The sequence below is a fragment of the Coregonus clupeaformis genome, chromosome 33 (assembly GCF_020615455.1).
Source record: "Coregonus clupeaformis isolate EN_2021a chromosome 33, ASM2061545v1, whole genome shotgun sequence".
Taxonomy (NCBI): Eukaryota; Metazoa; Chordata; class Actinopteri; order Salmoniformes; family Salmonidae; genus Coregonus; species Coregonus clupeaformis.
Genome location: NC_059224.1, coordinates 31,084,491 through 31,372,848, shown reverse-complemented (window position 1 = coordinate 31,372,848; position 288,358 = coordinate 31,084,491). Strand labels below are relative to the sequence as shown.

Sequence of the window (288,358 nt, the reverse complement as noted above, 5' to 3'; positions counted from 1 at the left end):
CCGTCAGAGGAACCCCAAGTTTTTCCCTGGTCATAAGGGGCTCTATCTGATCCACTGAGATATTCATCTGTCCACATCTACGATACTATAAACCTTAAATTCCATGTTATACATTTCCAACTTAACATTCCTTGTCCTCAATTAACATTATCAATGGACTCTAAACAGGAATAAGACTACATAAAATAAGAATTTGTCCTCTCCCTCCTTGTATTAACATTAACTGATACATCTCTAACTGTAATCACATGCATGTTAGTAATCGTTTGTACAGATCTTAAAATCCATCCCCGAAAAATTTGAAAAGAACACCCCATAAATGTTGCTACAATAATTACTATGGCCACTAGAGTACCTAGAATGCTTGCCATCCATGTTCCTATGGAATTACCACTAAAAAAAACGTTGAAAAGACTACAACAGCATTCAAATTACCATATCCTCCTAATCTTACTATAATAGCATCCACTGCTATGTGATTATCAATTACACATTCTAATGATTAACATCTCAGACCCAATTCTTAAAAACCCATGATTGTTAAAATATACAATTTACAACTCCGACTTTGTTCTCCTATTATTCCTGATATGACATACACATGTCACGATCGTTATAAGAGGAAGCGGACCAAGGCGCAGCGTGATATGCGTACATTCTTTTATTTAAATGTACAACACGAACCAAAACAACAAAACAAACGATACGTGAAGTCCTGGGTTGAACACAAACCTTCCGGAACAAGATCCCACAATAAACAGTGCCAAACAGGCTGCCTAAGTATGGTCCCCAATCAGAGACAACAAGCTACAGCTACCTCTGATTGGGAACCACCCTGACCAACATAGAAATACACGAACTAGAACAAAACATAGAAAATAACACATAGAAAATCCACACCCTGGCTCAACATATAAGAGTCCCCAGAGCCAGGGCGTGACAACACATTATAACACTCCATTATCACTCCCTGTTAAATCATTACATCCCTAAACTATTCCTGCTTTAATAATTCAACCAAATTCAGATCATATGAAAATATCATAACCCCATGCTAATAACCAATTAAGTACTTGCCTATCAACATAAATATTTACCACTCTAAGCATCCATATCAATATCACCCAATACCTCAAATCTATATCATTACTAATATGTTAATACTTTAACCCAATTAATTAACATATTCATGATTTCATTCACAGTCCTCACCTTAACTTCCATTACAACTTTCAGAATGTATACTTATATTATCATACATTATAAACATTCATAATTCAATTATGACTTTCCTCATTGTGATAATAAATACAGATCATTATCTCAATGCATTACTAATACTTGTCACGATCGTCTTGACGAGAAGGAGTAGACCAAGGCGCAGCGTGTGAAATAAACATGACTTTATTAAATTAAAGCACGAAAACCAAAACAAAACACGATCGAGAAGTCCACAGTAACACTGACTGAACACGGAACAAAAACCCACAACCACAAGGTGAACACAGACAGTTTAAATATGGCTCCCAATCAGAGATAACGAGCCGACAGCTGACACTCGTTACCTCCGATTGGGAGTCACTCAATACAAACATAGACATCGACAACCAAGAACACCCAACATAGAAAATGAACACATAGAATGCACACACCCTGGCTCACCAAAATGAGTCCCAGAGCCAGGGTGTGACAGTACCCCCCCCTAAAGGCGCGGACTGCGACCGCGCCTCAAAAACCCCAAACAGGGGAGGGCTGGGCGGGCATACCTCCTCGGTGGCGGTTCTGGCTCCGGCCTTGACCACCACCCTACAATACACCCCCCCAATGCGCCCCTGGTCCAGTCTGTCGACTCGCACCCCTGGCCTGGTGCGTGGAGGAGGAACGGGCCTTACCAGGCTGACGACGCGCACCCTTGGCCTGGTGCGTGGAGGAGGAATGGGCCTTACCAGGCTGACGACTCGCACCCCTGGCTTGGTGCGTGGAAGAGAGACGGGCCGGACCGGGCTGGCGACGCGCACCGTAGGTTTGGTGCGAGTGGCAGGAACAGGCCGGGTCGGGCTGGCGACGCGCACCGTAGACTTGGTGCGGGTGGCAGGAACAGGCCGGACCGGGCTGGCGACGCGCACCGTAGGTTTGGTGCGAGTGGCAGGAACAGGCCGGGTCGGGCTGGCGACGCGCACCGTAGACTTGGTGCGGGTGGCAGGAACAGGCCGGACCGGGCTGGCGACGCGCACCGTAGGTTTGGTGCGAGTGGCAGGAACAGGCCGGACCGGGCTGGCGACGCGCACCGTAGGTTTGGTGCGGGTGGCAGGAACAGGCCGGACCGGGCTGGCGACGCGCACCGTAGGTTTGGTGCGAGTGGCAGGAACAGGCCGGGTCGGGCTGGCGACGCGCACCGTAGACTTGGTGCGGGTGGCAGGAACAGGCCGGACCGGGCTGGCGACGCGCACCGTAGGTTTGGTGCGAGTGGCAGGAACAGGCCGGACCGGGCTGGCGACGCGCACCGTAGGTTTGGTGCGGGTGGCAGGAACAGGCCGGACCGGGCTGGCGACGCGCACCATAGGTTTGGTGCGAGTGGCAGGAACAGGCCGGGTCGGGCTGGCGACGCGCACCGTAGGTTTGGTGCGGGTGGCAGGAACAGGCCGGACCGGGCTGGCGACGCGCACCGTAGGTTTGGTGCGAGTGGCAGGAACAGGCCGGGTCGGGCTGGCGACGCGCACCGTAGACTTGGTGCGGGTGGCAGGAACAGGCCGGACCGGGCTGGCGACGCACATCGTAGGCTTGCTGCGTGGAGCAGGGACAGGCCGAACCGGGCTGTGGAGACGGATAGGAGGCCTGGAGTGAAGAGCGGCCACCACCCGTCCTGGCTGAATGCCTGCCCTCACACACTCTGTGTGAGGCATCTGCACAGGACGTACAGGGCGGTGTACCCCTGGCCTGGTGGCCTCCTGGATTCGCCCCATCTTTGCCTCCGTCAGCCCCGTCGTCCATGCCGTGTGCCCCCCCCTAAAAATTTCTTGGGGTTGCCTCTCGACCCTCCGACGCTGCTCCCACGTCCAGGTTGCCTGTTCCTGGACACGCTGCTTGGTCCTGGTATGGTGGGTTTTTCTGTCACGATCGTCTTGACGAGAAGGAGTAGACCAAGGCGCAGCGTGTGAAATAAACATGACTTTATTAAATTAAAGCACGAAAACCAAAACAAAACACGATCGAGAAGTCCACAGTAACACTGACTGAACACGGAACAAAAACCCACAACCACAAGGTGAACACAGACAGTTTAAATATGGCTCCCAATCAGAGATAACGAGCCGACAGCTGACACTCGTTACCTCCGATTGGGAGTCACTCAATACAAACATAGACATTGACAACCAAGAACACCCAACATAGAAAATGAACACATAGAATGCACACACCCTGGCTCACCAAAATGAGTCCCAGAGCCAGGGTGTGACAATACTATTAATTTAGCAGTGTATATACCTACTACCCAAATTATCAAATTTAGATCAATCCAATTTTATTATCAACAAGCGACCCCTTTATTCCTCCCAGCACTTAAATCTTCTGGCGTCTCTTCATTATGTTCTTCAGACAGCTTCATAGTTCAAAATGACTTGCCCATGACAATGTCACAACTACAATGTCTCATTCGATTCACCACCAACTCCACAACTTCAATGTCATGTCCATTTGCCAACCATTATACTAACAACATGAGAAATGTTGCATTTGAACAGATCTTCCTCCCTTCTCACTCAATGGTGGACTCCTTTCCCACTCCTTCGATATAAAAACATGAGAAAATCCTTTGATATCTTCGATTGGTTGTTGTAGACCAGTTGCATGTAGAAATTGTATTTTACAAAAACGTCTTCAACGCCTCATATTCATCTTCAGCCGGTTCATAGTTTGTTACTTTTACTTATTTAGGTTCACACTATGCTAGGCCAAATTATCCCTACTATGCATTAAGACACCATCTGTATTTACCTCACTAGAAGACAAAAACACAACAGTTTAATTGATTTCATTTCTAAACCAATAACTCCATATAAACATTCACCATATGACACATTATTATGCTTTAACAATTATTCCTAATACCAATTCCTAATATACTTCCCAATTTCTATTAGATAAACCTTTTAAATACATATAACCGAATGGAATGATTCCTGAAAAATCTGGAAAATCTGGAAATTATTGGAGGTCTATAGCTCTGTTCCTCCACTGAGGTAATCAGCCATAACCCACATCTCATCAGTATCATTCCTCAAACATTGTCCTCCATCACCTGATAATTGTCATCAACAGTATCCTCATCTCTAATCGTCAGTTTCCTCGTAGCCATCTGTTGCAGTGGTTGACCTGATACCTGTTCAATCTCCCCTCTATCCATACCTCCTTTGGTGTAGACTGTGTGATGATGCATGAACCTTCTTCCTTCACTAGTTCTATGATCATGCAGAGTCCTTCTCCATTTATCACCATCTCTCTGTGGATTGTGTCCTTCTATCAGTGTACCAATATTCCCTGCTTCCAAAAACACACAAACAAAACAAAACAAAACAATGCTCCGCCGAAGCGGTGCCATCTTCCTCCTCTGCGTTAGAAAAGTCCTACAATGGTACATACAGATCTAGGAATCTCTTTCTCTTACCTGCCCCTCCATCAAGGTATCCATCAACACCTACTACTAACCTTCCCACTTGGGTGTTGTCCATCAATGACTTCCTTAATCCTTTAACACCACATAGTCTCCAAGTTGCAAAAAATGTCCAGATTCTCCTGGTAGGTCTGGCAGAGAAGCCTTCACCTTTTTGAAAGAAAGTCTGCATAACATTGTTAGTTGAGACACAGCATGCTACTTCATCCTTTCTTCTTATCATTCCTGATAAGCCTTTTAGATTAGGAAGTGCACATTCTTTCAGCTTGTTTCAGTCTACTAATGTCATAGAAAGGCCTCCTCTAAATTCTGCCTTATACCACAAATACATTTTCCCTTAAAACATTTAATCTAACCCATAACACATTACTTACTACTGCTCATATTCTTAATACAATATGCAAATATACCAATAAATCCTCATACCATCAATACTACCCCCTTTTTTGAACACATGAGTCACAACGTGATTCATGCTTTCAAAAACAAAACACCAACATTGTTTATTAAATCATAATAAAAATGAAATGACAACATTTGATAATACCTTTACTTACTTCTATTCCATAAAGTAATCCAATATTAGTATAATTAACTAGCAACAGTTATCCCTCATTTAGGATAGCTCCCTCTCTCTTTAGTTATTTTATGGTTCGAATCATATACTGTATATTATTACCAAATTATAATCTTCTTCACAATTATCCTTATCATAACTAACCCCCCAGTTCAGCATGCCTCTAGGATTTACAGTGCGGGTAATCAAGTCACACTACAAAGCCAGGACAGATTGCAGAGGTCATTGAAATCATGCAATGAATTGTTCCATCCAATAGTATACTAAACATTACCAACATTCAAAACCTTTCATAAATGTTATGTACCCCAAATGTACATTAAATGCTCATGACAGTTATTCTCATAAGAAATCATGTATACCGAAAACTCAGTCAAAAATTTAAAAACTTCATAAAATTCACTATGTGTGCTCCTTTAAGACATATCACCTTAGACCTGTTAAAACTCCTAACACTCAAAATAACAACCCTTTATAAACATCACATGGCCTTATTTAATTTGGTAGCTCCCTATGACAACCTAAAAATAAGACTACTTAATTTTACTAACTAGTCCACCCTAGCCCTGGGCAATATTCCAATGAGATAAAGAAATCCCCTTTCTCCTGGAATAGAAAGTATACATGTCGTTAACATATAATCAACAATCCAAAGATAGTAATTACACACAAAACCTGCTACATATATCCACAGTCCTATCTCATCAACAATCATTTGTATCAATCTAACTCCTCATAACTACTCCATACAAATATTATATAAAACCTTTCACAATATTAAAACCACTCCAATTTCTTCAAGTATACAATGATTATATTTAATTGATTACCCTTCAGATCATATCCTCTTTAATTCTCACAATAATTATTAAACCCCAAATCTGCTCCTTATTATCCAATATCAAATGATCCATTATCTTTTACATAATCAACAACAAAAGAAAATCCATGTCCTTTGCCATTGTTCCTGTCACCCCTGTAAATGTCATATTTCATTCATTAGCCAATACCCTCACTTACATTGTGTAAGACTTGATATTTTATCCCAGGCATCTATTTAAAATTTGTTTGATACATTGTCTCCTACTTTACCCCTAACATAATACTATAGGAGACTTCCATCAATCCTGGAGAAAAAAAAATGGACAAAACACTGGATAATACCACGTTTATTACGTTCACTACACCTTCTAATATAAACCTACCTATAACCCCTTTCAATCAATTTAATCCTCGCAACCTGTTGTATTGATGTTTAAAATATAAACCTATTGTTTCATAATCCAAAACCCACAAAAAGACGTCTACTTAATCCATCAGGCCAACAGCAACAACTATCTCCCATCGTTCAACGTACTATAAACAGATTATCGTTATCAGAAGTAATGAACCGTCGTCATAACTCACCGCTGTTTAAACAAACTATATAATGTCATAATAAGAATGATCAATGATCAAATATCATTCCTTATTCAACTATGTAGACGTCGTCTCCACAAAGCTATACTACCTAATAACATATTCTCATTCACCTAAATATAAATCATTACTTCTATTAAACAATCCCATTCAACATCAAGTCAACCGGTCTCATCACCCAATTACTTACTTTTTAAGCCCTCTACAATATCTATCATACTCTACCACTAATTTTCCTTATAACAGTACCTCAACAGATGACACATTACTGTGAAGTTATAGTCAAAACAAATTAAACATCAAATTCAAAGCTATGCAACTTTAATTACTATGTTATACTATTTACTATGTGTCGGTAAGACAATCCCTTTCACAAAATGTTTATCAAGTCACCTATTAATCTATGTCAATATCCTCAATGTAAAAGTTTTGCTTTCTATCCCTCTCTGGGTTTGAACCAGGGACCCTCTACACATATCGACAACATTCACCATCGACACACCATACAAACAGCGTTCTACATGAACCTCTATCATAGGGTTTAAAAACTAATGTAACAACATTAACCATCCTAAATTGCTCTAGTAACATCATGTACAGTGGGGAACAAAAGTATTTAGTCAGCCACCAATTGTGCAAGTTCTCCCACTTAAAAAGATGAGAGAGGCCTTTAATTTTCATCATAGGTACACGTCAACTATGACAGACAAATTGAGGGAAAAAAATCCAGAAAATCACATTGTAGGATTTTTTATGAATTTATTTGCAAATTATGGTGGAAAGTAAGTATTTGGTCACCTACAAACAAGCAAGATTTCTGGCTCTCACAGACCTGTAACTTCTTCTTTAAGAGGCTCCTCTGTCCTCCACTCGTTACCTGTATTAATGGCACCTGTTTGAACTTGTTATCAGTATAAAAGACACCTGTCCACAACCTCAAACAGTCACACTCCAAACTCCACTATGGCCAAGACCAAAGAGCTGTCAAAGGACACCAGAAACAAAATTGTAGACCTGCACCAGGCTGGGAAGACTGAATCTGCAATAGGTAAGCAGCTTGGTTTGAAGAAATCAACTGTGGGAGCAATTATTAGGAAATGGACGACATACAAGACCACTGATAATCTCCCTCGATCTGGGGCTCCACGCAAGATCTCACCCCGTGGGGTCAAAATGATCACAAGAACGGTGAGCAAAAATCCCAGAACCACACGGGGGGACCTAGTGAATGACCTGCAGAGAGCTGGGACCAAAGTAACAAAGCCTACCATCAGTAACACACTACGCCGCCAGGGACTCAAATCCTGCAGTGCCAGACGTGTCCCCCTGCTTAAGCCAGTACATGTCCAGGCCCGTCTGAAGTTTGCTAGAGTGCATTTGGATAATCCAGAAGAGGATTGGGAGAATGTCATATGGTCAGATGAAACCAAAATATAACTTTTTGGTAAAAACTCAACTCGTCGTGTTTGGAGGACAAAGAATGCTGAGTTGCATCCAAAGAACACCATACCTACTGTGAAGCATGGGGGTGGAAACATCATGCTTTGGGGCTGTTTTTCTGCAAAGGGACCAGGACGACTGATCCGTGTAAAGGAAAGAATGAATGGGGCCATGTATCGTGAGATTTTGAGTGAAAACCTCCTTCCATCAGCAAGGGCATTGAAGATGAAACGTGGCTGGGTCTTTCAGCATGACAATGATCCCAAACACACCGCCCGGGCAACGAAGGAGTGGCTTCGTAAGAAGCATTTCAAGGTCCTGGAGTGGCCTAGCCAGTCTCCAGATCTCAACCCCATAGAAAATCTTTGGAGGGAGTTGAAAGTCTGTGTTGCCCAGCGACAGCCCCAAAACATCACTGCTCTAGAGGTGATTTTCATTTTTTTTTTTTTTTCATTTTGTCTGTAATAGTTGACGTGTACCTATGATGAAAATTACAGGCCTCTCTCATCTTTTTAAGTGGGAGAACTTGCACAATTGGTGGCTGACTAAATACTTTTTTTCCCCACTGTACATGGCCTCAAACCATATCCTTAATGTCCTTAAACATTCATGATGTCGTACACTGTATAATCTCGTCATGTCTACCAAGGACGATTATCGCTGAGGATTCGAACCTCGCATCTTTCTACGTTCGTCTACCAAATACGTTTATCGCTGAGGACTCGAACCTCGCATCTTTCTACGTTCGTCTACCAAAGACGTTTATCGCTGAGGACTCGAACCTCGCATCTTTCTAATGTCTATCCTGTCATCACGGGACTGACATAACCCATCTACCTTACTTTAGGACACGAACCTAACTTATCATAATAAAAGAGCCTACATCCAATGTTGTTAAAACCCATTCTACTACTTCTGTTTTATGTTTGGTCCTTTACTCAGACCAAACCCTGTTTATTATAATAGCACCAAATTATCATCAAATTTAATTACCTCCTTACATCTCATTACATAACTCAATACAACTCATCGTCTCCCTTTAAAAATATTGAATTTTAAACGTTCGTTACAGTTCAGCTTTACCACAGATAAGCAGATTTTGACATAATAAAAATAAATGAAAGTCTGCTTACCTGTTAGTTGAGCTGTAGACTGCATCCTGTTCGTGAAGACGCCAATCTGTTATGATGAGTTTCTGGTATTGAGAAGTTCAAGATGTAAGAATTTACTTAGACATTCTGTGGAGATTTTATACCAAGTATTTATTGGATCACGAGCTCGTGGGTTCATCTAACAAATGGACATGGCTTTGCCCTTCGTCAGTTAAACTAACTTGAACAAAGGAAACGCTCTACCTTATATACCTTCTATTACCCTCTTCCTGGCATACATCTGGTAAGTCTCCATGGGCACTCCCTGTCTTTGATGTTCATCACTCTTTACCCCAAGTCACTATCCTGCCCATCACTCATGCTATCCTAAACATCACTAATCTACCTTGACATAAGGAATGTAGACTTCACGACCCCAAACCACTTATTTCGTAACTCTACCTCTGTCCTCACAATACTATGACATGACATCCTTAGAGCTGCACAGCTATTTTTAGGTCTCTCCAGAGATGTTCGATCGGGTTCAAGTCCGGGCTCTGACTGGACCACTCAAGGACATTCAGTGACTTGTCCTGAAGCCACACCTGCATTGTGTTGGCTGTGTGCTTAGGGTCGTTGTCCTGTTGTAAGGTGAACCTTCGCCCCAGTCTGAGGTCCTGAGTGCTCTGGAGCAGGTTTTCATCAAGGATCTCTCTGTACTTTGCTCCGTTCATCTTTCCCTCGATCCTGACTAGTCTCCCAGTCCCTGCCGCTGAAAAACATCCCCACAGCATGATGCTGCCACCACCATGCTTCACCTTAGGGATGGTGCCAAAAGGAATCTGAATACTTTCCAAATGCACTGTATATACTATCCAAGCAGGAGATACATCTCCTTCAAATGTTGATATTGGTTGCCAACATGTTGCGTTCACAATTCAATATCCAGTTTGTCTACAAATGAATGATTGGTATGTTGGATTCACGTCTACATCTTAACCAAAAATCGAAGTTATAAAATAGCTCTAAATCAAATCAAACTTTAAATGCACTTCAAATAAAGTTTGATTTGATTTAGTCCTATTCTTCAACTTAGATTTTTGGTTGAGCTGGAGACATGAATCCAACATATTAATAACTTGTAGATTAAATTTCAAATCAACCAAACATCCCATATACAAGACAATATCCAAAGGTAAAAGTGTATTATTAATATCATGCATGTTGGTGGGTGTATCAACACATACAGTGGGGGAAAAAAGTATTTAGTCAGCCACCAATTGTGCAAGTTCTCCCACTTAAAAAGATGAGAGAGGCCTGTAATTTTCATCATAGGTACACGTCAACTATTACAGACAAAATGAGAAAAAAAAATACAGAAAATCACATTGTAGGATTTTTTATGAATTTATTTGCAAATTATGGTGGAAAATAAGTATTTGGTCAATAACAAAAGTTTCTCAATACTTTGTTATATACCCTTTGTTGGCAATGACACAGGTCAAACGTTTTCTGTAAGTCTTCACAAGGTTTTCACACACTGTTGCTGGTATTTTGGCCCATTCCTCCATGCAGATCTCCTCTAGAGCAGTGATGTTTTGGGGCTGTCGCTGGGCAACACAGACTTTCAACTCCCTCCAAAGATTTTCTATGGGGTTGAGATCTGGAGACTGGCTAGGCCACTCCAGGACCTTGAAATGCTTCTTACGAAGCCACTCCTTCGTTGCCCGGGCGGTGTGTTTGGGATCATTGTCATGCTGAAAGACCCAGCCACGTTTCATCTTCAATGCCCTTGCTGATGGAAGGAGGTTTTCACTCAAAATCTCACGATACATGGCCCCATTCATTCTTTCCTTTACACGGATCAGTCGTCCTGGTCCCTTTGCAGAAAAACAGCCCCAAAGCATGATGTTTCCACCCCCCATGCTTCACAGTAGGTATGGTGTTCTTTGGATGCAACTCAGCATTCTTTGTCCTCCAAACACGACGAGTTGAGTTTTTACCAAAAAGTTATATTTTGGTTTCATCTGACCATATGACATTCTCCCAATCCTCTTCTAGATCATCCAAATGCACTCTAGCAAACTTCAGATGGGCCTGGACATGTACTGGCTTAAGCAGGGGGACACGTCTCGCACTGCAGGATTTGAGTCCCTGGCGGCATAGTGTGTTACTGATGGTAGGCTTTGTTACTTTGGTCCCAGTTCTCTGCAGGTCATTCACTAGGTCCCCCGTGTGGTTCTGGGATTTTTGCTCACCGTTCTTGTGATCATTTTGACTCTCACGGGGTGAGATCTTGCGTGGAGCCCCAGATCGAGGGAGATTATCAGTGGTCTTGTATGTCTTCCATTTCCTAATAATTGCTCCCACAGTTGATTTCTTCAAACCAAGCTGCTTACCTATTGCAGATTCAGTCTTCCCAGCCTGGTGCAGGTCTACAATTTTGTTTCTGGTGTCCTTTGACAGCTCTTTGGTCTTGGCCATAGTGGAGTTTGGAGTGTGACTGTTTGAGGTTGTGGAGAGGTGTCTTTTATACTGATAACAAGTTCAAACAGGTGCCATTAATACAGGTAACAAGTGGAGGACAGAGGAGCCTCTTAAAGAAGAAGTTACAGGTCTGTGAGAGCCAGAAATCTTGCTTGTTTGTAGGTGACCAAATACTTATTTTCCACCATAATTTGCAAATAAATTCATTAAAAATCCTACAATGTGATTTTCTGGATTTTTTTCTTAATTTGTCTGTCATAGTTGACGTGTACCTATGATGAAAATTACAGGCTTCTCTCATCTTTTTAAGTGGGAGAACTTGCACAATCGGTGGCTCACTAAATACTTTTTTCCCCCACTGTATATACACCCACCAACCATATTTAATACACCGTATTTAATGTTGACTACTGATGAGTTGAAACCGGCAAGAGTCTTGACTAGCTCCCTTTATTAACAGAGTACTACAGTGGGAGTCATAATACCCATAAAACCTAGCGGTCAAACAGGGAAATGGTTCCAAATGGTTTTTCCACCATTCATTTTTCCCATAGGGGAATTTAGAAACACTTAAAATAAGGGCTGTTTCGTGTAGGCTTACCCTGGCGTGACATTTTGATAACTGTGTAAATCTCTCTAGGACAAGGTGACTTTTATCAATATATTCACCAGTATTTACACCCCAAAAATGAAATGCTAATTATCTGTTAATGTGGCTATCATAAAGTTCTACAAATGCCATGATGATCTGGACGAAACTGCTGAATCGAGGCAAAGGTAAGAATCTCTCGATTAACTATCTAATGTTAGCTAAATGTAGTAATGAATAATAAATAGGCTACATTTCTTTAAAGTTGACAATTCTGTGAACTGTCTTGTGCAAGTTTTAAATTGACAAAATACCTGTTAGCAAATGTGTCAGCTAGAGATTATGTGCAGGAGCTTGCGGGGATTTGTAGTTTTGCATGATGTCTACTTTTGATGCTAATTATCATTTTCGAATCTGAGAGTAAATAGAGCCGAATATGTTGATAAAAGTCACCTTGTCCTAGAGAGATTTAAATGGTTATCAAAATGTAATGCTAGGGTAAGCCTACATGACACACAGCCCTTATTAAAGTGTTTCTAAAATCCCCTACACTCAAAAAAAGGAAGTGTTGGATTTACTTGACCCAGTTATGTCAACCGGTTCCACTAAACTGAGTTGAGTAAATATTAATGATCGGATATACACTACCATTCAAAAGTTTGGGGTCACTTAGTAATGTCCTTGTTTTCAAAAGAAAAGCAATTTTTCTGTCCATTAAAATAACATCAAATTTATCAGAAATACAGTGTTGACATTGTTAATGTTGTAAATGGCTATTGTAGCTGGAAACGGCTGATTTTTTTATGGAATATCTACATAGGCGTACAGAGGCCCATTATCAGCAACCATCAGTCCTGTGTTCCAATGGCATGTTGTGTTTGCTTATCCAAGTTGATCATTTTAAAAGGTTAATTGATCATTAGAAAACCCTTTTGCAATTATGTTAGCACAGCTGAAAACTGTTGTGCTGATTAAAGAAGCAGTAAAACTGGCCTTCTTGAGACTAGTTGAGTATCTGGAGCATCAGCAATTGTGGGTTCGATTACAGGCTCAAAATGGCCAGAAACAAATAATTTTCTTCTGAAACTCGACAGTCTATTCTTGTTCTGAGAAATGAAGGCTATTCCATGTGAGAAATTGCCAAGAAACTGAAGATCTCATACAACGCTGTTTACTACTCCCTTCACAGAACAGCGCAAACTGGCTCTAACCAGAATAGAAAGAGGAGTGGGAGGCCCCGGTGCACAACTGAGCAAGAGGACAAATACATTAGAGCGTCTAGTTTGAGAAACAGCCGCCTCACTGGTCCTCAACTGGCAGCTTAATTAAATAGTACCCGCAAAACACCAGTCTCAACATCAACAGTGAAGAGGCCATTGAGGACCTGTGAGGCGCCTTTACAAGACTTGCAGGTTTTTCGTTGAGGTACACAATCAGTGCCTTTAGAATGTATTCCCGTCTTGTTTCGATGCTGGCGTTCTGTAAAAGACCACAGGGACTAATAGTTACGAGTCTGTACACAACTATCACCACTTTAAACAACCAGGTTGAGTACACACCTTGTCCATTGTTGCCATTATGTGGCTGATTTCACACCCAAAATGACCATGCCTTAATTTGTAGTGCTTTAGTAACTGATACCTTGCAGATACAGATTCAACATTCAGCACACTCTTTGCAGTCCCACATTCATATCACTGAAAAAGAAAAAAGAAAGAAATCCATAACATTTGAAAACATTAAAAACATGTTCTTTCCTCAACCTTTACTAAAAGCTTTAGTGCCAAACAATAGCTAGCAAAGTATGATTGAACATTTAATATTATGCAACTTCTGATATCTCTCAACCCTTTAACAACTAAAAGTAGCCTAAAATTGCCATGAGTCAGTCAAAAAAAGATGCCAAAAAAGAGAATCAACAAAACTACATTAGTTAGTGTAGCTAATTTACCTAGCTAAGACAGGACATTAGCCGGAAGATAAACTAGCATGTTATGCTATGTAGCCATTGGAACGACAGCTAGTCTAATTGAACACAAAGCACCAACAAATATTATTTACACACCAGGTATCCTAAATGTATAACTATATATTGTGGAATCACTATTGTTGATTTACTTACCGAAATGCAGGTGGATGTCTGGTGCAGGTGGATGTTGTCAGATAGTATGACCAAAGATATTCACCACAATTAGGTGTACTTCAGTTCCGTAAATTCCGTAAAATAGTGAACAGTTATAATCCTAGTGTTATCAAAAAGGTGGTAAATAATGTGGTCGTCACTATAAGCGGACGACTACATGAAATTTAGGAGGATGGCAAAGGATGATCAAATTCAATTGCCACGGCTCCAGACTGAGCTTGTGCAGGATAGGTACGGAAAGTGTATTGGACACTCTTTATTTGTCTTTCATGATTTAAATAATGAAATTACGTTGATTCTAGTAATGTTAAAGTGTCAAAAGTGTGTTTATTTCGTAATTGCAACATATAAATATTATTTAATACAAACAACTTTCTGGTTTCATTTATTTTTTTTGAGTGTATGGGAAAAATGAATGGTTGAAAAATGATTGGAACCATTTCCCTGTTTGACTGCTAGGTTTTATGGGTATCATGAAAACTCCACTGTGGCGCTCTATAACAGCACTCAGAACAGCCCTTCAAGGTTTCCCCAAGGCATCAAAGACCTTTCAAAAGTGTTGTGTCAAAACACATAGGAATATCAATTACTTTCTTTAGATGGTGGATGGATGACACTCTATATGGACAAACACTGGATGGAGAGCGATTATGTGCAGATTTAATAATGAACTGACCACAGGTACAGCCATGTATCAACTCAACTACTTCCTGTTCTTCCTCAAACAAGTTACAATATCTGATCAATTACCATTACAATTCCAAACAAATGATTCTCCACATTTTAGAACTACACAACAAAAAAGTATTACATCTCTCATAAAATAATCCTTCAACCGTACTAGTTATCACAATGTAGTTGTTTTTCCTACCGGCCATCAGCTCAAGATGAGCCATCACTCAGAGATAATGGTGATCTATTATCAGCTGCAGTGGGCGATGACATCACTTTACTTATTGTGTCGATAAACTGGACAAAATATTGAGGCTTCGGCCTCCTCTTGAGCAACCATTTAAGCAGGAAGGTGAAGTAGGTAGGGGTTTAGTTTTCACTGAATGAGCTGAAGGATCAGAGGGGCTACTGAGGGCCAATTAAAGAGAATGTTCCCTGAGAGTTCTCTTAACTAACCATCAATAAAGGACCACATCTGCAGCTAATGAAGGAGCAGAAAGAAAAAACGGAAGAAAACATCACTCACAGATTAAGACCGTGTTGACAAATCGGATGGGTATACTACGAAAATGTGACACTGACTCGCCCATGGATTGATGTTTCAGCATTGTCTCAATGAAGAGTTCAGCGTTCGACTAGCCACATGCGACATGCATGCGCAGTTACAAGCCTGCTAGAGTAAGCGGCAGGCGGCTGTGTAATATCCACCGTCGTAGTACGGATGAAGCCTGAGCTGGAATGTGAAGCTAACTGAAGCTGGCAAGCTTTAGAAAACCCTGAGAAGATCTGGCTTCAATCGTAGTATGCACAAGCACCTTTTTTTCCCCCACTCCTATCAATACAATTATTTGATTTAGTCATAAAAGTTTTACTCTGCGTTCAAATACATTCAGTCATTACTAAACGTGTACTGTAATAGGTATTTTAACATTACTATTTTTTTACACACGAAAAAAACATTTGACTAATAAAATATTTAATCGGTCGTCTTTCTCAAATGACGGGGATGATGACGCAATCTTTGCCAGAGATACGGAATCTGATTTTATTGGTCCTCAACTAAGGGCTCAGACATTTCATTCAGGATAAATGGAGTTAGCCCTGATTTAATCTGGCTAAAAGGTGAGTCACTTCCGTGGTACCCGGTTATCCCGAGTTGAATTCAGAGTTCACCAAAGTTACCTCACTAACTCCTCAAACACACGTACGTAGTATAGGGCTCGGGGCTGAGTCATAGTAAACTACTTAACGTATGCAGAATGAACGTTGAGGAGAAGTGTGTTTGCGATGCTGTTTTCTTGACATACCCATGGTTGAGCTTGTTGCATCTATTTTAGCTCCTGAAAATCATGTAATGTTATACCCTGGAGTCCATGAACAGCCAGACTAAATGCAGATTCCTCAGCAGCCTCCACTGATGGAATCCTATGGTGCAGAAAACTGTTAAAACTCCTGTCTCCGGGTCTTTATTTATTTCTACAGGTTTAGGACTGATCCTGTCTTGAGATTAACTAATTACAGTAATCTGGGATGATCTGTGTGCTAACAGCAGGGTGAAAGGTATAGGACTGATCTGATCTGCATGATGAAGCTGAATCATGCACACGGCCCACACTGACATTAGCTAATGCACACGCTAGCCAGTCAACTGTAGGCCTACAGCATTATCCCACACCAATCCATTTGCTCTAATTTCATTTCTCAAATCCAGATTTCATCTGTTTCTACCAAAGGCTCCAAAGGATTGTGCCATTAATCTGTCAAATAACATGAATGACACAACTTGTAAGGGGACTGTCTCTATGGAGCACATTATGACAGTGACTGTAGATTCACAGTAGATTCATGTCTTAATCATACAACTATCTCAGCAAGTCATTTTTTGCTTGTCTTCTGTCTCTTTAGTTTGTCTCTGGAAGTTAAACTAAGGAAACAAATCAGAAATGCTTTACATTACATCCTTTAATTTTGAGTACATACTACCTACAGTCGCTTGCGAAAGTATTCACCCCCCCTTGGCAGTTTTCCTATTTTGTTGCCTTACAACCTGGAATTAAAATTGATTATTGGGGGGTTTGTATCATTTGATTTACACAACATGCCCATCACTTTGAAGATGCAATGTATTTTTTATTGTGAAACAAACAAGAAATAAGACAGAAAAACAGAAAAACAGAAAACTTGAGCGTGCATACAGTGGGGAAAAAAAGTATTTAGTCAGCCACCAATTGTGCAAGTTCTCCCACTTAAAAAGATGAGAGAGGCCTGTAATTTTCATCATAGGTAGACGTCAACTATGACAGACAAATTGAGATCTTTTTTTCCAGAAAGTCACATTGTAGGATTTTTAATGAATTTATTTGCAAATTATGGTGGAAAATAAGTATTTGGTCACCTACAAACAAGCCAGATTTCTGGCTCTCACAGACCTGTAACTTCTTCTTTAAGAGGCTCCTCTGTCCTCCACTCGTTACCTGTATTAATGGCACCTGTTTGAACTTGTTATCAGTATAAAAGACACCTGTCCACAACCTCAAACAGTCACACTCCAAACTCCACTATGGCCAAGACCAAAGAGCTGTCAAAGGACACCAGAAACAAAATTGTAGACCTGCACCAGGCTGGGAAGACTGAATCTGCAATAGGTAAGCAGCTTGGTTTGAAGAAATCAACTGTGGGAGCAATTATTAGGAAATGGAAGACATACAAGACCACTGATAATCTCCCTCGATCTGGGGCTCCACGCAAGATCTCACCCGTGGGGTCAAAATGATCACAAGAACGGTGAGCAAAAATCCCAGAACCACACGGGGGGACCTAGTGAATGACCTGCAGAGAGCTGGGACCAAAGTAACAAAGCCTACCATCAGTAACACACTACGCCGCCAGGGACTCAAATCCTGAGTGTCCCCCTGCTTAAGCCAGTACATGTCCAGGCCCGTCTGAAGTTTGCTAGAGTGCATTTGGATAATCCAGAAGAGGATTGGGAGAATGTCATATGGTCAGATGAAACCAAACTAGAACTTTTTGGTAAAAACTCAACTCGTAGTGTTTGGAGGACAAAGAATGCTGAGTTGCATCCAAAGAACACCATACCTACTGTGAAGCATGGGGGGTGGAAACATCATGCTTTGGGGCTGTTTTTCTGCAAAGGGACCAAGACGACTGATCCGTGTAAAGGAAAGAATGAATGGGGCCATGTATCGTGAGATTTTGAGTGAAAACCTCCTTCCATCAGCAAGGGCATTGAAGATGAAACGTGGCTGGGTCTTTCAGCATGACAATGATCCCAAACACACCGCCCGGGCAACGAAGGAGTGGCTTCGTAAGAAGCATTTCAAGGTCCTGGAGTGGCCTAGCCAGTCTCCAGATCTCAACCCCATAGAAAATCTTTGGAGGGAGTTGAAAGTCTGTGTTGCCCAGCGACAGCCCCAAAACATCACTGCTCTAGAGGAGATCTGCATGGAGGAATGGGCCAAAATACCAGCAACAGCGTGTGAAAACCTTGTGAAGACTTACAGAAAACGTTTGACCTGTGTCATTGCCAACAAAGGGTATATAACAAAGTATTGAGAAACTTTTGTTATTGACCAAATCCTTATTTTCCACCATAATTTGCAAATAAATTCATAAAAAATCCTACAATGTGATTATCTGGATTTTTTTTCCTCATTTTGTCTGTCATAGTTGACGTGTACCTATGATGAAAATTACAGGCCTTTCTCATCTTTTTAAGTGGGAGAACATGCACAATTGGTGGCTGACTAAATACTTTTTTCCCCCACTGTAACTATTCTCCCACCCAAAGTCAATACTTTGTAGAGCCACCTTTTGCAGCAATTACAGCTGAAAGTTTCTTAGGGTATGTCTCTATAAGCTTGGCACATCTAGCCACTGTGATTTTTGCCCATTCTTCAAGGCAAAACTGCTCCAGCTCCTTCAAGTTGGATGGGTTCCGCTGGTGTACAGCAATCTTTAAGTCATACCACAGTTTCTCAATTGGATTGAGGTCTGGGCTTTGACTAGGCCATTCCAAGACATTTAAATGTTTCCCCTTAAACCACTCAAGTGTTGCTTTAGCAGTATGCTTAGGGTCATTGTCCTGCTGGAAGGTGAACCTCCGTCCCAGTCTCAAATCTCTGAAGAAACAGGTTTCCCTCAAGAATTTCCCTGTATTTAGCCCCATCCATTCCTTCAATTCAGTCCCTGCCGATGGTGTTCTCGGGGTGATTAGAGGTGTTGGGTTTGCGCCAGACATAGCGTTTTCCTTGATGGACAAAAAGCTCAATTTTAGTCTCATCTGACCAGAGTACCTTCTTCCATATGTTTGGGGAGTCTCCCACATGCCTTTTGGCAAACACCAAACGTGTTTGCTTATTTTTGTCTTTAAGCAATGGCTTTTTTCTGGTCACTCCTCCATAAAGCCCAGCTCTGTGAAGTGTACGGCTTAAAGTGGTCCTATCGATAGGAGTGGCTTCGTAAGAAGCATTTCAAGGTCCTGGAGTGGCCTAGCCAGTCTCCAGATCTCAACCCCATAGAAAATCTTTGGAGGGAGTTGAAAGTCTGTGTTGCCCAGCGACAGCCCCAAAACATCACTGCTCGAGCTTTGCAGCTCCTTCAGGGTTATCTTTGGTCTCTTTGTTGCCTCTCTGATTAATGCCCTCCTTGCCTCGTCCGTGAGTTTTTGTGGGCTGCCCTCTGTTGGCAGGTTTGTTGTGGTGCCATATTCTTTCCATTTTTTTATAATGTAATTAATGGTGCTCCGTGGGATGTTCAAAGTTTCTGATATTTTTTCATAACCCAACCCTGATCTGTACTTCTCCACAACTTTGTCCCTGAACTGTTTGGAGAGCTCCTTGGTCTTCATGGTGCCGCTTGCTTGGTGGTGCCCCTTGCTTAGTGGTGTTGCAGACTCTGGGGCCTTTCAGAACAGGTGTATATATACTGATATCATGTGACAGATCATGTGACACTTAGATTGCACACAGCTGGACTTTATTTAACTAATTATGTGACTTCTGAAGGTAATTGGTTGCACCAGATCTTATTTAGGGGCTTCATAGCAAAGGGGGTGAATACATATGCACACACCACTTTTCCGTTATTTATTTTGTAGATTTTTTTTTAACAAGTTCTTTTTTAAATTTCAATTCACCAATTTGGACCAAGTGCAGTTGCACAATGGTCCATTATAGTGGTCCCACTGTATCTAGGTGGTTACTATGGAGATGTAATTGATGGAGGTTAGCATGGATGGATGGCAAAACTGGGGGTTTGTGGGTCGATTACTTAAATAATTACTGCTCTTGGACAAAAACAACAGGTGCATCAGGGCTGCGCAGGCAGGGGCTCCGAGCTGCTTTCCAGGCAATCACCTCCCTCTCTCCCTCCCCCTTTCTCTCCAAGGTTACTGTGGTGCCAGTTGACTGTCTGCCAGAGCAAAGCACCACTCCTTCCCCCCTCTCTCTCTCTTCCTCAGCTGGGTCTGAGAGAGAGGAGGGGGATCTGTAACAACGGAAACAGGAGAGAACATTGACCTGATGGAGAGAGAGGTCTGACTCCCACTGCCCTTGCTGCCTGGCTGGCCTCCCTCCCTCCCTCCCTGAATCTATCTGACCAACCCCCCATCTCTTATCCTGTCTCCCCTCCTCGCTTCCCCCCCATCTACACATCACTCCCACACCATCCGCTGGCAGGGCCATGGCCTCCCCCTGGAGGTCTGCTGGGGCTGGACCAGGCTGGGCTGGCCAGAGACCCCAGGACACACAGGGGTCACTGACACTTCCCCAGCCGGCAGAGACCCAGGCAGCCACAGAGGCAGTCTGGACCAGCTGAAGGAAGTGGCAGGGGATGCAGTGATGTCACATTGTGGTTACCAGAGAGAGTAGTAGGTCTAACCACACCACAAAAACAAAGATTTAATGGAGATCTGGAATTAGCTAAGAGGCTAACTTTTATCATTGAGTCACACTACTTTTTGTTCAGAGGAGCAAAAAGAGAAAACATTCAAGTGTTAAACTGGATTGGTGTGTACTTTTTGCACATTTTGTAACAGCTAAATTGATTGATTCCAAATGATATAGTATATAGGATATACCGTATAGACGTGCATCTAAAATCAGACATTTGAAACTTAGCAGAGTTTTGCAACATGTGCCATAAACAATTAATAATTCATGGCCATAAATAATGAGTGCATTTCTTTTGATCAAAATCTCTTTTGATCAAAAACATCCCAACTTTGTTCTTGTTGTGTGATTTTCAATCAATGGATTTACGTCAATAAAGTATTCACTTTTTAGTCAACAACTATTACAAGTGCAAAATGTGCCAATCGGTCCATCCATCCATCCATCCATCAAGCCATCCACTAATGGCCTAAAGGTGTGGTTGTTAATCTCTGATGAGGGTTAGAGTGACAATGGAATGCCTTCTAATGAGGAGGACCAAGGGGGGGGCTGCACAGTGGGCACTCTGTCCCTGTTCCTGTGCCCCTTAAATTCCTGCTTTAAACCACTGCTCATTTCACGCATCACACGCAGCGGCAGGCCTGTTTACTGAGGTCAGAGGTAAAAGATTCCAGACATGTGTTTGTGATTAATTGGGAGCAACTGGCCAATGGGACGATCAAAGGGAGATGTAAACACTCCCCAAGCCCTGCGGGAAAGTTGGGTGCAGGGGGACAGTGAGAAGAGACTGAGGAGAGAAGAGGAGAGAACCACACCCAGGAATGAGGAGCTCAGCTCAGTCAGCAACCATGTGCCTATGAGCCCTGGTCCAAAGTATATAGGGAATAGGGTGCCATTTGGGATGAAGACAATGTCTAGGCTGCATTATGTATATCATGGTAATTTAGTGTGATCTCTGTATTGTCACTCATTTGATAGCATGCCTCTCCAATATGTGCAGCACATGCTCTATTGGATCATGGCTACTGGCCATTGGTGTGAACCCCACTTCCTGATTCTGTGCATATCAGAGGAATAGCTAGGAAGAGCAGTGATCATCCTGGGAAAGAAGTCAGTCTGACTGACTATAATGATATGATTGTAAACATTCAATGCACATAACTCTATGGCCACCAGTTGCTCATTCATCTAGATCTACAAATCACGCTGCTTGGGATGGCATCGGCATTAACTGGCATACCATTAACTGGCATGCCGGGACCATAAGCTCACACAATGCCGGGGCTTTTCTCCCTGTGGGCTCAGAGGGGGTATGGACGGGATGGTGGTCAGAGTGAAACAGTGAGCTTGGCACCCACCGCGGCTGGCGGACTAAACGATTACTCTGGGAGACACATGCCGGTTCTGTTCTGGTGCATCTGTCAGCCGGTGGCATTCCTGCGGCTGCAGCCTGTGCTGAGGCAGCGATGTGTGCAGACAAAAAGTCTTATCGACACGCCGCACAAACAACACTCTTCCCCCCTCCAACCCCACCACCCACCCATCACTCTCCACTCCAAAACCCAGGGCCTGCTTTTAATTAATTGTATCGCTCCATAAGGGGTGGCGGTGCACACTCAGTCAGTCACAGGAGAGGGCCATGTGGGTTTCACTGATCAAAAAAACAATGGATCTGACAGAGCCTGGTCTCTTCGGCTATCAGGCTGCGATGGGCTTGTGAAAGTTACAGATGAATGCTTTAGCATTCAAGGGGAATAGTAAAGAGGTCTCTTTCAAGGATGTGTGGATGGAATGCTTTCATGCTTTAACATTGAATTGGAGATACTTTTTCCTCCTGCACTAATGAGAAACATTTCACATTAGTTTGGGAATGTGTAACTATTACTTCTAGCTGTAAAATGCCAACACACAAGCTTGCACCCAAGTACTGTACACACTACATACTCACTATTTTCAGTCATTACAAATTGATGACAATAAACAATATCTTGACCATTTTTGTTATTCTTGTATTAGGAATTTCCAATTTATTGGGGAAAATAGTATGTATACAGTATGTAACATCATTGATCTTTACTTAAATGTTTACATTAATATGTTCACACCTAAATATAATTACCGTAAAACTTCCATTAATAGCCAGGGCGTTTATTTGCTTCAATCACTGAACACAACCGCCAAGTATCAGAGACAGGCTTTTATTTGAGCTAGGGGTCGATTTCCTTAATACACACAGCTTTTTCTCAATAGAATGTTGAAAAGACTACCACACTGTTTATTGTGACCAGTATGACCAGTATAAACATTATAATAACAAATCCATTACTGGTCAGACTTGCAAAGACTAGGCTGCCTATCATACACCCCCAATTTTGTGCTTCAGCACCATTATCTAACTCGTTGCACCTTCTATCCCCCGTAGTTGAGTCGACCATGTCAAACCACACTGCTGTCTCATCCATGGCAATGATGTTGCTCTCCTTTATCTTATTTTGTGCAATCTTTACGGTACTCACTGAAGTTCACCCGTAAACAATTCATTTAAACCTGGCGTTTATTTGAAACATGTTTATTTCCTGAAATGTGTGCCGATGCCGAACTATTAAAAGGGGCAGGTGATTTGAGACTGCGCTTAATTGAAGTTTTACGGTATGCATTTAAGTCACACTTGGGAGCACTGGGACTTTGCTTTCCCAGTGAATTTCATACAATGTGGCACTGTGGAGAAAATAAAACATTAACATAATTCCAAAACACTTTGCAGTAAAACACAAATGCAATGCACTTGCATAATGGATGCATTTCCATAACAGTAATTGAATGGCGTTCCTTCCGGTGTTGTGGTGCTCCCACTCAGAGATGTGAAGAGGCTGAGGGGATAGTTAACAGGGCCCTGCATGTGCCTGGGACCTAGGGGACAAGGGAGTGGAGAGGGAGCGAGGGTAAAAACCTTTTGCACAACCAGTCCCACTGCTTAAATGAAAAGCCAGAAACCAGGGCTTTAAAAATGTCACATCTTTCACTACTCATGTTTTAGAATGTGATCTGGTGGATAAGTCAAAGCCTTCCATGTGGAGAGAGTGGAGTTGCTGTGATAGATAAGCTAGGCTAGTGTAGCACATAGATAGCTTTTCACATCGCGCCGACTGGTAAGACGCTTCAGGAGGGTGCTCACGTGTGCTAGCAAGGCAGAGGTTGTGGGTTCAAGCCTCGGTGTGAGATGAAGTGGTACTCGCTATGCTAGCAGCATGATGTTCTTTACACTATCACACCATGGTGTTTGATATGCGGAGGCTCAAATTGCCATCTGTGTAAGCACAGAGGCACACCCCAAAACAGAAGGTGATATTCCCCGAATGCACCCAGGTGGGTGGAGTAGAGGAAGCAACAGGAGCAGGAATCAGGGAAATTAAATTACTTAGCCAAGCGGAAGCTGTTCCTCCTCTACAAAACGCATGAATTTGAATATTATATTTCCACATCTTTTGTGCGGGCTGGAGTGTCTGGTTCCCGTACCTTTTGTTGCTATAACTACTAAATCTCAGTTTTGCCATTGAGGTTGAGTGGAGGCTTCCCACAAGACACAATGGGAACAACTAATAGGATTCCTGTAATGGTGGTGGAAAAGCTGTGGGGACTAACAATTACGGTTGGGCAGATTGAGTTTTAAAGAGGTTCCTTTCACCTCCTGTCCCTGTCCTATTCAGCCAGGTCACCAGGCTCCCCCCTGGTGTTTTGTGTGCAGGTATTCACAGCTCTCCCTCCATCGCTCAGTGCCTTCACCTCTCTCCTTCCTACTGCCATCAGCACCCTCAATGCAATTAGGCCTACACATAATTGATCCTGAACAAATGAATTCTGGCGTTCCTTAATGCTGAAGAAATGCTCCGAGCTAGGCTATTGGATGTTTTCCTGTGAAGCAATACAAAAAAGTCAACATTGACTCAACTGGGAAGTTAAAAGGAAAAGAGAGAGAGAGTGTGGGTCTGTATCCTGAGCATTTCAGTGATTCTGGTCATACTTCATTGCTGTTATCGACAGAAGGCGGGACATTACGGATTCTTATCGCTATACGGTACCAGTTTGGACACGCCTACTCATTCAAGGGTTTTTCTTTATTTTGACTATTTTCTACATTGTAGAATAATAGTGAAGACATCAAAATTATGAAATAACATCATGTAGTAACCAAAGAAGTGTTAAACAAATCAAAATATATTATATATTTGAGATACTTCAGATAGCCACCCTTTGCCTTGATGACAACTTTGCACACTCTTGGCATTCTCTCAACCAACTTAACCTGGAATGCTTTTCCAACAGTCTTGAAGGAGTTCCCACATATGCTGAGCACTTGTTGGCTGCTTTTCCTTCACTCCGCGGTCCGACTCATCCCAAACCATCTCAATTGGGTTGAGGTCAGGGGATTGTGGAGGCCAGGTCATCTGATGCAGCACTCCATCATTCTCCTTCTTGGTAAAATAGCCCTTACAAAGCCTGGGGGTGTGTTGGGTCATTGTCCTGTTGAAAATCAAATGATAGTCCCACTAAGCCCAAACCAGATTGGATGGTGTATCGCTGCAGAATGCTGTGGTAGCCATGCTGGTTAAGTGTGCCTTGAATTCTAAATAAATCAGAGACAGTGTCACCAGCAAAGCACCCCCACACCATAACACCGCCTCCTCCATGCTTTACAGTGGGAAATACACATGCAGAGATCATCCATTCACCCACACCGTGTCTCACAAAGACACGGCGGTTGGCACCATAAATCTCCAATTTGGACTCCAGACCAAAGGACACATTTCTACTGGTCTAATGTCCATTGCTCGTGTTTCTTGGCCCAAGCAAGTCTCATCTTCTTATTGGTGTCCTTTAGTGGTGGTTTCTTTGCAGAAATTCGACCATGGAGGCCTGATTCACACAGTCTCCTCTGAAAAGTTGATGTTGAGATGTGTCTGTTACTTGAATGTGAAGCATTTATTTGGGCTGCAATCTCTGAGGCTGGTAACTCTAATGAATTTATCCACTGCAGCAGAGGTAACTCTGGGTCTTCCATTCCTGTGGCGGTCCTCATGAGAGCCAGTTTCATCATTGCGCTCGATGGTTTTTGTGACTGCACTTGAAGAAACGTTCAAAGTTCTTGAAATGTTCCGTATTGACTGACCTTCATGTCTTAAAGTAATGATGGACTGTTGTTTCTCTTTGCTTATTTGAGCTGTTCTTGCCATAATATGGACTTGGTCTTTTACCAAATAGGGCTATCTTCTATATACCCCCTCTACCTTGTCACAACACAACTGATTGGCTCAAACGCATTAAGAAAGGAAAGAAATTCCACAAATTAACTTTTAAGAAGGTACACCTGTTAATTGAAATGCATTCCAGGTGACTACCTCATGAAGCTGGTTGAGAGAATGCCAAGAGTGTGCAAAGCTGTTATCAAGGCAAAGGGTGGCTATCTGAAGAATCTCAAATATAAAATATATTTTGATTTGTTAACACTTTGTTGGTTATTACATGATTACATATGTGTTATTTCATAGTTTTGATGTCTTGATGTCATTCATTCTCAATACAATCCTAGTGACAAAGATTATAGCTAACATCAAGCTAGCAGGCTACCAGGCAGCTGCTGTAGATAGTGAATCGGGAAAGGTTGTGTCTAAAAAACTGAACCTATTGGGGAAAGAATATCCATTATCAACTTTCTAGTTAATTCAGTGAGGTTTTTTTTGGTAAGAAAGTGCAACAAGTAAAAAATTTGGAATCACTAAGTTGTTTCAAACTAAACAAAGAGGAAACACAATACTAAACCAGTTAAGATCTGTGATCCTGAGGCTCTAGTTGTAAACCAGTTTTGCCCTCTGGGATGGTCCTATACCTACTCTTATCTTGTATCTCCTTAAGGTGTCACCAAACAGTAGTTTATATTTACCATCAACTCATGTTGGCAAACATGAAATTACATGGGGTTTATACATCACATTCATGACAATAAGAGACAAATAGGCTATGGTAACTACCAACAGCACAAGTAAGAAGCATGTATGGTATGATCCAAATACACTGCATACTTTCAGTAAGCACATAAAACACATGCACTGCCATAGAGACTGCTGAGCAATCACAAATACAGAGGCACAAGGGAATCTGACCATAGCTGAGATGTGAGGCAATCTCTGCTATAAGTCTCACCATCACCACTACCAAGAGTAATATTCTATTCATCCAAAACGTTGTGTGACTGACAACACTTTTACTGCTGCACCCCACAGTCCTTATCTGTCAAATTCCTGTATCAAACCAGGGATTTCTTTCCCATACACTTGCTCAGTGGCTTTGTTGGTAAAGATAAGGGATTGCAATAGCTTTTTGGTTGTCAGGATTTCTAAGGCGGTTCAGTACAGGCACATCAGGGTTGACAACCATCCCCAAATTACCTCTGAAACTGAGCACAAAATATTCTAATTAGCACAATAGTGTACACAGTTCATTTAAACGATATTCCCCAGTCTACTATCTCACCTGTGTATCCAGTTTTATTAGCAACACGAAAATGTTAAATATCCAGATGCATCACAATGGCCTTGTGGACGGGTGAAATGGCCTTATGGACCCTTTCTTTCTAAAACTAGCCGCCGAAATTGTCGCAACCCCTATTACTAGCCTGTTCAACCTCTCTTTCGTAACGTCTGAGATCCCCAGAGATTGGAAAGCTGCTGCGGTCATCCCCCTCTTCAAAGGGGGTGACTCTCTAGATCCAAACTGTTACAGACCCATATCCATCCTGCCCTGCCTTTCAAAAGTTTTTGAAAGCCAAGTCAACAAACAGATCACCGACCATTTCGAATCCCACCGTACCTTCTCCGCTATGCAATCCGGTTTCCGAGCTGGTCATGGGTGCACTTCAGCCACGCTCAAGGTCCTAAACGATATTATAACCACGATCGATAATAGACAGTACTGTGCAGCCGTTTTCATTGACCTGGCCAAGGCTTTCGACTCTGTCAACCACCGCATTCTTATTGGCAGACTAAATAGCCTTGGTTTCTCAAATGACTGCCTCGCCTGGTTCACCAACTACTTCTCAGATAGAGTTCAATGTGTCAAATCGGAGGGCCTGTTGTCTGGACCTATGCCAGTCTCTATGGGGGTGCCACAGGGTTCAATTCTTGGGCCGACTCTTTTCTCTGTGTATATCAATGACGTCGCTCTTGCTGCTGGTGACTCTCAGATCCACCTCTACGCAGACGACACCATTTTGTATACATCTGGCCCTTCATTGGACACTGTGTTAACAAACCTCCAAACGAGCTTCAATGCCATACAACACTCCTTCAGTAGCCTCAAACTGCTCTTAAACACTAGTAAAACTAAATGCATGCTCTTCAACCGAACGCTGCTTGCACCCGCCCACCCGACTAGAATCACTACTCTCGACGGGTCTGACCTAGAGTATGTGGACAACTACATATATCTAGGTGTCTGGTTAGACTGTAAACTCTCCTTCCAGACTCACATTAAGAATCTCCAATCCAAAGTTAAATCTAGAATCGGTTTCCTATTTCGCAACAAAGCCTCCTTCACTCATGCTGCCAAACATGCCCTCGTAAAACTGACTATCCTACCGATCCTTGACTTCGGCAATGTCATTTACAAAATAGCCTCCAACACTCTACTCAGCAAATTGGATGTAGTCTATCACAGTGCCATCCGTTTTGTCTCCAAAGCCCCATATACTACCCACCACTGTGACCTGTACGGTCTTGTTGGCTGGTCCTCACTACATATTCGTCGCCAAACCCACTGGCTCCAGGCCATCTATAAATCACTGCTAGGCAAATCCCCGCCTTATCTTAGCTCATTGGTCACCATAGCAACACCCACCCGTAGTCTGCGCTCCAGCAGGTATATCTCACTGGTCATCCCCAAAGCCAACACCTCCTTTGGCCGCCATTCCTTCCAGTTCTCTGCTGCCAATGACTGGAACAAATTGCAAAAAACTCTGAAGCTGGAGACACTTATCTCCCTCACTAACTTTAAGCATCAGTTGTCAGAGCACCTTACCGATCACTGCACCTGTACACAGCCCATCTGAAATTAGCCCGCCCAACTACCTCATCCCTATATTGTTATTTATTTTGCTCATTTGTACCCCAGTATCTCTATTTGCACATCATCTCTTGCACATCTATCATTCCAGTGTTAATACTAATTGTAATTATTTTGCACTATAGCCTATTTATTGCCTTACCTCCATAACTTGCTACATTTGCACACACTGTATATATATTTATTTCTGTTGTATTTTTGACTTTGTTTTGTTTTACCCCATATGTAACTCTGTGTTGTTGTTTTTATCGCACTGCTTTGCTTTATCTTGGCCAGGTCGCAGTTGTAAATGAGAACTTGTTCTCAACTGGTTTACCTGGTTAAATAAAGGTGAAATAAAATAAATAAAATAAAATAAAATTATGGACATGAAACTGAGCGAAACTGCCCTAAAGCAGCCCAGTGTTCAAGTTCAACCCTATTCAACAAGGTCAAACTGTCTTTAGCTTGTGACGGTATCACGTCGTATTGACAAAGTTAAAATGTTTGTGCATTACAAAAGAAAAAGAACAGTTTTCCATGTTGTTATTATGGTCATTACAGAAGAATCTGAGGCGTACTGTACTAGTTTTGCACAGTATAGCGAAACGTCGGTACTTTTTCGATACTACAACATGAAAAACGGTTCAGTACAATAATTTGTATTACTTTCATTTCTTCTATCAAATGTGTCTCAAGTCATATTCACTGGGTTAATCATCTCATGTATTTTCCTCACCGACCTGAATATGTGAGATAATGTGAGATAATGTTCCTCATGAACGACTGGGTTTATTCAAATGTTGTTGATCAGTACAATAAAATAAGTCCCAATGGAAGGGAAACAGATTGTTTGTCATCTGTAGCCCCATAGATCCAACAAGAAAAAAATACTATTGTATACTATGGTATAAAAACTATAGTATTCACTGTATTGTTTTTGCGGACTAAAGTCCTGTATACTGTAGTAAAAAAAATTGTAGTATATACTACAGTGTTTCCCATTTTTTATAATGTACAGTGGGGGAAAAAAAGTATTTAGTCAGCCACCAATTGTGCAAGTTCTCCCACTTAAAAAGATGAGAGAGGCCTGCAATTTTCATCATAGGTACACGTCAACTATGACAGACAAAATGAGAATTTTTTTTCCAGAAAATCACATTGTAGGATTTATAATGAATTTATTTGCAAATTATGGTGGAAAATAAGTATTTGGTCAATAACTAAAGTTTCTCAATACTTTGTTATATACCCTTTGTTGGCAATGACACAGGTCAAACGTTTTCTGTAAGTCTTCACAAGGTTTTCACACACTGTTGCTGGTATTTTGGCCCATTCCTCCATGCAGATCTCCTCTAGAGCAGTGATGTTTTGGGGCTGTCGCTGGGCAACACAGACTTTCAACTCCCTCCAAAGATTTTCTATGGGGTTGAGATCTGGAGACTGGCTAGGCCACTCCAGGACCTTGAAATGCTTCTTACGAAGCCACTCCTTCGTTGCCCGGGCGGTGTGTTTGGGATCATTGTCATGCTGAAAGACCCAGCCACGTTTCATCTTCAATGCCCTTGCTGATGGAAGGAGGTTTTCACTCAAAATCTCACGATACATGGCCCCATTCATTCTTTCCTTTACACGGATCAGTCGTCCTGGTCCCTTTGCAGAAAAACAGCCCCAAAGCATGATGTTTCCACCCCCCATGCTTCACAGTAGGTATGGTGTTCTTTGGATGCAACTCAGCATTCTTTGTCCTCCAAACACGACGAGTTGAGTTTTTACCAAAAAGTTATATTTTGGTTTCATCTGACCATATGACATTCTCCCAATCCTCTTCTAGATCATCCAAATGCACTCTAGCAAACTTCAGACGGGCCTGGACATGTACTGGACACGTCTGACACTGCAGGATTTGAGTCCCTGGCGGCGTAGTGTGTTACTGATGGTAGGCTTTGTTACTTTGGTCCCAGCTCTCTGCAGGTCATTCACTAGGTCCCCCCGTGTGGTTCTGGGATTTTTGCTCACCGTTCTTGTGATCATTTTGACCCCACGGGGTGAGATCTTGCGTGGAGCCCCAGATCGAGGGAGATTATCAGTGGTCTTGTATGTCTTCCATTTCCTAATAATTGCTCCCACAGTTGATTTCTTCAAACCAAGCTGCTTACCTATTGCAGATTCAGTCTTCCCAGCCTGGTGCAGGTCTACAATTTTGTTTCTGGTGTCCTTTGACAGCTCTTTGGTCTTGGCCATAGTGGAGATTGGAGTGTGACTGTTTGAGGTTGTGGACAGGTGTCTTTTATACTGATAACAAGTTCAAACAGGTGCCATTAATACAGGTAACGAGTGGAGGACAGAGGAACCTCTTAAAGAATAAGTTACAGGTCTGTGAGAGCCAGAAATCTTGCTTGTTTGTAGGTGACCAAATACTTATTTTCCACCATAATTTGCAAATAAATTCATAAAAAATCCTACAATGTGATTTTCTGAAGAAAAAAATCTCTCAATTTGTCTGTCATAGTTGACGTGTACCTATGATGAAAATTACAGGCCTCTCTCATCTTTTTAAGTGGGAGAACGTGCACAATTGGTGGCTGACTAAATACTTTTTTCACCCACTGTAGGTGTATGCCCCAAGAAGACCCCCCCCACCACCACCACCACCACCCCATTCACCCCCACCACTCTCTGTTCTACTGTAGTATATACTGTAGTAATTACTGTAGTGTTTTTGCGGACTGTAGTGTTTTTTGCAGACATTACTGTAGTATTTACTGTAGTGTTTTTTCAGTCTGTAGTATGTCGTAGTATTTACTATAGTATTCTACAGTATATTACAAAATGATATAGTAAGTAGTAAACATGATCGAGGGATACTACAGTGTGTAGTATAGTATTCTACAGTATACTACAGTTTACAACAGAATTCTATAGTAAGTACTGTAGTATTCTATAGTATCGTTTTGGTATTGAGTATCGTGATACTAAACCTGGTATCGGTATCAAAGTCAAAAGTCTGGTATTGTGACAACAGTTTTTACTGACTCCACAACGTACAGTACGCTCTTTGCATAAGTCAGTTGAAAAGTCGCTGTGGGGTGTTTGCATAACCTAATCCTAGTGTTGTGTTAGAACTACAATCCTTCTCTGGAGCTTACCATCAGTTACTGAAATTTGACTTCATGTAAATAGGAAGCTGAAGCGTGTCCATTCCCGCAATAACATGGATTGCTTCACGCATAACTAGTGTATTACAAAGATCTCAGATGAAATCCCAATTCAAAGTGTTTTCAAATCAGGTCTGGTTTGCCATGGCAAGATGAATGCCTCTGATTCTTTGCCCTCATGTAATTATTTTCAAAGCCATACATTGTCTCATAATTAGGCAACAGTGTACTATTTTGCTTTAAAAGCATTTTAATCCATGGTCATTTATGTGAAAGACATATGCTACACAAGCGGAGTAAAAAGGCTGTAGTTTCTCTAGGCAGAGAAGAACAAATAATTCAAGTCTCTATCCCCCCCTCTCAGATAGCCTTTCAACATAGTATCAAGCCAAGGCACCTGAGCTTCCACAGACTGAGTTTCCTTTGATAGCAGTACTGTCAGACCACTGATGTGTTATGCAACCATCACCATACTTGTAATTCCAGTAACAAAACTCAATGGGAAAAGATTCCCTAGTGCAAAACAATGTACTGATCCTCAACACCAATGCTCTGATACAACCTGTCCTTAATACCCTCTGAAAGTAACCGCCTCTTCCGCTTTCCTTCGGTATCATGTCCCCTCATCTTTTCAATGGGCTTGATGATTATATCATCAAATTCGTGATAACACGGTCATTTAAGATAGATATAAAATTATATTAGTGTTTGTGGATTAATACTTCTGCCAGATGCCTTTTATGAAGTTTTTGCACTGAAGACCATTGCGCTACGTTTTGCCCATTGAATACCATTCAAAAAGCTTATAAAAGTTCAAAAACAACAAGGATACTTCCTGGAACTGACGCATCACTTACATATGCATAGAATCAAAATGTATTCTGCAATCCTGAATCTTTTGTAAAACCGAATTGAGTTTACGTAAAATGGGGTCATTTAAATGTCTACAGTAGTGTTGATATTTCTGCATAGTGCATGATAAAAGAAAGGTTCAGTGATACCAAACATATTCCAGGAAACCCACCAGTATATCCTTATGTCCTAACAGTATCTGTTTCCTTTATCAGGCCAGTGCAAGATAGTACAGTTGACTGTACTTTGGTGCTGTATTTGCATTGCAAACATTGTACCTGATTGAACACTCACTTCCCCCTAGGGCCAGACACTAGATGTCAACAAGCCTGTGCTGTGAGTAACTGAAAACTTTGGGAGACCACTTCCTCCTCTCCACTGAACCCTCCTCCCTCCTCCTCCCCTCTCCACCGCTGCAAAATGGCTGGGGCTTGTTAAACCATAATTTAGCTGAGAGAGTGAAAAGGGGAGACTGAGTGCTCAAGAGTGTTGCTGAGTAACTACTCTAAGTGGCTGTATCTCCTGATTGGCTGACACAGTGTTTACTGCAATCTGTCATCTCACCAACACAACACTGCTCTTTCTCTGAAGGGAGCTGTCCAAAATGGAATGTGCAGGGAGAGAATGGCTATCAGTTTTATCACTGACCCTAAATAGCTGTTTGCCCCTGACCTGTCACCTGAGAGGAGAAAGTCATCACCTATCATTTGCGAATATAAACAAAGTGCCATAGTGATATAGGTCGGCAACCTCGTGCTCTTGACCCTCAATATTACTGTTGGTTTCAGCATAATCAGATTTTAAGGGGCATGTATTGTTGTATGAGCTGAAATAATACATCCCTATACGAATAGGCTAAATAACTGTACTGGAGAAGTAGTAGAGGAATGGACAATTTGAAGGCTTTTAGTGAAGTTCAGCTCAGTTCAAAGAGGTGTCTTCCAATTTGATGAATGTGTATGCTTGTGTAACACCACAACTATGAGACAAACCATTTTACGGAACCATGAACTAACTGTACAGTGGCTAGACAGGGAAGTGGGAATAGGAGTTTGATTGTTACTGTACTTTTGTAACATATGTTACAAATCTTCACAATGGAAATATGGCAAGTTGCCAAATGAATGCCACGCGAAAAGACAGTCGCCCACACTAGTAATCATATTTCTGGATCCTTACACGAACCAATAATGCTGGCAAAGTTAGGCAAAACGTATCAAGCCTTAATGGGTTCGATTCCAGTTCCTAGAAGTATGAAAATTGTATGCACTCACTACTGTAATCTGCTAAATGACTAAAATGTAAATGTATCTTATAAGTTCACTAAGCAAACATCCCCAATATACTTCACAAGTGCACATTTAACCAGGTCTTCAACATAAAAGTATATTTCAGCCCAGCTAAAGCATCTTGGAAAGGCAGAAATAACAAATGCTTGATAGTGACCCTTTGGGTTCCAAATGCGTCTGGGTTATTCTACGGAAATGGTGGCTTTCCTGATCCCTGCCTTAACCACCAAGGAAAAACACCATAAAAAATCAGGTAATGTTTTTGTTTTAATTGAAGTGTTTTATTGTTAATAAACATATGTAAGGCAGTTATATTTCAAATTATATTTTTCAGATTATCGTAGAACACGGTCAGCACCATGAAAATGGCTTGTCCCTTGAGCCAGGAGTCATGGTTTAGTGACATGTTTGAGTCAAAATATATATCTTTCTCCAACTGTAAATGTCATAATGCAAAGTAAAGTATTATAGCTGTTTAGGGAATTACTTAAAAAACTACAATATCAACTAAATATTATAAATAATTTACAGGGAATAGCTGTCCTTCAATTTCATGTCACTGGTGTTCAACATCTTTGCCAATGTTTTCCTGGGTCAGAGGTTCATTGGAGGCGGGGCTGTTTTGAAGAGCACATGGTGAATCTGCACTCTCTCTTCATGTTAGCAATTTGATGATTCATTTGGTAATTTAATGCAAAGCTTTAAAACCCGTCACTGGTGTTATACAGTTTATAGTATGGGGAAGGGAAATATGATTGAAATAACTGATCCAATCACATTATTAAGTGATTTATTTACAATTTAAGAAGTGTGGTTTGAGCTACTGTGGCCACCATTTTAGATACGCCATCTTGTCAGCAGATTCATCACTGGTGTTACGTCACTGGTGTTACTGTTCCTGCTGGTAACACCAGTGACATGCCAGTAACACCTGTGACACTCACACTGCTAACATTTTATATCAACGTAAGGTTTTATACTGTTTCAATATTGTAATTTGTACCATAATATGGCTTTCCTTTTGATAGATATGGCAAATTAAAAAGTAAGTGCTGCCGAAAAGCAAAGACTCTACAGACATTGAAGGGATGCTGACCCAGATGACCCGGACCGTAGAGAAGCCTACCTTGAAAAAAAGAATGGAGACGAGAAGCACACTACACTAAACTTCCACTATGCTCTCTTGGGGGATCTAAGAGCAAAGTACAAAGCAGCCAAATCAGACACAGCCAAACAAGGGTTTGCAAATATACTAAGAAGAAAGCTAATAAAGAAATACAAATTCCAAAAGTTGTGTGAGCAGAGCATTGGTTTTTCATACCAAGCCTGGAAGCTACAAAAGAGGTCGACAAGCAAGCTTGGTGGAAATAAACAAGAAGACAGCCGTGAGACAGTTTTACCTAAGAGAGGATGTCAGCAGGCAAACCCCTGGCAAGAAAGACACTATCGCACTAAGGTGAAGAAACAGAGGAGGCTCCTTTGTGATTCCCGGCGTAACCTCCACAGGAAATATGTTGCTGAGCATGGGCAACAGATTTCATACGCCTTCTTCTGAAGGGAGAGACCCTTTTGGGTTGTGACACCGCAGGAGAGAGACTGAGAAACTTGCCAGTGCAAGACTCATGAAAACTTGCAGTTTATGGTGAATAAAATGCACAAACTTGGTCTTTCACATTCCAGCAACCTGGAGGAGATTGCAGATAGCACAGTTTGTAACAATTCAAAGGCATGCGCCTATGGCGAATGCCAATAATGTGAACACTCCACTGCACCACCGGCTAGACAGCAATCCACCGAAGAGGTGTCGCTCACCCAGTGGTGTCTGGAGAAGATAGAGCACAACAGAGCAAATGAAGAACAAGAGAAAAGTAGCTTCATCACTGTGAAGAAGGATATAGCCATAACCGAGGAAGAGCTTGTGACCCAGTTCCAGGATCTTTAAATTTAGGAGACATCTGTTCAACATCCGATGGTAGTACCACAGCTACCGGACCTTGAGAGAGAACCTGACCAATGACTGCCTGATCCATATAGATTTTAGTGAAAACTTCACATACAAGCATGCTTCAGAGATCCAGTCAGCTCACTTCGGGGGTTCACACAAGCAGGTGACGCTCCACACTGGTGTCCTCTGTTGCAGAGGAGCCCCCCATCTCCTTCTGCACCTTCTCATCCAGCAGATGGCATGACCCAGCAGCCATATGGGCTCACCTGGACCCCATTCTGGACATGATAAAACAGCAGTACCCTACCGTGCAACACCTTCACCTCTTCAGTGATGGCCCTGCCACCCAATATAAACAAAAGGGCAACTTCTAAATGGTTGGCACTGAACCTTTCAAGAAGGGCTTCCAGGGGAGTACGTGGAACTTTTTTGAGGCCAGTCACAGAAACGGTGCTCTGGATGGAGTGGGAGGTTCACTAAAAAGGTCAGCTGACCTCTTGGTCCACCACGGGAAAGACATAACGGATGCAATGTCTTTCTATCAGGAGGTAAGGGACTCTGGCACTCATATACAGTTGCATTATGTCAGTGAGGAAGAGGTGGAAAGTAAGGCACAGAAGGTTTCTGGGGTACCTCTGGTAACCATCAAATAAACCATGTGAATGCACCAGGTTCTGAGTAACATGCCTGGCATCCTAAAATACAGAGACATAAATTGTCTCTGCCAAGCAGCGCAAGCCGTGTGGGATTGCCCATGTTATGGACTCCAAGAAATCACTCTCCCGACAGTGCAGGCTAATGGCCATGGTCTCTCACCTCCACATCAAACAGATGTCATCGACCCGGATACCTCAGCTCCACTTCGTCCAGATGTCATCGAGGCTCACCACACTGGACAGTGGTGCATTGTGAACTACGATGAACAACCATACCCTGGCGTTATACTGGAGGTCGAAGAACATAACGTCAAAGTTAAGTGCACACTCAGGAATGGAGTCAACAAGTTATTCTGGCCAAGCACAAGAGATGATATCAACTGGTATGGGGATGACCAGAATGTGTGTCTGATGCCACAAAATGCAGTGTTGTCAGACCTCGAATAATGCAAAGAAAATAAGTTCATGTTCATTTTTAAACAACACAATACTAATGTTTTAACTTAGGAAGAGTTCAGAAATCAATATTTGGTGGAATAACCCTGATTTTCAATCACATCTTTCATGCGTCTTGGCATGCTCTCCACCAGTCTTTCACATTGATGTTGGGTGACTTTATGCCACTCCTGGCGCAAAAATTCAAGCAGCTCGGCTTTGTTTGATGGCTTGTGACCATCCATCTTCCTCTTGATCACATTCCAGAAGTTTTCAATGGGGTTCAGGTCTGGAGATTGGGCTGGCCATGACAGGGTCTTGATCTGGTGGTCCTCCATCCACACCTTGATTGACCTGGCTGTGTTGCATGGCGCATTGTCCTGCTGTAAAAACCAATCCTCAGAGTTGGGGAACAATGTCAGAGCAAAAGGAAGCAAGTTTTCTTCCAGGACAACCTTGTACGTTGCTTGATTCATGCGTCCTTCACAAAGACAAATCTGCCCGATTCCAGCCTTGCTGAAGCACCCCCAGATCATCACCGATCCTCCACCAAATTGCACAGTGGGTGTGAGACACTGTGGCTTGTAGGCCTCTCCAGGTCTCCGTCTAACCATTAGACGACCAGGTGTTGGGCAAAGCTGAAAATTGGACTCATCAGAGAAGATGACCTTACTCCAGTCCTCTACGGTCCAATCCTTATAGTCTTTTGCAAACCTCAGCCTGGCTCTTCTTTGCTTCTCATTGATGAAGGGCTTATTTCTAGCTTTGCACGACTTCAGCCCTGCCCCTAGGAGCCTGTTTCAAACCGCCCTTGCCGTGCACTTCTTTTGTAGGTCACTCGATGTCATCCTACGGTTGTTGAGTGACATTCGAATGAGTTGGCGGTCATCCCAGTCAGTAGAGAGTCGTTTTCGCCCTCTGCCGGTCTGTAGCTTTGTTGTCCCCAATGTCTGCTGCTTGACCTTGTTCTTATGAACCGCCGTCTTTGACATTTTAAGGATGGAAGCAACCTGACGCTCACTGTATCCCTCTGCCAGTAAAGCCAGAATTGAACCCTTCTTTTCCTCACTCAAAACATTCCTTTTCAACTCTTTTGGCATGGTCAATAGTTATTTTTTGATTAATATTACTTTTGAGGTACTATCAGCACTGTTTTTGCCATCCAGCTGGTCCTATTGCAAGAGGATAGTGATGACCACAGCAGTGGTTTTTATACTTTTCCTCGTTAAATAAGATTTGGTTCATGTGATCACCTAATCAGTACCTAATTCAGTAGAATGAGGTGTGCCTGTGTTGGAATTCAACAGACACTGGAATGGAATGGCTGTCATACATATAGAGATGCTGATTTAAGAAAAATTTGCAGTGGTCTCTTAATATTTTCCACAGCTGTATATGCAAATTAAATTGTGAAATTACATTCAGGAAAGCCTGAATTGTCAGCTAAAATATAGGTAACACCAGTGACAAAGGCAGCACTTGCATTTTTTTATGTAATGTATTAAAAATATTAAAATACATTAAGCTGGCATTTGTTGATTTATAATGGTAAAGGGTTAACTATTATCTGACTATACGTTTTATTTTTTTTATTTTACATTTGCCTCTTCAAAAGCCACCATTTCCGTAGAATCACCCGTCTCCAAGAAGTTCTATATCGTGGAGCTCCGCCCCATAGGGGAGCTCTGCTCCTAGTGGTTTACCCTCTGCCCTAAGGCAGCAGCAGCCTGAGACAAAATTATGCACACACCTACAGCCAATAGGAGTACAGGTGTCCCTATAGGAGGGGATACCTCCCCTCAATCAGCCTCCCTTTTTCTTCAGCGACTGGATGACTAGACTGAAGAGCCAAGAAGAGACGAAGCACGAAGACTCAGGACGAAAAAACGCCGTTGATATTCCAGTCATCAACGTCGTCTAAATGAGCACACCGGGAGATTTTCCACCCCCAAAAGCTCTTTTCAGAGCTCAGTGCAGATGCACTTCCATGGCGGCCGGTGACCACCACGACCTATGTTTCGTGTGTTTGGGATCCCAGCATGCCAAGGAAGGCGTCTGCAGTCCCTCCTTTCTTTAAAGGAGAGGAAGCAGCGTTGGGCGTTTTTCAGGGAGGACATCCCCCTTGAGGATGTGTTGTCGATACTAGCCTCTGCTTCAGAGGCGTCGTCCGACGGCGCAGACTCGGGGGAAGATAGGGATTTTGAGGAAGGGTCTGGCATTCCAATGGAACAGTCGGACCCCGTCCCTCATACTTTCAAGCCCCCATTTCCTTTGGAGAGCGAGAGGGCTTGTAGTCCCTATAGCGAAGGGGATACGAGCTCTGAGAGATCAGAAGTTCTCTCTTTCGCTGCAGCCTCTCTGAGAGCGGATTTTCCGGGTCTCATTGAGAGAGCTGCTCAACGGCTGGCAATAAGGCTGCCCCCTCTTCCCTCCGCACCGGAGGTTGATATGATGGAGGGCGGTCCTTATTCCAGGCCAAGGAAGGCGGCAGAGCCAGTGGCTCCTGCCATGCCTTCTTTGGCTAGGTACGTTGAGGGCTCGTGGGAGGCACCTTTAGCGGCGCGTTCGCCTGTAAAAGCGTATCTCCCATTCACGAGAGTGGAAGGAAGGTTTCAGGGTCAGGGAATCCCCAGGTTAGAGAGCGCCATGGCGGCGTATCTCGTACCGGGTTCGAGCCCTTGGCCCTCTTCCAAGAAGGCCACGTTGCCATCCCAGAAGGACCGACTCACAGCGTCGCTGTTAGAGAAGTCTTTTGGGTTGGGAGCCCAAGCTGTAGCAGCAGCTAACAACATTGCCCTCTTGGCGGCCTCTCTGTCCCGTTTAACCACGGGTAAGACAGAGATGGCACCGGAGGAGGTGGAGGAGGCGTCCAGAATTTCTGGCGCTATACTCCACCTTACACAGGCGTCCGCAGTCTGCGCGGGGAGATCCATGGCCACTTCGGTGGTCGGGGAACGACACCTCTGGTTGTCATTGACTTCCATGAAAGAGGCAGACAGGACGTCTCTCTTGAACGCCCCCTCTCTGACGACGGCCTCTTTGGGGTCGCAGTCAAAGAGGCGACTGAGCGTTTTCAAAGTTAGAGGAGGAGAAGAAGCAGCTGGCCAAGCACCTGCCGTTGGCAGGACGACTCGGCCCCCTCCTCCCCAAAGGCCATCTACCTCCGCCCCTCTAAGTAGACCGGGGTCTACGACGAGGCGGCGTAATCGGCGTCATCCGGCGGCCACGAGCAGCAAGGGAGCGGGCTCAGCCCTCCCAGCAGCTACGGTAGCCCCACTACAGCCAGCGAGGGAGGTGACGAGGACGCCGACCTGGCCCTCCAAGGGAGGCAAGAGGAGGCGTACGTGACGGGACGCGGGGGAGAGGATGGAGGACGCATCGATGGTGTCGAACGTGCCCACTGTTCCCCCCCACCCTTCGGTTGAAGGGACGGGTATTGATGTAAATGCCTTTGTTGATGTGTTTAATAAAGAGTTGGCTCCACCTGACTTTGTCAAAAAAGAGCCTATTTTCCATAATACGTCCGAGAGCGTTCAAATCTCACCCTCTCTTCCTTACCACTCTAAGAGCCGTTCAGCCCACCGAGGGTGCGTTGCTGAACAGGCACTAAGAGTAGGTATCCAGAAGACCTCAATCAGGTCGTCACATCACACTTCACGTATAAGAAGTGCTTTACATAGAAGGTAGCAGTCCCGGTCAGATTCTGACATGAGGACGCAGCCGCTATTTGGGGATGGCGCACTAGCACAGACTAAGGTCTCCACTAGTACGAGCCAGACCCATGCTGCGTTCACGGAGGGCCAGATTACTGCGGTCACCAAGGTGCCCAGAGTATCGGCGCCCCCAGGCATTATAACACAGCAGCTATCTGGGGACGGCGCATTATCGCAGACCAAGGTCTCGGTTAATGCGATTCAGACCCATGCTACGTTCACGGAGGGCAGGATTACTAGCGTTATGGGTATAACCAAAGTATCAGCTCCCCTGACAGAACGAGCCAGTACTCACCACACTGAGCGTGAATCAACCCACCAGGGGTGCAGAGTTGAACACACACAGAAGGTGAAAGTTAAGAAGGTATCAAGGCGCCGCCTTGTTTTACCTCATAGAGACCTCATACTACAGACTTCTAGGAGTACTGTAGTGAAGGGGCTCTGATAGCGAATTGCAGTCACCTAAGATGACGCATCGCTTGCTGGGGATGGTGCCCTGCCGCAGGCTGTGGCCTCGGTCAGCGCAATTCAGACCCGCGATGCGTTCAAGGAGGGCAGGAATACGACGGTTACGGGTTTAACCGACGTCCCTACTCCTCTTTCTTTATCAGAACGCATTTCCTCTCCCTTTCACGGGAGGCCCACCTTGGGCTGTTCCACCACTTCAATGTTGGGGAACAGTGGCGGTAAGGGCCATAGTGGAATACAGGTCCTTCCTACTGGATGCACCACAGCTTCGCGCCCAGCCACTTTCTCTGCATTGCTGGCAGTGGCGAAGAAGCTGCACCCTCTCACGCTGGCTAGAACAGACGTTGCAGAAGGGTTATGCTCTCCAATTCCACCGGACCCCACCCCCGTTCAGGGGAGTGGTGGAAACGGTGATGAAAACGGCAGACAAAGTGGCCGCTCTGATGACAGAGATTATGGAACTTTTGGCGAAGGAGGCGGTGACAGTAGTTCCCCGGGAGCAAAGAAACAAAGGGCTATATTCACCTTATTTCCTAGTGCCCAAAAAGACGGGGGGAGTGAGGCCGATTTTGGATTTACGCATTCTCAACGAGAGCATAACCAAACGGCCCTTCCGAATGCTAACGACAAAACGTCTGCTGGAATGTGTCCAGAGAGGGGACTTTTGTACGAGCATAGACCTAAAGGACGCGTACTTTCATGTGCCGGTTCAGCCGCGTCACAGGAAGTTTCTGCGGTTCGCCTTTCAAGGGGTGGCGTACGAATACACGAGGATGCCATTTGGGTACGCCCTGGCACCTCGCACATTTTCCAAGTGTGTGGAGGCGGCATTAGAACCGTTGCGTCGTCAGGGAATACGGCTACTAGCCTACCTGGACGACCTACTGGTTCTCGCCCCGTCAGCAGAGCTGGCGATCACTCACACAACACAGACAGTGATGCACCTCACAAGTCTGGGGTTTGCTGTGAATTGGAAAAAGAGCGCGCCCTGGCCCACTCATCAGATTGTCTACCTGGGAATACAGCTAGACACTGTGAGGATGAGGGCTCGACTTTCGACCCCCGAAGGGTAGCCTTGTTGCTAGCCCTAAGGAAGTGTCGTCCGAATCACACGGTGACGGCGCTGTCGATCATGTCACTTTTGGGTCTTATGTCGTCAGCGCACTCTGTGGTTCCGCTGGGACTCCTGCATATGCGCAGGACGCAGCGATGGTTCGCCCAACTAAGACTAGACCCATTGCGTCAACGTCATCGGTTGGTGGTGGTTCCCCTCTCGCTCAGTGCAGACCTAAACTATTGGAGAAACTCGCACGTTCTCACGCACGGAGTCCCGATAGGAAAGGTGTCCTCTCACATCCCAGTATTCACGGATGCGTCCCTGACGGGATGGGGAGGGACATGTCAGACACAAGCGATAGGAGGTGTGTGGCCTCAATCAGGTCGTCACATCAACCTCCTGGAGTTGGAAACGGTTCGACTGGTTCTGACCCACTTCGCGTCTACCCTTCGGGGTCGTGATGTGCTGGTCTGGTCAGACAACCGGACCACAGTAGCCCACATAAATCGCCAGGGAGGAGTCAGATCTCCTGCTCTCCATCGGGCGGCAGAGGAATTGTGGCTGTGGGCTCACGAGCACCTTCGCTCATTGAGAGCAGCACACATTCCGGGCTACTTGAACGTAGGAGCAGACCTCATGTCAAGAGGGGGTCCTCGAGACGACGAGTGGTGTCTGCATCCAGACATTGTTCTCCAGATTTGGGAACAATTCGGGAGAGCCGAGGTGGACCTATTCGCGTCACGCGTGAACGCGCAATGTCCTCTGTGGTTCTCTCTGAGGGAACAGGACGAACCGCCACTGGGAAGGGACGCCTTTGCGCACCAACCGTGGCAGAGAGTTCTCCTGTATGCATTCCCTCCGCTGTCCTGCATTCTCCCACTGCTAGCCAGGGTGAGGTCAGGGGGGCTGTCAGTGATACTGATAGCGCCCGATCACCCGGGAGCTCCGTGGTTTGCGGAGATGAGTCAGATGTTGATTGCGCCACCTTGGCCAATTCCACATCGACGGGACGCGTTGTCTCAGGCGGCTGGCACGATAGGGAAATTGCCCATAATCGGCCAACCACTGAAGGCCTGGCTGCTGAGAGGGACAGGCTAGAGCGCCGTGGGTTATCTGATGCAGTGATCAGGACCATACAGGGTTCACGTGCCAGTTCCACTTCTAAGATGTATGCCAGTAGATGGAACGTGTTTTCACGATGGTGTGTCACACAAGGTGTAGACCCCATGAGCTGTCAGGTGGAGAGTATTCTCTCTTTTCTACAGCTCATGTTTGATAAGCAAAAATCGCCTGCCACGATTAGAGTGTTTGCAGCAGCGATTTCAGCTTGTCATGAGGGTTTTGGCAGAGACAATGTCTTTAGCCACCCTCTAGTGAAACGCTTCCTATTAGGAACGCGGCGACTTAGGCCAACACCTAGAGTCACGCTTCCTCAGTGGGATTTGGCTTTGGTACTGCGCTATGTAAGTCGCCGTTCAAGCCATTGAATCAAATACCCCTCAAGATGCTGTCTATAAAGACAGCATTGTTGCTCGCTGACTACAGCTAAGCGGGTCAGTGATTTGTGTGCTCTTTCGACGAGACCTGACTGCTTGGCCATCAATGGTGACATGAGCAGAGCAGTGTTACGTCCTAACCCGGCATTTGTGCCGAAGGTTATTAAGAGTTCATATAGGTCACAGACCGTGGAGCTGTGGGCCTTTTCTCCTCCTCCTCATAGAGAGAGGAGTGAGGAAAAGCTCCATCGCCTGTGCCCGGTACGCGCTTTTGGCGTGTTACGTCGAGCGCACAGCAGCGATTAGGTCATCGCCTCAGTTGTTTGTGTGTCACGGTGCGGCTGCACTAGGTAGACCACTTTCAAAACAGAGGTTGTCTCACTGGCTTTGTGAAGGCATTGAGACAGCTTATGAGGTAGCAGGGCGGCAATTGCCTCAGGGTATCAGAGCTCACTCCACTCGTGGAGTAGCGGCTTCTACTGCCCTTTTCAGAGGAACAGGAGTAGAGGATATCTGTAGAGCAGCATCCTGGTCGACGCCGTCTCCATTTATCCGTTTCTATCTCTTAGATATGTCTTCTAATTCTCTGGCTCGATCTGTACTCAGCGTGGCTGAAGGGAGATCTTGAGCAAGAAAGAGAGGAGAAGCAGGACTGTGGACACAGGTTTCCATCAGGTCCGCTTTGGTTAGGAAGACGTGTTTTTGACAGATGTGTTTTCTAACTCTTTGGCTCGGTCTGTACTCAGCATAGCTGAAGGGAGATCTTGAGCTAGGAAGAGAGGGAAAAGCAGGACTATGGACAGGGTTTCCACCAGGTCCGCTTTGGATAAGAAAACATATTTTGTGGCATGAATCCTGACTGACAGGGTCAGTACAGTAGAGGCATGCGTTGATTACAGAATGTGAGGTCATCTATCTGCTTGTTCAGTTAGTATGACTCATGTTTTTGTTCCTGCCCACTAATCTCTGGGATTCCATTGAGTGAGTGAGGCGGTCTACCGCGTTCACAATGTAGAGTGACACTTGATGTCATTCCATTAGTGGTCGGTAGTGTTTTCACAGGATATTGAGGCACATCTATCTGCTAGTACAGGTTAGTATGGCTTCTATTCTGGTGATCTGCCCACTAGTCATTGGCATTGCCATTGGACTAGGTGGGGCGGGTCTTTAACCGATGACGCGGTATATTGTGACGCCCGTAGGGGTTTTTAGTTGCAGTACTGCGGGACTCGGTTGCAGCCATTGCTAGGCCTGACTTTCTCGTTTCGATGGGAAGTGTTAGGCTCGGCAGGGAGTACATTTTGGGAGCGCTACGCTCCGCCTTAAACCACTAGGGAGCAGAGCTCCCCTGGGGGCGGAGCTCCACGATATAGAACGATTAGTTACCGGAGTGTAACTCCAGTTCTATGAGTGGAGCGGAGCCCCATAGGACTTAAGGCCCTGCCGACCCTCTCTAGTCTCGCTGAAGAAAAATATCTCGGGAGGCTGATTGAGGGGAGGTATCCCCTCTTATAGGGACACCTGTACTCCTATTGGCTGTAGGTGTGTGCATAATTTTGTCTCAGGCTGCTGCTGCCTTAGGGCAGAGGGTAAACCACTAGGAGCAGAGCTCCCCTATGGGGCTCCGCTCCACTCATAGAACTGGAGTTACACTCCGGTAACTAATCGTTCTGCATAATGCCAAAAGTAAGCACCTTCCTCAATTAGTCAACGAGGAGTGCCCTCAGCATTGTAGATTCCGTGGATGATTTGGCCTCATTACGGTCAGCATCTACCCCTATGACCACTGAATCGCCGCGTCATATCATGCTCATTGACTGTAATGAAATATCCATCGACTCAAAAACCTAACTTCCTGAAAATACATCTCACCACCGTTCTCGCTCTAGTACACTCAATGATTTATCTCGTTCGCGCTCCACAGGATTGTATGGATTTTTGCATACCGCTTCCTTCCTTACTCTGCTGAGACGCTGACGGTCGTCCTCTCCCTGCAGCTTTGACTTCACCTTTGTATGTCAGATTACCATGGAAACATGAAGATTCCCAGCGACAAGACAAGAGAGGAGAACACTGATATCTGATCTTAGAAAAGAGGAAAAGTGCATTTAATATGTCCAAATCCGATTATTTTCACAGACTTCACGGAACTGACTGCAATAAGTATTGCAATCAATAAGTGGGAAAAAACAATTAGACCATGTTGGCTAGGCTACATGTTAGAATTTCCACAGCAATGTTTGAAACCAATGACTTCAAGCATGTAGGTAGTGAAGGTTATTGCGTTTTAGATTTGATTTATGCAGTGTTCACAAACTATCTGAGTTATTGGAAGGTTTTAGTTCCCTGTGCGAAATTTCACTTGAAAGACCCTCCAAATCGGAATTACAAGTAGGAAACTCGGGAAAAAATGTTGATGCCGAGTTGTGACGTTTCACCACTGACCTTTCCAGCCAAAAGATGGCAACAAATCCATTTTGGACTATTACAACCATATCAATATAGATAGGCTAATGTCGCTAGTTTGACCATATTGTCAATGTTAAGCTAGCTATCTTATCAAGCTAAATCTTATTGGTTGAAGAATTGTTCCTACTTTAAAAGCACTTCAACAAAAGCATGTCTGATGTACAACTTCACACATCCCAGTTTCACATTCCCCACGAACACATGAAGCCAGCATTAAGCCTTTCGCCCCTCCCTCTCGTTTGTTTTTGGAATAACGGGTCACTTAAATATTTTCTGTTCAGTCAATTTATTACATATAGCCTACACACGGTGTTCATTGAGGGCAAAATTGCACCATAATTTCTCATGGCTACAACATCATTGAATTAATGAATAACCTTTTAATATTTCACTATAAGGCCATACTGTACAATAAATAGATTAATACACTACATGATGAAAAAAATATATACCAGTAACATACACTTCATGACCAAAAGTATGTGGACACTTGCTTGTCGAACATCTCATTCCAAAATCATGGGCATTAATATGGAGTTGGTCCCCCCTTTGCTGCTATAACAGCCTCCACTCTTCTGGGAAGGCTTTCCACTAGATGTTGGAACATTGCTGCGTGGACTTGCTTGCATTCAGCAACAAGAGCATTAGTGAGGTCGGGCATTGATGTTGGGCGATTAGGCCTGGCTCGCAGTCGGCGTTCCAATTCATCCCAAAGGTGTTCGATGGGGTTGGCTCGCTTTGTGCACGGGGGCATTGTCATGCTGAAACAGGAAAGGGCCTTCCCCAAACTGTTGCCACAAAGTTGGAAGCACAGAATTGTCTAAAATGTCATTGTATGCTGTAGCATTAAGATTTCCCTTCACTGGAACTAGGGGGCCTAGCCAGATCCATGAAAAACAGCCCCAGCCCATTATTCCTCCTCCACTAAACTTTACAGTTGGCACTATACATTCGGGTAGGTAGCGTTCCCCTAACATCCGTCAAACCCAGATTCGTCCGTCAGACTGCCAGATGGTGAAGCGTGATTCATCACTCCAGAGAACGCGTTTCCACTGAGTCCAATGGCGGCGAGCTTTACACCACTCCAGCCGACACTTGGCACTGCGCATGGTGATCTTAGGTTTGTGTGTGGCTGCTCAGCTATGGAGACCCATTTCATGAAACTCCCGACGAACTGTTCTTGTGCTGACGTTGCTTCCAGAGGCAGGTTGGAACTTGGTAGTGAGTGTTGCAACCGAGGACAGAAGATTTAAAGATTTTTACGCGCTACCCGCTTCAGCACTCGGCTGTCACGTTCTGTGAGCTTGTGTGGCCTACCACATTGTGGCTGAGCCGTTGTTGCTCCTAGATGTTTCCACTTCACAATAACAGCACTTACAGTTGACCTGGGCAGCTCTAGCAGGGCAGAAATTTGACGAAATGACTTGTTGGAAAGGTGGCATCCTATGACGGTGCCACGTTGAAAGTCACTGAGCTCTTCAGTAAGGCCATTCTACTGCCAATGAATGGCTATGGAGATTGCATGGCTGTGTGCTCGATTTTATACACCTGTCAGCAACGGGTGTGGCTGAAATAGCCGCATCGACTTTTGTATATATAGTGTATGTTGTGCTATTATATGTGACTGAGATTAACTTATTACAAGATGGTATATGGCTGAAAGGTGGGTTTAGGTGTCCCCCCTTTACATGTATTTTATCAATACATGATTGTTTCACAAAAGCAGTATTTATTCAAAATGAAAAACAGCCACCACTAAATAGCCTACCTACTATATGTGCACTGTCTGTGTCAAGTGAATGGGGTGTATTCTGAGCACGTTCTGAAAGTGGAAGCTCAATGAGCCAAAACCAATTTCTGCCTAAAGCAAATGCTGATTCCTCATAATCAAATGAGTGTACATAATTGAGATGAAATTGTTACAAACACCCTCAAACATGTATCATAATGAATCAATAATTAGGTATCACTTTGTTAGGAGTGATTAGAATGCCTTTCAAACCTCTGCGCACACCATCAATTCCAAAATTATCCTCCAAAATTATCCGCTAGAGTCCAGTATTTTTTATTTGGTAATTTTGAAAGGAAAATTTGTCGCCACGACAATATTTTTTTCTTCTGATTTGTTACAATCTGCTAAAAATCCATTGTTCACTCGTTTTTAAAGCCTTGCCCACTTTCTATGTGAGGGCTCTGATTCGCTGGATCTGAGCGCGGATGCCGTCATCATTTGGGATGCCCATTCATCTGGGCCACGTTCAGTAGGACCCAACGTTTTGGAACCTTCAGATAGAAATAGCCGATGTAGAACACACATGCCTCTCTGATATGTAGAATGAGGGACCACCAGCTCTATTCGTTGCATTTCTATCTGCAACGTTCGAGAACGTTTGGCAACTGAATGTAGCCCTGTGCACTTGGGCGTTGGACTCCGCATCTTATTAGCACGGGAAATTTCTCCATTTTCCACCCTGTCTACAGCGACATAGCCACAAATCTGGGATTTTTTATGACTTCTCTTCACTTGGCAGGTATTTTCTGCAATTTTCCTATTTTGTTTACTGCGACTGGACTTTGATTACTTGTCCAGTAAACGTTTCAAAGAGGAGCCTTCGCAAAGTGCTTGCATTTAAGAAAGAGTCTAGTAGTGGTCTTTGTTCGTTTTTTGGATCGGTTGAGTTTCTTTGTTGGAGCGAAAGCATGGGAGCGCAATTCTCCAAGACAGCTGCAAAAGGCGAAACCGCGGTTGAAAAGCCAGGAGAGGCTGCCGCTTCACCAACCAAGACCAATGGACAGGTAATTGATATTTAAAAAAATATTTGTATCCGAGTTAAAGGAAATATAGATATACGGTTGGTTTGCGCAAAGGTTCTCTCGGTGCGTTATTGTGTTGTGGGCACTTATGAAGACGCACGACTGGCTGATGTTATTGGAGCAAACAACCACGATTGGAATAAATTGATTCTAAAGATTCTATACTATTTCATCAAACATTTGATCATTGATTTGAAATGCAATTTCTAAAATTGTTTCATTATTACAAGTCCAAACTGATTTGGATAATTATTTGGAGACAAATTCCGTAAAGTGTTCACTCGTTTTCATTGATTAATTTTGATGTGTGGGGTGTTCGACACGTTTACAGGGGGGAAGTCTTTGTTTGAAATTTCGAATTGTGAGAGCGGAAATTGGTATCACATTGTTGGACCATATGTAGCCATGTGTAGTTAAATGGATCAATCAAGTTTTAATCATGTTTGAATCAAAAACTTAATTGAAAATGAGCACTAATCTAATAACTTGAGGCAATCGGTGGGTGAATGGGGGAGATGCACGACGCCAACAATGGCTTGCCATGGTCTAGCTAGCTAACTCCAACACGCCTTTTGTTACAGATGCTCGAGTAGAGAGCAGGGATGGTTACTACCACACAAGCAGGGGAGCCACATTTGATAATGCGCCCTTTCTGTAACTGGTATTATAAGTGTTGGAATGGATGGTGTTGGAAGTGATATTGATAAAGATGATGGTTTTAGGGTTCTGGTTCTTCTGAGTTTTTGGGGTATTCATCTGAACGGTGATCTGGTGTATTAATGAGCATCTGCTGTTTAATGAGCAGATGCTTTGCTTTGGCGCGTCGGTGTCGGAGAGACTGGCAGACGCGCATCGCCCCCTAGCGAACCATCCGAAACGGTGTCTCCCTCCTCTCATTGCTGGAGGCGGCTCATTCTCGCCCATGATTACGGGGACATTGTTTCAATCATGCATTTCAAAAATTAATTCTGTATTGAATTTGTAACTCGCAAAGCAATTAGCCTGCCGACGCCCGTGCGTAAAGGCCCAATGATACTAAACATTAGACAGGGCTGTATGCTTTTGTCCCGATTGATTTGTGTGGTGTCTACTGCCCCTTGTGTCACTGAGTGACAATGGTCCATATCACACGTTATATTCCACGCTTGCTTTTTATGTGATGTTAATGGTCTTTGTCTTTAGGAAAATGGCCATGTGAAAGTGAACGGGGATGCCTCTCCTGCGGCTGCAGAGGCAGGCAAAGAAGAGGTGCATGCCAATGGTAGTGCCACGGCTGAGGAGGCTCCAAAAGAGGAGGCTGCGACCGCAGAGGCTGCACCCGCAGCAGCGGCAGTAGAAGGGGAAAAGGCAGAGAATGCAGAGGCTGTGTCTCCAGCAGCCGAGGGTGAGGCAGCTAAACCGGAGGAGGGTGCCACGCCTTCAACCAGCAACGAGACCCCCAAAAAGAAGAAGAAGCGCTTCTCCTTCAAAAAGTCTTTCAAGCTTAGCGGTTTCTCCTTCAAAAAGACCAAAAAGGAGACGGGCGATGGGGCAGAAGGTGAGGAGGCCGCTGCGTCCACCGAGGAGGCCAAGGATGAGGCAGCCGAGACCCCAGAGGCCGCCGCCGAGGGGGAAGCCAATACTGTAGAGGGAGAGGCCAAGCCTGCTGCTGCTGGGGAGGAATCTAAGGAAGCAGCAAGCCCCACAGAGGCCAAGCCGGAAGAAACTGCAGCAGCAGCACCCGCTGAGGAGGCCAAGGCAGCCCCAGCCGCCGAGGAGCCAAAAGCAGAGGAGAAGCCAGCTGAGCCTGCTGCGGAGGCACCCAAAACGGAGGAGGCTGCACCTGCAACAGAGGCCGCATCCAGTCCAGAGGCCCCCGCTGCCGCCGAGGCCGCTGCTGAGTAAAGCCGGAAACGCAAAGAGCAAAACAGAAGAAATAAAAAAAGCTGAAAAAAGATAATCAAGAAACATTTCCCTGTTTGTATGTTGGAGTGGTGCCAGTTCCTGGCTTTGGAGAACTTGTCTACAACCAGGGATATTTTAAAGCTTTTCTTTTTTTTGTTTTCCCTTCCCCCTCCACAAAACCCATCTTGGTCCATTGTTACTCCCATTCCAACGGGCAGAGAGGTGGGTTGCTTAGAAACGTAATATTACAGAAAAAATACATCCACACTCTGCCATATATTTTTTGCATCAGTATTAAACGTTTTTTGTTGTTACATTTTTATACAAAATGTAAACTTGTCAAAATGTATGGACATGCCCATGGTATGAAGGAGGTGGGGTATGTAAATGAGTTGAGATGTAAATGAAGGGGTTTTTGGGGTGGGCGGGGGGAGAATTGGAGGTTGGGAATTGTGCCACATACTATAATGTAAAGAGTGGTCTTAAAAAAACGAGAATGAAACAACCAACATCTATGTACCACGAGATTACCATGCGGTTTACAACACTAAGTCATTTTTACTATGAGACTACAAAAAATACAATTCCCAGAGCTAGGTTTAGAAAATCGTTTTTTTTTTTTTTTTTTTTTAAATCATAGGAGCTTTTCACTAATCTCATTAGCTGTACCAGTCAGTGATTCAGTAGAAATACAAGTTGTATAGGCTTTATTGTTTATTGCTGGTTTTCTGACCTTAATAAAGTGTAAGTATGTATAGGCGGGGTGTTTTTAACTATGATTATTGTACAAATGAAATCTTGATCTCAAGAAGCACATGAAGTTTGCAGCTCTATCCACCCGCTCATTTTTGTAAGATAACAGAAACAAATTAATCCTGGACGACCTTTTCAGCAATTTTGAACTCAACCAAGCTGTGATAAGTGGAATGGTTACTGTTTATATACTGTGGTATGTTTTGATTACAGCAGACAATGCTTTTTTCAGTGGTCTTTGACAAATTAAGGAATCTCTATCAGATGCAATGTTTATGTAGCATCTTATCTCTTTCTTTTCTTTTGTAAATACTGGAGAAGCTTTGACCAATTTGACTTAGAGATGGAATGTAACTTTGCTTAAAAAATGCTATTAAACTCCTGCTTAAAGTGTTCTAATTTTATGTGAGCACACTAAAAGCAAAAATAAATGTGAATAAAATTTGAGCCGCATCTGTCTTTTCATTTGATCAGTTTCTATTCCTTTTAAGCTGGAATCTGCAATAGGGGGAAACGGCGCCACTAGCCGCCCCACCACCCTTGTTTCTGTTGCCAACCTGAGGAGCGTCGCGCATTATGCTTAAATAAATTGCAGTACATATTGTGCTATTCTAGCGCGTGTGCAAACAGTGTTTGTTGTAATGTCACAAATGGACGTGGCTTTCACCATTAAGGAGTCCAGCTTTAACCATTAGGATGGAGGTGGTAAGTTGGTAGTTGAGTGTTCTAACTGGTAAATTGATCAGTAATTTCAACATATAAGTAATTTTAGCATACTTAGCTGTGTTTTCACAGGCATCCCAATTCAGATTTCCCCTGACTAATTTAGCTTTTGACCATTCATTTCTTTTTCGGAGCTAATCAGATTGGTCAAAAAAAATGGTCTGCCTGTTTAAATGCAGCCATAGTGTGTTAAAACTAATTTTGTATTCAGGCTAACAACTGCCAACTTTTCTATATACTCAAACATTACAGTATGATTGCAGAAGCACCTTGCCGCAACAACACCAAGAGGGTTTCCCCTAGGATTTGAACGAATGACGTTACAGCAGGTCACAGCCAGTGTCACTGCCCCTCAGTTATCTACAGAAGTCCAACATGGAATACTCAATGGTTCGGACAAATCTATTTCACCTAGCAAGTATTATACAACTATCATCAACTAGTCCTAACTTGTTCGAAGCCTTTTAAAATCAATCATGGACCAGAATACATGCATTTGTCACAGCGATCAGGTTTTTTTTGGTTGCACATTCCATCATTATTAGTTTAGTGCTATTCCACACCCCCAACATGATCACATGCAGCCTACATCACTGAATTCTCACTGGTGTTAAATATGTTGACATTTGCAATTGAATGATGGTGTGAGATCGTAGAACAATAGTTACTCAGTAACTGGTACAATGCCAATGGAAATTATTTAAAAAATATCAGTGAAGACCTTTTGAGCAGCTCATTGTTGTAAAAAGAGACCCTCAAGGCACAGACTAAATACTTTGCAATGAAGTTGAACAATGAATGATGTACAGCCCCACCCAAGACATTGAAAGAAACCATCAACACAGTGGTTTGATTTACTAAGGCTTGCTTGATGCTACACTTGGATAATGAAATATGCTTATGGATTTTGTTTCAGGGCCAGGTGTCCCTCACAGGTGAGACCACACGTAACCTCGAAGTTTGCAAGACACCCATGTTTTGCAACTAAAATGAACCTATTTTAGAGTAGCTGGGCTAACACCTGGCTGTAGGCCTACAGTGCAACAACACTGTACATGTTACTAGTAGGCTAAGTTTATGTAATTAAAATCTAGATATACTGTCAGCAAGTCTAAAGTGTACACAACTCGATTAAAGATCTTCAGGGTTGTATTAGCAATCGTGACGGTTCAAATAAATAGGCCAAAATGGTACCTTAGGCTATAACAACTAGTGCTATTTACATTTTAGTCATTTAGCAGACGGTCTTATCCAGAGCAACTTACAGTTAGTGAGTGCATACATTTTCCATACTGCTATGTGGTCTCCAACGCAATCATCAAATTTGCTGACAACACAACAGTGGTCGGCCTGATTACCAACAACTATGAGACAGCCTACAGTGAGGAAGTGAGAGTCCTGGGGGAGTGGTGGCAGGAAAATAACCCCTCCCTCAACATCAACCAAATGAAGGAGCTGATCGTGGACTACAGGAGACAGCAGAGAGAGAGCACGCCCCCATCCACATCGACGGGTCCGCAGTGGAGATGGTCAAAAGCTTCAAGTTCCTCAGCGTGCACATCACTGAGGACCTGAAATGGTCCCTTCACACAGACAGCATGGTGAAGAAGACGCAGCAGCTCCTCTTCATCCTCAGGAGGCTGAAGAAATTCAGCTTGGCCCCTAAGACCCTCACACATTTCTACAGATGCACCATTGAGAGCATCCTGTCGGGCTGTATCACCGCCTTGTGCGGCAATCGCACCGCGCGCAACCGCAGGGCTCTCCAGAGGGGGCACACTGCCCTCCAGGACATCTATAGGACATCTACAGCACCCGGTGTCACAGGAACGCCAAGAAGATCAAGGACCACAGCCACCGCCTGTTCACCCCGCTACCATCTAGAAGGCGGAGACAGTACAGGTGCATCAAAGCAGGGACAGAGAGACAGCTTCTATCTCCAGGCCATCAGACTGTTAAACAGTGATCACTAGCCAGCCTCCGCCCAGTACCCTGGCCTGAACCTTAGTCACTGTTCTAGCCGGCTACCAACTGGTACTCTACCCTGCAGCTTAGAGACTGCTGCCCTATGTACATAGAGCCACTGAACCCTGGTCACTTTAATAATGTTTACATACTGTTTCCCCCACTTTATACTGTATGTATATACTGTGTTCCACAGGAGGTTGGTGGCACTTTAATTGGGGAGGACGGGATCATGGTAATGGCTGGAGCTGAATGAGTGAAATAGTATCAAATACTATGTGTTTGATACCATTCCCTTTATATTATGAGCCACCTCCCCTCAGCAGCCTCCACTGCCGGTATTCTAGTCATGGCTCATCCTATATAACACATTTTTAGAGTTTTCCGTTTTTTTTTATTGCTAGATATTACTGCACTGTTCGAGCTAGAAACATAAGCATTTCACTGCACCTGCGATAACATCTGCAAATCAATGTATGCGACCAATACACTTTTGATTTTTGGATGAAAATAACAGGCAGCATTACATCGCCATCATGTGGCTGCCATGCAATGCATCACAACAAAAAAATCCCTAGTGGAATTTGTATCGATTTGATTTTGGAAGAACTGACAATGCATGTTTAAAAATACATTGTTTAGAAATAATAGAGTAAAACATCCGTATATATTGGGTTACGATAGGGTTACAGTTGAACTAAGCTCATGGCATTTGTCATGCAAGCCAACGTGGATCTCTGGAGAAGACCAGGCTACCAACACCAGGTATTTCCCAAACTCCTCTGGCCACTGCTTGTCTCCGATGTACCTCTTTCAACAGTGTAGCCTGATGTTTATAGTGTAGTCTGTATCCTGGTGTACATACTGTATGTGTATTGTGTAAATTCTTTGTCATATATCTCGTTTAATGTCCGTCTGTATATTGTTTGTGGCAGCACCATTTCACAGTCAAATTCCAGTACATGCATATAAAAGGTGATTCGGATTCTGAGTGCCTTGGAGGTGGAAGGAATAGTGATTGCTTTGCCATCCAGATCACAGAAGGCACAGGGTGGCGAGTACCTGTCAAGTGAGCCGGCAGCAATTTATTTGTTATTTTTATTTGACCTTCATTTAACTAGGCAAGTCAGTTAAGAACAAATTCTTATTTACAATGACGGCCTACACCGGCCAAACCCAGACGACGCAATGAACCCCATCGTCTTATAGCTAATTTAAATGATCATGGTTAGCCCCCATTTCAACTAATCTCTAACTACTATAATAATTTACATACATTCACACCACATAGTATAAAAACATGTTTTAATTGGCAAATGCAAAATGTTCAGCAAATATTAAATCGTAGGTTCATCTACAGGAACACCCACATAATCTTCTCTAAAAACACATACTTTAATTACAGGTAGATATTTCTCATTCAGAAGATAAAAGCATATTGCAATATAAAAGCATTCAAAAAGTATCAAAGGAAAGTACAGCAAATCCAAGTTGGTTGCGAATCCTAGAAATCCACTGTTACAGTACACAAAGGAAACTAAATCTTCACAACGACGTACAACTATGACATACAGATCAATGATAATAAATATAATGCTTCTGGTATGGAGTCAGGCGCGAAGGTGTAGAATCAGCCAAGGTTAGCTGCCCTGGCTGCCACACTCAGGAATGTCCATGGAGAGATCACAGCACCGCTATGTGGCTGAATCAGGCACTGCTAGTCTGCTCAGTCTTCACACTGGAAAGTGTGCTGGTTTCCCATCCCAAAACATAACATGTCAATCAGTCAGTGTCAAGTCTGAATACATTTGTGACTACTTCAAATTACGCAATTGTGCCTATACATCTCAAACTATAAGTAGCTGGTTGTGACAAGTAATTATAGTGAAGTCTTGATTGTGATAAAGAGAAGGATGAGAGAGATTACAATGGTCTGTACTCCCCCCTGAGATTATCATAATTTTGCGGGTTTGGATCTTGCAGCACTCCACAAATGAGGGTTGAGGAATTCATGACCCTCGTAAAACTGTACATACAGTGTCAGGGTGCCACAATTACTCTTAGCTACCTTTTTGTGTCAGTTTTCTCAGTGCTTGTTTCCTTTGCTTTCTCCAACTCTGTACAGAAGACAGCACAAATAAACAAGTTGTATCACATCAAGTTATCATCAATTAAACATTTCTACTTTTCTATCATATATATCTCAAAATGTCCTCTTCATCTAAGTCAACTTATCTAAAATGAAGTGTTCTTGAAAGTTCTTTCCAAAAAGGTTTGTACTCAGGATAACCAAGTTTTGAATACTCACCAACTTTTTCTTTCTTCCCTCCCTCCTCTACTCGAGCCCGTTTAGTTCTTTTCTTGTGATTGGCTTCGTTCCTCCTTCCTCCCTCGCCCTCGTCCTCAGAGTCAGAGAACTCCTCGTCGCAGGCTATCCTCTTGTCTGAAGCACGGACTTAAACAAGACAGGAAATTAACATTCAGATGCTGCTGGCAATAGGATCCATGATGGATTCCATAGTGGAAAATCTAACCACTGATACATTGAGAATGGAACCCCCTAAGTGACATAATAACAGCAGTAGTTAGACTATACACAGTGAATGTCATTTGTCAGATAAGGTGTGTCTTACTGGACATGCGTTTGTCAGGGTTCTCTGTATCCTCATCCATTGTATCATCAGGGATGGCGTCCTCAGGGATCATCTGCATCTGCACTCCCGGGGCGTGAGGTAGCATCCGCAGGTTCTCAAACAGACGCTGCCTATGGGTTAATACAAACAAAAGCAATTGCTTTAGTGTAACCACCATCAGCGCAGTAACCACCATCAGCGCAGTAACCACCATCAGCGCAGTAACCACCATCAGCGCAGTAACCACCATCAGCGCAGTAACCACCATCAGCGCAGTAACCACCATCAGCGCAGTAACCACCATCAGCGCAAAAGCCCACGAGAAGGCTCTAAGAAATTTGGAAAATCATATGTGCCAACGAAAACCACTTACCACAATAACAATTTCTTACAGTAATAACAATGCAGATGCAACAACCTCAATGCACACACATCCTTAATATAACATTCAACTCCTTAGGAGTAGCTGAATACATCTGATATGCTATATTTGATAGTCCATTACAGACGCAGTCCTTACTTGATCTTATCCATGTACTCCAATGTGTTCTGGTTGGTCATGTTGGATGGGCTGATGTGCAACTTGAAGTCAGGCCCAAAGTACTCAAAGTAATCGTTGTATGGCAGTTCTGAAAAGAAAGATAAAACATCATACGGAAGAGGAAAGGAAAATGCCAGCGCCAAGATTAACATGAAGGTTCCGATTTATGTGCCGTAACTTAAAGAAAGTGTCAGAATATCAGCCCTTTCAGGTAAAAAAAAACATAAAAATGACAGTTCGTTTGATTTTTACGCCTATACAAGACCCTCCACTTGAGAGGTTATAATGCAATGGGTAAGGGTTCTGTTAATGTCCCAAATCCCATTAAGAAAACTGCCAGCTCCTTTGACTGCTGTGATAATGTCCTCTCTCTCACACACTTGGTGGCCCACTGACATTCTGCTTAGTCAGCTCCCAGTAGGCAGATTAATGTCAGGGCCAGGACTATCCCTGTCTGCGTCCCAAATGGCACCCTATTCCCTTTGCAATGCACTACTTTTGACCAGGGCCTTAACCCTATATAGTGCACTACTTTTGACCAGGGCTAATAGGGCACTGGCCAAAAGTAGTGCACTATGTAGGGAATAGGGTGCCATTTGGGACAAAACCCCTGTCTAGTGCTGTAGCCACGTAACATTTTCCACGTAACATTTTCTCTAGAGACCCAGCCGATATCTCAGGGGGAGAGAAGACATTGTATTGAGTAAACTATGAAAAGTAAAGTACACTAGCCTCAATGGCTTGATATTTACACTGCAGTATACAGGTCTAGGCAATCGACACTGAAATGAGGAAAGCACCTTAAAATTGGCATGAGTGGGAAATGGGGCATTTTGAATAGGAAAAATCAACACACCGTCAGGGATCTCAGTGTCCAGAGCCACGGCCGTCTCGTAGGTCCAGCAGCGGGCCACGTTGCGAATGGTGTAGCCTCCTCCACCCAGCATTAGCAGGGGAAGGTTGAACGACTTCATGTACTCAACACACTTAGCATGACCTGATGGAAAAGCAGCATGAAGAGACAAAACATCACATAACTATAGGAACAACACGGAGGCTTAGAAAAGGCTAATACGCTTCTCTAAAAACAAATTAGATTATCATAACTTTTCAATAAATGACAGACTAAAAACAGATTTCTGTGCAACTCCCAATGCTGGCTCAATCATTAGAGTTAAATGAAGCTTTACAAGTTTAAATGGACTCGTACACAAACAGGTAAGGCGACTAGCATACAGCCTCCTTACCGCGGATGGTGAGGTTGAAGCAGCCCAGTCGGTCTCCTGAGAGGGAGTCTGCTCCACACTGCAGCACCACTGCACTGGGCTGGTACATCTCCATCACCCTGGCCATCACCTGCCAAGACAAAGCACATTTTTAATTGTTCCCCTCTAATCAGGGACTGATTTAGACCTGGGACACCAGGTGTGTGCAATTAATTATCAGGTAAAACAGAAAACCATCAGAATCCGGACCTCGTAGGGTAAAAGCCAATTTATGCTTGATCTGAAAATGTGGTCGGAGGCTCCGTATGGAGGGTGGAACGCAATTGCTGAGCCTCCAGAGGCATGCAGAGGCCAAATTGAGCTCCGTACCGCATTGCCGTGCGCCTTCCAAATTTTTCAACAACGCGGAGGGCTCCGTATAGCTCCGCATTAACATGATTGGTTGACGATAGCTGGGGGAGGTAGGTCCTGTATAAACACAAACTCACTTCCTTGACAATAGCTCTGCTCAACAACAAGAGCCCATGGCAGCACACTCAGTAGAAAAGGCTGTAAATTAAGATATTACAAATGAACATTTTACATTACATTTTAGTCATTTACCAGACGACCTTAGACCAGTGCGATTTACAGGAGCAATGTGTTAAGTGCCTTGCTCACAGACACAGCAACAGATTTTTCACCTAGTCAACTCTGGGATTCGAACCAACGACCTTTCGGTTACTGGCCCAACGCTCTTATCCGCTAGGGTACCTGCAGCCCCACTAGTGTTCAGCACTGAACACTGCCCTGCAATACCTGTGCATACTTACAGGCTTGAAGATCTGCTCATACGACTCATCATCAACGCCATCCCTCAGGGGGAAGTTGACAGCGTAATATTTGCCTTTTCCAGCTCCAATATCCTAAGAACAGAGAGTGGCAATTGAGGATTTTAACACGTGCACACTTGCTAATCCATAACTAAGATACTGCATCCATCATAAAGCGCTCTTCCCAAGCAAAATACTACAAATAATGGAAGTGAGATTGTCTAGTCAGCATGTCTAATCTAACACATTCTTAACTATAATTGTGGAAAGAAAGTCTCTAACCAGCCATTAACGGACCACTCTGTAACAGAGCACCAGGAAGTTCATATTGAGGTGTGACACATGAGGCTATGTCCCAAATGGCATCCTAATCATACTGCACTACTTCTGCTGGCCGAAAGTAGTGCCATTTGGGACGTAGCCAAGTACTCACCCTGAGGTCTCCAGTCCCGGGGAAGTACTCTCCATATTTGTGGAAGGACACGGTCATGACCCTGTCTGTGGTGTAGAAGGCCTCCTCTACTCCATCCCCATGGTGGATGTCAATATCAATGTACAGCACCCTTTGATGGTACCTGGGAACAAGGAGGAGAGACAGGCTTATCAACAACACATTTAATTGATGGGTGCGAATAATTAAACCTGAGGCATGCATAGTAGAATAGACGTTGATATTTCAGGGTGTTCACAAAAACAACAAGAAAGTCACCATCACTAATGCTTTTCATTGTAGAAGTCATACGGTTTAGCCTGTGTCTATCTGGGAACACAAACTCACTTGAGGAGCTCCAGAATGGCCACGACGATGTCATTGACGTAACAGAAGCCAGAGGCCTCAGACTTCTTAGCGTGGTGGAGTCCACCGGCCCAGTTCACCGCAATGTCCGTCTGCTGCCTGTTGAGTTTCACCGATCCCGCTGTGCATAGGGAGGAAAAACGTGTTTTTGTTTACAGTATTTCTGGTTACACTATCTTCACCAGCATATGTTGCGATTTCTAAACCAAGAGGGACTAGTTCTACTTTTTACAGCTGAAAGAAATTGAGGAAAATCTCAAGTTTGAGCTGAAAGAGCAAAAATATTTAAAAAGCGTAAGAAAGAAATCCTCATTGACAGCAACACAGAGCTTCAATAAAACCTAGTAAATAGTGATGTGTACAAAAACCCCAACATCCGCATCTCCCTAAGCCAAATCCCTAAAGCCTAAGGTACCAGACAGACACAGCTGTCTGAGCGGGTTGTGCTCTTCTTATGCACTGGAGACAACACCCGTCTGATTTTTATGATTCCTCCCTTTGCTTTAGACATGTTTAGTGAAACGGTATCGGATTTGCCCATACAGATGTGTGTGTAATATCTATATTCAGTGGGGAGAACAAGTATTTGACACACTGCCGATTTTGCAGGCTTTCCTACTTACAAAGCATGTAGAGGTCTGTAATTTTTATCATAGGTACACTTCAACTGTGAGAGATGGAATCTAAAACAAAAATCCAGAAAATCACATTGTATGATTTTTAAGTAATTAATTTGCATTTTATTGCATGACATAAGTATTTGATCACCTCCCAACTAGTAAGAATTCCAGCTCTCACAGACCTGTTAGTTTTTCTTTAAGAAGCCCTCCTGTTCTCCACTCATTACCTGTATTAACTGCACCTGTTTGAACTCGTTACCTGTATAAAAAACACCTGTCCACACACTCAATCAAACAGACACCAACCTCTACACAATGGCCAAGACCAGAGAGCTGTGTAAGGACATCAGGGACAAAATTGTAGACCTGCACAAGGCTGGGATGGGCTACAGGACAATAGGCAAGCAGCTTGGTGAGAAGGCAACATCTGTTGGCGCAATTATTAGAAAATGGAAGAAGTTCAAGATGACGGTCAATCACCCTCGGTCTGGGGCTCCATGCAAGATCTCACCTCGTGGGGCATCAATGATCATGAGGAAGGTGAGGGATCAGCCCAGAACTACACGGCAGGACCTGGTCAATGACCTGAAGAGAGCTGGGACAACAGTCTCAAAGAAAACCATTAGTAACACACTACGCTGTCATGGATTAAAATCCTGCAGCGCACGCAAGGTCCCCCTGCTCAAGCCAGCTCATGTCCAGGCCCGTCTGAAGTTTGCCAATGACCATCTGGATGATCCAGAGGAGGAATGGGAGAAGGTCATGTGATCTGATGAGACAAAAATAGAGCTTTTTGGTCTAAACTCCACTCGCCGTGTTTGGAGGAAGACGAAGGATGAGTACAACCCCAAGAACACCATCCCAACCGTGAAGCATGGAGGTGGAAACATCATTCTTTGGGGATGCTTTTCTGCAAAGTGGACAGGATGACTGCACCGTATTGAGGGGAGGATGGATGGGGCCATGTATCGCGAGATCTTGGCCAACAACCTCCTTCCCTCAGTAAGAGCATTGACGATGGGTCGTGGCTGGTCTTCCAGCATGACAACGACCTGAAACACACAGCCAGGGCAACTAACGAGTGGCTCCGTAAGAAGCATCTCAAGGTCCTGGAGTGGCCTAGCCAGTCTCCAGACATGAACCCAATAGAAAATCTTTGGAGGGAGCTGAAAGTCCGTATTGCCCAGCGACAGCCCCGAAACCTGAAGGATCTGGAGAAGGTATGCATGGAGGAGTGGGCCAAAATCCCTGCTGCAGTGTGTGCAAACCTGGTCAAGACCTACAGGAAACGTATGATCTCTGTAATTGCAAACAAAGGTTTCTGTACCAAATATTAAGTTCTGCTTTTCTGATGTATCAAATACTTATGTCATGCAATAAAATGCAAATTAATTACTTTAAAATCATACAATGTGATTTTCTGGACCTCTACATGCTTTGTAAGTAGGAAAACCTGCAAAAATCGGCAGTGTATCAAATACTTGTTCTCCCCACTGTATATCCACAAATACACTGCTCAAAAAAAATAAAGGGAACACTTAAACACAAATGTAACTCCAAGTCAATCACACTTATGTGAAATCAAACTGTCCACTTAGGAAGCAACACTGATTGACAATACATTTCACATGCTGTTGTGCAAATGGAATAGACAACAGGTGGAAATTATAGGCAATTAGCCAGACACCCCCAATAAAGGACTGGTTTTGCAGGTGGTGACCACAGACCACTTCTCAGTTCCTATGCTTCCTGGCTGATGTTTTGGTCACTTTTGAATGCTGACAGTGCTTTCACTCTAGTGGTAGCATGAGACGGAGTCTACAACACACACAAGTGGCTCAGGTAGTGCAGCTCATCCAGGATGGCACATCAATGCGAGCTGTGGCAAGAAGGTTTGCGGTGTCTGTCAGCGTAGTGTCCAGAGCATGGAGGCGCTACCAGGAGACAGGCCAGTACATCAGGAGACGTGGAGGAGGCCGTAGGAGGGCAACAACCCAGCAGCAGGACTGCTACCTCCGCCTTTGTGCAAGGAGGAGCAGGAGGAGCACTGCCAGAGCCCTGCAAAATGACCTCCAGCAGGCCACAAATGTGCATGTGTCTGCACAAACGGTCAGAAACAGACTCCATGAGGGTGGTATGAGGGCCCGACGTCCACAGGTGGGGGTTGTGCTTACAGCCCAACACCGTGCAGGACGTTTGGCATTTGCCAGAGAACACCAAGATTGGCAAATTCGCCACTGGCGCCCTGTGCTCTTCACAGATGAAAGCAGGTTCACACTGAGCACGTGACAGAGTCTGGAGACGCCGCAGAGAACGTTCTGCTGCCTACAACATCCTCCAGCATGACCGGTTTGGCGGTGGGTCAGTCATGGTGTGGGGTGGCATTTCTTTGGGGGGGCCGCACAGCCCTCCATGTGCTCGCCAGAGGTAGCCTGACTGCCATTAGGTACCGAGATGAGATCCTCAGACCCCTTGTGAGACCATATGCTGGTGCGGTTGGCCCTGGGTTCCTCCTAATGCAAGACAATGCTAGACCTCATGTGGCTGTAGTGTGTCAGCAGTTCCTGCAAGAGGAAGGCATTGATGCTATGGACTGGCCCGCCCGTTCCCCAGACCTGAATCCAATTGAGCACATCTGGGACATCATGTCTCGCTCCATCCACCAACGCCACGTTGCACCACAGACTGTCCAGGACTTGGCCACCTCATCAGGATCATGCCCAGGCGTTGTAGGGAGGTCATACAGGCACGTGGAGGCCACACACACTACTGAGCCTCATTTTGACTTGTTTTAAGGACATTACATCAAAGTTGGATCAGCCTGTAGTGTGGTTTTCCACTTTAATTTTGAGGGTGACTCCAAATCCAGACCTCCATGGGTTGATACATTTGATTTCAATTGATAATTTGTGTGATTTTGTTGTCAGCACATTCAACTATGTAAAGAAAAACGTATTTAATAAGATTATTTCATTCATTCAGATCTAGGATGTGTTATTTTAGTGTTCCCATTTTTTTTTGAGCAGTGTATATAGACAATAAAAAGAAAAGATTAAGATGGGCAGTCTGAGATATGGCTTTTTTTTTTTTGCAACTCTGCCTAGAAGGTCAGCATCCCGGAGTCGCCTCTTCACTGTTGACATTGAGACTGGTCTTTTGCGGGTACTATTTAATGAAGCTGCCAGTTGAGGACCTGTGAGGCGTCTGTTTCTCAAACTAGAAACTAATGTATTTGTCCTCTTGCCCAGTTGTGCACCGGGGCCTCCCACTACTCTTTCTATTCTGGTTAGAGCCAGTTTGCGCTGTTCTGTGAAGGAAGTATTACACAGCGACGGCGCACAATTGGCCCAGCGTCGTCCAGGGTAGGGGAGGGAATGGCCGGCAGGGATGTAGCTCAGTTGGTAGAGCATGGCGTTTGCAACGCCAGGGTTGTGGGTTCGATTCCCACGGGGGGCCAGTATGAAAAAATAAAATAAAAAATAAATAAATAAATAATGAATGCACTAACTGTAAGTCGCTCTGGATAAGAGCGTCTGCTAAATGACTAAAATGTAAATGTAAATGTATGAGATCTTCAGTTCCTTGGCTTTTTCTTGCATGGAATAGCCTTCATTTCTCAGAACAAGAATAGACTGACGAGTTTCAGAAGAAAATTGTTTCTGGCCATTTTGAGCCTGTAATCAAACCCACAATTGCTGATGCTCCAGATCCTCAACTAGTCTCAAGAAGGCCAGTTTTATTGCTTCTTTAAATCAGCACAACAGTTGTCAGCTGTGCTAACATAATTGTAAAAGGGTTTTCTAATTATCAATTAGCCTTTTAAAATGATAAGCTTGGATTAGCAAACACAACGTGCCATTGGAACACAGGAATGATGGTTGCTGATAAATGGGCCTCTGTACACCTATGTAGATATTCCATTACAATAGCCATTTACAACATTAACAATGTCTACACTGTATTTCTGATCAATTTGATGTTATTTTAAATGGACAAAAAAATTGCTTTTCTTTCGAAACAAGGACATTTCTAAGTGACCTCAAACTTTAACAGTTATCTCTCTCTCATATATATATATATATATATATATATATATATATATATACACACACAAAAGTATGTGGACACCCCTTCATGCAATCTCCATAGACAAACATTGGCAGTAGAATGGCCTTAATCTTCTGTCCTCGGTTGCAACACTCATTACAGAGTTCCAAACTGCCTCTGGAAGCAACTTCAGCACAAGAACTGTTCGTCGGGAGCGTCATGAAATGGGTTTCCAAGGCCGAGCAAGTACACACAAGCCTAAGATCACCATGCGCAATGCCAAGCATCGGCTGGAGTGGTGTAAAGCTCGCAGTCATTGGATTCTGGAGCAGTGGAAACGCGTTCTCTGGAGTGATGAATCACGCTATCTGGCAGTCCAACAGACTCATCTGGATTTGGCGGATGCCAGGAGAACGCTACCTGCCCAAATGCATAATGCCAAATATAAAATTTGGTGGAGGAGGAATAATGGTCTGGGGCTATTCTTCATGGTTCGGGCTAGGGTCCTTAGTTCCAGTGAAAGGAAATCTTAATTCTACAGCATACAATAACATTCTAGTCGATTCTGTGCTTACAACTTTGTGGCAACAGTTTGGGGAAGGCCCTTTGCTGTTTCAGCACGACAATGCCCCCATGCACAAAGCGAGGTCCATACAGAAATGATTTGTCGAGATCGGTGTGGAAGAACTTGACTGGCCTGCACAGAGCCCTGACCTCATCGAACACCTTTGGGATGAATTGGAACTCCAACTGCGAGCAAGGCCTAATCACCCAATATCAGCGCCCGACCTCACTAATGCTCGTGGCTGAATGTAAGCAAGTCCCCACAGCAATGTTCCAACATCTACTGGAAAGCCATCCCAGAAGAGTGGAGGCTGTTATAGCAGCAAAGGGGGGACCAACTCCATATTAATGCTCATGATTTTGGAATGAGATGTTCAACAAGCAGGTGTCCACATACTTTTGGTCATGTAGTGTATGTATCCGTGGGAAAGTATTCAGACCCCTTGACTTTTTCCACATTTTGTTACGTTACAACCTTATTCTAATATTGATTAAATTGTCCCCCCCCCCCTCACCAATCTATACACAATACTCCATAATGACAACGCAAAAACAGGTTTAGACACTTTTGCTAATTTATTAAAAATAAAAACTGAAATATCACATTTACATAAGTATTCAGACCATTTACTCAGTACTTTGTTGAAGCACCTTTGGCAGCATCGAGTCTTCTATGGTATTATGCTACAAGCTTGGCACACCTGTATTTGGGGAGTTTCTCCCATTCTTCTCTGCAGATCCTCTCAAGCTCTGTCAGGTTGGATGGGGAGCGTTGCTGCACAGCTATTTTCAGGTCTCTCCAGAGATGTTTGATCGGGTTCAAGTCCAGGCTCTGGCTGGGCCACTCAAGGACATTCAGAGACTTCTCCCAAAGCCACTCCTGCGTTGTCTTGGCTGTGTGCTTTGGGTCGTTGTCCTGTTGGAAGTTGAACCTTCTCCCCAGTCTGAGGTCCTGAGCGCTCTGGAGCAGGTTTTCATCAAGGATCTCTCTGTACTTTGCTCCAGTCATCTTCCCCCACTGAAAAACATCCCTACAGCATGCTTCACCGTATGGATGGTGCCAGGTTTCGTCCAGACGTGACGCTTGGCATTCAGGCCAAAGAGTTCAATCTTGGTTTCATCAGACCAGAGAATCTTGTTTCTCATGGTCTGAGAGTCTTTAGGTGCTGTGATGTCACGAGAGGCTGTGTCCTGGAGGGACGTTACATCCCCCTGAGATGGCTGCAAACCCAGACAGCTATGGCTCCATCTGCTGGTATGGTCGGGAACTCCAACCCTCTATGGCCAATCTTCCCACGCAGCTGAAACCAATCAGGAGCTGATGAGCTGAAGGTTTGTTGAAGGGAAGAGACACGGTCTCAAAGCTGGGCTCTCTGGAGGACAAGAGTGCTGCACGTCCACTTCCATGAGGAATATAAGGATTTGGAGATACTTACCTTTGGGGAAATACTCACCTTTGGATATATGCACCTGTGGAAATACGTGTGGGACATTTGGAAGGACGTTTTGCTGGGTTGGCCACTAGCTGCAACGTGGAATACAGTAAGACTGGGGAAAAGTTATTTGAGCGAGTGAGAGTTATGATTTTGGATGTGGAAGAGACATCCCTGAACTGTTAACCCTTAAAGAGCCACAAGAGAACAGAATTGTGTTATACTTTCGTTAGTTTCCCAAGACCTTTAATAAAATCCTTGTTTTGATTGAACCTGGGCTCCTTGCACTACTTGAGCAATCCCGCTGAAAGCTGTGTAGCCTCTCGTGACGTCACAGATGGTGGAGAATACAGGCACGCTCAAGCGTTAATAGTGCATGTCAGAGGAGGATACCGAAGGTTTGATCACCCAGTTTTCCAAGTTGGCCGTAGGCTCCCCGCCGACTGAAATGGAGGACATATTGAAAGCCCTTGTTGCTGGCCAGCAAGCCCAGATGCAAGCAAACGTGGCTCTCTTGGAGGAGCAAAAGAAAGCCAACCTTCTGAAGGCAGAGGAATTGCAGTTGCAGAGACAGAGGGTGGTCCAAAATACCCGCCCAATAAAGGCAAGTGACTTTATATCTAAGATGGGAGCTACCGATGACATTGAGGCATACCTGCATGCATTTGAGGCCACGGCCACTAGGGAAGCCTGGCCCAAGCAACAGTGGGTTGGTCTGTTAGCCCCCTTTCTAACCGGGAATCGCTGAATGCTGTCCGGGACCTGGGCCCTGACCAGGTTACTGACTATGATGCCCTGAAGTCTGAGATCCTCAGCAGATATGGACTCACAAAGTTTGGTATGGCCCAGCGCTTTCACAGCTGGACCTTCCAACCAGACCAACCTCCTCGGGCGCAGATGCATGAACTTGTCCGAATCGCAAGGAAATGGCTGGATCCGCAGAGGAATACAGCAGCGGCGGTGGTGGAGGCCGTTGTGGTGGATCGTTACCTACGCGCCCTGCCTTATGAGGCAAAACGGTTCATCAGTCAACAGGCCTTGACCACGGCTGATCTGACCGTGGAAGCTGTGGAAAAGTACCAGGCCACAGCGGAGATGCTGAATGCTTCCCGAAAAGACCCCAGGAGTGCGGCCCCACCACAAATGGGAAGAACCCGTCCAAAGGACCCCAAGGTCTCGAACCCAGCCACGTCAGGACTTATCCCGGCTCCAGGGGGAGCCAGAAACCAGGCGGGTCCAAGAAGAGTACACCAGGAGGGGGAAACTCGACAGTGTTACCGGTGTGGGGAGATGGGACATATCTCCTGGCAGTGTGGGAAACCAGCCGATGAACCTATGCCCACTGCGGAGTCCTCCAGCTCAGCACCCACACACCGTTTGCCTCGCTCTTGGGAGTCGTAGATGGCGGCCCAGATCGACCCCCCACCTGCCCGGTAACTGTGAATCACCATGATGTGGAGGCCTTACTGGATTCTGGTAGCCGGGCCACCCTGGTGCGTAAGGATTTGGTGGGCCCAACGTGTCTGACCCCGGGGAAAGTCCTCCCAGTTTCCTGTGTCCATGGGGACACCAGAGAATACCCCATTACTGAACTTACAATGACCAGCACACGGGGAACCATACACACGACGGCGGGGGTGGTTGATTCCCTCCCCGTCCCTGTCCTAATTGGACGAGACTGCCCAGCCTTTACCCACTCTGGAGAGAGTCTCAGGAGAGGATAACCCGAGTACCTCGGAAACGGAGAGGCAAGACTCATCCTGGGAAGGCTCCGGTGCAATCCTCCGAGTTACTCACTCCCGCCCGGGCTCTGATAGGGATGGCAGGTGCCCAGACCGACACAGAGACGGAGCTACAGAATCTGGACAAAGAACTGTCTGGTCTGAAGGGGACCGCTGAGAGGTATCGTTTGTTAAAGCAACAGTTAGACATGAAGACCGAAGAGTTAGATATCCTCCAGGCTAAACTCCAACAGAGCTCCTTCCCTAAGCAACAGGAGGAGCTGGAGAGGCTGCGCAGGACCATCGAGGAGTGTGAGGAGACCCTGCGCAGTAGTAAGGAGGTCCAGAAGAAGGCAGAGGAGAAGTACAAGGTGTTGGAGAACAAGATGAAGAATGCGGAGGCAGAGAGAGAGAAGGAACTGAAAGCTGCTCAACAGAAGCTAAACTCTGCTAAAACCAAGGCTGATGCGTTCAGTAAGAAACTCAAGGAGAGACAACAGGAGGCTGAGTCCCTGGTCCTAGAGGTGGAGGAGTTGAAGAGAGAGCAGGCTGGCAAGCACCACGGCAATGCGGACGCCCTCTCCCGGCGTGATGCCTTCTTCGCTGCCTTTACCCCGACGAGGACGTCGGTCCCGAGGAGGGGGATGTGTGATGTCACGAGAGGCTGTGTCCTGGAGGGACGTTACATCCCCCTGAGATGGCTGAAAACCCAGACAGCTATGGCTCCATCTGCTGGTATGGTCGGGAACTCCAACCCTCTATGGCCAATCTTCCCACGCAGCTGAAACCAATCAGGAGCTGATGAGCTGAAGGTTTGTTGAAGGGAAGAGACACGGTCTCAAAGCTGGGCTCTCTGGAGGACAAGAGTGCTGCACGTCCACTTCCATGAGGAATATAAGGATTTGGAGATACTTACCTTTGGGGAAATACTCACCTTTGGATATATGCACCTGTGGAAATACGTGTGGGACATTTGGAAGGACGTTTTGCTGGGTTGGCCACTAGCTGCAACGTGGAATACAGTAAGACTGGGGAAAAGTTATTTGAGCGAGTGAGAGTTATGATTTTGGATGTGGAAGAGACATCCCTGAACTGTTAACCCTTAAAGAGCCACAAGAGAACAGAATTGTGTTATACTTTCGTTAGTTTCCCAAGACCTTTAATAAAATCCTTGTTTTGATTGAACCTGGGCTCCTTGCACTACTTGAGCAATCCCGCTGAAAGCTGTGTAGCCTCTCGTGACGTCACAGTGCCTTTTGGAAAACTCCAAGCGGGCTGTCATTAGCCTTTTACTGAGGAGTGGCTTCCATGTGGCCACTCTACCATAAAGGCCTGATTGGTGGCGTGCTGCAGAGATGGTTGTCCTTCTGGAAGGTTCTCCCATCTCCACATAGGAACTCTAGAGCTCTGCCAGAGTGACCATCGGGTTCTTGGTCACCTCCCTGACCAAGGCCCTTCTCCCCCGATTGCTCGGTTTGGCAGGGCAGCCAGCTCTAGGAAGAGTCTTGGTTGTTCCAAACTTCTTCCATTTAAGAATGATGGAGGCCACTGTGTTCTTGGGGACCTTAATGCTGCAGTAATTTTTTGGTACCCTTCTCCAGATCTGTGCCTCGACACAATCCTGTCTCGGCGCTCTACAGACAATTCCTTTGACCTCATGGCTTGGTTTTTGCTCTGACATACACTGTCAACTGTGGGACCTTATATAGCCAGGTGTGTGCCTATCCAAATCATGTCCAATCAATTGAATTGATCACAGGTGGACTCCAATCAAGTTGTAGAAACATCTCAACGATGATCAATGGAAATAGGATGCACCTGAGCTCCATTTCGAGTCTCATAGCAAAGGGTCTGAATACTTATGTAAATAAGGTTTCTGTTTTTTTTATTTTTAATAAATTTACAAACCTGTTTTCGCTTTGTCATTATGGGGTAATGCGTGTAGATTGCTGAGGATTTTTTAAAATCCATTTTAGAATAAGGCTGTAATGTAAAAAAATGTGGAAAAGGTTAAGGGTCTGAATACCTCCCGATGGCACTATATGTATGCATGCATGTATACACTTACCAGCAGAGCCACCAGTAGACAACTGGCAAAACTCAAACAACCCATCAAAGACAGGACAATCCTCACCAACATTAACTATGAGAAAAACAAAAACACAAAGAAGTGAACTTTCAAGCAATCCATCAAGAAATGCTTCCCCCCCCCCAATATGCTATGGGTAAGACTAGGTAGTTTTCCCTGGTCCAGTCATAAGGTTAGTATCAACTCCTGGCCCTAGTGATGGCCTGACTTACACCTCTGCATTTGCTTGCTGTACTCTGACATGTTGTCTGGTCGGATGGATCTGAGGAACTTGATGTAATCGTCGCTGTGGTATTTGGTCATTTCCTCTGCAGTGGCTTTGTGTGGTCTCTGTAACATAAAGAACAATGGCCTACTTGAAGGCAGAAGAGAGAAAAAGCCATAACTACACATTCAGAATTACCATTTTTACTTGGACTCTTGCTATAAACGTACATATATTTCCATTTTTCTGTACAGTCCATAGTTCAACAGTAGGTTGTGGGTCATGCGAATTCGGTGTGGTTTCATGGGATGCCCTTGTCCATAATAATAATTTCCAATGTCACCTGTAAAAACAGACAGACAGTAACTAGCCGAGCCTACATTTGAGAAAATGTTGATATTTTACACAGCTAGCTATCCCCATGCAACATTCCAGATCTAACCATACTGTACTTCCACTAGTTATCAACTACCACATTATTATATTTTCTACTAATGCAATGCAGTCAGTTAGCTAGCAGTACTAGCTAATGAAGCAGTGCTGATAAGGCGCAATAGCCGCTCGTGTGGACGTCGTCTTCATCACTATCACTGGTCCCTTGTTGGCGTTACTAAATGAATCTTACTTTCTGCATATATTTTCAATTTAATAAAACAAATACCACAACAGCGTGTTTATTTGTGTAGAATAATACTAGTTGTGAAAGTAAACATTGCTGTGGCTGGCTAAACTCGCTAACGTTAGGTACAAACAATGCCCCGACAAGAGTGAAGGCTGTGCTAGCGCTAGCTACAGTAGGTGGTTAACAGTCACTAGCTAACTTATATATATATCTAGATTCTAGAGCACCGTCTCGTAACTTATTTCATAATCATAACAGGAACATAAAACAAATACAATAATATGTCAGGATCGCTAGGCAATAGTACTTAGTTAGTAAGATAATTAATAGATATTCCACTGCACTGGCTGTCATCATGCACCGACATAGGCTGGTTAAGTAACGTTAGTTTGGCCTTGCAAACTTATTCTGAAAACTCAAAATGAACATGCATTTCTTTACCGTCATAGTAGTAGCAGACTTTCTTCTTAGTTCCACCTGCAACGGTGTAAGCCATGTTCAGTCGGGTTTCTGTTTGGGATGCTTGCCGAAAAGTAAATAGTATTTATGGACCTAGTGGTCGACAGAGACCTATGTGAAGCTAGTCACAATAAGGATTAGCCACAACAGCGGCATTGGCGGTTTGCTTTCAAAATAAAAGTCCCTAATTGAAAGTGATGTTAATGGACACAAATAAAGGAATCATGCCATTTGGACTAGATAATGCTAAACAAAGTTGGAATACTGTTATATAAATTCAAGAAAAGACAAGAATTAGTTCATTTGAAAATCTGTTGAAATCGCACTGTGGATATATTAGACTTCAGAATTGCATTGGGGGCATAATTTATATTTCACAGTACAGCCTTACCTATGGATTGTGGATAAATCAAAGGGGGCATCAGTCTACTCAGTGACACCCACAGAACACAACTGTGAAGAGTTTAATTAAGTGATAATGCCCTTGAAGCCGGTGTTTGGAGGATATATTGGCACGGCTTCGATGGCATTATCACTTTTATACAACGGGTTATCAACATATTCAAATAAAGATTTACAAATTTTCTTTAAAAACGTTATTTTAATGAATTTATTCATACTATTTCATCCTTCCACAAGATTTAGTCCCGACACAAATCTAGGGTTGCTACCCAAGCCGGCTAGTCGTTCGTTCTATCGGTTCGGTTGCCAGAGAAGCGACCCAGTCGTTCAGTCTTTTGGTTCTGTATCTATAATGATATGCCATTTAGCAGACGCTTTTATCCAAAGCGACTTACAGTCATGCGTGCATACATTTTTGTGTATGGGTGGTCCCGGGGATCGAACCCACTACCTTGGCGTTACAAGTGCCATGCTCTACCAGCTGAGCTACAGAGGACGCGACCCAGTCGTTCCATTGCCATACTGGCTGGCAACGTTCTTATCCCTTGCCTGCTAGTAAACCAACTACGGCTAACTTACAGTCACGTCAAACAGTGCAGCCAGAATAACAACAGTAGCGGCATTTGCATTTGTTTAAACTATATTCAGTGTTCTGTCACTCATGGGGACACTACATCACCGCCAAGTATAAGGGTAGAGCTTGAAAATTCAAGCCCTTTGGGTGCTGCCATAGAGTTACATTAGAAGTGCCCATCCAAGAAGGCTCAAGGTCATTGGCCACAGATAAAATGATGTCAAATCACGTTATATCTACAGTAGCTTTGATTGGACTGATCATGTCAACATCATACTTTCACAATTGTAGCTAGCAGTCATCATCATGAATCAAGTCGACAATCTATTAGCAAATCTACTGGCAAATAAATTATAGATCAAATGTATCGGTAATTGGACATAAACATTACACAAGTTGGAAATCGCAAATTCTACAATGAGTGGTTTGGAAGGAATCTGTGGCTAATTGCAAGCATTGCAAAGCAATCACTAGCCTGCTATTCAGTGGAGTGGCTGTATGGTCCCAAGTCTAGGAATAAGTGTCTCTTTTCCAAGCTTAAAATGATAAACATTCAACATAGGCCATGCTGTCAATGAAGCATGAGTTGTGCCATGCTCAAAACAACTGTTAACTCAGAACTGGGAACTCTGACTTCAGTGAGTTCAAGACTCACTCATGCTGCCAAACTTGCCCTCATAAAACTGACTATCCTACCGATCCTTGACTTCAGTGATGTCATTTACATAGTTATATTGACTACGTCCGTCCTAGCTCGCTCATTAATGTCTTAATCTAAATTATGGATTGCCTCTTATCCGCTTGTCGTCCCCTTATGCCATAATTTGTACATCTCAATAGTCAGTAGAAACCACATTTGTTTAAGTTCAAGACTCACTCATGCTGCCAAACATGCCCTCATAAAACTGACTATCCTACCGATCCTTGACTTCGGTGATGTCATTTACAAAATAGCCTCCAACACTCTACTCAGCAAATTGGATGTAGTATATCACAGTGCCATCTGTTTTGTCACCAAAGCCCCATATACTACCTACCATTGTGACCTGTACGCTCTCGTTGGCTGGCCCTCACTACATATTCCTCGCCAAACCCACTGGCTCCAGGTCATCTATAAATCACTGCTAGACAAATCCCCGCCTTATCGTAGCTCATTGGTCACCATAGCAACACCCACTCATAGTATGCGCTCCAGCAGGTATATCTCACTGGTCACCCCCAAAGCCAACACCTCCTTTGGCAGCCATTCCTTACAGTTCTCTGCTGCTAATGACTGGAACGAACTGCAAAAATCTCTGAAGCTGGAGACTCTTATCTCCCTCACTAACTTTAAGCATCAGTTGTCAGAGCAGCTTACCGATCACTGCACCTGTACACAACCCATCTGTAATTAGCCCACCCAACTACCTCATCCCCATATTGTTATTTATTTTTTGCTCATTTGCACCCCAGTATCTCTATTTGCACATCTTCTTCTGCACATCTATCACTCCAGTGTTTATACTAAATTGTAATTATTTTGCACTATGGCCTATTTATTGCCTTACCTCCATAACTTACTACATTTGCACACACTGTATATAGATTTTCTATTGTGTTATTGACTGTATGTTTTGTTTTATCCCATGTGTAACTCTGTGTTGTTGTTGTTTTTATCGCACTGCTTCGCTTTATCTTGGCCAGGTCGCAGTTGTAAATGAGAACTTGCTCTCAACTGGCTTACCTGGTTAAATAAAGGTTAAATAAATAAAAATAAAATAAAATAAATAAAAAGACAACTGGGAACTCGTGAAAAAACAAGCTCCGACTGGGAAAATACGCTTTGAACGGTCATCCAACTCAGAACTGTAAATCGGGAACTCAGGCCTCTTTCCAGAGCTACGACCTGAAGATCACTGACATCATCATGATTCAACTTTGTTTTTTACAGAGTTCCCAGTTGTCTTGAAAGCACGGTAAATCCAGAGAATGCCAGACATTGATGGCAACGTTTGATGACAAAATTTGTCCACAAAGGACCGCCGCGCCACCTTCCTGTTCAAGTGAGCACAGCACAACAAGGTGAGTCCAAAAATGTATTGTATGCTGCTGCATAAATTATATAATATGCCAGGGAGATATGTATACTGTAGCTAAGAAAGTAATCCTAAATGAATGTTGTGTAATAAGCTGTTTGTAGCCCATGTGCCTCACTCTAATAATTTGGTCTATTTTCCCCTCTTAATTTCGCCTACCGTTCTGACTTTGTGTTGCACATGTAACCTGTTTTAGAGAAATGTCATCATCGAATATTGTAAGAGCTTTCATTGTCTGCTTATAAGCCCCCTTTATTTATCATACGGTTCTGACTTGGTGTACAGGGAGAACACAATAAGAACGGCCTATGTTCTGAATTCTGTCGCTGTACATTTCAAAAGTGCTGAACACATAGTTATATTGACTATGTCCGTCCTAGCTCGCTCATTAATGTCTTAATCTAAATTATGGATTGCCTCTTATCCGCTTGTCGTCCCCTTATGCCATAATTTGTACATCTCAATAGTCAGTAGAAACCACATTTGTTTAAGCAAGTCAGCCATATCAGCTATGTTTTTTTTTAAAGGCAGTAAATTAGGCTGAATGAACTGTTTTGCTGCCAGACAAGGCTCCGCTGATAGCCAGGTGTAGCAGTGGTAAGATTTTGGGACTGCTGTATGTAGACCCTAACAGTTTGTGGGCACCGTTTGTCACCGTTATAGTGCAATTGATGTATTGTTTAGTGTTGTGTTGTGAAGTGGCTTTGCTGGCATGCATCCCACTATTTTTGTTTTGTTTGCCCCACCAAGATTTACATGCTAAAATCACCACTGAACACATCTAACACAATCTTTTCAAACTATCTGCACTTAGTTTTGTTTTACCCTTTTTCAATTGACATTTCTTTGTATATATCCATAAAAATGATGCCAGTTGATTCATGATTTTGATTGGCTGAGAAACGCTGCCTGCCTTTCTGTCTCGTTCCGACTCCTGACACGTTCATTACTATGGGACAGCAAGAGATCGAATTTGAATATTGAAACAATCTTGCAAATGTCGGAGAGACAGACAATAAGGTTTATATAAATCTCAGCTGTTGAAAACTAAATGTTAGTCTAAAAGAAATGTGAGATAATGTCTAGATGCTTTTTATAGTGGAGATCAAGTTTATAAAGTGCCTGGCTGGGTTGATGAGACAGTGGATTGCGCAGTCAGATGTAACAGAGTAAATAGGCATTTTAACGTCATAGATTTAGCTGGTGGTAACTTGTGGAATAGACACCGGCTGGAATGCAGTTTTAACCAATCATATAAACAAGTATTAGCATCATACCTCATATTGCAGGACTCTGAAACCACCGTAAAATGAGCCACATTAAGCTTACCAGTCAATCTACTATGTGAATTGTACATTCATATTGCACTGTACAGCCTTACCTATGGATTGTGGATCAATGAAATGGAGGTATCAGTCTACTCAGTGACACCCACAGAAAACAACTGTGAAGAGTTTCCACAAATATTAGAGTCATAGCTCTTATTGCGGGACTTTGAATGTGGGAAATCACCTCCCCAGTCAGCCTATTGTGCATTTTGACATTCATATTGCACTGTACATGGACTCTGAACCCACTGACCCATGGAACAAATTAAAATAGGAGGTTCAGAACATATGTTTTTGTTTCTCCACTTTTTACCAGCGAATTATCATAATCCATTGGATAATTTGTCAAGTTTCAGTTATTCTTTAACTAGTCTGTATAAAAAACATACAGTATGTGATAATTTTATAGGCTAAATGGTAAAATTGTGTGTGATATGATTGCATTTTGGAACCTTGCTCCTCCCGTCGCCCCAACATGAATGGTTTTGAACACGCTCCACTGCTTTGATTGGTGCAGTGGTGTAAAGTTCTTAAGTAAAACTACTTTAAAGTACTACTTAAGTCGTTTTGGGTGGTGTCTGTACTTTACTTTACTATTTATATTTTTGACAACGTTTACTTTTACTTCACTACATTCCTAAAGAAAATAAATAGTGATGTCTGGTTTGCTTAATATAAGCAATTATACTTTTTTTCGACTATAACTTTTTTCAAACCCAATGAATTTTCCACCTAGATTCCACATCACAATATGTTGACAAATTACATTGAAACAATGTTGATTTAACCAGTTTGTGCCCAGTGGGAGGCTTCTATCTATATTTTAGAATGTTGGATGATGATTTTGGGAGGCTGACAACACATTTAGGCCTAGGGTTTCAAGCTTTTGTTGATTTGAAATGGAATCAACAAGCTACTAATATATATGTTGGATTTACGTCTCTATCTCAACCAAAAATAAAAGTTAAAGAATACAATTAAATCAAATCAAACTGTATTTAAAGTGCATTTAAAGTTTTATTTGATGTAGTCCTATTCTTTGACTTAGATTTTAATTATTAATTTGTAGACAAACTGGAATTAAAGCCAAACTCAGTGGCACAGATGGAGCTATGCAAGCAGAAGATACTGTACATCTAATTTAAATGTTGATATTTCGTTGCATTGTCAACCAAACCCAATTCAATATCACTTTTGTAAGAATGTAAATAGCCTAATGTTGAGGCTAAATCTTACAAACTAATGTAACAGTATTTATTCAACCTTAAAATTAGTAACACATCCATGGCCACATTTTGAGGTTACTGTAACAAAAATCTCTTCTTATGTAATCATAGAAAGCGTGCATGTTCAGGGTTGCAGGTCTGTGGAATCTTGCTATAATAATCTTTACAGAATCTCAAATGGCATTGATCACTTGCAGCATGTACTGTACTGTAATGTAATCTTAACTAACTGCAATCCAGGTCATTTGGTTGAGCTATAATATCAAGCACAGTGATAACACATTCATTTGTTGTGTAAATAAACACATTGTATTCTCATTTGAACTTTGGTGTGCTTTTAAATGGTTGAAAGTGCAGCGATAACACATTTAGGTGACAACTATACCAAAAATCAGACATTGCTTTTCCATTGGAATTTGGTTGTGCTTTTAGATGTTTGAAAGCATAGTGACAACACATTGGGAATTCAACAAACTTTTGGCAGTCTTTTTGAGTGGGTGAAAATAGGTTGGAATCTCATTGATCAACGTCTCAACCAAATATTACCCAATTCTCCACGTTGAAATAACGTGGTGTGCCCAGTGGGCTTCTACAAATTCTCATCTAACCAACCATGTATAGATTATACCAAGTTTCTGTGTGGCCTTTGTACAATGTACAATAAACCAGCACATGCAGCCTGAATTCTCACTCTCGCCATAATCTTCAGACAGCCAGTTTGCAGGTGCACATCCTAAGAAACAAGTGCAGAGCACGATTTATTGTAAATGTTTCCTACCGTTTATTTTGTGCAATATTTAATTTATTTGGAGGAATCTTACATGTCATCTTACATTATGTTACATTGTGTATAAAATGTGTGTCATTTGCATGGGCAGGAAAGTGCAAAGACATTTCATTAAAACAACTCAATCTATTTCTGTGTGTGTGTGTGTGTGTTGCCTCAGGTTCACATCGATGGGGAGTCACCCAGCTGCTAGAGGACCCAAATGGAGAAACTGCCTGCAGCTCCCCTGTCTCCAACCCTGCTGGCACTACTGCTTCTAACCGAGAGTCTGTCAGTCAGAACACTGGCCTGCAGGTTTGTCTGTAGTCTCTCTTTCTTTGTCATTCTCTCTGTTTCTGTCTCTGTGTCTGTGCTGTTTGTCCGCCCATCTGTCTGTTGTGAAGTGGAATGATGTCCTTTTGTCCTGTTGTCTGTGTTGATGATGTTTTCCTGTCAATATCGTTCCCAAAAGGCACCAGACACTGCCCTCCCTTTTACAGGTAGGCCTACACATGACTGAATAATTTCAAGAATGATTGTAATTCCAAACATGTATGCATTGTCAATTGGTAATAGTATCAAACCTTACAATACACTGAGTATGCAATTTGCCCTTCAGATGTTACAAAATGTCTTGGAGAAGATCTGTCTGGAGGTCGTTCTCTCAGATGGTGATATTGCCTACCTGACCCTATCCTTGACATGCAAGGGGTTAAGGGATGTCGTGAGCAGTGGAGATTTCCGAAAGCAGGCCCACTTTGCCTGGCTGGGCAATATGAAGCCAATGCAATTTGTCTGAAATGTCATTTGATATATACAATAGGTACCAATCAAAACATCTCTTGCTTTATTTTTAAATAAGTATTATTCAATGTTTAATACAATTTAAATAATGATACTAAGAAAATTTAGAACAGAATCAACGTCTGTTTTGTATTAATAATTTAGTTGTCAGGCAGCAGAGCAACAGTGGCATGAAAATGTTACAGCACAGTTAATTGATTGTGAGAAGGGGCAACAAAGATCATATCACTTCCTCCCTTCCCGACACACTGGACCCTCTCCAATCTGCCTACCGCCTTGACAGATCCACGGACGACGCAATCGCCATTGCACTGCACACTACCCTTACCCACCTGGACAAAAGGAATGCATATGTGAGGATGCTGTTCATCGACTACAGCTCGGCCTTCAATACCATAGTGCCCTATAAGCTCATTACAAAGCTCACAGCCCCGGGTCTGAACTCCTCAATATGCAACTGGGTCCTAGACTTCCTGACAGGCCGCCCCCAGGTGGTGAAGGTAAGCCACATTACCTCCTTGACACTGATCCTCAACACGGGGCCCCACAAGGGTGGACATGTATTTATTAATCACTGCCACAGTTGTTAAGATGTATATAGTGCTATTTCAATTATTTCCTTTTTTATTTCACTAGTCATGCATGTTGGAGCTCGAAGCCTAAGATTTTCACTGTACCCTGCAATCACACCTGCAACCCTGTACATGTGACTATTAAACCATCTTAATCTGAATCTGAACAAGCTGGCTTCAGGGGACTAAAACTAAGGCAACGCAGCAGTACCCAGGTTAGGTCCCTGAACCGAGGGAAAACCTGGAGGTAGACAGTCCTTCACTGCAGCTGCAGCACAGTTCTGCCCTCCCAAACCCCTGGGGGTAAGAAGAGATGGCCATCCTAGGGTTCAGTCCCTGAGGCAGTGTGCATAGCATACTGGCTCCCTGCCCTGCCCTCTCCCGGGTTGAGCATAGCCATCCCTACACTGTGGTGGGGAGGTACATCTACTTCTCTAAAAGCCCTATTCCCTGTTCAGCAGCTCACGTTCGTGTCCTCTCCACACTAGAAAATGGAAGAGTTGCACCCTACCCCCTAGTGCCCTCCTCCCCTAAACTCTCCCTGGCGCCTTTTTAGGTTCCAGCCAGGGCTAGAGGTCAGCATGTGTGCTCTCCCTCCGGTCCTTTTTAAGCCTACCGCTGCAAGATGACAGATTATCAATCACCATCTAGCGCTGCTTCTTCCCATTCCCAGCAGTGTTTTGCGCCTCCGTTTAAAACTGTCTGTTGCACGCAAGCGCCCACCTCAGATTAACAGGTTAATGGGTGCACCTCCTTGTTACACCATCAGGGAATGCCATCACACAGGGTAGGAAGGCAGCAAAAACCTGCTGACACAGTGGTCACCAACCAGTCGATCGGGATAGACTGGTCGATCTTCAAGCCATTCCTAGTCGATCATTAAACATTTCTGTAGAAAAGCCAATGATAAAGGCGTAAAGGCTTGCCCTGTGCACCGGGTAGGCAAAGTGTTCCCACCTTGAACCATTTCATTTGTCTGAAAAGTCAAACAGACCGGGTGATCTGTGGCTAAATCAATTGCGTCTACTGCGCTGGCCAATCGGATAGCTCAAATCACCGTGCCTCCCTACAGCTTCCACGACCCGGCCACAGCAAAGTTAGATACTAGCTTACTTGAGATTTCATTACTTTTAAAACCATGACCAGAGACTGTCAATAAATACAGCAAAGAGCTGCTGTTTTTATGAGTGAGTTCATGTCTAAGCTTATTCAGTACTGTCAACACAGTTTTTATTCAATACTATTACACAACATAACACGCCCTTCTCTCTACTTCCACTCGCGCTGCAGCTGCAATGAATGATTATCCAAGTGTATCGATAGCCCTGCGTTTGTATTATTATTAGCAGCTCGTCATGTCTATTTTAATATCAAGGAGTAGGCCTTTTTCACTTCCTCTGCTCATAGGAACAACATTAATTTGTGCCTGAGGCAGATGCGGTGCGACTTGAGTTTCACCATCAGGTGGAAGGAATAATGTGTCCCCTCTCTCTGGTCAGTCTCACCCGAGGAAAGGAAGGAGAGAGCAGGGACTGTGAGAGGCAGACCTACTGCTGCTCCCTCCTCCCTCCGCTGAGACTAATGCTGTGTTCAAAACAAGTGGGAACTCGGAAATCTCAGATTCGAGTGCGTTAAAGACAACTGGGAACTTGGGGAAAAAAACGAGATCCGACTGGGGAAAATTGTTTTGAACGGTTGTCCAACTTGGGAACTCTGGCATATTTCTAGAGCTCTGATTTTCTGTCCTGAAGTTCACCGACATCATGAGCTGACCTAGTTTTTTCTGAGTTCCGAGCACCATGACCATCAAATGCAGTTACCATCAGACTAGTAAAATAATAAATCCAATTATTTCAATTTATGCACAGCTGTGCCTCGCAAGTGCTACACCAACTGATCTATTTTGTTATCAAAGCTCGAGTTTTGAAATATAATGTGGTCTGAGAAGAACAATATTGTCAGGCCAGGCATATAGCCAATATGCTGTGATAATATATTAGGCCTCCTGCACAAACCTCATTCTTACAGAACTATTTTTATTAGGTTAATGTTACATTTTTAAAGTCATTTCGGCTTGCTTTTTTACTGTGAAGGTGATCTTGACTCAGAAAAGGTTGGTGACCACTGTGCTAACACTTCTTCATTCTCAGTGGATTCCTGTCGCTTCAGCACAGTTCATCCCGAGTTCTTGGGCACGGTTTTCTAGGGAACAGGCCTTTTCGGCTCACCATGAAAACCCTTTAGCCCCAAGGTTTTTCGACGAGCCTACACAGACTCAGCTCATTTAATAGAGAACCCCCTCTATCGAGTTAAGGAACAGTCAGGACAGTATTCACCATTGCTCTATACTTTCTGATTCCAAGGTAAACAGTGCCCGCTAGAGAGAGGGAGGGGGGTGGGGCGCAGTCCAAGAGGACCGAGCTATGCTTTTTTGCTGCTCCTATGGATTTCTTGGACTCATTATGAGAGACACACTCTTTGCCTTCTCTGCAGCCCTGCCATTCCTTGCTTTCACAGTGCATTACACGCTTGCTCTGGAGGTTCCCAACCACTAGGGCGGCGCCCACTTTTCGCATCATTCCATACTGTTAGAAGAAACAAGCACTCTCTACTGTCACGATCGTCGTTACAGGAAGCGGACCAAGGCGCAGCGTGTGATACAAACATGACTTTATTTTAATTAACGAACAAACCAAAACACGACTCGTGACGTCCAACGGTTAAACATACCGAAACGGAACAAAAACCCACAACACCCACAGGAAAACATACAGATTAAATATGGCTCCCAATCAGAGATAACGAGCCGACAGCTGACACTCGTTACCTCCGATTGGGAGTCATTGACCAAACATAGAAATAAACCCAACAGAAATACAAACATAGAAATACACCCAACGAATGAACACACCCTGGCTCAAATTACAGAGTCCCGGAGCCAGAGCGTGACATCTACCTTGTGATCAGCCCTGGCGGCTCCCGTTGCTACTGCAACGATATACTATTCCATCCTCACTTGGGCTGCCTAGGCCTACTAAGCTGTCCCATGATAGGAGGAACTCTACTTCAACAGGCCGAATACTCAAAACCTTTCTAGAGTCCCAGAGCCCCATCCACGCATTCTCAAATATATGAGATGGGTTTAAGAAATTGTACGGTCTGTGATCATATACTACAACAAGCTATATCGCCCTGTTTTCCTTAATGCTTTAGTATACCCTAAGCATGGAGACTGATTATTATTAAAACATTTTGATTAGGTGCATGTTAGCCATCATATCTGCCTATTTAGGCCCCAGCCTGTTGTTTTACTCAGGAAGAACGCACGTCGCTTACACCAGTCTCCAAACCGGTGGCCCTGTAAGTTATCGCTATTGTGCTTGGCATGCTTTTCACAGCAGCTGTTCAGCCACGGTAAAGCGCTTTAAAAAACTACTGCTGCAAACCGAGTGAGTACTCTGCTTGTCACCACTCATGCCTGTAGCATGCACGGGGTTACCTTGGGTGAGAGCCCCTACCTAATCCCACCTTAGTGCCTCGGAATCGACAATTCCTATTGTTCTATCCTGATATTTGTGGCTCCTTCTCCTCACAGGAAAGGAGCGTCTCCATCGTTATGTCCAGGAAAGGAGCTGTCTAGCTCGTGTTCTCCTGGATACCTCCCCTTTTCATATGGATATCTCTTTGGTTACTCCGGGTGTTCCACAATAACATGGGTCTGCCACCTCTGGAGGGCCAATTTTTCTCCACAAAGGTTTTGTTTCATGGGCATTTTCAGAGACTAGTTTACTATGGCTGTGTATACCCCTCAGTTTATGAGTTTATGCACAGACGGTGCTGCGGCTTTAATTTGCACTTGTGGCCATTTACCTCCCCTATCTATTTATACTGAATAAAAATATAAACGCAACATGCAACAATTTCAAAGATTTGATCCCACAGGTGAAGAAGCCGGATGTGGAGGTCCTGGGCTGGCGTGGTTACACGTGGTCTGCGCTTGTGAGGCCGGTTAGACGTACTGCAAAAATTATCTGGCAACAGCACTGGTGGACATTCCTGCAGTCAGCATGCCAATTGCATGCTCCCTCAAAACTTGAGACATCTGTGGCATTGTGTTGTGTGATAAAACTGCACATTTTAGAGAGGGCTTTTATTGTCCCCAGCACAAGGTGCACCTGTGTAATGATCATGCTGTTTAATCAGCTTCTTGATATGCCACACCTGTCAGGTGGATGGATTATCTTGACAAAGGATACAATGCTCAATAACGGGATGTAAACAAATTTGTGCTAAAAGATTTGAGAAATAAGCTTTTTGTGCATATGGAACATTTCGGGGATATTTTATTTCAGCTCATGAAACATGGGACCAGCACGTTTATATTTTTGTTCAGTGTATTTGGACAGTGAAGCTAAAACATTTAATTTGGCTCTATACTCCAACATTTAGAATTTGAGATCAAATGTTTCATATGAGGGGACAGTACAGAATGTCACCTTTTATTTGAGGCTATTTTCAGACATATCTGTTTTACCGTTTAGAAATGAAAGCACTTTATGTATCTAGCCCCCCCTCCCATTTGAAGGTGTCATAAGTATTTGGACAAATTATCTTATGTGTATTAAAGTAGTCAAAAGTATTTGGGTCATATTCCTAGCACACAATGACTACATCAAGCTTGTGACTATGCCAAAAATAAGGTCTGAGGTTAACACAGGCTTAGGAGATCTTATACGTTTTGTTCTATGAGATAATATCAGTCAGTTAACATGCCCTTTATGAATTATGAAGCCTTTATGTGCTTTTTTTTATTACATAAATTCTTCAAAATTCACAAAAAGTTATGTTAGCTGATAAAGATGATCTCATAGAACAAAACGTATGAGATCTCCTAAGCCTGTGTTTAGCACAGACCTTATTATCGGCGTTTATACAAAAACCCTACAAAAACACCATTCATTTCCCAATAGGCTTTGTCCAACGAACCATGGCAGAGTTAGTGCCTACAAAAAGACAGCATTTCTATTTCTCTCTATAGCCTATTCAGCTTTGGTCTCCAAATTTCACCCCCATAAGTTATGAAGCAATACAAATACATTGATGTTGATATGATTTTATGTTGACATGATTTTCAGTTTGCTGTATACTACTGGTCTCACATTTGAAAATCTAAAACAATTAATATGCTTTTTCAGTGTAGTCTATTTATCATCCACATCTCCAAGCCGATTACCCATTTGTAGTTGTTATCCATTTTAGTCATTTAGCAGACGCTCTTATCCAGAGCAACTTACAGTTAGTGCATACATTTTATTTTTGTATTTTTTTCATACTGGCCCCCCGTGGGAATCGAACCCACAACCCTGGCGTTGCAAACACCAAGCTCTACCAACTGAGCTACATCCCTGCCGGCCATTCCCTCCCCTACCCTGGACCAATTGTGCGCCGCCCCATGGGTCTCCCGGTCACGGCCAGCTACGACAGAGCCTGGATATGAACCAGGATCTCTAGTGGCACAGCTAGCACTGCGATGCAGTGCCTTAGACCACTGCGCCACTCGGGAGATGCATTATAGTGCATGGAGAATGGTGTCATTCCTATCAGAGAAAATCATAAGAGTGTTCTACCACTTGCAACCAACAGGTTTTCTAAACCTTATTTCACCTTTTCATGAGCACAAGGGTGGTGGAATTATGAGGGAATTAAGTCAAGGTCAGAATATGTGTTATCTGTAGACACACCTCTACCACGCCTCCATTTCATTGATCTCAAACCCTAGAGTAGCTGACTGGCATATGCCCATACTTTGAGCAGTTCTGGACCGGTTCCGATTGACATTTTGGTGTACAAAGCACTCTGTGAACGTCATAGGGTCCCGTGTCTTATAATGCAAGAAAGCCCCATCTCTCTGCTCTCTGCTCCTACTCTCCCAGCGGGGCTGACTTGAAGTGTCAGGTTTCAGAACCCAAATTTGCATAGGAAGAGACGTGTCACATTTTCTGGCCTATCCAGACAAAGGAACGATTTCCTGTGTTGGTGAAACTCACAGCTGCGCTTGCAATAGCGCAAATGAAAGGAGAGAATATCGTAGATGCAACAATACTAGTTTAATCTCGCTGTCATATTCTCCGTCGGATTTAGCTCTCAACATGAAAAAATACTAAATAATTTAATAGAATTGATCTAAAACCACTTGCTCTTGGTCACAGATGGACGAAATCACTTCATGCTTAAAGCTGAAGTTATAACGAGTCTGCACACATTTGAATGGTGTCTCTTCGCAGCTCAGTGGATGTTTAGGAGAAAATTCTCTGTCGGCAATTATTTATTTTACAGTTATAAAAAATGTGAAATCTTATAGTAAGATGTTTATAATTTGATTGTTACTATACTTAGAAATCAATTCAGTCATTTCAAGCCTTATTGCCCAACTTTTGTTGAACAGAAAAAATACTATATTATTTTTCATATTTTCATAATATCTGTACTGTGTTTATTTTATTAGGGTCCCCATTAGCTACTGCACAAGCAGCAGCTACTCTTCCTGGGGTCCACATAAAACGTACAAATACATGAGAAAGTACAAAACTGTTATAGACAAGGACATTAAATAAAACAAATATTTAAAAAATATATATACAGCACCAGTCAAAAGTTTGGACACCAACTCATTCAAGGGTTTTTCTTTATTTTTACTATTTTCTACATTGTAGAATAATAATGAAGACATAAAAACTATAAAATAACACATATGGAATCATGTAGTAACCAAAAAAGTGTTAAACAAATAAAAATAAAAATAGATTTTAGATTTTAGATTCTTCAAAGTAGACACCTTTTGCCTTGATGACAGCTTTGCACACTCTTGGCATTCTCTCAACCAGCTTCACCTGGAATGCTTTTCCAACAGTCTTGAAGGAGCACTTGTTGGCTGCTTTTCCTTCACTCTGCAGTCCGACTCATCCCAAACCATCTCAATTGGGTTGAAGTCGGCTGATTGTGGAGGTCATCTGTGCAGCACCACATCACTCTCCTTCTTGGTCAAATAGCCCTTACACAGTTTGGAGATGTGTTGGGTCATTGTCCTGTTGAAAAACAAATGATAGTCCCACTAAGCGCAAACCAGATGGGATGACATATCGCTGCAGAATGCTGTGGTAGCCATGCTGGTTAAGTGTGCCTTGAATTCTAAATAAATCACTGACAGTGTCAACAGCAAAGCACCCCCACACCATCACACCTCCTCCTCCATGCTTCACAGTGGGAACCACACATGCAGAGATCATCCGTTCACCTACTCTGCATCTCACAAACACATGGCGGTTGGAACCAAAAATCTCAAATTTGGACTTATCAGACCAAAGGACAGATTTCCACCGGTCTAATGTCCATTGCTCGTGTTTCTTGACCTTCATGTCTTAAAGCAATGATGGACTGTCATTTCTCTTTGCTTATTTGAACTGTTCTTGCCATAATATGTACTTGGTCTTTTACCAAATAGGGCTATCTTCTGTATACCAACCCTACCTTGTCACAATACAACTGATTGGCTCAAACACATTAAGAAGGAAACAAATTCCACATATTAACTTTTAAGAAGGCAAACCTGTTAATTGAAATGCATTCCAGGTGACTACCTCATGAAGCTGGTTAAGAGAATGCCAAGAGTATGCAAAGCTGTCATCAAGGCAAAGGGTGGCTATTTGAAGAATCTCAAATCTCTAATATATTTTGATTTGTTTAACACTTGTTTGGTTACTACATGATTCCATATGTGTTATTTCATAGTTTTGATGTCTTCACTATTATTCTGCAATGTAAAATATAGTAAAAATAAAGAAAAACCCTTGAATGAGTAGGTGTGTCCAAACTTTTGACTGGTAGTGTATGTGTAACGATCCCGGCAGTCTGAGTCGGGTCCTGTCTGGTGACTAGTTTTTGTGTTTCGTAGTCTCCAGTTTCCCGAGGGTTCGGGAACGCTCCGGGGAGCTCTCTTGTTTTCCGCACCTGCATCCCGTCAGCAATCTGCACACCTGGGCCTCATCATCACCCTTTTTAGGCTCTGGCCAAACATCCAGTTCCTGCCGGATCGTTAGCCATGAACAGTAGGTGTACTGTGTATCAGTTCAGAGTATCTTGCGTGAGTTTGTTGTTTTGTACTTTGTTGAGTTTTTTGTGTCCTTACCTCCGTTTTTGTTCCACCTGCAGTCACACGTCCGAACCTTCACCCCACCTCTGCCTGATGGTCGGCGGCTGCCGAGCCATCACTGGACCTAGTGCTGCACCCCCAACTACTCATCCACGTCGCCCGCTCTGTCCCTGGATTACTCTGCACCTTTTGTTGTTATCCGAATAAACCCTCACTTTCGTTCAACTCTCCTTGTCCTGGTCTGCTTCTGGGTTCTGGCTGAGGGAACTGTGACAGAACGATCCGGCCAATTATGAACCCAGCGGACCTGGACTCAGTTCGCCATGCCATTACCCAGCAGGAGAAGATGTTGGGCCATCATAGCACGGTACTACAGGAGATCGCGTTGTCAGTTCGGAACCTTTCTACCGGCCTGATGGAGGTCCAGAACCAACGCCAGTGTCCGGTGGAGGATCCACTACCGGTTTCACCCATCTCGCCTGCCGCTTCTGAAGTTGTGTCCCTCCGTGAGCCCAAGGTTCCGACGCCGGATAAATATGAGGGGGAGCTGGGAGGATGCCGTTCCTTCCTTATGCAGTGTGGATTAGTGTTCGATCTACAGCCCTACTCTTATGCCACAGACAAGGCTAGGATAGCCTTTGTGATTGAGTTGCTGCGTGGTCGAGCGCTGGAGTGGGCTTCAGCCGTTTGGGAACGACAAGACCCCTGCATGGCTTCATACCAGGGGTTCACGGCCGAGATGAGGAAGCTCTTCGACCATTCCGTCCGAGGGAGGGACGCAGCTAGGCGCCTGTTTTCTCTTCACCAAGGAACTCGCAGCGTGGCCGACTTCGTGATCGAGTTCAAGACGTTGGCTGTGGAGAGTGGGTGGAACGAGGAGTCTTTGCAAGCGGCCTTTTACCAGGGTCTGTCGGAGCAGCTCAAGGATGAGTTGATCTCCTATCCGGAGCCTAGTGACCTGGACAGCTTGGTAGCCTTGTCTATTCGGGTGGATAATCGAGTCCGAGAGCGAAGGAGGGAGAAGCAATGGGGTCCGTCCAATCGATCAGCTTCTCAGTTCCCAGTCGGGTCGGGTGGTGGACCAGAACACGTCGATCATTCTCCACCACAAAGGATTAGTGGAGAGGACCTCACTCCCGATTCTGAACCCATGCAAGTGGGGCGGCACGGGTTAACCAAGGAGGAGCGTCAACATAGACGTAGGACCAACTGCTGCCTCTACTGTGGTCGCTCGGGACATTACATCTCCACTTGCTCCCGGCGGTCGTCAAACTGCCCGGCTCGCTAAAGTTGGGAGGACTTTTAGCGAGCCAGTTTCAACCTCTCAGTACCTCTGTCAGACCCCCGCTTCCCGGCTACCCTTGTGAACAGGAATCAGAGCTTAGCGCTTAACGCTTTTATCGATTCAGGTGCCGATGGAAGCTTTCTTGATGCCGAAGTTGGTGGAACAGCTGGGGCTTTCCAAGGAGCAATTGCCGGAAGCCATTGAAGCGACCACTCTGAACGGCAGTAGTCTGGCACGTATCACGATGAGGACTGAACCGGTTAAGATGCGGTTGTCAGGGAATCATTCTGAGATGATTTCATTTTTCATTCTGCCGTCTTCCCATGTTCCTCTGGTCCTTGGTTACCCCTGGCTGAAGGAACACAATCCCACGTTCGATTGGGTGACGGGCAAGGTAACGAGTTGGAGCCTGGATTGTCATGCTAACTGTCTCAAGACTGCCTGCCCCATTCGGTTCCCAGTCAGGTGATTGAGGCTAAACCTCCAGATTTGTCCCTGGTTCCCGAGACATATCACGATTTGGGGGAAGTTTTCAGTAAGCAGAAGGCTCTGTCACTCCCTCCCCCACCGGCCATATGATTGTGCCATCAACCTGGTTCCTGGAGCTGTCTACCCCAAGGGAAGGTTATACAGTATCTCCCGACCTGAACGTGAGGCGTTGGAGACCTACATCAAGGAGTCCCTAGCTGCTGGTCTCGTTCGTCCCTCGTCATCACCCCCTGGGGGCAGGATTCTTCTTTGTGGGAAAGAAGGATGGCTCTCTTCGACCGTGTATTGATTATCGGGGGTTGAATGACATCACGGTCAAGAACAAGTATCCCCTGCCCTTGATGAGTTCTGCCTTCGACTCCTTACAGGGTGCTACGGTGTTCACCAAGCTAGACCTACGCAATGCGTATCACCTGGTCCGGATCAGAGAGGGGGACGAGTGGTTGACGGGTTTCAATACACCGATGGGTCACTTCGAGTATCAGGTGATGCCGTTTGGACTGACCAATGCTCCAGCGGTATTCCAGAGTATGGTGAACGACGTCCTGAGAGATATGATCGGTCTCTTCGTGTTTGTTTACCTGGATGACATTCTGATCTTCTCGAAGGAACCTTCCGACCACGTCCAGCATGTCCGGCAGGTTCTGCAGCGATTGTTGGAGAATCGCCTGTTCGTGAAGGCCGAGAAGTGCGAGTTTCACGCCCACACTACATCCTTTCTCGGGTACATCATCTCCAGGGGTGAGATTAGGATGGATCAGGAGAAGGTTAGAGCGGTTCTGGAATGGGCCCAGCCCGGTACGAGATTGCAACTCCAGAGATTTTTGGGGTTTGCGAATTTCTACCGCAGATTCATCCGGGATTACAGCCGTGTGGCCGCTCCATTAACTGCCTTGACTTCCAGTATCAGGACCTTCAAGTGGAATCCGGAGGCGGATCGAGCGTTTCTGGATTTGAAGAGGCGATTCACCAACGCACCGATTCTCTCTCAACCGGACACGGCCCGTCAGTTCGTCGTTGAAGTGGACGCGTCTGATGTGGGAGTTGGCGCCATCCTGTCGCAGCGATGCTCCACGGACAGTAAACTCCATCCCTGCGCCTACTACTCTCGTCGCCTTTCGCCTGCAGAGAGGAATTACGATGTGGGTAACCGGGAGCTTCTCGCGGTGAAACTTGCCTTGGAGGAGTGGCGCCACTGGTTGGAGGGGGCGGAGCAACCGTTTATTGTCTGGACTGACCACAAGAATCTTGCTTACGTGCAATCGGCTAAACGCTCTCAACTCCCGTCCAGGCCAGGTGGGCGTTGTTTTTCGGACGATTCAAGTTTGCCCTGACGTTCCGACCTGGATCTAAGAACGGCAAGGCGGACGCCTTGTCCCGGATGTTCTCCAAGACGGAGGAGAGTGGGTCCAAGACCGAGACTATTCTCCCCCGGAACTGCGTCGTGGGAGCAGTGATGTGGAAGATTGAGGAGGAGGTGCTGGCGGCCCTTCGGACTCAGCCCGGTCCCGGTAACGGTCCACCCGGTCGGTTGTTTGTGCCTGAGTCGGTTCGTCCTGCTGTCCTCAAATGGTCCCACGCCAGCAAGATGGCTTGTCACCCTGGCGTGGCTCGGACAATGGCGTTTCTTCGCAGACGCTTTTTGGTGGCCTGCCATGGCCGAGGATACTCGGGGTTTTGTTGCTGCCTGTCCAGTGTGTGCGCAGAATAAGAGTACCAATCGGCCCAGCTCTGGACTACTTCACCCCCTTCCTATTCCCCGGCGTCCATGGTCGCATCTGGCCCTGGACTTCGTCACGGGGTTGCCCGCTTCTGAGGGGAACACGGTCGTTCTGACTATCGTGGACAGATTCAGCAAGTTCGCCCACTTTGTGCCTATTGCCAAGCTTCCCTCTGCCTCGGAGACGTCCGAGATCCTGGTTAGGGAGGTTTTCAGGGTCCACGGTTTGCCCAGTGATATCGTTTCCGACCGTGGCCCTCAGTTTACCTCTGCTGTCTGGAAGTCTTTCTGTTTGGCCATTGGAGCTACAGTCAGTCTCACATCTGGTTTTCACCCCCAATCCAATGGTCAGGCGGAGAGAGCCAACCAGAAGATGGAATCCACGCTACGCTGTCTGGTCTCTTCCAACCCCACCTCCTGGGCCTCTCAGTTGCCTTGGGTTGAGTATGCCCACAATACTCTCCCCTACATCTGCCACTGGGATGTCTCCCTTCCAGTGCCTGTATGGCTACCAACCTCCCCTGTTCCCTTCTCAGGAGAAGGAGCTCTCAGTGCCTTCTGTTCAGGCTCATATTCGTCGTTGCCACCGGACCTGGCATCGGGCCAGAAAGGCACTCCTTAGAGGTTCGGATCGGTATCAGCTCCAGGCGAATCGTCGCCGGATCCCCGCTCCCACCTATACCATTGGAGATAGGGTTTGGTTGGCCACACGGGATCTTCCGTTACGGACTGAGTCTAGGAAGTTGTTACCGAAGTTCATTGGTCCGTTTGTGGTGGAGAAGGTGATCAATCCGGTGGCAGTTCGACTCAAACTACCGAGGACGCTCAGAGTCCATCCCACCTTTCATGTCTCCTGCCTCAAGCCTGTCTTCCTCAGTCCTCTGTTGCCTCCTCCGCCTCCTCCTCCTCCTCCTCGGATGATCGGAGGTGGTCCTGCCTACACGGTGCGTCGCATCATGGATTCCAGACGGCGGGGCCGGGGTTTCCAGTATCTCGTGGACTGGGAGGGGTATGGTCCTGAAGAGAGGAGTTGGATTCCGCGGCGACAGGTCCTTGATGCTGACCTCATCAGGGATTTCTACCGCCTCCATCCTGGCGCTCCGGGAGGTCCGCCCGGTGGCGTTGCCGGAGGGGGTACTGTAACGATCCCGGCAGTCTGAGTCGGGTCCTGTCTGGTGACTAGTTTTTGTGTTTCGTAGTCTCCAGTTTCCCGAGGGTTCGGGAACGCTCCGGGGAGCTCTCTTGTTTTCCGCACCTGCATCCCGTCAGCAATCTGCACACCTGGGCCTCATCATCACCCTTTTTTAGGCTCTGGCCAAACATCCAGTTCCTGCCGGATCGTTAGCCATGAACAGTAGGTGTACTGTGTATCAGTTCAGAGTATCTTGCGTGAGTTTGTTGTTTTGTACTTTGTTGAGTTTTTGTGTCCTTACCTCCGTTTTTGTTCCACCTGCAGTCACACGTCCGGAACCTTCACCCCACCTCTGCCTGATGGTCGGCGGCTGCCGAGCCATCACTGGACCTAGTGCTGCACCCCCAACTACTCATCCACGTCGCCCGCTCTGTCCCTGGATTACTCTGCACCTTTTGTTGTTATCCGAATAAACCCTCACTTTCGTTCAACTCTCCTTGTCCTGGTCTGCTTCTGGGTTCTGGCTGAGGGAACTGTGACAGTATGTCTATTTGAAGTGTATGTAAATACATTATACAAGTGGTTAGGAATTTTCAACACACAAATGTTTTTAAGAAGACCAGTTTGTTGTTAATTACCCATTCTGAACTGACTGTAACTCCTTGCTAAGAGTCTCAGTGAGCTCACTGGCTGTAGGTGCTGATGTGTATAGTGTGCAATCATCAGCATACATAGTCATTTTAGCTTCCTGTAAGAATACCTCATTGGAGTAAACTAATGGACAACAATACTTAGGCTTCTACTTCCAGCTTATACATACTATATACAGTGGGGAAAAAAGTATTTAGTCAGCCACCAATTGTGCAAGTTCTCCCACTTAAAAAGATGAGAGAGGCCTGTAATTTTCATCATAGGTACACGTCAACTATGACAGACAAAATGAGAAAAAAAAATCCAGAAAATCACATTGTAGGATTTTTAATGAATTTATTAGCAAATTATGGTGGAAAATAAGTATTTGGTCAATAACAAAAGTTTCTCAATACTTTGTTATATACCCTTTGTTGGCAATGACACAGGTCAAAGGTTTTCTGTAAGTCTTCACAAGGTTTTCACACACTGTTGCTGGTATTTTGGCCCATTCCTCCATGCAGATCTCCTCTAGAGCAGTGATGTTTTGGGGCTGTCGCTGGGAAACACGGACTTTCAACTCCCTCCAAAGATTTTCTATGGGGTTGAGATCTGGAGACTGGCTAGGCCACTCCAGGACCTTGAAATGCTTCTTACGAAGCCACTCCTTCGTTGCCCGGGCGGTGTGTTTGGGATCATTGTCAAGCTGAAAGACCCAGCCACGTTTCATCTTCAATGCCCTTGCTGATGGAAGGAGGTTTTCACTCAAAATCTCACGATACATGGCCCCATTCATTCTTTCCTTTACACGGATCAGTCGTCCTGGTCCCTTTGGAGAAAAACAGCCCCAAAGCATGATGTTTCCACCCCCATGCTTCACAGTAGGTATGGTGTTCTTTGGATGCAACTCAGCATTCTTTGTCCTCCAAATACGACAGGTTGAGTTTTTACCAAAAAGTTCTATTTTGGTTTCATCTGACCATATGACATTCTCCCAATCCTCTTCTGGATCATCCAAATGCACTCTAGCAAACGTCAGACGGGCCTGGACATGTACTGGCTTAAGCAGGGGGACACGTCTGGCACTGCAGGATTTGAGTCCCTGGCGGCATAGTGTGTTACTGATGGTAGGCTTTGTTACTTTGGTCCCAGCTCTCTGCAGGTCATTCACTAGGTCCCCCCGTGTGGTGCTGGGATTTTTGATCACCGTTCTTGTGATCATTTTGACCCCACGGGGTGAGATCTTGCGTGGAGCCCCAGATCGAGGGAGATTATCAGTGGTCTTGTATGTCTTCCATTTCCTAATAATTGCTCCCACAGTTGATTTCTTCAAACCAAGCTGCTTACCTATTGCAGATTCAGTCTTCCCAGCCTGGTGCAGGTCAACAATTTTGTTTCTGGTGTCCTTTGACAGCTCTTTGGTCTTGGCGATAGTGGAGTTTGGAGTGTGACTGTTTGAGGTTGTGGACAGGTGTCTTTTATACTGATAACAAGTTCAAACAGGTGCCATTAATACAGGTAACGAGTGGAGGACAGAGGAGCCTCTTAAAGAAGAAGTTACAGGTCTGTGAGAGCCAGAAATCTTGCTTGTTTGTAGGTGACCAAATACTTATTTTCCACCATAATTTGCAAATAAATTCATTAAAAATCCTACAATGTGATTTTCTGGATTTTTTTTTCTCATTTTGTCTGTTATAGTTGACGTGTACCTGTGATGAAAATTACAGGCCTCTCTCATCTTTTTAAGTGGGAGAACTTGCACAATTGGTGGCTGACTAAATACTTTTTTCCCCACTGTACATTTTACGGACACGGTACACGGACACTGTCCATTTTACATTATTAAAAATATACATATATCCCACCCTTCAGCTACCCTCAACCCCTCCCATCTATCTCTAAAAACCATCACTCTTGACTTCTACTTGCCAAATATTTTTCAATTTTGCTGTGATGTTTCACAAAAGTTCTGAACCTTTCTATTCTCATAGTTTCCATATATTCTACATTAAAGATGAACACCTTTACTAACAGTACTATTGTAGAAAAGGCTCACATTTTTCTAACACTTTTCAGTTAATTGTTTCTTTAATTGCACTTTTTAGTTAACGGTCCCTTTTAATTACAGGCACCTCTGAGCCATAGAGATGTGTAGAGATCACTACGTATCAGTCCTCAATGGCACTGCCCATGTTATACAGGCTTTTGGGCACTGGAGATCCCTATCCATCTCAATAAGCACACCTGCAACCTATTTCCTTTGTTAAATACCTGAGTTCCTTTGTCTTTTAGTTTCAGTGCCAGGCAGTAGGACAAAACTCTCCAGCATTCATCCTTTTATTTCTATTATCTGTGCTTCCCATAAACAAATGGGAGTAACCCACCATATTGTTGACATTTTACTTTCTTTTTCATGTATGTATAGATGAGCAAATGCGCTGTTGTATAATTAGTTTCAAGTGCTCCTGGATCATCTGAAACTGCCAAGTGCACAGAAACTGGCGAAGTCCTATATGTACGACAGCAGGCTATACACCTCAGCTCTCAATGCCCTGAATGTGAGGGGTCTATTGAGAACTGCTTGACTCATGGTATCTTAGGAGATGGAGTAGGCCAAACCTATACCCTCCAGAACCTGTCTGACTGGTTGCAGGTGAAAGCAAGGGTCAAAAGACTTTCCCAAACAGCTTCTGTTCTCTACCAGGACAAGAGGGAGGTTAACTGTAAAGGACTACGGCTCCTGGGTACCACCAACATGTTCCTGACCAGTGAACGTGACCACAAACAAACCATTTGCAGCTATCCTAGTGGTAAGCAGCAACAATTGAACCAGAACAAGCCCAAGTTTAAATTATATTGTCCTTACTGTGAAGGGGAAGAACACTTCCTAGGCTCATGTCCTGAGTTCAAACAGCTCTCGAGGGAGAAGGTCGGGGATTGGATCTCAGTTAAAGGCCGCTGTGAAAACTCCCCAAAGAAATGCACCCTAAAAACGCCATGCAAAACCTGCAAGGAGTTACACCTCACCGTGGTACATGAGTTCATACCGAAAGGCACAAAACTGAGACTGGGGTCCTCTACCTTGACCGCCCAAACTGCTCACCATGAGTGACGTTAAAAGTGGTCTGAGTTATCCTACATCATGGTGAGGAGGCGATGGAGACACATGCCATTCTTGATGAGGGTTCTGAACGTTCCATCATTCTCCCTGCTGCTGCCTACTGCCTTGGGTTAGAAGGTGAACCAGAAGTACTGAGCCTTCGAACTATACGTTAAGATGTACTCCAAGTAAGCAAAGCTTCTGTATCATTCACCATATCCCCTGAAGGAGACAGCAGCACCCGGTATCAAGTCCACAATGCTTTCACAATGGACCGTCTCAGCCTAGCCGAGCACACCTCCCCCTCTGACATGCTTCAGAGGAGGTACCCACACCTGAAGGACTTGCCGCTGCTACATATCCACAGGGCATGGCCTCTATTGCTCATAGGGTCTGACCATCCACACCTGCTAGTCCCCATCAAGCCAGTCAGTACTGGCCCTCTGGGAGGCCCTGTCTCTGTCCACACCTTGCTTGATTGGACTGTGCAGGGCCCGCCTTTGGTACTTTGGCTTTTGTTGTTATTGCCACAATGTTATGGTCACTACAGCCAAAAGGAACTGATGTTGCTTTGGAGCAAAGCTCTGCAGCATTAGTGAAGATATGATCAATACAAGTGGATGTCACAGATCCAACAATATTGTTTGAGTGATGGTTGAGTGATAACCTGGGTAATGTTACAGGCATAAGTCACTGTAAGAAGCTTCCTCTTGAGAGGACAACTAGATGATAACCAGTCAATGTTCAGGTCACTAAGAAAATACATGTCTCTGTTAGCATCAGAGACCTTATCTAACATCACACACACATTCTCCAGATACTGACAGTTTGCACTTGATGGCCTACATCAGCACCCTACAAGAACAGGCTTCAGATGAGGCAGGTGAACCTGCAACCACTTCTCCTTCATTTGTCATTAGATCATCTCTGAGCTTTTCTCCTGTAGACATTCGTCTTTTCTATAGATGCTAAATCCTTGTATTCCTATTGCTGTATCAAAGATGCTGTCTAAGTGAGTCTCAGAAATGGCTGATATATTAATATTATCTAAGATTAGCAAATTAATCTCATGAACTTTGTTTCTGAGACTACATAAACTCAACAAAAAAAGAAACGTCCTCTCACTGTCAAATGCGTTTATTTTCAGCAAACTTAACATGTGTAAATATTTGTATGAACATAACAAGATTCAACAACTGAGACATAAACTGAACAAGTTCCACAGACATGTGACTAACAGAAATTGAATAATGTGTCCCTGAACAAAGGGGGGGGGGGTCAAAATCAAAAGTAACAGTCAGTATCTGGTGTGGCCACCAGCTGCATTAAGTACTGCAGTGCATCTCCTCCTCATGGACTGCACCGGATTTGCCAGTTCTTGCTGTGAGATGTTACCCCACTCTTCCACCAAGGCACCTGCAAGTTCCCTGACATTTCTGGGGGGAATGGCCCTAGCCCTCACCCTCCGATCCAACAGGTCCCAGACGTGCTCAATGGGATTGAGCTCTATTCTTTGCGCCACTTCAGCATACTGTAGCTGTCTTGCTGTACCTTTGGTCTCAATGGTGCAGGTGGGTCCTGTCCTGTCGACATGGGGAGGGGGGGTTCTGGCCTCTCTGGGCTGATTTCTGGTCTCTCTGGGTGGAGCGCTGGGCTCTCTGGGCGGAGTACTGGTCTCTCTGGGGGAAGTGTTGCCCTCTCTGGGCGGAGAGCTGGGCTCTCTGGGCGGAGTACTGGGCTCTCTGGAGGAAGTGTTGCCCTCTCTGGGTGGAAAGCTGGGCTCTCTGGTTAAGGGGATGGTCTCTCTGGGTGAGGTGATGGTCTCTCTGGGCAGAGTGCTGGCCACTCTGGGTGTAGTGCTGGCCTCTCTGGGCGGAGTGCTGGACTCTCTTGGTGTGAGGCTGCAGTGTTCTTATTTGCTGGCTTCCCATAGGCTGGATGCTCCTGGTCTTTCTTCCCATATTGGCCATGTACTTTAGCACCCCTGAGAAGACTTTTACACCCCACCTGTTTAGGTGGACATGGTCTTCCATGGGGTGAGGGTGGATGTCTTTGTGGTGTGCCAAAAAGACGTTAGGCCTTAGTGCACATTTTCTTGAGAGTTCTGCATTGTTTTCACGGGAGAAGAGATTAATTCTTGCAGATGGGTATCTCTCTGTGGCCATAATGGCTACTTCTGCCATTGCTGGGGCCACATGTCCTCATGTTCTTTAGGTTGTTCGTTCCAGTGTGGTTAATTATGGTCTTATCTCCTATTAAAGTAATCCTCTGAAATATATTTTGAGGGCACTCTGGGTCGTGGGGCACCATATTGTTCTCACCTCCATGTCAGGTAAAAGTTATCTTTCCTGTAGATGTTTGCCGTTATATTGTCCTCTACTTTTCTAATTGTCACTGTCTTAATATCAGAATTATTCTCTCATTTATTTTCTTTCTCTCTGGAGGTCTCTGATTTCTGATGTCAGGTTATTTATCAACCGTCTGTGTTCATTCTTCACCTGGCATACTTGGTCATGCAGCTGCTCAATCGCTACATCAGTGCTCGTGGAGAGCTGATCAAGGACTTGTCCTTTTAACTCTACGAGTTCTGAATCTAGCTGGGAGAGGCTGCCTCTCATCTGCACCACAATGGAATTGGGTTTAGGGGATGATTTGGGCATTTCTTTGACCGTGTCCTCATTGGGGTGGAGCTTGCTTGTGATGTTGTAATGTTGATCAGAGACTGCTAATTTTTTTCCATCTGCTTCCACCACAGATTTGAGTGTAAAAAAGTTGGCTACAAAGGTGTGGAGAGCAGCTTCACTCCCTTGAACCATTACTGTCCCCTTCAGGTATATGTTTATTGTGAGGTACCTGATCTCACTTTTCTTTCTACTGGTCCTCCAAAATCTGAATCTACCTTCCTTTTCCAATGCCCTTTTTTGTTATGTACAGTGGGGAAAAAAAGTATTTAGTCAGCCACCAATTGTGCAAGTTCTCCCACTTAAAAAGATGAGAGAGGCCTGTAATTTTCATCATAGGTACACGTCAACTATGACAGACAAAATTAGAAAAAAAAATCCAGAAAATCACATTGTAGGATTTTTAATGAATTTATTGGCATATGATGGTGGAAAATAAGTATTTGGTCAATAACAAAAGTTTCTCAATACTTTGTTATATACCCTTTGTTGGCAATGACACAGGTCAAACGTTTTCTGTAAGTCTTCACAAGGTTTTCACACACTGTTGCTGGTATTTTGGCCCATTCCTCCATGCAGATCTCCTCTAGAGCAGTGATGTTTTGGGGCTGTCGCTGGGCAACACAGACTTTCAACTCCCTCCAAATATATTCTATGGGGGTTGAGATCTGGAGACTGGCTAGGCCACTCCAGGACCTTGAAATGCTTCTTACGAAGCCACTCCTTCGTTGCCCGGGCGGTGTGTTTGGGATCATTGTCATGCTGAAAGACCCAGCCACGTTTCATCTTCAATGCCCTTGCTGATGGAAGGAGGTTTTCACTCAAAATCTCACGATACATGGCCCCATTCATTCTTTCCTTTACACGGATCAGTCGTCCTGGTCCCTTTGCAGAAAAAACAGCCCCAAAGCATGATGTTTCCAACCCCATGCTTCACAGTAGGTATGGTGTTCTTTGGATGCAACTCAGCATTCTTTGTCCTCCAAACATGACGAGTTGAGTTTTTACCAAAAAAGTTATATTTTGGTTTCATCTGACCATATGACATTCTCCCAATCCTCTTCTGGATCATCCAAATGCACTTCAGACGGGCCTGGACATGTACTGGCTTAAGCAGGGGGACACGTCTCGCACTGCAGGATTTGAGTCCCTGGCGGCGTAGTGTGTTACTGATGGTTGGCTTTGTTACTTTGGTCCCAGCTCTCAGCAGGTCATTCACTAGGTCCCCCCGTGTGGTTCTGGGATTTTTGCTCACCGTTCTTGTGATCATTTTGACCCCACGGGGTGAGATCTTGCATGGAGCCCCAGATCGAGGGAGATTATCAGTGGTCTTGTATGTCTTCCATTTCCTAATAATTGCTCCCACAGTTGATTTCTTCAAACCAAGCTGCTTACCTATTGCAGATTCAGTCTTCCCAGCCTGGTGCAGGTCTACAATTTTGTTTTTGGTGTCCTTTGACAGCTCTTTGGTCTTGGCCATTGTGAAGTTTGGAGTGTGACTGTTTGAGGTTGTGGACAGGTGTCTTTTATACTGATAACAAGTTCAAACAGGTGCCATTAATACAGGTAACGAGTGGAGGACAGAGGAGCCTCTTAAAGAAGAAGTTACAGGTCTGTGAGAGCCAGAAATCTTGCTTGTTTGTAGGTGGCCAAATACTTATTTTCCACCATAATTTGCAAATAAATTCATTAAAAATCCTACAATGGGATTTTCTGGATTTTTTTTTCTCAATTTGCCTGTCATAGTTGACGTGTACCTATGATGAAAATTACAGGCCTCTCTCATCTTTTTAAGTGGGAGAACTTGCACAATTGGTGGCTGACTAAATACTTTTTTGCCCCACTGTATTTGTAGTGTCTATGTAGGGCAGAGTGCCATGTTGTTGGGCAATTGGTTAAATAACTGCCAGTTGGTTAACTTTCCTGCCTGGTGAAATGTTCCATTTTTTACTGGACCATGAACTCGGTGTGCATAAATGAGAATAATTTGCTGGTGTCAAACCTTATATGAAAACATGATACATATTTTAAAAGCTGAGAAACAGCTCTTTCAAATTATGACATACAATAGCACCACATCAAATTAAGTGTAATGTAACTAATGTAAAAATCAATGCTTTTCTCCCAAACTGCCATTTACAAAACTTTCTACTGATGATAGAGAAACTTGGAGCATATTTAGTTTTCCTTATTTTGTAAGGCTTGATCATCTGAAATCCTAATAGAAATACCTTTACTGTGAATTGGTTACAGATGTTTATTTTTCTCATTCTATGGAATGTTCTGTGATCAGATGCTTTCTTATCTGGATACTATATTAAACAGAATAGTAACTGGATAGTATATTATGCAGTGCCTTCGGGAAGTATTCACACCCCGTGGGCGGCAGGTAGCTTAGTGGTTAAGAGCATTGTGCCAGTAACTGAAAGGTTTCTGGTTCTAATCCCCGAGCCGACTAGGTGAAAAATCTGTTGATGTGCCCTTGAGCAAGGCACTTAACCCTAATTGCTCCTGTAAGTCGCTCTGGATAAGAGCGTCTGCTAAATGATTATTAATTATTTCCACATTTTGTTGTTACAAAGTGGGATTTAAATGGATTTCATTGTCAAAGTGAAAGAAATTTGAACATAAAACTAATCATGATAAATAAAACACTATAAGGAAAGGTTCACCAATTTTGAATGTTATATTGTTTTTGTGCGTCCCTGAGTGATGTTCTATCGATTCCCTGGATCATTTAATGTTTACATGTGTGTCTGAGTTATTGGCGATCAATCAGGCAGAAATCTGGCCGGAATGACGTAGCACCGAAATAGTCACTCACTACACTGGAAGTTAATAGGAATACGACTTTTGGATCGCCAAAACGTCTGTCATACATGTCAGATTTCAATACTGGCCGATGTCATAACTCAGGAGGATGTCCTCTCTCGAATGAGCCATTGATATTTTTGCAATATTCCTACCTTGAGAAATGTGTAATTTAACGGAGGGTCTAGCACATTTTCCCTATTTTTCTGCCTCTAGGGCTGACCCCATTTAGTCGACTGGTCGATTGTTTGGTCGATAGGCTATTGGAAGACCGAGATTTATTTTGTCGAGCAGTGGCAAAAAATATATCTATCATGGTGTACAAGACACCTGTCTGATTCGTTCCTGTCTAAGTGGACTAATCCATTATGGAGGCCGTGAGGATGGCACAGTCCATAGCTCTATGAAATGTGCTACTGAAATTGTATATGGTTATATTACATAAGATCAATGGAGCAACACTAATAACAATTATATTATTTTATAACAAATGCGCTTTCTCCCGCGTTGGATAGTGGTCGCTGTCGGCGGTTCTGAAACACATCAGTGCACTGTTGAATTGGTGCCTTTTCCTAGACAATGTTGCTACTTGCATAATAGCAACGTTAACCAGCATACAGTGAGGGAAAAAAGTATTTGATCCCCTGCTGATTTTGTACGTTTGCTCACTGACAAAGACATGATCAGTCTATAATTTTAATAGTAGGTTTATTTGAACAGTGAGAGACAGAATAACAACAAAAAAATCTAGAAAAACGCATGTCAGAAATGTTGTAAATTGATTTGCATTTTAATGAGGGAAATAAGTATTTGACCCCATCTCAATCAGAAAGATTTCTGGCTCCCAGGTGTCTTTTATACAGGTAACGAGCTGAGATTAGGAGCACACTCTTAAAGGGAGTGCTCCTAATCTCAGCTTGTTACCTGTATAAAAGACACCTGTCCACAGAAGCAATCAATCAATCAGATTTCAAATTCTCCACCATGGCCAAGACCAAAGAGCTCTCCAAGGATGTCAGGGACAAAATTGTAGACCTACACAAGGCTGGAATGGGCTAGAAGACCATCGCCAAGCAGCTTGGTGAGACGGTGACAACAGTTGGTGTGATTATTTGCAAATGGAAGAAACACAAAATAACTATAAATCTCCCTCGACCTGGGGCTCCATGCAAGATCTCACCTCGTGGGGTTGCAATGATCATGAGAACGGTAAAGAATCAGCCCAGAACTACACGGGAGGATCTTGTCAATGATCTCAAGGCAGCTGGGACCATAGTCACCAAGAAAACAATTGGTAACACACTACGTCGTGAAGGACTGAAATCCTGCAGTGCCCGCAAGGTCCCCCTGCTCAAGAAAGCACATATACAGGGCCGTCTGAAGTTTGCCAATGAACATCTGAATGATTCAGAGGAGAACTGGGTGAAAGTGTTGTGGTCAGATGAGACCAAAATCGAGCTCTTTGGCATCAACTTAACTCGCCGTGTTTGGAGGAGGAGGAATGCTGCCTATGACCCCAAGAACACCATCCCCACCATCAAACATGGAGGTGGAAACATTATGCTTTGGGGGTGTTTTTCTGCTAAGGCGACAGGACAACTTCACCGCATCAAAGGGACGATGGACGGAGCCATGTAACATAAAATCTTGGGTGAGAACCTCCTTCCCTCAGCCAGGGCATTGAAAATGGGTTGTGGATGGGTATTCCAGCATGACAATGACCCAAAACACACGTCCAAGGCAACAAAGGAGTGGCTCAAGAAGAAGCACATTAAGGTCCTGGAGAGGCCTAGCCAGTCTCCAGGCCTTAATCCCATAGAAAATCTGTGGAGGGAGCTGAAGGTTTGAGTTTACAAACGTCAGCCTCGAAACCTTAATGACTTGGAGAAGATCTGCAAAGAGGAGTGGAACAAAATCCCTCCTGAGATGTGTGCAAACCTGGTGGCCAACTACAAGAAACGTCTGACCTCTGTGATTGCCAACAAGGGTTTTGCCACCAAGTACTAAGTCACGTTTTGCAGAGGGGTCAAACACTTATTTCCCTCATTAAAATGCAAATCAATTTATAACATTTTTGACATGTGTTTTTCTGGATTTTTTTGTTGTTATTCTGTCTCTCACTGTTCAAATAAACCTACCATTAAAATTATAGACTGATCATATCTTTGTCAGTGGGCAAATGTACAAAATCAGCAGGGGATCAAATACTTTTTTCCCTCACTGTATGTGTTGAGAACAATGCGGCAGAGGCAGCAGAAGAATGAGGAGATGAGAAAACAGCCCTTGCCTTAGTGTCTAAGAAAAGTGAGGAGAGAGGATACCCCAGATTAATTATCAATAGCCTAACTGTTAAATGTGCCTGGCTTTATAAATCATCCAGATACAGTACCAGTCAAAAGTTTGGACACACCTATTCATTCCAGGGTTTTTCTTTATTTTTACTATTTTCTACATTGTAGAATAATAGTAAAGACATCAAAACTATGAAATAACACATATGGAATCATGTAGTAACCAAAAAAGTGTTAAGCAAGAGTTACCTCTGCTGCAGAGGATAAGTTCATTAGAGTTACCAGTCTCAGAAATTGCAGCCCAAAGAAATGCTTCAAAGAGTTCAACATCAACTGTTCAGAGGGGACTGTGTGAATCAGGCCTTCATGGTCGAATTGCTGCAAAGAAACCACTACTAAAGGACACCAATAAGAAGAAGAGACCTGCTTTGGCCAAGAAAAACAAGCAATGGACATTAGATCAGTGGAAATTTGTCCTTTGGTCTGGAGTGTCTTGAGAGACGCGGTGTGGGTGAACAGATGATCTCCACATGTGTATTTCCCACCGTAAAGCATGGAGGAGGAGGTGTTTTGGTGTGGGGGTGCTTTGCTGTTGACACTGTCTGTGATTTATTTAGAATTCAAGGCACACTTAATCAGCATGGCTTCCACAGCATTCTACAGCGATACGCCATCCCATCTGGTTTGGGCTTAGTGGGACTATCATTTGTTTTTCAACAGGACAATGACCCAACACACCTCCAGGCTGTGTAAGTGATGGAGTGCTGCATCAGATGACCTGGCCCCCACAATCCCCCGACCTCAACTCAATTGAGATGGTTTGGGATAAGTCGGACTGCAGAGTGAAGGAAAAGCAGCCAACAAGTGCTCAGCATATGTGGGAACTCCTTCAAGACTTGGAAAAGCATTCCAGGTGAAGCTGGTTGATAGAATGCCAAGAGTGTGCAAAGCTGTCATCAAGGCAAAGGGTGGCTATTTGAAGAATCTCAAGTCTCAAATATATTTGAATTTGTTCAACACTTTTTTGGTTACTACATGATTCCATATGTGTTATTTCATAGTTTTAATGTCTTCACTATTATTCTACAATGTAGAAAATAGTAAAAAATAAAGAAAAACCCTTGAATGTGTAGGTGTGTCCAAACTTTTGACTGGTACTGTATATCTACAGAAATAAGACAGATACTGCTTCTGTTCCTGTTGGAGTGTTTATTTAATAGCGTACTGATTCCATGAGCACCAAGCCTCACACAACGACATGTAAACTTGATAGAATAATTATTAATGACTAATTATTACACCCTGAAACTGTGTGAAATGTGTTAGAATGTGCGAGTGTAGGACCAGTAAAGATTATGACATTGAGCTACTATTTAGCAATGTGAGTAAGAGTTAGACCAGACAACAAAGGACAAGGAGAGCTGTCTACAGACAACTGAGAAACCAAGATAAAGAGGCCTCCCAATTTAGGCAGGAGAGAAACTGTTAGGCTTTTTAAGGAGTATGAAACATGGTGCAGAATATTGTGGAGAACGGCGATAACTGAGGAATGCAGGGAGTAGGCTATGATAAGAAAGTGTGTGTGTGAACTGATGGTCAGGAGAGCAATTATAAAGTGGAAAACTACAGCCTGCCTAAAGAGGGGAGGGACTTTTGTATGACGTGTGAGTATAAAAGATGGACTCTGAAATTGTGATGGCAGAATTCTCAATGAATAAAGATCTCTGACTATGCAGACCGGGACTCTGTCCGTTTCTTGATCCTTTTGGGAGATGCACAGAGACACTGAATTAGTTGAGTTCAACCATTGAGAATAAATAATTCACTTAACAGCTTGGTCCTTCGAGACGGATTCCAATACCTGCCTCTGTCATTCCAGGTAACTCTGAAAACCGTCGACGGGCGAATGATACATTCGTAAATAGAAAGTCCTGCCCTTTGACATTAAGGGTTAAAACAGGCCAGAGGACACCTGATTAATGACAGAGACGGTGACGGAATCCAAACCTACATTGAATCTCGGCTGCAAGGATAAGGTCAGTAATCTGTATTCATTAATTGGTTAAATTGATTTGAGAACTTGCTAAAATATTGACTGAAGGTTAAACGTCATAATTTAAAGTAGCAAATTGATCAATGCGTAGCCAATTTAAAGTGAAATGTTGGTGGGTCCATAACGATTCACAGTAATAGGCCATTGCCAAAAGAAACTACTTGGTGTTGAAATAGAAGGAACTATTAAAAGTACACCTAAGGGATGTAACCTGTAAGAGATTATAGAACAGTCAACAAATAATCTGGGTTAAACAAATACAAAAAGAAAAGAGAGGATATAATTGAGTAAATTTAGACGGTTAAGATCACCAGGAGAGGGAGAACCCATTCCTGTTGTATGAGACTGTCAGGAATTATCAAGATTACATTGTGGGGATGAATTCCTCCGTAGAGTAGGAGATAATTCTGGGGGACTAGTACCTATACAGGAAGGGGTGATTCCAATTGTTGTGTGAAACTGTTTTGAATAACTTGTTATATAGAAGAGGTGGCTAAGGGATTTTTAACAGTACCAAACATGGGGGGCAAATCCTCACAAGAGGTCCCAGAATTTACTGGGGACGAGAAATACATGGAAATGCGAGAAAAACGAAATGTGTATTATGGACCTAATTGGAGAAAGAAATATGGCTTTACTGGGCGACTTGATGTAATTAAACTGGAATCCATGATTAAACAAATGCATGTAAATTGTGGTACTGATCTAAAGAAACAGAAAAGAGAGGGCTTAGAAACAGCCAGGATATGGCTAGCAGAAGCTAGAAAGCGGGAAGAAGGGAGCAAGAAAAGAGAAGTGAGTGAGAGTGAAAGAGAAGTGAAGGTTGAGGTCTCAGTGCCTCCCCCAGAGCAGAGGGCAGAAAGGTTATATCCAAACTTGGCAGACCAGGCATGGAGAGAAAATCCAGATGATGAGTACGTAGTGAGGAGAAGGAGAGTGCAGGGGAATAACGTCGCCCCCCCACCGGCCCCACCTCCCTATGAGGAAGGAGGGGCTGGAGGAGGAAGGGAAGATGAATGTGAGGAAGAACAGAGGTACAGGATAAGGGCAGAGAAAGTCAGACAGGAGTTGAAAGCAGAGAAAAGGAGAAAGGCACAGAGGTACAGAGTTGAGGCCAAGAGAAAGGGAAATTATGAGTCAAAAGGGGAAGAGTCAGATGGGGCTGGCAGTGGTAAGGGTAAGATGGAGCAGTCCTATCCCTTAATAGCCCTGCCAAACCCCAGAGCAGGAGAAGACAACCAGCCTGATACCTTACAAGTATACAGAGCATGGACTCAGAGAGATGTAGTGAGAGTAGTGGAAGGGATACCCAACCCCAAGACGGGGGTACACCAGTTCAGAAGAGATATGGAAGGGCTGACCGCCAGCTTTAAACTGAATACAGGAGAACTAGAGAGGGCAGTCAGACAGATAGTGTTAAAGGACTCGGCGGCAGTGAGGGGAAACTGGGTTCCCGGGGATGGGAATGTGCCGGTCCTAGAGTGGGCAGAAGGAGGGGCTTATGGAGATAAATTGGCACAACTCTGTGATAATCTGAGAGAATATTATCACAGACATGCCGACTTCTCCAAGGTACACGAGTGTAAGCAGGGAGACAGTGAGACTATTAGTCAATACCTAGAGAGACTGAGAGATGTGTTCAATGCAAACAGTGGGCTAATAGATCCAGGACCAGGGGCACCAGAGGGTCTGTATCACCAACAGTTAAAGATTGCCTTCCTAAGTGGAATGAGGTCAGAAATCTCTCAAACAAAACTCATTGGCTGGGGCACGGCAACCTTAGCCGAGGTTAAACGTTATGCAATCCATCATGAACAGAATGTAAAGGAACGAAACAAGAGAAAGGAAGTGAAGGGAGCTGAGTACCTAGTGGCAGCCCTAGGGGAGATGGGAGGTAGGAGAGACTGGAAGGACCTAGGAGAGAAGAGAGGCAATGGTAATAGTGGAGACAGGAGTGAATGGAAGTGTTTCAATTGTGACAAAACGGGACATTTTGCTAGAGAATGTGAGGAACCGTGTTGTCACTGTGGAAGGAAAGGGCACCAGTCAAGAGACTGTAGGAAAAAGGGGAAGAGAGGAAAAGGAGGAAAGTATAATCCAGGCAGAGGAGGAAGAGACAGGGGGAGAAAGCCAGAATCAGAGGAAGAAGAGGAGGCATGACTAGAGTGGGAGGAAGAGAGAAATCAGGAGAAGCAGGAGAGAGAACTGGAGGTGTTTGATCTGTCTCTTGTAGATTTGGCATTACAACAGGAACAGAAACCATACCTAACATTGACAGTAATGGGTAAAAATATAAAATTTAATTGTGATACTGGGGCAGACCGTACCTGTATTTGTAAAGATAATGCACCAGAGGGAATTAACATTAATGGAGAAAAAATTATAGTGCGATCAGCCTCTGGTCATAAAGGTATTGAACAACTGTCTGCACCAGTAACACTGAAACATGTAAAGACAGGGAGTGAAGCTACTCTGCCTGTACTGATTTCAGTACAATGTCCTGTTAATCTATTGGGAAGAGATGCGATGACGCAGTTAAACATAGCCAAAAACATAAGACCGACAGTGAGGGGAATGAAAGCTTATGTGGTAAGGGATAATGTGGTTGTAAGTGGTGAAGGGGAACCATGTTATTGGTATAGCCAGGACCTGTTGAGGGGAGGTAACTCAGACATACCAAAGACCTTAGTAGACTTGACTAAAACCCTAGTACCTGACTCACCTAAAATGACCAAGGATGACTTATATTGTACTCTGTGGTATAATACACACTCTGGCCCTAGTAAAGAATATGAGGAAGCTCTGTTTAGAACCACAGAAAGGACAATAGGCTTGAAATTGTTTCATTATGATGACACCCATGCAGCAGCAGAAGTCGAATTGGGGCCACAGAGTCAGCAATTCTATAGAGAGAGATGGAGCCCTCATGTCTCCTTGGCAAAGGAAGCTCAAGAGGAGTGGTTAGATCTTGGGAAATGGGTGACACAGGCAAAGTATGTTAAAGACTAGCAGACTGCTCCTAACGGGGACCAACATTGCCAATCAACCGGCCGATATCGTAGGAAGTTGAATTGGAGAGCAGGTTGCACACCCGCTGTGCACCTAGACATAGGATGTGATAATTGATGACCAGACATTTTCCTAATAGAGGAACAAGAAAGAGACCTTGAGATTGTACCTCTAGAGTTGTGGTCTAAGGGACCAGCCGATGTGGAGTTAATTAAGGGAGTAACTCCAGTCCAGGTGGTTCCACGGTCAAACCATAGGCCATACCAAAAACAATATCCAATGAAACCAGAAGCCATTATAGGGATTACTCCCACATTTGACCATTTGCTCAAAGGTGGAGTGATAATCCCGGGGGATGAGGCACAGTGTAACTCACCTGTATTTCCAGTAAAGAAGGCAGCTCCAAGCAATGATTGGTGAATGGTAATGGACCTACAGGGGGTAAATAAGAACATAATTCCAAGAGCACACTGTGTTCCAGACCCACACACTATTGAACCAATTGAAACCAGAACATTCTTACTTTACTGTGATAGACATAGCTAATGCTTTCTTTAGTATACCTGTACATCCTGATAGTCAAGGATGGTTTGGCTTTACCTTCAAAGGTCAGAAATACAGTGGGGGAAAAAAGTATTTAGTCAGCCACCAATTGTGCAAGTTCTCCCACTTAAAAAGATGAGAGAGGCCTGTAATTTTCATCATAGGTACACGTCAACTATGACAGACAAATTGAGAAAACAAATCCAGAAAATCACATTGTAGGATTTTTTATGAATTTATTTGCAAATTATGGTGGAAAATAAGTATTTGGTCACCTACAAACAAGCAAGATTTCTGGCTCTCACAGACCTGTAACTTCTTCTTTAAGAGGCTCCTCTGTCCTCCACTCGTTACCTGTATTAATGGCACCTGTTTGAACTTGTTATCAGTATAAAAGACACCTGTCCACAACCTCAAACAGTCACACTCCAAACTCCACTATGGCCAAGACCAAAGAGCTGTCAAAGGACACCAGAAACAAAATTGTAGACCTGCACCAGGCTGGGAAGACTGAATCTGCAATAGGTAAGCAGCTTGGTTTGAAGAAATCAACTGTGGGAGCAATTATTAGGAAATGGAAGACATACAAGACCACTGATAATCTCCCTCGATCTGGGGCTCCACGCAAGATCTCACCCCGTGGGGTCAAAATGATCACAAGAACGGTGAGCAAAAATCCCAGAACCACACGGGGGGACCTAGTGAATGACCTGCAGAGAGCTGGGACCAAAGTAACAAAGCCTACCATCAGTAACACACTACGCCGCCAGGGACTCTAATCCTGCAGTGCCAGACGTGTCCCCCTGCTTAAGCCAGTACATGTCCAGGCCCGTCTGAAGTTTGCTAGAGTGCATTTGGATGATCCAGAAGAGGATTGGGAGAATGTCCTATGGTCAGATGAAACCAAAATATAACTTTTTGGTAAAAACTCAACTCGTCGTGTTTGGAGGTCAAAGAATGCTGAGTTGCATCCAAAGAACACCATACCTACTGTGAAGCATGGGGGTGGAAACATCATGCTTTGGGGCTGTTTTTCTGCAAAGGGACCAGGACGACTGATCCGTGTAAAGGAAAGAATGAATGGGGCCATGTATCGTGAGATTTTGAGTGAAAACCTCCTTCCATCAGCAAGGGCATTGAAGATGAAACGTGGCTGGGTATTTCAGCATGACAATGATCCCAAACACACCGCCCGGGCAACGAAGGAGTGGATTCGTAAGAAGCATTTCAAGGTCCTGGAGTGGCCTAGCCAGTCTCCAGATCTCAACCCCATAGAAAATCTTTGGAGGGAGTTGAAAGTCCGTGTTGCCCAGCGACAGCCCCAAAACATCACTGCTCTAGAGGAGATCTGCATGGAGGAATGGGCCAAAATACCAGCAACAGTGTGTGAAAACCTTGTGAAGACTTACAGAAAACCTTTGACCTGTGTCATTGCCAACAAAGAGTATATAACAAAGTATTGAGAAACTTTTGTTATTGACCAAATACTTATTTTCCACCATAATTTGCAAATAAATTCATTACAAATCCTACAATGTGATTTTCTGGAGAAGAAAATTCTCATTTTGTCTGTCATAGTTGACGTGTACCTATGATGAAATTTACAGGCCTCTCTCATCTTTTTAAGTGATGGAACTTGCACAATTTGTGGCTGACTAAATACTTTTTTCCCCCACTGTATAACTATCTATACCGACAGTGCATATGCCTTTAATACTGTACATGTCTTTGCTGACCAGTGGAAGAATAGAGGAATGGTTACGACTTCGGGTAAACCAATAACACATGCAGAGTTGATTCTTGACCTTCTAGATGCAGTACTATTACCAAAAAAGCTCACAATATGTTTAGATATGCTGCAATATTGAAACACGAGCAGAGCCATGTGTTGCATATGGGATTACAAATTATTTAAAAACTTTTGTTCAAAGTAATCACCAGGGCAGACAAAGGGCACCTCTGGGTGAGTACCCTCCGGCTAAGTACCCCTTTCAACAATTAGAAATTGACTTTATAGAGCTGACCAGGAGTGAAGGAAAGAAGTGGTCTTTGACTATAATAGACAAATACACTAAATGGGTAGAGGCTTTCCCTACCTCCTCTGCAGATGCTATAACAGTAGCTAAAGCAATATGCCAGGATATAATACCAAGATTCGGCCTACCAGAAACATTTTTTTCTGATAATGGATCCCATTTTTCTAATCAAGTAATATATAATATTGGACAGAAGTTACAAATAAACATGAAGAAGCATTGTTCGTATAGCCCGAAATCGGCTGGACTTATTGAACGCACAAATCAGACGATTAAGGCTAGATTACGAAAAACTCACATAAGCACAGGAAGGAATTGGGTACAATGTCTGTCAATCGTACTAATGACTATCTGAATAACACCAGATAAGAATGGATTGTCCCCCTTTGAGAAAGTGTTTGGAAGACCTTACAGGATGCCACAGTTGGCAGGGCCAGAACAGGCAGACATAGAAGTAGAAGACACGTTGGCAGAACACATGAGAAGACTGTTCATTAACCAAACACGTATGTCAAAGATTTTGTGCCCCACAGGAAAACTAAAGGAGAAGGTAACCCACTCCATCCAACCAGGTGACTGGGTGTGGATCCAATCCTTAAAGAAGAAAAACTGGAAGCAGCCCCATTGGGAAGGTCCATATCAGGTCCTGTTGGTGACGGCCTTCGCTGTAAGAATTGCGGAAAGATCCACCTGGGTGCATGTCACACACTGTAAAAAGGTAAACCCAGCTACACCTGACGAACAAACACAGAGTTAGGAGAAAGAACCGATCACCACTAGGGCTCGGGGGTTGGCTCCTTAACGAAGATTCCCTTACCCTGTCTGATCATCCCTGTGTGAGTTCAATAGAAGGTAAAGCATTGGGTTGGCCTCTGGCGTCTGACATGTTCTCAGGGCGAGGGTGGGGATTCACAGGTCTCCTGACAGTAGGTAGCTGTCTGATTGTGGGGGCCATATTCCTAGCACACTCAAACACTCCTGATCTGCCAGAAGTAGTAGTTAACCTAACACAAGTTGATAAAATAATACCCGAGCACAGTCTACGTAGGCATATGAGACAGCTTGACGTAGGGAAAGGGGAAGTACTAGTGACTGAAGGAAAGGACATCACCTTCGAGGTCTTTGTGGACCAGTTGGGGAGTTGGGGACTACTGGCTGGTAGTATCGTAAAGGATGGGAGATATGTATGTATGTCACCATGTACATCCTGGGACCATGTAGTTGCTCATACCGAGAGGGGGGGATATGTCAATCTCCATACACAGTTTAAGGACACGTGGAGTATTGTGAAAGTAGGGAATTACCAGAAATGGCAGTGCGACCCATATAAGGGTAGGTACTGTCTGAAAGTCCGAATTACGCTAAAACAGGTAAAGGCTACGGATGAGGGAATGTGGTACTTAGGATTTGACCGCAAATGTTGTGAGGACCCATTAGTGGCTTTCTGGGTAGTAATCAACCTAGCAGATGTTACAGACCTGACAAGTGAGATATCCTCTTCAACTGGGGCACCCTATAGAGTAAACCTCTCTGAGTGAGGTAGTGAGACCGGGGCTGTGGTGAAGATAGTGCAAACTATAGACCTGAAGGAAGTAGTACAGGTGGAGACTGGGTATAGGGATCCTAACCTGTGGTTGGAATGGATTCGGTATACGGCAAGAACTATGTCTAAAGAGGACTGTTATGCCTGTGGGACAGCCAAACCAAGGTTAACAACTACTCCGTTCCTCTTGTCGGGCTTTAACTCTCCGTCAGGTTTATCCTGCATGATTAAATTGTTCAAGCCACCTGGGAATGTAGTGAAGGAGTCTTGTAGCAACTTGCACTATCTGTATCCCCCGATAACAATGTCACAAAGTTACCTCCGTTTGAAGTCTCAGGGGATTCTTATTATTGTTTTTCTAGGACAAATAACATAGGGTACAGGGTGGGCCATCTTAGCTCCTGCTCCCACACAGAGAATGTCACTACTAAAGCGACCATGACTAATCTCTCCTCTTTGTTGCAGCCAGAGGATTTTAGGAACCAAAATCAGGCCCGTGCTGACATCTGGTGGTTGTGTGGTGATGACAGATTGTGGCCTCACCTACATACGAATTGGACGGAAACCTGTGTGTTAGTTCAACTGGTAATGCCCTTCACTCTCATCAAACAATCAAATGTGTCAGAGACTGGTGAGTTGGCACGTAGAAAATGGGACCTCCTCCCGGGATCCTTTGATGAAAGGATATATATTGATGGAATAGGTGTACCTCGAGGGGTTCCAGAAGAATTCAAAGCTAGGAATCAGATCGCAGCTGGTTTTGAATCAAGTATTTTCTGGTGGTCAACAATTAATAAAAACGTAGATTGGATAAATTATATTTACTATAACCAGCAAAGATTTATAAACCACACTCGTGATGCAATAAAGGGATTGGCTGAGCAGACAGCGGCAACTAGCTTAATGGCATGGCAGAATAGAATAGCTTTAGAAATGCTTTTGGCTGAGCGGGGCGGAGTTATATTTATTATAATAATAACGCTCCTTTTTCTTGATCTTATTATTATTATGATCATCTTTATAATGATAATAAGTAATGTCATTATCATCAGGAGGCTTAGTATAGCAGCCTTGTATAACCACCATTGAGCTGTAGGCTTAAGAATGCTGTTACAGGAGGGGGTCGCAGTTCCGGAGCGACCCACTAGGTGTCATCCTCCGACAACCTTAGGCACCTCCTCACTCACAGTCGGGACTAATCATCATCCTGTTAGTGTCACCTGTGTCTATCGGTATTTATGCCCTCACTTCCCTGTGTTCCCTTGGTCAGTTTTGTCTGCAAGTTTCTCTATGTCCAGCAGTACTACTCAGTGTCTGATCGGAGATCTATGTACAGATACTTGAGAAGTGTTCTCCCTGTTTCATTATTTGTTTCAGTCTTAGGTAATATTTCGTATTTTGGCTATCAGACGGTTTTTGGAGACTTATTTGCTCCGCCTTTCTTTTATTGTGATAAGTCCGTTATTTTGTATTTTGTCTTCGGGACCACCAGTAAAGATCCTTGTTTCACCATCTCTGCCTACTGCCTACTGTATATCCTGCACCGCACCTGGGTCACACCTCACCCCAACCCTTACAAACACATCCTGTTTAGTCTTAATATCGTAACCTATATTTCAATATTATATTGGCTACTGTATCAATCAATCATTCATTTGTTCATGTCATCACACAGCATACGAGTCATTCATGATTTGAAATGCAATCAAGCATTTTAGTTTTAAAATAAAATAAAGCGTGCCTTGAATAATTGGCTTCGACAAAAAAGAAACCGTTCCATTTCAGAAATTGCATTCACAAATTAATACGACTGTTTTTAGTCTTTGCTGTAATAAAGGCTTAACAAAACAACATTACAACAGACTTTCTGGTATGCTTATAATTTATGTATTGTATTGTTCCAACCGGTCAGAAATTATATTGTAATCTATACAGCACCTGTTTGGCACACATAATATGCATGCAGTGCTTGCTCTTTACCTTATTTTTCTTGATCTCCAGTATTTTCCACAGCTAGTCAAATTTATTCCACACATCTGACTTCCCCTTTATCTCATGAGCAACCAGTAAACATTCCCCTATTTTGAGTTTATTTGTCACGTCTTCAGCATCCATTTAGCTGTGATTGTGTTCAGAGTTTGTTAAAACCAATTTATTGATGTGATTATGATATGCTATAGGTCAGGCCCTATTGGTCACGTGCATGCTATGCATAGATGTGTTACGTACACACGTACAGAGAGCAAGGTTTGAGGGAATAGGGAATGTTTTTCTTAAACAAATGAGGGATTTTGGTAACAGAATTTATCAGTCAGAAATGGCTGTAATTATGTTGCAGCTTAAGCAAGACGGACAGCACGATAAACACTTTGATGTTCTGTGGTGGTCGCTGCTGTAGGGATGAGAGAGAGACAACTGGTGCAAGTTACACAGTCACTCGCTGTCTTTTTTTTGTAGAAGGTCTGAGCCTGGCCCGGCACAATCAAATCAATTGCTGGTTGGACTCCCTCTAGTCATTTGTGTCTTAATTATTTAATCAAACAGTGTGCTTAAAGCATCAAAGAAGCTCAGTGAATATAGTTTAAAAATTATGACCAATTGACTGGTCGAAAGAACAGACGACTCTTGGTCGAACAATATTTTTTTTAGTCGGGGACAGCCCTTTCTGCCTCTTTAGTCCTGGGTGCATTGCATGGTGCCGTTGCCAGAGATATTATAGAAAGGAGATAGGAATCGAATGAATAAAGGAATGTACAACGCCCCACCCAGCAGACAGTCGACCAATCGCGTTCACGTTGTTATGCTGCGTCACGCGGTTGCTAAGCTAATCATCACACAATTCTTTCTCGAAGTCAGTGTACATTTTTTATTTTATTTTACCTTTATTTAACTAGGAAAGTCAGTTAAGAACAAATTCTTATTTACAATGATGGCCTACACCGGCCAAACCCGGGCCAATTGTGCGCCACCCTATGGGACCCCCAATCACGGCCGGTTGTGATACAGCCTGGAATCGAACCAGGGGATCTGTAGTGATGCCTCAAGCACTGAGATGCAGTGCCTTAGACCGCTGCGCCACTAGGGAGCCCATTGTTATGAAACGTGCCTATTTTCCTCAAGTACGAAATGTCACGATTCCAAAGCTATACGATACTACAGACAGCAAGTTAATTATCTCATATTTCGAAAAAAGATTTGTAATATTGTACTTCTTGTTGACGAAATTTGTGCTAATGTTGGGTTTTTGAGCTAGCGCCCAATAGACTTCCATTCACTCTTTGAAGGAGAGCACCTCCTTGTCCCAAAATCGCCCAGAATGCACCGCACGGCCAATTGACGTAGCATGGGCAATGTTTATCATCTCCTCAAAAGTATATCTGCCGTTGTGAATGTTAAGACTCCACCCTTATATGTTCTTCTCGAAGAAGAAAGCTGTTGATAATATACAGTTGTTTCTGTATGGACAGCCTATGGGGATGGTTTCTAAGTACAAATATTTGGGTCTATGGTTCAATGAGCGATATACATGGAAAGATCATGTCATAAATGTTGAAACAAAGTGTAAGAACATGGAGAATCTTATGCTCTCGGTCTCTGGTTATGAATGCGTGCTGACAGACAATCGTTGATGGATATTTATAGAGCTCTGATCAGGAGGACAATTGGCTACAGGTGTATAGTTTATGAAGACCTGGCTTCAGAAGCTGGATAGAATCCAGTATATAGCTTTAAGGATATGTAGTGGTGCATTTAAATCAACATCTGTATGTGCCTTACTAGTGGAGGCAGGTGAGATGCCTTTGGATAAATGGCATAAAAAAATTCTTTAGCTTATTGGGTTAGGTTGAAAGGCTGTCAGGTTGAGCATCCCACTGCTACTGTTCTAGATGACTGTCGGGAATATACTAGTAGACAAGGCAGTGGTTTTGGTTGGACAGTTGGAAAGCTTGCTGATGAGAGTGGTTTGAGGGAGTTGGAGGTTGGCCCTTCTGTGGTGATAGGGCATGTTCCTCCTGTTGTTGATCTAATCTTGGTAGAGAAAATGAAAGATTGGTCAGAAGTTAGTGATATAGGGAAACTGGTTGACAATTACATTGGTATAAGTTTTTATGCTTTTTTACCACTTGTCACAGATGGATCCAAGGACCCAGATAGTGGGCGCACAGGAGAAGGCATTTACGTTCCTGAATTTGGTGTGCAGATATGTAGAAGACTAACAGATGAACTGTCAGTATACTCAGTTGAACTGTTGGTGATAATAGTTGTCCTTCAGTGGGTGGAGGACATACAACCTGTTAGAATGTATAGTATGCTCATATTCTCTGTCAGTATTGAATAGTTTATCATCTGGTCAATCTAATAGGAGTGACCTACTATTGGAGGTATTCATCTTATTATAGAGAATTGAGAGAATGGGTGTAGTAGTGAGATTCTGCTGGGTCCCAGCACATTCGGGTGTGGAAGGGAATTAAATTGTAGACCAGTTAGCCAAAAGAGATTTGAAACAAGATATAATTGATATTAATGTTCCACTGGGTAGAGGTGAGGCCAAATGTAAGATCAGAGCCATTTTGATAGATGTGTGGCAGAAGAGATGGGACTCTGAGCACAAGGGCTGGCATATAAGAAAGGTTGGTGGTGTTTGCTCGATTGCGCTTAGGATATTGTACATTGAACTTGTTATTACATCTGGTTTGGCAAGCATGTGAATGGTTTGAGTTGGAATGTATGGTCGATGAAACGGTTAAGCATGTGTTCTTATATTGTTGTAAGTATGTTGAAGAGAGGGAAAGATTGAAGTGTAGGGTCATTGAGGTTGGACGGGGGGATTTGGAAGGGATTTTGGGGATGGGGGAGGGTCTATTAGAAGTTAGTAGGGCTCTTTTTTGTTTTATCAGAAGTACTGAGTTGGGTAGGAGGATTTAGAAATGTTGGAAACTGTGATTGGCCACACACGCCAGACCAGTAGGTGGCAGCATGCACCTTTATATCATAGAAGAAGACGAAGACGAAGTAGAAGACGAAGATTCCACTCTTTGAGGCACAGCGACCTGCAGGTTGAACATGGTGAGAGTGTAAACTCAAATTGATAGTTTAGTTTGTTTAAGCGATTTTACAGCTAACTAGCCACGATACATGCTGATATTGTCTTTGGTATTATTGTGTGTAGCTACGTTTTCTAGCTAGCTAGCCAGCCAGCTCATAGGAAGAGCATTGCATTATGGATTTTGTAGGCGACTTGAGCTGCTACGGATTTTCACAATGATTTTCCATGTTGCTACCAGACTTATTATAACGGCAATATGAAACATTTGTTCAGAAATATTGTTCTCACATATTAGTATTAACACTGTAAATTAAAGGAATGAGTGGTTTTGGGTGGATTTATTTTAAGTATTCAACCCCCTGAGTCAATTACATGTTAGATTCACCTTAGGCAGCGAGTCTTTTTGGGTAAGTCTAAAGAGCTATGCGCACCTGGATTGTACAATATTTGGCCATGATTATTTATTAGAAGTCTTCAAGCTCTGTCAAGATGGTTGTTGATCATTGCTAGACAGCCATTTTCAAGTCTTGCCATATATTTCCAAACCAATTTCAATCAAAACTGTATTTATTGTCCTTCTGAAAGGTTCATTTGTCTCCCAGTGTCTGTTGGAAAGCAGACTGGTTTTCCTCTAGAATTCTGTCTGTGCTTAGCTCTATTCATGTTTGTTTTTATTCAAAAAAAAATAATCTCTAGTCCTTGCTGATGGCAAGCATACTCATAAGAACCACCACTGTGATTTAAAATATGAAGAGTGGCACTCACTGATGTGTTGTGTTGGATTTGCCCAAACATAATGCTTTCTATTCAGGACAAAAAGTGTATTACTTTAACAAATTTTTTGCATTATTACTTGAGTGCCTTATTTCAAACAGGTTGCATGTTTTGGAATGTTTGTATTCTATACAGGCTTTCTTCTTTTTACTCTCTCATTTAGGTTAGTATTGTGAAGTACTGTAACTACAATGTTGCTTCATCCTCAGTTTTCACCTATCACAGCCATTATACTCTGTGACTGTTTTAAAATCACTAATTGCCTCATGATGAAATCACTGAGTGGTTTCCTTCCTCTCCGGCAACTGAGTTAGGAAGGACACCTGTATCTTTGTAGTGAATGGGGGTATTGATACACCATCCAAAGTGTAATTAATAACTTTGTCATGCCAAACGGATATTCAGTTTATTTTTTCCCCCCATTGCAAGGCATTGGAAAACCCCCCTGGTCTTTGGTTGAATCTGTGCTTCAAATTCACTACTCGACTGAGGGACCTTACAGATAATTGTATGTGTGGGGTACAGAGAGTCATTCAAAAATCATGTTAACTACTATTATTGCACACAGCAAGTCCATGCAACTTATTATGTGTCTTGTTAAGCACATTTTTACCATAACAAAGGGATTGAATACTTGACTCAAGACATTTCATCTCTTCATTAATGTGTAAACATTTCTAAATGAAATTCCACATTATGGGGTTGTGTGTGTGTGTGTGTGTGTGTGTGAGTAAATCAGTGTTGCGAAATCTCAATTTAATCCATTTCAAATGCAGGTTGTAACACAATGTTGAAAGAGTCAAGGGGTGTGAATACTTTCTGAAGGCAATGTCTCTGCATCTAAACAAATTACAAATAGCAATGAGTCTTACATATGATAAGTAAAGACAAACAAGTGATATAATATAAATAAAACTAACTTTAGTGAAAGAATAATCTTAGGGGATGTCACGCAGAATACTGATAGAAGACAGGCGCAGGAATGCGTAATAGGGTTTTTTATTATTCTGCCCAACATAAGGTACATCATGGAAAACGACGGGGACGAAGCCCAAAACACATATACAGTGGGGGAAAAAAGTATTTAGTCAGCCACCAATTGTGCAAGTTCTCCCACTTAAAAAAATGAGAGAGGCCTGTAATTTTCATCATAGGTACACGTCAACTATGACAGACAAATTTGAGATTTTTTTTCTCCAGAAAATCACATTGTAGGATTTTTTATGAATTTATTTGCAAATTATGGTGGAAAATAAGTATTTGGTCAATAACAAAAGTTTCTCAATACTTTGTTATATACCCTTTGTTGGCATTGACACAGGTCAAATGTTTTCTGTAAGTCTTCACAAGGTTTTCACACACTGTTGCTGGTATTTTGGCCCATTCCTCCATGCAGATCTCCTCTAGAGCAGTGATGTTTTGGGGCTGTCGCTGGGCAACACGGACTTTCAACTCCCTCCAAAGATTTTCTATGGGGTTGAGATCTGGAGACTGGCTAGGCCACTCCAGGACCTTGAAATGCTTCTTACAAAGCCACTGCTTCGTTGCCCGGGCGGTATGTTTGGAATCATTGTCATGCTGAAAGACCCAGCCACATTTCATCTTCAATGCCCTTGCTGATGGAAGGAGGTTTTCACTCAAAATCTCACGATACATGGCCCCATTCATTCTTTCCTTTACACGGATCAGTCGTCCTGGTCCCTTTGCAGAAAAACAGCCCCAAAGCATGATGTTTCCACCCCCATGCTTCACAGTAGGTATGGTGTTCTTTGGATGCAACTCAGCATTCTTTGTCCTCCAAACACGACGAGTTGAGTTTTTACCAAAAAGTTATATTTTGGTTTCATCTGACCATATGACATTCTCCCAATCCTCTTCTGGATCATCCAAATGCACTCTAGCAAACTTCAGACGGGCCTGGACATGTACTGGCTTAAGCAGGGGGACACGTCTGGCACTGCAGGATTTGAGTCCCTGGCGGCGTAGTGTGTTACTGATGGTAGGCTTTGATACTTTGGTCCCAGCTCTCTGCAGGTCATTCACTAGGTCCCCCCGTGTGGTTCTGGGATATTTGCTCACCGTTCTTGTGATCATTTTGACCCCACGGGGTGAGATCTTGCGTGGAGCCCCAGATCGAGGGAGATTATCAGTGGTCTTGTATGTCTTTCATTTCCTAATAATTGCTCCCACAGTTGATTTCTTCAAACCAAGCTGCTTACCTATTGCAGATTCAGTCTTCCCAGCCTGGTGCAGGTCTACAATTTTGTTTTTGGTGTCCTTTGACAGCTCTTTGGTCTTGGCCATAGTGGAGTTTGGAGTGTGACTGTTTGAGGTTGTGGACAGGTGTCTTTTATACTGATAACAAGTTCAAACAGGTGCCATTAATACAGGTAACGAATGGAGGACAGAGGAGCCTCTTAAAGAAGAAGTTACAGGTCTGTGAGAGCCAGAAATTTTGCTTGTTTGTAGGTGACCAAATACTTATTTTCCACCATAATTTGCAAATAAATTCATAAAAAATCCTACAATGTGATTTTCTGGAGAAAAAAATCTATATTTGTCTGTCATAGTTGACGTGTACCTATGATGAAAATTACAGGCCTCTCATCTTTTTAAGTGGGAGAACTTGCACAATTGGTGGCTGACTAAATACTTTTTTCCCCCACTGTATATAACACAGGGATTTAACCCAAACAAAAGAGCGAGGTGTAAATATTACACGGGACGAGACCCGTAATAACAAGTGCACAATACTCGGTATGTAAACTGTAATACAATGTACTCACGAGACCAACGGACATGGGACAATAATCAACAAGTACAATGGGGAACAGAGGGCGCATATATACACATACTAATCAGGGGGAATGGGAACCAGGTGTGTGTAATGAGACAAGACAGTCTGGGGTTGGTGGTAATGAACCAGGTCAGTGACGGCTAGAAGGCCGTTGACGTAGACCTCCGGAGCTGGTGAACGGAATGAGCAGCAGTACTGGGGGGATCCGTGACAGGGGAATACATTGTCTCATTCAAACCTGAAAATTAAGACATTTAAATCGCTATCATAACATTATACAACAGTAATTTCAGGGCTACTTTCATCAAAATCAAACTGGAATTACAAAATATGAAACAAATAAGGCATATGACAACAATTATTAGCTTTTACAACTTCAATTTCTACATTCAACTATCATATAGTCTATTACAGAGTCAGAATGGGAACAATTCCAAAAGCACAACATTATTTTACATTCATTATGATTTACAAGTCCTTTACGTCCCCAAGGCCATTAGTCATGAATGAAACATAAAGGGAAGCTGGCATGCAGGATGTCTTGAATAAGAAAGAGTAAACATGCAAGGGAGCGTGGACATGTAGGAGAAAGGGGACATGCAGGAAAGGGGAAACATGAGGCAAAATTACTAGTGAACATCTGAGCTACATCTGAGTCCCTTTACCAATGCCTATTTCAGCAATGAGTCACACTCACTGGAGTGCCACAATTTAATACAATTTCGGTCCTCTATGATGCAAAATCATTTGCCCTCGCATTCAGGTGCCACACAAACAAACTGCGTCCTGTTCTCCTTTCTGTCTTTCCTGTAACACAGCCAACAATTTCTAGAGGGCACGTAGACTGGGCACGTATTGTGTGTGTGTGTGTGAAAAGATGAGCTTAAAGTTTTCACAGACAAAGGTCTGTCAAAAGATGGATACCTGTCTTTAACATCAATACCTCCAACCTGATGAACAAGGTTCTTTCTGAATGTAATCTGGCTTAACCGGTTTGCAAATGTTCCTCGCCAGGTGCTATGTGATTACATTGCCATTCCTGGAACAAAAGGTAACTGTTGACAACTGAAATGTCAACACAATGGAGAAAAAAACTGTTTTCCTCCACAAGTTATGTTACAAGGTTCAAAGTAAAATATTATTATCGAAAGGTTTTCACTATAACATTTGAGAAAGCATGTCATATAATTGCATATCTGATAGTCCATAACTGAAATATGATCATGTATGCCTGTAAGTAGCAAAGTCACAAACCAGCTAGACTAGGAACATTTAGTTACCAAGCTGACCACCACAAAGTCATTATTTATAAGCTGTTATCATAACATTTAGGCTATAACGTTACATTCATTCTTGCAATCAACAGCCAGAAGGTTGAATGTTTTATAGGAATCATATCACAGATAGACACCTAATGAGATATAGCCAGTTAGTCATCAAGCTAGGTGAAAAGGAGACTGGAGTGCCACAAATAGGCTAGTCTAACCCATCCCAGATTCCTGTCATTCACTGGTGAGTTTCACCCACTTTGTTTATGTAGGTGCCTTGCAAAAGTATTCACCCCCCTTGGCGTTTTTCCTATTTTGTTGCATTACAATCTGTAATGCAACTATTTGAACTTTTACTGTTAAAGCAATATCCCAAGTATAAATACAATAAAGCACACACACTAAATGGTCAAAACAGCTGTTTTGAGCAAAATAGTGTTATTTAGACACAACCGCAAACTACAAGAAGTAGGGCATTCAAGGAGTTGGTCTGATGAGAATCTGTGATGTCATTGGCCTCCTCCTTGCTTGAGGAACAACAGAGAACAGGACATACCTGAACCACCTATTAAGGTGTGCCTTCAGTTATGTAAATTAGGTGTTAAATTAGGTGAAAAGGAGACTGGAGTGCCACTTCAAGACAATAAGGAAATTCAGCAAATTCTGGAAATGCCAGTTTGTTTCCCTATCCTCCCTTTGCCTTTTAAATGTAGCTCAGTTGGTAGAGCATGGCGCTTGCAACGCCAGGGTTGTGGGTTCGATTCCCAAGGGGGGCCAGTATGATTATTATAATTTTTTTAAATGTATGCACTCACTAACTGTAAGTCGCTCTGGATAAGAGCGTCTGCTAAATTACTAAAATGTAAAATGTGGGGTTTCAAATTCTAATAACTGGCAAAATAAATATTAACTGGAAAAGGATCATGTGTAGTTTCTTGCAATAGCCATCTCAGACTTTAAGGAATATTTGTCTTAAATATTTGTTTGTTTTGCATGTTTTAATAACATCAATCCACTTTCACTCCCCCAGGTGGCCGAGTACGTCGGGGCCCCCTCAATGTCCAGAGGAGGTGTTGGAACCTCCCATACCTCAGACTCCTGGAGCGGACCAGCTACCACCGGCCTGAGGAGAGACACATGAAACGAGGGGTTAATACGGTAACCAGGGGGGAGTAACAACCTGTATGTCACTTCGTTTATTCTCCTCAGGACTTTAAACGGCCCCACAAACCGCGGGCTCAGCTTCCGGCAGGGCAGGCAGAGGGGCAGATTCCGGTTCGAGAGCCAGACCTGATCCCCCGGTACGAACACCGGGGCCTCCCTGCGGTGGCGGTCAGCGTTGGCCTTCTGACGACGCACAGTGCGCTGGAGGCGAACGTGGGCAGCGTCCCAAGTCTCCTCCGCGCGCCAAAACCAGTCATCCACCGTAGGAGCCTCGGTCTGGCTCTGATGCCACGGTGCCAGGACCGGTTGGTAACCCAAAACACATTGGAAGGGTGTTAGGTTAGTGGAGGAGTGGCAGAGAGAATTCTGAGCATATTCTGCCCATGGCAGGAACACCGACCACTCCCCTGGCCGGTCCTGACAGTAGGTCCGCAGGAACCTACCCACATCTTGATTCACCCTTTCCACCTGCCCATTACTCTCTGGGGGAAATCGAGAGGTCAGGCTGACCGAGAACCCCAGACGTTCCATGAATGACTTCCAGACTCTAGACGTGAACTGGGGACCTCGGTCGGACACTATATCCTCTGGTACCCCGTAGTGCCGGAAGACGTGAGTAAACAGAGCCTCCGCAGTTTGTAGGGCCGTGGGGAGACCGGGCAGATGAAGGAGGCGGCAGGACATTGAAAAGCGGTCCACAACAACCAGGATAGTGGTGTTACCTTGGGAGGGGGGAAGATCAGTGAGAAAATCAATACTCAGGTGAGACCATGGTCGTTGTGGAACTGGTAAAGGTTGTAGCTTACCCGCTGGGTGGTGCCTAGGTGCCTTACTCTGGGCGCACACTGAGCATGAGGAAACATACACCCTCACGTCCTTAGCCAAGGTAGGCCACCAGTACTTCTTGGTCAGGCAGCGCATTGTACGACTGATACCTGGATGACCAGAGTAGGGTGACGTGTGTGCCCAGTAGATCAGACAATCACAGATAAGCGCAGGCACGTACTGCAGCCCAACTGGACACCACGGTGGAGATGGATCTGTGCGTAATGCCTGCGCTATATCTGCATCCATCGCCCATACTACCGGCGCCACAGTGCATGAGGCCGGGAGTATGGGGGTGTTGTCTCTGGGCCTCTCCTCTGTGTCAAACAGCGGAGACAGTGCGTCTGCCTTCACGTTCTTCGTACCCGGAATGTATGAGAGTGTGAAATCAAACCAGGTGAAGAAGAGGGCCCACCTGGCCTGGCAAGGATTCAGCCTCCTCGCTGCCCGAATGTACTCCAGGTTACGGTGGTCTGTCCAGACGAGGAAAGGGTGTTTCACCCCTTCGAGCCAATGTCTCCACACCGTCAAAGCTCGGACAACAGCCAGCAGCTCCCGATCACCAACGCCGTAGTTCTGCTCTGCCGAGCTGAGCTTCTTAGAAAAGAAGGCACATGGGCGGAGCTTGGGTGGCGTGCCCAAGCGTTGGGATAAGACAGCTCCTATCCCTACCTCGGACGCATCCACCTCCACTACGAACGGTAGTGATGGACCGGGGTGAGCCAGTAACGGTGCTGAGGTGAACAGACCCCGCAATCCACTGAAGGCCAAATCAGCCAGCGGAGCCGGGACGGCCCACCCTTCAACAAGGAGGTAATGGGAGCTGCAAACTTGCCAAAGCCCCGAATAAACCTTCGATAGTAGTTGGCAAAGCCAAGGAAGCGCTACACCTCCTTTACCGTGGTTGGAGTCGGCCAATTATGCACGGCTGCAATGCGGTCTCCCTCCATCTCCACACCTGTGGTGGTAATGCGATATCCGAGGAAGGAGATTGACTGCTGGAAAAACTCACACTTCTCTGCCTTGGCATAAAGATCATTTTCCAGCAGTCGGACCAGTACCTTGCGAACCAGGGACACATGCTCGGCGCGCGTAGTGGAATAACCCAGGATGTCATCGACGTAGACCACCACACCGCGACCAAGCATGTCCCGAAACGCCTCGTTCACAAAGGACTGGAAAACGGATGGCGCATTCATCAAACCGTAGGGCATCACCAGGTATTCATAATGCCCCGAGGTTGTGCTGAATGCCATTTTCCACTCATCCCCTTCCCGAATACGCACCAGGTTGTAGGAACTCCTGAGGTCTAATTTGGTGAAAAAGCGGGCCCCATGCATTCACTCAATCACTGAAGGAATGAGGGGAAGAGGATAACTAAATCGTACCGTCACATTATTCAGTGGTCGATAATCAATGCACGGGCGTAAACCGCCATCTATCTTCTTCACAAAGAAGAAACTCGAGGAGGCAGGTGAAGTGGAGGGACGTATATACCCCTGGCGCAGGGACTCGGTGACGTATGTTTCCATAGCCTCCGTTTCAGCCTGCGACAGGGGATACACATGACTCCTGGGAGGTACAGCATCTTCCCGAAGGTTTATCGCGCAATCCCCCTCCCGATGAGATGGTAATTTAGTCGCTTGCGTCTTGGAAAACACAAGCGCCAGATCATGGTATTCGGGGGGAATGCACACGGTGGGGGTACCGTCTGGACTTTCCACCGTGGTCGCACCAACGGAAACACCTAGACAACTACCCGGACACTCACGCGACCACCCCGTAAGAACCCAATGCGGCCATGAGAAATTGGGGTTGTGAAGGGCTAACCACGGGATACCCAAGACTACAGGGTAAGCAGGAGACTCAATAATCATAAAGGTGATCTGCTCAACATGTGTCTCCTGCGTAATAATGGTGACTGGTACCGTAACTTCCTTAACCAACCCGGAAACCTAATGGTCGACTATCAAGTGCTCTGATGGGGAGTGGAATGGTTAGGAGAACCAATGAAATGCCTTGACGGCGTGCACATGCCCTGTCCATAAAATTCCCAGCTGCGCCTGAATCGACTAGTGCCTTACACTGGGAACCTACCAAGTGATCGGGAAAGGAGATAGATAAAGTACAGTGCGCCGCAAAGGGCTCTGAACACGTTTGGGTGTTCGTTACCTGGGGTGATGCGTGAGTACCCTGCCTACCGCCTCCAGACCCAAAAGAAAGTTGACTGTGACGTGAGGTGGATTGTCCCTTCGTGCCACCAGAGTGGCACTTTCGCTGTCCTCCTGCGCTCTCGACCGGCGGCTCCACCCAGCTCCATCTGCTCGGGTTCAGAGTCGTCCGGAGTGGGAATGGGCAGACCCCTACCAGGACGTTCTCTGGCTGCTAGCAGATTGTCCAGCCGGATGGCCATGTCCACCAGTTGGGAGAACGATAGCATGGTATCCCGGGAGGCTAGCTCCCATCGGACGTCCTCCCTTAGGTGGCACCGGAAATGGTCGATCAGGGCCCGCTCGTTCCACCCGGACCCCGCTGCCAGCGTCCGGAACTCCAGCGTGTAGTCCTGAGCGGTCCTCGTCCCCTGCCTCAGATGAACCAGTTGTTCGCCCGCCTCTCGACCCTCAGGCGGGTGATTAAAAACGTCCCGAAAGAGGCGAGCAAACTCCCCATAGTCCTCCAACGCGGTACCTCCCTCGTTCCACACCGCGTTGGCCCACTCCAGGGCTCTCCCACAAAGGCAGGAAACGAGGACGGATACCTTCTCCCGCTCCCGGGGCTCCGGCCTGATTCTGGAGAAATACAACTCAAGTTGGAGTAGGAATCCCTTACATCGCGCTGCCATCCCATCAAACGCCAGTGGTCGGGATATCTGGATCCCTCCAGGGGCTGGGGTGTAGGTGGTTGGATCCGGTTGACCAGCTGTTCTCGATAGATCGGATCCTTTCCTCTCCAGGCGTTCTACCACCTGAAGTACTCGATCCATTGCTTCCCCCAAGCTGGCCAACATTGAGGAATGCTCCTGGACCCTTGTCACAACTCCAGGCATGCAGTCTTCTCCTGCTGACTCCATATCAGATCAGGTGAGTGATTCTGTGACGAGGTGTGAATGAAGGAGTCAGGCGCAGGAGGTAAAATATCGAAGTCCAGAGTTCATTCCGTTTACATAAATCAAATGCCCCAAGCGTCAAACGAAACTATTAGAAGGGAAAACATCCACCTTGGCATAAACACAGTGAACAGTAGCTCAACCGAGCTACACGCTCTCACAACAAACAATCACTCACAAAGACAAGGGGAACAGAGGGAACACATATACACATACTAATTAGGGGAATGAGCACCAGGCATGTGTGATTGACAAGACATGACAAGTGGAGTGATGAGAATGGGATCGGCAGTAGCTAGTACTCCGGTGACGACGAACGCCAAAGCCTGCCTGAACCAGGAGGGGGGGGGCAGCCTCGGCGGAAGTCGTGACAGCTCTTTTTATACTTTGAGGGAGTTGTGTGTTCTACTATGAGCTGTCTCCCCTCTGTTTGTCTTCTCCAGTGTGTGGAGGGTCAGGATGCAGTCGCAGGGAGCTGGCAATGACAGGCCAGTCTGCACAGAGAGAGCAGCCATTTTTGTGGAGGCTCCCTTATCAACAAAGAGTGGGTCCTGATTGCTGCTCGTTGCTTCCCCAGATAGAAAGACCTAACCTTACCCATCCCCCAACCCTTACAGTATATTATGTCAATGTGTGATTGAAATGTCTATCTATGCTGTATTTTCCTATGTACTGTTTTATCTATTGTATCTATGTACTTTGATGACAACTCTGCCATGTCAATTAAATTAAAGGAACTTGAGTTAACTAGAAAAGTACATTTCCTAAAGAAAATGTGTGCTTGCTGGCTGGTCTTGCAGTATTAATGGTTGTCAAATAGGTTGTAGCAGTGGTAGTGACTCCAGAGAGGTGACATTATCTCTCTAAAATACATCACAGAATTGTGTAAACGGCATCAGCAAGCACACTAATAGTCTAATAATCACATTAATAATTGTTAGTCTCAACTCTCTTCATTCTCAGCACCAGCACGTCCGGCCTGCTTGTCCACCTGGGTCGGCAGAATCAGCAAAGCATCAACTTCAACGAGGTATCCTAAACGGTCTCTCAGATCATCCACCACCCGAACTACAACAGTGCAACCAGCAACAATGACATGTCTGCTGAAGCTCTTGTCATCTGTCACCTTCACTGACTACATCCAGCCGGTTTGCATGGCAGCAGTGGGCAGCACCTACTACACTGGCTCTACTAGCTGGGTCACCGGATGGGGCGATATCAATAGTGATGGTGAGATCTGATGGTCCCGACGCTGACTTTGCATTGACAATCCATACATACCATTTATATACAGTACCAGTCAAAAGTTTGGACACACCTACTCATTCCAGGGTTTTTCTTTATTTTTACGATTTTCTACATTGTAGAATAATAGTGAAGACATCAAAACTATGAAATAACACATATGAAATCATGTAGTAACCAAAAAAGTGTTAAACAAATCAAAATATATTTTATATTTGAAATTCTTCAAATAGCCACCCTTTGCCTTGATGACAGCTTTGCACATACTTGGCATTCTGTCAACCAGCTTCAACTGGATAGCTTTTCCAACAGTCTTGAAGGAGTTCCCACATATGCTGAGCACTTGTTGGCAGCTTTTCCTTCACTCTGCGGTCCAACTCATCCCAAACCATCTCAATTGGGTTGAGGTCAGGGGATTGTGGAGGCCAGGTCATCTGATGCAGCACTCCATCACTCTCCTTCTTGGTCAAATAGCCCTTACACAGTCTGGAGGTGTGTTGGGTCATTGTCATGTTGAAAAACAAATGATAGTCCCACTAAGCCCAAACCAGATGGGATGGCGTATCGCTGCAGAATGCTGTGGTAGCCATGCTATTTAAGTGTGCCTTGAATTCTAAATAAATCACTGACAGTGTCAACAGCAAAGCACCCCCACACCATAAAAACTCCTCCTCCATGCTTTACGGTGGGAAATACACATGTGGAGATAATCCGTTCACCCACATCGCGTCTCACAAAATCTCCAATATGGACTCCAGACCAAAGGACAAATTTACATTGCTCATGTTTCTTCGCGCAATTATTCGCGCAATTATTTGAGCTGTTCTTGCCATAATATGGAATTGGTATTTTACCAAATAGTGCAATATTCTGTATACCCCCCCCTACCTTGTCACAACACAACTGATTGGCTCAAATGCATTAAGATGGAAATAAATTAACTTTTAAGAAGGAACACCTGTTAATTTAAATGCATTCCAGGTGACTACCTCATGAAGCTGGTTGAGAGAATGCCAAGAGTGTGCAAAGCTGCCGTCAAGGGGCGGCAGGTAGCTTAGTGGTTAAGAGCGTTGTGCCAGTAACCGAAAGGTCGCTGGTTCTAATCCCCGAGCTGACTAGGTGAAAAATCTGTCGATGTGCCCTTGAGCAAGGCACTTAACCATATTTGCTCCTATAAGTTGCTCTGGATAAGAGCGTCTGCTAAAAAATGACTAAAAATAAAAAAAAGCCGAAGGGTGGCTATTTGAAGAATCTCAAATATGAAATATATTTTCATTTGTTTAACACTTTTTTGGAGACTGCATGATTCCATATGTGTTATTTCATAGTTTTGATGTCTTCACTATTATACAATGTAAAAAAGAAAAAAGAAAGAAAGAAAACCCCTTGAATGATTAGGTGTGTCCAAACTTTTGACTGGTAGAGTACATGTAACCCCTTTTTGCCCATTCAGTTTGTACCAAAACAGTTGGAGCAGACCACAAAAGATCAGAAATGTACAATAAGTGTGTTTTAATTCAATGTAAATATGAATCTACTGATAGATGTGTTCTTGTGATGTAAATAATTAAGTTGGAGAGCAAATGTCAATTTGTAATGCTACAGGATTACATTTGGTTGTTTTTCAGAGCTCAGTTCATATGATTGTTAAATGCCTATTTGTTTAGCCATCACACTTGATGATTAAATGGAAACATCTTTCTTTGAATATTGCAGGACTAAGCACACACCCCTGAGGGGCCCCCGTGTTGAGGTTCAGTGTGGTGGTGTTGTTGCCTACCCTTACCACCTGGGGCAGCCTATCAAGAAGTCCAGGATTTAGTTGCAGAGGGTGGTGTTCAGTCCCAGGGTCCCGAGCTTGGAGGGGATTATGGTGTTGAACGCTGAGCTGTAGTCAATGAACAGCAGTCTCACATACAGTAGGTATTCCTCTTGTCCAGGTGGCAGAGAGCCATGAAGTGCAATTGAGATTGCGTCATCTGTGGCTCTGTTGGGGCGGGATGCGAATTGGAGTGTGTCTGGGATGATGGTGTTGATGTGTGCCATGACCAGCCTTTCGAAGCACTTCATGATTACAAATGTGAGTGCTACGGGACGATAGTCATTTAGTCAGGTTACCTTGGAGTTCCTGGGAACAGGGACAATGGAGGTCAGCTTGAAACATGTATGTGTACCCAGTAAAGCAGCTGTTAACCTGAAGATTGAAATTGGTTAAATTTCTACCTCCATCTTAACAGCGTGATGTGTTAAACCTGGGATATCGTTCAAATAAAAGCAACCTGCTTTCCTTCCTCCCTATTCACCGATTTCAAAAGGTTGGATTTGGTGAAAACCAAAAGGGTGAAGGCCTTGCCTGCACACATCCAATCATCCATAGATCAGTGTTTATCTCAAAAAAGGAAGAAAGGAAACCAGAGTGGAAGCAAGCAAGCATGGAAAGAAGGTTGTACTTAAAAGTATTCTAAGGAACTCTGTTTTGAATTTATAGGTCTGCTGGATTAGGTTGGTCCAGGACTCTCCTGGTCTGCCCCCGAGGAGGGCAGCACTGTCTCTAAAATAGGTCTCTCTAAGGATAGATAGATAGGAGGGGGCACTACCTCTAAAACAAGTTGCTCTAGTTGACATGACACCAACATCAAAGCTATGAGGTAGGACAAGAGGGTGTGTGTGTGTGAGTGAGAGCAGGTGCTTCCACACATGTGTGGTTTTCTGAGTTAATTAAGCTAATAACATCCCATCATGGTTAGGGTCCTGTATAAAAATGCCCGGTTAACCATTATTTTGGCTACAATGGATAGAAGAAGAAATCGCAGTGACTTTGAAATAGTGGTCTCAAAGGGGCATAGGGGGTTTAAAGTGTGTGTGTGTGTGTGTGTGTGTGTGTGTGTGTGTGTGTGTGTGTGTGTGTGTGTGTGTGTGTGTGTGTGTGTGTGTGTGTGTATGTATGTATACTCTTTAACTGTAAGGATGAATGCATGATTTTAATTTAATTGAGAATAATTTATACTCCAGCGGAAAATTAAGAGTGCTAAATGAGGCAAGGTAGGGTAGGACACACACACACAGAGGAAGAGTGAGAGAGAGCGAGAGAGAGAGGGACAATTACATGTTTCATGAGGCAAGTGTCACACCCTGACTGACTCAACAATACAAGCTTTATACCTACCTACATACATACCACAGGAGGCTGCTGAGGGGAGGACGGCTCATAATAATGTCCGGAACGGCGGTAATGGAATATGCTGGATCCAATTCCACCTATTCCGCTTCAGCCATTACCACAAGCCCGTACTCCTCAATTAAGGTGCCACCAACCTCCTGTGGTACATACCTCCTCCTTCAACCAAAAGTATTTTAAAGACAGGACACACACAGAGCCTTAACAGCTGATAGGATGGACTCGTGTAGGGCATTGTATGCTGTTATAGTAGCGTTGACCTGCATGGGAAAAGGTAAGAGGGAATTATTATTATTATAGACAACTAGCAGTCCACTTTGAATTACTTTAATACATTTAGAGAAAACTCACAAAGTTCACACTTTACTATGAAGTACTGTACTTTTCCAAGTAAATTATTTCACAGTTTGACTAGATTACTAGATAGACCGAGATTGGGTTCTTTCCCAAATCAATAAAGGAAAGTTAAAGATTGCATTAAAAAGACTGCCTGAGAATATTTTGTGTTTGAAAAGAGAAGAGGATTAAAACGGTTGATATGTTTGATATCACTGCTTTTGATATCACATGTTTGATATCACTGCTTTTACAGTATATTACAGGACCACTATTTATTTTGGACTGTGTTTATATTTGCTTTGGTAATGATTACTGCCTCATTTTGAATAAAAAAAATTAATAAAAATAGTGAGTATTTAGGAAGATGAATTTATCTATGATTAGTAATTGAAATTATACATGTCTATTGAAATGATGTAATCATTATTACACTGAATCTTTCAGTGTAATACAAGTCTTGCACATGACACCACTTTAATCGATAATTAATATGATATTCAAAACATTCTTCACAGGACTGTCCCAAGTGATATTACAGATTTATTTTTGGTTTTAGTGGTTTCCACACTGACTAAATCAAAGATTCTCACTCAAACTACCATTATATCTACTTCTTATTATTAAAATACAACAATAGGCTAGTCTAACCCAGACCACATTCATGTTGTTCACTGTTGAGTTTCACCCACTTTACACAGTGATACCGTTGGTTTGGATGTTAAGACAATGAGACTGAGAATATAATATAAAGGTTCCAAACTGGAAATGCCAATCCTATTTTTGCCCTTAGAAAGACATCCTCTGACCGGCACTGAATGGTGTATAAACAAAGTGGTTGGTATTACAGAAACCCTATAAGCATTATGTTAATACTCAAGTTTCACCTAGTGAGTCAAGTATATTCTTGCCTAGTGGTCTGTTTTTGTGACATTCTATATATCCAGTGTATGTATGTGTGTATGTACACTGAACAAAAATATAAACACAACATGCAACAATTTCAAAGATTTTACTCAGTTACAGTTCATGTAAGGAAATCAGTCAATTACAATAAATTCATTAGGCCATAATCTATGGATTTCACATGACTGGGAATACAGATATGCATCTGTTGGTCACAGATATATATTTTTTTAAGGTAGGGGCGTGGATCAGAAAACAAGTCAGTATTTGGTGTGACCACTACGAATACTTATACTGCACAAAAATATAAACGCAACATGCAACAATTGCAACAATTTTATTGAGTTACAGTTCATGTAAGGAAATCAGTCAATTGAAATAAATTCATTAGCCACTAATCTATGGATTTTACATGACTGGGCAGGGGCACAGCCACTGGGGAGCTAGGCCCAGCCAATCAGAATGAGAATATTACAGACATAACTACTCCTCAGTTTCATCAACTGTCCGGGTGGCTGGTCTCAGACGATCCTGCATGTGAAGAAGCCGGATGTGGAGGTCCTGGGCTGGCGTGGTTACACGTGGTCTGAGGTTGTGAGGCCGGTTGGACGTACTGCCAAATTCTCTAAAACGACGTTGGAGGCGGCTTGAACATTCAAATCTCTGGGAACAGGTCTGGTGGACATTCCTGCAGTCAGCATTCCAATTGGACACTCCCTCAAAACTTGAGACATCTGTGGCATTGTGTTGTGTGACAAAACTGCACATTTTAGCGTAGCCTTTTATTGTCCCCAGCACAAGGTGCAACTGTGTAATGAACATGCTGTTTAATCAGCTTCTTGATATCCCACACCTGTCAGCTGGATGGATTATCCTGGCAAAGGAGAAATGCTCACTTACAGGGATGTAAATACATTTGTTAACCAAATTTGAGAAAAATTAGCTTTTTGTGAAAATGTCTGGGATCTTTTATTTCAGCTCATGAAATATGCGACCACTTTACATGTTGCGTTTATATTTTTTGTTCAGTGTATATATATACAGTGCATTCGGAAAGTATTCAGACCCTTTGACTTTTTCCACATTTTTATACGTTACAGCCTTAATCTAAAATTGATTAAATGTTTTCTTCCCCTCATCAGTATCCCATAATGACAAAGCAAAAACATGTTTTTCGACATTGTTGCTGAAATATCAGATTTACATAAGTATTCAGACCCTTTACTCAGTACTTTGTTGAAGCACCTTTGGCAGCGATTACAGCCTTAAGTCTTCTTTGGTATGACGCTACAAGCTTGGCACACCTGTATTTGGGGAGTTTCTTCCATTCTTCTCTGCAGATCCTCTCAAGCTCTGTCAGGTTGGATGGGGAGCGTCGCTGCACAGTTATTATCAGGTCTCCAGAGATGTTCGATCGGGTTCAAGTCCGGGCTCTGGCTGAGCCCCTCAAAGACATTCAGAGACTTGTCCCGAAGTCACTCCTGCGTTGTCTTGGCTGTGTGCTTATGGTCTTTGACCTCGCCCCAGTCTGAGGTCCTGAGCGCTCTGGAGCAGGTTTTCATCAAGGATCTCTCTGTACTTTGCTCCATTCATCTTTCCCTCGATCCTGACTAGTCTCCCAGTCCCTGCCACAGCATGATGCTGCCACCACCATGCTTCACTGTAGGGATGGTGCCAGGTTTCCTCCAGACGTGACGCTTGGCATTCAGGCCAAATAGTTCAATCTTGGTTTCATTAGACCAGAGAATCTTGTTTCTCATGGTCTGAGAGTTCTTTAGGTGCCTTTTGGCAAACTCCAAGCGGGCTGTCATATGCCTTTTACTGAGGAGTGGCTTCTGTCTGGCCACTCTACCATAAAGGCCTGATTGGTGGAGTGCTGCAGAGATGGTTGTCCTTCTGGAAGGTTCTCCCATCTCCACAGACGAACTCTGGAGCTCTGTCAGAGTGACCAGCGGGTTCTTGGTCACCTCCCTGACCAAGGCCCTTCTCCCCCGACTGCTCAGTTTGGCCGGGCGGCCAGCTCTAGGAAGAGTCTTGGTGGTTCCAAACTTCTTCCATTGAAGAATGATGGAGGCCACTGTGTTCTTGGGGACTTTCAACGCTGCAGACATTTTTTGGTACCCTTCCCCTGATCTGTGCCTCGACACAATCCTGTCTCAGAGCTCTACGGACAATTCCTTCGACCTCATGGCTTGGTTTTTGCTCTGACATGCACTGTCAACTGTGAGACCTTATATAGACAGGTGTGTGCCTTTCCAAATCCTGTCCAATCAATTGAATTTACCACAGGTGGACTCCAATCAAGTTGTAGAAACATCTCAAGGATGATCAATGGAAACAGCATGCACCTGAGCTCAATTTCGAGTCTCATAGCAAAAGGTCTGAATACTTATGTAAATAAGGTATTTCTGTATTTTTATTTTTAAATAGATGTGTATGTCATTATGGGGTATTGTGTGTAGATTGACAATATTTTTTAAAAAATTTAATCCATTTCAGAATAAGGCTGTAATGTAACAAAATGTGGAAAAATACTTCCTGAATTCACTGTGTCTGTATATATATATATATATATATATATATATAGAGAGAGAGATATATAGAGAGAGAGAAAGAGAGAGAGAGAGGTCCGAAATTATTGGCACCCTTGATAAAGATCAGCAAAAAATACTAAAATAAATAAGACACGATCGTTGAGAGACGGGTCAGACCAAGGTGCAGCGTAGAATGCATACATGTTTATTCACTCAGAGTAAACACACAGCAAAACAACAAACGCAACAAAACGTGAAGTTGTATGGGCTACACATAAAAAAGCCAAACAGAAACAAGATCCCACAACTAAAGGTAGGCAAACAGGCTACCTAAGTATGATTCCCAATCAAAGACAACGAGCGACAGCTGCCTCTGATTGGGAACCACACCCGGCCAAACATAGATATCTATAATCTAGATTCTAACATACACATAAATATCTTTAGCATTCACACCCTGACCAAAACTAACTAGAGCATAACAGGACTCTCAAGGTTAGGGCGTGACAAAGACAAAAAGAGCTATATTGCATGCAAAACATTTATACAATTATATGATGTTATACTAATACAATTGCTAAGATAAAGAGATGTTGTTTGTTTGGCTTTGAAAAACGGAAGCGTATGCAGAAAACCACCTCATACCTACTGTAAAATATGGTTGTGGATTTTGAACTTCACCAAGTATAAGGACATTTTAGCCAAGAACCTGTTTGCCTCTTCCAACAATAACCCAAGCATGCGTCAAAATCCAGATTTTTTTTTTTAATTGACCACAAAGTCAACATTTAGCAATGGCCATCTCAGTCTCTGGACTTGAACCCCATTGAAAACCTGTGGTTTTAATTGAAGAAGGTAGTCCATAAGTAAAGACGAAGGATATCAAAGATCTGGAAAGATTCTGTGTGGAGGAATGGGCTAAGATCCCTCCCAATCTGTTCTCCAATCTCATAAAACATTTTAGAAAGAGAATCAGTGCCGTTATATTCGCAAGATTAGGTATTGAAAGGTATTGAAAATAGGGGTGCCAATAATTTTGACCCCTTACCTTTTTGAGATAAATAATATTACTTGTTAACCTCTTAAGGATCGGACCCTTTTTTCAATTTTCGCCTAAAATGACATACCCAAATCTAACTACCTGTAGCTCAGGACCTGAAGCAAGGATATGCATATTCTTGATACCATTTGAACACTTTGAAGTTTGTAGAAATGTGAAATTAATGTAGGAGAATATAACACATCAGATCTGGTAAAAGATAATACAAACAAAAAAACATGCATTTAAATGCAATTTAGATTTTGTCCACTAGATGGAAGCTATTTTGTATGAAATCTGCCCAAATGTGCCGAATTGGTCAATTGATAAATGTTCAAGTACATAACTATAGAGAACATACAAAAATGATATGGTAATACAAAATGTAAGTTTACACACTCCCAGGAATGTCATACATGATGGATCATTAGCTTATACACTAACCTTCACATATCTAGATGGCTTATGGATTTTATCAAACAAAACTATGCAAGTACATTATTTACCTTCAGAGGTGAACATATCAAACCAGTTGCCGTGATACGTTTTTTTTTGTTGTGCACTCTCCTCAAACAATAGCATAGTATTTTTTCACTGTCATAGCTACTGTAAAATGGACAGTGCAGTTAGATTAACAAGACTTTAAGCTTTCTGCCCACATAAGACATGTCTATGTCCTAGAAGGTTTGCTGTTACTTACAACAGTCATGCTAATCACATTAGCGCACGTTAGCTCACCATCCCGTATACGGGACACCGATCCCATAGAGATTAAACAAAATATTTTTCTCTGAGCAGTTATATTAGTATAAAATAAGTCACATGTTTGCCTCACAGCTCTACCTGTGTGTAGGACAGTAATTATGCCTAATATTGTGTTAGAATGGTGCCGGAGGAGATGGCTGCCGTTTTATGGGCTCCTAACCAATTGTGCTATTGTGTGTGTTTTTTGGCATTATTTGTAACTTATTTTGTACATAATATTTATGCCACCATCTCTTATGACCTTCTTGATATCAGGACAGCGATTACTCACCTCGTACTGGACGAATATTTTTTCTTTAACGAGTCGGAAGCGAAGGATTTACTTCAGGCACCCGACAAGACCCAAATCCCCATCATTCGCAGAAGAAATAGACGGAGATATCAGGGACGTAGGTCGGGGTGCCTTGTAAGTAACCGACGGTGAGTGGGTAATCTGCCTCTACCATCAGTTCTGATTAGCCAACGTACAATTATTGGATAACAAAATAGACGAGCTACAATCACGAATATCCTACCAACGGGACATTAAAAACTGTAATATCTTATGTTTCACAGAGTCGTGGTTGAACGACGACATGGATAACATGCAGCTGGCGGGGTTTACGCCGCATCGGCAAAATAGAACAGTAGCCTCCTGTAAGACAAGTGGTGGCGGTCTGTGTATATTTGTAAACAACAGCTGGTGCACGAAATCTAATATTAAGGAAGTCTCCAGGCATTGCTCGCCTGAGGTAGAGTATCTCATGATAAGCTGTAGACTACGATTTACCAAGACAGTTTTCGTCTATATTTTTCGTAGCTGTCTATTTACCACCACAAACCAATGCTGGCACTAAGACCGCACTCAATGAGCTGTATAAGGCCATAAGCAAACAGGAAAATGCTCATCCAGAGGCGGCGCTCCTAGTGGCCGGGGACTTTAATGCAGTGAAACTTAAATCAATTTTACCTCATTTCTACCAGCATGTTAAATGTGCAACCAGAGGAAAAAAAACTCTAGACCACCTTTACTCCACACACAGAGACGCATACAAAGCTCTCCCTCACCCTCCATTTGGCAAATCTGACCATAATTCTATCCTCCTGATTCCTGCTTACAAGCAAAAACTAAAGCAGGAAGTACCAGTGACATGGTCAATAAAGAAGTGGTCAGATGACGCAGATGCTAAGCTACAGGACTGTTTTGCTAGCACAGACTGGAATATGTTCCGGGATTCTTCCGATGGCATTGAGGAGCAAACCACATCAGTCACTGGCTTCATCAATAAGTGCATTGATGACGTCGTCCCCACAGTGACCGTACGTACATACCCCAACCAGAAGCCATGGATTACAGGCAACAACCACACTGAACTAAAGGGTAGAGCTGCAGCTTCCAAGGAGCGGGACTCTAACCTAGACACTTATAAGAAATCCCGCTATGCCCTCCGACGACCCATCAAACAGGCAAAGCGTCAATACAGGACCAAGATTGAATTGTACTACATCCGATGCTCATCGGATGTGGCAGGGCTTGCAAACTATTACAGACTACGAAGGGAAGCACAGCCGCGAGCTGCCCAGTGACACGAGCCTACCAGACGAGCTAAATTACTTCTATGCTCGCTTCGAGGAAAGCAACACTGAAGCATGCATGAGAGCATCAGCTGTTCCGGACGACTGTGTGATCACATTCTCCGTAGCCGATGTGAGTAAGACCTTTAAACAGGTCAACATTCACAAGGCCGCAGGGCCAGACGGATTACCAGGACATGTACTCCGAGCATGCGCTGACCAACTGGCAAGTGTCTTCACTGACATTTTCAACCTGTTCCTGACTGAGTCTATAATACCAACATGTTTCAAGCAGACCACCATAGTCCTGTGCCCAAGAACACTAAGGTAACCTGCCTAAATGACTGTAGCCATGAAGTGCTTTGAAAGGCTGGTCATGGCTCACATCAATACCATTATCCCAGAAACCCTAGACCCACTCCAATTTGCATACCTCCCCAACAAATCCACAGATGATGCAATCTCTATTGCACTCCACACGGCCCTTTCCCACCTGGACAAAAGGAACACTTACGTGAGAATGCTATTCATTGACTACAGCTCAGCGTTCAACACCATAGTGCCCTCAAAGCTCATCACTAAGCTAAGGACCCTGGGACTAAACAGCTCCCTCTGCAACTGGATCCTGGACTTCCTGATGGGCCGCCCCCAGGTGGTAAGGGTAGGTAACAACACATCTGCCACGCTGATCTTCAACACGGGGGCCCCTGAGGGGTGCATGCTCAGTCCCCTCCTGAACTCCCTGTTCACCTATGACTGCATGGCCAGGCACGACGCCAACACCATCATTAAGTTTGCCGACGACACAACAGTGGTAGGCCTGATCAAATAGGGAGGAGGTCAGAGACCTGGCCGTGTGGTGCCAGGATAACAACCTCTCCCTCAACGTGATCAAGACAAAGGATATGATTGTGGACTACAGGAAAAGGAGGACCGAGCACGCCCCCATTCTCATTGACGGGGCTGTACTGGAGCAGGTTGAGAGCTTCAAGTTCCTTGGTGTCCACATCACCAACAAACTAACATGGTCCAAACACACCAAGACAGTCCTGAAGAGGGCACGACAAAGCCTAATCCCCCTCAGGAGTCTGAAAAGATTTGGCATGGGACCTCAGATCCTCAAAAAGTTATACAGCTGCACCGTCGAGAGCATCCTGACTGTTTGCATCACTGCCTGGTATGGCAACTGCTCGGCCTCTGACCGCAAGGCACTACAGAGGGTAGTGCGTAAGGCCCAGTACATCACTGGGGCCAAGCTTCCTGCCATCAAGGACCTCTATACCAGGCGGTGTCAGAGGAAGGCCCTAAAAATTGTCAAAGACTCCAGCCAGCCTAGTCAAAGAATGTTCCCTCTGCTACAGCACGGCAAGCCGTACCGAAGCACCAAGTCTAGGTCCAAAAGGCTTGTTAACAGCTAATCAAATGGCTACCCAGACTATTTGCATTGTCACACCCCACCCACCCCCTCTTTTACGCTGCTGCTACTCTCTGTTTATTATCTATGCATAGTCACTTTAACTCTACCTACAGTGGGGGGAAAAAGTATTTAGTCAGCCACCAATTGTGCAAGTTCTCCCACTTAAAAAGATGAGAGAGGCCTGCAATTTTCATCATAGGTACACATCAACTATGACAGACAAAATGAGATTTCTTTTCTCCAGAAAATCACATTGTAGGATTTTTAATGAATTTATTTGCAAAATATGGTGGAAAATAAGTATTTGGTCAATAACAAAAGTTTCTCAATACTTTGTTATATACCCTTTGTTGGCAATGACACAGGTCAAACGTTTTCTGTAAATCTTCACAAGGTTTTTACACACTGTTGCTGGTATTTTGGCCCATTCCTCCATGCAGATCTGCTCTAGATCAGTGATGTTTTGGGGCTGTCGCTGCGCAACTCCCTCCAAAGATTTTCTATGGGGTTGAGATCTGGAGACTGGCTAGGCCACTCCAGGACCTTGAAATGCTTCTTACGAAGCCACTCCTTCGTTGCCCGGGCGGTGTGTTTGGGATCATTGTCATGCTGAAAGACCCAGCCATGTTTCATCTTCAATGCCCTTGCTGATGGAAGGAGGTTTTCACTCAAAATCTCACGATACATGGCCCCATTCATTCTTTCCTTTACACGGATCAGTCGTCCTGGTCCCTTTGCAGAAAAACAGCCCCAAAGCATGATGTTTCCACCCCCATGCTTCACAGTAGGTATGGTGTTCTTTGGATGCAACTCGGCATTCTTTGTCCTCCAAACACGACCGAGTTGAGTTTTTACCAAAAAGTTATATTTTGGTTTCATCTGACCATATGACATTCTCCCAATCCTCTTCTGGATCATCCAAATGCACTCTAGCAAACTTCAGACGGGCCTGGACATGTACTGGCTTAAGCAGGGGGACACGTCTGGCACTGCAGGATTTGAGTCCCTGGCGGCGTAGTGTGTTACTGATGGTAGGCTTTGTTACTTTGGTCCCAGCTCTCTGCAGGTCATTCACTAGGTCCCCCCGTGTGGTTCTGGGATTTTTGCTCACCGTTCTTGTGATCATTTTGACCCCACGGGGTGAGATCTTGCGTGGAGCCCCAGATCGAGGGAGATTATCAGTGGTCTTGTATGTCTTCCATTTCCTAATAATTGCTCCCACAGTTGATTTCTTCAAACCAAGCTGCTTACCTATTGCAGATTCAGTCTTCCCAGCCTGGTGCAGGTCTACAATTTTGTTTCTGGTGTCCTTTGACAGCTCTTTGGTCTTGGCCATAGTGGAGTTTGGAGTGTGACTGTTTGAGGTTGTGGACAGGTGTCTTTTATACTGATAACAAGTTCAAACAGGTGCCATTAATACAGGTAACGAGTGGAGGACAGAGGAGCCTCTTAAAGAAGAAGTTACAGGTCTGTGAAAGCCAGAAATCTTGCTTGTTTGTAGGTGACCAAATACTTATTTTCCACCATAATTTGCAAATAAATTCATAAAAAATCCTACAATGTGATTTTCTGGAGAAAAAAATTCTCAATTTGTCTGTCATAGTTGACGTGTACCTATGATGAAAATTACAGGCCTCTCTCATCTTTTTAAGTGGGAGAACTTGCACAATTGGTGGCTGACTAAATACTTTTTTTCCCCACTGTACATGTACATATTACCTCAGTTACCTCGACTAACCTGTGCCCCCGCACTTTGGCTCTGTACCGGTACCCCCTGTATATAGCCTCGCTACTGTTATTTTATTGCTGCTCTTTAATTATTTGTTATTTCTGTTTCTTTTTTTCTTTTTTACTTATCTTATTTTTGATTTAACACTGATTTGTCTTAAAACTGCATTGTTGGTTAAGGGCTTGTAAGTAAGCTTTTCACTGTATGGTCTACACTTGTTGTATTCGGTGCATGTGACAAATACAATTTCACTTGATTTGATTTGATTTCAATTGAATTAGCATTAGACATTACAATAAGCGGTATTTCAAATCCAAGCTAAGAATCTCCAAAATACTATTTGGGAAAATATTTAACGACTGGGTTGTGGTCAGTTGTGAGGTCGGCAGAAAATCCTGATTGATTATTGTTTCATCCTGCCACTCCAGACGACGACATAATGACATGATGAAATGAGGAACCAGTTTGTTCTCTGCTCAATTTTGAGTCTCATAGCAAAGGGTCTGAATACTTACGTAAATAAGGTATTCCTGTTTTTTATTCTTTAGAAAATTGCAAAAATGTCTAAACACCATTATGGGGTATTGTGTGTAGATTGATGAGGAAACTTTTTCATTTAATCCATTTTAGAATAAGGCTGTAACGTAACAAAATGTGGAAAAAGTCAAAGGGTCTGAATACTATCCGAATGCACTGTATGTAGGGCATCATTCTATTCTGGTAGAGCCACAAACAATAAGATTTCCAGCTACTTAAAGGGATAGGTCAGCGATTTTACATATTTAGATATTTTGTGGTCCTCTGTAGCTCAGCTGGTAGAGCACGGCGCTTGTAACGCCAAGGTAGTGGGTTCGATCCCCGGGACCACCCATACACAAAAAAAATGTATGCACGCATGACTGTAAGTCGCTTTGTCTCTTTAAGCCTGATGTATTTAAACTTTTTCAGCATCCTTAGAATTGCTACATTTAGATTTATTTTCACATAAAAAAATAACTTCCAATTCATAAAATGTTAATCTCTTATAAAAATTACTCAATAAATTGTATTTTTCAAAGTAAACTTTTATTTTTACTTTTTCACGCTTGAATAGTGCTTTAAGCACTATAACCTGGGAACTGAAAACACCTTTTATAACACCAATCCACTCTCTCTCCCCCAGGTGGCCATTCACAGGCAAATGGTACGTTGTTATTATTACATACAACTGTAAGGCTTCATATCAGCTATTGTATCTTGATCTGTTCAATCATGAGCTGTCTCTCCTCTGTCTTCTCCAGTGTGTGGCATTGCTTCTCTCAACACAAAGATTGTTGGGGGTCAGGCTGCAGTCCCAGGGAGATGGCCATGGCAGGCCAGTCTGCACAGATCCAACAGTCATTTTTGTGGAGGCTCCCTTATCAACAAAGAGTGGGTGCTGACTGCCGCTCACTGCTTCCCCAGGTAGAAACACATAACCTTACCCATCCCCCAACCCATATATTATGTCAACGTCATATTGTAACATCTATATATGCTGTATTTGTCTATGTACTGATTTATCTATTTTAGTCATGTATTAATCACTTAATTCGAGAACTAATTCAAAGTATAATGTGTTTTAGTAATTTGTCAATTAAACAAAGTTACTTGAGTAAAAAAATTGAAAATTACATTTCCTAAATAAAAGGTACATGTAACTGCCAAAATAAAGGAAACTTCAAAATATAAAATGTTTTAATAGGGTGTTGGGCCACCATGAGCCACCAGAACAGCTTCAATGCATCTTGGCATAGTTTCTATAACTGTCTGGAACTCTTTTGGAGGGATGTGACACAATTATTCCACGAGAAATTCCATCATTTGGTTTTTTGTTGATAATGGTGGTGGAAAGCGCTGTCTCAGGCACCGCTCCAGAATCTCCCATAAGTGTTCAATTGGGTTGAGATCTGGTAACTGAGACACACACACAAACACAACTTTTAACCCCCTATGCTCCTCTGAGACACCACTTTCAAAGTCACTTCTAACCACTTCTAGCCATGGTAGCCAAAAGAATGTGCAACTGGACGTTTTTATACATGACCTTGAAGCTTACCGTATGCTTCCTAGTCAAAACAGTTTGCACATATATTATGACAACATTTTGTGATGTTTTTGTTAATTTTGATGTTCGGCAGCGTACACAGCGTACAGGTTTTTTTGGCTGTTCAAGTACACCATTTTTTTTCTTGAGGCAAGCGAAGTCTACGCTCCTTTGTCGGTGATTGGTCAACAGTAGGGATTCTTCAATGAAGTGTGTGTTGTCATCCAACGACAGACAACTAGTTTTCATGCAAATTTTTTCCCTTGAGAAATACTGCACCAAACATCTTAGTTAGATGTAAAATTGCGCGACTAAGACCTCTGCAAAAACCTCATAATTAATTACAGATTTCTTGATTTATCTTAGATTGATTCTGACTATTTTGAGGAAGTGTTATTGTATGTTGTTGCTACAGCGTCTCAAGAGGGACAAACAGTAACAACATTTTAAAAACACAGACCATCACAAAATGTAGGTTTTAAACCATTTAACCTGTGTTTATATTGAACGTCATCAGTGTTTTTTTTTGCTTCAATAAAGTGATAAGGGGAATGCAACTATAGTTTTTCTTCACACAAAATACATTAGTGCAACACATTGGGCAGAAAATCGTTTTCATCAGATGACAACAGAAGTGCAGCGCTATTTGGCTAACAGCCACACAAGTAAATTACAATGAAAAAGCAAGGTATTTTTTTCCAAAAACGATGTATGGCCATAATATTTATGATGTTTATCATAGAAAGAATGTAGCCAGCTACATTTCTTAATATTTTGCTTGAAGTTAGTCTTGCATTTTATGTTGCTACTGTAGAAAAACTACACCGGAGGAAAGTACCAGAGAAAAGTAGCCTACACATCAGTCAGAGCGCTGTCTGGTGATCCAATGACAAGAGCAAAGATATTTCATCTGAGTGGAGAAGTGCAACTGCAGCGCAAAAGTAGTCCTTTTACATTTATAATTTGGAGCGAACCCTGACTGAAGCTCCAAGCATTTTAGATCTACGTTTACAAAATGCAACAATATATATTTTATGTGTTTTATCTTTCATTTTCTGCGTGAAAAATACAAAATCCTGCATTAACGCGACCCCTGGTGATGGGGTGTTAATTGCTTAATTAACTCAAAAACCACACCTGTGTGGAAGCACCTGCTTTCAATATACTTTTTAGCCCTCATTTACACACGTGTTTCCTTTATTTTGGCAGTTACCTGTATGTGCTTGCTAGTTTGTACTGTACTAGTTTTAAAGTACAGTACTAATGGTTGTCAAATAAGTTGTAGCAGTGGTAATGACTCCAGAGAGGTGACATTATCTCTCTAAAATACATCACAGAATTGTGTAAACGGCATCAGCAAGCACACTAATAGTCTAATTATCACATTAATAATAGTTAGTCTCAACTCTCTTCATTCACAGCACCAGCACATCCGGCCTGCTTGTCTACCTGGGTCGGCAGTATCAGCAAAGCAACAACTACAATGAAGTTACCCGAACGGTCTCTCAGATCATCCGCCACCCCAACTACAACAGTGCAACCAGCAACAATGACATATGTCTGCTGAAGCTCTCGTCATCTGTCACCTTCACTGACTACATCCAGCCGGTCTGCCTGGCAGCAGTGGGCAGCACCTACTACACTGGCACTACTAGCTGGGTCACCGGATGGGGCGATATCAATAGTGATGGTGAGATCTGATGGTCCCGACGCTGACTTTGCATTGACAAGCCATACATACCGTTTATATGCCTGTACATACAGTGGGGGAAAAAAGTATTTAGTCAGCCACCAATTGTGCAAGTTCTCCCACTTAAAAGATGAGAGAGGCCTGTAATTTTCATCATATGTACACGTCAACTATGACAGACAAAATGAGAAAAAAAATCCAGAAAATCACATTGTAGGATTTTTAATGAATGTATTTGCAAATTATGGTGGAAAATAAGTATTTGGTCAATAACAAAAGTTTCTCAATACTTTGTTATATACCCTTTGTTGGCAATGATACAGGTCAAACGTTTTCTGTATATCTTCACAAGGTTTTCACACACTGTTGCTGGTATTTTGACCCATTCCTCCATGCAGATCTCCTCTAGAGCAGTGATGTTTTCGGGCTATCACTGGGCAACACAGACTTTCAACTCCCTCCAAAGATTTTCTATGGGGTTGAGATCTGGAGACTGGCTAGGCCACTCCAGGACCTTGAAATGCTTCTTACGAAGCCACTCCTTCGTTGCCCGGACGGTGTGTTTGGGATCATTGTCATGCTGAAAGACCTAGCCACGTTTCATCTTCAATGCCCTTGCTGATTTCACTCAAAATCTCACGATACATGGCCCCATTCATTCTTTCCTTTACACGGATCAGGCGTCCTGGTCCCTTTGCAGAAAAACAGCCCCAAAGCATGATGTTTCCACCCCCATGCTTCACAGTAGGTATGATGTTCTTTGGATGCAACTCAGCATTCTTTGTCCTCCAAACACGACAAGTTGAGTTTTTACCAAAAAGTTATATTTTGGTTTCATCTGACCATATGACATTCTCCCAATCCTCTTCTGGATCATCCAAATGCTCTCTAGCAAACTTCAGACGGGCCTGGACATGTACTGGCTTAAGCAGGGGGACACGTCTTGCACTGCAGGATTTGAGTCCCTGGCGGCGTAGTGTGTTACTGATGGTAGGCTTTGTTACTTTGGTCCCAGCTCTCTGCAGGTCATTCACTAGGTCCCCCCGTGTGGTTCTGGGATTTTTGCTCACCGTTCTTGTGATCATTTGACCCCACGGGGTGAGATCTTGCGTGGAGCCCCAGATCGAGGGAGATTATCAGTGGTCTTGTATGTCTTCCATTTCCTAATAATTGCTCCCACAGTTGATTTCTTCAAACCAAGCTGCTTACCTATTGCAGATTCAGTCTTCCCAGCCTGGTGCAGGTCTACAATTTTGTTTCTGGTGTCCTTTGACAGCTCTTTGGTCTTGGCCATAGTGGAGTTTGGAGTGTGACTGTTTGAGGTTGTGGACAGGTGTCTTTTATACTGATAACAAGTTCAAACAGGTGCCATTAATACAGGTAACGAGTGGAGGACAGAGGAGCCTCTTAAAGAAGAAGTTACAGGTCTGTGAGAGCCAGAAATCTTGCTTGTTTGTAGGTGACCAAATACTTATTTTCCACCATAATTTGCAAATAAATTCATAAAAAATTTTACAATGTGATTTTCTGGAGAAAAACATTCTCAATTTGTCTGTCATAGTTGACGTGTACCTATGATGAAAATTACAGGCCTCTCTCATCTTTTTAAGTGGGAAAACTTGCACAATTGGTGGCTGACTAAATACTTTTTTTCCCCATTGTATATCCACCTTTTTTATTTTTTATGTTGTACCAATACAGTTGGAACAGACAAGAAAGGATCAGAAATGTATACAACAGTATTTCAGTAAAAGTTGATTTCATAGTCTCTCCTCCTCAGTGCCCCTGCCCTCACCCGGGACCCTACGGGAGGTGAATGTGCCAGTAGTGGGGAACAGGAAGTGTAACTGTCTCTATGCTGGAGTGGGTTCAATCACAAACAACATGATCTGCGCTGGTCTACTGGCTGGAGGAAAGGATTCCTGTCAGGTGATGCATGGCTGTGTTTCATTCCAAGTAGTTGAAGAGCTAAAGCTGCAGTTTAGCTGCAGTTTGCAGAGCTATCATTTAATGACAAATAAGAGATGATCATAAACCAAACTCATGAGAACTTCTGCTGGTAATTTCATTGTTCACTGACCCTGATGATTAACCTGGTCAAATCTTGCATTTCACCTGGGTTGTGGGTTCGATTCCTACAGAGGACCAGTACGAAAAAAGTATGCACTCACTACTGTAAGTCGTTGTGGATAAGAGTGTCTGCTAAATCACTAAAATGTCAAATGAAACTAACTTGTAACATTTATCCCTCTACAGGGAGACTCCGGGGGGCCAATGGTGAGCAAACAGGGTCTGGTCTGGATCCAGTCTGGCGTTGTGAGTTTCGGACAAGGCTGTGCCGCAGCAAATTTCCCAGGAGTGTACACCAGAGTGTCCCAGTACCAGACCTGGCTCAACAGCCAGATCAGCACTGACCAACCAGGCTTCGTCGCCTTCTCCTCCAGTGGGACTGACTCTGACCTCAATGTCACCTGTAATGCACTGTCCAGTGGGAACACACTCCTCTCCCTCTCTCCTATTCTCCTCTCTCTCTCTCTCTTCTATTAGAGGATACACTAAAAGTGTGTCCTCTACTCACTGTATGTGAAAAGTACTGGAATAGTATGTTTATACACTGAACAATAAGTGATGGGTTTAATAAAATATGAATCTACTGTATCTACTAATATTTTTTTCTGGTGATGTAAGTAATTAAGTTGGACAACAAATGTAATTGTGCTATAGGATTACATTTGGTTGTTTATCAGAGCTCAGTTTATGATTGTTATATGCAGTTATATTTAGCTATCACACTTCATGATTAAATGGAGAAAAACAAATGTTTTATTCATTAAGTTATGTATATTTGTCCATCTTGAGTATACTGTATCTGCAAATAAATACACTATTTACAGTGAACTACAGCTATTTACCATTGAGCTGAGAATGTCTCTTAACAATCTCCTATCATGTAATGGCAGGCAGGCAGGTAACTATCAGCAGTCTGCCCCCTTCCTCTAGTGCTGAACGTAAACAGACTGACATAAATACCAGGGGTGCATTTATTTATTTAGACCAAGACCATAGCAAATAGTTGTGATACCGTTTACTCTAATGGGAAAATGTTTTGCAAAGAAAACTAGAGTTTCTATTGGACAAATTCAGGTAGGTCCCGCCCCAATCCGTTCTGTTTGCTTCTGTTGGCTTCCATTTGGTTTGTTTGGTTCCTAGTGAATACACCCCAGTTGGTAACCCTCCTACCTGGATTGAGCCATACCAACTCACTTCTCCAGGGAGGTTACATCATCTCTCTAGCGACACTGAACAAAAATATAAATGCAACATGTAAAGTGTTGGTCACATGTTTCATGAGCTCAAATAAAAAATCCCAGAAATGTTCCATACCCACAAAAAGCTTATTTCTCTCAAATGTTGTGCACAAATTTGTTTAAATCCTTATTAGTGAGCATTTCTACTTTGCAAAGATAATTCATCCCCCTGACAGGTGTGGCATATCAAGAAGCTGAATAAACAGCATGGTCATTACACAGGTGCACGTTGTCCTGGGGACAATAAAAGGCAGCTTTAAAATGTGCAGTTTTGTCACACAACACAATGCCACAGATGTCTCAAGTTTTGCGGGAGCGTGCAATTGACATGCTGACTGCAGGAATGTCCACCAGAGCTGTTGCCAGAGAATTGAATGTTCATTTCTCTACCATAAGCTGCCTCCAATGTAGTTGTAGAGAATTTGGCAGTACGGTCGTGTGGGCGAGCGGTTGGCTGATGTCAACGTTGTGAACAGAGTGCACCATGGTGGCGGTGGGGTTATGGTATGGGCAGGCATAAGCTACGGACAACGAACACAATTATATTTTATCAATGGCAATTTGAATGCACAGAAATACTGTGACGAGATCCTGAGGCCCGTTTTTATTTAAGGTATCTGTGACCAACAGATGTGTATTTGTATTCCCAGTCATGTGAAATTGATAGATTATGGCCTAATGAATTTATTTCAATTGACTGATTTCCTTATATGAACTGTAATAAATCTTTGAAATTGTTGCATGTTGCGTTTATATTTTTGTTCAGTATAATTTGGCTAACTCTTCCCACTTGCGAACACACACAAGACCCCGAAACCAACTCATGTTTGAAGTCAGTCATGGCCGCTAGCATTTCTTAGTGAACCAAATCTAAAATTAGGCCAAAGTGCAGTGGCCCTTTAAATCCACTTTTTGCACCGAGTGAGGAGTTCAATTGCCATTTTTGCTGCTGGGCAGCTCGCATTTCCAAACGTCTTTGCTGGAACTACATGTAGAAGAAGAAAAAAGACCCAAACAACACAAACAAAGATTTACACACATTTGAGAGGCCATTTGTCACTAATTTCTAGTCCCAAAATGTAAGTAGGAAAGTAACTACTATATTTTCCAAAACAGAGATTTGTGAGATTTAAGGAATCCATTACTTCTCTGATGTCCTTATATATTTGATGGTTGGGTTTGGATTTCAACAGAGCGTAAGAGATGAAGCGAGAGGGATAACTGGGCCCAAAATCTGTCTTATCTAGCAGGAGGCGTTTTTCGCTCACAAGGTTTTTGTATGGAGGTCAATGAGTGTATAATTTGGTTAACAACAAAATGAATGGCTTATTTGCTATGTGCGGCTTATTTGATCAAATATAAGTTCTGTAATGATTAGGTTGTTATGAGTGTACTGATATACAGTGCATTCGGAAACTATTCAGACCCCTTGACTTTTTCCACATTTTGTTACCTTACAACCTCACTCTAAAATGTATTAAATAAAAATGTTTCCTCAATAATCTACAGACAATACCCCATAATGACGAGGTGAAAACAGTTTCTGAATTTTTTGGAAATTTATTAAAAATAAGAAACAGAAATACCTTATTTACATGAGTATTCAGACAATTTGCGATGAGACTCGAAATTGAGCTCAGGTGTATCCTGTTTCCATTAATCATCCTTTAGCTGTTTCTACAACGAGATTGGAGTCCACCTGTGGTAAATTCAATTGATTGGACATGATTTGGAAAGGCCCACACCTGTCTATATAAGTTCCCACAGTTGACAGTGCATGTCAGAGCAAAAACCAAGCCATGAGGTCAAAGAAATTGACGGTAGAGCTCCAAGACAGGATTGTGTTGAGGCACAGATCTGGGGAAGGGTACCAACATTTTTTTGCAGCATTGAAGGTCCCAAAGAACACAGTGGCCTCCATCAGTCTTTAAATGAAAGAAGTTTGGAACCACCAAGACTCTTCCTAGAGCTGGTCGCCCGGCCAAATTGAGCAATCGAGGTATAAGGGCCTTGGTCAGGGATGTGACCAAAAACCTGATGGTCACTCTGACCGAGCTCCAGAGTTCCTCTGTGGAAATTGGAGAACCTTCCAGAAGGACAACCATCTCTGCAGCACTCCACCAATCAGGCCTTTATGGTAGAGTGGCCAGACGGAAGCCACTCCTCAGTAAAAGGCACATGACAGCCCACTTGGAGTTTGCCAAAAGGCACCTAAAGACTCTTAGACCATGAGAAACAATATTCTCTGGTCTGATGAAAACAAGATTGAACTCTTTGGCCTGAATGCCAAGCGTCACGTCTGGAGGAAACCTGGCACCACCCCTGCGCTGAAGCATGGTGGTGGCAGCATCATGCTGTGGGGATGTTTTTCAGAGGCAGGGACTGGGCGACTAGGCAGGATCGAGGGAAAGATGAACGGAGCAAAGTACAGAGAGATCCTTGATGAAAACCTGCTCCAGAGCGCTCAGGACCTCAGACTGGGGCAAAGATTAATCTTCCAACAGGAGAACGACCCTAAGCACACAGCCAACACAACTCAGGAGTGGCTTTGGGACAAGTCTGTGAATGTCCTTGAGTGGCCCAGCCAGAGCCCGATCGAACATCTCTGGAGAGACTTGAAAATAGCTGTGCAGTGATGCTCCCCATCCAACCTGGCAGAGCTTGAGAGGATCTGCTGAGAAGAATGGAAGAAACTCCCCAAATACAGGTGTGCCAAGCTTGTAGCTTCATACAATACTCGAGGCTGTAATCGTTGCCAAAGGTGCTTCAACAAAGTTCTGAGTAAAGGGTCTGAATACTTATGTAAATGTCGTTATGAATACTTATGTAAATATGTCTTTTTTAAAATAAACTAAAAACGTGTTTTTCCTTTGTCAATATGGGGTATTGTGTGTGATTGATGAGGGGGAAAAAAACAATTTAATCAATTTTAGAATAAGGCTGTAACGTAACAAAATGTGAAAAAACTCAAGGGGTCTGAATACTTTCCGAATGTACTGTAAGTACACTCTAAAAATAAGTGTTCTTCTAAGATCCTCAAAGTTCTTCGACAAACCTTACGGTTCTTGGCACTGAAAATTGCCCCAAAAAGGTTCTTCCAAGAACCCCATAGGAGGTGGGGTTCATCGAGGAACCTCCTTAGTAGTTGGGGGTTCTTGCAGGAACCTAACTGCCCAACTGAAACATTTGAATATGAAAGGACAGCAGGTACAGGGACCTAACTGAAAAATGTAAAGATCTCTAAATTGATATTGTTTTATGATGATACCATCTTTCTTTTCATATTTGTTCAAATCTTTCTAAAACAGAAAATGGACACAATTCAATGGATATCAATCAAGAAAGAGGTAAGCATATGTATGCTATAAGAATATGTTGAAGGCTAGCTGTATTGGGTGCAGATGACTGAACTGCTCACTTTTGTGTCTGCAGGTATACAGACGAGGAGGCATACAAAGGTATGTCAATTGGTATTATGTTAAGCAGATCACATGTACCATCCTCCTCCCTTACCTCTTCAATGAAAATCCCATAGGCCTCTACATTATGGACAAGGTATGTGTATGAAAACCATTATCAAAACAGTTTTTTAAATTCACATTTACCACAAAAACCAAGGTATGAATACTGTCGTGGGCATGTTTTGTTAAACATCTGTATAATTACATTTTTTTGGATTCACAGACTTCACCCTCCCTACACCTCTGTGAATACAACAGGAAACCTGTTTGATCACCATGCACTGCAAAATCATTCTGGCTATGGATACAGAGAACATCAACACATTAACATCACCACGCCAGAGGATATACCCATTGGACTTGGGGCTCTGTTGGGAGTTTACCTCATATTTTGATTTTTCTATTCTGCTTTGCCACTAAAATCATAATAAACGCTGACAACTCAAATATTGTGCTATTTTTATGCATATTTTTATTATTATTTATTAATAATAATAGGGGAGGGGGGGTTGTTCAATAATTATTTGAGGATCCATTAAAAGGGGTTCATTGAATAATCCTTTTAAAGGGTTATTCAAATAACCTATTGGGCTTCCCCCACAGTTTCAATTTGAAGAACCCCTAAAGAATACCCCAGGAACCTTTTCTTTTTAGAGTGTAGGACACGTGACATTCCTGCAACTTTGAGAAAAAACACTTTATATCAGAGTTGTGCTGGTCATCAATAGCTGCCACAGTTATAAACCCTGCCTATTTCTACAATCTCTCTTCTTAAAATGTGATTTAAAACACCCTTAACATTAAACCACACTGCTAACCTTAAATAGAAATGTTAAGATATGGCCAATTTTGACTTTGTGCCTGTGGTAACTAGTGGAACCTCTCATTGGCTAGACTGGTCCCACAGGATCTTGCCACCTCCCGACTGCCTTCCATATCTGAAGACATTTCCTTTCATTGTTAGAGCAGCCACTAGAGTATCTGGTCAATAAAATGGATAACCTGTGATTTCAATCATGCCCACTTGCCCACTTACACAGGACAGCTGGCAGCACCCATCTAAATGATTAGAGCAAAACATGCAAGGAGAACCTTCATGCAAAATGGGTGAACGGGGAAACAGCTGCACGCTATCCAGTCGTAGCAGCAGAATCAACCTACAGACCATTTCTTTACAGACAGCAGAACTACAGTCGTGGTCAAACATTTTGAGAATGACACAAATACTAATTTTCACAAAGTGTGCTGCCTCAGTTCTTTTGATGATAATTTGCATATACTCCAGAATGTTATGAAGAGTGATCAGATGAATTGCAATTAATTGCAAAGTCCCTCTTTGCCATGAAAATGAACTTAATCCCCAAAGAACATTTCCACTGCATTTCAGCCCTGCCACAAAAGGACCAGCTGACATCATGTCAGTGATTCTCTCGTTAACACAGGTGAGAGTGTTGACGAGGACAAGGCTGGAGATCACTCTGTCATGCTGATTGAGTTAGAATAACAGACTGGACGCTTTAAAAGGAGGGTGGTGCTTGAAATAATTGTTATTTCTCTGTTAACCATGGTAACCTGCAAGGAAACACGTGCCGTCATCATTGCTTTGCACAAAAAGGGCTTCACAGGCAAGGATATTGCTGCTAGTAAGATTGCACCTAAATCAACCATTTATCGGATCATCAAGAACTTCAAGGAGAGAGGTTCAATTGTTGTGAAGAAGGCTTCATAGCGCCCAAGAAAGTCCAGCAAGCACCAGGACTGTCTCCTAAAGTTGATTCAGCTGCGGGATCGGGGCACCACCTGTTGCAGAGCTTGCTCAGGAATGGCAGCAGGCAGGTGTGACTGCATCTGCACGCACAGTGAGGTGAAGACTTTTGGAGAATGGCCTGGTGTCAAGAAGGGCAGCGAGGAAGCCACTTATCTCCAGGAAAAACATCAGGGACAGACTGATATTCTGTAAAAGGTACAGGGATTGGACTTCTGAGGACTGGGGTAAAGTCATTTTCTCTGATGAATCCCCTTTCCGATTGTTTGGGGCATCCGGAAAAAAGCTTGTCCGGAGAAGAGAAGGTGAGCGCTACCATCAGTCCTGTGTCATGCCAACAGTAAAGCATCCTGAGACCATTCATGTGTGGGGTTGCTTCTCAGCCAAGGGAATGGGCTCACTTACAATTTTGCCTAAGAACACAGCCATGAATAATGAATGGTACCAACACATCCTCCGAGACCAACTTCTCCCAACCATCCAAGAACAGTTTGGTGACGAACAATGCCTTTTCCAGCATGATAAAGCATGCTTGCCATAAGGCAAAAGTGATAACTATGTGGCTCGGGGAACAAAACATCAACATTTTGGCTCCATGGCCAGGAAACTCCCCAGACCTTAATCCCATTGAGAACTTGTGGTCAATCCTCAAGAGGCGGGCGGACAAGTAAAAACCCACAAATTCTGACAAACTCCAAGCATTGATTATGCAAGTATGGGCTGCCATCAGTCAGGATGTGGCCCAGAAGTTAATTGACAGCATGCCAGGGCGGATTGCAGAGGTCTTGAAAAAGAAGGGTCAACACTGCAAATATTGACTCTTTGCATAAACTTAATGTAATTGTCAATAAAAGCCTTTGACACTTATGGAATGCTTGTAATTGTACTTCAGTATACCATAGTAACATCTGACAAAAATATCTAAAAACACTGAAGCAGCAAACTTTGTGAAGGCCAATACCTGTGTCATTATCAAAACTTTTGACCACGACTGTACACAATTGAGGTATTAGCACGCAGCGCCTCTGAATTGTTTAAGTGACGTGCAACACCAGTGGCGACCCGTCATTCAGGGCCACATCTTTTGAGGCCCATCTGTTGAGCAAAAAAAATTTTTTAAAAAAGAATAATACAAAAAAATAAAATATATAAAGTACCAGTCAAAAGTTTGGACACACCTACTCATTCAAGGGTTTTTCTTTCTTTTTACTATTTTCTACATTGCAGAACAATAGTGAAGACATCAAAACTATGAAATAACACATGTGGAATCATGTAGTAACCAAAAAAGGGTTAAACACATCAAATAATATTTTATATTTGAGATTCTTCAAATAGCCACTCTTTGCCTTGATGACAGCTTTGCACACTCTTGGCATTCTCTCAACCAGCTTCACCTGGAATGCTTTTCCAACATTCTTGAAGGAGTTCCCACATATGCTGAGCATTTGTTGGATGCTTTTCCTTCACTCTGCCGTCCGACTCATCCCAAACCATCTCAATTGGATTGAGGTCGGGGGATTGTGGAGGCCAGGTCATCTGATGCAGCACTCCATCACTCTCTTTCTTGATAGAATAGCCCTTACACAGCCTGGAGGTGTGTTGGGTCATTGTCCTGTTGAAAAACAAATGATAGTCCCACCAAGCCCAAACCAGATGGGATGGCGTATTGCTGCAGAATGCTGTGGTACCCATGCTGGTTAAGTGTGCCTTGAATTCTAAATAAATAACAGACAGTGTCACCAGCAAGCACCCCCACACCATAACACCTCCTCCTCCATTCTTTACGGTGGGAAATACACATGCGGAGATCATCCGTTCACCCACACCGCGTCTCACAAAGACACAGCGGTTGGAACCAAATATCTCAAATTTGGACTCCAGACCAAAGGACACATTTTTACCGGTCTAATGTCCATTGCTCTTGTTTCTTGGCCCAAGCAGGTCTCTTCTTATTATTGGTGTCCTTTAGTAGTGGTTTCTTTGCAGCAATTCGACCATGAAGGCCTGATTCACACAGTCCCCTCTGAACAGTTGATGTTGAGATGTGTCTGTTACTTTAACTCTTTGAAGCATTTATTTGGGCTGCAATTTCTGAGGCTGGTAACTCTAATGAACTTATCCTCTGCAGCAGAGGTAACTCTGCATCTTCCTTTCCTGTGGCAGTCCTCATGAGAGCCAGTTTCATAATTGCGCTTCATGATTTTTGCGACTGCACTTGAAGAAACTTTCAAAGTTCTTGACAAGTTCTGTATTGACTGACCTTCATGTCTTAAAGTAATGATGGAGTGTCGTTTCTCTTTGCTTATTTGAGCAGTTCTTGCCATAATATGGACTTGATCTTTTACCAAATAGGGCTATCTTCTGTATACCTTATCACAACACAACTGATTGGCTCAAACGCATTAATAAAGAAAAGAAATTCCACAAATGAACTTTTAAGAAGGTACACCTGTTAATTGAAATGCATTCCAGGTGACTACTTCATGAAGCTGGTTGAGAGAATGCAAAGAGTGTGCAAAGGCAAATTGTGGCTATTTGAAGAATCTCAAATATAAGATATATTTTGATTTGTTTAACACTTTTTTGGTTACTACATGATTCCATATGTCTTCACTATTATTCTACAATTCAAAAAATAAAGAAAAACCTGAATGAGTAGGTGTGTCCAAACTTTTGACTGGTAGTGTATATAATCATTATTTGTCCCAAAAAAAGAAACCAAAAAAGCCTGTTTTGCATGTTATTTTGGCATTCATTTGTGTCACATATCAGTTTGCAAACAATGTAAAAAACAAACATTCCTTGAGTTAATAAACCCGCATACAAACATGGTCTCTTTCTTGATGTCGCATACAAACATGGTCTCTTTCTTGAGTAAGGCAGCTCCAAAATGCAGTTGCTTCAGCTTAGCTCAGTGCTTTCTGTGGTGGTAATCTTCATTGGAAATCTTCTCTAGTTGCGCTGTAATTGGCTTAGTGTTCTGTCACTCCTGGGGACACTATGTCACTGCAGAATCTACAGGGAGAGCTAGGCAGTTCAAGACCCCATGGGTGCTGCCATACATGTATATTATAAGTGCCCATCCAAGAAGGTTCAGTCATTGGCCACAGATAAAATGACATAAAATAACGTTAGATCTACCTTAGCTTTGATTGGACTGATCATGTCAACATCATACTTACAAAATCTTAGCTAGCAAGCTAGACAAGCAGTAATCATCATGAATCATGTCAACACTCTACTAGCAAATCCTTTTCAATCCTTGTCATATGAAGAGAAATTATAGATAAAACATATAGGTGCTTATCGGCCATTGGACATAGACATTACACAACAAGTCGGAAATAGGAAGTGGTTTGGAAGGAATCAATGGCTAACTGTGAGCATCGCAAAGCAATAACTATTTTGCTTCCCCTGCCTGTTATTTGGTGGAGAGGGTGTGTGGTCCAAGTCTGGATTTAAGCTTAAAAGGATAAACATTCACAGACAACACCATGGGCCAGAGAAGGTTGAATACATTGGCAATGCTGTCAATTCAGCATGACTTATACCGAGTTCAAAACAACTGGAAACTCAAAACTGGGAAATCTCAGACAACTGGGAAATCCCAGACAACTGGGAAGTCGGACAAAAACTATCTCTGACTGGGAAAATACGTTTTGAACGGTAATCCGCGCCACCTTCCTGTTCAAGTGGGCACAGCACATCATCTGTGAGTCCAACAATATGTCTTGTATGCTGCTGTATAAATGATGTAATATGCCAGGGAGATATGTATACTGTAGCTAAGAAAGTAATACTAAGTGTATGTTGTCTAGTAAGCTGTTAGTAGCCCATGTGTCTCACCCTAAGAATGTAGTCCCTCTCCCCCTCAGAACTTAGCCTACTATTCTGACTTGGTGGTGCACATTTAGCCTATAGCCTGTTTTAGAGAAATGTCATCATCAAATATTGTCAGAGCTTTCATATTGTAAGAGCTTTTCACTGCTTATATGCACCCGTTATTTATCCTACTGTTTTGACTTGGTGTACAGGGAGAGTACTGTAAGACCGGCCCATGTTCTGAATTTTGTCACTGTACATTTCAAAAGTGCTCAACAAATAGTTACAGTGCATTCGGAAAGCATTCAGACCCCTTGACTTTTTCCACATTTTGTACGTTAGAGCCTTATTCTAAAATGGATAAAAAAGTAATAATAATCCTCATCAATCTACACACAATACCCCATAATGCCAAAGTGAAAACAGGTTAAGACATTTTTGCAAATAAAAAATAAATAAAAAACAGAAATACCTTAGTTACATAAGTATTCAGACCCTTTTGAGCTCAGGTATATCCTGTTTCCATTGATCATCCTTGAGATGTTTCTACAACTTGATTGGAGTCCACCTGTGGTCAATTCAATTGATTGGACATGATTTTGAAAGGCACATACCTGTTTATATAAGGTCCCACAGTTGACAGTGCATGTCAGAGCAAAAAACAAGCCATGAGGTCGAAGGAATTGTCTGTGGAGCTCAGAGACAAGATTGTGTCGAGGCACAGATCCAGGGAAGTGTACCCAAAAATGTCTGCAGCATTGAAGGTCCCCAAGAACACAGTGGCCTCTATCATTCTTAAATGGAGAAAGTTTGGAACCACCAAGACTCTTCCTAGAGCTGGATTCTCTGGTCTAATGAAATCAAGATTGAATTCCTTGGCCTGAATGCCAAGCGTCACGTCTGGAGGAAACCTGGCACCATCCCTACGGTGAAGCATGTTGGTGGCAGCGTCATGCTGTGGGGATGTTTTTCAGCGGCAGGGACTTGGAGATTAGTCAGGATCGAGGGAAAGATGAACGGAGCAACGTACAGAGAGATCCTTGATGAAAACCTGCTCCAGAGCGCTCAGGACCTCAGACTCGGGTGAAGGTTCACCTTCCAACAGGACAACAACCCTAAGCACACATCCAAGACAATGCAGGAGTGGCTTCAGGACAATTCTCTGAATGTCCTTGAGTGGCCCAGCCAGAGCCCAGACTTGAACCCGATCTAACATATCTGGAGAGACCTAAAAATAGCTCCCCATCCAACCTGGCAGAGCTTGAGAGGATCTGCAGAGAAGAATGGGAGACTCTCCCCAAATACAGGTGTGCCAAGCTTTTAGCGTCATACCCAAGAAGACTCAAGGCTGTAATCGCTGCCAAAGGTGCTTCAACAAAGTACTGAGAAAGGGTCTGAATATTTGCAGAGTTCATTTTTCCAAGTTAATGTACAGAACGGAGGCGTTTATCCCACTTATACCACAGTTGCCAAATAAAACAATATGAAAGCACACATTTACTGGCATAAATAAATAAAATTCTGCTTATATTTTCAGAAGCAAATTCATACTTTATCATATTTTGGTTGCTACAGACGTGACATTTTTACATTTAGCAGACGCTCTTATCCAGAGCGACTTACAGTTACTGAGTGCATACATTTTTCATACCGGCCCCCCGTGGGAAATGAACCCATAACCCTGGCGTTGCAAGCACCATGCTCTACCAACTGAGCTACACGCGACCCAGTCGTTCGTTGATATTTCCCTTTGCCCAGCTCTGTGGCAACATTCTTATCCCTTGCTACGTCTACACAGGCACAACCTCTGCAGTCAGAATAACAGCAAAGTTTATTCCTTAAAAGTTTTTTTAAGCTGTTTATCCCACTTACCACCGTTTCTCCCTTAAACATACTGTAGGTCTCTCATTAGTATCTTATTCATCATTTTAGGCAATGTTAGAATGATTTCATTGTTTTGCTTTGTGTATTATAATTAGCTCATGTGCTTTTCTTCACGAGGAGGGGATACTATATAATGTTGTTGGGTCTGTAACCATGTTTGCCAGTGACAGTCTATTCCCATTCAAATATTTGTTTTACCAAAAAGTTCAGTAATAAACCCATGTAATTCCAGTTGATATTATTATTGAACGAGAATGCGGTTCTTATCGACTCACACTAATCCACAAGGAGTCAGTAGAAACCATATTTGTTTAAGCAAGTCAGCCATATCAGCTATGGTTTTTAAAAAGGCTGAATGAACTGTTTCGCTGCCAGACGAGGCTCCGCTGATAGCCAGGTGTAGCGGTGGTAAGGATTCAGTCCATGATGCTGAATGGAAAGCTCTGCTATCGCGACAGCTTTATGTAGGCCCTAACAGTTTGTGGGCACGGTTTGTCACCGTTATAGTGCAATTCATGTATTGTTTAGTGTTGTTTTTGTAGTGGCTTTGCTGGCATGCATAAAAAAATTGTTGAGTTTGCCACAACAAAATCTACATGCTAAAATCGCTACTGTGCGACACATACAATTCATTGTACCGGTATGTTGAAAGAACAATACTTTTTTTTTTTTTTTTCAACTCAAACATTCTCATACTTGTGAGCTAATGTTAGCATCGCAAACACAATTGCCATTCCTTCAGCCAAAGTACGGTCAAAGATTATTATAACCAACCCAAGAAAGGAACAAGCAAGGAGGTGGGCAGAGCCAAGCACAAGGTAGTGAGATCCTGGTGTGTTTTAGCATGTATTTGCATATTTCCATTAGGGAATGCCTACTCTGTTAAGTTTGAGTGTGCAATAATGCTGTGTTCATAAGCAAGTGGGAAGGTGGAAATGACCAGTTGTGAAGTCATAAATACCAGTTGGATGCATTCAAGTGCTTTTAGATTACGGTTGACGCAGTTTGTTGGCCATTAGCCAAATGGTGTTTCTCAACAAGTTTTAAGTACAGCTATCATGCATGTTAACAAATGAGTGTTCAAAAACCATATTAATAGATCGCTTTTTATAAATAATGTTGTGGTGCATTTAACTGCCCAAAAATTATCTTATCAAGGTAATTTCCTTTGTAGGTGACGTCGCAAGGTTACTCACTTCTAAACAACAGAAAATAATTTGGCAAAGGGTCAAGTCTACAAAACTGAATTCACTCTATTCGTAACAGATTCTAGTCTTGGGAACAGAAATATGTATGGAGATCGGATGTTTCATTGATGAGAAAATAAGCAGAATGTCTGCCCAGTTTCATCTACCTGCAACTGGACTTCCACTCATCACCATATTTGGTGGGGAGTGGAAGTTCTAACAGGATGCTTCAGGTTTTTAGCCCATATGATGTATCTGGGTTTCCCTTTTCATCTGTGGTACGGTGGCTGTTTGTGGTTTGGGATATCTCAACTACGTTAAGTGAAGAGGAGCAAACAACAATAACTGTCACACCCACATAACTTCAAACCACACCTCCAAGACGCAAATCTAATGTCCACAGTCTAAAACAGATGCGAAATCATTGAGTTCAGCCCCCTTTTAATGGAATGTTAACACTACAAGGCTGGCTCCAAACCGCATCATCACTGATTTATTAATCTTATTTTATTAGCAGCTAATATGACAAGTAACTATCACAGTAGTAATCTACAGTCACTTCAAATTATTGGCACCCTTGGTTAAATATGAGCATAAAAGACTATAAAATAAATAATACTAATACTGAGCTATATTGTACGCTCCAACAAATTTAAGTTATATTATTTTATACTAATACAAAGATTTTGTTTAATAAAAACAATTCTCAAAAAGATAAGTGTCAAAATTATAAAATCAAAAAAATTTAAATCGGCATTAAAATCCAACTTTTTTATGTTAATCTCGGTTTACAGCAACTGTCCAGTGAAAATGTCACTTTTACAATGTCATATTTTACATTTACATTTTAGTCATTTAGCAGACGCTCTTATCCAGAGCGACTTACAGTTAGTGCATACATTATTTTATCGAACCCACAACCCTGGCGTTGCAAACGCCATGCTCTACCAACGGAGCTACATCACCTTCCGGCCATTCCCTCCCCTACCCTGGACGACGCATATGCTGTTAACTCACACCCAAATAATGTTGTTGACTTGTCCCATACCCGTATTTGTGGCCAAAGCCTCAATTGGAGAAGAAACACTTCAAAAACCCCACCTCAAACTTGTATCTCAAACAGACCATTTAATTAACCCCTAGAGTCTATTGACGCACCGGTACGTCAATCTAAGTAACCTAATCAAAATATCCCCATCAAAATCAATCTGTTTAAGATAGAGATATCTGCATGGGCTGTGTTTCAATCCAACGCATCCACCTATGGCGGCCTTCAGCATCTGCGGTGGAAGGTGGCCAAACTATAGCGATGTTTGTCAGACCATGTGACATCCCGAAAATCGGTCTTCTCACGAAAACGTCTGTAGCGTCCGAACCGTTTGGGCTACAAACTAGTGTGACCCCACTGTGGATAAGGGGGATTCTGTCACGGGACTCGTCTGAAGATAACCGGAACCGGTTTTAAAAAATGAATGGAAATATGGAGGTCGTTTTGTGCCTACCCCCCAAAAAACGGCTTAAATATGTGCAAAAGAAAAGAGAAAGATATAGGACAGACACTTCAAAACCTTATTCCTTATGATTTATTTTTGGTTGTCTTTTTAGCCATTTATGAATGTGTTAATCAATGCGTTTCTATGGGCTATATTCGTAAAGGCCAAATGCAATATTTTATCAAATAATTGTTTTATATATTTTTTTATGATACCTGAAGGCATCCTAAAATTCAAAATCAAATGGCTAAATGATCCATAGTATGGCCATCTTAAAACAATTCCTTTTGTCAGCTTAGAACCCCTCCCCCCAACATCTTAGATTTACAGGGGTTAAAATATGCTTGCCATTTCCAATTAGAGTGATGTCATACTCCTGAGGACTATGAACTGGCCAATCAGCAGTCTACTCGTGTTCATATTTTTAATGACCGGTATATATGCCCACACCATTCTGTTGTTGGGGTAAATCCGCACCATTCCAACACAGAAAAGCTGTCTTTTAACATACTTGTGGAAAGAGAACTGTCATTCATATTGTAAGAAATTATACCGGTAACTGTCAAAATATTAGAAATACTTGAGTAAATGATGGATACAGCGTATATTGAAAGCAGGTGCTTACACACAGGTGTGGTTCCTGAGTTAATTAAGCAATTAACATCCCATCATGCTTAGGGTCATGTATAACAATGCTGGGCAGGCCATTATTTTGGCTAGGATGACAATAGGATGACAATTCCCCCATCCACAGGGCATAATTGGTCACTGAATGGTTTGATGAGCATGAAAATGAGGTAAATCATATGCCATAGCCTTCTGTCACCAGATCTCAACACAACTGAACACTTATGGGAGATTCTGGAGTGGTGCCTGAGACTGGCCACCATCAACAAAACACCAAATGATTTAATTTATTGTGGAAGAATGGTGTCGCATCCCTCCAATAGAGTTCCAGACACTTGTAGAATCTATGCCAAGGTGCATTGAAGCTTTTCTGGCTCGTGGTGGCCCAACCCACTAGGCACAGACATCAATTCAACGTCTATTCCACGTTGGTTCAATATAATTTAATTGAAATGACGTGGAAACAACATTGATTCAACCAGTGTGTGCCCAGTGGGAACGCCCTATTAAGACACTTTATGTTGGTGTTTTCTTTATTTTGGCAGTTACCTGTAGGTCATATTTAATAGAAATCTGGAAACACTGGACAGCTAGTTTAGCACTGGGGTATGAAAATAAGGTAACATTAATGTAAAATCCATTTGTCATTGTTCTCCATGTGGAAACGCAAATAGCTCATAAACATCTAATTCCAAAATCATGGGCATTAATATGGAGTTGGTCCCCCCTTTACTGCTATAACAGCCTCCACCTTTCTGGGAAGGCTTTCCGCTACATGTTGGAACATTACTGCGGGGACTTGCTTACATTCAGCCACAAGAGCATTAGTGAGGTCGGGCACTGATGTTGGGCAATTAGGCCTGGCTCGCAGTCAGCGTTCCTATTCATCCCAAAGGTGTTCGATGGGGTTGAGGTCAGGACTCTGTGCAGGCCAGTCAAGTTCTTCCACACCGATCTCGACAAACCATTTCTATATGGACCTTGCTTTGTGCACGGGGCGTTGTCATGCTGAAACAGGAAAAGGCCTTCCCCAAACTGTTGCCACAAAGTTGGAAGCACAGAATCATCTAGAATGCCGTTGTATGCTGTAGCGTTAAGATTTCCCTTCACTGGAACTAAGGGGCCTAGCCTGAACCATGAAATACAGCCCCAGACCATTATTCCTCCTCCACCAAACTTTACAGTTGGCACTATATAATCTGCCAAACCCAGATTCGTCCGTCGGACTGCCAGATGGTGAAGCGTGATTCACCACTCCAGCCGACGCTTGGCATTGCACATGGTGATCTTAGGCTTGTGTGTGTCTGCTCGCCAATGGAAACCCATTTCATGAAGCTCCTGACGAACAGTTCTTGTGCTGACGTTGTTTCCAGAGGCAGTTTGGAACTCAGTACTGAGTGTTGCAACTGAGGACAGACGATTTTTACGCTATGGGCTTCAGCACTCGGCTGTCCCGTTCTGTGAGCTTGTGTGGCCTACCACATTGCGGCTGAGCCGTTGTTGCTCCTAGACGTTTCCACTTCACAATAACAGCACTTACAGTTGACCAGGGCAGCTCTAGCAGGGCCTAAAGTTGACGAACTAACTTGTTGGAAAGGTGGTATCCTATGATGGTGCCATGTTGAAAGTCACTGAGGTCTTCAGTAAGGCCATTCTACTGCCAATGTTTGTCTATGGAGATTGCATGGCTGTGTGCTCAATTTTATACACTTGTCAGCAACGGGTGTGGCTGAAATAGCTGAATCCACTAATTTGAAGGGGTGTCTACATACTTTTGTATATATAGTGTACCACTATTAGGGCAATAATTAAGAAGTTTAAAACCACTGGAACAGTGGTAAACTTGCCTGGTAGAGGACTTACCCTTACCCCATGCAAAGTGTGGAAGATGGTTCTGGAGGCAAAGAAAAGTCCATTGGCCAAAGTTGGAGAATTACAGAACTTGGTAATTCCGATGGGCTCTTTGGAGGGGTTGCCAGATTTTTTTGGGGGGGAGTAACCAACCTATGTAAACACCTGGAGCTTGCTAAACGCCATTGACACTTGGATTGGAACCAGGTGCTATGGTGATATGAGATGATAATAGAGGTCTTTGGCCACGCACACCAGCACGGCCAAAGAACCTCATACCTACTGTAAAATATAGTGGTGGATATGTTATGGGGTTGTTTTGCTTCCACTGGTCCTAGGACCTTTGTTAAGGTCAACGGCATCGTGAACTCTACCAAGTACCAGGAAATGTTTGCCAAGAACCTGGTTGCCTCTGCCAGGAGTCTGGAACTGCGCCACAAGTGGATCTTCCAGCAAGAAAATAGTATCTCGAGCAAGACGGTTTACTTCCACAATCTTTGACCAAGGTCTGGCAATGCGAGACTAGCAAGACAATGACCTCAAGGCACACATCGAAATCCCCAAAGAAATGGTTAATTGACCAGAAAATCAATATTTTGTGATGGCCATCTCAGGCTCCGGACTTGAACCCCATTTTGTCATATATGCGAAAATGTGCCTCTCAAATGTTGTTTAACGTTAGTACAGTCAGGGAAAAAAGTATTTGATCCCCTGCTGATTTTCTACGTTTGCCCACTGACAAAGACATGATCAGTCTATCATTTTAATAGTAGGTTTATTTGAACAGTGAGAGACAGAATAAAAACAAAAAAATCCAGAAAAACACATGTCAAAAATGTTATAAATTGATTTGCATTTTAATGAGGGAAATAAGTGTTTGACCCCTCTGCAAAACATGACTTAGTACTTGGTGGCAAATCACAGCGGTCAGACGTTTCTTTTAGTTGGCCACCAGGTTTGCACACATCTCAGGAGGGATTTTGTCCCACTCCTCTTTGCAGATCTTCTCCAAGTCATTAAGGTTTCGAGCCTGACGTTTGGCAACTCGAACCTTCAGCTCCCTCCACAGATTTTCTATGGGATTAACGTATTGAGACTGGCTAGGCCACTCCAGGACCTTAATGTGCTTCTTCTTGAGCCACTCCTTTGTTGCCTTGGCTGTGTGTTTTGGGTCATTGTCATACTGAAATACCCATCCACGACCCATTTTCAATGCCCTGGCTGAGGGAAGGAGGTTCTCACCCAAGATTTGACGTTACATGGCCCCGTCCATCGTCCCTTTGATGCGGTGAAGTTGTCCTGTCCCCTTAGCAGAAAAACACCCCCAAAGCATAATGTTTCCACCTCCATGTTTGACGGTGGGGATGGTGTTCTTGGGGTCATAGGCAGCATTCCTCCTCCTCCAAACACGGCGAGTTGAGTTGATGCCAAAGAGCTCCATTTTGCTCTCATCTGACCCCAACACTTTCACCCAGTTCTCCTCTGAATCATTCAGATGTTCATTGGCAAACTTCAGACGGGCATGTAAATGTGCTTTCTTGAGCAGGGGGACCTTGCGGGCACTGCAGGATTTCAGTCCTTCACGGTGTAGTGTGTTACCAATTGTTTTCTTGGTGACTATGGTCCCAGCTGCCTTGAGTTCATTGACAAGATCCTCCCGTGTAGTTCTTGGCTGATTCCTCACCGTTCTCATGATCATTGCAACTCCACGAGGTGAGATCTTGCATGGAGCCCCAGGCCGAGGGAGATTGACAGTTATTTTGTGTTTCTTCCATTTGCGAATAATCACACCAACTCTTGTCACCTTCTCACCAAGCTGCTTGGCGATGGTCTTGTAGCCCATTCCAGCCTTGTGTAGGTCTACAATCTTGTCCCTGACATCCTTGGAGAGCTCTTTGGTCTTGGCCATGGTGGAGAGTTTGGAATCTGATTGATTGATTGCTTCTGTGGACAGGTGTCTTTTATACAGGTAACAAGCTGAGATTAGGAGCACTCCCTTTAAGAGTGCTCCTAATCTCAGCTTGTTACCTGTATAAAAGACACCTGGGAGCCAGAAATCTTTCTGATTGAGAGGGGGTAAAATATTTATTTCCCTCATTAAAATGCAAATCAATTTATAACATTTTTGACATGCGTTTTTCTGGATTTTTTTGTTGTTATTCTGTCTCTCACTGTTCAAATAAACCTACCATTAAAATTATAGACTGATCATTTCTTTGTCAGTGGGCAAACGTACAAAATCAGCAGGGGATCAAATACTTTTTTCCCCTCACTGTAGCTAGTAACCTGTGCATCATGCAATATTGGCACTCTACACTTGAGACAGACCAAGTGGAACAAACCTAAACTTTGAATTTGTATGTTTAAAATATCCCTCTGGTGGCCATGTTGACCTATTTTAAGAAATGCCATTGGTTGGTGGATATAAATACGAAGATCTTTGATAGGCTGATGCAGAATTTGTTACAGGAAAGAATGGGCATGTTTGAGTGGAAAGGCGAAAGCAACCATGGCCGGTCCTGGCCATTCTGCCACCCTAGATAAAACAAAAACAAAAATATTGCCCCCAGTAAGCAAAAGGACGTTGAAAAGACATTGAAGTTAGGTTCAATTAAAATTTGGAATGAAAGGTGAAAATATGTATTTTCCCGGACGTTGAAAATATGTATTTTCTGGACGTTGAAATCAGGTTAATTTTTGGTTCTAAATGAAAGTTGAAAATACTTAATTTATAGATGTCTATCTTTCGGCCAAATCAAGACTGGACCTGACAAAATCTGAACCAAAATCAAAGCTCTGGACCAAAAACCAACGTCCGTGGACTTGGAAGTCAAGGCCGGTCTGGACTGCACCAAAAAAAGACTACTGTCTTACTGGGGTGTAGCCTACTGTGACGGCGTGCAATGGAATTTTATGAATGCCTGTCCATGTATTAGGCCCACCATTTGTAAAACAGGTCGTTGCATTGGCTTTATAAGTCCTGATTCCTGTGAATAATCAATTTGTCTATTTAAACTCTGAATATTAGCTACACAACTTTATCAGGAGTTACCCTGAGCCTATTTGCAATGTGTTTATACAGCAGGAAATGCAGAAGTATTTTATTTTTCACTATGATCAGCTCCTTAAAAATTGACAGATACAAACTTGAAACCACTGATCATGACAATTTAGCCCACGGGGTGAAACTCCTGGACAGCAGTTGTGAGTAACCTGATTATCCATTCCATATTGTCCATTTTACTTCGACATGTCCTGTTTTTAGAATCTGCTGTTAACATGTCAGCACATTTTTTATTTGATTGGGCACGATTAAGGTTAGGCTATTTGATCTGAGAAATTTGTATGATGTAAAAAGTGTCTGTCTCATTACATTGTCATATATTTTATCTCCAGCCTGTAGGCTACAGAATAGGCAATGTACTCTTTCTACCTTTCTACCTGCTGCTATATGATTGATGTTAGATAGTTTTTTTGACGGAACGTTGGTGGAGCATGGCAGCTATGTGTCTCTCTAACAGCACCCTGGAGAGGCGCGCTGGGAATGGACAAGCAAACTATTTTGCGAACCTGCCTCTGACAAAGTGGGCACTGCTTATCACAAAAAGCCCATAGGCCACTGGTTGAGCTAAATTGTCATTATTTATGGGCAAAATTATGTAAGGTTTTATGTGTTGTTGGAGGTGCGTCTTGGTCAGTTTAGCTCAGATAATTCTGCCCTCTTCATTCTGCCCCCACATTTGGCTGCCTAATTCTGTCTAATGAGCAGGCCGGCCTTGAAGCAACTGACTGTAGACAAAAGTCGAGGCATGAAGTCGGGGAGGTGCATCTGTGACAGCCAAAAGTCGGACACAAATGTGGTTTTCCAACAGCAAGGATCAGCTCAACATGGCAGTGTTGCAATTATTTATAAAAGTTTATAATGTCTAAATAAACATGACTCCAACCCCCATATCACACACTCACAAACTGATATTATATAGTGTGTATAGTATTGAATGTATAGAGTGTAGGACTATATAATCGTGGCAAAGTTGGTTCCTTTTTCAGTCATGTCTTTGGTAACCTAATGTAGTAGGCGTAAAATAAACCTGAAACTAGATCCCCTACATACTGTTCTTGACCAGAATAAAAAAAACTGTCAGGGGAGGTTCTCTTCTGCACTGTTCAACCAACTAGTAAATGTGGAGGAGGATTTAAGATGGAGTGTCGCCTTGTGAACGTCCAAAAGCGGAAGTCATGTCACAGGCTCTCTTTCCATTTCCGGAACAGCCGACTTTTGGGGACTCAGCACAGGCTATGTCTTTGGTCACATTTATTTGGTCAAACAAAAACACCCTAATGACTGGTTGACAATAGATCCTCCCACAATGCAGGCGATGGCTGCAGGATGAAGTTGGTAAAAAGCAACTGCAGAAACTTGCAGTCAAAACGTCATTTTTGTTAAGTTCATGCAGTCAACGTGTAGGCACAAGTCGAAAATGTTTAACCCCATAATGCAACACACTTTGAAAGACGGTGACCAACTATGTTTACCGACTTGACAAAAGTTATCCTCTCGAACGCTCCCAATCACTGCCACCTGCTCAGGTTAGCATAGGGCAAAACGGCAATTTATGCTTGATCCGAAAATGTGGTCGGAGGCTTCGTACGGAGGGTGTGACGCAATTGCGGAGCCTCCAGAGGCATGCAGAGGCCAAACCAAACTCTGTACCGCATCGCCGTGCGCCTCTCAAATTTTTTAACAATGCGAAGGACTCTGTATAGCTCAGTATAGTGCCGCAATGACATTATTGGTTGACAGTAGGAGGGGCGGGAGGTCCTGTATAAACACCAGGGGTGTGTATAGATGGATGCCAAGGGATGCAAGGCTTCCAAAAAATATTAACAAGATTTTTTTTTGAAAACATCAAATAATTTATTTTGTCTCACTGTGTTTCATAAATGTCCTTCAATTCGCAAGCGGCTGAATGTATCTCACAGGAGAAAGCATCCGAGCGAGTGAAAAAGCGCCCTTCTGTCTCTCTACGAGTAGGCCATCTACAGTATCTGATGCTGTCTGGTCCAAACGAGTATGACATTGTTGCCGCCCGTAACATTGAAGAGAAGCCAGCGAGCATCTGGTCTCCCTTGACAAAAAAAGTACAAAACATTTGCCAATCAGCGTTGAGCTCAACTGTGAATGGTCCTGGCGCACCAAAAAATACTGTGGATTTGGCGTCACTCCTATCAAATCCCATTGAGAGCATACGTCATTGACAGAAAAACTTGAATTGTTGCATCTCGTTGTTTTGTTGTCCTCTGGTGGCTAGCTAGCTAGCTAGCTAAAATTGGCCCTTTCCTAAATTAGCCATGGATGGAGATAGGGATTTTGACTTGTGGTTTTACTTAATTCTCCGTACTGGCCAATGATTATAACGGCGATTACGATCCAACCATTAATTCATACATTGTTGTGCCCCTGGCCTGAGAGGATGGAAGTTCAATATGTAGCTTGATGTAAAAGGTTAATGTTAACTAGCTAACGTTGCCCATGAATGTAAGTTAGGTTAGCGAGCAAGCATTTTAGCCAGGTAGCCTAGGACAACAAAAAATTCCCCAATAAATTTAACCACGCACCGCTACACAAACGTACTTCCTTGAAAACGTATTTAACAACAGCTCTGCTCAACAGCTCTCCTGTGGCAGGTTATGTAATGGGAATAGCTAACGTAGCGTTTGATCACGTGCAACTACGTCAACAATTTTTATTGGCTGATGCACATTTGAAACTTGTTCGCAAGTATGGCCCCACGGGGATGGCTTAGAATCGAAGGATTGTAGACAACATGTAAACTAATATGTCCTCTGCAAATGTTTATTGAAAACATAAATACATTTGCACAATGAGCACTTGTTGTCTCTCAAATAAAACGTTAGTTGTTGGTTAGCTAGCTAACACATTTTAGCATAGACATTGACATCAGTGAAAACACCTCAAAACAAGACATGGTATCAATAACAAGATAGAACGAGCTGAAACAAGCCACCTACGATTCCCCACATGGCAGCTTCTTGTCGTTGTTGCTAGCTATCTGACCGTCCAGAATCATAACGCACGGCCTTCTGCCTCTGCAATGTGCGTGCATCGTTTCCGTGATGTTGTCAGGCAACCTGTATTGCCTTTGACATGATTGCGCAAAAGCGGTGAAGGAGGAGCGCACTTGTAAAAATTGAACAAAGAAATGGGCCACCTAGCTCACTCCCGGGAGGCAGCCCGGTTCCAAAACTAATGCAATCAACGTTAACCCGGTTCACCCGGGGCATTAATTGAATCCCCTCATTGAAAACTATGTTACTGCTCATTCTGTATTTAGTTGATCAATCAGTAATCATCATGCACAACCCTAGTCTTTCTCTCCATGTAGCTAGGTATAAAAGATAGACGTTTTCCTTCTTGCCTGACCTTGTGGATGTGTATAAAACTCATATAACGTGTCTTGGGCCTCTAAACCAAGTGATGGAGATGCAGGTCATCTTTACACTGAACAATCTGGCAATGATAATACATTATTGAAAATACTAATCAAACGAGAACCTTTGAATTTGTCTTTGTTTCCTGCACTTCATTTAATGTTTGTTGATGCTAGTCTATGCTGTTTATTAAATTGGTAGAGAAAGTAGGCTATCATTTGTCACATCACATTCCTCCAGTCACTAAATGATTATAAAACTCACACCACTGTCATGGTCCATCCGTATAATTTTCTAGTCTCTCTTCTTACAGCCGCTGTATCTCAGAGGCGGTGAGAAGAGACTAATCATTTATCTCTGTTGTCTCTCCAAAAGAAACTTGGTCAAGAACCGTGGAGGAGATGGACCGTGGCCTGTCATGGAAAACATCCCCAAAAAGGCTGAAAATCGGCAGAAGTGGCACTATTTCATGGAGTAAGTTTCTTTCCAAATGATAAGCATCTTCATTATTGCACTGAGGATGAACAACCTGCTCAGACTTTCGTGAGAGATAGGGTATTGAGTCTATTGCCACTCCAGTCCTATAAGCTTCACATCCTATTCAACTGCACAGCAGGTGTCATCATTTACTTATGACTCTCCACCCAGCCTGACTGAAATACAGTCAAGACAAGTCAGCACTGAAGCAATGGAAATTAGACATTAAACCATCTCAGCAGCTAGTCTGTGACTGAACAGCTGTTCTGCACTGCAACCGATCAGAGAATACCACCTTTTAGTTTACATTGACCCTCTAATAATAAGATATATGGAAATATGTTTTTGCTGAGATGTGGGCAATTAATGAAGGTACCAGGAAATACGTTTCTAGTTGTAATTTAATTCAAATGACAGACTCAATAGAATGACCCAGTACTTAATGAAAATGAAAGCATCAATGAAGAGTGTCTTTAAACCCCAAGATAAATTACGAGACAAAAAATAAAAAAAGACTAAGTTGACACGTGTTTAAATGTTATTTTAATTAAATCATTTTTTTGTTACAGAACAATACATTTGTGATACAGCGTGGTTATTTGCACATAAGACAACTCTGGTAATTACTAGACAAAACAGAAAAAAAGACTCAGTTGACACGTGTTTATATGTTATTTTAATTAAATCCTTTTTTTGTTACAGAACAATACACTTATGATACAGAGTGACTATTTGCACATAAGACAAATCTGGTAATTGTAGTAGAATAAGCATTAGATGGTTTGACAGTAACTAACAAATAACTTTTTACAATGGCTTTTGGCCAAGGAGTACAAAGTTCCCACTCAAATCCCTTATGCAACATTTAAATGCTTGACTTACGAGTCAGAATTTTCATCTGAGTCTGAATTTTGTGAGAAATGCTATGTTCCCATTCCCTCTTGAGAATCTTCTACCCTCCCTACATTTCTGAGTTATATTACAGATACAAGCACTTCATGGTAGTTTGAGAACATAAATAAACCTAAAAACAACATAGAAACAAATAAGGTTTAAAGAATGATACTGGAATACATGTTTAAAGAATGATCCTGGAATAAATGTTTAAAGAATAATACTGGAATAAATGTTTAAAGAATGATACTGGAATACATCAAATAACCCCAAACTACAGTACATTAGAGAGCCAATGCCTTGTCAGTGAATGTTCATTGCACATATAAAACAAAACCTAAATGAGAGGGAAATAAATGCATGACTATCACATTCAGAAGTGTAAGAACATGTAGGCCTAGATTTATGAATGCTTTTAAATCTGTAAAATGTGTGTGTTGTTGACTGACAAGTCTTCTTTTAAAATAATCTCATGTCTATCTCACATTTGAGAGTATACCCTTCATTCAATATTGGCTGAGAGATGAGCAGGTTAGTGTTTTTCGTCATGAAACTTGTTCTGCAGAGTGGTCACTAGCTGGCACAGGCACAAAGTTATAAAATCTGATTTTAAACCTAACCTTACCCTTAACCATACTGCTAACCCTAATGCCTAACCCTAATCTTAAATAAAAAAAATTACAATATAGCCAATTTTGACTTTGCAACTGGCCCATCTAGCGGAAATCGCTCAGTTCTGCCTCAAGGACAAGACTGATCCCAGTAAACGTCAATCTGTGAGAGATGATGGCAAAACGATGAGTTTATAATGGAGAAACGTGTCAAACTGGGGAACTATTACACAGGAAGATCAGGCGCATTAAACTGAATTGTTTTGTAACTCACAAACCATTTTTCCTCCACCCCCTCACATATTTACAAACAAACATACATTGATTCAGTTACATATTTGGTCACATTGTCATTCTTATAGGAGTTAAATTCAATCAAAGTGCTTTTTAATATCCTTTAATGTTTTTGAGGTTGACATCTTGAAAATGCCAACAGAACAACTTCAGTTAACACATTTATATAGACCTTCCCTTAGTCTCTCAGGGCCAGTTGAATGTCCTGCCAGTGATCTGATAAAACTTCTGATTGAAGGGGTGGAAGAACTTCCTCAGTTTGGCCACCACCGAGGGGTCCACCTCAGGGTGGATGCGCCCCTTGCTGCCTGCCAGGCACTTGTTGAAGACAATGTTAAATCGCAGGCAGTAGAATCCCCTGGTGGCATTGAAGTACAGGTTATAGTGGCTGATCCTGGACGGGAGGTTGAGGAAGCGCTCGACAAGCTGCAGCTCCGGCAGCGGGTCCGTGATCAGACGGTCCCCGTCCACAATGTGGAATTGTTCCACGGGGAAGTACTTCAGCCAGCGCTCCAAGTGCTTGGTGTAAATGCTGGTCCGTACCGCCTTATACTTTGTGTTCACCTCACACGTGTTGCCGTCGATGGCCATCTTCTCAAACTTGTGGTAGGTCTTGTTCTTGCGCTCCTTGCCCTCCAGCACCTGTGTGTAGTCTGACACAGCTCTGGTGGTGGGCTCACGCACGATGATCAGCAGCTTGATGGAGGAGTTCATCTTGAAGATGCGTTCGGGGACCTCCTCTGTGATGAAGTAGGCAGGGCTCTTCTCAATGGTGATCTGATGGGGGAAGGAGAAGGGCATCTTCTCCCGGTACCAGTCAATGCCCCGGGCGTAGTTCTGGTCGTTGTCAAAGAAGTGGATCTCCTGCGAGGCCTTGACCACCGCCGGGTGCAGGTTGAGCATCTCCAGCAGGGCACGCGTTCCCCCCTTGCGCACACCGATAATGATGGCCCGGGGCAGCAACTGCACCAGGTTGTGCAGGCGGATCTGCTCTTTGGTGGCATTGCCCTTCCGGAGCTCGTGGAGCAGACCGCGCTTATACTGCAGGGTCCGGAGAGGGATCTGCTCCGGCAGGTGAGGAGGGCCCAGTCTGCTCTCTATGGGGCAAATAGGCTGCAGCCTGGAGGAGGGGAAAACACAGAAAGATACATTCTGTACTTAACATTCAACAGGCATTGCTTTCAGACCGAAAGCAAAATGTGTTAGTTACTATGGACACCAACCAACGTACCTATCCAAGCTCCCAACCCTGGCCACTAGATAGAGGAGACTCCCGATAGCAAGGCTGCCCAACACAAAGAGCTTCTGTCTCAGCAACGCCTGCTGTTTGAATAGCATGGCCCTCCATCAATCTTCAGGACTGCGTCTTCAGCCTGGGGACAGGAGAGCAGAGCACATAAACCACTAATCACTGGCGAGGAGAGAGACAGCCTAATGTTTATTAACAGACACTCAATCAAGTCTTACAAGTGATTAAGCCTCACTCACAGGATCCTGCAAAGTGCTGCAGTATCATTAGAGCAGACATCTGCCTTCCTCAGTCATACCCACCCTTCATTTATTTCATTGTTTCTGCCAGCTCACTCGGATCGAATTTGATCAAATGTATGACAGGCAGACCCACTCTGTGAGAGCCTCATCGTGGTATAATAGTCTTAATTTTTTTTGAAAACTCTGTTTATTCTGTTATAATGGTATCATTTTCATTGAGTCAGTGGAAATACAGAATACACAATTCTTCCACCAGACACCTTTTACTCTCACAAAAAGGATGACAGCATAGTTTGGTCCCAGACAACCCCTCAGCTGTTAATTAATGAATAGATATTAATTAGATAGGGCCTAGATTATGATGCGGTCTCTAGATTACAGTGACTCCAATTCAATCATAAAGTTTCTGAGGTGCTGTATGTAGCCTATTGCAAAGGAAAACCCACAGTCTAGAATACACGAGTCGGTGCCTCATGAAAATATACTGAACAAAAATATAAACGCAACATGCAACAATTTGACATCAGCAAACCGCTCACCCACACGACACCATACACGTGGTCTGCGGTTGTGAGGCCGTTGGACGTACTGCCAAATTCTCTAAAACGACTTTGGAGGTGGCTCATGGTAGAGACATGAGCATTCACTTCTCTGGCAACAGCTCTGGTGGACATTCCTGCAGTCAGCATGCCAATTACATGCTCCCTCAAAACTTGAGACATCTGTGGCATTGTGTCGTGTGACAAAACTGCACGTTTTAGGGTGGCCTTTTATTGGTCCAAGCACAAGGTGCACCTGTGTAATAATCATGCTGTTTAACCAGTTTTTTGATATGCCACACCTGTCAGGTGGATGGATTATCTTGGCAAAGGAGAAATGCTCACTAACAGGGATGTAAACACATTTGTGCACAACATTTGAGAAAAATAAGCTTTTTGTGTGTACGGACAATTTCTGGGATGTTTTATTTCAGCTCATGAAACATGGGACCAACACTTTACATATTGCGTTTATATTTTTGTTCAGTGTAGTTTACCTCAAAGAAAACCTAAGCCTTCAAACAGGATAGAAATGACCTCCTTCAATCTCAATTTTCAACATAACGCTCACAACAGTCTTTGAATATGCACAACAAAAATGTGCTGTATGAAAATCATGTTGTATGAAAATAAAGCATCTCCATCTGAAGCTGCTGCATTTGAACAAAACAATAATGATCAAAGGAAACAGAACAACCTGACCTCAATCCCCTAGAACAATTCCAAGTAATTACAACATCATGTGTGTGGCTTTTATTTCAGAATGGAAAGAAATGTAAGCAAAGTGTCACTATGGTCTTATTGAGTTAATTTTACCTCAAAAGACAGCATTTCTCTGTCCAGTCCAGTGTAGAGCTTTCATGACAAGCAATGAACAGCCAATCACCAGAGAGCTTACTGTTGATGCTAATTGTGTAAGATCATCAATAACCTAAATCTGTCTCAGCACATTTCCCTTGTTGTGATTAGCATACAAAAGAAAAGTACTGTATCTTCATCATGTACAACATGATTCGTTTGACCTAAAATGACCGAAAACAAAAACCTGTTCCTCTGTTAAACCAAGAGACGGCAGTGTTTCATTATATAAGAATGACATCAATCTACTCACAGACATGACTGGAGTTTTTTTTCTTCATCAGTTCAGTTCTTTCATTCTGGCCCAGGTTGAGCGTACTAGTGGTTGTCATAGGTTGTCAGACGTGTCATTAAACATATGTTATATGAGGGAGTAGTAGAACACTCCTTTTCAAAGTTGGGCAGGCTATTGTAATTTGAGTGTAGGGAGAGATGGAGTTTTGCAGGCCTGCATCATGCTTCTGTTTGTAGGTAGGCTTTACAATAGAAAGTATTTGCAACTACTGTTATGATCAGAAAATGGAAGCCAGTTTATCCCTAAAGAATAACCACTAACTAACCCCATCCATAGCTTTAAATATTTACCCTGGTCCCGTGGACCCAGAGAGATCCAAGACACCAAAACCTATTAGTATATGGCTAATATCATCACTAATAAGGAAGATAATATAACATATAACAGGCATGTGGAATGGGCCTTTGACTCTCGCTGTAACTAGAAAATAAATAATATTGCCTTGCCCTGGCCTCTAAATGGATGCTAGCCAAGCAATTGGAATTTTAGCAGGAGAATAAACCCATTTAGCCAGAGGGCCAGTCCCCTTGTCTGTGGATTTCCATTTGGAAATGAAATGTTTTTCATTAAAGGCAGTATCTCTGTGAGGCTAGGGAGCGATTCACAGATCTCCTAGAGAGCGCTTTCATTTCAGTGGCTCTTTGGTTTATACAGGGTGGCATTAGCAGAACAATGCCGGGTACATACAATGCTGAAGTAGACTCGGTCCCGACCTCTACTTTTAGAGTACATTTAATGTACTCCCTTAGAATTAAGACGTCCCTTCTCTCCCGACTATCTTCAACGTCTTCCCTGGTAAGAGACAGCAAAGTCGAACATACATTTGACTCTATGTAAGAAATCTATGGGAAACATATCTCTACTACTCACATCTCTAGTACTCTTACTAAATACTCACATATTTTAATTCCTTCTAATCACCCTGGCTATTGAATCCACAGTGTGAGCTTATCATGGCTGAATTAATTGCCTTTTTCACATGAACCCAGACTAAGTTTAGCACTGAAAAGATGTCTGAGAGACTTCTGGTCAAATTAGTTTCAGATTAGGATAATGTATAGTAAATTGCCTTTCAGACAAGTTTCTTGACCCAGCCATTTGTGAACCTCGGTTGTTTAAAAAAAAAAAAAAAAGAATTGTGTTTGCGCTTATTAATGCATGTTACATTTACATTTTGGTCATCAAGAGGCCATATGGTGTTTTCTCTATGAAGCCCCCGCATCAGCATAAACAGTCACAACACTTTATTATTATTATATATAGCCTATAGCCTGCAAAAGCTAAATTAGGAGCTCAATAGTCTCAAGCCAATCGAGCAGAAGACTCACACAATGTGACCTAAATAAACCAAGATGAGCCTCAGAGATATTCTCTTTGAAGGACTTGGCAGACAAAGAGAAAAGTTTGAACAATCGGCGTGTAGAGAGAGTACATGTACCAATGACAGAGGGAAACAAAGACTGACAGATTTTCGATGCCTTTGTAAGCAGGCAGGTCCTTCGGGAGTAAATTGGAATTGTCTACAGATAAACAGCAGCATCAAAATAAACTTTGAGAATGAATCACTTTCACCTTGACAGTTTTACTAGATTCTGGAAGCAAGTTTATGACAAGAAAAATAAATGGTTTTAAGTTTCTCAATTTTACATTTAGCAAAAAGTATTGCTCTAACTCCGAGTCAATATGCAGTTTAACAGACAACACAAAGCATTGGCATTAATGTAGGGAAGTCTAGTCTTTGTGAAAGTAATCTGTCAGACTTGTGTAGATTTTTACATCAAAGCATGGATTTCCATAATAAGGCACTCTGATGTTTCAGTTCTCAGTTAAATAACCTATAATTCAGTCATTATCTCTGTTCCTGACCTTAACTGTGTCTCATAGCAGTCTTACCTCTTGAATGTTTATGTAAAACAGATCTAGAGAGCAGACCATTTTTTATATATATATTTTTTCTTTTTATTATTTTTTTTTGGGGGGTAGATCAGCTTTAATATTGCAGATAGATTGTAACTTCCATCAATGTAATTGTCTGCATCACTTCCCATCCCCCATATGTTTTTTGTTGTCGCAAAAATATTATATATACAGTTGAAGTCTAAAGTATACATACACCTTAGCCAGATACATTTAAACTCAGTTTTTCACAATTCCTGACATTTAATCCAGGTAAAAATTCCCTGTGTCTTAGGTCAGTTAGGATCACCACTTGTCACGACTTCCGCCGAAGGTGGTGTCTCTCCTTGTGCGGGCGGCTATCGGCGGTCGTCGTCACCGGTCTTCTAGCTGCCACCGATCTACGTTTCTGTTTTCTATTTGTTTTGTCTTTATTGTACACACCTGGTTCCATCACGTTATGATTATTTCCCTATTTAACCCTCTGGTTCCCTCATGGTTTTGTGCGTGATTGTTCTTTGTTTGGTGTTTATGATTGCTGTGAGCTGGTGAATTTCCCTGTGTGGAATTATTATTTGTTTCTTTCCGAGTAAAGTTAGTCTGTTACTCAGTTCTGTGTCCTGCGCCTGACTCTGTCCTACTGCTGCACACTGACACCTGACAGAATCACGCACCTCATATGGAGTCAGCAGGTGCACCCGGACCTCCATTACCAGTGGAGGAGCGCGTCCAGCAGCACACGAAGATGCTCCACATTCTGGGCACAGCCATGGATCGCGTGCTGCACACCATGGAGCGATGGGAGAGAGGGGGTTTTCACACACACCCATCAACTTCACCTCAACACACACCGCTGTCCACCCCTTCTCCTGAAGTCTGGACTTCGCACTGGACTTCAGGACCCTGGCTGCCAGCGCGGGATGGAACGAGAGGGCCCTGATCGACCATTACCGGTGCAGTCTACGGGAGGACGTTCGTCGGGAGCTGGCCTGCAGGGACACCACCCTTACCCTCGACCAGCTGGTGGATTTATCCATCCGGCTGGATAACCTGTTGGCCACCCGCGGACGCTTGGATTGGGGTCCGTCCGTTCCATCCCCCAGCACCACCGAGTCTACACCTATGGAGCTCGGAGGTGCTGCTCTAAGGGTGACTGGAGGGGGGGCCGTTTTCTGCACCACCTGTGGCCGCAGAGGGCACACTGCTGGTCGGTGCTGGGGAGGTTCCCCAGGGAGTCGAGGCAGCAGGCAGGACACTGGTGGATCATCCCAGGTGAGTAGACACCCGACTCTCCCAGAGCTCCCTGTTGCGCACATGTGTGTCTGTATAGAGTTTCCTGAGTTTTCCCCGCATTCCCAGCATAAGGCGCTAGTAGATTCAGGCGCAGCTGGGAACTTTATTGACCGTTCATTTGCACTTAGATTAGGGTTCCCTATTGTTCCTGTTGATGTGCCCTTTCCTGTACATGCCTTAGATAGTCGTCCTTTAGGGTCGGGCCTGATTAGGGAGGTCACAGCTCCACTATGTATGATAATGCAGGAGGGCTTTGAGGAGAGTATTAGCCTCTTCCTGATCAATTCTCCTGCGTTTCCTGTGGTGTTGGGGCTTCCCTGGTTGGCCTAACATGACCCCACTATTTCGTGGCAACAGAGAGCTCTGAAGGGATGGTCACGTCAGTGCTCAGGGAGGTGTGTAGGTGTTTCCATAGGTGCAACTTCGGTGGAGAGTCCAAACCAGGTCTCCACCATGCACATCCCCCCGAATATGCTGATTTGGCTCTCGCCTTCTGTAAAAAGAAGGTGACTCAATTACCACCCCATCAACGGGGGGATTGTGCGATAAATCTCCAGGTAGACGCAGCACTTCCCAGGAGTCACGTGTATCCTCTGTCACAGGAGGAGACGGCGGCTATGGAAACATATGTCTCCGAATCTCTGGGACAGGGATACAGTCGGCCTTCCACTTCACCTGGCTCCTCAAGTTTCTTTTTTGTGAAGAAGAAGGATGGAGGTTTACGCCCGTGCATTGACTATCGAGGTATAAATCAGATCACGGTGAAGTACAGTTACCCGCTGCCTCTCATAGCCAGTGTGACCGAGTCATTGCACGGGGCGCACTTCTTCACCAAATTGGATCTCAGGAGCGCGTACAACCTGGTGCGTATCCGGGAGGGGGACGAGTGGAAGACGGCATTTAGTACCACCTCTGGGCACTATGAGTACCTCGTCATGCCGTACGGGTTGATGAATGCTCCATCAGTCTTCCAATCCTTTGTAGATTAGCTTTTCAGGGACCTGCACGGGCAGGGTGTAGTGGTGTATATAGATGACATTCTAATATACTCCGCTACACGCGACGAGCATGTGTCCCTGGTGCGCAAGGTGCTTGGTCGACTGTTGGAGCATGACCTGTACGTCAAGGCTGAGAAATGTCTGTTCTTCCAACAGTACGTCTCCTTCCTAGGGTACCGCCTGTCCGCGTCAAGGGTGGAGATGGAAAATGACCGCATTTCAGCCATGCGTAATTGGCCGACTACAACCACGGTAAAGGAGGTGCAGCGGTTCTTAGGGTTTGCCAACTACTACTGGAGGTTTATCCGGGGCTTTGGTCAGGTAGCGGCTCCCATTACCTCCTTGCTGAAGGGGGGACCAGTACGACTGCAGTGGTCAGCTGGGGCGGGCAGGGCTTTTGGTCACCTGAAGGCTCTGTTTACCTTGGCTCCCGTGCTGGCTCAACCTGATCCCTCCTTGGCATTCATAGTAGAGGTGGACGCATCCAAGGCTGGGATAGGAGCTGTGCTGTCTCAGCGCTCGGGTACGCCACCAAAGCTCTGCCCCTGTGCTTTCTTTTCGAAGAACCTCAGCCCGGCAAAGGGAAACTATGATGTGGGGGACCGGGAGCTGTTAGCTGTTGTCAAGGCTCTGAAGGCGTGGAGACATTGATGTCCACGATCGATTGATCTGTTGGGCCCACACGTCACCCTCCTCTGGTCATCCTGGCATTGGTCGGACAGTACGCTGTCTTAGTGGGAAGTACTGGTGGCCCACTTTAGCTAAGGATGTGAGGGTTTATGTTTCCTCCTGCTCTGTGTGCGCCCAGTGTAAGGCACCTAGACACCTGCCCAGAGGGAAATTACAACCCCTACCCGTTCCACAACGGCCGTGGTCACACCTATCGGTGGACTTCGTGACGGATCTTCCTCCGTCACAAGGTAACACAACAATCCTAGTTGTTGTGGATCGGTTTTCTAAGTCCTGCCGTCTCCTTCCTTTGCCCGGTCTCCCTACAGCCCTACAGACTGCGGAGGCTCTGTTTACCCACGTCTTCCGGCACTACGGGGTGCCTGATGATATAGTGTCTGATCGGGGTCCCCAGTTTACATCGAGGGTCTGGAGGGCGTTCATGGAACGTCTGGGGGTCTCGGTCAGCCTGACCTCAGGTTTTCACCCCAAGAGTAATGGGCATGTGGAGAGAGTTAACCAGGATGTGGGTAGGTTTCTGCGGTCCTATTGCCAGGACGGGCCAGGGGAGTGGGCGGCGTTCATCCCCTGGTCAGAGATGGCCCAAAACTCCCTCCGCCACTCCTCCACTATCATGTCTCCATTTCAGTGTGTACTAGGGTATCAGCCGGTCCTGGCACTGTGGCATCAGAGCCAGATCGAGGCACCTGCGGTGGATGAATGGTTTCGGCGCTCGGAGGAGACCTGGGACACTGCCCATGTGCGAAATGTGTGAAACAAACAAGAAATAAGACAAACAATCAGAAAACTTGAGCGTGCATAACTATTCACCCCCCCCATTCTTCAAGGCAAAACTGCTCCAGCTCCTTCAAGTTGGATGTGTTCCACTGGTGTACAGCAATCTTTAAGTCATACCACAGATTCTCAATTGGATTGAGGTCTGGATTTTGACATTTACATGTTTCCCCTTAAACCACTCGAGTGTTGCTTTAGCAGTATGCTTAGGGTCATTGTCCTGCTGGAAGGTGAACCTCCGTCCCAGTCTCAAATCTCTGGAAGTCTGAAACAGGTTTCCCTCAAGAATTTCCCTGTATTTAGCACTATCCATAATTCCTTCAATTCTGACCAGTTTCCCAGTCCCTGCCGATGAAAAACATCCCCACAGCATGATGCTGCCACCACCATGCTTCACAGTGGGGATGGTGTTCTCGGGGTGATGAGAGGTGTTGGGTTTGCGCCCGACATAGCGTTTTCCTTGATGGCCAAAAAGCTCAAATGTATTACTGAAAGCTTTTAGTGATAGGTCTAATGCTTTAATATTTAATCATTTCTGTCCTCTGAATTCATATTCATTATATAAATAGGCCCATTTAGTTTTGTCTGGCTTGCCGTTCCAAATAAAATTGAATATTATTTTCTCATATAATTTTTAAAAACATAAGCAAATAGGTAAACTGGGATAATACTAAAGAGTTATTCAGGGGGATTTTTCCACAAATAGACAGGTATTTACCTTTCCATGGTAGCAAAATCGTATCTATTTTTGCTAACTTTCTATTAAAATGTATTGGAGTGAGATCATTTATTTCATTTGGGATATGTATTCCGAGTATATCCACATCACCATCAGACCATTTTATTGGTAAAGTATATGGTAATGTAAATTTTTTATTTTTTAGTGATCCAATACATAATATAGTACATTTATCATAATTTGGTTGTATTCCAGAGAGGTTAGAAAATGTATCTAGATCCTCTATGAGGCTGTGGAGGGATTCAAGTTGTGGATTTAAAAGAAAACATGAATCATCAGCGTACAATGACACCTTTGTTTTTAAGCCCTGGATTTCGAATCCCTTGATATTATTGTTGGATCTGATTTTAATAGCTAACATTTCAATGGCCATAATAAATAAATATGCCGATAGTGGACAACCTTGTTTTACTCCTCTTGACAGTTTAAAACTTTCGGAGAAATAGCCATTATTTACTATTTTACACCTAGGGTTACTATACATGATTTTAACCCATTTTATAAGAGATTCTCCATAATTGAAATGCTCCAGGCATTTATATATAAACTCTGGTCATACTTTATCAAATGCCTTTTCAAAGTCTGCTATTAATTGCAGGCCTGGTTTCCCAGATTTGTATTAGTGTTCTATTGTTTCCAGTACTTGCCTTATATTATCTCCAATGTATCGTCCATGTAAGAAAACCTGTCTGATTAGAATGAATAATGTCCGACAATACCTTTTTAATTCTATGCGCTATACATTTTGCTAGAATTTTTGCATCACAACACTGAAGTGTAAGGGGCCTCCATGGACTGGATCTTTATATTTCCCACTTGTTTCCTGTTTCGGTAATAATGAAATCAGACCTTCTTCTTGAGTGTCTGATAATCTACCATTTACATAGGAGTGGTTAAAACATGCTAATAACGGTCCTCTGAGTATATCAAAAAAGGTTTGGTATACCTCAACTGGTATGCCATCCAACCCTGGAGTTTCGCCGGACTTAAAGTCTTTAATTGCATCCAGAAGTTCCTCCTCTGTAATTTCACCTTCACATGAGTCTTTCTGTATGGCTGTTAATTTTACATTATCAATAGAAAAAAAAATCCCTACAATTAGCTTCAGTTAGAGGAGATGGAGGCGACTGAAACGAAAACATATCCTTAAAGCACTTTGCTTCCTCCTTCAAAATATAATTTGGTGAATCATGGGTGACTCCATTATTTGTAACCAGTTTCAGTAAAATATTTTGGTAGCATTTCTATGTTGAAGATTAAAAAAGAATTTGGTGCATTTTCCCCCATATTCCATCCAGTTTGCTTTATTTTTTATAATATATTACACTTGATCTTTCTTGAATAAGTTTCTCCATTTATTTTTGTTTTTCCTCTAATTTATTCTGAGGCTCTATGTTACAGTTTTTATTGCTATCTATCTGTTCTGTTAGACCTTCTATTTCCTTTGTTAGTATGGACTCTTTTGACCTCAATTGCTTTTGACTTGCATGGCCTCTAAAAGCACATTTAAAAGAGTCCCATACAATAAGGGGATTTGCTGTATCTATGTTATGTTGGAAAAAATCAGTTATAAATTCCTCTGTCCTAGTTAAAAACAAGTTATCATCCAATAGGCTTTGATTAAATTTCCAATGTCCTCGCCCACGTGGAACTTAATGTATAGTAATGTAATGTATATGCCAGTAATATGATGATCCGACCGCATTCTGTCCCCTATCAACACTTTTTAAACTTTTGGTGCCAACAAGAATGACATAAGAAAGAAGTCAAGACGACTAGCTTGATTGAGTCTCCGCCATGTCTATCTCACTAGGTCAGGATATTTAAGCCTCCATATATCTACTAGTTCTAATGTATCCATGACATTCATGATTTCCTTAAGAGCATGAGGGTGATAGTTTGTAGTGTGATTTCCTTTACGGTCCATTGAGCTATTTAAAACAGTATTATAATCTCCCACCATAATAATAGAGTCTTGTATTGCTTGCAGGGTTGATAATGTTTTATATATATTGTCAAAGAAGTGTGGATCATCATTATTTGGTCCGTAAAGGTTAATGAGCCATATCTGTTTATGGTCCAATAACATATTTAAAATCATCCATCTACCTTGCAGATCTGTTTGGTCAATTCGCACATTCGGATCGAAATTACTGTTAATTAATATCATCACCCCTTTTGAGTTTCTTTGCCCTTGGTAGAAGTATATTTTGCCCCCCCCCCCCAGTCCTTTTTCCACACAACTTCATCTAGTTTCCTGTAAACAATTGATATTATATTCCTTCTCTTTGAGCCATGTATATATTGTTCTTCTTTTGTTATTATCTGCTAAGCCATTACAATTATAACTGGCTATACTTATTTCACCACTTACCATAATGAGATACAAGTTTCAAGTCTATTTATCGTTATACAGTGGGGAAAAAAAGTATTTAGTCAGCCACCAATTGTGCAAGTTCTCCCACTTAAAAAGATGAGAGAGGCCTGTAATTTTCATCATAGGTACACGTCAACTATGACAGACAAAATGAGAAAAAAAATCCAAAAAATCACATTGTAGGATTTTTTATGAATTTATTTGCTAATTATGGTGGAAAATAAGTATTTGGTCACCTACAAACAAGCAAGATTTCTGGCTCTCACAGACCTGTAACTTCTTCTTTAAGAGGCTCCTCTGTCCTCCACTCATTACCTGTATTAATGGCACCTGTTTGAACTTGTTATCAGTATAAAAGACACCTGTCCACAACCTCAAACAGTCACACTCCAAACTCCACTATGGCCAAGACCAAAGAGCTGTCAAAGGACACCAGAAACAAAATTGTAGACCTGCACCAGGCTGGGAAGACTGAATCTGCAATAGGTAAGCAGCTTGGTTTGAAGAAATCAACTGTGGGAGCAATTATTAGGAAATGGAAGACATAGAAGACCACTGACAATCTCCCTCGATCTGGGGCTCCACGCAAGATCTCACCCCGTGGGGTCAAAATGATCACGATCACAAGTGAGCAAAAATACCAGAACCACACGTGGGGACCTAGTGAATGACCTGCAGAGAGCTGGGACCAAAGTAACAAAGCCTACCATCAGTAACACACTACGCCGCCAGGGACTCAAATCCTGCAGTGCCAGACGTGTCCCCCTGCTTAAGCCAGTACATGTCCAGGCCCGTCTGAAGTTTGCTAGAGTGCATTTGGATGATCCAGAAGAGGATCGGGAGAATGTCATATGGTCAGATTAAACCAAAATATAACTTTTTGGTAAAAACTCAACTCCGTCGTGTTTGGAGGACAAAGAATGCTGAGTTGCATCCAAAGAACACCATACCTACTGTGAAGCATGGGGGTGGAAACATCATGCTTTGGGGCTGTTTTTCTGCAAAGGGACCAGGACGCCTGATCCGTGTAAAGGAAAGAATGAATGGGGCCATGTATCGTGAGATTTTGAGTGAAAACCTCCTTCCATCAGCAAGGGCATTGAAGATGAAACGTGGCTGGGTCTTTCAGCATGACAATGATCCCAAACACACCGCCCGGGCAACGAAGGAGTGGCTTCGTAAGAAGCATTTCAAGGTCCTGGAGTGGCCTAGCCAGTCTCCAGATCTCAACCCCATAGAAAATCTTTGGAGGGAGTTGAAAGTCCGTGTTGCCCAGCGACAGCCCCAAAACATCACTGCTCTAGAGGAGATCTGCATGGAGGAATGGGCCAAAATACCAGCAACAGTGTGTGAAAACCTTGTGAAGACTTACAGAAAACGTTTGACCTGTGTCATTGCCAACAAAGTGTCACGAACAGAAGAGGACCCAAGAGCGCAAGTTCAAATTCAGAGTTCTTTATTCAAGGTTACAGGCGGGAAGAGGAGTCCCAGGGGTGTCAGGGGTCTTTCAGGGTCCTCCTGTGGGTACCTGTGCTCCGGGGGTCACCAAATGTCCGGGGGTGTCCAGTCCAAGTGCTTAGTGTGTGTGTTCCCCAGTGATGGAGCGGCGTATCGGGCTGAGGGTGGTGAAACGTCTGGGCACGCTCATCTGGTGGTCGGAGACCTGGGGGAACACACACACACAACAGCAATATGAATGGCAGGCAGAAGTACAGATCAGGGCTGGGCAAATATCGTGGTGAGAGACAGAAGGCAGAAACGAGTTACCGGAGGGGCTGAAGATCGGAGAGTAGTCGAGGTCCAGAAGGCAGGTTGGGATAGACGGGGCAGTAGAACAAGGAGGCAGTCAAGAAAGGATCGGTATCACAAACAGGAGTCAGAGCGCAGACAGGCAGGTTACTGGTCCGGGTTTGAAGACGATCTGACAGGGCTTGGCTGAAAACCAGGGCTTGATATACTGGGAGAGGTAGTGGGGAAATGCAGTTCAGCTGGCAGAGTAATTAGAACAGAGTGAGGCAAGGTGAGGATGGTGAGTGGGAAATGCAGTGCAGCTGGCCAGGTAACAAGAGCAGAGCAGGGCAGGTGGAGCTAGTTAGGCTGAGTAGAGAGAGGGAGGTGAGCAGAGTGGAAGATAATTGAATGCAATTAATGTTGCTACCAGGGAGAGAGAGTGCTCATGACAGGACCCCCCTCCAAGGGACGGCCCCAGAAGTCCCAAGAACAACATCATGCCGGGAGGGTGGAGGGGAGCAGGCGGCGGGTCAGAACTCCTCCGAGCGGTCCGAGTGAATCTCCTCATCCTCAGAAGGAGCTGGAGGGTCACGGTCGGGAGACAGGACAGGCACTGAGACAGGAGCAGGGCGGGCCGGACGGCTAGGAACCCCTCTTGGGACGGCCCCCTACGGATTGCAGGCTGATCAGGATGTAGTCGGTGGAAGTCAGTGATAAGGGTCCGGTCCACTATCCTCCTGGCCGGGATCCAGGTCCTCTCCTCTGGACCATATCCCTCCCAATCAACGAGGTACTGGAGACCCCTACCCCTTCGCCTAGAGCGGAGCAGCCGCCGACGGTGAAGACAGGACCGCCATCTACGAGGCGCGGGAGGAGGTGGCGCCGGAGCTGCAGGGACCAGGGGACTTTCATGGACCGGCTTGACCTTGGAGACGTGGAAGGTGGGGTGGACCCGCATGGAAGCGGGCAACTGAAGTCGGACCGCCGTTGGACTGATGACTTTCTGCACAGGAAAAGGACCAATGAAGCGAGGGGCCAGCTTTCGTGATACAACCCGCAGCGGCAGATCCCGGGCAGACAGCCAGACCTTCTGACCAACCCGGTAAGTAGGTGCTGGGGTCCTCCGTCGGTTGGCACCGACGGCGTAGCTGGTTCCAGACTTCAGGAGCACAGTGCGAGCCTGGGCCCAAGTGCGGCGGCAGCGGCGGGCATACGCAAGAGCAGACGGACAGGTGGCATCCGCCTCCTGGCTGGCAAACAGTGGAGGTTGATACCCGTAGACACACTGAAAGGGGGAGAGCCCGGTGGAGGAACTGGTGAGTGAATTATGGGCATATTCCACCCAGAGCAGGTGTTGAGCCCAGGCCCGGGGATTTTGGGAAGCCACACACCTCAGTGCCTTCTCCAGCTCCTGGTTCATGCGTTCAGTCTGGCCGTTTGACTGCGGGTGGAATCCAGACGATAGGCTGGCGGTGGCCCCCAAGGAGATGACAGAACTCCTTCCAAAAGGTTGCTGAGAATTGCGGGCCCCGGTCTGACACTATATCCTGGGGTAGGCCATGGATACGAAACACATGTTCCAGGACCACCTGGGAGGTCTCTTTAGCAGAGGGTAGTTTGGGAAGGGGCACGAAGTGGGTCATCTTACTAAAGCGGTCAACAATGGTAAGGATGACTGTGTGTCCGTCAGAGGGCGGAAGGCCCGTAACAAAGTCCAGTGAAACGTGGGACCAGGGCCTCTTGGGTATGAGTAGGGGTTGCAGCAACCCAGCAGGAGGCTGGTTGGGAGTCTTGTTTCGGTTACAAGTGGGACAAGCTCGGATGAATTCTCGGACATCCCGTCTCATCCCCGCCACCAGAACCGCTGGCGGACCAGATGAAGGGTGCGAGTGATGCCGGGATGACAGGCCAGACGGGATTCGTGCCCCCACTGAATCACAGGTGACCTGAGATTTGCTGGAACAAACAGACGGTTGGGGGGCGCTGGTGCTTGGACCTGGCTGGTCCCGAAGAGCCTCCATGACCTGCTTCTCGATCTCCCAGGTGAGGGCCGCTACGACCAAGTGGCTGGGAAGAATGGGAGCTGTCATGGCGGTGGTCTCGTCCTTCTGAAACATCCGGGAAAGAGCATCAGGTTTGATGTTGCGAGATCCCGGGCGGTAGGAGAGCGTGAAATTGAAGCGCGTAAAGAACAGAGACCACCGCTGTTGACGGGAGTTCAGCCTCCTGGCTGTTTGGATATACTCCAGGTTCTTGTGGTCTGTCCACACTACGAATGGTTCCTTTGACCCCTCTAACCAGTGCCGCCATTCTTCAAGGGCGAGCTTGACAGCCAACAGCTCGCGGTTCCCAATGTCGTAGTTGCATTCGGCAGGGGTTAGCCGACGGGAGTAGAAGGCACAGGGGTGCATCTTGCCATCCTCAGCTGCTCTTTGAGAAAGCACTGCACCCACTCCCACGTCCGAAGCATCTACCTCCACCACAAACTGCCTTGCTGCATCTGGCATCTGGAGGATGGGAGCAGAAGTGAAACATGTCTTGAGGATATTGAAGGCCTTATCAGCAGCTGATGTCCATTGGTACGGTTGTTTAGTGCTGGTTAGCGCCGTGAGGGGTGCAGCCACTGTGCTATAGTTTCTGATGAATCTCCTATAAAAGTTGGCAAAGCCCAGGAACTGTTGCAACTTCTTCCGAGACTCAGGAACTGGCCAGGAAGTGACAGCCGACACCTTCGTGAGATCCATCTGAATGCTGCCCTCGGTCACCACATACCCCAGGAATGAAACGGTCTTGGCATGGAACTCGCACTTCTCTGCCTTCACGAAAAGAGAGTTCTCCAGCAGGCGGCGCAGGACCAACCGGACGTGGTGCGTGTGTTCTGACAGAGTCTTTGAGAATATTCAAATATCGTCAAGGTACACAAATACGAACGTATTTAGCATGTCCCTGAGGATATCATTCACTAGGGCTTGAAAAACTGCTGGGGCATTGGTGAGGCCGAAGGGCATGACGAGATATTCATAGTGGCCGGTAGGTGTGTTGAACGCTGTCTTCCATTCGTCTCCCTCCCTCATCCGCACCAGATGGTAGGCATTGCGAAGGTCCAGCTTAGTGAATACAGTGGCTCCCTGCAGCAGTTCGAAGGCAGACGAAAGTAAGGGCAGTGGGTAGCGATTCTTAACCGTGATGTCGTTCAGACCCCGGTAATCTATGCATGGACGAAGAGAACCGTCCTTCTTGCCGACAAAGAAGAATCCCGCTCCTGCGGGGGAAGACGACGGTCTAATTATCCCGGAGGCAAGAGAGTCATTAATGTAGTCCTCCATGGCCTTTCTTTCCGGGGCTGACAGTGAATACAGACGACCCTTGGGAGGTGCTGTGCCAGGCAGGAGATCAATCGCGCAGTCATAGGGTCTGTGTGGGGGGTAGAGATGTCGCCTTGGATTTGTTGAACACCTCTTTCAGGCTGTGGTAACAGGCCGGAACATTGGATATGTCGGAGGTAGCGCTAGATCCTTCCCCGGTGAACGGGCAGGGTGGCCCCCCTTAAACAGGTCTGGTGACAACTCCTTCCCCACTCACGGACTGTTCCTGTCTCCCAGTCGATGTGGGGGTTGTGCTGACGGAGCCACGGGTATCCAAGAATGAGTGGTTGGCCAGGTGAGTGTAGGAGGTGAAACTGGATGGACTCCTGGTGGTTTCCTGACAGCAGGATTGTCACAGGGGCGGAGATATGAGTGACAGTGCCAAGATGATGCCCATCCAGGGCTCGTGCAGGAATGGGTTGTGTCAGTTGATGATGGTTCACGCCCAGTTGCTGTGCAAGCTCAGGGTCCATGATGTTTGCTTCGGCTCCGGAATCCACAAGGGCGGCCAATGTATGAGTCTTGTCAGAAAGCTGAAGGCGGAGATGAAGCAGGGTCTTTCGGATGGAGGGAGACTGAAGGCTTGTTGAGCTCACCCGGATCTCCCCTACACCTGGTGAGCTGCGGCTTTTGCCGGACAAGTAGCGACACGGTGATTCTCGCCACCACAGTAGAGGCAAAGGTTGGAGCTTAGACGGCGCCCGACGCTCCTCGGGGAGTCAGAGAGGCACGGCCAATCTCCATGGGCTCAGGCTGATTGAGTTGGCTATGGGACTTGACAGGCAGGGGCTGGACAGAAGCGGTATCGACCGAGTACGGATGGCAGGTTGACTGAGACGGCCCTTCTCCCTCCTCCGGGTCTGTATACGGCGGTCAATGCGAACGGCAAGGTCAATGGCGGCATCAAGCGTTGAGGGCGGGTCATGGGAAACAAGCTCGTCCTTGATATAGTCCGCCAGGCTATGGAGGAAGGCTTGCACCAGTGCCTCTGGGTTAAACGAGCTTTGACTGGCCAGGGTACGAAAGTCAATGGAGAAGTCTGCCACTGTCCGATTGCCCTGACGGATGGTGAGCAGAGCTTGTGACGCTCGGCTGTTGGCGAGCCTAGGTCAAAGACCTTTAACATCTCCTCCTCAAAGGCACTGAAGGAGGCACAGGCTGGGGTTTGCCGGTCGAATTCCGCCCGTTCCCCACAACCGAGCTCGACCGGTGAGATGTGTGATGACATACCCCACCTTGGCTCCCTCTGTTGAGAAAGTCCTGGGCTGTAGTGCAAACTGGATTCGGCAGCTGCTCAAGAATGGTCTTACTTGCTTCTGGTTGCCATCAAAGCGTTCCGGGTTCCCAATCCTTGGTTCAGGAGCGTGGGGATCTGGTGGCAGCACTGCCGGGCCTGCAGCATTGGGACCTCCAGCGGAGGGATGAAGGAGTATCGGTGGTACAGGAACAAAAGGACCAGGGGGGTGCAGGTGGAGTAGCCGGGCTTGAGAGTAGTTGCAGGGCTTGGGCTAGCTGTTGTTGCTGCAGTTGGAACTGTTGTTGCTGCTGGTTGAATAGCTGGAGAAGGGAAGCGATGTCGCCAGCCATCCGATTTATGTCTCCCCTCAGAGCGTTCCAGTCGCTGTAGGGCAGTCCTCTCTGGCTCTTCCTCCATCGTGGTCAGGGAGTGCGCTGGGTCCATGATGGTCAGATCGTTCTGTCACGAACAGAAGAGGACCCAAGAGCGCAAGTTCAAATTCAGAGTTCTTTATTCAAGGTTACAGGCGGGAAGAGGAGTCCCAGGGGTGTCAGGGGTCTTTCAGGGTCCTCCTGTGGGTACCTGTGCTCCGGGGGTCACCAAATGTCCGGGGTGTCCAGTCCAAGTGCTTAGTGTGTGTGTTCCCCAGTGATGGAGCGGCGTATCGGGCTGAGGGTGGTGAAACGTCTGGGCACGCTCATCTGGTGGTCGGAGACCTGGGGGAACACACACACACACAACAGCAATATGAATGGCAGGCAGAAGTACAGATCAGGGCTGGGCAAATATCGTGGTGAGAGACAGAAGGCAGAAACAGAGTTACCGGAGGGGCTGAAGATCGGAGAGTAGTCGAGGTCCAGAAGGCAGGTTGGGATAGACGGGGCAGTAGAACAAGGAGGCAGTCAAGAAAGGATCGGTATCACAAACAGGAGTCAGAGCGCAGACAGGCAGGTTACTGGTCCGGGTTTGAAGACGATCTGACAGGGCTTGGCTGAAAACCAGGGCTTGATATACTGGGAGAGGTAGTGGGGAAATGCAGTTCAGCTGGCAGAGTAATTAGAACAGAGTGAGGCAAGGTGAGGATGGTGAGTGGGAAATGCAGTGCAGCTGGCCAGGTAACAAGAGCAGAGCAGGGCAGGTGGAGCTAGTTAGGCTGAGTAGAGAGAGGGAGGTGAGCAGAGTGGAAGATAATTGAATGCAATTAATGTTGCTACCAGGGAGAGAGAGTGCTCATGACACAAAGGGTATATAACAAAGTATTGAGAAACTTTTGTTATTGACCAAATACTTATTTTCCACCATAATTTGCAAATAAATTCATTAAATATCCTACAATGTGATTTTCTGGATTTTTTTTCCTCATTTTGTCTGTCATAGTTGACGTGTACCTATGATGAAAATTACAGGCCTCTCTCATCTTTTTAAGTGGGAGAACTTGCACAATTGATGGCTGACTAAATACTTTTTTCACCCACTGTATATGTTTGTAAATTTACCAATAAAAAATACCGTAGTGATTGAGTGTCCATATAGCTGGACCATGATATTTGTATTGCTACTAAGTAACCCTCCAATTGTTTTCCACTATTCCCCCCGCTAAAGCCCCTCCCCATCCCAAGTTGGGTTGTCATCCCAGTGATCGGCATACCACCCCTGTCCCCCCGGATCCCTAGGCCCCCCGAGAGGCCAGGACCCATCCTTCGAAAACAGCACGTCAACCGCCAAAAGCATTTCCAATGCTCGCATCTCAATATTTATATAGCTATTTAAAATATATATCTATTCAAATATCTTGCATATCTTAATTTCCATCATTATCAATTAATATGCGTAATAATGTCGGCAGTTCATGCGTCGGATTGTTACCTATAACCCGGATTTCCATTGTATTACATTACATTTTTGTCTAGCAATTATTATTTTAGCAAACTTTTGTGGTTCATCCTATGTTCTCCCTAACATCCTTACCCCCTTGCAACAGATGTGGGATACACACACACACACACTCTTACACACTCAACCCCTTTCCTCCACAATCAACCATAAGCTTAGATGCTCAACGGTTGTTACATCCCAGAGCCCAACTCAACAAAGGACCTGATTTATGAATGCATATACAGTTACAGCTGTTTGAGAAAGCATGCAAGATTGAGCAGACTATTTGTTTCTCACATTTATTTTGACTGACATGAGTTCTGAAGAACAACATACCATACCGCAGGCTTTAAATTAGGCCTATTATATGTTATTACCACAATTTGTCCTCTACAATTGTAAATAGTATGGAGAAGCTTACATGATATTTCCCCAAGCACATTTGAACAGGGTAAAATGTTTGATATCCACAGGATTGATAATAACAATAATTTCCATATAGCCTATTGCATCCTATGAATGAAAAAGCCCTCATATTCGTTACTGTAGCATGTGCTTATAGACATGGATACTGCATATAATCTTGTTGACTTATTAAGGTGCCTGCTATGTTCTGCTCATTATGTGTACTCTGTTACGCTGCTGTTTTATTTCTCAGAACATCACGCTGTGGTAGTGTTCCAGAAATAGATCAGTACTGCAGTTGGTCTCAGTGGAGTTCCATGGCTGTCTGTGAGCTCATAGTAGAACACCTGAGTGGGCCTTTATTAGACAAGCCAGCGTCGGGGAGACCCCAGAACCATCCCTCTCCCAACCCCTCTCTGGTCCTGCCCCACCCCCCCGGGCTCATTGGAATGGCTGGAATTGAACCAATAGAATGGTACCAAACACATGCAAACAACAGGGTTGAATCCGTTCCATTGATTCCATTCCAGCCTTTACAATGAGCCTGTCCTCCTATAGCTCCTCCCACCAGCCTCTTCTGACCCACAGTCGCAGCAGTAGTCAGCAGCTGTGGAGTGTCACATCACATGGAAGCCATAGGAACTGTCTACAGAGACGCATTGTCCCAGATCCAAACATGTCAGACCAATACCATTTTCTCCATTTCAAATCATCCATTTGGAAATATATAGCCTATGACTACCTACTCCCTTATCTCCACAGCCTTCTAACTCAACAGAATTAAATGGGGGAACAGAATGTCTATGGGATGGAGTGGAACATTAAGAAATGGTAATGGTCCACACAGAGAAGTGATATGGGGAACTATTTCCAGTAGGTACATTTTTCCTCAAACGAGTCATTGTTCATGCCCATGAGGCATGCAGCAAATTGGTATATTATATTCTGAATCATGTCCCATCTTGAGTTACGCTCATGTAATGTGACAGCTGAATATTAGACTACAAATCCACTTACTTTTGGGACGATTACATTGAGTTGGGTGATTTACCTCACACCATTTATTTGTGGCACTACTGCTGACAAGAGCCGAGCAGCCGAGCAACTACCATTAGAAATGACACAGTCTACTTGACCCAGACATAGTAATGTCGTTCTTCCATAGTGGACAGATGACTGGTATTGTGCAGTAGACAGACGGCTACTATGAACTGGTGAAAAAGACTAGTAATAATAAAATAAAAAATAATATGCCATTTAGCAGACGCTTTTATCCAGTCATGCGTGCATACATTTTTGTGTATGGGTGGTCCCGGGGATCGAACCCACTACCTTGGCGTTACAAGCGCCGTGCTCTACCAGCTGAGCTACAGAGGACCACTAGTGATATAGGCCAAACAAATTCCAATCCTATTCATCTGATTCGGTACACATTCATGTAAAAACTTGATTGCATTCTCTCACATTTTTAAGTGTCTGTTTGTTAATGAAAAAATTCCATTGAAGTTTTAATGGAGACAGACTGAGGCACCATTATTCCCCCTAATGCCCAGTAATGTCATCTGAGGACAACGTGGAGGGATGGAAGAGATGGGGGGGGTTTATTATAATTTGTATTCATATTATCTGTATTGATCTGTATGCTTATGCACCAGGGAATGATTCTGCTGTTCTGTCTGCAACCAACCTCCATCCCGTCCTTACATCAGCCCCTCTAAGCCATTTGTCCATTTTGTGACATTACACCTACTTTATTTATTACCAGCATGCTGCAGTGCCTTTGTCCTGAACTCTCCTCTGGCACCAGCGTGTCTGTCTGCCCCTGGCTGCCGCCAGCCCATCCACCACCTCTCACTGTCCACAGAGTAGACATGCTCTCTGTCTCTCTCTGTGCCTCTGTGTCTCTGTGTGTCTCTCTCTCTCTCTCACTCTCACTCACTCACTCACCCCATCCAGTGTGTCAGCTCTGAAGCCCATACAGCACTGACAGTGAATGACGGTGAAAGACCCTATACTGTATGTCTACTCAGTGCTGCATTCTGTCAGGGCGCTCATCTCAACATCAAAGTCAACTTAAAAGTGCTGTTCGCGTCCTTAGAGAGGATCCCACTCCTCACACTCCAACTGCATGTGACGGACACAAAAGTTAGAGAACGATCACGTCCTACGGGGGAAAGAGAGACACCAGAGAAACCATAAACACTGGGATATTATGATTTACAGATCAAAATAAGATGTTTATGGCTGCTTTGTCTACATTTACATTTTAGTCATTTAGCAGACACTCTTATCCAGAGCAACTTACAGTTAGTGAGTACATACATTTATTTTTTTCATACTGGCCCCCCGTGGAAATCGAACCCACAACCCTGGCGTTGCAAACGCCATGCTCTACCAACTGAGCTACATCCCTGCCGGCCATTCCCTCCCGTACCCTGGACGATGCTGGGCCAATTGTGCGCCGCCCCATGGGTCTCCCGGTCGGCTACGACAGAGCCTGGATTCGAACCAGGATCTCTAGTGGCACAGCCTTAGACCACTGCGCCACTCGGGAGACTACATACTGTAAAGACACAGACACACAATGGAAAGCTAATATCAGAATTATACAGTGTACAAAACATTAGGAACACTTGCTCTTTCCATGACATAGAATGTCCAGGTGAATCCAGGTGAAAGCTATGATCCCTTATTGATGTCACTTGTTAAATCCACTTCAATCAGTGTAGATGAAGGGTAGGAGACAGGTTAAAGAATGATTTTTAAGCCTTGAGACAACTGAGACATGGATTGTGTATGTGTGCCATTCAGAGGGTGAATGGACAAGACAAAATATTGAAGTGCCTTTGAACGGGGTATGGTAGTAGGTGCCAGGCGCACCGGTTTGAGTGTCAAGAACTGCAATGCTGTTGGGTTTTTCATGCTCAACAGTTTCCCGTGTATATAAAGAATGGTCCACCAACCAAAGGACATCCAGCCAACTGAGGCTGTTCTGAGGGCAAAAGGGGTGCAACTCAATATTAGGAAGGTGTTCCTAATGGTTTGTACACTCAGTGTATAATCACATCATTGTGCAAAATAAGTGCTCTTCAGATTGACTGACTACGCCAGTGGTGTGACTTGAGGAACTCAGGTGTGCCGTAAAGCTTTTTCTAATCTTGATTATTTTTATGAACACTCACTTAAAACGTGACCTGTGGAATGCACATGGGATTTTGACTTGGGAGCCCTAGTGCCGGTCAGATAATCAACCCAGTATCACAGATTATTGTGAAATAGACTCGATTTGCTTATTGAAAATTTGTGACTGGCACACAAAATAGTATATATTTTTGTGTGCAATACACGATTTTGTATACAGTGAATTCCAATCACAGATAAAGACAGTAGGTTACTTAAGACAGAAACGATAAGAGGGAGGTTGGTCGGGGAGGACGGGTGGGCGTATAATGTGAACATCTAGCAATCCAAAAGTTGCGTGTTCGAATCTCATCACGGACAACTTTAGCATTTTAGCTCATTAGCAACTTTGCAACTACTTACTACTTTTTAGCCACTTTGCAACTAATTAGCATGTTAGCTAACCCTTCCTAACCTTAACCCTTTAACCTAACTCCTAACTCTAACGTTAACCCTAACCTTAACCCTTTAACTAAGCTGTAATAGTGTGTTGCAGATAATACGTTATATGGCACGTGGTTACATCTGTATCGTTGTTTCAAGTCTAGTGCGCTCAGGCTGTTGTTATATTTGAGGGGCGCGCATCATTAGCAAAGTAATTTGTATCATTTTACTTAGTCTGTGAAAACCATTGTCCCCCTTTGTTTAGGCAAGCATAGATTAGCTAGCATGTTAGCTAGCATGTTACCTAACCCTAACCCTAACCCCTAGCCTAGCAAATGTTAGCCACCTAGCTAGCCTAGCTAATGTTAGCCACAACAAATTGGAATTTGTGTAATGTACACGAATGCGTTATGAAGAAAGAAGATCATGTAATACACACGAAATGCATTGTGATGGAAATTGTGTAATACACACAAAAAGTGAATTGTTTTGTGTGCCTTTCACTAATAAGTAATTTGTGTCAATTTCACAATAAGCTGTAATAGTGTGTTGCAGATAATACGTTATATGGCACGTGGTTACATCTGTATCGTTGTTTCAAGTCTAGTGCGCTCAGGCTGTTGTTATATTTGAGGGGCGCGCATCATTAGAAAAGTAATTTGTATCATTTTACTTAGTCTGTGAAAACCATTGTTGCACAAGTATTCACCCCCTTTGTTTAGGCAAGCATAGATTAGTTCAGAAGTAAACTTTGGCTAAACAAATCCCATAATAAGTTACATGGACTCACTCTGTGTGAAATAATAGGGGTTGACATGCCTTTTGAATGACTTCCCCTTCCTCTGTCCCCCTTACATACAACATCTGTAAGGTCCCTCAGTCAAGTATTACATTTCAAGCACAGATTCAACTACAAAGAGCAGGGAGCTTTTCGGAAGCCTCATAAAGGGCAGTAATTGGTAGATTGGTAGCAATAACAAATAAGACATTGAATATATCTTTAAGCATGGTCAAGTTAATAATTATGCTGTGGATGATGTATTAAACTACCCAGACATCAAAGATGCAGTCGTCCTCCTGAACTGAGCTGCAGGACAGGAAGGAAACTGCTTAGGGATGTCACCATGAGGCCATTGGTTATTTTTAAACAGCTACAGAGTTCAATGACATCAACAACATTGTAGTGACTCCACAATAATGACTTAAATGACAGAGTGAAAAGAAGAACACAAAATAAACGGAATAAAAATATTCAAAAACATGCGTATGTACGCAACAAGGCACTAAAGTAATACTGCAAAAAAACACAGCAAAGGAATACACTTTTTGGGCTAAATGCAAAGCCTTATGTTTGGGGCAAATCCAACACAACACATCACTGAGTAACTGACTCCTTATTTTCAAGCATGGTGGTGGCTGCATCATGATATGGGTATGGTTGACATCGGCAAAGACTGGGGAGTTTTTCAGGATGAAAAGAAACGGGATGGAGCTAAGCACAGGTATAGTCCTAGAGGAAAACCTGCTTCAGTCTGCTTTACACCAGACACTGGGAGAGGAATTTGCCTTTCAGCAGGACAATAACCTACAACAAAGCCAAATATACACTGGAGTTGCTTACCAAGAAGACAATGAATGTTCCTAAGTGGCGAAGTTACAGTATTTATTTAAATCTGCTTGAAAATCTAAGGCAAGACTTGAAAATTGCTATGTAGTCATGATCCAACACCTTGACAGAGCTTAAATCATTTTGAAAATAATAATGGGCAAATATTGCACAATACAGGTATGCAAAGCTATTATGAGACTTAACCAATAATAAAGACACTAATTGGTAGAAGTTCCTCTGAGTGTATTCTATCCCTTTAGAATATCCCATATGAAGGCCAGACATGAGGGAAGGAATGAAGCAGTGGGATTAAATAATAAACAGCATCACTGCACTGAACTCAAAAGACAATATCTACTTTACTGCTGACTATGGTGCGACCTTGAAGCAACAAATAAGACAGAACCCCGATGCAATAAACTCACAGCCTGGAAACAGAGCGGGAGAGAGATACCAAGGTATATGCCTTCTCCCCTCAAGGCAAAGTCAGTATAGTGTGGCATTTACACTCCATCTCTGCATTGTATCTCCCCACGCCTTCTGAAGATGTGATATGAATGACACTATAGATCCCAGACCCTGATGAAATACACCTTATGTGCACAATATTATAAAGAGACGTGTACACATCCTGATTTTGTCTATAGATGTAAACGGTAGATATCAAATGAAACATTAAAATGCAGTCTCTCTCATTGTTATCCGAGATGTGGCGTTACCCCTACGGACGCTCGTCCCTCAACTGAGATTAGAGTCGTTGCACTATCTGAGGTAAGACAATGGATTGTCTCGTTCTATTCCTGTGACTTAGCCTATCCCACAGGGGAATGAGATGCCATTTACAAACGAGGCACAGGAGAGCACCACACCTCCAATTAAAGATGGCTGTTTGCATTTACAAATCTCGGCAAACTACAGCCACCTGCATTCGCATCAACCATGTTTTCCCTTGATGTATTGTAACTAGATAGCCTGCATCATTATGGACACTGACAACTAACTAGATTAGGTATGAAGGCCTGTTTTACCTTTGTAGTTAGGTACACTAATAGAAGAAGGCCTGTTATATCTTTGTGTGTGTGGGGGGGGGCGCATGTTCCTCTGGCTGCCTCTCTACCTCAGGGGGGAACCTGGGCCACATCAAACACAAACACCTGCTAAGAGAGAGGGCTCTGGAGCAGCTGACTCCCCCAACAGATGTGCCCCCCAACCCCCCTCCTCAAAGAGGAGAGTCTACGGTCTTTACATCCAACTAGCCCATACCCCCTCTCCTCTCCATCTGGTGGGGTTGAGGCCTGGCTGTGCCACGCTGGCTGCGTGCTGAGTCTGTGCTCAGTAAAGCAAAGCGCCCGGCCATCGGCAGGATGATGTCTGTCTGGTGCACCACCAGATGAGCAGTGCTGCACAATCACAACCTCCCCAGGGTAGCTACTGCTGCTGCGTCAACCCCCGATTCAGTTCCATTACCGCTACATGCTTTTCCTTGGATGTACTGGGCTCTGCTCTGCCTTCCACTACTATAGCAAGCTAGGAGACTGGGCAGCCACTGCTGAAGCAGAGGCTGTCAAGTGGAAACAACTTAATCCAGGTATCCAGGGGAGACGATCTTAGTTCTGTAGAACAGTGTCGTGCTTGCATGATTCCTAGGCAGATACGTCATCTAGACAAAGCACGCTGGCACAAGTTTATACTAGAGGGCTTTTTTGTTGGCAGGATCTAATAGGGGATATGCCTGCATGAGTGTGCATTCAGGCACGTGTGCGTGCGTGTTTCGAGGTACAGTTCCAGTCAGCAAACACTTGATAATCTTGCAGATTGCCCTGTTTTGAGCCCCACCTGTTTAGCTAAAGATTTGTATTATATATTAATTTTTTTGGTGCCTGTTTTGCATGTTATTTTGGTATTAATACATGTCACATATCAGTTTGCAAACAATGTAAAAAATAAATATATCATTGAGTTAATAAAGCCGCATACAAAAATGGTCTATTTTTTGCTTTCTTGAGTAAGGCAGCTCCAAAATGCGCCGTGGTGCTAAGGTTTGATCCCAGGCTGTGTCACAGCCGGCTGTGACCGGGAGGCCCAGCGTCGTCCAGGTTAGGGGAGGGTTTGGCAGGCCGGGATGTCCTTGTCTCATCGTGTTCTAGCGACTCTTTCTGTCGGCGCATGTCTCGGTCAAATAAATGATCAATATTTCAATATTTTATTTGGATGGGCAAGGAGGTACGATAGGGCCTGATGACAGGGAAACACTGCTGGTTTGACAGTCTGCTGTCTGTCCTGCCTCTCAATTCCGGTGTTATTTTTGTATGCTGTAGTTGGCTGCAGTCAAATTTATTTTCACGAATAAGGGAGAGCATGATGCTTCTTCATCGTCTCCTGTGAATGAATTTCCACGTCCCATGTTATGTAAGTGGTAACGATGAGGTGAAATCCACTTAATTAGTGTTTTGTGGCACATTCATTTATTTTATTTCGAGTGTTTCATAGGCCTATACAGTCAGCAACGGAGTCGGGCGCATAGGCTATTTACTGTGCTTTGATTGACAACCTAACTGTCAGCAAGTGTTGACTAGTTTATAAAAGGTGTCTAACTGATTCAATAAAGTAAATCTCCTATATCCCTTTGCTATTCATAAATCATACCATGGAAATATAACTACGTTGTATCGCATTGGGACAAGTAAACCAAATATCTTTATTTATTTATTTATTTGTTTATTTTTTGGGGGGTAGATCTGCAGGATTAGCTCCAGGTAAATATTGCAATCCTTCAGCCATTCCTGGACTGGTGACCAAAAACAAGCTACAAATGGACGGTACCAAAACAAATGATCTAATGATTCTGTATCTTCACAGCAAAATCTGTAGAGCTGGGAAGATTGTATCCCCTATATAAATAACATTCTATTGGTAGCAAGAATTTTGTATAATAATTTAAATTGAAAAATTCTAAGTTTTGAATCCGGTGTCGTTTTCCGTATCAGTTCATAAACACTGTGCCATGGAATCGGTACGTCAAAAATCTCTTCCCAACTATTTTGCAATCTATGTGTAGTAACTTGACAAGGAATGCCCACACGCATTTCAATATTACTTTCAACCCAATAAAGAAAAGGTGTACAGCCATGTACAAACGGTACAAAAACAGCAGAACGATACAGCCCACTCAACCTGTGGTAGAATCACATTGTACAGATCTGACTCTTGGTGATGACATCATCAAAGGGGAAAGGTCACGGTCAATGCCAATAACCATGCACACATGAATAGCAATCATACTATACTGCAGGTAAGTACAACACATATTCAATGTAATTATTTATATAGTGTCCACACTATAACACTTCTCCCCCCTCAATTTAAACCCCCCCGTAAGGAAAACATAAGGTTAACAAGTAAACCACATCAGTGTTTTCTTTTCTTTACTTTACAACACTGTAGAACTTCTGCTGGTGTTACTGTAAATGTAAACAAAACAAAAAAAATGACAGTCCTTATTTCTTTGCAACTAGTTCTGCTGCTCCAAACAAACACTAACACCACGAGTCTCTCAGTCTCAACTACAGAGTTAGTCTTTCAGGAGGCTTGTGACTACGCTGTGATCTGCGCAGTACTCCTGGTGTGCCACGAGACACAGGTAAGGCGTGTCCCAGTGGAGCTGGGTCTGAGGGCACAGGAGCGGGTTGGGTGTTTGTGAGAGAATGTCCATTACCCTCTGCTGGAACCACTGAATGCCCCTGTTCCTCAGATACTGTTTCCTGTGTGGTTTGAACTTGTATACTACCACCCACTGCTGTTCCGTCTGAAAACATGGTCTTGTCTTTGTCATAGCGCAGGTGGAGGTGGTCCTGCGCATGACTCGACCATCAGTCAGATTGACCACAAAGGAGACGGGACCACTCTGACTCAGAATGATACCTGGCAACCAGCGTTGGCTGCTTGTGAAGTTGCGGATGTAGACAGTGTCATTGGGTTTTAACTGTCTCTCCCTCGCGTGGTGGTCATGTCTCTCTTTTCCACTCGTGCTTTGATGTCCAGACGCAGTAGATCCAGGTGAGCTTTTGGCTTTCTGCCCATTATAATTTCCGCTGGAGCCTGTCCTGTTGTTGTTTGTGTCATGATGCGGTACTGGAACAAGAACCGAGAGAGCTTAGTTGTGATGGTTCCCCCAGTCATCCTTTTGAGCCCCTATTTTAGTGTCTGCACAGCCCGCTCCCCTAAGCCGTTTGAGGCCGGGTAAAACGGAGCGCTGCGGACATGGCGAATCCCGTTTCTCCGCATGAATTCTTGGAACAAGTCACAGGTAAACGTTGTTGCGTTGTCGGACACAAGAGAGTCAGGCAGACCATGGGTTGCAAACACCTGCCGAAACTTTTCGATGGTTGTGGTCGCTGTGATGTTGCTCATGATGTGAGCCTCCAGCCACTTGGAGTGCGCGTCCACCATCACAAGTAACATGTGACCCATGAAAGGGCCTGCAAAGTCTATGTGCAGCCTGGACCATGGGCGGTCAGCCACTCCCACAGATGTAGTGGCGCGGGCAGCGCCATCTTCTGGTTACTCTGACACTCAGAACATGATTTAACTTTGTTTTCTACATTCTGATCCATGTTAGGCCACCAGATGTAAGATTTGCATTGTCCTTCCCCGCTATATACACTATAGTGTACTGGTAAGCTGACAGTGTGAGGGCCCAGCGCTGTATCCTTGCTGAAGCCATGGGAGGAATGCATCTTGATTCACTGAAAAGGCTCATCAGTGGTTTGTGGTCAGTGCATATGGTGAAATGACGACCGTAGAGGTACTGATGAAAGCGTTTCACAGCAAAGACTATGGCCTTCCTTGTCTAACTGTGAATAACCCTTCTCAGCACTCGTCAGCGTACGTGATGCGAATCCAATGGGTTTCTCTAAACCGTCCTCCATCTGATGAGAGAGTATTGCCCCGACGCCATAGGGCGATGTGTCACATGACAGGATGATCTCTTTGTCTTGGTCAAAATGAACCAGAAGTTGTGCTGATTGTAGTAGTGCTTTCACTTCCTTGAAAGCTTTCTCTTGTGCTGGCCCCCACTTCCATTTACAGTCTTTGTGGAGCAGCTGATAAAGTGGAGCCAACACTGTTGACAGCTCAGGGAGGAACTTACCATAGTAGTTCACCATGCCCAGGAACGACCTGAGCTTGGACACAATCTTGGGGTTTGGAGCATCGTTGATTGCCCTGACTTTGTCCTCCACAGGACACAGACCCTGCGCTGTGATCTTGTGACCTAGGTATGTCACACTCTGTGCTTGGAATGTGCACTTGCTACGCTTCAGGCGCAGCCCTGCCTCCGTCTCCCCTGTAACCAGGATGTCGTCCAGGTACACTGCTACATGAGGGATCCCCTGCAGCAGATTGACCATTGTCCTCTGGAAAATGGCTGGGCTGGACGCCACTCGGAAAACCAAGCGGTTGTACCTGAAAAAGCCTTTGTGCATATTGACTGTGACATACTCTTTTGAGTCCTCATCCAGGAGGAGCTGTTGGTAGGCGTGACTCATGTCAAGCTTTGAGAACATCTTGCCTCCTGCAAGCGTCGCGAAGAGGTCCTCCACCCGTGGCAGCGGGTAAGTGTCTAGCTTAGAGGCCCTGTTGATGGTGAGTTTGTAGTCCCCACATATACGCACGTGCCGTCACTTTTCAGAACGGGAACGATTGGAGCTGCCCAGCGGGAGAACTGAATGGGAGTAATGATGTTTGTTTCCTGCAGCCGCTCCAACTCATCTTCCACTTTCTTTTTCATGGCGTAAGGCACTCTCCTGGTCTTGAAAAAGCAAGGCTCGGCCTGAGCATCCACGAACAGCTTAACTGCAGTGCCCGGCAGTGGGCCCAGTTCATCTTTGAAAATCTCAGGGTACTTTTGAATGACATCCTCAGTCACTCGGGTGTGTTTTATCTCACCCAGTTCAGTTGTGTTTTGTTTAGCCAGTCACGCCCTAGTAAACTAGGCCCATTCCCTTTCACCACCAGGAGCCGTGCTCTCGCTTCCTGGCTGTTGTATGCAATGTCCACCTCTAGAGCCCCCAGCAATGGTATGGTCTCCCTGGTGTACGTACGCAGTCTGATCCCTGCCGGTGTGAGGGCAGAAGCCTGTTTTGAGCCCCACATTTGTTTGTAGGTCTCCTCACTTATGACAGAGGCAGAGGCCCCCGTGTCAACCTCCATTCTCATCTGCTTTCCATCTACCTCCACTGTAGCATAGATAGGCTATGCGCGCGGCTCACTCACATTAAACATGTTGAGGGAACAATGCTCTTCCTCCTCCTCTGTGCTCTCTAGGTGGTGCGCTGCTGACTGCGGCTTCGGTGCTGTGAACTTGCCCAGCCCAGTCCGCCCACCCTCTGGCTTGCTCCTAGGACCCCTGCATTTTTTAGCTAAATGTCCCTTTTTGTTGCAATTGTGACAGACAGTATCCATGAACTTACAGTTTGCATAATGTGTTCCTCCACATGTGAAACATTCCATAGCTTTTCCCCTTTTTCCTGCCACCTCTTTTGTCAACTGATGCACTGCACAACTTCCACTGTTGGCCTTTTGAATATTTTTCGCATTACTAGCGGCCATCTCCATCCCTTGAGATAGTTCCAATGCTCTCTTGAAAGTCAGTGTGGCTTCCCCCAGCAACCAGCGCTGTATGCTGTCCTCATTAATGACACAGACTAATCTGTCACGGAGCATGTCCTCTAACATAGCCCCAAACTCACAATGTTCAGAGAGTACACGTAATTCAGCAACAAAGTTAGCAACAGACTGACCTGTTTTCCGAAAATGGCAGTTAAACTTGAACCTCTGGACAATCATTGAAGGCTTTGGATTGTGGTGAGTCTGAACGAGAGCAACTAGATCCCCAAAAGGAATTTCTCCCGGTCTCTGTGGTGTAGCCAAATTCCTCATTAGCTTGTAGGTTTTAGACCCACACACACTCAAGAGAATAGAGCGCTGTTTAGCCTCATCTGTGATTCAATTTGCCAAGAAAAAGTGTCCTAACCTTTCCACATATTCCGTCCAGTCCTCGTTCTCTGCCACAAACTCAGTGATAGTCCCAAACATTGCCATTATAATGCCAACTTGTCCTTGATCCTCAATAGCAATTTTCACTTGCTGCTGATTGTCCCCGTTGGCATTTCCCTCCAGCGGCGGCTGCTCTCTGTCGTTCATTAAGCTAGCTAGTTAACTGACTACCTCCACTGTTTCTTAGCTCGCTAACACATCGCCCTGTACAAGTTTTATCCTCGTCGCCAAAAAGATGTAGTAACTTGACAAGGAATGCCCACACGCATTTCAATATTACTTTCCTTTACTTTCAACCCAATAAATAAAAGGTGTACAGCCATGTACAAACACTACAAAAACAGCAGAACGATACAGCCCACTCAACCTGTGGTAGAATCACATTGTACAGATCTGACTCTTGGTGATGACATCATCAAAGGGGAAAGGTCACGGTCAATGCCAATAACCATGCACACATGAATAACAATCATACTATACTGCATGTAAGTACAACACATATTCAATGTAATTATTTATATAGTGTCCACACTATAACAATATGGGACGGCTGTCAATACTTTGGTCCTTAAATGAAACTGGTATACATTTTTATTTATCACAATTTCCTTTAACCAATTATGTTCTTTAATGCAGGGCCGAAAGAGAAGTTCCTTACTTTTTCCCCCTTCCACTTTCCTCTTCCATTTTTGCGGTAATGCTGCAATTATTTGGTTGTAATTTTGGGTAGAGCAGACATTTCCATATGTTTTTTTTAGCTGCATGTGCGACATAACTGCACCAGTCCTACCTATGATATCATTTACGAAGATTATACCTATTTTAAACATTTTTTTTCAAAAAATACTGGATTTTTATCAATTAGTATATTTGAGTTTAACCACAATATTTGTTGCATTATTTGTTCTGTCGTTTCTGGAGGATTAAATTGAAATTGCAACCAACTTTCTATGGCTTGTTTTAGAAATAGTGATATTTGGGAGATGATTTCCTTTTAAAATAACTGAAAGTGACAGGTTGTAATCTGAATAAAGGGAAAAATACCATTCTTAAACATGAGGTGAGACAATCTTACTAATTTGCTAGAGAACCAGTTCGGATTTAAGTATAACTTTTGTATGACTGAAGCTTTTAATGATAGGTCTAATGCTTTAATATTTAATAATTTCTGTCCTCAGAATTCATATTCATTATATAAATAGGCCCATTTAATTTTGTCTGGCTTGCCGATCCAAATAAAATGGAATATTTTTTCTCATATAATTTAAAAAATGGTTAGTTAGTCGTAGGCAAGACCATAAGCAAATAGGTAAACTGGGATAATAATAAAAAGTTAAATCAGGGTGATTTTTCCACAAATAGACAGGTATTTACCTTTCCATGGCAGCAAAATCTGATCTATTTTTGCTAACTTTCTATTAAAATTTATTGGAGTGAGATCATTTATTTCATTTGGGATATGTATTCCGAGTATATCCACATCACCATCAGACCATTTTATTGGTAAACTATATGGTAATGTACATTTTTAATTTTTTAGTGATCCAATACATAATATAGTAAATTTATCATAATTTGGTTGTAATCCAGAGAGGTTAGAAAATGTATCTAGATCCTCTATGAGGCTGTGGAGGGATTCAAGTTGTGGATTTAAAAGAAAACATGAATCATCAGCGTACAATGACACCTTTGTTTTTAAGCCCTGGATTTCGAATCCCTTGATATTATTGTTGGATCTGATTTTAATAGCTAACATTTCAATGGCCATAATAAATAAATATGCCGATAGTGGACAACCTTGTTTTACTCCTCTTGACAGTTTAAAACTTTCTGAGAAATAGCCATTATTTACTATTTTACACCTAGTGTTACTATACATGATTTTTAGAGATTCTCCAAAACTGAAATGCTCCAGGCATTTATATATAAACTCTGGTCATACTTTATCAAATGCCTTTTCAAAGTCTGCTATGAAGAGCAGGCCTGGTTTCCCAGATTTTTATTAGTGTTCTATTGTTTCCAGTACTTGCCTTATATTATCTCCAATGTATCATGCATGTAAGAAAACCTGTCTGATTAGAATGAATAATGTCCGACAATACCCTTTTAATTCTATGCGCTATACATTTTGCTAGAATTTTTGCATCACAACACTGAAGTGTAAGGGGCCTCCAATTTTTTTAATGGACTGGATCTTTATATTTCCCACTTGTATCCTGTTTCAGTAATAATGAAATCAGACCTTCTTCTTGAGTGTCTGATAATCTACCATTTACATAGGAGTGGTTAAAACATGCTAATAACGGTCCTCTGAGTATATCAAAAAAGGTTTGGTATACCTCGACTGGTATGCTATCCAACCCTGGAGTTTCCCCGGACTTAAAGTTTTTAATTGCATCCAGAAGTTCCTCCTCTGTAATTTCACCTTCACATGAGTCTTTCTGTATGGCTGTTAATTTTACATTATCAATAGAAAAAAAATCCCTACAATTAGCTTCAGTTAGAGGAGATGAGGCGACTGAAACGAAAACATATCCTTAAAGTACTTTGCTTCCTCCTTCAAAATATAATTTGGTGAATCATGGGTGACTCCATCATTTGTAACCAGTTTCAGTAAATTATTTTTGGTAACATTTCTATGTTGAAGATTTAAAAAAGAATTTGTTGCATTTTTCCCCATATTCCATCCAGTTTGCTTTATTAAAAAATATATATATATTACACTTGATCTTTCTTGAATAAGTTTCTCCATTTATTTTTATTTTTCCTCTAATTTATTATGAGCCACTATGTTACAGTTTTTCTTGCTATCTATCTGTTCCAACATCCTCGCCCTCGTGGAAATTCAGTAAGAGTAATGTATATGCCAATTATATGATGGTCCGACCGCATGCTGTCCCCTATCAACACTTTTAAAACTTTTGGTGCCAACGAGAATGAGAGAAGAAAGAATTCAAGACGAATACAGTAGTGGTCAAAAGTTTTGAGAATGACACAAATACAAATTTTCACAAAGTCTGCTGCCTCAGTTTTGATGATGGCAATTTGCATATACTGAAAATGAACTTATTCCCCAAAAAACATTTCCACTGCATTTCAGCCCTGCCACAAAAGGACCAGCTGCCATCATGTCAGTGATTCTCTCGTTAACACAGGTGAGAGTGTTGACGAGGACAAGGCTGGAGATCACTCTGTCATGCTGATTGAGTTAGAATAACAGACTGGACGCTTTAAAAGGGAAGTGGTGCTTGAAATAATTGTTCTTCCTCTGTTAACCATGGTTACCTGCAAGGAAACTTGTGCCGTCGTCATTGCTTTGCACAAAAAGGGCTTCACAGGCAAGGATATTGCTGCTAGTAAGATTGCACCTAAATCAACCATTTATCGGATCATCAAGAACTTCAAGGAAAGAGGTTCAATTGTTGTGAAGAAGGCGTCAGGGCGCCCAAGAAAGTCCAGCAAGCACCAGGACCGTCTCCTAAAGTTGATTCAGCTGCGGGATCGGGGCACCACCAGTGCAGAGCTTGCTCAGGAATGGCAGCAGGCAGGTGTGAGTGCATCTGCACACACAATGAGGCGAACACTTTTGGAGGATGGCCTGGTGTCAAGAAGGGCAGCAAAGAAGCCACTTCTCTCCAGGAAAAACATCAGGGACGGACTGATATTCTGCAAAAGGTACAGGGATTGAACTGCTGGATTGACTGGGGTAAAGTCATTTTCTCTGATGAATCCCCTTTCCGATTGTTTGGGGCATCCGGATAACACCTTGTCCGGAGAAGACAAGGTGAGTGCTACCATCAGTCCTGTGTCATGCCAACAGTAAAGCATCCTGAGATTATTCATGTGTGGAGTTGCTTCTCAGCCAAGGGAGTGGGCTCACTCACAATTTTGCCTAAGAACACAGCCATGAATAAAGAATGGTACCAACACATCCTCCGAGAGCAACTTCTCCCAACCATCCAAGAACAGTTTGGTGACGACCAATGCCTTTTCCAGCATGATGGAGCATCTTGCCATAAGGCAAAAGTGACAACTAAGTGGCTCGGGGAACAAAACATCGACATTATGGGTCCATGGCCAGGAAACTCCCCAGACCTTAATCCCATTGAGAACTCGTGGTCGATCCTCAAGAGGCGGGTGGACAAACAAAAACCCACTAATTCTGACAAACTCCAAACATTCATTATGCAAGAATGGGCTGCCATCAGTCAGAATGTGGGCCAAAAGTTAGTTGACAGCATGCCAGGGCGGATTGCAGAGGTTTTAAAAAGAAGGATCAACATTGCAAATATTGACTTTGCATAAACTTAATGTAATTGTCAATAAAAGCCTTTGACACTTATGGAATGCATGTAATTATACTTCAGTATACCACAGTAACATCTGACAAAAATATCTCATAACACTGAAGCAGCGAACTTTGTGAAGACCAATACTTGTGTCATTCTCAAAACTTTTGACCACGACTGTAGCTTGATTGAGTCTCCGCCATGTATATCTCACTAGGTCAGGATATTTAAGCCTCCATATATCTACTAATTCTAATGTATCCATGACATTCATGATTTCCTTAAGAGCATGAGGGTGATAGTTTGTAGTGTGATTTCCTTTACGGTCCATTGAGCTATTTAAAACAGTATTATAATCTCCCACCATAATAATAGAGTCTTGTATTGCTTGCAGGGTTGATAATTTATTATATATATTGTCAAAGAAGTGTGGATCATCATTATTTTGATCCGTAAAGGTTAATGAGCCATATCTGTTTATGGTCCAATAACATATTTAAAATCATCCATCTACCTTGCGGATCAATTTGCACACTTGGATCGAAATTACTGTTAATTAATATCATCACCCCTTTTGAGTTTCTTTGCCCATGGGAGAAGTATATTTCAAATCTATTTATCATAATATATGTTTGTAAATTTACCAATAACAAATACCATAGTGATTGAGTGTCGATATAGCTGTACTATGACATTTGTTTCTATTTTCTTAGGATTCGAAGCCCATGTCAAGACTTGCCAGTGATGCTAAAGTGACGCATCAGTGTAGCCTAGTGATGGGTTGTTCGTGAACGAATGGCTCTTTTTGAACTGATCTTTTAGGTGAACGGAACCGAATCGTATAGATGAGAGAGCCGTTCATTTGTCTCCTTAATTTGCATATTGCTAGGCTACTACTGCTTTTTGGTGACTATCTGCAGCAGTGGCGATTTTTACATGTACATCTTGGTGGGGCAAACCATTTTTTGGGGGGGGATGCATGCTAGCAAAGCCACTACACAACACAACACTAAACAATACATTAATTGCACTATAACGGTGACAAACGGTGCCCACAAACTGTTAGGGCCTACATACAGTGGGGGAAAAAACATTCGCACATTCGGATCGAAATTACTGTTAATTAATATCATCACCCCTTTTGAGTTTCTTTGTCCTTGGTAGAAGTATATTCCCCCCCCAGTCCTTTTTCCACACAACTTCATCTAGTTTCCTGTAAACAATTGATATTATATTCCTTCTCTTTGAGCCATGTATATATTGTTCTTCTTTTGTTATTATCTGCTAAGCCATTACAATTATAACTGGCTATACTTATTTCACCACTTACCATAATGAGATACAAGTTTCAAGTCTATTTATCGTTATACAGTGGGGAAAAAAAGTATTTAGTCAGCCACCAATTGTGCAAGTTCTCCCACTTAAAAAGATGAGAGAGGCCTGTAATTTTCATCATAGGTACACGTCAACTATGACAGACAAAATGAGATTTTTTTTCTCCAGAAAATCATATTGTAGGATTTTTTATGAATTTATTTGCAAATTATGGTGGAAAATAAGTATTTGGTCAATAACAAAAGTTTCTCAATACTTTGTTATATACCCTTTGTTGGCAATGACACAGGTCAAACGTTTTCTGTAAGTCTTCACAAGGTTTTCACACACTGTTGCTGGTATTTTAGCCCATTCCTCCATTCAGATCTCCTCTAGAGCAGTGATGTTTTGGGGCTGTCGCTGGGCAACACGGACTTTCAACTCCCTCCAAAGATTTTCTATGGGGTTGAGATCTGGAGACTGGCTAGGCCACTCCAGGACCTTGAAATGCTTCTTACGAAGCCACTCCTTCGTTGCCCGGGCGGTGTGTTTGGGATCATTGTCATGCTGAAAGACCCAGCCACGTTTCATCTTCAATGCCCTTGCTGATGGAAGGAGGTTTTCACTCAAAATCTCACGATACATGGCCCCATTCATTCTTTCCTTTACACGGATCAGGCGTCCTGGTCCCTTTGCAGAAAAAACAGCCCCAAAGCATGATGTTTCCACCCCCCATGCTTCACAATAGGTATGGTGTTCTTTGGATGCAACTCAGCATTCTTTGTCCTCCAAACACGACGAGTTGAGTTTTTACCAAAAAGTTCTATTTTGGTTTCATCTGACCATATGACATTCTCCCAATCCTCTTCTGGATCATCCAAATGCACTCTAGCAAACTTCAGACGGGCCTGGACATGTACTGGCTTAAGCAGGGGGACACGTCTGGCACTGCAGGATTTGAGTCCCTGGCGGCGTAGTGTGTTACTGATGGTAGGCTTTGTTACTTTGGTCCCAGCTCTCTGCAGGTCATTCACTAGGTCCCCCCGTGTGGTTCTGGGATTTTTGCTCACCGTTCTTGTGATCATTTTGACCCCACGGGGTGAGATCTTGCGTGGAGCCCCAGATCGAGGGAGATTATCAGTGGTCTTGTATGTCTTCCATTTCCTAATAATTGCTCCCACAGTTGATTTCTTCAAACCAAGCTGCTTACTTATTGCAGATTCAGTCTTCCCAGCCTGGTGCAGGTCCACAATTTTGTTTCTGGTGTCCTTTGACAGCTCTTTGGTCTTGGCCATAGTGGAGTTTGGAGTGTGACTGTTTGAGGTTGTGGACAGGTGTCTTTTATACAGATAACAAGTTCAAACAGGTGCCATTAATACAGGTAACGAGTGGAGGACAGAGGAGCCTCTTAAAGAAGAAGTTACAGGTCTGTGAGAGCCAGACATCTTGCTTGTTTGTAGGTGACCAAATACTTATTTTCCACCATAATTAGCAAATAAATTCATTAAAAATCCTACAATGTGATTTTCTGGAATATTTTTTCTCAATTTGTCTGTCATAGTTGACGTGTACCTATGATGAAAATTACAGGCCTCTCTCATCTTTTTAAGTGGGAGAACCTGACTAAATACTTTTTTTCCCCACTGTAAAGCTATCCCAACAGCAGAGTCCCAACAGCAGTCCCAAAACCTTACCACTGCTACACCTGGCTATCAGCGGAGCCTTGTCTGGCAGCAAAACAGTTCATTCAGCCTAATTTACTGCCTTTAAAAAAAACATAGCTAATATGGCTGACTTGCTTATACAAATGTGGTTTCTCCTGACAATTGAGATGTACAAACTATGGCATAAGGGGACGACAAGCGGATAAGAGGCAATCCGTAATTTCGATTAAGACATTAATGAGCAAGCTAGGACGGACGTAGTCAATATAACTATTTGTTCAGCACTTTTGAAATGTACAGCGACAGAATTCAGAACATGGGTCGTTCTTCCAGTGTTCTCCCTGTACACCAAGTCAAAACCGTAGGATAAATAAAGGGGGCATATAAGCAGACAATGAAAACGTATTTTCCCTGTCGGAGCTTGTTTTTTCCTGAGTTCCCAGTTCTAAGTTGAAAGTTGTTTTGAGCGCGGCAGAAATCGTGCTGGATTGACAGCATGGCCAATGTTGAATGTTTATCATTTTTAAGCTTGGAAAAGAGACACTTAAACCGAGAATTGGGACCACACACCCACTCCACTGAATAGCAGGTTGGTGATTGCTTTGTAATGCTTGCAGTTAGCCACTGTTTCCTTCCAAACCACTCATTGTTGAATTTGTTGTGTAATCTTTATGTCCAATGGCCAATGAGCACCGATACGTTTTATCTATAATTTCTCTTCATTATTTATCTTCTTATGACAAGGATTAAAAAGGATTTGCCAGTAGATTGTCGACTTGATTCATGATGATGACTGCTAGCTAAGATTTTTAAAGTACGATGTTGACATGATCAGTCCAATCAAAGCTACTGTAGATATAACGTGATTTGACGTCATTTTATCTGTGGCCAATGACCTTAAGCCTTCTTGGATGGGCACTTTTAATGTAACTCTATGGCAGCACCCAAGGGGCTTGAATTTTCGATCTCTACCCTTAGATTTGGCAGTGATGTAGTGTCCCCATGAGTGACAGAACACTGAGCCAATCACAGCACAACTGGAGAACATTACCAACCCATATGCTCCGTATTTTCCGCTGGCTGCCCCACCACCACAGAAAGCACTGAGCTAGGCTGAAACACCTACATTTTGGAGCTGCCTTACTCAAGAAAGAAAAAAAAGACACCATGTTTGTATGGAGGCTTTATTAACTCAATTATTTTTATTTTTATTTTACATTGTTTGTAAACTGATATGTGACATGTATTAATGCCAAAATAACATGCAAAACAGGCAACAAAAATAACTATTGACCATGCCAAAAGAGTTGAAAAGGAAAGTTTTGAGTGAGGAAAAGAAGGGTTCAATTCTGGCTTTACTGGCAGAGGGATACGGTGAGCGTCAGGTTGCTTCTATCCTTAAAATTTCAAAGACGGCGGTTCATAAGAACAAGGTCAAGCAGCAGACATTGGGGACAACAAAGCTACAGACCGGCAGAGGGCGAAAACGACTCTCTACTGACCGGGATGACCGCCAACTCATTCGAATGACACTCAACAACCGTAGGATGACATCAAGTGACCTACAAAAAGAATGGCAAAGGCAGCTGGGGTGAAGTGCACGGCGAGGACGGTTCAAAACAGGCTCATAGGGGCAGGGCTGAAGTCGTGCAATGCTAGAAAAAAGCCCTTCATCAATGAGAAGCAAAGAAGAGCCAGGCTGAGGTTTGCAAAAGACCATAAGGATTGGACCGTAGAGGACTGGAGTAAGGTCATCTTCTCTGATGAGTCCAATTTTCAGCTTTGCCCAACACCTGGTCGTCTAATGGTTAGACGGAGACCTGGAGAGGCCTACAAGCCACAGTGTCTCGCACCCACTGTGAAATTTGGTAGAGGATCGTGATGATCTGGGGGTGCTTCAGCAAGGCTGGAATCGGGCAGATTTGTCTTTGTGAAGGACGCATGAATCAAGCAACGTACAAGGTTGTCCTGGAAGAAAACTTGCTTCCTTTTGCTCTGACATTGTTCCCCAACTCTGAGGATTGTTTTTTTCCAGCAGGACAATGCACCATGCCACACATTCAGGTCAATCAAGGTGTGGATGGAGGACCAACAGATCAAGACCCTGTCTTGGCCAGCCCAATCTCCAGACCTGAACCCCATTGAAAACTTCTGGAATGTGATCAAGAGGAAGATGGATGGTCACAAGCCATCAAACAAAGCCGAGCTGCTTGAATTTTTGCGCCAGGAGTGGCATAAAGTCACCCAACATCAATGTGAAAGACTGGTGGAGAGCATGCCAAGACGCATGAAAGCTGTGATTGAAAATCAGGGTTATTCCACCAAATATTGATTTCCAAACACTTCCTAAGTTAAAACATTAGTATTGTGTTGTTTAAAAATGAACTTGAACTTATTTTCTTTGCATTATTCGAGGTCTGACAACACTGCATCTTTTTTTGTGATTTTGACCAGTTGTCATTTTCTGCAAATAAATGCTCTTAATGACAATATTTTTATTTGGAATTTGGGAGAAATGTTGTCAGTAGTTTATAGAATAAAACATAAATGTTAATTTTACCCAAACACATACCTATAAATAGTAAAACCAGAGAAACATATGTTTTTGCAGTGGTCTCTTAATTTTTTCCAGAGCTGTATGTAGGTCTATTCATGGGCGCCTAACTTTGTGCACCCCAGCTTTTATACAATCTGTCCGGGGATCTGGCAGTCTTCCCCAGGATTTATTTTGCATTTTTAAAACCATTTTCCTGCTATTCTATATTCTTTCTCAACAGGGAATCAATGATAACTTGACAGAACACAACCTTTTTTCTTAGGTTTTTGCCACAATAAATGAAATTGAAAGCGTACCCACCTCCATAACCCCCCCTCCTCCCACATTGATAGAAAAACATCTTAGTGGTCCTGCTCTTGACAGCAGAGAGAAAATGTTTACGTTTTAGAGTTAATTTAGTGCAAATTCTACACATTTTGCCATTGGTGTAGAGAAAATGTTGCAGATTTAAAGCAAGTTTGCTGCAATTCTACACATTTTGCCATGGGGCAGAGAGGAAAATTAGCTGTTTTAAAGCTAATTTCCTGCAACTCTACACATTTTGCCATAGGGTGGAAAGAAATGTTTGCAAAAGCGGGGCCACGGGCAGCCAGTTACCCATCCCTGGCCAAGACGATATCCAAAACAATGAACACACAAAATTCATACATTTTCGGTTATTATAATTGTAAATTCATGTCTTTCTACTCAATACCACAACTAATTTTACCAACCTGGGAGGTAAAGTCGTTAAAGTATTCAATAATTTAGCTGTGTATTTCGGGTGGACTCAAGGAATTAGAATGTACCAAAGGCCACCAAAATAGAGCTTGTTCTGCAAAACAATTTGGATGACTGTCATTATTATTCCATTCACCCAGCTCAATGTAACATCGATAGGCTTAAACTACTATATGATGCTACATGTTTCCCTATACCCATCATGAGGTTGCTACAACCTAGCCTATGAATGAAAGTTTACAACTGTGGAAAAGGACATTTGATTTGTTATCTTATATGACCGGAAGAAGACACAGGTCATCCTGTTCCTCCTTTTTCACCCACAAATTATTTATTTATGTTTTACTATTTTTATTTTTATGAAATTCACTAAGGAGGATGGTCCTCCCCTTCCTCTTCTGAGGAGCCTCCACTGTTGTACATACAGTGAGGGAAAAAAGTATTTGATCCCCTGCTGATTTTGTATGCTTGCCCACTGACAAAGAAGTGATCAGTCTATAATTTTAATGGTAGGTTTATTTGAACAGTGAGAGACAGAATAACAACAAAAAAATCCAGAAAAACGCATGTCAAAAATGTTATTAATTGATTTGCATTTTCATGAGGGAAATAAGTATTTGACCCCCTCTCAATCAGAAAGATTTCTGGCTCCCAGGTGTCTTTTATACAGGTAACGAGCTGAGATTAGGAGTACACTCTTAAAGGGATGTCACGATCGTTTAATGACTGGTCGAACCAAGGCGCAGCGTGATAAGCGTACATATTTATTCAAGTACTGAACACGACAAAACAACAAACAAACGATACGTGAAGTCTAAAGGTTACACAAAACAAACCTATACAGAACAAGATCCCACAACTAACAGGTGCCAACAAGCTGCCTAAGTATGGTCCCCAATTAGAGACAACGAGCTACAGCTGCCTCTGATTGGGAACCACCCTGGCCAACATAGATCTAAACGATCTAGAACTAAACATAGAAAAACACAACATAACACGGAATATACACACCCTGACTCAACAAATAAACGTCCCCTGAGTCAGGGCGTGACAAGGGAGTGCTCCTAATCTCAGTTTGTTACCTGTATAAAACACACCGGTCCACAGAAGCAATCAATCAATCAGATTCCAAACTCTCCACCATGGCCAGGACCAAAGAGCTCTCCAAGGATGTCAGGGACAAGATTGTAGACCTACACAAGGCTGGAATGGGCTACAAGACCATCGCCAAGCAGCTTGGTGAGAAGTTGACAACAGTTGGTGCGATTATTCGTAAATGGAAGAAATACAAAATAACTGTCAATCTCCCTCGGCCTGGGGCTCCATGCAAGATCTCACCTCGTGGAGTTGCAATGATCATGAGAATGGTGAGGAATCAGCCCAGAACTACACGGGAGGATCTTGTCAATGATCTCAAGGCAGCTGGGACCATAGTCACCAAGAAAACAATTGGTAATACACTACGCCGTGAAGGACTGAAATCCTGCAGCGCCCACAAGGTCCCCATGCTCAAGAAAGCACATATACATGCCCGTCTGAAGTTTGCCAATGAACATCTGAATGATTCAGAGGAGAACTGGGTGAAAGTGTTGTGGTCAGATGAGAGCAAAATGGAGCTCTTTGGCATCAACTCAACTCGCCGTGTTTGGAGGAGGAGGAATGCTGCCTATGACCCCAAGAACACCATCCCCACCGTCAAACATGGAGGTGGAAACATTATGCTTTGGGGGTGTTTTTCTGCTAAGGGGACAGGACAACTTCACCGCATCAAAGGGACGATGGACGGGGCCATGCACCGTCAAATCTTGGGTGAGAACCTCCTTCCCTCAGCCAGGGCATTGAAAATGGGTCATGGATGGGTATTTCAGCATGACAATGACCCAAAACACACGGCCAAGGCAACAAAGGAGTGGCTCAAGAAGAGGCACATTAAGGTCCTGGAGACCCTAGCCAGTCTCCAGACCTTAATCCCATAGAAAATCTGTGGAGGGAGCTGAAGGTTTGAGTTGCCAAACGTCAGCCTCGAAACCTTAATGACTTGGAGAAGATCTGCAAAGAGGAGTGGGACAAAATCCCTCCTGAGATGTGTGCAAACCTGGTGGCCAACTACAAGAAATGTCTGACCTCTGTGATTGCCAACAAGGGTTTTGCCACCAAGTACTAAGTCATGTTTTGCAGAGGGGTCAAATACTTATTTCCCTCATTAAAATGTAAATCAATTTGTAAAAATTTTTACATGCATTTTTCTGGATTTTGTTGTTGTTATTCTGTCTCTCACTGTTCAAATAAACCTACCATTAAAATTATAGACTGATCATTTCTTTGTCAGTGGGCAAACGTACAAAATCAGCAGGGGATCAAATACTTTTTTCCCCTCACTGTAGGCCCTGGTTAAAAGTAGTGCTCTAAATACGAAATAGGGTGCCATTCGGGGCGTACACTCTAAGTCATGTGAAAAACATTGGGGACTGAGATCTCCTGAGATCTCCCGTCCATCCCAGGCTTTTGGGTCAGCATTTCCTCACACTGCTTATTCCTTTCTGGTGGCTTCACATGCAATGCAACACCCAAGGATATCTGTACTGGAGAAGACGGTTTAATGTCTTAGTCCTGAAGCATTAGCACATTATATGAAGATTTCCATTTCAGACATATTGCACACGATAATGTATCACAAGATATCAGCTTGTAAATCTAGTAATGTAACTACCACTGTGGTAATGTGCAGTCGTGGTCAAAAGTTTTGAGAATGACACAAGTATTGGTCTTCACAAAGTTTGCTGCTTCAGTGTATTTAGATATTTTTGTCAGATGTTACTATGCTATACTGATGTATAATTACAAGCATTCCATAAGTGTCAAAGGCTTTTATTGACAATTACATTAAGTTTATGCAAAGAGTCAATATTTGCAGTGTTGACCCTTCTTTTTCAAGACCTCTGCAATCCCCCCTGGCATGCTGTCAATTAACTTCTGGGCCACATCCTGACTGATGGCAACCCATTCTTGCATAATCAATGCTTGGAGTTTGTCAGAATTTGTGGGGTTTTGTTTGTCCACCCGCCTCTTGAGGATCGACCACAAGTTCTCAATGGGATTAAGGTCTGGGGAGTTTGCTGGCCGTGGACCCAAAATGTCGATGTTTTGTTCCCCGAGCCACTTAGTTATCACTTTTGCCTTATGGCAAGGTGATCCATCATCCTGGAAAAGGCATTGGTCGTCACCAAACTGTTCTTGGATGGTTGGGAGAAGTTGCTCTCGGAGGATGTGTTGGTACCATTCTTTATTCATGGCTGTGTTCTTAGGCAAAATTGTGAGTGAGCCCACTCCCTTGGCTGAGAAGTAACCCCACACATGAATGGTTTCAGGATGCTTTCCTGTTGGCATGACACTGGACTGATGGTAGCGCTCACCTTGTCTTCTCCGGACAAGCTTTTTTCTGGATGCCCCAAACAATCGGAAAAGGGATTCATCAGAGAAAATGATTTTACCCCAGTCCCTGTACCTTTTGCAGAATATCAGTCTGTCCCTGATGTTTTTCCTGGAGAGAAGTGGCTTCCTCGCTGCCCTTCTTGACACCAGGCCATCCTCCAAAAGTCTTTGCCTCACTGTGCGTGCAGATGCACTCACACCTGCCTGCTGCCATTCCTGAGCAAGCTCTGCACTGGTGGTGCCCCGATCCTGCAGCTGAATCAACTTTAGGACTTTCTTGGGCGCCCTGAAGCCTTCTTTACAACAATTGAACCTCTCTCCTTGAAGTTCTTGATGATCCAATAAATGGTTGATTTAGGTGCAATCTTACTAGCAGCAATATCCTTGTCTGTTAAGCCCTTTTTGTGCAAAACAATGATGACGGCACGTATTTCCTTGCAGGTAACCATGGTTAACAGAGGAAGAACAATGATTTCAAGCACCACCCTCCTTTTAAAGCTTCCAGTCTGTTATTCTAACTCAATCAGCATGACAGAGTGATCTCCAGCCTTGTCCTCATCAACACTCTCACCTGTGTTAACGAGAGAATCACTGACATGATGGCAGCTGGTCCTTTTGTGGCAGGGCTGAAATGTTTTTTTTTGGGATTAAGTTCATTTTTATGGCAAAGAGGGACTTTGCAATTAATTGCAATTCATCTGATCACTCTTCATAACATTCTGGAGTATATGCAAATTGCCATCATAAAAACTGAGGCAGCAGACTTTGTGAAAATTTGTATTTGTGTCATTCTCAAAACTTTTGACCACGACTGTATGTGCACACAGCTCTTTATTTCCTTTCAGTAGTGGGGGAGATGAGGCTTGAGGTCTGCTTGGGTGCTCATGGGTAATGGACCCAGGGGTCGTTTAGTTGTGGGAGGGGAATAAGGGTACCCATCTGGCAAGAGTCAGCAACATGCACATGGACCTAATTAACCCACCCCACCTTGTGCTGCATATGCAGCAGGATATTTCCCAGATCCCTCTTACTTTACAGCCATCAAGTCCTTCTGATTCTCAGTGACAGGTCTGCTTCTCTGCCTTGCATAAAGAATCCACCCCACCGATCTGTTTATCATTTTATCCACTCCGCTCCACAGAGACCTATTGGTGCCCAGAATTGTCAGGTTGTCAGCAAACAGCCCACCTCAGCACAGCAGGACATCCCTATTAACACTGTAAACCCTTTCCTCAAGATGGATAGTCTTTTTGCCTATATCTTTGATAGTGGACCATCCACATACAATCAAATCAATATTAGCATTTGACACGTTTTTCATTTGGGGTGGAAAACAATGATATTAAATCAACTGCCGGATCGATAGATTCAATCACACAAGCAGTTTGTTCTCGCATGGAAACTAAATGGAAATTCACAGTGGAAAACTGGTGTGAGATCCCCATCGCTGTTCCCTATACTTCAATGGTTGTAGATACTTATCCCCTGCTGTAACGGACTGAAGCAAACACTCCTCCAGTCTCTGTAATGAGCTGATCATGAGCACCATGTTCTCTCTGTAATTGGTTCCTTGTTAGGGTGCACCATTCCAGTTCTCATCTGGTCTACAACAGTGAAAGAAGGTGGAGAAGACATTTAAAGCTATCTGTCCCTTTACAGTTTAATCACCACTATTATAACTTAAATCATGAACAAATGTAAAACTAGGAACTTTCCTTAAAGCCTATTCAACATCACCTACATAACATGCTTCCATACATGCATTAAAATGTCAGATGACAATAGCTAAATGAAATCCACATACACGGAGTGCACAAAACATTAAGAACACCTTCCTAATATTGAGTTGCATATATTGATTGGATTTAACAAGTGATATCAATAAGGGATCATCGCTTTTACCTGGTCAGTCTATGTCATGGAAGAGCAGGTGTTCATAATGTTTTGTACACTCAGTGTACATAGCTACTGTAGTCACAATATTGGTCAGTTCTGTTTACATCATTGTATCGACTCGTTTAACTATTCATCGTCTTTAGACTCTCGTCCTCCTCCATCACACTTCATCAGGTCGTATCAACGTCTCCAGTCAATCAGGCGATTGATCGTTCTAACAGCATGGAGATGGTCGCGGTGGGTCGGCTGATTAGTGGAACTGTCACACAATGTTAGACCCCCACTGTTGGAGGAAGACCCTCTCTCTACCACTGAACACTGGAGAGATGCCCACCATCTAGCCTACTAAGTGGGCCTGGTGTGCTGTCGCCCGGGGCGGGCAGCTTCTGTTGGTTTGCCACAGTTTAAACTAATTGGTGGCACATTCGGATTCTTCACCCGTTTCACCATGTTGCCAAACAAAGTCTCATCCTGGAGTCATTATGCATTAGCTTCATCACCAAAGTAAATGTCTTAGTCTAAGAGGATTTGCCCATCACTACTAACCCCCCGCCCCCGTACAGTCTTTGACTCAATATAGGTCAGTGTCAACCAATGTAAACAAATCTACCAGTACTGGCAATATTCTGCTACTAAAAAATCTGCATGAATTTTAATCATCTTCATCTGGTTAAACAGAATCACCTGAGGGATCCAAACAAAAATGGGTTCCAATGGAATGCCTCTCACTCCCAACTAATGGTTTCAATAAAGACCTGCCTCATACAATCCATCTCATACAGTAAAGCAGTCAAATCAAATTGATTCCCCGGAGAATACTAATGCATTAAATAACTGATGTGATATAAAAAATGTATGCTAAATATATGTAAACATGTTTTTCTTTTCTTGGAATACCCTTCAACTAGGAATGAAATATTTATTTGTGCTCCTGTCGAGGCCTCCCAATACATGCTTTGAAATAGATTCAGGTTTGGAAAGTCATTTCCACTACTTCTGAATATTATTAGTCCGACGCAATCAAACTGAAATAAATAGGATGTCCATTTACAAAACCACTTTTTTTTTGTGGAGGGCGGCGGGATATATATCAGCTTTAATATTGCAGATAGATTGTGGGTTCTATCAATGTAATTATCTGCATAATTTCCAATCCCCCATATATATAATAATAAAGAGGGATCTTTATTATTTGTGAGAACATTGGTTTGTTTGTGTGTTTCTTTTGTAAATCATATCCCAATGTGTTAGCATATTGAGTTAATTTTTTTAGCTTTTTGTGAATTTGGAGCAGCCTCCTTTTCTCTATGAAAATCTATTAGCAGCATGATTAAAATCAGCTCACTCGCGGTATGTTAAACAGAATAAAGTAGCGAGGAATAACTTACAATCTATGTTATTAACCTGTGCACCCCTAGTCCTTCATCAGACGACGACAACATGGGCAGGAGCAGCTCCTGTCCTATACCTTCTTCTCAACCAAGAGAAATCTGTTAGAACAATCCACATGGAGAATAAGTATTATCTAAAAGCTCATAGTAGTAGAGTCTATAGTCAATCCATTTGTCACAGTGTGGAGAGGTGGATTTATCTCATTCATGGAGAACTATAATTGTTTTGCAGACAGACAGCACTGATGATCCTTTGGACCGTGCACTTGTTCTAGCAGAGAATTTGGACCACAGTGGAAGACTGAAGAGAAGAAGAAGATAAGACATAGAGTAGAGCCTTGCACAAATTGCCCTGACATTTGTACTGGTTAACTTTGGTTCCACAGCATTTGGCTCCAGTGACTTTATGAATGACTTTGTGTAAAAACCTTTTTTACTCCCCAAATAATATCCACCATAACATTTGCACAATAGAAGTGATAAAGAATGACAGGGCATAAATACGGTGGAAAAACCCTTCACAGTACAGTGGGACTCTAAAGCCATGTTAGAGAGAGGAGAGAATTTATAGTCTGAAAATAACTAAAGCCTTCCCTATTATTAATGTGTTTTGTCGATTTCCAGACACATTTGCCATTTCTAGAATGTCAGTGGAGTGCAGAGGGAGGGAGGCAATAAAACATAGAAGCTAGGACTCTCCACTTATTACAATTCATTATTTATATGGCCACATTAGCTAGGCAAAACCCACCATTTCATAAAGCCCGGGCAGATGGAATCAAAAAGCCTTTTTACATTAAATGAAGACTGCAGTGAGTACATGGTCCATGAATAATGGATTCAGTGTGTTGCTGTGCTGCTGAATGATAACGTTCCTCCTCTACTCTCTCTCGCTAATTTTGTGTACGTGCTCTGTGAATCCAGTGCTTTCTAAACATATTTAAGCCATGCATTGACTGTGTTTAATCTGAGGAATACAGTGGGGGAAAAAAGTATTTAGTCAGCCACCAATTGTGCAAGTTCTCCCACTTAAAAAGATGAGAGAGGCCTGCAATTTTCATCATAGGTACACGTCAACTATGACAGACAAAATGAGGAAAATAAATCCAGAAAATCACATTGTAGGATTTTTAATGAATTTATTTGCAAATTATGGTGGAAAATAAGTATTTGGTCAATAACAAAAGTTTCTCAATACTTTGTTATATACCCTTTGTTGGCAATGACACAGGTCAAACGTTTTCTTTAAGTCTTCACAAGGTTTTCACACACTGTTGCTGGTATTTTTGCCCATTCCTCCATGCAGATCTCCTCTAGAGCAGTGATGTTTTGGGGCTGTCGCTGGGCAACACGGACTTTCAACTCCCTCCAAAGATTTTCTATGGGGTTGAGATCTGGAGACTGGCTAGGCCACTCCAGGACCTTGAAATGCTTCTTACGAAACCACTCCTTCGTTGCCCGGGCGGTGTGTTTGGGATCATTGTCATGCTGAAAGACCCAGCCACGTTTCATCTTCAATGCCCTTGCTGATGGAAGGAGGTTTTCACTCAAAGTCTCACGATACATGGCCCCATTCATTCTTTCCTTTACACGCATCAGTCGTCCTGGTCCCTTTGCAGAAAAACAGCCCCAAAGCATGATGTTTCCACCCCCATGCTTCACAGTAGGTATGGTGTTCTTTGGATGCAACTCAGCATTCTTTGTCCTCCAAACACGACGAGTTGAGTTTTTACCAAAAAAGTTCTATTTTGGTTTCATCTGACCATATGACATTCTCCCAATCCTCTTCTGGATCATCCAAATGCACTCTAGCAAACTTCAGACGGGCCTGGACATGTACTGGCTTAAGCAGGGGGACACGTCTGGCACTGCAGGATTTGAGTCCCTGGCGGCGTAGTGTGTTACTGATGGTAGGCTTTGTTACTTTGGTCCCAGCTCTCTGCAGGTCATTCACTAGGTCCCCCCGTGTGGTTCTGGGATTTTTGCTCACCGTTCTTGTGATCATTTTGACCCCACGGGGTGAGATCTTGCGTGGAGCCCCAGATCGAGGGAGATTATCAGTGGTCTTGTATGTCTTCCATTTCCTAATAATTGCTCCCACAGTTGATTTCTTCAAACCAAGCTGCTTACCTATTGCAGATTCAGTCTTCCCAGCCTGGTGCAGGTCTACAATTTTGTTTCTGGTGTCCTTTGACAGCTCTTTGGTCTTGGCCATAGTGGAGTTTGGAGTGTGACTGTTTGAGGTTGTGGACAGGTGTCTTTTATACTGATAACAAGTTCAAACAGGTGCCATTAATACAGGTAACGAGTGGAGGACAGAGGAGCCTCTTAAAGAAGAAGTTACAGGTCTGTGAGAGCCAGACATCTTGCTTGTTTGTAGGTGACCAAATACTTATTTTCCACCATAATTTGCAAATAAATTCATTAAAAATCCTACAATGTGATTTTCTGGAATTTTTTTCTCAATTTGTATGTCATAGTTGACGTGTACCTATGATGAACATTACAGGCCTCTCTCATCTTTTTAAGTGGGAGAACATGCACAATTGGTGGCTGACTAAATACCTTTTTCCCCCACTGTATCTCATCAAAGCACTCTAGGGTAGCAGAGATAAAGACTTAATACTCTCTGTATATAGCCTCCCTACTGTTATTTTATTTTACTGCTGCTCTTTAATTATTTATATTTTTACTTATCTATTTTTTACTTACCTGACTTTTTTTTCTTAAAACTGCATTGTTGGTTAAGGGCTTGTAAGTAAGCATTTCACTGTAAGGTCTACACCTGTTGTATTCGGCGCATGTGGCAAATAACATTTGATTTGATTTGATATCACTGTACTTTACAGGCTCTGAATTGAATTAGAAGATGGCACTAGTGGCCCATTAGGAGAGATTACAGCGTATACAGTCTACCAACGTATGGAGAGATTAGAGATGAATTTTCCATGTATTGGAGTGCAATGCATTATAGTATGTTTTAGAGAACGACGGAGCCGATATATCGGCCGATATTGGCCTTTTCTAGTGTATTGGCCTTTTACTTTCGGTTTTCGTCCACCAGCTTCAAAGAGCTGTAAAAACGATATTCTTTGTAATTGAAAATATATTTCACAGCGATTTAGATGGTACAATGATTCCCTGCAGTATCCAATGCTTGTTTTGACTGAAATTGAGCGAACAGTGTAGAATTTTAGCAACCAGGAAATGACAGAGCGATTTCCACTAGATAACACAGCCACTAAGTCAGAACAGCTTTCCCATTTTGACAACAGATGCGGCTCCGGTGGGAGAAATCAATAGTCGAATATCTCAGCCAAACACAACACTTGTGGAAATTTTGTCATCAAAATGGACACATTTAACGATATTAAATATCGTCCTAAAATATCGGCCATTTGACCCCCAAAAATAGGTATTGCATCGGCCCTACAAAATCCATATTGGTCGTTCTCTAGTATGTATCCAATTCCCTACACGTGCGAGAGGATGCACAGTATAATCCTGTAAGTAGAAACTACATGAGTATTATTAAAAACTGTTGAATATTTCTGGGGTGAAAATGGAAAACAAACACCATCCAATGTGTGATTTCCCATCTGGGGTACAGAACCTGCAAGCCATGTTAATTAATCACCTGTGGAATTAGACTGTTAACACTACATGCTGCTATATACTCTCAAACCTGAACAAATCTATTTCAAATCAAACTTTATTTCTGCCAAATGCTAGCCTCTTACACAAAACCTGGTGTACCTGTGTCTCCTACAATTGGATACTACACCGCAAAAATGTTGATCTTATCTAGATATCTCTTACATTAGACTGCATTGACTGGACGTCTTACCAAGGTAAATTATCTTAGTGCACTGGCAGATAATATTGCTTATTTTAACCTGAAAAAGGCTTGATACAAGTCAGAATATCTTAAAACAAGACAAACTATCTTGATGCATTTTCTGGGTAAGCAAAATCAACTCAAATCAATTAAATGCATTTTCTGGGTGAGCGAGATCAACTCAAAACAACACATTTTTACATCATTAAGATAATTTGTCTTGTTTTAAGATATTCTGACTTGTATCTAAGATAATTTAACTTGGTAAGACGTCAAGTCAATGCATTCTAATGTTAAGCGATATCTAGGTAAGATCAACATTTTTGTATTGTAGGTCAATGGCATGTGAAGAACACTGTCATAATATTATGTCAAAAGAACACAGTCATAAACTCTCTCTTACAGCTTTTTCAGCACTGCACCTCTCAAGCAAAATGATGACAATAACCTCTACACACACAATGTAATTATGCCAAAGTATTGAAGGCAAAGGCCGTGTTTGAAGGGCAGTGGTTTATGTATCTATCCTGCCACCGTGTACCTTCGCCCTGGTGGCAGTAGATTATCATGTATACAGCGAAGGTGACTGTGGAACACCAGCGTGTCATCTGGCCACGCGCTGGATGCGTTTCTCCGATGACCTCACCCCATTCCCCTCATAATTTACGCACTGCTCCTGTCTTTTAATATCAACTTCAATTATTATCCGACACAGCCAGGTTGCCTAGCACCGGGATACAACAATATGAAGCCACATTGCCTGGAGTGAGCGAAGCAATGGCCCTTAATATTGCTCTGGCATGGGTTGCATCATCACCATTCCACTGCAATTTATGACACATATCCAAATTATCCGAAATAGGGATATGATTGCAGGCATTTTAATTGTAATGCTGTGTGTCAATAGAAGACATTGCTGAGGTGATGCAACACTTCTTTCAGTATTGTTTGGTTGAATCTAATGTATTTTGTAATATGGCAATTAGGCACATTAGTGCAATATGTATGGTTGAATAACACAAAGTGCATTCAGAAAGTATTCAGACCCCTTCACTTTTTCCACGTTACAGACTTATTCTAAAATTGATTAAATTGTTTTTTTCCCCTTAATCTACACACAATATCCCATAATGACAAATCAAAAACCGGTTTTTATATACTTTTGCACATTTATAAAAAATTTAAAACGGAAATATCACATTTACATAAGTATTCAGACCCTTTACACAATACTTTGTTGAAGCACCTTTGGCAGCGATTACAGCCTTGAGTCTTCTTGTGTATGACGCTACAAGCTTGGCACACCTGTATTTGGGGAGTTTCTCCCATTCTTCTCTGCAGATCCTCTCAAGCTCTGTCAGGTTGGATGGGGAGCGTCACTATTTTCAGGTCTTTCCAGAGATGTTCTATCAGGTTCAAGTCCGGGCTCTGGCTAGGCCACTCAAGGATATTCAGAGACTTGTCCTGAAGCCACTCCTGCATTGTCTTGGCTGTGTGCTTAGGGTCGTTGTCCTGTTGGAAGGTGAACCTTCACCTCAGTCTGAGGTTCTGAGTGCTCTGGAGCAGGTTTTCATCAAGGATCTCTCTGTACTTTGCTCCGTTCGTCTTTCCCTTGATCCTGACTAGTCTCCAAGTCCCTGCCGCTGAAAAACATCCCCACAGCATGATGCTGCCACCACCATGCTTCACCGTAGGGATGGTATTGGCCAGGTGATGAGCGGTGCCTGGTTTCCTCCAGCTGTGATGTTTGGCATTCAGGCCAAAGAGTTCAATCTTGGTTTCATCAGACCAGAGGATCTTGTTTCTCATGGTCTGGGAGTCCTTTAGGTGCCTTTTGGCAAACGCAAAGCGGGCTGTCATGTGCTTTTTACTGAGGAGTGGCTTCCGTCTAGCTACTCTACCATAAAGGCCTGATTGGTGGAGTGCTGCAGAGATAGTTGTCCATCTGGAAGGTTCTCCCATCTCCACAGAGGAACTCTGGAGCTCTGTCAGAGTGACCATCGGGTTATTGGTCACCTCCCTGACCAAGGACCTTCTCCCCTGATTGCTCAGTTTGGCTGGGCGGCCAGCTCTCTGAAGAGTTTTGGTGGTTCCAAACTTCTTCCATTTAAAAATGATGGAGGCCACGTTGTTCTTGGGGACCTTCAATGCTGCAGAAATTTTTTGGTACCCTTCCCCAGATCTGTGCCTCCATACAATCCTGTCCCAGAGCTCTCCGGACAATTCCTTCGACCTCATGGCTTGGTTTTTGCTCTGACAACTGTAGGACCTTTTATAGACAGGTGTGTGCCTTTCCAAATCATGTCCAATCAATTGAATTTACCACAGGTAGACTCCAATCAAGTTGTAGAAACATCAAGGATTATCAATGGAAACAGGATGCACCTGAGCTCAATTTCAAGTCTCATAGCAAAGGGTCTGAATACTTATGTAAATAAGGTATCTGTTTTTTATTTTTAATACAAAATGTGTTTTCGCTTTGTCATTCTGGGGTATTGTGTGTAGATTGATGAGGGGGAAAAATAATTTAATCCATTTTAGAATTAGGCTGTAACGTAACAAAATGTAGAAAAAGTGAAGGGGTCTGAATACTTTCCGAATGCACTGTATTACTAGCATCTATAACAACCTGAAAACAACCTACATCAAGCTTTCACAAAGGGGCCAAACTACTCTCCTACAGTGAAAGCACTGTGCAACTAACAGGCCTTGGACGTACACTAACCTAGAAAGCAAAAGTGCTTCAGCACCAGGCCCTAGTGGGAAATGGGCTCCAACAAAAGAATAACCTCCATTCCGACAGGCAGGCAGCATCTACAGAGTAATTATCTGGTTCTCCAACCTTTAACCAGTCTGCTGTTATACATGGTGAAATACATAAAGTCCTAGCTGTGTAACCGAGGCGCGGCTCTTGTTGCATTGCATTGGGAGCAGCTATTGATTTCAGCGTGTCTTCTGCCTCAGAGTGTGGCCCAGCTCTGCCCTGCAAGCTAAAAGGGAACACCGTCGATGCACAAATAAGCCTGACCAACAATATCTTAAATTGTGTTTAGATGAACCATCGCATAGCCTGAAGGTGAGAGCGGTGCAGCAAGTAGTGCGGACCCTTGATATTTCTGCCGGAACATTTAGAGCACAACAGGATGCCCGATGGCCGCCTTTGATAGCACTAATTGAACACTTCAGGTCTGGGGTCTGGGCACCCATTTGCATAGAATTAGAGGTAATTGCATCATAACTGTTAGTGCCATTTGCTCGTGGCTAGTCACTTACAGTGGGGAAAAAAAGTATTTAGTCAGCCACCAATTGTGCAAGTTCTCCCACTTAAAAAGATGAGAGAGGCCTGTCATTTTCATCATAGGTACACGTCAACTATGACAGACAAAATGAGAAAAAAATATCCAGAAAATCACAATGTAGGATTTTTTATGAATTTATTTGCAAATTATGGTGGAAAATAAGTATTTGGTCAATAACAAAAATTTCTCAATACTTTGTTATATACCCTTTGTTGGCAATGACACAGGTCAAACGTTTTCTGTAAGTCTTCACAAGGTTTTCACACGCTGTTGCTGGTATTTTGGCCCATTCCTCCATGCAGATCTCCTCTAGAGCAGTGATGTTTTGTGGCTGTCGCTGGGCAACACAGACTTTCAACTCCCTCCAAAGATTTTCTATGGGGTTGAGATCTGGAGACTGGCTAGGCCACTCCAGGACCTTGAAATGCTTCATACGAAGCCACTCCTTCGTTGCCCGGGCGGTGTGTTTGGGATCATTGTCATGCTGAAAGACCCAGCCACGTTTCATCTTCAATGCCCTTGCTGATGGAAGGAGGTTTTCACTCAAGATCTCCCGATACATGGCCCCATTCATTCTTTCCTTTACACGGATCAGTCGTCCTGGTCCCTTTGCAGAAAAACAGCCCCAAAGCATGATGTTTCCACCCCCATGCTTCACAGTAGGTATGGTGTTCTTTGGATGCAACTCAGCATTATTTGTCCTCCAAACACGACGAGTTGAGTTTTTACCAAAAAGTTCTATTTTGGTTTCATCTGACCATATGACATTCTCCCAATCCTCTTCTGGATCATCCAAATGCACTCTAGCAAACTTCAGACGGGCCTGGTCATGTACTGGCTTAAGCAGGGGGACACATCTTGCACTGCAGGATTTGAGTCCCTGGCGGCGTAGTGTGTTACTGATGGTAGGCTTTGTTACTTTGGTCCCAGCTCTCTGCAGGTCATTCACTAGGTCCCCCCCGTGTGGTTCTGGGATTTTTGCTCACCGTTCTTGTGATCATTTTGACCCCACGGGGTGAGATCTTGCGTGGAGCCCCAGATCGAGGGAGAATATCAGTGGTCTTGTATGTCTTCCATTTCCTAATAACTGCTCCCACAGTTGATTTCTTCAAACCAAGCTGCTTACCTATTGCAGATTCAGTCTTCCCAGCCTGGTGCAGGTCTACAATTTTGTTTCTGGTGTCCTTTGACAGCTCTTTGGTCTTGGCCATAGTGGAGTTTGGAGTGTGACTGTTTGAGGTTGTGGACAGGTGTCTTTTATACTGATAACAAGTTCAAACAGGTGCCATTAATACAGGTAACGAGTGGAGGACAGAGGAGCCTCTTAAAGAAGAAGTTACAGGTCTGTGAGAGCCAGAAATCTTGCTTGTTTGTAGGTGACCAAATACTTATTTTCCACCATAATTTGCAAATAAATTCATAAAAAATCCTACAATGTGATTTTCTGGAGTTTTTTTCCTAAATTTGTCTGTCATAGTTGACGTGTACCTATGATGAAAATTACAGGCCTCTCTCATCTTTTTAAGTGGGAGAACTTGCACAATTGGTGGCTGACTAAATACTTTTTTTCCCCACTGTACATAGGAGAGTGGGGATGTCAGTGAGGTCACCAGAAGTAATACACATAAACAACGCCAAAATGATGAATCTGCGGATGAACTGCAGAGGCTGAGGCAGTCCTAATATGGACACTGTAGACCTGCTATGAAACAACGGAGGGCAGGAAAGGACAAGATGCAGACCTGGCCGTAGCCAATGCTCCAAAAGGAGAGCTAATGATCTTATTCCTTTATCGTGATTCAGCAGCCAGCTGATCATAAACAGAGCAGAAAATGCAGACTCCATAATGCCATTGTCCTTCAGCTGGTCTTGTCTAAGTGATAATGATTCAGCTAATGTAAATGGAATAAATGATGTATGTTTCTCTTTCAATACAATTAGCCGCAAACTGTTGTCACATTTCAGCCCAGTTTAGTAGGCCTAGTACAGACGGCGCATGAATATAACCCGACTGAGGGGAAGAAAAAATTCAGAATGCTCAGATTCGAATAATTTCATGTGTATTAGATTTTTTTTCCACGCTTAGGACAGCTTACAGAACTCCATTTAGATCCCTTCCTTCCTGCTTCTTAGTTGTTGTGCAAAGCATTCTGGGTAAACGCGAGACAAATCCCTCCAGTTTCAAAGAGAAATAAGGAATATTGATAGGTAGGCCTCCGTCTCGCAGATGCCTGTACTTTATGACAGATGACATGAGGATGGAAGAGAGAAAATTATTTCTCTGGTAGATCTAAGAATTTAAATTCCAGCCCCCTTCAGTAGCGGGGCTAAATCCGTTGTGACGGGTGATAACTGAAACATGCTTGAACAGTCAGAAATGTGGTTCTAGTGCTGAGCCGAAAGAGTGTCTGTGAGAGGAAGCTTATCTCACGTTCTTTTGGCGGATTCCACACACTTAGCAAATTAACTTTATACATATGCAGGTAAGTCAGAACTCAGACTGTAAGCGTTTCTCTACGACGCGCGCAGTAGAAATCATTCCCCAGCTGTCTACTACACAGCAGGGCTGCTGTAGGGCCTTGCTTGGATTAGACTCCAGTGGGAGAAGCTGCCTTCCTTCCCTACCATCAAAGTGCTTCACACTTCCTCCAAGTTGCCAAACTTAGCCTGTCTTCAAACTTTCAAGTAGTTACACAACAGAAGGCTCCCTGCAAATTGATGAAAGCTCAAACTAAATCCGCTCTGCATAAAGATGTGGGTTGAAGATATTACTGAAGTTATGGAGCAATACTTATGAGTAAAAAAGTTATGGCAAGTTTCTTTCAACACATCAAAACAAACTTTATAGAGCTCATCTGTATCACATGTTCTTCTATGTAGCCAATAAACTGGCTAATAGTAAACTGATTATACACACACTAACTTTATTTGATATCTGGTGAACAACAGCAACACTACTGGCCAATAAAGTGTTAAGGCAAGTCGTACAAGGTGATATGCTCAAAGTTTTATTTACAATATATAGATTTATATTTGGGTTGTTTCCACATGCCAGCAGTCTTAATTTGGTGATATTTTAGTGTGGAACTGTCACTTAATCTGAAAAAAAGCCTATAAAGCAGTGATGGTGCTGACACATCAGCAGAGATATGAGAGGTAGGCTTAATCGTGCAGCCCAGGAAATGTGTAAACAGAGACGTTTCTCAGCCTATGCTAAAAGAGAGTAGGAGAGGTGAGAAAAAAGAGAGAGAGTGAGTGTAAAAGAGAGAGGGAGAGGGGGGTAGAGAAAGGGAGGAAGAGGGAAAAGAGCGTGGTAACAAGGGAAGATTGATGGATGAGTGTGGGGGAGATTTAGTGGCCTGTCACCCCCCAGCCCAGGCGTACCCCACAACTCACAGCGTGTGTGCGCCAAGGCAGGCTCGCCAATCATCTCCCCTCTGAGCTCAACTGTTGACAAGTGAACACGGAACAGGACAAAGTCACCACCAAGGACAGGTAACCTGCAGCGACATAAAGAGTCACCTAGGCCAGACAACAGGGTCAGCTATTCCTGCTTCCTTCCTGTTCACTACACCCGTTAGGCAACAATACATGTCCTGTGACCAGACAACTTTCACCTACAGACATGTGCGGTGTTCAATTACCACAACCATACATGAACATACAACACTCACTATCTATCCTGTCACCTTGAGACACAACTGCATGGAGTTTCATGATTTTTTCAGAACTACATCTAATGGTATATCATTTTTTATTATTATGAAGGAACCTTACTTGAGCTAAATTAAGCAGAGACAACAACCTAGCCTTAAATTTGGAACTGTAAGATAACACACCATAGTAAACGTCTGTGAGTGTGAATTAAAGGACTACCACAACTGTTACCTCACACTCTAAAAAAAATAGACTGGCATCAGGGCCGTAGCCAGGTTCAGAGTTTTAGTGACGTCCGGAGGGGGATTTTAAGAAAGTTAAAGCTCGTTTACAGCATTTCTATACAATTTAAAAACTCTAAAATGCTATTTGGAGAACGGCAAAAACAAGCAAAAATTACCTCAGCCATTATCACATTGGATGCTGTAGCTTCATTCACCTCAGTCGATCTACAAACGCATAACCTATTAGCTATACAATTAGCCGCTACACATTAACTCAGCACTGGGATTAAATTTTTTTATTTAATACATACAGAGGGATCTGTTAGCAGAAAAGGTATTTTATTAACAAAAGGTAAAACAAATATGTTTGCTTTACAGAACTTTTTTTGTTGCAGTTTTAAAGGAAAACTGCTAATACACAACCAAGTTTCTAAATTGCACCTTGTGTATTCTACTATTCTAACTCTCAACAGTAAGTTGAGACCCCGACTGGGTTCCTACATTTTTATTTTATTTTCACCTCTGTGTCCTCATATGTAGTTACTGCCCTGACTGGCAAATACCAGGGCATACAGTGCATTTGGAAAGTATTCAGACCCCTTTACTTTTTCCTCTTATTTTGTTACATTGCAGCCTAATTCTAAAATGGATTAAATAAAACAAATCCTCAGCAATCTACCCACAATACCCCATAATGACAAAGCGAAAACTGGTTTTTAGAACATTTTGCAAATGTATAACAAATAAAAAACAGAAATACCTTATTTACATAAGTATTCAGACTCTTTGCTATGAGACTCGAAATTGAGCTCAGGTGCATCCTGTTTCCATTGATCATAATCCATTGTGGCATATCAAGAAGCTGATTAAACAGCATGATCATTACACAGGTGCACCTTGTGCTGGGGACAATAAAAGGCCACTCTAAAATGTGCAGTTTTGTCACACAACACAATGCCACAGATGTCTCAAGTGTGCGTTGGCATGCTGACTGCAGCAATGTCCACCAGAGCTGTTGTCATAGAATTGAATGTTCAACGTCGTTTAAGATAATTTGGCAGTACGTCCAATCGGCCTCACAACCGCAGACCACGTGTAACCACGCTTGCCACATCCGGCTTTTTCACTTGTGGGATCGTCTGAGACCTGCCACCCGGACAGCTGATGAAACGGAGGAGTATTTCTATCTGTAATAAAGCCCTTTTGTGGGGAAAAACTCATTCTGATTGGCTGGGCCTGGCTGCCCAGTAGTGAAATCCATAGATTAGGGCCTAATGAATTTGACTGATTTCCTTATATGAACTGTAATTGTTGCATGTTGTATTCATATTTTTGTTACATAACTTAATTATTATGCTTTTAATGCCGCTTCTCTCTCCGCTGAAACAGTTTCGGCCCGCCAAATGTCTGGACACCCTGGAAACAAGAGGTTTTAAGTATGATTCAATTTGGCGTTCAGACACCATTATGTAAACAAATGGGCCACGGTGGTCTGTTGCACAGCGAGTGAACAACCTTGTGATTACTGTAGCTTTCACCTTGAACCCAAATGATCATAACAAAAGCAACAAGCTGGAAATTGAACTCGCCTGGCCTGCTAGCTACAGTCATTCTCCCAGACAATAGGAAGAGTCTCATGGCTTGGAGCCCTGAGTCTCAGAGAGGAATGCAATACAGACATAAAATCCCCCCCCCTCATATTATATATTGATTCTCTCTGGCTTTGAGCCTGTCTGTAATTTATTCCATGCAGACTGATGCAATGGGACTATGCTCCATCATGAGAATATTATAACATACATTTGGAGAGGGGGCTCATAACAATCAATAAGAATCATATGCTGGTCTCTCTCCACTCCAGCCTTATGGAGTAGGAGCAGAAGGATGGAGATAGGAGGAAGGCAGCCAATGTTGTGATTACAGAATACTCTGACCCTGAAGGCCACGGGGTAAAAAGGTCAAATCCCGTGGGGGGAGGAGGGGGAGTGTGTTGTTGGTCTTCCCTCAAGGAATGCACAGTACTTCAATCACTTAAAATAGTCATATATGATAAGGTCATGTATAAGGCCACTGAACTGTGTCCTCTCTCTGGTATTAGTGGAGCCATGGAGAATATTGCTCCTGTAAGATCCTCACACACTGCCAGTAACAGAGCTTATACACTGTTAGGAACGGGAATGTGTTTGCCAAGCGGCGCAGAACAAATATTCATTTAACTTATGCAAATAGGCAGAAGAGTAGATTCATTTTAATAATTAAAAAAGCGACAGCTCTGCATGCAACAGATTGCTGGGCTTGTGAACTCGCCGCGTCTTACACCTCCCTAATTATGAACCACAGTCCTGTGTTTTGATGAGGTAGAGTAGAACCTGTAAAGCATGCACAGCAATACAGGATACACCGTCGATCACAACATTCGCCCGTAGAGACGATAACAATCTTCACACCACTCACCGGAGCAGTGTTGATTTCGGCTGTGAACAATTTCCATCTCCTCCCCTTTCTACTTCCACACTATCTCCCTACACAATACCTTTACATGTAATTGACTGTAGAGCACAAAAACATGTGCACAGGCAGCAGGCTTTACGCTGAGGTGATAAACACTGCAATCCGTTCACCTCCTTATCTCTTTTCCCGTGCGCCTCCCTATCCCTTCCCCCCTCTTCATCTGAGAGATAGTGGTGGTGGTGTTCCTCAGAGCGGTTCCCCACCAGTAGGTTTTAGTGTCTCCTCCAAGACGAGAGTGGTAGAGAGGGGTTATATGCAGGGCCAGTGGTGAGGTAGTACAGGAGAACAGGAGATAAGAGTCTGTCTGTCTGTAGGGGGTGAGGTTCCTGAGTTTTCAACCCTGCTGCTACGTTTGTGAACAGTTTTTTTTTCAAAAGTCTCATGGAATGTAGGCTTACATTGAACAACACACATTGGCTGCTACTGTAGGCTGAATGATAGAACAGCTATTTCCATGTTAAAATGTTATGGGATGCATTTTCTCCATTGTTTTTGATGGTAGGCCACTCTGGTAGGCCTACATGATGATCAAATAGTCACAGTAGCCTACATGGCCACTGTTAAAACTGTAACTTAAAGCGGGTACAGCCTCAGTGTTCACAGTAAACGCGCACTGGAAGTTGCACAGAATTTTCACAACGTTCAAGTTTGCGCTCAGCAGACCTGAAATTTGCTCAGTCCGGAAAGAAAATAGAGGGAACATTGCACCTAACCGTACTGATGTCCAGCTTAATGCTACTGCTGCACTGATGAGAGCGTGCTGAGAGATGACTCTAGCTCAATGAGAAGCAGCCCTCTTCCTGCTAATGCCTGGGAAACATAATGCTTACTTATGTAGACTCCCATTCAGAATCGTTACTATCAGCAGCATTACCAAGATTAATTTGACAAACACATTTGCTTTGGTAGCACGGCCAGCCCTTTTCTCACCACTAATACTTGGGATCTAGTGTTTAATGGCCTCCATTATTAGATCTGCTGATCAGACATTTGCATTATAAAGCATCTCAGTCAGTGGTGCAAATGAGAAAACCTCCATTGGGTTTTATCGGTCTCATCCGTCTCCCTGCTCATTTGAGCGAGCACCATCACCGCACCAACAGCAGCAATCCTCTTTGCAGGACTGTCTATACGTATCCTGCTGGTCTCTTAGTGGTGTTTGCTTATTTGTTTGAATGCCTTTTGTGGGACCCAGCAGTCAAATTATTAATGATAACAGATGGCTTTAGCATTCACTCAGGTCTTATCCATCCTTTACAGCTGCTAAGGAGTTTTCCACTAGCTCTAATACAGGCTGTTGTTTTTATCAGGGTAGGGAAAGGGAAGGGATAGTGCAATTCCACAGTAACAGAGTGATGACACTCAGATTGTTCCCTTTATAATGTATGCCAAACAAAAACCAATGATTGCAAAGTTAAACAAACCATACAACTCTATGCACAAGGACGACTAAAAATGTTACAAAAAACAGATTTACTTGAGGAACAGTGCAGATGCTAAGTTTGGTAACAGAATGACGGCACAAACCGTTAAAGGTAGTCCTTGTGCATAGAGTTGTATGGATTAACTTTGCAATCATTGGTTTTTGTTTGACATACATTTTAAAGTGAACAATTGGAGTCCCAGCATCACTCTGTTACTGTGGAATTGCCTGAGCCCAAAATGCTAATCTGCTAATTTATAACATGGTCTGGCATTAGGCCAAGATGGAGACGAAGAAAGGTTGGGTGAGAAACTGCAGTGTCACCACGTGAGTCCACTTTTAGCCCTCCTGCATCAAGTTACTGTATTTATGTGCTGATCCAGCCCGGGGAAATGTCCTTGAGTGCCGGACTCTAATTATTAATGGGTGAGAAGTTCCACACTTTATCCCAGCCAGAGCTGCTTAGAAGCACACGCTGGGGATGTGTCCCAAATGGCAGCCTATTTCCTCTTTTAAAAGTAGTCCACCATACAGGGAATAGGGTGCCATTCGGGACGCAGCCTGGGCCTTGGTCACCCTGTGCCAGAGCAGGGTCCAAGGACCTCTCCACAGCAACATAAGTCATAAATCAACTCCACTTTGAGTTCATTAATATGACCATACAATAGGGCTGGGAATTGCCAGGGACCTCACCATACGATATTATCATGATACTTACTGTAGGTGGTGATAAGATATACAATTCTATATGTATTTGCGATTCGATAATGCGATTTGTATTGGGATGATGTTCCAAACATATTGCTCACTTTATGTCTGCTGCAGAGATGAGAGAGAGCATGAGAAAATTTGTTTTGATCAGTCATGAAGATAAAAGTGCTGAAAACATGTTGGCTCAATATTTTGTTTTGACACAGGTACAGCCCACTAGCGCTAGCAGACACTATCTCCAAAAAGAATAGCTACCTCCAAAAATAATATTGTGATATGTAACTAGGGCTGTGGCGGTTTGTCAGCCGGTTGTTGCCATGCAAAAGACTGCTGGACTGCTAATTAACATAAACAAGTTTAGCATCTCCAAGCCTCCCCACATACAAGCTGGATACAAGCAGCTGATGCACGCCTTTGGAACATCTACATTTAAAAAAAGTCAAATAAATCTATGTAATATAGCCTACACCATCACAATAAATTCATTATTTATTTTAGCCAGGTCTAAAGAAACATTCTGATATGAAGAAAATGTATTTCAGAAGAACAGAATGTGAGTTGGCCTACTGTATGTTTTATGGCTATGCTCCATGCCATAGGCTGTATGCTTTTTCATTTAGCTGACAAGAAATGTTTATAAGTCCCATGCCATTATTTTATATGATTTTATAGTAAGAAGAATATAATTGAGTTTAGCTGAATAAAATAGAAAGGATATTTTTCCCATTCTGGAGCAAGTGTGCATATGAAGTGGCTATGTTGAGTGCAAAAGTGACAGTTTCAAACAGGTCCTATACGCTAGATTTAGAGTTATTTGGTATCATTATGTGAATTATATAAACCTTAGAATGTCTTAGAAATCAAAACATATACAGTGCATTCAGAAAGTATTCAGACCCCTTGACTTTTTCCACATTTTGTTACGTTACAGCCTTATTCTAAAATTGATAAAATAAATTTTTTCCCTCATCAATCTACACACAATACCCCATAATGACAAAGCAAAAACAGGTTTTTAGAAACCACCAAGACGCTTCCTAGAGCTGGCCGCCTGGCCAAACTGAGCAATCGGGGGAGAAGGGCCTTGATCAGGGAGGTGACGAAGAACCCGATTGTTACTCTGACAGAGCTCCAGAGTTCCTCTGTGGAGATGGGAGAACCTTCCAGAAGGACAACCATCTCTGCAGCACTCCACCAATCAGGCCTTTATGGTAGTGGCCAGACGGAAGCCACTCCTCAGTAAAAGGCACATGACAGCCCGCTTGGGAGTTTGACAAAAAGCACCTAAAGGACTCTCAGACCATGAGAAACAAGATTATCTGGTTTGATGAAACCAAGATTGAACTCTTTGGCCTGAATGCCAAGCGTCACATCTGGAGGAAACCTGGCACCATCCCTACGGTGAAGCATGGTGGTGGCAGCATCATGCTGTGGGGATGTTTTTCAGTGGCAGGGACTGGGAGACTACTCAGGTTCGAGGGAAAGATGAACGGAGCAAAGTACAGAGAGATCCTTGATGAAAACCTGCTCCAGAGGTTCACCTTCCAACAGGACAAGACAACACAGGAGTGGCTTCGGGTTAAGTCTCTGAATGTCCTTGAGTGGCCCAGCCAGAGCCTGGACTTGAACCCGATCAAACATCTCTGGAGAGACCCGGAAATAGCTGTCCAGCGACGCTCCTCATCCAACCTGACAGAGCTTGAGAGGATCTGCAGGGAAGAATTTGAGAAACTCCCCAAATACAGGTGTGCCAAGCTTGTAGCGTCATGCTTTGTGATTATGGTGACATTTTTTAAATAATTTTTAGAAAAAGGCTGTAACCTAACAAAATGTGGAAAAAGTCAAGGGGTCTGAATACTTTACGAACGCATGATGTGACTATAGGCTATTGATGATTTGAGAAAGTCGCAAAAAAAGCTTGCACTCTGTTCCTTGCCTCAGGCTGCACAGCTGTTCTCTCATCAAGTGATCATATTTTCCCCCATAAGACTATTCTCAATGTAATGTTGTCTTTACTAATATGTAAAATTGTTTAGATTTAGAATGGCCCATTATCAAATGGGCAGGAACAGGGGCAGGAGAAAAAATATATGTCATCCATATGAATAGCGAATGGAGGCCAAGCGCTTTCCTGCTGGTCTGTTTTTCAATGATGCGGGGTAGGCTACTTCGGTTTTAGCAGAGCTGTTCTTAATATGAGCAGCTGAGAAATAAATATAACAACACTTATTTCACTCCAGGCATCAACAACTGTTTGATGCTCTCACTGTGTGACAGGTGATATTCCGTTCAAACTCTGTATGCCATGGGCTCTCCAACCCTGTTCCTGCCTGCTACCCAGTATTTAATTTGGGAAACCCAAGTAAAAATTTTCGGCAACATCGATAATAACATGTTTTCGCAACGAAACATATTTCACTAAACTGTTGACAGCCCCTCAGCGCGTTGGAGAAACGATTAAAGGAGAGAGAGGAGGAGATGGAAATGTATGGTGCTGAGATATTCTGTATAGCTAAAGGTAATGTGACACCCAATTAATTATTACAATAAAAACATGCCCTATTACTAGGCTATTATAAATTCACTATAATTGTAGGCTAACTGTAAGCCGCCCTGCACAATCAATGAACGAACAGCATCGCCTAGGGCTATACGTTTTCTCCTAGACTCCTGGATAGAAATGTTGGAGCATAGCATAAGGTAACCAGTCCATCCAGTATGCATAATAATACAGTCCACACTCAAAGGCAATTACTCTTAATTTGTTTAATTTTGGAGTATAGGCTAGACCAATTATGTACCAAAGACATCTTGGTTCTCAGTAGCTCAGCTGGTAGAGCACGGCGCTTGTAACGCCAAGGTAGTGGGTTCGATCCCCGGGACCACCCATACACAAAAAAAAAAAAATTATGCACGCATGACTGTAAGTCGCTTTGGATAAAAGCGTCTGCTAAATGGCATATTATTATTATATTATTATCTTAAATCAGTTTTGTTGTAGGTTTTTCTGCCATGCGTAATATGTAGTAGGTTATGTATTGTATAACGGCACAATCATACTTTTAATTCAGGTCATTTTTTTCGGGCTTGGGCTCATAACCCTATGCATATGCATAAACTCTAATATGCGTATGGTGTTTATAATTAATCATCACCTTAGAAAGCGCTGTCCATTTTGTTGTGTTAGGCTTTGAAACAACATCCACAACGACCATGTTTTACACTCAGTTTCAACCTGCAGTTGAACTTCTTTCTTCAAATTGATCATCACAGTGAGGTGAGTTTTAAAAGCATGATACCGTTTTGATGATAAGTGTTTGATGTGATTTTCGAATGCATTTGCATTGTTGTCAGAGTGGTCAGAGGGACAATAGAGCCCTGAGTACCAGGCCATTAGGACCTGATGGTCGTTAGCAAGTTGGGTACTACCAAACATGTCCAGAGTACATAAGAGGAGATTACCATGACTCAAAGGTCATGTGGACTTTTACTGCGGTAATGACTCATGACTGCAGTAATGACTCATGACTGCCGGTGTGGCGGTAATATGGTCACCACAACAGCCCTATATGTAACTATATAGATTTTCCCCCCCATCATTACCGTACAAAATGTGGTATGCTACATAAATGTTACAACAACCTATCGACACATATAGCTAGGAAATGTGATTATTTTGCTAACTTTATTTATGCATTGCAAATTGATAATCAATATTTTAAAATACACTGAGTATACAAAACATAGACTGACCAGGTGAATCTAGGTGAAAACTATTATCCCTTATTCATGTCACTTGTTAAATCCACTTCAAGCAGTGTAGATGAGGGAGAGGAGACAGGTTAAAGAAGGATTTTTAAGCCTTGAGACAATTGAGACATGGATTGTTATTGTATGCCATTCAGAGGGTGAATGGGCAAGACAACATATTTAAGCGCCTTTGAACGGGGTATGGTAGTAGGTGCCAGGCGCACCGGTTTAAGTGTGTCAAGAACTGCTGGGTTATTCACGCTCAACAGTTTCCCGTATGTATCAAGAATGGTCCACCACCCAAAGGACAATTAGCCAACTTGACACAACTGTGTTGGAGTCAACATAGGCTAGCATACCTGTGGAACGCTTTCGACACTCATGGATTGATAATTTATTGTGCTATAAACATAAACAAAAACAAAAGTTATTAGGCCAGAGATTCTTCAGATACCATTACCAAGCCATGACATAGATTGCTCTCGGATTTGAATATTCAGAATAAGTATTACATCAATGAGTTGGCAATGTAGCTCACTCATGCAAGGCAAATTATGCCATAAGCCAGTAGATCATATCGCACCAGGGAAACCGCTAGAATAAATTGCAATAACCTTTCAAAAACGAGCAGCTTTAGCAAGTATTAATTTCTACTCCACATAATTGGATAGGACACCTAGGTGGCCGGTCAATATTTTTTATGGGATTGCCCTGTCAGGAGTGTAGATTGTCTTTGGAGGCAGAGTGATCGTTTAGTGTGAAATGACAGTGAATCTTGGAAATGGGTCTCCTTAGAACATTATTTGCCATAAATTACTGGGCAGAACTCTGCTCAAGGTCAGCTGTAAAACTGACAGCCTTCAAACAGCAGCACAGACACAGTGCAGCAGCTGGCCAAGGCTTCATCTCATCAGACTCCTAGTTTATCAGCCACACACTCACTGACCAGCTAAAAGAGTAGCTCTTAGTAGCTACATAGTATCATACCAATGCTTTTAAACTGGGGAAGTAAAACACAGGGCAGTTCTGTATGTGGCCAATGTACAGACCCATAAGGACAGCCAATTACCTGCTGTGAATCATAAAGACTTAAGTGGCTTTGAACTTCAGCTTCGGTTGGTCTACCTCCAGTGGCATGCTGTACTTTATGAGAGATATTCATGGGAACAGGAAATACTTTACCAGTTTTATTTTACTGGGTGTATAATAAACTATAAACTTGATAGTACTAAACCCCAATCAGGGCTGTATCTTCAATGGCATCACAGCACTAGTCAATGAGGTCAAATCCACTGGCAGACCTTAAATCCATTGTGATAGATACCATACATAGGACATCTGAAACCAAAGACACTACAACCTGGCTATCTGTCTCTGAGGGGACTGTTGTATAGCATGTGGGTGGCTGGCAGCAACACATCTGTGATAGCAGAACTCACACCCGGCAGTCTGTCTAGCAGAGATGGCCTCACTCTGAGAAACCCATAATCATTCCATTTTCATCCTTCATTTTCCCTTTTATTTCTGCTGCATCAGGTTTTGTAAGTGATTTATGCTAATGATCTGAGCTCATGGAATTTCTCTGGCATAGAAGTGGCCAATCAAAGCCAAGTTATGCAAATGCTATTCTGCCTTCCGTGTTTGTTTGTCGATTATGTTAAAGTTCTCCGTTTTCTGGTAAAAACTAAAAGCAGTTATGTGTTTTAACAAAAAAACAAAAAACATCTAATGTCAGCAAGGCAGAGCTTATGCAGTTGAAAGGGCAAACACTGGAGAGTTTGAATCAATAAATGTGTGAGATGTGACTGATAAAATTGTCAGGCCAAGTCCTCAGTGTCTACATTTTAATTACTCCTAGATAGAGCTGATCTGGGAGATCTCCCACTCGTTGTGTGATTCAGTCAGTAATCTGTGTCAGTGCACAAAATACATTCATTAGGGCAACTGCTATGGAACAACCAGCACTGTGAATCTCACTGCAAAGCTGCTCCTATGTTGCTGTATATGTCTTGTGTAGACATGTTGGCCTATTGGTAAATAGATTCCGCAAAGAGCAAAGCCATCAGTAGCCAGCAGCACCGTGGCTCTCACGTCATCCAAATGTTATGCACCACTTGAAGTCACAACCCAACGGCATAAATCAGATGTTTACCAACAATGGGGATGGTGCAGCCTCTGAGGAGATACAAGAGGAGTGAGGGCAAACAGGAAGCTTGATGGTAAGTGAGTAGCAGCACCTCTTTTTCTTTTTCTTTTCCACGGCAGATGAGAAAGCTTTTAAAGCGCAAGCTGCAAGTGTTCGTTAGAGATAAGGGAGTTTTCACTGCCCACGTAATTACCCAGCTCACAGAGGCAGGCAGACTGCATGTGCCAGTCACCACCCTGACAGGAGAGGAAAGGAGGCTGGGAGGGAGACTCTGTGTGTGTCCCAAATGGCGCCCTATTCCCTGAATAGTGCACTACTTTTTACCGGGCCATAGAGCTCTGGTCAAAAGTAGTGGACTATTTAGGGAATAGGGTGCCATTTCCGCCAGGTCGTTGAAGATTGACGTCGATGTTCTGACAACATCGGGAAATGCCTTAAAAACTGGCCACTAGGGGCAAGGCAACAGTGAGCGCTATTATCATCAAGTAGGCTTCGGTTTTGCTAGGGTGTTGTGGACAGGGGTGGTGGATGGATGTAATCCTATGACTCTGGATCAGAAGGTTGTGTGTTCGATCCCAGTTTTACATTTTTAAATTTGAACCCTATACCAAGCCTTAACCCTTAACCATTTGTAATGAGTGCCTAAACTTAACCCTTAACTTCGAAATGTGACATTTGGAGAAATGGAACGATACGGAGCAGCAGGAGGAACAAAAATGTTTAGAGCAACTTCCAATTTGACGTTTGGAGAACGTGGATGAAGGTCTAATTCTGCAGTGAGACTGTGAGAGCTAGTTGGCCATTTGGGATGCATCGTCCACCACTGGATGCTCTGTTTCTCACACATTTAGCCTCATTATGGCTCAGCAGTAAGCCGGCATAATGATAGGTTCCTTTTTGGTTTTCTCTTCCAGTCTATAGAAAGTGGCAACATAAGTGCCATTTAATGAAGTTAAAGCTAGCCTATCCACAGATCATCTAGTGCATCAAATTGCTAAATCTTCTCTCTGCCCGTGGAAAAATGTGTAGAATTGCAGCAAACCTGTTTTAAAACTGCAACATTTTCTTTACGCCTCATGGCAAAATGTGTAGAATTGCAGGAAACAAACTCTAAAACTAAAACTGCTGCTGGGGTTAACTCTTAGCACCTCACCTCTGTGGCCCAGTTGTAGTGACAGTCTGTCAGATGTTTTCTCTGTCACAGCTCTGTTCCCTGCAGTTCATCGATAGACCAGTGGCAGCACTCTGAGGGCAGTTGGTTGAGGGAGAGGTTAGGGCCCCCAAAAGGCTAGGGCTCTGACTGCATGTGTGGGTATGGATGTGGGTACGCAGACCCGCGAACCACTGCTGCCCCTCTCGATGAGTTCAAAATGTTTTGTGGCCCCCACCCCCAACAAAGTTGCCCATTCCAGATCTACATTCCAGATCTAGTGCACCAGAGTCACTGGCATGTGGTCCTCTGTAGCTCAATTGGTAGAGCATGGCGCTTGTAACGCCAGGGTAGTGGGTTTGATCCCCGGGACCACCCATACATAAAAATGTATGCGCACATGACTGTATGTCGCTTTGGATAAAAGCGTCTGCTAAATGGCATATTATTATATTATTATTATGTCACAAGCCCACATTTATTTCCCTGTAAGTAACTTCACTTTACTAAAACACTTCATGAAGCACACTAAACGTCAGTATTTTGCATATTTATTTCCCAGACACAAAGACTCTTTGATATACAGCACTGTCTGTATTTTCCCAGGTTATTTTGCATGTTTGAGTGATACAAACCCAGCTCTATACATCCAGACAGTATTTTCAGTGTTTTGAACTACATTCCACACAGTATACGTCTTTCTTCCTGATTTCCCTGACGAGATCCAATTAGCTTGTTTTCTCTCCTCTTTGATCACTTGAGCTGAGATGTAGCAACATGATGTCATTCTCAATTGATGAGATTATCTTATTTGTCTCTGAGCACAAAAAAACACCAGAAGAGCTTCTGGGTTGTAATTGTATAACTAGACCCATGATCCATATCCATCTGATCACAGATTTAACATCTAACTTTGTTTTACAGTGAGTCACTCTGAACAGGAGATCTCTGCCTGCCAACTCTCTTTAAACATATTCTGTTTTTGCATGAACACCAGACAAGCTTAATGAGCAGAGGAAGCAGTTGGTGAATGTGTTGCAGGAGGAGGAGGGAGCTGGTCTAGACATTGCCACAAGCAAAGTAACAAGCAAGTATTAAACTTGGCTTCAATGGCTCCGAGCCCAACAAGTAAACAGGATCAGGAAAATAACATCTGTCTCTCAGACCTCAGTGCTGAGGGTAGCGAGAGAGAGAGAGAGAGAGAGAGAGAGAGAGAGACTCCTCTTAATTAAAGCTATAGTCTCACACCTCCAGAGGATATCCCGGGCCAGCCCTGGCTGCCATGTGTTCCAAGAGCAAGTAACATCCATAAAGCTGACAGTCCCCCTGCAGGGGAGACTGGAGGGGATAGAGGGGATAGAGGAGAGGAGCCCGGCCTAAAATAAGAGGGCCTTCTTAATGGAAGCCTCCTGTTATGAGGTGGCAGGGAAGGAGAGCCACACTGCACTTCTTCTGGCAGGCTGTGGGCCCATTTGGCATGGCCGCCACTCACTGGTGAGGCGGTGATAACTGTAGATTGCTGAAATCATTAACTGGGAGGCCCTGCAAATGGACATCTACAGGCCAAAGGATGAATGGTGATTGGTGACCATGCAGCAAACACAGCTCTGCAATAACATGGACAATCTGCCTCAAGATGCAGCAAGCAACTGCACATACGTAGTCATTCACTCTTATTGGATGATCAAGCTCCCCAAAGTATAGTTTTCATTACACAGGGTTGAGTCAGTGACTCAGGTGTTGTGAGTAAAGCAAACACAACTGTTTTCAAGGAGGGACCCCGTTGAGAGTTAGTTTCTAGTTCCTTCAGCTGGAAAGAGTTTTGTCATCAGTGGGAGGAGAAGAGTGGAACTTTTCCCCAAAGAAGTCCCCAATGAAGTGTTTTGACGGTGAGCTTAATAAACCATGAAGAAGTCATTAATAAGTCATGCTCTGCTGTGTTGACAAATAATCAAGAGTGCATCAGCTGGGGCCACGGAGTAAATCAAATCACACACTCAGCCAAACTTCATGTCAGAGGCAACAGCTATTCCCATGAGCAGCTAGGCCTTTTTGTGCATGCTGTGTGCTGTGATACATCACTAGCTAAGAAACCCAGCACAGCAGAAAATGAAAGCTCAGGTGGGTTAGAAGTGCTAGAAGTGTGGACAGCTCTATTTCAGTTGCTATTGTGTTTTCTGGAAGGTGAACGTGGTCTCTGAGGCAGGGCACCACACTGTATCCAATCAAAGCTCAACAGAAGGATCGAGCTCTTCAGATATCACAGGAGAGGTTGTTGATAGGAACAAGTGACATCAAAAGGAATACTTTTTTCGGTGAGATGGGATACAAGAGACGTTGACTTCAATGTGGAGGGCCCTGAGATCTATGGATCGTTCCTGTACAGTGCAACAGCCTTTGTAGTAAGAGCCTGTCAGCTGCTCCCTCCCAAGTCCCAATGCCAAGCTATGAACCTTGGAAATAATATTGAGTGGAGTTGGCTTCATAAAACATGGCTGCTTTTATAAAAAAATGTAATAGGATTCTGCGGTTTTTACGGCAGCTCATCTAACCATGGCCACTGTTGCCATTGGTTTATTTACAGCGGGGTATAAAAATGCATTCCAATGATAACAGAGCTCACATAAACTTTGCCTCATAACCCGACTGTTGATAGTCATCCATTTGCTTTGAGTTGCAGATACTGTACAACAATATCACGTATACTTTTCATGGCTTTATCATGTCTAGACGGAGCTGTACAGCACATATCGCATATCAATGGGTTTAAATTACAACTTTCTTTCCTTGCATTGAGCGCATATAAATATAACAGGTACAGGTAGAGTTTTACCTCGGCCATGGCTTCCTGGCCACGGCTCTGGAAATGTGTTTGACCTCCCACAGCGTGGCCTGCATCAATCTTCCCAACGCATGACACTTCCCTCCTCACTGACCACGCACGCAGCAGCCGGCCATTATATTCATGGCTTGTTATCAATAATCTCCTGTTCCGTGAAATTGTGTTAAGAGGCTGCTAGCGATCACACAAATCACGGAGCAGCAAATCCATTTTGACACAGAGGCACATCTCTGGTGGATTTAATTCTGCTGAACAAATAGTATGATGCAGCGTTTTCCTGATACGAACGGCAGTCCTTCGAAATAGCTCAGTCTATTTGCACAGATGAGTAGCACTACGAATGAACAACTTGGAAGCTGCTCAGGGAAATATTTGGTGTAAATGAATACACCTGATATCAAAAATAAATAAATAAGACATGGATCTCAATATCAATATAGGACATAATTGAGTAAGTCATAGCTCTATTCCCTCATACATAAATTGACTTATTCGGACAAAAAGCAAATAAGTATCTCCACTCTAGTAGAAGAGTTCATAGTTGAGTCTGAGTTCTGGAGTGATTGCGTTCTCTGCTCATCTCCTTGGGCTGAATCAGCACCATGGACAGCAGCCCTACAGACTCCTTCACTCAGCCCTGCTCTCAGCCATAGATCCTGGAGAATACTGCAGCCTGCCCTACACAGTCCAGCAGGGAGGTCTGTTCATTCATCCCTCCGTCCATGCCACTGGCTGAATTGGCAATGGTCTAATACTGTAATGTAAATATATGTATTCAATAGTATTTACGGCTATGCCCTTTTTTATGATTATTGTATGGTTGCTGATGAAACCGACACATTTTGCTTGAAGATGATGTAATGAATGTATATAGATGATGCCGCAAAGTTGAAAACCCCTATAGGTAGCCTAAAGGGTGAGCTGCAAGAGTTAATGATGTCACAGGTGGGTTCATTATGTGGAGCGTGAAGGTGTGAGCCCCATAAAGCAGGATCAGTCAAGTGGGAAATTATCATACCTCTGGGACTGTGTGTTTGCACGGGCCACATATTCATCATCATGGACAAATAGCCAGAGGATATATCAATATGTCTACTCACTGTTACCGAAACTACCGATATTACTCAACAGTTCAGATTTGCATTTAAAATCTTTCAAAAGTATCGGATCTCTCCATGGAAAGGGACAGATAATTCACTGTCCAACCCAATAAGAGGCAACAAGGCATATCGGAAGCCCAGACGTTATGCTCTGTAGCAACAGATCATACTCCCTCCCGTTACAACTGGCATTACATGGTAACTGAGAGCATGTAGGTACCAGAAATTCAAACCCCGAAATTTACCCATGGATTAGCTTTCCTATCAGTACAGTCATATGACAGCTGTGTAAGGGGATTGAGACTGCTTACAGGGTAACCAATATATCTACAGTACCAATCAAAAGTTTGGACACACCTACTTTAAAAAAAACTATTTTCTACATTGTAGAATAATAGTGAAGACATCAAAACTATGAAATAACACATATGGAATCATGTAGTAACCAATAAAGTGTTAAACAAATAAAAATATATTTTATATTTGAGTTTCTTCAAAGTAGCCACCCTTTGCCTTGATGACAGCTTTCACACTCTTGGCATTCTCTCAACCAGCTTCATAAGGAATGCTTTTCCAACAGTCTTGTAGGAGTTCCCACATATGCTGAGCACATGTTGGATGCAGCACTCCATCCCTCTCCTTGGTCAAATAGCCCTTACACAGCCTGGAGGTGTGTTTTGGGTCATGTGCTGTTGAAAAACAAATTATAGTCCCACTAAGCGCAAACCAGATGGGATGGCGTATCGCTGCAGAATGCTGTGGTAGCCATGCTGGTTAAGTGTGCCTTGAATTCTAAATAAATCACACAGTGACACCAGCAAAGCACCCCCACACCATCACAACTCCTCCTCCATGCTTCACGGTTGGAACCACACATGCGGAGATCATCCGTTCACCTACTCTGCATCTCACAAAGACACGGAGGTTGGAACCAAAAATCAAAAATTTGGCTCCTGTTTCTTGCCCCAAGCAAGTCTCTTCTTTTTATTGGTGTCCTTTCGTAGTGGTTTCTTTGCAGCAATTCGACCATGAAGGCCTGATTCACGCAGTCTCCTCTAAACAGTTGATGTTGAGATGTGTCTGTTACTTGAACTCTCTGAAGCATTTACAGTTGAAGTCGGAAGTTGACATAAACCTTAGCCAAATACATTAAAACTCTGTTTTTCACAATTCCTGACATTTAATCCTAGGGCTTTGTGATGGCCACTCCAATACCTTGACTTTGTTGTCCTTTAGCCATTTTGCCACAACTTTGGAAGTATGCTTGGGGTCATTGTCCATTTGGAAGACCCATTTGAGACCAAGCTTCCTGACTGATGTCTTGAGATGCTGCTTCAATATATCCACATAATTTTCCTTCCTCATGATGCCATCTATTTTGTGAAGTGCACCAGTCCCTCCTGCAGCAAAGCACCCTCACAGCATGATGCTGCCACTCCCGTGCTTCACGGTTGGGATGGTGTTCTTCGGCTTGCAAGCTCCCCCCTTTTCATCCAAACATAACGATGGTCATTATGGCCAAACAGTTATATTTTTGTTTCATCAGACCAGAGGACATTTCTCCAAAAAGTACGATCTTTGTCCCCATGTGCAGTTGCAAACCGTAGTCTGGCTTTTTTATGGTGGTTTTGGAGCAGTGGCTTCTTCCTTGCTGAGCATCCTTTTAGGTTATGTTGATATAGGACTCGTTTTACTGTGGATATAGATACTTTTGTACCTGTTTTCTCCAACATCTTCACAAGGTCCTTTGCTGTTGTTCTGGGATTTATTTGCACTTTTTCGCACCAAAGTATGTTCATCTTTAGGAGACAGAACGTGTCTCCTTCCTGAGCAGAATTACGGCTGCGTGGTCCCATGGTGTTTATATTTGTGTACTATTGTTTGTACAGATGAACGTGGTACCTTCAGGCGTTTGGATATTGCTCCCAAGGATGAACCAGACTTGTGGAGGTCTACAAATTTTTTTCTGAGGTCTTGGCTGATTTCTTTTAATTTTCCCATGATGTCAAGCAAAGAGGCACTGAGTTTGAAGGTAGGCCTTGAAAGGCATCCACAGAAACACCTCCAATTATAGTTTGTTAACAAGAAATTGGTGGTTGAAAAACTAGTTTTAATGTCTCCAACCTAAGTGTATGTAAACTTCCGACTTCAACTGTATTTGGGCTGCAATCTGAGGTGCAATTAACTCTAATGAACTTATCCTCTGCAGCAGAGGTAACTCTGGGTCTTCCTTTCCTGTGGCGGTCCTCATGAGAGCCAGTTTCATCCTAGCGCTTTATGGTTTTTGCGACTGCACTTGAAGAAACTTTCAAAGTTCCAAATAGGGCTATCTTCTGTGTACCACCCCTACCTTGTCACAACACAACTGATTTGCTCAAACGCATTAAGAAGGAAAGAAATTCCACAAATTAACTTTGAACAAGGCACATCTGTTAATTGAAATGCATTCCAGGTGACTACCTCATGGTTGAGAGAATGCCAAGAGTGTGCAAAGCTGTCATCAAGGCAAAGAGTGGCTACTTTGAAGAATCTGTTTAACACTTTTTTGGTTACTACATGATTCCATATATGTTATTTCATAGTTTGATGTCTTCACTATTATTCTAGTGTCCAAACTTTTGACTGGTAATGTACATGTACTGGTGCATATATATGCATGCATACAGTGGGAGCTCATTAACATCAATGTAAAGTATACCATTACTCCAGAGAGCGATGTGCCAGGTCAGTGGTGTATGCAGGACATTGCTGTAGGTCAGGACACTCATCTATTTACTAGATCTACTGATCCAGGCAGTAGCTGGAGCTCCAGAATTGATGACCTCGCTTACTGCAACACCCCCAAAGCCCCCCCCCATCCGTCCGTCCGTCCGTCTCCCTACCTTCCTCCCCTCCACCCCTCCATCTCCTCATCTCCATTGTGCTTGCGATGTAGATGCTGCACCTAATCATGGAAGATGCTCAGCTGTCCGTTGCTCAATGGAAGTGGCTGTCGGAGACGGAGAGCACCTATGATCTGTAAATGCATTTGTTGACCCTGAGGTCATCAGCTCCGGTGCTCAACGCAAGCTGTTATTCTACAGGTCTTTCTTTCTGCTGCCTCAGCTCCCCCCTCACCCCTCCCGCCGACCCCTCATCCTAACCTCAAAAACACAGAGAGAGAAACATGGCAGAATTAATAATACATCTGTCACGCCCTGACTCTGAGGACTTGTATTTGTTGAGTCAGGGTGTGTATTTTCTGGGTTGTGTTTGCTATGTCGATGTTCTGTGTTTAAGATCTAGAATGGGTAGATCTATGTTGGCCTGTTTGGTTCCCAATCAGAGGCAGCTGTTGCTCGTTGTCTCTGATTGGTGACCATACTTAGGCAGCCTGTTGGCACCAGTTAGTTGTGGGATCTTGTTCTGTGTAAGGTATGTTGTGTGTATGCTACCTTGGACTTCACGTTTCGTTTGTTGTTTTGTCGTGGTGTTTATTCGTTAAATAAACATGTATGCTTATCACACTGCGCCTTGGTCCTTCTCGTTCGTAAACGATCGTGACAACATCTTTGTGCACGCATTGTGTTAATACGAACAATATGTGTAAGTTGTGGTGCAATTAAAACAGTGTTATGCTTGAATGTGGACTTTTCTGTACTATATCGTCATTATTACATTCATGTGTTTTGGTGCATTAGCATTAGGTCAGATTTCCGCTTATGATGTGAAATAATAATTAGCACTGTAGATTTAAAAGAAAACCCAGCAAATGTGATGATATATAATTTTAGGGAATAAAAACACAATGGTATGCTGCTGAAAGGGTGAAAGGGTTGGCTCATGCAGTGATGTAAACAGAGAAAGCAGGAACTCAGCAGAACAGCTTTGAAGACTGAAAACTCCAGTCCCTCTGTGTTTCCTTCAACACTTATAATTGAGCCCTGTGAGATTTTACACATCTCAGGAAAAAGCCATTTGAGAGAGAGAAACGGGCTATTACCATCCAGTGGCACCCAGGGGAGGACTACTGTAGATCCATTCTGAGTTCCTCTAAAATACTCTTACAATGTGTAAACGCATAGATGTCAAAACAAAAACGACTCAAAACTCGGAAATGTTTGCATAACCCCCCTAGGTCACATAAGCAACGGTAAGAAGAAGCTGTTCTATGCAGCTCTGAGAGGATACATCCCTGAGGATTTACTGTACCTTGACTTGTTCTAAACTTCCACCTCATTCTGTTAGGCCTACTGCTGCTAGGTAGCTCTCTCTCTGCTCTCCCCTCCCCTCTGTCTGTCCTTGATTGCAGGAGTGAAGTCTGGTGTGCGGGAGTCAGGGTTCCAGCTGCAGCTCATTCACCATAATCACCTCAGCCTTTAAGACCCGGTCAAACTTTCCACTCATCGTCAGATCATAGTCAAGACAACCATGTTAGTCTCGCTGCCGACTCAACCTGTCTGTTTTCGCTCTTGTGTTTTTGGACTGTTTATTTACTTTTTCTCCTGTGCCACAGATATTTGGAACCTGACTCCTGCCTCCGCTTCACTCCTGCCACCACCATCCTGCTCTTCACTATCGGGCCTCTCCTTTGGACTCACCACGGACACTAGGACATTACGGTACCACACCTGCCCTGACCTGGATCTGTACCTCCCCTGTAACCTGGACTTGCTCTTCCCCATTTATTGGAAACCTGGACTATTGAACATTATAATAAACCTGTTAAAACTTCTCTGGCTTGGGTACTTGTCTGCATTTGGGTTCTATCCAGTTAAATCATAACAGTATGATCTGACCAACATGAACCCAGCAGACAGTAGCTCGGATACCACCCCAGAGTGCACTCAAATTTGGACTGCCATAGCCAATCAGGGCATTCTACTTGGCCAACATGATACCCTGTTTAAGACGATTGCTGAGGACAGTCAGGTGCTGCTTAATCAGGTTCAATTACTCACCAATCAAGTGTCTGCCCCCACTACCCCTTCAGCCCAGATCAGAGAGCCTTTGTTCCTGCTCCAGAGCGCTATGACGGGAACATGGGAACCTGTGGCGATTTTTTGACTCAATGCTCGTTAGTGTTTGAACAACAGCCCTCACCTACGCCTCAGAAAGAGCCCGTATTGCCTACCTTATCAACTCTACTAGCGGTTCCGCTCGTGCCTGGGGATCCGCGGTCTGGGAGAGTCAGTCGGACATGTGCAACGCTTACGTGGCCTTCACCACGGAGATGAGGAAGGTTTTTGACCACCCCGCACGAGGCAAGGAGGCTGCGAAACGGTTGTTTTCTCTTCGGCAGGGGGCTCTGTAGTGTGGCGGAGATGGCAGTGGAGTTTCGGACTTTAGCAGCAGTGAGTGGTTGGAATGACGAGGCATTACAAGGAGTGTTCATCAATGCTTTGTCTGAGATTTTAAAAGATGAATTGGTGTCATATGATGAATCGCCTACGCTGGATAATCTTATTTCACTCACTATCAGGTTGGATAATCGGATTCGGGAGCGCCGCCGGGAGAGGAGTGTTAGTTCCAAGCAACCTGTCTGTCATCAACAAACTCCTCCCTGCATCGTCCCACGGAGAGAGCCGTGTCTTCCCGAGTCGATACGAGGAGCACTGAACCCGGCCATGGAGGTGGGTCGGCACGGTTGTCCTCAGAGGAGCGTGCACGCCGTATTCAGGCTCGGGTCTGCCTGTATTGTGGAGAAGCTGGTCATTTCGTTCCTTCCTGCCCAGTTCGGTCCGGGAAAAGGGCCGGCTCATCATTTATGGGAGAAGTTTTGGTGAGCCGAGCAGCGGATTCTTCCTCTTCTCCCCGCATTCTGCTCCAGGCATCCCTCCAGTGGCAGTCCCAGAATTTCTCTGTTAGTGCGCTGATTGACTCTGGTGCCGACGGAAAGCTTTTGGATAGAGAGTGGGCTCAACAAATGGATTTGGAGACTGTTCCTATGGACTGTCCGCTGCAGGCTAAGGGTCTAAATGGACAATTGTTGACCCGCATTACCCATCAGACTGTTCCTGTTTGTCTTAGAGTGTCGGGAAATCATCAGGAGAACATTCAATTCCATATTATCGACTGCCCACAGACTCCCTGGTCCTTGGTATCCCCTGGCTCATAAAACACAATCCACACATTGATTGGGTGACAGGTAGCATTGTTTCATGGAGCACATTTTGTCATGTGAATTGTTTGTGTTCTGCTCAGACTCCTGCCAGTACTGTGCCTCAACCTCCACTGGAGTCCATGGATCTTTCTGCTGTTCCTGACGTGTATCATGACCTGGCATCCGTTTTCTGCAAACACAGAGCTACTTCTCTTCCTCCTCACCGGCCTTACGACTGCGCCATTGACCTCCAGCCAGGAGCCCCGCTCCCCAGCAGTCGCCTGTACACTCTCTCCCGGCCGGAGACGGAGGCTATGGAGAACTACATTCGGGACTCCTTGGCGGCAGGTATTATGCGTCCTTCCTCGTCACCTGTAGGAGCGGGATTCTTTTTTGTTGCTAAGAAGGATAAGACCCTCAGACCCTGTATTGATTACCGTGGACTTAACAACATCACCATTAAGAACAAGTATTCTCTGCCTTTGATTAATTCTGCTTTTCCCCTCCTTCATGGTGCTACCATCTTTACGAAACTGGATCTACGAAATGCGTATCACCTGGTGCGCATTCGTAAAGGGTGATGAATGGAAGACTGCCTTCAACACACCCTTGGGACATTTTGAGTATCGGGTTATGCCTTTTGGGTTGTCTAATGCCCCTGCTGTTTTTCAGGCACTAGTCAATGATGTCCTTCGGGACATGTTGAATCGGTTTGTTTTTGTCTATCTGGATGATATCTTGATTTTCTCAGAGTCCTCCCAGGAACATGAACTGCATGTGCGCCAGGTGTTGCAAAAGGTTGTTGGAGAACAAACTGTTTGTGAAGATGGAGAAATGTGAATTTCATGTGTCTGAGACCTCTTTTTGGGTTACATCATAGCTCAGGGGAGCTGCGGATGGACCCAGCTAAGATCTCTGCTGTCACGGACTGGCCAGCTCCCTCTACCCGCAAAACAACTTCAACGATTTCTGGGGTTTGCGAACTTCTATAGGAGGTTCATCAAGGACTACAGCCGCATTGCGGCGCCACTCACCGCTCTCACCTCCATCTCACGACTGTCGCTTGGAATGAAGGGGGCCCGAATCAGCGCTCGAAGAACTGAAACATCGCTTCGCCTCGGCTCCCATTCTGATGCAGCCGGACCCCGACCGCCAGTTTGTCGTGGAGGTGGATGCATCCGACACTGGGGTAGGTGCAGTGTTGTCACAACGTTCTCCTGAAGATAACAAACTGCATCCCTGTGCTTTTCTCTCAAGGAAACTTTCTCAGGCAGAGAGGAATTATGATGTTGGAAATCGTGAACTGCTCGCCGTTAAGCTGGCTCTCGAGGAGTGGCGACATTGGTTGGAGGGGGCGGAACAACCCTTCATCGTTTGGACGGATCATAAGAATCTGGCTTACCTCCAGTCAGCGAAGCAGCTCAACCCCGCCAAGCCAGGTGGGCACTATTTTTTTGGGAGATTCAATTTTTCTCTGTCTTACCGTCCTGGGTCACGCAACGTCAAGCCTGACGCCCTGTCTCGTGTTCATTCGGCTGTTGATACTGGTAGTAACCCTGAACCCATTTTGCCTCCTACCTGCAGTATTGCAGTCATCACATGTGACATCGAGGGGATTGTTAGACAGGCTCAACATCATCAAGCTGACCCTGGGAGGGGTCCTCCTAACCGGATGTTTGTCCCTGAGTCTGCTCGCTCCCAGGTACTTCAGTGGGCTCACTCGTCTCCCTTACCTGTCACCCTGGAGTTTCGTGGACCCTTGACTTTGTGCGACGGAAGTTCTGGTGGGCCACGATGGAGGCGGACACTGAGCCTTCATTGCTGCTTGTACGGTATGTGCACTGAAGTAAAAACTCCACCCAGGCCAGCGCTGGTCATCTACGACCTCTACCTATACCCAGCCGGCCCTGGTCGCATATCGCTATGGATTTTGTCACTGGACTTCCCCCCTCATCTGGTAAGACTGTCATTCTTACGGTGATTGATCGTTTTTCTAAGTTCGCTCATTTTTGGCCCTACCTAAACTGCCCACTGCCAGAGAGACGGCTGATATTTTGTTGAACATGTGTTCCGCTCTCATGGTCTACCCACGGATATTGTCTCTGACAGGGGTCCCCAGTTTGTCTCCCAGGTGTGGAAAGCTTTCTGTAAAGCTTTGGGCATTACATCCAGCCTGTCCTCTGGATATCACCCCCAGACCAACGGGCAAGCCGAGAGAGCGAACCAGGAGATGGAGACCGCACTTCGCTGTGTCACTGGGTCTAACCCTGGGTCATGGAGCTCCATGCTTCCCTGGGTGGAATATGCTCATAACACCTTGACTAACGCTTCCTCTGGTTTGTCTCCTTTTCTGTGTGCTCTGGGTTATCAACCTCCCTGTTCCCTTCCCAAGAGAGGGAACTTGCGGTACCCGGTGCAGTCCCACATGCGCCGCTGCTGCAAGGTCTGGAGGAAGGCCAGGGTAGCTCTGTCCCGAGCTTCGGCGTACATGCAGAGGCAAGCCAACCGGCCACCGGTCCCAGGCTCCCGGTTACTCTCCTGGTCAAGAGGTATGGCTGAAGTCACGGGACCTTCCATTGAAGGTGGAGTCGAAGAAGATGGCGCCTCGTTTATAGGACCGTTCAAGATACTGTCTATTGTTAACCCCTGCGCGGTTAAGCTACAGCTTCCTGCCTCCCCTACGGGTTCATTCCACCTTTCATGTTTCCCAGATTAAGCCTGTGTCGGTTAGCCCTTTGTGCTCGCTCTCGTCCCCCTCCTCCGCCCAAGATCGTGGGTGGGGGTCCGGTCTACACTGTCCGGCGACTTCTGGATGTTCGCCGCCGGGGTCGTGGTTTCCAGTACCTGGTGGATTGGGAGGGTTATGGTCCTGAGGAACGTTCCTGGGTGCCCAGGAGCTTCATTGTGGATCCTGCTCTGGTTCGTGAGTTTCATAGGTTACATCCTGATAAACCCTGTCGCCGCCAGGTGGCGTCCGTAGAGGGGGGTACTGTTAGGCCTACTGCTGCTAGGTAGCTCTCTCTCTGCTCTCCCCTCCCCTCTGTCTGTCCTTGATTGCAGGAGTGAAGTCTGGTGTGCGGGAGTCAGGGTTCCAGCTGCAGCTCATTCACCATAATCACCTCAGCCTTTAAGACCCGGTCAAACTTTCCACTCATCGTCAGATCATAGTCAAGACAACCATGTTAGTCTCGCTGCCGACTCAACCTGTCTGTTTTCGCTCTTGTGTTTTTTTGGACTGTTTATTTACTTTTTCTCCTGTGCCAAGATATTTGGAACCTGACTCCTGCCTCCGCTTCACCCTGCCACCACCATCCTGCTCTTCACTATCGGGCCTCTCCTTTGGACTCACCACGGACACTAGGACATTACGGTACCACACCTGCCCTGACCTGGATCTGTACCCTCCCTGTAACCTGGACTTGCTCTTCCCCATTTATTGGAAACCTGGACTATTGAACATTATAATAAACCTGTTAAAACTTCTCTGGCTTGGTGTACTTGTCTGCATTTGGGTTCTATCCAGTTAAATCATAACACATTCTGTCCGTGACAAAGAAAGTAATGATGCATTGTGTGTGCATCTGAGAGAGCAGAGGTGTACAAAAGGTGTACTGGAACAGTTTCAGCAGTTTTTACACAGTAATATTTCGGAATTGAATACTTCCATTGAGTGTGCTTATTTCCACTTTATTAGGAGTTACAAAGAGAATAACCATGAGACAACCTTGCACATTAATACGCGAGCACGTGCTCCAAAACATTTGTTTGCTGCAGCATTTATTTTCAGTTTTGAAAAGATTATGGCTGAGACACTAGACACTACCTTCTTTTTTTTTCTGTCATGCAGAATTATAAACATCAGTCAAATCTAGGATACTGGTTTTGTCCATTTTATACCATGACTCTCCCAAAGGCATTGTTCTAACATAGTTAATGAGATGCCAGTAAAAGTTGGAATTAAGTTGATCTAAGAGCACTTCATTCACCTGCCGGGCTTCAGACAGGCCCACAGTCTATTGCATTAGCCTAATGTTGTATATCTTATTCAAATACATGTAACAGATTCAATAGTATATTCGAAACAGCTTCCTCAACAGCATAATTCTCTTATACTGGTGGCACAGTAGCACTGGAGTCAGGTCCATCAAACAAAAACGAATGCCGATGTTCTGACTGACTGTTTTAGGGCTGTGACTGGGATGCTAGCTCTGACTGTCACTATGTGCCCTACCTCGTGGGCTAATTTATGACTAAAGAAATGCTGTAGAACCCTCGCTCTGCTATATGAGAATAATAAAATAGTCATGGGAGTTTTGCTCTTTTGACAGCACAAACGTTCAAGTTTCAGTCTTTATAGCCTCTGATACAATTCTTATTAATGCCTCTCGGGCTGCTACAGGCTGAACTGAATGCTCAATCAGACAAGACTGTCCTGAGAATCTAATACACTTATTGGGAGAGAAGCCTGCCCTCACTCAGAGATTCAGAGAGCGAACTGGCTGTCAAATGAATCAATTTCAGAGGCACTAGCAGAAGAATATTCCGAAATCATGTAGACTAGGTCCTTGTGTTCGTGATGCTGCCTGCAAACAAAATACAAATATATCCCACTTGTGATAGTTGATCCACTTAAACACTGCAGATCAAACATGAAGATGTTGTCATAGTTTAAATGATGGCTGTTCCTATGCATTTAGAAAACATGTTCAGATGAAGCAGCCCTGGGTCAACAGATAATGTATTTCTCAGAAACATAATTTAAGTGGGTAGCAGGGTGTCCCAACTCTATTCCTATAAGAAGTAAGACTACCCTGGAGACATCCAAACATGCCAATTTCTATCTAAAATCATCCTTGGTTGACTCTGGACCTGTGGATTATTCAACCTGCCACTAGATGAAAGGCACCCAGCCTCCAGCTTGACCCAACAAACCCAGATGTAGTGGCCAGCCCACTGAACAGAATATCCCATAGCCTTCCTCATCTTATTCCTCCATACAGCAAGTCATTAGAATTCAATATAGAACTGTAAGACTCTTTACATTCCATGTGGCCTACATACAAATATAGTCAAAAGATGTTAACTGACTCCTTTACAATCTTTTCGCTGTGTTTCTAGTGATGATAGGCTCATAACAGGAGCACTTTGCCTTTACACAACTGTGTCCCACACAGCCTCGTTACATTCAATTATTCATGAAGAATAAAACCCTTAGTCTGACCGGAGGCCCTGGGCATTACATATACCACTGTGACTGCACATTCCCAACACAGCCTAAAGTCAACTGGGCAAATGCCACGCTGTATACATTTTTAAAGGATGTACTCCCCTCATTAAATCCCGTAAATGATTATCCTGTCGGTTTCACACCAGTATTTTATTTCTCTAGTTTCACCAAAGCATTAGTCTCTTTTAGTGAGAGAAACCAATAAAAAAGTAGAACTATAAACTTACACAGCCTTAGATCTGCTCTGCTGCATATTTCTTCTTTACTGGTATCAGTGTGAAGGCTATCTGGGTAATTGTGTGTTGCCTGCTGTTCTTCTTTTCTAAGTGCATCTGCTTAGACCTTAATTACAAGGGGCCATCTCTATAAGAAAGGGAGGTAATTGAATACGGTGTGGGTCATAACATTTAATAGTATGACTCATCATTAACACTTTGGCAACAGTGATCGATACAACGTAAGTGAAAAGAATACTTGAAAACAAGGCTCCACCAGCAACTAAGTGCTCAATCAGATAACTGCCGCTCATAACTCACAGTGGGGAGAGAGTGGAGAGAGACTGGAGAGAGAGAGGGTCCTGCTGCTGGGTGTTTTTCTCTGTCAGAGGGCCGATTCAGATTACTCCTCATCACTGTCACTCTCCGGTGGCTCAGCCAGGCCAGACTAGACTGACACCCAGCACTCAAAACCCCTCTCCCTGTCTCTCCATGTTTCAGGTTGCAAACTCAGGGTTGAGGGTTAAATCAGAGCAGATTTGTAGTACACTGTTCCCCCAAGAAACTTGAATCTGACTGTCTGACTGTCTGTGTATCTCAATACTATTTGATTTTAATAAAGTTGTCAACTCATCCATTTTCATTTGCCTGGATCCATCTATGCCATCACAGTTAATTTCCTGCTGCAGAATAGCAATATTAAACTCAACATACTCTGGAGCTTGGAGCCAATGACGCTGTATGACTGCCTCCGTAAACACCCTAGGCTCGACAGAAAATTGTCAAAGCCGATCTTTTCACAAGAAATAGCCTCAGCAATCCTAGCTAAGCCGAGATAACCCAGTGGTAAAGAAACTAGGTCCACGGTACACACTACGCTCTGCCAACACGGCTAAGTATTTCATGCTTATTGTTTCTGTCCCTGGGCGCTGGCGATTTTGAATCTTTAAAATGGTACAGTGCAGTAAAACCTGCAGCACACCATCCACAGCCCTGCAGGGGATGCATAGCCCTGCCAGAGACAGTGGTTGCCAAGGCAACTCTGACAGCGCCTCCCTATAAAATGTCTAAATAATAGTGGTGGATAGCAGCTCAAAATTAGTCATGCTTCTCTATCACTTTGTGTTGCATTCCGCTGTCAGACTAGCCACATCTGTATCCCCGTAACTCTATGCCCCTGTGTGGCCCAAGTTACGAGTGTACTCTGTCACTACATAAAAAAACTGACAGACATCCTTAAAACTATCAAGTCATCTTCACCAAGAATAGGATGTTGTTTCACTAGCATGAATCAAGAAAAATCCTCTCAAGTCCATATAATAAACACTAAACCAGAGAAATGACTTGCTGGTATTGTTTTTGATGCCACTTGAAAGGTAACATTAGTTCTTATATGTTAATGGTGAAATCCTTCAGTAAAATTCCATTAGGCTTTCCTTCGCCTGCATTATTTGACAAGCATGAAAAAGCAGAGTTGAAGAAGAGAAATGTGGTCCCTTCTCTCAGCCCTTTTCCCGGCCTTCATTCCCGGTGGCCATGATGGGGAAGGTGCTTTCTGTGAAATTGATTAACCTGACTCTCATTTAGTTATGCCTGCCATTAGTCTACCCTAATTCTGGTCAAAATGACTTAAGTAAATCAGCTTGCTGTTGAAAATATTGTGCTATGGCATCATGTCCAAGCACATCAATAAACCTTGATCTTTTTCATGGTCAGGCTTCGGCAGCGACGCAGTAATGCAAAAAAATATATAAACTGCTGAACCCTGATGCAACTGGACACGCCACAGAGGGGGAAAAACCCATCACACCCCGTCTGTCTGTCTGTCTGTCTGTCTGTCTGTCTGTCTGTCTGTCTGTCTGTCTTAGTGAAGTAATGAGTGTCTGCTCTGCAGTCAGACAACAAACAGACGCTGCTCTCATCATTTTTGTCAACAGAGAGGTCAGGCTGGAGACTTGATACCCTGGACACAGCAACACTCAGCCGCAGAGGAAGATAGAACTTGATGTTTATCAGTTAATTCACAAGCATGAGACAGCATGAGGCTTGAAAGGGGGAAGGAGGGCTTTCAATATATTGTCAATGCACAATTGTTTTTTGCTAGATCTAAACTTTTAATTCAACTTTTATTTAAAACTCAATCTGAAAAGAGACACTTTATCTACAGTGCATTCGGAAAGTATTCAGACCCCTTGACTTTTTCCACATTCTGTTACCTTACAGCCTTTTTCTAAAATTGATTAAATTGTTTTTAAGTTTGGGAACTTTACAGTCCTATTGATCAAACAGCCATGAAACGGTAGGCTCTCTCTCCCTCAGTTATGCACAACAACAAGATCAACAACTAATGCTAGCCAGAGCAAGATGAGCTAAAATCTAACGAAGGAACAAACCTTTTCAGCTAGTTGGCCGTCAAAATTGTACTGATAAACGATGGGGAATTGTCTTCTGTGAGCTGCTCCATGGGGATGTAGTTCAGTTGGTAGAGCATGGCGTTTGCAACGCCAGGGTTGTGGGTTCGATTCCCACGGGGGTATAAAAAAAATAACGTATGCACTAACTGTAAGTCGCTCTGGATAAGAGCGTCTGCTAAATGACTAAAATGTAAATGTAAAAGCAGTTGAGAGCTGCACACTCTTGCTGCCTGCAGATTATATTCTGCTGAAACTACGCTATGTGTGGCGCGTATATTTCACGTGCTTTGCGATTCTGTAGGCTACTTTGTGCATAATTTCTCTATTGTCCTACATAATTGATGTCATATACCTCCACTACTTTGATACGCATTAGTAGGGATTAAGAACTGAGTATACGCAATACCCACTGATAAAAAAAGTGGGAATACAGTTTATACCTGTGTATACCATCCACTACACTACTGGCCCTTTGTGTTTTACAAAAAGTGTGCTCTTCTACATGAGTGCGCTGGTATTACGGTTGCTGTCCTTTCAGAATCACAAACCTGTCACACACTGAAGTTCTTATAGGTTTGCCACTGATCAAACACGTCTATAATAGATAAGGCTGTTAAGATATTCATGTTTCAAGAAAGAAGTGTATATATTTGCCTGGCGAAGTGGTTTTATGCGCTGACTAAATGGAAGCTGATAATTATTTGTTTTTTACACCTTCCAGAAATTACGAGTCCTCACTGTCTGAGACCAAGTCAAGATCGAGTATAAATGTATCTGACACCTAGACAAGACCGAGATACTCAATATGTGGTCTCAAGACCGGACTCGAGTACTACAACACTGCAGATTAGATTATACTATTTAGAACGAGCAGCCAGCTCACAAAAGAAATAGTGCAACAGGGAGAAGGCAACAAGCATGCAGATGCAATAAGTGAAAATACATGATCTAACTAGGGCTAGCTAACATAATGTCATAAAGCATGATGCACTAGCCAGTTAACTTTAATTCTGAAATAACTTCATATTTTCGAGTTAGTCAGATATTAGTTTAGATAGACTTGAATTTGGCATAACTAGCTAGCAAGCTACCAGCTAGATATAGTTAGCTACTGTAGCTGCTTATCAAAGTTAAATACATTTCACCAAACTGGTTAATTTGACCAAAAACAAACAACCAAAATATTTCTCAATGTCTCAGAATTACCGTAGCTGGCTAATTAATTTGATCATGCTTTGTGATACACCAGGTTTTCTGCCATTTTAGTCCACACAACATGTCGCCCTATCACCTACAGTAGAACATGATGGACACCGGGGTAAATAATAATACTGGCCAGCCACAGTCATGCTTTTTTGTCCTACCAGATCCCCGACGAGAAGGTTCTAGCTAGTGTATCCCTCTTTTGACTCTTATTGGATGTAGATGTCCAGTTTATCAGATCCCAGGCTCCCATGATTATTATGATTATTTATTTACAAGTTAATTACAAATTTGCTTTTTGTACCTGATAGAGCAGATCTAGCCTGCGGAAGTAAGCTGTCAAGAGACTCATTGGGAGGGAGGCTAGTGCACATTTGAGTCCTCCAGGACAGTCCATTTATTTTGTGCTGTTGAAATGTATGCTATTCCACCTCATAGCTGGCAAAGCAATCCAAGCAATGTTTGCACGGCCTATGCGCCCGCGGCGCTGCTGCTGCTAGCAGAGTCACTGAGGGGCAGAGTAGTAAGTAACTGAACAGCTTGTTTTGAACAATATATTTTTGAAACAGGAACATTTGCACATTTAGCAGACTTTTACGAGCATTTAAAACATAATCCATGAATTATAAAATATACATATATATTTGTATTTATTTAAAAAATGTAACGCCCTGATGGGCGGGCCACCACTGGCCAACATGGAAAGTCAACAGTCATGGTACCACAGATATGGAAAGAGTGATGGCGTGCTTACACCAGCCAGTAATGTTGACCTTCTCTCTACAGACACCTGCAGTGTTTCCCCATACTCATATATATTTTTTTAATAATTTTCGGGATGGTCCAACGTTTTCAGTGTAAACTTAGAAAAGATAAAGGAGCTATATATTTTATAAGATCATCTTTGAGAACTAACAACCACCAGAATAAAAACTAGACAGTGTGGGAGAATCTCAAATTCCCCAAATGTCATGACATGGGGCCCACATTGATTTTGTTATAATGTTTGTGTCACTCAGATAGCATAAGAGCCATATAATTAGGAATAAAAACACTCTAGATAAGAACACGGCATAAGCCATGAGTGGAATTGCAGGAAATTAGCTTTAAATCTGCAAATTTCCTCACAGCCACATCGCAAAATGTGTACAATTGCAGGAAATTTGCTTTAAAACTGGTATATATTTTTTGTGCCCCATAACAAAATGTGTCGAATTGCATTCAGGGCTTAAAACTGCAACCAAAACACAAAATGTTGTATTGGTTGCTAGGGTGCCAGTGAAAAATATTTTGTTGGATACATTCGTTTTTGGTTCAGTTTGATAAAATAAAAAAGATCAACATTTATTGGCTGTGACCCCACTCTCCGAGGGTGTCGCAGCGGAGTGGGATATGCAAAAAACACATTTCCATTTCACACATAACACTTGTACAGGTTACCCACTTGTACATACAGTGAAACAGGACTATATAATGCAGTTTTGTAACACAACGCCACAGATGTCTCAAGTTGAGGGAACATGCAATTGGCATGCTGACTGCAGGAATGTCCACCAGAGCTGTTGCCAGAGAATTTAATGTTCATTTATCTACCATAAGCCGCCTCCAACATCGTTTTAGAGAATTTGGCAGTAAGTCCAACCGGCCTCACAACCACAGACCACGTGTAACCACGCCAGCCCAGGACCTCGACATCCGGCTTCTTCATCTGCAGGATCGTCTGAGAACAGCCACCCGGACAGCTTGCTAACTGGGTCTATATGGAACATTGTTACTCTGATAGCACTTCTCTTTGTTCCAACATTAATCTTCACTTCTGACAAACGCTCTGTTTACACACTTAGAAAGATGCAGTGGTGGAAAAAGTACTCTATTTTCATACTTGAGTAAAAGTAAAGATACCTTAATAGAAAATGACTCAAGTAAAAGTGAAAGTCACCCAGTAAAATACTACTTGAGTAAAAGTCTAAAAGTATTTGGTTTTAAATATACTTAAGTATCAAAAGTAAATGGAATTGCTCAAATGTACTTAAGTATCAAAAATAAAAGTATAAATCAATTCAAATTCCTTATATTAAGCAAACCGGATAGCCAGGGGCACAGTCCAACACTCAGACATAATTGACAAACTAAGCATTTGTGTTTAGTGAGTCCGCCAGATCAGAGGCAGTAGGGATGACCAGGGATGTTCTCTTGATAAGTGTGTGAATTGGACCATTTTCCTGTCAAACTGTAACGAGTACCTAGGGGTGTCAGGGAAAATGTATGGAGTAAAAAGTACATTATTTTCTTTAGGAATGTAGTGAAGTAAAAAGTAAGAGTTGCTAAAAATATTAATAGTAAAGTGAAGTACAGATACCCAAACAAACTACTTAAGTAGTACTTTAAAGTATTTTTACTTAAGTACTTTACACCACTGTAATCATGCCAGCCGTGGCATTTGGCAGACAGCGTGTATGGCATTGTATGGGCGAGCGGTTTGCTGATGTCAACGTTTTGAACAGAGTGCCCCATGGTGGCGGTGGGGTTATGGTATGGGCAGGCATAAGCTACAGACTACGAACACAATTGCATTTTATCGATGGCAATTTGAATGCACAGAGATACCGTGACGAGATCCTGAGGCCCATTGTCATGCCATTTATCCAGCGCCATCACCTTATGTTTCAGCATGATAATGTACGGCCCCATGTTGCAAGGATCTGTACACAGTTCCCACCAATATCAAGAAACTTCGCACAGCCATTGAAGAGGAGTGGTACAACATTCCACAGGCCACAATCTACTCTATACGAAGGTGGCGCAGTGGTGTAAGGCACTGCATCGCAGTGCTAGCTGTGCCACTAGAGATCCTGGTTTGAATCCAGACTCTGTCGTAGCCGGCCGTGACCGGGAGACCCATTGGGCGACGCACAATTAGCCAGCGTCGTCCAGGGTAGGGGAGGGAATGGCCGGCAGGGATGTAGCTCACTTGGTAGAGCATGGCGTTTGCAACGCCAGGGTTCTGGGTTCGATTCCCACGGGGGGCCAGTATGAAAATGTATGCACTCACTTAACTGTAAGTCGCTCTGGACAAGAGCGTCTACTAAAATGTAAAATGAGATGTGTCGCAGTGCATGAGGCAAATGGTGGTCACACCAGATACTGACTGGTTTTCTGATCCACGCCCCTACCTTTTGTTTTAAGGTATCTGTGACCAACAGATGCATTTCTGTATTATCAGTCATGTGAAATCCATAGATTAGGGCCTAATGAATTCATTTTAATTGACTTATTTCCTTATATGAACTGTAACTCAGTAAAATCTTTGAAATTGTTGCATGTTGCGTTTATATTTTTGTTCAGTGTTCATGAATTTTTTCATGTGTTCCATCGCAAACTGTCATAAACCAAAAGCTCCTGGCTACTATCCAATCAAAGTTATATTGACATTATCCCACCCCTGTTTAGCCACGTAATATCTGCCGATTACTTTCCAGCAATATAGCCCTGTTTGGTGCACGCGTTTGTCTATCACTCTGTATGTAGCCAGTTAGCAATGCTAATGATAACCGTCTTGTGGGTAGACCGAAAGACTCCCCCAAAACCTTCTCAATTAAATGCAAATTACCTGACAGAACTATATCATCATTATTTACATGAATTGGGTGGTGATTGTTTTGCTAACTCTGCCATGACATGCTCTGCAGCAGTAGGCCTAACAGCAGAAACATCGCTAGACAGACACATTCCTCTCTTGCTAGATGCAATTCAAGGGGAATTACACTAAATGTGTTAGTTTATTTTCTACAGAGTGCAAAAATTGTCTTCTGATATGATTTAAGCATTGATATGGACAAAGAACATCAATTTTCGTTGTTTCTCTATGAATAATTGTAATGTTGGGAGTAAAAAAACTGAAAGAAAATCCAAAAGCAGGAAAACAGAATTCAGGAAAAAACTAAATATGATTTTATGGGGCCCCCTTAAAAGTTGTTTATTAACCATTATTTTTACGAGTTATATTGACAGAAAACACATCTTGTACACGAAGAACCCGGGGAAGAGTTGCAGGGTAGAGGAAAATAATGTGCCTATTTGAAAGCTATAAAGAAAATGGGTAGCTTGCAACATGTTTTTTTTAAGTGGCTCTCATGCTATAAAAGGTTGGAGACCCCTGTTCTAAAGACATTCCCAAAAAACCTTCCCAATTAAATGTTTACTGCAAAGTAGGCCTACCTGGCAATTTGTATCAATCGTGGGGTATTTTTTTTGCAAACTCTGCCATCCCGTGTAGCTACATTGTACAGTGCAAAAACACCTCTAGCCAAACACAACAGTCTCTTGCTAGGTGGGCAATTGAATTAAAGGGCAACTACACACTCCAAATTATTTTTGGGACTTAGAACATGCAATTTTTGTTGTTTTTCTATAAAGAAAATGTGATTTTGAGAGTGAAAACCTGAAAAATAACTAGGAAAACTCAGGAATCTGGAAAAATAAAACCGGGAAAATGGAATTTACCAAAAGATAAAACAGATTTTATAGGGCCCTACAACTGTAGAGTGACTGTTCAAAATCGCTAACAATAACACCCTTTTTGAAATTGCGCTAAGGTTATATTTCTTCCCTCCAAAACATCAATGTAAATATGATATTGTCAAGTTAAAATGTAAATACTTGTGTAAGAAGGGGTGTCATTTTAGGTTATAGGCTAATTGCTCAGCCCACAAATTAAAGAAAACATTTAAATGATGTGCGCATCATCCACTTTCCCCAGCCAGTATTATTTTCATTCGGGCCAGTAGCTTTCAGTTGGCACTGGCCCGGTGTGCCACTATCAAATTTACCTGAATGTCAAGCCCTGCAAGGGCATGCTAGTTTAAAAGATTGCTAGTCATTATTATCCTGGTTTTGTATGGAATGCAGGTACATTATGGGACACAGGTCAGGTTATGGAGCGACCTAATCATGTGCTGGTGCCATCAACTGAAAAAGTCGGTAGCAACAGTGCCACCAGTGGAAAAAGTTAGTCTAGAGCCCTGGCAATTTTACCATTTTAAAGCATGCCAAAATGTTGTCTCCGCCCCATGGCAAAATATGTAAAATTGTAGGAATTTAGCTTTAAAACAGCAAAATTGTCTTTGCGGCCAAGAGAAGGGCCTCTAAAATGTTCGGCCACGCCCACTACCAAGCCCCCCCCTCCCTACGCTAACTTTGCAAACGCTGCTGAAAAAAGTCCTAGGGGAAACACTGACCTGCATTGGACCTTCCATTACACTGAGCATACAGTACACACATTCTTCAACGTCACTCACTGTACTGTATATGCCTCAGCTCAGAAGATCTGTTGTTCTTTACAGAAACACTGCTACAGGTGCAGTATCATGGCTTAGCCTACAACAGAGACTGGTGGAACGATAAGGCATGAGGCAGTGAAAAAACGAATGAGCAGTGAGAGCTTGCTACAGGGAGGAGGAGGAACATGGCGAGGAAGCGAGTAGGCATCACTCAGAGACGAGTCGGTGTAATTATTTATGCATTCCAAAGTCAATTACACACAGTACAGAGCACTGGTAGTAAATATGGATTCATGCTAGGGGTATTAAGTACAAAAATTTGAAGTACAAAATCTAATGTAATCAAACATAAGGTTTCTAGCGGTACACCGTTGGGAAGGGCGTCTATTTTGCATCCCATATGGCTAAGGGATGTGGATTATGATATTGTTTTCAAAGGCGCTAAAACGCGCAGCTGTCCTTTAGATGTTACACAGCCAGACCTCCACAAATCATTACAGGGAGGTATAATAGAGCACACTTGATCAGACCCAAGAGAAACAGAATGCAAAGGAAGAGCAGATCGGTCTGTGAATAATAATCACGGTCACCTTAGCTATAACTCACCAGCCACAGGAAGAGGACTGACAAATTCCTGCGCCATACGCATCAGCTTTCAATCGCATACAATAACCCCTTTGCCTCTCTCTCCCTAATTGCATTGCAAGCAAGCAATTAATCCCGATTGTTGTTCGGCAAACACGTCTGTTCAAATTGGGCATTGCTGCTAGTTGGTATTTGACCATGGATTATTATGGATCAGGATTGATGACACAGTGCTTTATAGGGGTAGAGCTCCACTATGTGTGTTATATTTGTTTACTTAATGAGAGTCAGTAGTCAAGGTCAAGTTAGATATTGCTTGAATACTATTTACACTGAGTGTACAACATTAGGAACACCTGCTCTTTCCATGACATAGACTGACCAGGTGAATCCAGGTGAAAGCTATGATCCCTTATTGATGACACCTGTTAAATCCACTTCAAATCAGTGTAGATGAAGGGGAGGAGACAGGTTAAAGAAAGATATTTAAACCTTGAGACAATTGAGACATGGATTGTGTATATGTGCCATTCAGAGGCTGAATGGGCAAGACAAAAGATTTAAGTGCCTTTGAACAGGGTATGGTAGTAGGTGCCAGGCGCACCAGTTTGAGTGTGTCAAGAACTGCAACAATGCTGGGTTTTTCACACAACAGTTTGCTGTGTGTATCAAGAATGGTCCACCACCCAAAGGACATCCAGCCAACTTGACACAAGTGTGGGCATTGGAGTCAACATGGGCCAGCATCCCTTTGGAATGCTTTCGACACCTTGTAGAGTCAATGCCCCTACAAATTGAGGCTGTTCTGAGGGCAAAAGGCGGTGCAACTCAATATTGGGGAGGTGTTCCTAATGTTTTGTACACTCAGTGTACATTAGTGCTGAGCGATTCACCTATATTTCAGTTATTTTTCAGTTTTTAAACAACTAATTGACCGACTTTGGTTCAATTATTTGAATTCCATTTTGTTCGTTTTTTTTTCTGTGAGCTCAATGCGCACATTGCACAGTTTCTCTAGATAAATGAGATCCAGCCTAAACTGTGTGATGTAGTAAGATGTTGTAGTTTCCAACTGGCCAAAATTCTACATAGTTTAGTGCATAAAACGTGGTATTTAACTACAATGACCATAATCGATTGCGCATCTACTTGTCCAGTCTGTGTTTATTTTATGCCTGCTACAGAACAGACAAAAGAATGTGCGATTGTGAGGGTATATAGAGAGCAGCTGTTGCTTAGCGAGGCATCTCTACCTGAAAATACATGATCTAAGTGATTGATAGTTGGTATTCAGCAGTCCTAAAAGTATGCCTTATTTACTTTTAAGAACTACAAAATTGTTATTTTGTCAGACCGCATATGCAGCAGCTCTATAGAGATGAGATGATGACTTGGAATGAAATAATAAAGTAATCAAATAAAACAAATGTAATATACACAACAACTGAAATATTTTATTAAAGTAAAGTAATGTGAATAAATTATGGTTAATAAGTGATAAGCAGTAATGGGCTGTCACTACCATCATGGGACTTTCATTCCGTTTTATTCTGTGTTGTTACAGCATTCAACCCACATAATGCATATTGCATTTAAAAAATACTCGAAACCGAAATCGAAAACCATTATTATTTTTCATAATGTAACCGAAACTTCCTCAAAAAGCACTAATTGCTCAGCACTAGTGTACATTCAAGTACTGCTTTTGCTGCCAAAATAAAATGTAATATAGCTAACTTTGGCTTGAGATATTGAGAGAATCACTGTAAAGGACACTGTAAAATCTTAGTGATAGAGAAATGGAGAGTAGCCTATCTCTTTCTTTCATTCAGTAGCAGGATGCTCCATTTTTTTCTTCCAGAAGGTCAACGGAGACTGGCCTGCTTTCAGCTTCCTGCCTGGCAGCCCTACCCAGTGGAGTCATTAAGCTGACGTCTCTTGCAGTTTGCCATCATGGCGTTTATTATCCCAAATTAGGCCTTTGACAACGCAGCAGCTCTTAATTCATCCCTGTGGTATACTGTTGCCTATGTGGGGGTGAGTGGATGGAGTGCACAGTGGAGAGAGACACTCCTTTTATGAGATCCGTCCTTTATTAAAGTTTCTGCTGTCTTTCTGAAGAAGTGCCAGAGGAGTAGGATATCGAGCTCTCTAGTGAAGTCTAGTGGTGCCCACATTGTACGAAGTTATGCAGTTGTCTTTTTACCCATGATGAGCATTCAACAACATGCTGCTGCAATGTGTAGATACTAACGTGGTATTGTTCCGTGTGGTTATGTCTGTTTCCACGGACTGTTACAGATGAGGTTGGAGACTTAACTAATTGCAAAAGCCCTATTAGAAAGTAAATGCAGAGTAATGATGACAGGCTGATCTACACTGCAAAAAGCATCTGGAGACAGTAATGAAAGTAAATCACCACAGAGAGATGACGGGAAGACACAGAGACGAACACAAACACACAGAACAAAGAATAGCTTACACAGAGAGAGAGAGAGAGAGAGAGAGAGAGAGAGAGAGAGAGAGAGAGAGAGAGAGAGAGAGAGAGAGAGAGAGAGAGAGAGAGAGAGAGAGAGAGAATAGTTTGGCGCAAACCATGTGTTGGTGTTATGCATGATTTGGTGGTCTTGTTACATTTTGGTATCACTTTAAACTCATGGATTTAATTGGCATAGGAAAAATATGACAAGAAACCAAGCCTAGGGTACACTACAACCGGTGCACTTCAACTACCTTGGTCTCCATCGCTCAACAGAACACAGAGAAACCCCAAAAGTAAACCTGTGAGGGATATGTTATAGGACACTAACACGTGTTTATAAAGCAAAGACCCTCTTAGATCAACATCTACCCAATCACTAGGAGCCCAGATTAAAAATATGTTTTAAGATCTGAAAATGTCTGACATGAGAACTCTATTAGCACATCACAGAAATCAGGTTATATTTTGATTTGCCATGCATGACGATGGTAAACAAAATAAAGTGTAACACATCCTAAAAATAAATCTAAAAACTAATGTATCTCAAAACCTTTCTTTATGAATTTTTGTTTTACCATTGACACTTTATATGAACTGCCTGTGTAATGCATTGAGTGTCCTCTATCCATATCACAGTGCAATATACTGTAAAAACCTGCTATAGGCATTCATAAAGCAATTTGTAGCAAATAACAGCATAAACAAATAGAAGCTGTGCATGTTCAGAATACGATGTACAATAAACAGGTGACAAAGTTACAATTTAATTTAGTGGAAATTATGTAGGTTATTAAATTGTTATTAGATGGAAATATAGTATACTATTTATCCAATACAGCAGTGTTTCCCAACTCCAGTCCTGGAGTAGCCCCCAACAGTACACACTTTTAGTGTAGCCCTGGACAAACACACCTCATTCAACTCATCAAGTTGAATCAGGTGTGCTTCTCCGGGGTTACAGCAACAAATGTGTACTGTTGGGGGTACTCGAGTACTGGAGTTGGGAAAAACTGCAATACAGAACATAACTGTGAACTTAACGGCTGACATAAGGGAAAGATAGGCATTTCAAACTTTTTTTTGCTATATGGGCAAAATAATATCACGCCTACCAGGTCAATTTTATCCCTGTCCTGACAGGTTAAAATATGGAGGGAAATGGAGGGAAATGCAAAGGCCTACTATTTGTCCATGTAAAAAAATAAAAAATAATAATACATTCTGTTAACTAAGTTATAGGGTCTCATCCAAACTTTGGGATAAAAGCGTAAAATATGTCCATTCAGCCATTGCTTCCTTAGTTAGGCTACCTGTCCGTAGAAAACAGCCTGAATAACACGTCCGGAATGTTTGTTTTTTTACCAACAAAATATTACTGTAACCCTACCTGTTAGGCATCCTCCACGGGACACCGCTATCCTCTCAGCGGCGAAATGCACAAGAAGAACGGACAAGATGCAGTAGAGGTCTGAAAGCGCCCCCACATAATCTCCTGCAGGCTAGAGCAGGTGCTTCTCGGTCTCAAGCATCGACACGAACTGCCGCAAGAGATGTCCCGGACCGACTCGTCGAGAAAATGTTTCTATATGCTATCAAACTATTCTAAACAATCATCATGATGGTTCCACAAGGGACACGTGCGCACACAAATATCGGCGCCAAGAAGACAGATGCAGGTAATCTGCTACAAATGTAATGAAGTAGGTTGTCACATCTCGTGGACCTCTCTCTGTGGGAATGGTGTTGGTGAATCTCAGCGCTGTCCCGCGGAAACTGTAGATCGGTAAGTGCGTACTCTGCTTTCAGGACACCTTGAAAAAGCACTGTGCAGTTGGAATATGCGCGTTCAAGCTTTTGAGTTCCAAAATACAGTAGGAGTGCCCACCACAGACGTCGACCAGTAGCAGCAGACTTGTGACTGACGATTGATGTTGAGAGTTTGGGCGTGTTTCTTGGAGGAGAGAGGTGGATGCACAAAAGATATGCAGCTCAACTCAGACAAGAGATGTAATGGTCAGCGCTAGAGCCATAAGTTTATTGTGAAGTAGGCTACTGTAGCCTCTGTGTCCAAATGTCAATCACATTAGCCCACCATAAACATAAAATGATTTGGTCCTTTCATATAAAAATCACCAGATATGTAGAATTTCGGTTTTAACTATTTGGAATCATTGCAAATTTCCCATAATTGATAACCGGAACAGTGTGTGTGTGTGTGTGTATGTGTGTGTATGTTGACAAGGAGAGGTCATTGAATCTCCATAAAACCAATTGTACCACTTGATATTTGAAATACTATCCAGGGGCTTCATGCTTGCCACTATCATGACATTATATAATAGGGCAATTAGCTGACAACCAATATAAAAGACTCTACTGAGAATGCCCTAACTAATTTGTCACTGGAGTCATGATTCGATAAAGATTAATTGAAAGATGGGGGGACCAATGTCAATAATACTTGGGCTCAAATGACAAGATAGGGTTGCGTAAATTGGAAGCATAACTTTGACACCAGCACAGTGCCACAAATATCAATTAATATATTAGTGCAAGATCAACCTCCTAACACAGGGTTATATTGATAGCCAGGCTCCTCAGTTAGCCTAGTTTGGTCACAAAGGCTATTTGAGGATATAGTCTAGATGTTTCTGTGGCACTCACAGCTGCCAGCTGGTCCTGCATTAGAACTTTCAATTATTCAGTCATCTCAGAGCAGATTGAATCTGTCAAGCGTAAGACAACTTGGCTGGTTTCTTCCTGTGCTGCTGGGGAACCATGTGATATGTACTAGAGAGTTGGTACCAACTTTTTGCAGATCCAAATTTGACTAATAAAGCTTATGCGGGTGCTATTGCTCAAGATTTTGTTAGCTAAGCTACGTAATTGTTTTAGAGAGTATAATATGTTATGTTTTCATTGCAGAGGAGAAGAACCAGCAACTATTTAGCCGTTCCAACTTTTACTAACTACACAGCACTTATCTGAACATAAAATAATACAGAACGTTATTCCTTTTAATAGATTCTGAATGTTTGCTCCGTTCACTAATGCAACACATAAAGTCAGGCTATGTCAAATGCAATTATGGAAATGACCAAAAGTTGAAGAAGAATGTGTGAAAAGCCATAAAACAAAACCTGGCCATAAATTTACTAAGAGACATCATGTGAAGCTTAGGACATTTAGTGGTCCACAATTACCATATTGTCCATTAGTGATATTAGACTGAAGTTTTACTGATTGCCTGTATGATTATTATACTGATGTATTATCAAGATAGCTCCTGTCACATTAACAGAACCACTGACACTATGAACATAAGTCTCCAAATATTGTTACACTGAGTGTATTTTGCCCTCAGAACAGCCACAATTTGTCGGGGCATGGACTCTACAAGGTGTCGAAAGCGTTCCACAGGGATGCTGGCCCATGTTGACTCCAATGCTTTCCAAAGTTGTATCAAGTTGGCTGGATGTCCTTTGGGTGGTGGACCATTCTTGATACATACGGGAAACTGTTGAACATGAAAAACCCAGCAGCGTTGCAGTTCATGAAACAAACTGGTGCGCCTGGCACCTACTACCATACCCCGTTCAAAGGCAATCTTATGTCTTGCCCATTCACACACTGAATGGCACACATACACAATCCATGTCTCATTTGTCTCAAGGCTTAAAAATCCTTCTTTAACCTGTCTCCTCCATTCCATCTACACTTATTGAAGTGGATTTAACAGGTGACATCAATAAGGGATCATAGCTTTCACCTGGTCAGTCTATGTCATGGAAAGAGCAGATGTTCATAATGTTTTGTACACCAAGTGTATATAATGATGTAATTTCCTTTGTCTGCTTGCAGCTGGTTAACGTCTACGGGATCGGTGTCCCGTATACGGGACGGTTGATCTAACGTGAGCTAATGTGATTAGCATGACTGTTGTAAGTAACAGCAAACTTTCCAGGACATAGACATGTCTTATATGGGCAGAAAGCTTAAATTCTTGTTAATCTAACTGCACTGTCCAATTTACAGTAGCCATTACAGTGAAAAAATACCATGCTATTGTTTGAGGAGAGTGCACAACAACAAAAAACGTGTCATGGCAACTGGTTTGATACATTCACCTTTGAAGGTAAATAATGTACATTCAGTAATCTTGCTCTGATTTGTCATCCTAAGGGTCCCAGAGATAAAATGTAGCATAGTTTTGTTTGATAAAATCCATTTTTATATTCAAATGTAGGAACTGGGTTGTACAGTTTGAACTTCTGCTGTCTCTGGCTCCACACCCTGTCAGGGGGTCAGTGTGATGCGGTAGGACAAAGTCAGGCGCAGGACACAGAGCTAATCGAAAACGTACTTTACTCGTAGGTAACGTAAATAACATAACCTCCACGCAGGGAGGAACAAACCCACTCACCAGACGACAACCAAACATGAACACACACGCACAAAACACAGTGGGAGCCAGAGGGTTAAATAGGGAAGAAATCAATACATAATGGGAACCAGGTGTGAACAATAAAGACAAAACAAGTAGAACACAGAAACATAGATCGGTAGCAGCTAGTACTCCGGTGACGACGAACGCCGAAGCCTGCCCGAGCAAGGAGGAGGAGCAGCCTCGGCTGAATCCATGACACACCCACCCCGCCCGGCCATCTAGATGTGTGAAAGTTCGTGTTTAAGCTAATGATCCATCATGTATGACATTCCTGGTAGTGTGTAAACTTACATTTTGTATTACTATATCATTTTTGTATGTTCTCTATAGTTATGTACTTGAAAATGTATCAATTGACCAATTCGGCACATTTGGGAAGACTTGATACAAAATAGTCCAGTATTGGCCTCCTGTAGCTCAGTTGGTAGAGCATGGCGCTTGCAACGGCAGGATTGTGGGTTTGATTCCCACGGGGGGCCAGTATGAAAAATGTATGCACTCACTAACTGTAAGTCGCTCTGGATAAGAGCGTCTGCTAAATGACTAAAATGTAAAAATGTATTGCAACGCTTCACTGGATCTATCTGAAACTTTGCACACACACTGCTGCCATCTAGTGGTCAAAATATAAACAGTGCCTAAACTACAATATTATATTGTGGCCTTTCTCTTGCATTTCAAAGATGATGAAAAAAAAAGAACAAAGAAAACGCATGTTTTTTTTGTTTGTATTATCTTTTACCAGATCTAATATGTTATATTCTCCTACATTAATTTCACATTTCCACAAACTTCAAAGTGTTTCCTTTCAAATGGTATCAAGAATATGCATATCCTTGCTTCAGGTCCTGAGCTATAGGCAATTAGATTTGGGTATGTCATTTTAGGCGAAAATTGAAAAAAAGGGTCCGATCCTTAAGAGGTTCATCCTTTATAACAGGATGAAGAAAGCCACAGTGAAGAGGTGGGCTGCGTCCCAAGTGCCACCCTATTCCTAGTGCACTACATAGAGCTCTGGTCAAAAGTAGTGCACTCTATAGGGAATAAGGTGACATTTGGGACACTCTAAAAGAGGGGCCCATTAATCCAGTTGGGGGTGGTGCTCTCTTCTCACTCAGTGGCTCTCAACCTCCAGTCATTTAGGAATCACTTGAAATTAAAATGGAGAGATCTTATGTGAATGGGGTAATATTGCATCTTGAATCAAGAGGCTAATCACACTGTACATGGTGCTGAAATATCAGGTTTACTTCGAATAAGTGCTACATTTTCCATGCATGCCCATCATCTGAAGTGCTTGAAATTAGTGTTTCTTATAACAAGGTAGTTATACACTTTAGAATTAATGGTCCGTGTATCTTGATTCAATATGGAGTCAGATGTAACATGTAATGCTAGCTTTCTCACATCACCCTTTTAATGATACCCAACCTTTTTCGGTTACTGTACCACCAACTGTTTTTTGCTCTGTCCGAAGTACCCCTGAAATACCCCCTCATGTGCATTTTACCAATAAGCCTATGGTCTCATGGTCTTCTCAAGTACCCCCTGTGGATAGGCCAAGTACCACCAGGGGTCCTAGTACCCCTGGTTGGGAACCACTGCATTAGACCAGCACTGTAATACAATAAAAAATGGAAATCATGACATTTCAGATAATATTTCAAAAGTTTATTCGTTCTTGCACTTCAAAACAGATGTAAAAGGTAAAATGGTTGTGAAGACTATGGTTGTTGCCATATTGACTTCCTCACATGCATAGAAATCCATATAGGCTACATGTCAAATTCCGCAGGGCAAGCTCTGTTAGACACCCACAGACAGAGAGAATGGCAACCAAGTTGTAAATATTCATGTGTAGCTGACTAGCTGTCAGTTGTGTACCTCTACACCAGCTCTTGTCAGGCCATTGATCTCCCACACATGACATTCACTTTGACTGACCGTGCCGGCACTGCTCTAACCTCAGCCATGTGAGGAGAGGAGAGGGGCTCACACTCTCACCTGCCTATTGTCTGTCTCAGAGACCACAACTATCTGACCGCTACAACCACAGAAGGTAGAAGCTACTCCTAACCACTGATATATGATCAAATACTGTATGTTCATATGCTCTAATGGTAAGGATTGAGAATAGACTGATTCTACTGTAGATCTGTGATGCAGGGCAACTTCTACCTCGAGACCTACAACCATTCTGTTCTATGCCTGATCTATATCCTGCCCTATGGACAAGCTGCTGCACCTAGTATTAAGTAAAAACGCTCCATATAGTGTCAGAACATCTACTACCCCTGTTGCAAAGTAGAACCATATCTCAAGTAATGTGGTATTATATAAATCTATACTTAAGTCTTTGCATAATGTTTAATATTAGATGAACTCTTATGTGGGGATCCAATAACCTGCAGCGACGGAGTGACCTCTCATGATGTCTAATTTCAGTCCTCCATGCACAATTTATTTTATCTGTTTTAATCGTATAAATTTAACAATAGCGTTACTCCTCTGGGTAAAGACTGCCATGGGGAAACTTAAATCCGATTAAAACGCATAGCTGCCTTAAAGCATTATTATTGTCCCTAACAAAATTAACCCCTCAAGAGACATTATTCTTAACAACACCACTACATCGCACCATAGGCACTTTAACTCCTAAGCTGGTGTGTCATCAGTTTTACCACACTGATGTTCAACCCCATACATGTGATAGATATACAGTACCAGTCAAAGTTTGGACACACCTACTCATTCAAGGGTTTTTCTTTATTTTTACTATTTTTTACATTGTAGAATAATAATGAAGACATCAAATGAAATAACACATACGGAATCAGGTAGTAACCAAAAAAGTGTAAAGCAAATCAAAATATATTTTCTATTTGAGATTCTTCAAATAGCCACCCTTTGCCTTGATGACAGCTTTGCACACTCTTGGCATTCTCTCAACCAGCTTCACCTGGAATGCTTTTCCAACAGTCTTGAAGGAGTTCCCACATATGCTGAGCACTTGTTGGCTGCTTTTCCTTCACTCTGCCGTTCAACTCATCCCAAACCATCTCAGTTGGGTTGAGGTCAGGGGATTGTGGAGGCCAGGTCATCTGATGCAGCACTCCATCACGCTCCTTCTTGGTAAAATAGCCCTTACACAGCCTGGAGGTGTGTTGGGTCATTGTCCTGTTGAAAAACACATTATAGTCCCACTAAGCCCAAACCAGATGGGATGGCGTATCGCTGCAGAATTCTGTGGTAGCCATGCTGGTTAAGTGTGCCTTGAATTCTAAATAAATCACAGACAGTGTCACCAGCAAAGCACCCCCACACCATAACACCTCCTTCTCCTTGCTTTACGGTGGGAACTACACATGGGGAGATCATCCGTTCACCCACACCGCGTCTCACAAAGGAACAGCGGTTTAAACCAAAAATCTCCAATTTGAACTCCAGACCAAAGGACAGATTTCCACCAGTCTAATGTCCATTGCTCGTGTTTTTTGGCCCAAGCAGGTCTCTTCTTATTATTGGTGTCCTTTAGTCATGGTTTCTTTGCAGCAATTCGACCATGAAGGCCTGATTCACACAGTCCCCTCTGAACAGTTGATGTTGAGATGTGTCTGTTACTTGAACTCTGTGAAGCATTTATTTGGGCTGCAATTTCTGAGGCTGGTAACTTTAATGAACTTATCCTCTGCAGCAGAGGTAACTCTGGGTCTTCCATTCCTGTGGCGGTCCTCATGAGAGCCAGTTTCATCATAGCGCTTGATGGTTTTTGCGACTGCACTTGAAGAAACTTTCAAAGTTCTTAAAATGTTCCGTATTTACTGACCTTCATGTCTTAAAGTAATGATGGACTGTCGTTTCTCTTTGCTTATTTGAGCTGTTCTTGCCAAAATATGGACTTGGTCTTTTACCAAATAGGGCTATCTTCTGTATTCCCCCCTACCTTGTCACAACACAATTGATTGGCTCAAACGCATTAACAAGGAAATAAATTCCACAAATTAACTTTTAAGAAGGCACACCTGTTAATTGAAATGCATTCCAGGTGACTACCTCATGAAGCTGGTTGAGAGAATGCCAAGAGTGTGCAAAGCTGTCATCAAGGCAAAGGGTGGCTATTTGAAGAATCTCAAATATAAAATATATTTGGATTTGTTTAACACTTTTTTGGTTACTACATGATTCCATATGTGTTATTTCATAGTTTTGATGTCTTCACTATTATTCTACAATGTAAAAGATAGAAAAAATAAAGAAAAACCCTTGAATGAGTAGGTGTGTCCAAACCTCTGACTGGTGGTGTACCTTAATAATCAACAACAACACACTGTTGTAAATACTGTCTATATATACCATGGTGTGTATACACTGGCACTTGCAAGTACATATGTCTTATACAGTATTGTTTTTATAATGAGATGCACAATCAATTGCTATCTGAAATTACCATGGACAGATAGTATGCAGCCCTAATTAAGCAGGGCATAATCATACTGTAGTGTATGTCAGTTGTCTGTATGGTATCTGAAAAACCTGTATCAATTAAATCAGGACAGCTCTAACCCCTCTCCCTCATGTTGTTTCCTTCTTAGCCCACTCCACCAGCCCTGATTCTGGTCATGTGTCATGAACTCTGTGAGGCACTGGCAGACGTGGGCCGAGGCCTGTTAGCTGAGAAGATGAGAAATTGAACAATTTTTCATTATCCTCTCAGGCTGATTCTTCCTACGTTCCACCAGATCCAACTCTTAATTGCCCCCAAGAATCCATTCAAATAGAAACACTGGCAAACTGTGTTGAAAGACTAGTCCACTGTTGGGTCTGTGAATCAATCAGCTACAGTGGAGCCACAGAACAATTAGGCTTTTTTTTTCTTCATAGAAATCATTCTTATAGGATGATTTCCCAAATGGCGTTGTTATCTTAGTGAAAATTTACCATATGGGCTGAGATAGCTATCTATAATGATTTTTCCCCTTTAATTATAATTTGCTGAACAGGGACAGACCAAGCTATGGTACGTAAAGGCAGGCATCAACGATTGAGAAATTGTCATGCACACAGTGCTGGCCCTGGTCCTGGTGAAACTGGAGATGCTCAGTATTTTCTTCTGGGATATTTGCTTAACATCACTGGTGGGGATTTTAGTGTCATGTCATTTTAATTTATTGTTGCTGTAAATGCAAGAAGTTGTATATTAATTCATAGTCTCTGGCAAGTTCAGGTTTCCTTTCCAAGATCTCATCTATATCCCATATCCCATATCTTTCAATGGGGATTTCAGTTCAACGATTTTAATAACATGCATGAGTGGCTAGGCATTTCTTTCTTAAAGAAATAAATAGTTGCAATGATTTTTCTTTCTCCCATGGCATTAGCAAGCAATCAATGGCCAATTGCCTTTTTAATGCTTTTCTTCAGGATCCTGTTGAAAGTCAGCCACATTTCAAGGTATCCGCCCCAAACTTCTTCCTTGGCTGCCCCTACATTTTCTGTTTCCATGCGACAAGGAGCAGAGGAGTGGGTACAAATAATACAGATAATGTTAGCTGAGTAATGATTTCCCATCTCCTTACTTGTACCCCATTATTAGTTAGATCAGTATGGCAGTGTACCTTTATTTTATTTTCACTTAGAAGGAATGGTCACACTTTATTTGGATAGTCTGGATAGTCCATCTGTAAATGCTCTACAGATGGTCATACTATCAACAAACTATCTGTTGATAAGCAACTGCTTGCTAAGGTTACGGTTAGGGTTAGGTTTAGAATAAGGGTTAAGGTAAGGGTTAAAGTTAGGGTAAGGGTTACATTTAGGGTTACGATAAGGGTTAAGATTAGGGTTAGGGCTAGGTTTAGGGTTAGTAGATAGTTAGTTGAAATGTTACTGTAGATAGTAGGGGTTGGAACCGGTTCAGGGAACAGAACAAAAAAACGGAAAATAAATAAATTTTTCATGGAACAGAAATGGAACCGGGAACAAAAAGTGATCCATACTGTTCCGCAACAGAACCGTTCTTTTAAAAGCATGGTTAATGTAAAATAACCAGTTAATAATGTTACTTTACAGGATTTTTTTTCTAGCCCCACAAATAAAACGCAACAAAACGCCTATGCAAAGACCTCACTCTGTCACTCAGAAACGTATTCCAGTGTCTGCCTGCAAGCTAAAAAACTTTGCAAGTGTGTGTGCATGTTTAGGCTACCTGCCCCACCCCCCTCTGAAGCATAGGCTACTGTACTGATGTTACAAGCGTAATTCAGAAGATAGGGAGAGAGATTTTTAATTAGTTAGAGAAGAATGGATTAACTTTTTCAATGCTAGTTAAGGATACTATAGGCATAGTGATCACGTTTCACATTGGATTTATTAACTACAAAAAAGTAAGAAGTGTTTTTAATTCTGGTGCCGCTCTGCACACACAATCGTGTTAGCTAGCTAGCTCAAGGTTGTTAGCTAGCTAGCTCAAAGGACATTGAAAGTTATCTATAGAAGCCGCTCCTCCTAGGTATAATTCTGTGGACCTAATTCAGATAATGCATCTTGCGCCATAGGTTACACTTGTCTGTCCATCACCCATGTGAACAACTAGCTTGCCTGCTCTATCCACACTGTTGAAGTGAAGTAATTTAATGAGCTAAATGTAGAAAACTGTTGATTTCAAAGGTTAAAAAAGGAACAGAAAGGAACCAGTACTTTTTTTTTTTTGAACCGGTTCAGAACTTTATTTTGCTGGTCGGAACAGTGGAATGGAATGAAATAAATAGCGGTTTTGTTCAGAACTAAACGATTGGAAAATAATTGTACTTCCAACCCGTGGTAGATAGTCTGTAGAGCATCTACAGATGGACTATCCAAATAAAGTGTTACTGAAGGAACATTACCCTGATTAATTTCAGCGTGGAGTGCAATTTGAGCAGTAAAATCAATTTGTCCTGATGTGAGAGGAGTCGGGGCGTATGGGGGTATAAACAAGTATGAAATTACCCTCTCTGTCTTCTCCTCTAATAGGAAAGGAGCAGCAATTGGCAATGCCCTTTTTGCAGGAAGTGGTGCCCGTTTTGGCATTTATTAGAAGGAGAATAACTTGAAAAATGGGATTGTCTCAATTTATAGACCATTTACCTTAATCTTTCTCAAACCAGTTGTGTTGTTGGAATTGGAAAATCTATTTAAAGATAAAAGATTTTTAAAAGTAATTCTTTTACGGTTTGGTGTTCATTAATTCTGTATTGCCATTCTGCTTGTAATTAAGTAATTGAAATGTACATATTGGTGAGATCTGCCTTTAAGGTATAAACACTGTTAAATAATTACAACAGCATGCTCACACCCAATGGAGTCTGCCCTCCAACCCCTCCTGCTGCTAACATAGGGTATCACGCCTCCAGAGGGGACCTGAATACATATTTGCATGTCCTCAAAATGAATATTCTGATTGGCCTCCAGATCAGTCAACAAGACAGAGACCATGAGCAAATGTGGAATTCTCATGTAGATTTGCATAGCATATTTACATGATGTTATCACTTGCATTTAGGGCTCTCTTAGGGCTCTCAGTATTTAGCTTCTGAGAAAATTGACTGAGCGGTTCTTCTGAGGGAAAAAAGATCTGTCCTAATTGCGTAATTAAATCATTATTTGGACATGAAGTTAAGTCAAGCATTAAAGCAGTAACAAATTAAAAGGTGTCTCTAAAATGCAGTGGTCTTTAGGGGCTGCAGACATAGACCTCTGGATGCTGCTCTGCTCTGTTGCAGGTCTATTAGTTATAATGTCCTAAACTGCAGTGGAATGAGCAATCAGATATTTGCTAAATTAATGAATCAGTCAGTTTAGGATTTAAATAGTTATTTCCAATGCAGAACCTTAGCCCTTCAAAATCACAACAGCATTCAAACCTCTGTTCTACCTCTTAACTAAACCCTGAAGAACTGGTACTGTATATGGCTTAAACCTTGGTTCCTACAGGTAGCATTACAATGTATCTATTCACCTGGTGTCACACACCTCTAATGGGATAAAGATGAATGGCAGGCCACGTTCCTCACGGACAAGCCAACGTCCAAGGAGTGGACCATGAGGATGAGAGATTGAAGGCAGACCAGTGGCTCCATCCCTCAGAGGAGGTACTCTGGGAGTGAGAAGGCCATAGAGGAGGCACCATCCTTGGCCACCGCAGGATACCTGAAGTCACCACTGCACCTGAAATGGAATCAAGACTAATGGTGCAGTTCTTTGTCTTGTGGGCGAGCTGTGGTCCTCAGCCCAAAGGCCTCCATCGGTGCTTGATGAAGACAGATGAGCACTAATGTGGACTGTTTCAGGGCCACCTGGGGTCATCCCTCAGAGGGCCAGGTAGATAGCTTCAGGACGGAGAGAGGCTGATGTC

General features: G+C 43.3%; 4 protein-coding genes and 1 pseudogene across 5 annotated transcripts; 2 read left to right on the top strand and 3 right to left on the bottom strand.

The window, feature by feature from the left end:
- The first annotated feature begins 49,078 nt into the window (after positions 1–49,078).
- On the top strand, positions 49,079–52,529 carry LOC121549010 (myristoylated alanine-rich C-kinase substrate). Its single transcript, XM_041860777.2, has 2 exons — positions 49,079–49,427; positions 50,628–52,529. The coding sequence occupies exons 1-2, from the start codon at positions 49,332–49,334 to the stop codon at positions 51,327–51,329; spliced, it is 798 nt and encodes a 265-aa protein (XP_041716711.1). The 5' UTR covers positions 49,079–49,331; the 3' UTR covers positions 51,330–52,529.
- A 3,529-nt stretch (positions 52,530–56,058) lies between these two features.
- Positions 56,059–72,675, bottom strand: LOC121549011 (histone deacetylase 2). Of its 2 annotated transcripts, XM_041860778.2 has the most exons (14): positions 72,521–72,675; positions 71,688–71,800; positions 71,465–71,582; positions 71,232–71,306; positions 60,761–60,899; positions 60,416–60,557; positions 59,983–60,075; positions 59,192–59,300; positions 58,801–58,941; positions 57,924–58,032; positions 57,404–57,534; positions 57,079–57,225; positions 56,839–56,887; positions 56,059–56,520 (listed from the first exon to the last, which is right to left on the bottom strand). In XM_041860778.2, exons 1-14 carry the CDS (start codon positions 72,573–72,575, stop codon positions 56,478–56,480), a joined length of 1,464 nt encoding a protein of 487 aa, XP_041716712.1. In that variant the 5' UTR covers positions 72,576–72,675; the 3' UTR covers positions 56,059–56,477. The 2 variants fall into 2 exon arrangements, with proteins under 2 accessions (XP_041716712.1, XP_041716714.1); XM_041860780.2 differs by lacking the exon at positions 71,688–71,800 and having other exon boundaries at positions 72,521–72,608.
- Positions 72,676–133,330: 60,655 nt separating this feature from the next.
- Positions 133,331–150,561, top strand: LOC121549301 (serine protease 27-like). The gene is made up of 6 exons (XM_041861162.2): positions 133,331–133,435; positions 144,604–144,624; positions 144,722–144,884; positions 146,928–147,196; positions 148,977–149,125; positions 149,453–150,561. The coding sequence occupies exons 1-6, from the start codon at positions 133,378–133,380 to the stop codon at positions 149,741–149,743; spliced, it is 951 nt and encodes a 316-aa protein (XP_041717096.1). The 5' UTR covers positions 133,331–133,377; the 3' UTR covers positions 149,744–150,561.
- Positions 150,562–175,090: 24,529 nt separating this feature from the next.
- Positions 175,091–277,432, bottom strand: LOC121549012 (heparan sulfate glucosamine 3-O-sulfotransferase 5). The gene is made up of 3 exons (XM_041860781.2): positions 276,907–277,432; positions 176,558–176,699; positions 175,091–176,446 (listed from the first exon to the last, which is right to left on the bottom strand). Exons 2-3 carry the CDS (start codon positions 176,662–176,664, stop codon positions 175,513–175,515), a joined length of 1,041 nt encoding a protein of 346 aa, XP_041716715.1. The 5' UTR covers positions 176,665–176,699; positions 276,907–277,432; the 3' UTR covers positions 175,091–175,512.
- On the bottom strand, positions 204,634–208,265 carry LOC121549173 (annotated as a pseudogene).
- Positions 277,433–288,358: the final 10,926 nt, after the last annotated feature.

Coding starts and splice junctions, on each gene's coding strand:
- LOC121549010 (XM_041860777.2), top strand. CDS start 49,332: ATGGGAGCGCAATTCTCCAAGACAGCTGCAAAAGGCGAAACCGCGGTT. Junction 49,428..50,627: donor CAACCAAGACCAATGGACAG/GTAATTGATATT, acceptor CTTTGTCTTTAG/GAAAATGGCCATGTGAAAGT.
- LOC121549011 (XM_041860778.2), bottom strand. CDS start 72,575: ATGGCTTACACCGTTGCAGGTGGAACTAAGAAGAAAGTCTGCTACTAC. Junction 58,942..59,191: donor CTTCAACCTCACCATCCGCG/GTAAGGAGGCTG, acceptor CTTTTCCATCAG/GTCATGCTAAGTGTGTTGAG. Junction 57,535..57,923: donor GAGTACATGGATAAGATCAA/GTAAGGACTGCG, acceptor ATTAACCCATAG/GCAGCGTCTGTTTGAGAACC.
- LOC121549301 (XM_041861162.2), top strand. CDS start 133,378: ATGGACTCGTGTAGGGCATTGTATGCTGTTATAGTAGCGTTGACCTGC. Junction 133,436..144,603: donor GTTGACCTGCATGGGAAAAG/GTAAGAGGGAAT, acceptor TCTCTCCCCCAG/GTGGCCATTCACAGGCAAAT. Junction 144,625..144,721: donor TGGCCATTCACAGGCAAATG/GTACGTTGTTAT, acceptor TGTCTTCTCCAG/TGTGTGGCATTGCTTCTCTC.
- LOC121549012 (XM_041860781.2), bottom strand. CDS start 176,664: ATGCTATTCAAACAGCAGGCGTTGCTGAGACAGAAGCTCTTTGTGTTG. Junction 176,447..176,557: donor AGGGTTGGGAGCTTGGATAG/GTACGTTGGTTG, acceptor CCCCTCCTCCAG/GCTGCAGCCTATTTGCCCCA.